The sequence below is a fragment of the Hippopotamus amphibius genome, chromosome 14 (assembly GCF_030028045.1).
Source record: "Hippopotamus amphibius kiboko isolate mHipAmp2 chromosome 14, mHipAmp2.hap2, whole genome shotgun sequence".
In the NCBI taxonomy this organism is placed as follows: domain Eukaryota; kingdom Metazoa; phylum Chordata; class Mammalia; order Artiodactyla; family Hippopotamidae; genus Hippopotamus; species Hippopotamus amphibius.
In genome coordinates, this window is record NC_080199.1 from 16,318,164 (window position 1) to 16,578,261 (window position 260,098).

The following is a 260,098-nucleotide window of genomic DNA, read 5'->3' on the forward strand; positions in this document are numbered from 1 at the left end:
GACACAGTATGTGTTTCCCTCCAAGTTTGGTTTCCATTCACAGCCTTGTCCACAGAGACTCAGCATATCAGAGAATCAGCCAGAGGGAGCCCTTAGGGAAAGTCTCCACAGCACCTTCATCCTGGGAGCCCTCTTCACACACGACAGGACAGGCTTTATGCGAATCACAGCAACTTGCAGTTGGTCACGTACTTCCTGAACTAAGTTCTTTTCCTTCTTTCTCCAACTGTCTTCTATTTAAATCACACACTTGTCCTTATTCTGATACCCTCCCCACCCCCCCCCCCCCAACGCCTGTAGTTTCTTAGCCGCTAAGTTCTTAGTCCACGGGGAAAAGAGAAGCCAGTGGACACATTTGGGACTTGGAAAGTTGTTCCCCTACAGCCTGTGTGCTTTCAAAGTCACCCAACAAGGACTGAGCCCTACTGCGTGCCAGGCTCCCAGACAGGGGCTGGGGGTCCACGGAGGAGACACAGCTGCTGCTCTTCCAGGCGGGAGGAGGAAGGAGACGAGAAAGGAGCAGACACAGGAGAGTCAGGAGAGGGAGGACAGGAAGGGGGCCTCATCTCACGGAGGAGGAGGAGTCCTGCTGGGCAGAGGGATGTTTCACTTGTGACTGAAAGGAGAGGAAGAGTCAGTGAATAAAGGACGGGAGAGGGGTTTCCAGGCAGCGGAAAGAGGGGTCCAAAGGTCCAGAACAAAAGAGAGGTTGGTGAATTCGAGGAACTGAAAGAGGTTAAGACGTGTTGGAACTCAGTCTGGAGAAAGAGAGAATGTCTGCAGGTGAAGCCGAGAAGAGGTGGGACTCAGGTGGTGGAGCCTGTCCCTGCGCCCTCTGGACAGGCTCACAGTCACTCCCGATCCCTCCTGTGAACACAGTCTCCAGTCCTAGAGGAGTCCTTCCCCAGCTTCCTAAACGCCCTATCAGAGGTTTTCACTGAGTAGTTAAAGTCCAACCTTTGCTGAGTACCGAGTAGCGGCAGGCATGGTCCTAGGCCTGGGAGAGAGACAGTAATAACACATGGCCCTCCCAGTAAGGAGCTCATAACATTATGTTCTTCCTTTTTAAAACACCAAATATTAACCACAAGGAATACATCTAACAACCAAGAGACAAAAAATTGAAGACTAAAAAAAATATGACATAACCAACTCCTTTAGACTAAATTTTAAAAGGGAGTGGGACACATCCCTACAGGTAAAATCAAAACTCTAGGCAATAGGGTTCTAATCCCCTTAATATTTTAAAAAATTCAGATACAATTGACACATAACATTAGTTTTAGGCTACATCAGAATGATTTGATAGTTGTATATATTGCAAAATGATCATCACAATAAATCTGGTTGATATTCATGACTAGACAGTTACACATCTTTGTGTGTGATAAGAACTTTTAAGATGTACTCTCTTGGCAGCTTTCAAGTATACAATACGGTATTGTTAACTGTACTCACCATGCTGTGCATCACACCCCCAGGACTCATTTATCTAATAAATGGGAAGCTTGTACCTTCTGACCGCCTTCCTCAGTTTCTCCCACCCCCACCCCCTGCCTCTGGGAACCACCAATCTTGTCTCTGTATCTGTGAGTTCCGTTTTGGTGAGTGTGTGTGTGTTTGGGGTGGGGGGGGGCATATTTTTGATAAGATGTTTCAGTCTCCCGAGTGTGGATGAGAAGCCTGTCACCAGGACCACACAGTGGAGCCTGACTGCACCAACCACGGTGCTGAGAATCCAGGGCTCCCTGGGCATTGATTGGGTTTCTCCTCAGGACACTCCTGAGACCTTCGTGTATATTAACAACACCCTAGACTTTCTCACCACATTGTTCATCTATTCACTCAACAGTCACTAGTGAGCTTTCCGTGTGTGTGCAGGTCTGAGTCCACGCCGTGGCCAGTGTGGTGGGGACCCGAGTGGGATGAGAGGCAGGATGGGAAAGAGCTGGAAACCAGCCGTTCTCCCCGTGCGGCAGTGAAGGCGGAAAAGGAGCCCAGAGCAGCTGGAGAACAATCGCAAAGGCGCCTGTGCAGACAGAGGCTGCTCTCCTACAGCCCCTGCCCCGTGTGGTCCCTGCACCAGCAGGGGGACAGCCCCTGGGAGCTTCCTAGCCATGCAGACCCTGGGCCCCACCTGGACCTCCTGAGTCCCAATCTGCATATTCACAATCTCCCCAGGTGACCCGTGGGCACATTCAAATATGGAAAGCGCTGGCCCCAACTACACACAGACCTGTGGACAGATGGAGGAGAGGAAGTGTGATTATTAGGAAGGCTTCTTGGAGGAGGCCTCTAGCAATGAAAGCAGCTGCCATTTGGGAAGAAATGAGATCTTTTGCCTCCAACAGCAGTTCTCAAACTTGGCTGCAGGGTGGAATCACCAGTGGTATTTTAAACAGTTTTGATTCCTGCCTCCCTTTCCCTGAGAGTCTGACTGAATTGAGATGAGGCTGCGTCCCTGGGATTTTACAGAGCTCCCCCAGTGATTTAAATTTGAGGATAAGTTTGTAAACCACTGGCCTTTGCCATGTTTAAGATACAAAGGACTATACCTGGACGAGGGAACAGAGTAAACAGAAATCAAGCCATTCTGCAAGAGCAAGAATGTGTGTTTCTGCGAGTAGAGGGTGGGGTAGATGGGGAGGGTGAGGCTAGGGCCCCCCGTGTGGCCTTCCTGGCCTCTCACTCCATGGCTTTTCCACTCTCCTCACCTGGACCCCTGGATTCTACCGCCCCCCTGGTGGTAGTTTTCAGTATGGCCCAGCTGTCCCTGGAGGTTTCATACAAGCCCAGCCTTAGTTCATCACAAACCTGAGTGTGAGTCCCAAGGTGTGGCTCCCTGGGAGGAGGATCCTGGGAACTGTACACAATGAGCAGCTTGGCAGTCGCTTCAGGAGTTGCTCCCATGCTGGAAAGCTCAGGGAGCTCTAGGCCACTGGCCAAACACAGGGCTGGCATAGGCTGTGACTGGAGCCTTCCTGTGCCTGGGGTTTGAGGAAATTGGTCTCATCACCAGGGACAAGTGCCTATGATATGAAGCATCAGGAAGTGCAGAGGTGCAAGGTTACAAGCCTCACAGTAAATAGCAGTGCCCCTTATTCTGCTCTGTGTCAAGGTTGTGTTTTTACTTAACTATCACATTTAATTGTAACACAAGCCTAGAGAGTGTTAGTATCATATCTTTCAGACAAGGAAACAAGGCTACAGTGGTTAATGACCTTGCTCTAGGTCATACAACTCATAAGTGACAGATCCCTCCTCTGCACCCAGGCCAGTGGGACCATACAGTCTGTCCCAGCTCCTCCCATGTGCCCTGCAGGACCCAGGAGGTCTCACCTGCCCAAAGATTTGCACAATGGCTTCAACCTGATTCTCACTGGTTGGGTCTATGTGGTCCCTCCTGGTGCTCACAGCCCCTTTGCTCCCTATTGCAGCTTGAGTCGGATACTTCCTTCTGCAGGGCAACCCCCAAGAGCCCCATGTTCAGCAGGAGGACACCCTTGCCCTGTTCTGGCAGCTTCTCCCTACAGCCAAGTCCCAAGTGTGGGGTCAGGCCAGGTTATGAGGAGAACTAATGAGAGAAGCGGGAAACAGTGTGAGCTTGCGGTCAGCACCTTCCTCTGACCTGGTGACCTCCCTCTCTTCTCCCCGATGCTTCCTGCCACTCGGGGCAGCTCCTCTCCAAGCTCCCCCATTACAAGTGCTCCTGTAATCTGCTGTGGATCAGAATCACCAGGGAGTGGTTAGAATGCAGATTCCTAGGGCCCAGCCCCAAAGATCTGATCTAGGGGGTCACACAAGCAGAGCCTGGGGAACTGAATTTTTGATAACCCAGAGAATTCTGATGCAGGGAGTCCTCTGAACACACTCTGAGAAGCATTTAACAGACTTGTCATTCACTTGGGCCCCAGGTCAAGAGTATAAATGAAGGCCCATATGTTTAAATATTTAAAAGTTATAAATCAAGCTAACAAACTGTCAAATACACCTTCGTAACCACCTGGAAGCCTGGGATTCCTGGACCCTGGAGCTCCAAGCCAGAAGGTAGGACAGCAGAGGGAGAGGTGCCCCCAGACCCCAGCCCTCCCCCTGCTCTTCCCACCTCTGGGTCTGACCCTCTTTGTGCCCTGAGGAATCTGCTGCTCAAGCAAGACCCCACCCAGCCTTCAAGTCCAAGTTCAGGCCACCCTCTTCCCACCCCATGAGTAGCTGTATCTTGACCATCTGTCAGGCTAGGAGATGGGCCCCAGGAAGGAGGCCTGCACTGGCGCTGGTAGCAGGGATTCTAGGGTTTGGGTGCTCAGAGCATGGTCTAGAGGGGGAGGGGGCTCCAGGTGGATGCACACCCTTGTCCTCTCTGGCTGCCTGCACCTTGGGGAGGGTGCAACAAGAAGGTGACCTGAGCAGGGCCCTCTAACCAGTGCTTCTCAAACTTTAATGTGAGCAAGACTCACCTGGGATCAGAAGATGCTGAGTCAGTAGATCTGGGGTAGAGACCAAGATTCCGAGTTCCTAGCAGCCTCCCAGGCACAGCCAATGCTGTTGGTCCACAGGCCACTCTTGGAAGAGCTACGCTCTGGGGCAGGGTGGGCAGAGTTTTTCTGTAAAGGGCCAGGAAGTACATGTTCAGTCTTTGCGGGCCCTATGGTCTCTGCAGCTCCTCAGCTCTGCTGGTGTAGCACAAACTCGGTCACAGACAAATGTCAGTGAATGAGTGTGGCTGTGCTCCAATAAAACCTTATTTCTGGACATGGAAATTTGAATTTCATATAATTTTCCTATGACACAAAATATTCTTCTTTGGATTCTTTCAACTGTTTAAGAATATAAAAACTGTTCTTAGCTTATGGACCATAAGAAAAAAATCATGAGACATACTTTGCCCCAAATCTCTAAAACATAAGGATGTTTTAACATAACCACAATATCAACATCACACCTAAAAACAATTACCAATATTTAATATCAAATACCCTTTCAGTGTTTGAATTTCTAATTGTCTCATAGAAGATAAATTCAGCATCGTCCCAATATATAGTCACTGTCTAATCTGTCCTTTTATCCTTTCCCTGGCCCCACAACAGCTCAATGTCTTGCACCCCATAAATGTCATACTAAATTCCACCAATAGATGGCACTAATAATCACAACATTTGCTAACTCCACTTAGAATATACACAAAGGAAAACTTTATCTGTATGCAGTTTGCAATTATAGGTGATTATATGAACACTAAAATTGAAAACAGCCTATTGGCTCTGTGTATCATGCATAAAACCTCAATACATTCCAATTTCAAGGAAAAAATTTTGATATCAAATTTTTCTTTCTTTCTTTCTTCCTTTCTTCCTTCCTTTCTTCCTTTTTCTCCTTTCTTTCTTTCTTTTTCTTTCTTTCTTTCTTTCTTTCTTTCTTTCTTTCTTTCTTTCTTTCTTTCTTTCTTTCTTTCTCTCTCTCTCTCTCTCTCTCTCTCTCTCTCTCTCTCTCTCTCTCTCTCTCTTCTTCCTTCCTTCCTTCCTTCCTTCCTTCCTTCCTTTCTTTCTTTCTTTCTCCTCGGTCTCTCACTCTCTCGCTCTCTCTCTTTCTTTTTTGGCTGTGTTGGGTCCTCGTTGCTGTGTGCAGTCTTTCTATAGTTGTGATGAATAGGGGTTACTCTTACTGTGTACGGTCTTCTTATTGTGGTGGCTTCTCTTGTTGTGGAGCACAGGCTGTAGGTGCGTGGGCTTCAGTAGTTGCAGTACATGGGCTTAGTAGTTGCAGCACACGGGCCCTAGAACGAGTAGTCTTAGTAGTTGCAGCAAGTGGGCTCAGTAGTTGTGGCATACGGGCTTTACGGCACATGGACTTAGTTGCTTCGCGGCATGTGAATCTTCCTGGACCAGGGATCGAAGTCGTGTCCCCTGCATTGGCTGGCAGATTCTTAACCACTGGGCCACCAGGGAAGTCCCCAAACAAATTTCAATTTTTTTTTAAAGTAACACAGGAAGCCCATGTCTTTGTATTGAGGTTTATCAACATTTTTAGTGTTAAATAATGGATGCCCTTGTGTGTTTACATTTTTCTGCTTAAGAAAAAAGCAAATCGAATCTATTTGTATAATTAACCTGTGTTAAATACCTGTTACAAATGTTTTGTAGGGAGGGAGACCCCTTCCAGGGCCCGAGAGTAGGCTCTTGTCTAACACTCGGAAGTGAATTGTCCGAGGAGACGCATGTGTGGACAAAGGAAGAGGCTTTATTGGGAAGGGGGCCAGGGCGGAGAGCAGGAGGGTAAAGGAACCCATGAGGACTTCTCTGCCACATGGCTCGCAGTCTCAGGTTTTATGGTGATGGGGTGGGTTTCTGGGTTGTCTCTGGCCAATCACTCTGACTTAGGGTCCTTGCCGGTGGCACGGGCATCTCTCAGCCAAGATGAACTCTGGTGAGAATTCTGGGAGGTGGGTAGGATATGTGGACTGGCATTTCCTTTTGACCTTTCCCATATTCTTCCAGTTGGTGGTGACCTGTCATAAAATAACTCATGCAAGTTGTTATTGTCTGCCTGGCCAGGGCAGGTGGTTACAATCCGTGTTTCCCCTAACAAATGTACTGTCTGAATTGTATCGTGTTCCTACCTCTGAATTAAACAGTTTCTTTTCCAAACTTGTTCTAGCATGTTGTGAAGAACAAGGACTCAGGATGTGAGATTTGGATGGAATCTTTAAGGCCATCTAGTCGAGTCCCCTCAGCTAACAGCAGACTGAAATCTCATCATGAAATCACACAGCAAAATGATGGATTTTCTGTGAAATTTGCAATCTTCTGCCAGCAATCTCCCCTTCTTGCCTCCACCCCTACCCTGCAATAATCATAAACTATTAAATATAACTACTCAATAATAATTAATATTTCATCTTTGTATATATTTGTAAAATGTAAAATGTAAATATTTTATATTTATATAAATATATGAAAATAATAATGCAAATACTAAAAGAAATATTTAGTGCAAATATTCCAGTTGCACAAATCCAACTGTGCAATTAATCCCCCCCTTTTCTGTCCTTTAAATACATTCAGCAAACATTTCCTGGGTACTGCTATGGCCAAACAAGGTCTTGTTCTTCTCCTCATCTGGGTCTTTCATTTGAGCTCACATCTTGTAAGCCCCTAGTAAGAAGTTAAAACAACCTTAGGAAATCATCCTGTATTATATTTTTAATGAGCAGTGTATATGGCTCTTTCCAGCAGATGTTACAGTAATTCTGAGTCATTTGTTATCCTATTCTTTTATATTCAAATTAACACAAAACTAGACTGTCCTTTCTGTTCTGATTTCTTTTCTGACATCATTTTGCCAAGAAATCAGGAGAACCAAACATGAGGCAGAGACTATCAAGGGCAGATTTACTTGGTCTTCCTAAGGAACTGACCTTTTATCATTGAGAAATGACCCTAATCATCTCTAGTAATTCTCCTTGTCTTGAAGTCTTCTTTGTCTGAAAGCAATCGAGCTGCCCTAGCTTTCTTCAGAATACTGTTTGCATGGATATCTTTTCCCATATTTTTACTTTCAACTTGTCTGTCTGTTTATATTTAAAGTGAATCTCTTACAAATAGTATATAATTGCATCTTACTTTAAAAAAAAATCCAGTCCAATAATCTTTGCCTTTAATTGAAATGTTTGACCTGTTTACATTTCATGAAATCATTGATATGGTCGAGTTTAATTCTACAGATCACTGGGGTTTTTTTTCTATTTCTTCTGTATATTTTTGTTCCCCCTTTCCTAACTTCTTTTTGGTTAATTAAATACATTTTAGTGTTTCATTCTGTTGCCTCTATTGTCTTTTTAGCTACGCCTCTTGGTGTATTTTTTAATAGTTGTTCTAGGGAATACACTATACAGTGTTAACTTGTCATCATCTACTTTGAATTTATATCACCTAATGTAAGAACTTCACAACACCCACTCCCATCCTTTGTGTATTTTATTTCTGCACACGTTATAAAGGATAGATGAACTTAGTGCTCATTAGCTTTCAGAGATGATGAAAAATGAGTTTGGCTCAGCTCCTAGTTTCTGACTGGCATGTTACCTGCAATTCATCTAGAAAAAGGAGTTTAAAAATTGTCATTCTGAGAGTACAAAAGATCATAATTACACTAATACTCCAATCTCAATGTTCTGTCCTTCCACCTGCTTACATACAGCCAATTCACACAACCCCAGAGGACCCAATCTACTCGAGGTGTGGGAGGGGGGTGTCCCAATCCTGTTCTTTTCCTTTTGGATCTGAGGTCATGTGATTTACATAAGGCCACACAGGCCATTTGCGTGAGGTGAGGGCATGGAATCAGAGCTTTTGACTCTAGGCTGGCAGGGTTCTCACTGGATCCGAGGGTTTGTACTTCATATGTGGTGCTGCTGTGTAGAACACGGTATTTTTTTAAAGAGTTAGATTTCTTGTTGTTACAGGGTCTTTGAATTATATCTTTTTTCCCTGCTTGTTACTGGACTATAATTCTTTTTTTTCTACAAGCATGTATCAGAAGAAAGCCCTATCAGAAGACTTAACAATTCTAGTTTGAGATAATTGAGGGCCTTGTGCATTGCTTCTCAAAGCCTGACAAACTCTTCAGAATCACTTGGGGAAGATGGGGAGGTCCTACCCTGACCAACTGAATCAGAACTCCTGGGGGGGTTGCAACAGGAATGTGGACTGTAACACGCCTCTTCCCCAGGTGATTATCACCTGCTAAAGTGTGACTTCAACTCATCGAAATAAAATTCAGTGAAATAATGAATGTGAATCTGCTTGGTACAGAGTTTCTCAGACTGTTCCATGACCTTAACAGGCAATTCTTTAAAATAAAATTCTATGCAAGAATATACCTTCTTAGGGAATTCCTTGGCAGTCCAATGGTTAGGACTCCACACTTTCACTGCCTAGGGCTGGGGTTCAATCCCTGGTCAGGGAACTAAGATCCCACAAGCCATGCAGAATGGCAAAATTTTATATATATATACATATATATATATATATATATATAATCTTCTCAAATGGATTTTAAAAACATATGTAAGACCAATATTAAATATACTTACAAAGAGGTTTTTATTAAAATAGGACAATGCCCCTTTTACAGTGGTACAACACACCTGGGGAGACCAGGAAGTAAGGGCACCTGGTGCGTCCATGTATGATGCCCGTGGGCAGGTACGCAGCATGCTGTCTGCTCAACAATCACCAGTCTGTTATGAGTCCTATAATCTCACCACATATTTGTGAGACTACCAATGTTCATTGTATATTAAAACATTTACTCTACTGGGCTTTTCTCATGGATGGATCTGGAAGATGGCAGTTTTAAACAAAAAGCTGATCTTGAGGCTCTGAACAAGCAAAAAGTTGAACAATTCAGAATGAAAATGAATAATTTCAGGCTTCAGATCCTGAAAAACTGGACAGTGAGCTATCCAAGATGAAATAATCAATGATTTTTGGAGCAGCCCATAGCAAAGATGCCCAAATATTGCAAAACATGAAGTTTGTGTTCTTTTCCCCTTTGCCACAGCACCGTCTGTGCTCCAACAAAAACAGAGTTCATTAAGAGACAATGTTGCACCCGATATGAAGTCTGCCTCAGCCCCATTGTCCCAAATGTTAGTACCTGATAAAGGGAAAGACACAAAATCAGAGTTTGTTAAATATCTATTCAGTATGTTGTGTTTTATAATGCAAAGTGCAAACTGAAAGAAGCTTTATTTTATTCTTTGTGTAGTTTGTAATCAGTTCTCAATAAAATAAAAGTTAAATTTGTATAAATTATTAATTGTCCATTATAGTGTGTTTTAAAGCTTATATATTATAATAAAGACAATTCAATAAAAACTGAACAAAATATTTGAAAAGGTCTCTCACTAAAGAGAATCTACATGGCAAACAAACTGATGCAAAGATGTTCAACATCACTAGCCATTAAGAACATGAAATTAAAACCGAATGAGATACCACTACACATCCATTAGAATAGCTGGAATTAAAAAGACTGACGATACCAATTGTTGGTGAGGATGTAAGAAAGACAGAATTCTCATTCATTTCTTAACACAAAAGAAATTTATTCTCTTATACTTCTGGAGGCCAGAAGTTCCAAATCAGGGTGCAGGCTTGTATGGTTACTGTACACACAAGTAGCAACAAACCACCAATGATATTTTCTTCTAAAGTCCAATGATATTTTCTTCTAAAGTCCATTAGCGGCAAAATCAGATCAGTTAAAACAGATCTTTAAGAAAACTAATGAACAGGAGTTAGTTTATCTTCATATCAAGAAAAGGCATACTGGAATAAACTTGATTGGCACAATTCTGGGTAGAAATAGCTATGTGTCGGGGGAGGGGGGAATAGAGCCTTCTGAAGAAAATGAACTTACATCGGAACACATAGTTTGGGGGAGTCTACAGCACTTCTATTGAGGAGCAATGAGCAGTGATTTGTATTTCAGCTGCCTGTGGAGGCCCTGGGCATCCCCTCCTCACTGCAGCTCTGCTATTGGCAGAAACTCCACTGAGAACACAGGGGTCCCTTGTTTAAAAATTAAGCATTTAACAATGGCAGCAACAGGACATGAATCCAAATATGGTTCAGTTTAACAAATAAGTGCTCGGGGTATCACAGAAATACAAGTTACCTAGGATGATGACTGATCTTAAGGTGGCTTCCCAGAAGAGGTGAAAACTAGGCTGACCCTAGAGAATGAGGATCTCTCCCCTCCATGGACCTTCTCCTCTATTCTAGACCACAGGGTATTGAGGAGAATCACTTAGTCATTTTGACTTAAACATCAGTCACCAAGAATTTTCTGCCACAGTACATCCTAATCACCTACCTCTGGAGCTGAGGGGGGCATGGAGACGTGCTGTCCAGACCTCCCTGCAAGGACTCATTGCCCAGCTGCTGGAAGTGCTGCCAATGGGCAACCTTAAGCCACCAGCCCCTCTGGGGGCAGCCTCTATGCAATGACCCATCCAGGTGGAGGTACAGAGGCCTGGCCAGTGGATGTCTCAGGACAACCCTGAAGGGCCATCTTCATTCTGGAGCCCCCAGGGGTGCAGTATTCCAGCTTGATTTTTCCCTCTGCACTGATCTGTTTCTTCCCCCCGATTCCACAAGTGCTGAGCTCAAGGGCACCCCCAATAAACACCCCAACATTAAACTCTGTCTGAGTCTGCATCCCAGAGAACCAGCCTGCAAAACATTAAAAAAAAAAAAAAATTCCAGTACTTGGGGAGGGTTTTTATTTGAAAATTACCAGTTATACATATACTTGTAACATTTTAAAACCCTCAAATAGGATATAAAATGGTAGAAACAAGGACTTCGTGTGTGAACGTGGTTACATTTGGTTTAAAATCCTCAATCTAATGTTCTCTAATCAAAATGAAATTGTTATACATTAATAACAAAAGTAAACGATTATGTTGAACCACATGAAACTGCCATTTTTATAGGTTAAAAAAAGAAATTGAATGTTAACAATTTCACAAAAAAGCGATTAACATTTGGAGTTTAGAGAACATTACATTTACGAATAACTCATGGGTAAAAGATATAATTAATTAAATTAGAAATTAGAAAATACATAATACTGTGATTATTGATCAGTGCTAAGTACCAAAACGTGTAGACTGCAGCTAAAGTGGGCCTTAGGGTAAAAAAAGTAGGCTGCATGTACTTATATTAGAAAAAAATTAAGTTAAAAATTTATCTTTTCCAATTTAAGAATTTAGAGATAAAAATCTCAAAATAAATGATAACTTCAAGGAAAGAAAGAATAATATGAGGAACTAGGAAACAAAAAACCAGAAAAGATCAATCAAGCCAAAGAAATGGCTACTTTGAAAACAGGAAAAAGTTATGCAAGATTATTCAAGAAAAAAAAAGGGAGAAGGTTCAAAGAAAATTACAAAGCAAAAAAGAACACAATGACAGATGCTGTAGAGATTAAGCAAGCAAGATATTATGAATAATATACCAATCAAACTCAAGACTCACAGGAAATAGATTAATTCCTAGAGAAATGAAACTTACCAAAAATGACCCTGCAGAAATAATAAACTGAAGAGTCCTAAAATAATTACCAAAAACAAACTAGATAGTGATGGTTGCACAAGAGTGTGAATATGATAAATGCCACTGAACTGTGTGTTTAAAATGGTTATAATAGCAAATGTAATGTTATATATATTTTACCACAATAAAAAATGTAAAAACTAAAATACAATAATATCCTCCATCTAGAAAATGATCAGCGATCACATGAGTGTCCTTCACTATCAAATCACCTATAAGGGCTCCTGAAAGCATATTTTCTCTTCCTTCTCTTCTAGAACATATAATTAATTTTTGTCCTTCTGTATTTTAACCATATATGTTTTAATTTTGGGGGTGGATACCTCTCTCCTCTGTCACTTAAACTGAAGTATAATTTTTGCTTTTCCTATTAGTTTTATCTGTACTATTAAAACTAGAGGTCTTTGGGTGGAATAACACATCCTAGTTATGTTAAAGAAAGTGGTGAGATAAAATGGTAATTTCACACAGTCTTCAAATAAACAGAATTCCTGACATAACTGGAAAGTAATATGTTATTTAGGGAACAGTAAAAACATCTGTGACAACTTTGTTTTATACCTTAGAAAATGAGCTTCAGCTCTGGAGTCTCTCAAGGCACAAAACCTGGTAGACAGCTTTTACTGGTGGCTTCCACCTCTGATTTGGATAAGAAAAAAAATAGTATAGCATATAAATAAAAATAATAAATCATTTGTTAGAGCTTGAAATCATTGGGTGAAGTTGGAGGAAAAAATCCAAATAGACTAGCATATTGTATGTGTAAATATTTGTTGTTGGTGTTAAAACTATTGGAAAAAATGCCTTTGGAATAAACGCGACATCATGGTAGAATACAAGGGCTGACTCAAATCTGCTAAGGCTGCAGGCGGTCCACTGGAAGTGTTCATAACCACAAGGTCACTGTGAGTGACATCTGGCTATCTCCTTTTGATGTACGCCTGAGGGGAAAAAAAGAAAGAAAAACAATAAGTTTAAAAGTTTTAAAGTCCTCCTTTCTAAGGCAATGCACTTCTATGTCCACTTCTTCATATGAAGCAAATCATATCACTAGTGGAGGCACAATTTAAAAAAAACAGGAGTGTGGTTATTCTATGGAGGAAGTAGCCCCATTAAAACCCTCAGTGGCTCTGGGCTTAATGCCTGTAGACCCACTTTAGTTTTGATCAGTCTGATTCACAGGTATGTTTTATCACTACATTAAACTAAAAAGCAAAATCATTTTACTGACTCAAAACCTGGAGATAAATTAAAAACAGGGGACAAAGCCTGGGAAATCTAGCATCTGCGCGAGGGTTTCTCATTTTCACACATAAAATGAAATAATGTCAAGGCTTGTGAGCCCTTATATCAATGTGTGTTTGGTTGAAAAATGACTTCAATAGTCATTTTTCCCCCCAAAGAAGAATGTGAAAAGTTTTGAGTCTTTAAAACAGAAAATGTACCATCTGTATCTGTATCTGAGGCTGACTCGTGTCATCAGCTGGGTTGATTAGACATGATTCCAGATCTGTTTGATAAAACCTGACTCCAAATATATTAGTGGGTCCTGTCAACAAAGTTACCATGAGAGACAGTGGATTTCACATATGAAATAGAAAAGCGCTGAGACATCTACCTGCATATTAAGTGTACTTCCTTTTTCTGTTGGTGCCTGCATTTTTGCTACCCTCAAAACAACACTGCATATGAAATGCTATATATTAAAATGTCACTTAAAGAGAAAAATAAGAAATTCTACAAAATTTCTTTCACCCACTGGGTGAAATCTAAGGCTATTTCCACTATAATGCAAGGACTTACACATAAGGCCTTTGGGGAAGGCTAATTGCATATCATCTCCTTCCTCCGCTTTTTAAAGCTAGCCATATTTCCTGTGGTTATATACTGTGTGCTCTCTTGGTGAAGCTAAGAACAGCCAAAAGAACAAAAGGAAATACATTTCACTTTCTACTGCTTGACAGTCCTCCCCAAACCACCTGGTTCCTTTCCCTATAGACCTTCTCAATGTAATTTTTTATAAAGAATATGTTATTCTTAGCAACTTCTAACCAAAATGGTCTTTACTTCATGGTCTGAAATACTTGAAACTGAATACTGAAACCTAGCTTTCTGTGTATAAAACCCTTGATTTGACCTTCCTTTCTCTCGTCTGTTGCCATGGTGTAGACAACACTCTGGCTGACAGCACAAGTGAGAGAAGGCATCTTTTTCATAGGGTGGGGTATGAAGGGAGTTGAGATGACTGAACGCTTGTTAGCAGGGTCCTCGTGGATGGGCTGAGCCTGGGATGGAGAGGCCCACTCTCACCTCTCTCTCCTGGGACCACCACTGATTCTGGAAAAATCACTTAAGCTCTCTCCGCACCAGCTGCCTCATTTGTGAAATGAAACTATGACTTACCTCCTAGGAACTCACTGATGGCTACAAATGGCAGGTTGAAACAGGCTGAGCTAAGTGCTGGGTGTGATTATGATGCTGCTCAGAGACGTGGCCCCTGAGTCCACGGAAAGTAGCAGCATCACCAGCTTATGTGATGAAAACAAAACATCTGGGAGGCCCTCTCGTAAATCTTCTGGTTTTATCTTTAAAGAAGCCCAGAGTCAAAGTTGAGGCACATTTAATTCAGTGAATATAACTCAGGAGGCAGAAAGGTGGTTAAAATATTACTAACACTTTCTAACTTGTGACTTTGAGATGTTACTTAGGTTCTTCTGCCTCACTTTCTCCATCTGAGAGATAATACTGCCAGCTCAGAACGGTTATGAAGATTAAAACAATGCCAAGAAAGCTCAAATTCAGGGCAAGCAGATCCTAAATTAGTGAGTGGTGGATTTCCTGCCCTCTCCCCCTCCTTCTCTTGGGTTTGGTTCATTATAGTTCCTCCAGTGTAGGTTGAAATTAAGTTTAGTATGTAAACTCCAGCTTGTAAACAAAGCCACCATCATGAATTAGATCTAAAAGCAACAGAGCAATAAAAGTTCCCCTGAATGGATAAAGGCCAGCAATCAGTGGTTTAATACATCTAGAATTCTGGCTCAAAACTCTGTCCGTTCATTTTCAGTGAACTGCATGGCCCAAATTCAGTGGGAAGTTGCTGTATAGCAAAGGGAGATCAACTCACTGATGGGTGATGCCTTAGAGGACCAGGACAGGGAGGGTGGGGGGGAGTCGCTGGAGGGAGGGGATATGGGGATATGTGTATAAATACAGCTGATTCACTTTGGTGTATCTCATAAGCTGGTACAAGAGTGTAAAGCAATTATATTCCAATAAAGAGCTAAAAAAAAAAGATATTCAACTGGGATGAGAATCAGGATATGTATCTCCTTACGTCTTTCCGTGGAGGTGACCTGAGCCAGTGGCAGGACTGAAATCCAAGAGTGATGCTCTGTCACCCTGTGAACTAGGGAGACTGGCCCCACCTTGGCTACCACGTGAAAGGACCAATGTTCTCAAACTTAACACAGAACACAGTACCTAGAGCAGCACTCAGCCTCCCCAAGAAATTCCCCACCTGTGTTCCCTGCACCAGCTCTGTGACCTTAGGTGAGCCTTTGACCCAATCTCCTCATCCATGACATGGGATAAAAAAGGGCCATCATGAGGACTAAGTGAAATCATACATGTGAGAACTACATAAAATAAAGTATAAAGAACTACACAAATGTAACATCATTAATATTGTTAAATTAGGTGCAAGATTATTAGACCAGGAATCACAAGATTTCTAATTCTATGACCTATGTCTGTTATTATACAAATATTACACTTGATAAGAAACATTTATTGAAAGAACAGAGTTCCAATTCTGTGTCTGCTTGAAACTAGTATAACACTAGTTATATATGTGTGTGTGTGTGTGTGTGTGGCCACCTTCCTTCTAAAGGGCCTTAGATTGCTCACCTGTAAAAATGAGGGTGTTGAACCCATTATTTCACTTTCTCTGGACCTACCTAAAATTCAGTGATCTATTTCTCATTCCTCAATGTTTAATAAGATATGATGACAACACAATTTTTAAATGAAGACTTGGACACATAGGTGGGGACACATCTCTTTGATGTGGAATGCCTAAGATCAAAAGAACAAAAGGGTTTGTGAGATTCCTGTTTTGTGATTAGACTATACAGAGAAACTCAAATGATTATCAGGTTTTAGGAGGGAAGTTCTGACTGTGAGATGCTCTAGTAGATGAAATCATTCGGTGAATTTCAGGCATAAAAAACACAGGGCTCCAAGTGCAGCTTCTCTACACTTGCATACGATACAAGTACTTATGCAAAGTTCAGAACACAGACTTCATCATCTCTGAACCTAGATTTGAACTCCGACTCTGCCAACTCTTCAGCCAGCTCTGTGACCCTGGGCAATTTTCTACCCCATGAACAGTGGAAGGAACTGTTCTTCATTTCTGAGGAGGATGAATGAGATGAAACAGTGACGGAGGGAACTTAGGCTACATTTTAGATAAATCTTTTCTATATAAGTACTTAGATTCTAGGACATGTTTTCTTTAAGAAGTATTTTAAATATTACAAAATTTTATTCTACTTACAAATGAATATCTGAGAAATGCAGAAGTGTATGAAGAAGTAAAAATACACCTATAATTTAATTCCCAGAGATAAAGTTTTGATGGAAAGCCTCACCACATACAGTTGGAAGCCCCATTCCATGCATCTCAAAGGGCAAGAACACCAGAACTTTCTTCCCCCTCTCCATCCTCCCATCAACTCCACTCACACCTTGTTCCAGAAAGAATTACAGGCGGCTGCATGACAATAGCGAAATCCCTTAAACCTGACCTCACTTATCACCTCTGTAGGTGACCTTTGTTAGAAAGATACCATGTGGCCTGAATGTTACTCTTCAAGCACCTTTCTCACACCATGTACAGTGCTTAGTGCTTTCACACACCTCATCTCTGTGAAATGCTTTGTAAACCTTCAAACACCATTCAGACTACAGTGTTAAGGTATTGTGAATTCTTAATTTGTCCTGAGGACAATTTCATCTTCTACAAGGTACAGGAAGCATAGAGGGGCAACAGTACCTAATTCTAAACAACAAAGAATTAGGGAGAAAATGACAGTATCATGTAGGATTTTTCTTCACAAATTAGAAAACAGAAGCAACCTATACCTTTCCCTGGTAGAGCTTCCTAGACCCAGTGAACAATATTCCACCTTTTTTTCTCAAATTCTCAGATTTCCTGCATGTTCTCTGACAGCACTTGCATCACAAACATGCTGAGCACCAATCAGAATGCATGTAAAGGGTCTGCAAAATGAGAGTGTTCTGTGCTCTGTGGGAATCTGAACCCAGAGTCCATGTGTGTGGAGAGTCCCACCTGAACTCTCTCTCAGGGGCGCGTGTGTGCACGGGTGACTGCACACACACCCTGCACCCCACCCCCACCCCCTCTGCAGATGCGCAGCAGACCCGCCGTCAACCTGTGATGTTAAGACCCAGTCATGAAGCTTTGTCTCTGGAGGCTCATAGTTGAAAAGGGCACAGAGGGCTTGTTACCAGACCCCTGGTGCCAGAGCCTGAGGAGTGAGCCCTGGAGATGAACTTTAACCCCAACTCCCCGCAGCAGGCTCACCTGTTTTGCTCTTTCAGTGATGGCAGCGGCCTCAGCCTCGCCCAGTTGTTGCACCATCTTGTAAAACAGGGTGTTTCTATTTCGCAGCAAATGATACAACCATCCATATTCTTTTAGTGTCCCTGAATCCAAAACCTGTTCATCAGCAGAAAGAAACCCATTAGCACACAATGTTTTGCAGTAACTCAGGCAATACTTCAGAAAGGGACAGGAGAGGAAGAAGTGGAGAGAATCTATTTGGGTGGTTGGCCTAGAGGTGTTTAAATGGTTTGATTACCCTGTTTGACTAGGCAGGCAAAGGCCACCTGATCTTTTATTTTTATAATGTTACAGGAAAGGAAGAAAATGAAAGTTTTAGACTATGATTGCAGGCACTCGGCAGCGTGTGGCATTTTACATTCTGTCCAGGGCATCTGGGGTGGTTATCATTAGTTAGTGCTTTTAGCTCTCAGACGCTGAGCTTTGAGGGTTGGTTTGACAGAATCTGAGCAATACTAGGGGAAAAAAAGGAAATGCCTCTGGAATTTCTTTAGGGTCCTCGAATATGTCAGCTGCCAAGAGGGGCAGAATCCCTTGTTGGGGAGGTCAAGGTGCTTCTTGAAGTTGGCTTTGGTTGTAGTTTATTATCCTGAAAGTGAAAGGCTGGCAAAAAGAGCTGCCACCTAAGCCGCTTTAGCAGAATGGAAGAAATCCCTAGAAATCCTATTTTTATTTGGAGAAGACTAAATATGTAAGTAAGAAATTGAGCTCCAAATTCCAGTGATCACTTCCCTCCCAGCACAGGGCAGCCCAATGTGAATTGCCAAGGATCTGAATCTCTGCTGTCACAAGTCACCTTTCCTTGCTTCGCTCTCCCTTCAGCCTCCTGCGTTTCAGCCACTTTATTGCTCATTAATCAGCCCACTACCTGGAAGAATAGGAAGGGGCTCTTAACTCTGCCTTTCTACACACCAGTGGCTTTGGTTAAGGGTTTCAGAGGGAAGAAAGAGTTTGAAACAATTGCCTGAAATGACACACCTAGGAAAATAGTTCTGATGTTAAGTGGTACTTAGTTCTTCACTTAGGTCATCTTTAGAGTAAATATATCTTACTAGAATATGTGAAACTCTGAGCAGGACACAGGTGGTTATTCCATATCTAGGTATCACAGTTAATTCCACCCCATGGTATTTAGTCAAAAATATTTATTAAGTCTCATACAGCTATTTTCCTGTTCATTTTTGTTCACTACTGTGAATCACTGCTAAGGGTGGCTTGAACTCAAAGGAGTTGAAGAATAACTGAATCTGTCACATCCATGTAATTATTAAAATGTCCTATAATTTGGCATGCCAATTTAGGTGCCCTGACATATATATACTACTAAATGTAAAATACATAGCTAGTGGGAAGCTGCTGCATAACACAGGGAGATCAACTCAATGACTGGTGATGACCTAGAGAGGTGGGATAGGGAGGGTGGGAGGGGGGCTCAAGAGGGAGGGGATATGGGGATACATGTATAAATACAGGTGATTTACTTTGTTGTACAGCAAAAACTGGCACAACAGTGTAAAGCAATTATACTCCAATAAAGATCTGAAAAAAACACAAAAAACAGAAACAGACTAACAGATATGGAAACAAATTTATGCTTACTAAAGGGGAGAGAAAGGGGGGAGTGACAGATTATGGGATTAAGAAATGCAAACTACTATATACAAAATAGATAAGCAACAGGGATATACTGTATAGCATGAGGAATTATATCCACTATCTTGTAATAATGTATAATGAAATATAATCTGCAAAAACACTGAATCAGTTGCTGCATAACTGAAACTAACACAGTATTGTAAATTAACTAAATACATAAGTAATAAATAAATAAACCCAAAAAGGTCACCTCTTCAGAGTTGGTGGAAATGAGTTTTCTGACTATAAAGACTTTATATAGTTTTTAATGGAAGTATTATTAATATTTTGTCCTTGTCCAACTTTCTATTTATTTATTCAAATTTGAATGAATACATATTTTTCCATTTCTCTTATATTGTCTAAAATACATGAATGCCACTGCGATGAGTAGTTCTCAGAACTAACTAATATTTAAAAAGTCAAAGCCAGAAAAGAAATTAATACTCTCAAAAAGCAATAAGATTAACAATATAAATGACAGAATGATCATTTTGGTGAAAATATTTTGAGCCTTATATGTTTTAACAAGTTAATGGCCTGCATTATATTTTATAAGGGACGTTTTCAATTTTGGAGGAGAGTGACAGAACTGTGACAGTTTGTTATAGGGTTTGAAAATTTATCAGAACTTAAACTTTAACTTCCATAAGACAATACTTTAAAAATATAAAGTAAACACAATACACCTTGTTAATACTCTTTTGATATGCATTAAAACAAAATACAGTACCTTAAAGTGAACTGCATTATTAATACAGCCCCAAACGGACGGATTCACAAGGTTTGAGAGATGGGATGCCCTGGCATATAAGTGCAATGTAACAAAGACCATGGCGACCATCAGATCGATGAAGTCACCTAATAATTAAAATAGCAGTCTTTGGATTTGAAAAGGAAAATAAAATCAGCTGTGAGTTGAGAATTCACTGTGTCACATGGTTTATAACCATCAATGTTCATTCTCAAGATAGAGTAGACAAGCAAGGTACATAATTTGCATCAATCCATCCTTCCATTTATCATTCCTTCCTTCTTGCCTTCCGTCCTCCCCATCCATCCACCCATCCTGTAAGTACTGAGTATTACTAAAGCCTTGTTCTAGGAATGGAAGATTCAAAGATGAGCAAGACAGTCTATCAAGAAACTCAGAACCAGAGATGAAGACTGTTTAACTCGGCCAAGGCGGCAGAATCAGTAGATGGCAGAGCTGGGATTCGATTCCAGAGCTGGGAATTCTGTATTCCTGCCTCTCCATGTGAATTACCAGTAAAAGACACTGTCAGATAACTTATTATCAGAAGTAAAATAAGGGAGATGAGAATTTTAACATTCAATTTTCTAAGATACCTTTCCATACGGATAATACCTTACATTAACTTTGTATGTTATTTTTTTTTTGATAAATCAGAGTTCATTTAATCCTTCATTATTTTAACAAACACTTATTAAGTACATACTATAAGCCAGGTACTTTTTAGGAAAGCAAGGCCCATAAGTTAAAAAAAATAAAAGCAAAATACAAAAACCCTCATTACATTATACTGTAAGGAGAAAATCAACAATTATACATAAGCAAATATCAATAACATATGATGTTAGAAGGTAAAATGTGCTATGGTAAGTTCCTCATATGCAACATCAAAGGAGGAAAGAAGGTGATCTGGTTAACAAATTAGATAGCCCAAAACATTGGTGCAAGCTCAAAATAGACCTCTGCCACATTTCAGCTCTGCCCAGTTTTGGCCCTAGCAGCAGTTCCTCCCAATGGGAAGAGATGTGAGAAGTGAACCCAATCATTCATTTTTTTTTAAAGAACTTTTAGTGAGATACAGTTAACATACAATAACTGCATATATTTAGAGTGTACAATATGGCATCCCAATCTCCCAATTCATTCCCCCCCAACCCTCCCCACTTTCCCCATTTGGTGTCCATATGTTTGTTCTCTTCATCTGTGTTTCTATTTCTGCCTTGCAAACTGGTTGATTTGTACCCTTTTTCTATATTCCACATATATGTGTTAACATACGATATTTGTTTTTCTCTTTCTCACTCATTTCACTCTGTATGACAGTCTCTAGCTCCATCCATGTCTCTACAGATGTCCCAGTTTCATTGCTTTTTACAGCTGAGTAATATTCCATTGTATATAGGTACCACATCTTCTTTATCCATTCATCTGTAGATGGACATTTAGGTTGCTTCCATGTCCTGGCTATTGTAAATAGTGCTGCAATAAACACTGGAGTGCATGTGTCTTTCTGAATTATGGTGTTCTCTGGGTATTTGCCCGTAGTGGGATTGCTGGGTCATATGGTAACCCTATTTTTAGTTTTGCAAGGAACCTCCATACTGTTCTCCATAGTGGCTGTATCAGTTTTTACTCCCACCAACAGTGCAAGAGGGTTCCCTTTTCTCCACACCCTCTCCAGCATTTACTGTTTGTAGATTTTCGGATGATGCCCATTCTAACCAGTGTGAGGTGATACCTCATTGTAGTTTCGAGTTGCATTTCTCTAATAATTAGTGATGTTGAGCAGCTTTCCATGTGCCTCTTGGCCATCTGTATGTCTTCTTTGGAGAAATGCCTATTTAGGTCTTCTGCCCATTTTTTGATTGGGTTGTTTGTTTTTTTTAATATTGAACTGCATGAACTGTTTATATGTTTTGGAGATTAATCCTTTGTTGCTTCGTTTGCAAATATTTTCTCCCATTCTGAGGGTTGTCTTTTCGTCTTGCTGATAGTTCCCTTTGCTGTGCAGAAGCTTTGAAGTTTCATTAAGTCCCACTTATTTATTTTTGTTCTTACTTCCATTACACTAGGGGATGGATCAAAAAAGATCTTGCTGTGATTTATGTCGAAGAGTGTTCTTCCTATGTTTTCCTCTAGGAGTTTTATGGTGTCTGGCCTTACATGTAGGTCTTTAATCCATTTGGAGTTTATTTTTGTGTATAGTGTTAAGGAGTGTTCTAATTTCATTCTTTTACATGTAGCGGTCCAGGTTTCCCAGCACCATTTATTGAAGAGGCTGCCTTTTCTCCATTGTATATCCTTGCCTCCTTTGTCGTAGAGTAGTTGACCATAGTTTATCTCTGGGCTTCCTATCCTGTTCCATTGATCTATATTTCTGTTTTTGTGCCAGTACCATACTGTCTTGATCACTGTAGCCTTGTAGTATAGTTTGAAGTCAGGAAGCCTGATTCCACCAACTCCGTCTTTCCTTCTCAACATTGCTTTGGCTATTCGGGGTGTTTTGTGTTTCCATACAAATCGTAAAATTTCTTGTTCTAGTTCTGTGAAAAATGCCATTGGCAATTTGACAGGGATTGCATTGAATCTGTAAATTGCTTTGGGTAGTATAGTCATTCTCACAATGTTGATTCTTCCAATCCAAGAACATGGTGTATCTCTCCATCTGTTTGTGTCATCTTTGATTTCTTTCATTAGTGTCTCATACTTTTCTGAGTACAGGTCTTTTACCTCCTTGGTTAGGTTTATTCCTAGGTATTTTATTCTTTTTGTTGCAATGGTGAATGGGAGTGTTTCCTTAATTTCTCTTTTTGATCTTTCATTGTTAGTGTATAGGATTGCAAGAGATTTCTGTGGGTTAATTTTGTATCCGGCAACTTTACCAAATTCATTGATTAGCTCAAGTAGTTTTCTGGTGGCCTCTTTAGGATTTTCTATGTATAGTATTATGTCATCTGTGAACAGTGACAGTTTTACTTCTTCTTTTCCAATTTGGATTCCTTTTATTTCTTTTTCTTCTCTGATGGCTGTGGCAAGGACTTCCAAAACTATGTTGAATAGTAGTGGCGAGAGTGGACATCCTTGTCTTGTTCCTGATCTTAGAGGGAATGCTTCCAGTTTTTCACCATTGAGAATGATGTTTGCTGTGGGTTTGTCATATATGGCCTTTATTATGTTGCGATAGGTTCCCTCTATGCCCACCTTCTGGAGAGTTTTTATCATAAATGGGTGTTGAATTTTGTCAAAAGCTGTTTCTGCATCTATTGAGATGATCATGTGGTTTTTATCCTTCAATTTGTTAATATGGTGTATCACATTGATTGCTTTGCGTATATTGAAGAATCCTTGCATTCCAGGGATAAACCGCACTTGGTCATGGTGTATGATCCTTTTAATGTGTTGTTGGATTCTGTTGGCTAGTATTTTGTTGAGGATTTTTGCATCTAAATTCATCAGTGATATTGGTCTGTAATTTTCCTTTTTTGTAGTATCTTTGTCTGGTTTTGGTATCAGGGTGACGGTAGCCTCATAAAACAAGTTTGGGAGTGTTCTTTCCTATGCAATGTTTTGGAAGAGCTTGAGAAGGATGGATGTTAGCTCTTCTCTACATGTTTCATAAAATTCACCTGTGAAGCCATCTGGTCCTGGACTTTTGTTTGTTGGGAGATTTTTAATCATAGTTTCAATTTCATAACTTGTGATTGGTCTGTTCATATTTTCTGTTTCTTCCTGATTCAGTCTTGGAAGGTTATACCTTTCTAAGAATCTGTCCATTTCATCCAGATTGTCCATTTTACTGGCATATAGTTGCTTGTAGTAGTCTCTTATGGTGCTTTTTATTTCTGCAGTGTCTGTTGTAACTTCTCCTGTTTCATTTCTAATTTTATTGATTTGAGTCCTCTCCCTCTTTTTCCTGATGAGTCCTGCTAGAGGTTTATCAATTTTATTTATCTTCTCAAAGAACCAGCTTTTAGTTTTATTGATTTTTGTTAACTTTGTATGTTAATTTAAGAAAATATGCCTATAAACATAAACATTTTCTCTGTCTACTTTCCACTGCAATTGTATTACACTCAGACTCAAATTATTTACTGTGCCTGGTATATACTCACAGAAAAAGAAAACCAATTTTATTTAACTTTCAGGATTACAGAAGAGCAAGTTACACGTAGTGTTTTGGAAAATTAAGTAAATTTTCATTAATTTCTGAATTTATTCAGCAAACATTTGTTGCATATTTAAGTGCACTGACGGTATTATGCTAGATGCTGTGGAAGAGGCAAACACATGTAAGTCACAGTTCCTGCCTTTAGGGAACCTGTACCAAAGGGAGGGTGAGAAGAAAATCCTCAAGTGTCTCCAATACAAGTAGAAGAGCAAAACAAGGAGGAGTTCTGTGGCAAAAGAGATGACTTCTGGCCAGAGATTGTGAGGATGAGATTCGAGGAGGCAGAGGGCAGTGAATTGGACCTAGAAGAATGGATAGACTTGAACATGCAGAAACAGGGGTGAGTGGGGGGACAGTGGTCATTCCAGACACAGGGAAAACATGGGCCAGAGGGATGATGGCGAGCTTGGCAGCTCCTTAAAAGCAGGGTTATATGGTTTTCCTTGTTCACTGCTGCATTGCAGGGCCCTGGCATTGACCATGACAGGTAGCAGGCACACAGTACATGCTTGTTGGAGTTAAATACAAAGGAAACTAAATTCAGGGCATGACTAGGTGAGCACCCAATGGTGTAGTTTGTCACCACTGTAGGGTGAGATCAAGGGGGGAAACACGTCTAGCTGGCATGGGAAACAACTAAGGCAGTGGGATACAGGGATGATGGGATACAGGGATGATAGGATTAGAGATGTGGACTTGGAGGAACACATGCCCCAGGCTGATGACTATGGGCAAGAGGGAGAGTGAGAGGAAAATGAGGGAGAGATAAGCCAGGGCTGAGGATGGAGGCTTGAAACTCATTTATGTCAAATATTAGAAAAGAGAAAGAAGAAAAGGAACAGTCATAGAGGAGGGAGATTTGAAAGGAAAAGAGTTCAGTGTGGCCAAGGCTCACGTCAGGTGCAACAGGAGCTGCACTGGCACACAGACTGAAAAAAGTCCAACAAGAGAATTTCACCAACTAAGCCTATACCTTTACTCTTTTGATCAAAGGTTCTAGATATTTCAGAACAAATAAACATAAAGCAATCCCAAATTTTATTTATGTATAGAAGAAAGGAATAACTTTGAATTTTTATTTTAACCTCCTTTATACCTATAAGAAGAGATCCTGTAATCTCTACCTGTGTCCCCACTCTTCCTATAATCCAATTTAAACTATAAACTAAACCATACACTCAAGTTGGTGTGATAACAATCTCTCAACCCCAGAATCTCTCAAGGAACAGCAATCTCAAATCACTTGTCACTCTCTAATAGGTTAAGGAAAAATGCATTATATTGGATGAGTCAGTCAGTTACATAAGCTCAATGAAGATGTGTTTATCAGATCTGTTTATCTGCAGATATTCCAGGCTGTCCTAGACATAAAATGTAATGAACCTATTGCAAAATAATTTGATCCATTTTCATTGGCTGGATTCCATCAGTGATAATGGGATGAAGGCAGGGAGAGGTGGGGGGAGGATAGAGCTGAGGAAAAGCCTAAAGATAGGAAAGAGATACTGGGAACAGCTTTCAATATGACAAGTAATAAAGGGAGACCTGGCTTAGGGACAAGTAGAGTGGGGAGGGGAAGATCTGAGTGCCAGACCTCTGTCTCTGGCTGCCAGGTGACACAAGGACAGTTATCCAACCCTGAAAGTTGGGTCCCTCATTGGTAAAATGAGTACCTGTGATTTTCTCAGTGATGAGACAATGTGGCAAATATTAACTCAAAATCCTTTCTTAGGTCTTGAAATAATAAGTCATTCTTCTCACTGGGGAATGATGAAGGCTGGGTCACAGTGACCTCCACAGCCCCTCTCCCAAAGCTGCTGCTTTTGCATGTAAGCACCCCCCTCATAGAGTACTTCTTCTCCCTGGCTGTGCTTTCTTCCTCCATATTAGTTATCTTTCCCTCTGAAAACTTGAATGAAATCTCTTGGCGTGTTTTTGAAGGAGCTTTTCTCTTATGACATGTTCTAACTGCAGCCATGTAGGCTTATGGAAGAAAAGTTCCATGAAGGTGAAAAACAGAGTTGAAGTAAAACTCTAGTTAGGAATGAGCTCTTTTTGTCCCTTTCCCTTACAACAGTTTCTGGCTTTGTTTTTATTTTTCTGGGAAAAACTCTACTAAGAAGAGGTTTGAGCTGAGGAAGAAAGGTAAAGATGATAAAACCATAAGACTGCCTGTAAACCGAAGAGGTGGGGTCTGAGTTTCCTGGCCCTGGTTTGGTTCTTCATCATTTATCTCCAGACAATTTTCTAACTGCAGGCAGAGAAAATGTTGAACACAGGCAACAATATTGTTAGAGCAGTTGCAGATTTTCCTAAGCTGCCTTTGCTCACGCTACTAGGGAGAACCCAGGGTGATGTGAAGACTGGAGTGTGCAGGGACTGGAGGAAAAGCTGTGATATTGGCTGAAGAGAAGACAGGTCACAAGCAACCAGCTAAGCCTGAAAAATACAGGAAGAAGCCTCTAAGGTAGAGACAGTGGAGAGTATTAGGAGAAAGAGGAGTTCTAACTTGTCTGTCTTGCTCCACTGCTTGGTGGCAATGGAGCAAATAAGGAAGATTAAATTAGCTGTCATTATGGCTATATCCTGTTTAATAAAGTTAAAGTTGAGAGGACATCTTTGTAAACTAGAATTCTGACACATTAATGGTGCTTAATGAACCAAAACTAAGTAAATCCCTTTGGAGAGTCAACACATAAACAAAGCTAGTAACCAGGTCACAGTTGTTTCCCAACAAGCCTTTTGTTTGATTTACTTACAGTAAAAAACAAAAACAAAAACAAAAAAACCATATCCATCCCTCGTTGCAGAAGTGTTCACCACAGCACCGAAATGTAATGATCACACCTTAGCACTTGCAATGACAGGACATTATGGTGACAACACTGTTGGTTATCCCTTCATCAGCATCTGTCACTTCCCCAGCCACTCCCTGAGACTGGCCATCTGCCGTGTGGAGCATCAGGGTTTGCAGCAGATTGTGTTTTCTTTCTCTCCTTAAATCTTTCAGAACAGACAATCACTTGCTTTCTGGAAAGGAAAGAGATACAGGCATCCCTCGGAGATTTGGGGGATTCAGTTCCAGCACACCACAAAGATGTGAGTATCACAATAAACTGAGTCACACAAATCTTCTGGTTTCCCAGGCCATATAGCAGCTATGTTTATACTGCAGCCTATCAAGTGTGCAATAACATTATTTTTGAAAAAACAAAGTACAGACTCTAACAATAGCTTATTGCTAAAAAAAGCTAACCATCATCTGAGCCTTTCAGCAAGTCATAGTAGTAACAACAAAGACCACTGATCACAGATCACCAATAACAAATGTATTGATAGTGAAAAGGTCTGAAATATTGTGAGAATTACCAACATAGCAAATATTATTGGAAAAATGGTGCTAAAAGACTTGCTCAACACTGGATTATAATAAACCTTCAGTTTGTAAAAAAAAAAAAATGCAGTACCTGCAAAGCACAATAAAAGAGGGTATGCTTGTATTTCTAAAGCATGTAAGAAAAAAATTGCCTCAAAAATCAAAGGTTTGAGAAAGAAAATTATTTTTGGTGTTTTAACTGAATTCCAAGTCAACTGATAATTAGAAGCTCTAGAATAAAACACAAGGTTTATGTCTGGGATGGATGGAGCACAGATGCCAATTCCCCAAATCTGAAGCTAGGGGATGCCTGTCTCTTGGGTCCCCTGAGGTCTAATCCTGCTGTTCCCCCAAAGGAGTCATCAGCCACAACCAACTTGGACCAAACTGTAAAGGAGTGGCCAAGTTTACACCTCCTGGTGGGACGTCCCTGTGACATCACTGTTGAACTCTTGGTCAGGGAGCCCTAAACTGAAGGTCTCCCAACACAGGAGTGGGGAGGGCAGCTCCACAGTGAAGGACAAGGTCCACCATGGAAAACAAGGTCAGTCATCGCAAAGGTGACAAGCTCCAAAGAGAACCCCTGCATCTCCCTTCTCCCTCCGTCTTCCCCGTTCACCCAGATGCTCAGGCCCCACACCCAGAAACTAGCATCAGCTCCTCACTCTGCCCTCAGATCCCACGTTGAATCCATCTCACAGTCTGCTTGGCTCCCCTTTCTTATCTGCCCCAAATTCAACCATCACACCACTTCCACTGCCAGCACCTTAGTCTAAGCCACCAACAGTCGAGAGAAGGCACAATTATGAGACAATGAACACTGCATTTGGAGAACAGAAAGACCATCAACATGGTTTTAGCTATATATGAAAGAGGGAGAGCAGAGTGGGACAAAACCAGAAAGATGGGGACTGGGCTGTAAATTGCTTTGTAAAACCACATTAAGCATTTGTTCAAAGACACTGACCAGTAAAGAAAAATTTGAGGTTACAGAAATTTACCAGGAGATACTGGTAAGTAAAGCATTAAAGAAATGGACATATTTTGATAATGGCAACAAAACTGCTTGGTTAAGGGGATAGATACAGACTTTTACATCTATGGTTCAAGTGCTGAGGGATAAGACTTAGGAGTAGCTGACATATTTGCCAAATTCTGTCCTTCCTCACTCTTTCCCTAACCAATCCTACATTCCAAGGCATTTCAAAGAACTAGGTAATAAAAGGAAGCTGCTACCACCAATACAGTAACACCAAAACCCAAACATAAATCTCTAGGGCACATTTAAGAGCAAAGTCTTATTTGAATGGACCCTGAACTGGAGATCAAGCAATCTTGGTGCTGCTGCCACTAAAGCCTGACAAAGTGCTTGAAACAGGTAAACTTCACACCATCATTCGTTCCTTGTGCAAGAAGGATGCTTCTGGGGACAGTCAGTGAAATACAATGCTGAGAGGTGGGAACCACAAAACAACAGGTAAAAAGTAGGAATAAAGGTTTACTTTTCCAAAAAGCACTCAAGAACACAAAACAGGGGACTAAGGATGCTCAATACTGAACGTTTCTGGAATTTAAGAATCACTGTCCTGCAATCTTGGAAAGTCATCCAGTCCCTCACAGAAGTCTGCAGGAGAGGCCTGCTTCCTACTGTGATGTTCTAGTCCGGTGACTGGCTACACTGCTAGGAGCCTCGAGCATCCCTTTGGCTGGGGATGCCCTACTCCAGTCATCTGCCTCCCCAGAGCTCACTCCTGTCCATGACCAACTCGGGGGGGAATGAGGCTACAGGCACTACTTTAATGCTGACAGTCTGGTATCTTCTCAGTGTCCCCACTGATGATTCCATCTGACAATGCATGTGACGTAGGGTGGGAGATGAGATTTCAGAAATTGACTAAATCAAAATAGACAGCTGCATCAACACTGGATATAAGGAAGTTTAGGTATTACTGTTTATGATGGGTTATTACCTGTTTAGTACGGACCATGAAAATCCCTGTTTAATTCCATCTTTTGCCTCTTATGCATTTGCAGATCTTCTTTATCTATTTACTTCATAACTAATCAGCATCACTGGACACTGTGGTGTCTCATGACATTAGTTAGCATCCGTAAGATAAGTGAAATCACCTCATTGCCATAGGCTGAAGGTTAGCCTGAAAATAACTCTATTCCTTTGGGCTTATTTGCAGGGAAAAGTTTTTCCTTTGAGGGATGATTTCCTTATCATTTTTAAATTCACACCCTAAGATTTATTGAAATTCAGCAAGCAACACAGGGAAAGAACACAGAGAGAGAGGGAGAGAGAAAGAGAAAGAGAAAGAGAGAGAAAAGGAAGGGAGGGAGGAAGGAAGGAAATAAAGCTAAGGAAGGAAATATTAAGTTACTAAGGAAGAAAGAGCCAATTAAACCTGGAAAGAAGATACTAGATAGACATCCAGAGACCAAAGCTTGGAGCCTGATGCGGATGCAGATCTGCTGTGTAAGAGACTTGCTAGTTCTTTATCTGCAATCTCTCAGCCAGTAATCTACCTTTCTTTCTATACTCTTATCTGTGATGCAGAGGCTGGGTCTGTGTAAATCACATTTGGGAGGCTCTTTGGCCAGATCCCCTTTTTAGGTTTGGCCAGTAGGGGGCACTAGAGGGAGATTCAAGGTGGGAATCAGAGCAAATGTTCTGTGTGGTTTATGCTACTCCTACAGCATCACCCCAGGAGTGGGATCTGACTCCATCTCACAGCTTCTACTAGCACATGGAGAACTACTCTCATCTTGCTCCCTCACAAATATGGCCAGCAACTGGGCAGTGACCTCTCCTTGGAGGGCTGAGCACCAACTCTTTAGAGTCTCTCTTCTGAGGTCTTAGTACTGGTAATCTGTCCTAGGACATGCTAGCTGCTCCCTAAAATTATTACCACAGTGTTTCCTTTTATTTTTCTAGCCCTCCAGTTCCCATGTAACAAATTTCCTATATTAAACCCTTTCTGCTGAAATGCTTTGCTTTTCTCACTAGCTCCTTTTTTTTTTTTTTAATGGACTCCCCCCGACAGCAACAGCTGTGAAATCCTACAACCTTACCCAACAGCCTCGTGGCAGTCTAAATGAGAGGCTAACATTTTGACTAAGGGAATCCAAAAAAGCTGAAACTGTGACATGGTGAAAGTGTGTTGTACTCCTCTGAAATATGAACATGTATATTGGATTTGCAATATTTTCATGGTTAGCCATCTTAAAGAATAATGACAATTCAAATAAATTTTTAATAAAAATATGAAATTACTGGATATATTATTTAGCAGCACATTCTGAAAGTGTAATTAAGTACCTAAGTCATTGTCAGGAATGAGAGGAAAAATAAACAGAAAGTTAACTTGTTGGAGGCTCCTATCAACTTTTACAACAAAGGATACATTGAAAAATTGAAGATAAATAGAAACAACTAAATTCCACAGGTGAGGGTCTTACCATTATCCAGTCACTGTCAATAATGGTGCTCAGCCTGTGTGTGATGGTCAGCACAGTGCACTGGGCAAATTTCTCATGGATTTTTTTTTGTATTAACTCATCAGTTCTGGAATCAAAGAAGTGGAATTTAATTCAGTGAGGATAGGAAAAGCAGACCTAAGACTTAAAAAATATCACATGATATTTTTATAATGTTTTTAAAAATCAATGTGTTAAGACATAATCTTATTCTTGAAAAAGTATAAAAAGTTTACTTAGAAATTTACTATTTTTTACAAAACAATGGGAAATATTCTTCCCTGGAAATTGCTTGAAACTATTAGGAACTGGATAGTTCCTGATCCAGCTCTCTTAGGATGCCTCTTAATAACATTAACACCATATAACATGTTTTGGTTTCTTCCTTTGTTTTCTGGAATTAATGTATCAAGATATCTGTGGGCAAAGAGAGCACTTAGAAACATTTCTCAACATCATTAAACGTTTTCTATGTACCGCATTTAAAATTCGGATTCCTGGTTTCATAGACTTCAGCTCCATACCTTGGATCCACATTTGATGTGGCTTTGTCAATAATCAATATCTGATTTTTCCTGAGAAAACCCCTGGCAAGGCACACCAGTTGTCTCTCTCCAACACTCAGGTTTAATCCTGATTCTGCTAATTCAGTATCCATTTTATCAGGAAGAACTTTGATGGCTTCTTTAAGTTGTACCTGTGGATACAGAAAGAAGAATGACATTTTCCTAACCAGACTACTACTGAAGTAGACAACTCTTAGACATTAGAGCTTTGAAGTCCTCAGGACTTCTTATGTATCTCACAAGTACAGACAGGTGACGGGGAGAGCTCCCTGCAATTAGCATTCACTGAGAAAGATGGGGTAATCAGGTTTGGGCAAGAAGAAGTTCTTTTCAGGAAAGAGCTCTCTGCAGGAGGCCCCTTGTGTCTTGTCACTAACCTTAAACCAGGCACCCCCATGCTCTACTCATCTCTGGCCCTAGCACATCTTTCAGATCTTTTGATCACACAATACTTTGCCTAACTTGTTGGTCCCTTCTACAGATCAAACAAGTAGAAATGAAGAATAAGTAATTAACAGATGACCAGATCTCTCCCCTAGCTTCTCTTTCAGTAATCTCGAGAATAAACTGTGCAAGTAAGATAACACCTAGAGAAGGACCACAAGTCAACAGGCCTGCACACAAGTCTGCACACAGTGGGGGATGGCGAGGACTCTGACTCCCTATCTCAGTGATTAACTGGGGTCACTTCTCGTTTTCTTTTTAAAAAGTTTCACGGCCGAGCAGAATCTTCAGAGGGACACTGAGTCCACCAACTCCCCCGATTGATAGCACTCTGATTAAAAGCAACTTTCCTTTCTACCAACATTTGCCATTGATTGCTTTTGAGACCTTTTATTGAGATACAGTTAACATACAATAAACTGCATATACTTAGAGTGTACAATTTGGTATCCCAATCTTCCAATTCATCCTCCCCCCAACCCTCCCCGCTTTCCCCACTTGGTGCCATTGATTTTTGAGTGGCAAGCAGTCAGACCTGATTTGGTAACAATGGTGGAGCCAACTCAGGACAGAAAGATCTAAGTGTCCCCCATCTCTGCCACCTGACATCTACCAGAAACCCCACCTTGGCATTGTTAAGGAATTCTCTCAAAAAATAAAGCTATTTCTCTCAATGTGGTCTAAACAGAAAAGTTAGAAGCATCTTCATGGTTGAGTCAAGTTTCCCACAGTACATTCTGCATAGGAGTTGGTATACTAAGGAGAAAAAAAAATTTTTTTTTTAATTATTGCAGGAAGTATGGTTCTCTAAACATATAACCTTATCAGTATTTTACCATTTTGGAAGATCTAAAGGTTTAAAAAAAATTTGAAACAAGGCAAACTGTACCTCATACATTAGTAAACCTGGAGCCTATTTTAGCTTTGGTTCTTTCCCAAATTTAATCCCATAACTACCAGACCAGTCAAGCGCATTTTCTTCAATGTCATAAATGTTTTGCAGTGAATGAATATTCAGGGAAAACAGGACACAACATAACATCTTATTTCCCCCAGACTATGGGTACAGGTGGTGTTTATATTAATCTATCTTCATAAAATTGTAATCAGAAGATTAAAAAAAAACACAAACTTTTAACTGCCAAAGGTAATCTGAATTTACATTGGGGTAGCAGGGGTCAATTCAATGAATATTCATTTTGGAGAAATATTATAAAGCAAGAACAAAACTCGGCTATACTTGAAGTTAAAGAACAAAAAGTAAATACACTTCAAGTTAAGAAACTAACAGATGGATGAGTGATGGCCAATAAGCAGGGGACACAGAATTACAAAGTCAAATAACAAAATGCCAAGGGTGAGTGGGCATTGTTTTCAGGGATCCTGAATGCTGTAGCATTTCTATGAAGGTGATCCTGAACTGTGCTCCTGATGGAGTCCAATCCAGAGAGACAGGAATTCTGAGTTAGGATTAAATATGGTATTGGTATTTGGCGATAGCATTAAAGGTACACAAAATCTGAAGTGTAAGATTTGGATTGTAATGCAAGTGGTTGTACTGAAAATTATAAAAATTATAAAATGGAAGATGTCAGCGTAGTCACCACTCTCTCCATCACAAGGAAGAGGACTTACTGAGTATTCTTTCCATGCAACACATTCATGATGGGATGGGACTGATCAAAAGTGTGACTGTGGCAAGGCTTTTCTCGCTTTTCCTTCTGAGTTGACTCTGGTAATCCTTGTATATGTAAACTGGTCTTTCTTAAGACTGATGCCCTAACTTTGAAGAAATAATCTCACACTTGCCCCTGACTCAGATGACATCTCATCACTAATCTGGTTTTTGACTTTCCTTCAGGTTGTCCATATATGCCTAAGGAGGAATAAAGGTTGTGAGGTGAAAATGTTTTCCAGAAAACATTATTTTCTGAGACTCTTCTCTTCATTTATGAATCAGGATGGTTATGAGAATGACATGAATACCAAGGCCCTCTGTAGTGTAATCATATAATTAAATTATAATTAAGTTAGAATGGAAAAAAGACAATAGAGGCAGTAGACAATAACACCTAGGAGTTATGAACGGAGACTCTGAAAACATATTCATATTAGATAATAGTGTAATATTACTATAAATTTCTTGAGTGAGATAACAGTATAATGCTACACAGGAGAATGTCCTGTTCTTAAAAGGTATATGTTTACATATTTAGGATGAGTTGCAAGTTTTAATGAAAATTTCTGCAACTTACTTTCAAACAGTTCAGCAAAATATAGATTGTAGAAGCAAGAAAGCAAATATGGAAAAATATTACCAACTGGTGAATCTAGGTATGTTCATTATACTATTCCTTCCACATTCCTGTGATCCGGAAATTTTAAAACAGAAAACTGGGGCCTTGAAGCCAGACAGCCTGGGTATAAGTCCTGCCTGGCCTGCCAATTGGGCAACCTCCTGAACTTTATCTTAGCCTCCTGAACTCTAAATAAGACTATAATATTGTAATAATAAAGGTGTCTACCTCCTACCACTGTTAGAGTATAACGTGAGCCTGTGTGGGTAGAATTTACAACAGTGCTTGACACAAAGAGATCAACTGCCCATTATTAATAACGCTGTCAGCTGGCCTCTCTCCATGTTCTGCTTTATCTTTCTCCTTTACATGTATCAGTACTGGGACTTTGTTACATAAGCACTGGCTTGTTTTTCATCTTCTCCATAACAATATAAGCTCCAAAAGGGTAGAGACCTTGTCTCTCTGATGACTGTAATAGCCCCAGAATCTGTAACAATGTCTGCCTAAAAAGCTCTCAAAAGATATTTTCTGGCTGTATGAATAAAGCCACAAGTGAATCTCATCTGTGACATATCTGCTCCTATAAATCAGAAAAAAAATCCATATAGATAGATAATTTATATATAATACTATTTTTTTATTAAATGTCATTGTAAAAGAAATATATTGCTTATAACAATTAACTGGTTCCAAGATATCATGACATCATACTTTAAACTGTGGAAAACACTTTAAAATTATAACTTCAGGAAATGGAGCAAATAACACTATTCAGAACTATGCATCCCAGGGGGACAGAGAAAAGATGGCAGAGTAGGAGGACATGGAATTCTCATCTCCTCACAGCTAGATCACCTACACCTAAGGAGATGGGAGGAATCCTCATGTGATCAGATAGGACGTGGGAAGGAAGGAGGGAGGGGAAAAAAGTGGAGACAGGATGGGACTGCTGCCCCTAAGAGGGGGTTGGGGGAGGGGAGAGGTTCGCATGCTCAGAGGGGCCCACTCACCTTCAGGGGACTGGGGGATTGGAGGGGAATGTGGCCAGCATCTCCCCCACCTGCTGGGTCCAGCAAACCTACTGGGGTCCTGGGCCTGAACCTCCACCCCCCAGAAACCCTCCAGCTGAGTGGGTCCTGAGCTTGAGTCCACCCCTCACAGCAATGCCTCTTCTGGCCATGTGGGTCCTCAGGCCTGAGCTGCCTTCTCCCCACCCCAGGGCCTCTTCCTGTGGCATGGGTCCTAGGCCAGAGCCCCTCCTGGGGGCATCTTCTGGCCTCCTGGGTCCCTAGGCCTGATGCTCCCCCCCAAGGCCTACTCCAGCTACATGGGTCCCCAGACGTGAACTGTCCATCCCCACCCCCCAACCCCAGTAAGACCTTCTCCAGCTGCGCAGGTCCTGGGCCTAAACCCTGCCTCCACCAAAGCCTCCTCTGGCTGCGAAGGTCCTGGCAGCCTGAGCACCAACTCTGACAGGGCCTCCTCTGGCCACGTGGGTCCAGGCGGGCCGAGTACCACCCCCTCCTCCAGCTGTGCCAGCCCCTGCAGGCATACCTGTGGAGGCCCGACCCCTGGCTGGCCTGCGTGGGCATGTGTGCTTTGGGCCAGCTCGAGGAACAGATGCTGGTGAGAGAAGCACATGCAGAGGCAGGGCTGACACAGTGGGTCCAGAGACCTACCTGGAGGTCTTGTAGACCTACTGGAGAGGCAGGGGTAGGCTGCAGCTCACCATGGGGCAAGGAAACTGATAGAGGAGGCACCAGGGAACTTTTTATTTTATTATCACTATCATTATTATTATTATATTATTAGTAATATTATTCTTGCTTTTCTGGTTCTGTTTTGTTGCTTCTTTTTTTTAAATTAGTTATTTATTGTTTATTTATTGGCTGTGTTTGGTCTTTGTTGCTGCATATGGGCTTTCTCTAGTTGTAGAGAGTGGGGCCTACTCTTACTCACAGTGCATGGGCTTCTCATTGTGGTGGCTTCTCTCGTTGCAGAGCACAGGCTCTAGGTATGCAGGCTTCAGTAGTTGTGGCACAAGGGCTCAGCAGTTGTGGCTTGCGGGCTCTAGAGCGCAGGCTCAGTAGCTGTGGCACACGGGCTTAGTTGCCCTGCAGCACGTGAGATCTTCTTGGACCAGGGCTTGAACCCATGTCCCCTGAATTGGCAGGTAGATTCTTAACCACTATGCCACCAGGGAAGTCCCTGTTGTTTCGTTTTTATTGTTATTTTTTCTAATATATTATTTATTCTTTAAATTTTATCTTATTTTTTAATCTTTGTTATTTTTCTGCCATTTTCTGTTTGTTGCTTTTATGATTTGTTTGTTTTTCCTCTGCTGCACCATGTGGCTTGCAGAGTCTTGGATCCCAGGCCAGGGGTTGGGCCTGAGCTCCTGTGGTGGGTGTACTGAGTCCAAGCCGCTAGACAAAGAGAGAACTTCAGGTCCCAGGGAATACTAATCAGTGTGAGGTCCTCTGGAGGTCCTCATCTCAGCACCAAGACACAGCTCCACCCAACTGTCTGCAAAATACAGTGTTGCATGCCTCAGACCAAACAACCAGCAAGACAAGAATTAGCCCACCCATCAATAAAAATGAGATGACAAAAAAATATGCTACAGATGAGGGAGCAAGGTAAAAACCTACAAGACCAAATAAATGAAGAGGAAACAGGCAACCTACCTGAAAAAAATCCAGAGTAATGACAGAAAAGATGATCCAAAATATCAGAAATAGAATGGAAGCACAGATTGAGAAAATACAAGATGTGTTTAACAAGAAACTAGAAGAACTAAGGAACAAACAGTGATGAACAAAATACAAGATGTGTTTAACAAGAAACTAGAAGAACTAAGGAACAAACAGTGATGAACAAACAATAACTGAAATGAAAAATACACTAGAGGAAATCAATAGCAGAATAACTGAGGCAGGAGAATGAATAAGTGAGCTGGAAGATAAAATGGTGGAAATAGCTGTCAAGGAACAGAGCAAAGAAAAAAGAATGAAAGAAATGAGATAGTCTCAGAGACCTCTGGGGCAACATTAACTGCACCAACATTCGAATTATAGGGGTTCTGGAAGAAGAAGAGAAAGGGTCTGAGAAAATATTTGAAGAGAATCTAGTTGAAAACTTCCCTAACATGGGAAAGGAAATAGCCACCCAAGTCCAGGAAGCACAGAGAATCCCATACAGGATAAACCCAAGGAGAAATGCACCAAGACACATATTAATCACACTAACAAAAATTAAATTCAAAGAAAAAATATTAAAAGCAGCAAGAGAAAAGCAAAAAATAACATACAAGGGAATGCCCATAGGGTTATCAGCTACTTTTTCAGCAGAAATTCTGCAGGCCAGAAGGGAGTGGCAGGATATATTTAAAGTAATGAAAGGGAAAAACCCACAAGCAAGATTACCCAGCAAGAATCTCATTCAGATTTGATGGAGAAATCAAAAGCTTTACAGACAAGCAAAAGCTAAGAGAATTCAGCACCACCAAACCAGCTTTACAATAAATGCTATAGGAACTTCTCTAGGTGGGAAACACAAGAGAAGAACAAAAAGACACAAAAATGAACCCAAAACAAGAAAATGGTAACAGGAACATGAATATTGACAATTACCTTAAATGTAAATTGATTAAATGCTCCAACTAAAAGACAAAGACTGGCCGAATGGATACAAAAGCAAGACCTGTATATATGCTGTCTGCAAGAGACCCACTTCAGACCTAGAGACAAATACAGACTGAAAGTGAAGGGATGCAAAAAGATATTCCATAGAAATGGAAATCAAAAGAAAGCTGGAGTAGCAATACTCCTATCAGATAAACTAGACTTTAAAATAAAGATTGTTACAAGAGACAAGGAAGGACACTACATAATGATCAAAGGATCACTCCAAGAAGACAACATAACAATTGTAAATATCTATGCACCCAACATAGGAGCATCTCAAAATAGAAGAGAAATGGCAACAGCCATAAAAGGGGAAATTGATAGTAACACAATAACAGTGCGGGACTTCAACACCTCACACAAATGGACAGATCATCCAAACAAAAAGTAAATAAGGACACACAAGCTTTAAATGACACAATAGACCAGATAAACAATGGATATTTATAGAGCATTCCTTCTGAAAGCAACAGAATACACTCTTTTCTCAAGCACACATGGAATATTCTCCAGGATAGATCACACCTTAGGTTACAAATCAAGACTAAGTAAATTTAAGAAAATTGAAATCGTGTCAAGCATATTTTCTGACCACAATGTTATGAGACTACAAATTAATTACAGGAAAAAAAAAACTGTAAAAAACTAAAACACATGGAGGTCAACAATATGCTACTAAATAACCAAGAGACTACCGAAGAAATCAAAGAGGAAATCAAAAAATACATAGAAAGATATGACAATGAAAACACAACAACCTAAAATGTATGGGATGCAGCAAAGGCAGTCCTAAGAGGGAAGTTTATAGCAATTCAATCCTACCTCAAGAAACAAGAAAAATCCCAAATAAACAATCTCACCTCACACCTAAAGAAACTAGAGAAAGAAGGAAAAATAAACCCCAAAGTTAGTAGAAGAAAAGACTTCATAAAAATCCAAGCAGAAATAAATGAAATACAATCAAAGAAAACAACAGCAAAAATCAATGAAAGTAAACGTTGGTTCTTGAGAAAATAAACAGAACTGATAAACCTTTAGCCAGACTCATCAAGAAAAAAGGGAGAGGACTTAAATCAATAAAATTAGAAATGAAAAAGAAGTTACAATGGAAACCACAGGAATACAAAGGAGCATAAGAAACTACTTAATGCAAATATATGCTGATAAAATGGACAACCTGGAAGAAATGGACAAATTCTTAGAAAGGTACAACCTTCCAAGACTGAACCAGGGAGAATTAGAAACTATGAACAGAACAGTCACAAGTAATGAAATTGAAACTGCAATGAAAAATCTTTCAACAAACAAACATTCAGGACCAAATGGCTTCAGAGGTGAATTCTCTCAAACACTTAGAGAAGAGCTAACATCCATCCTTCTCAAACTTTTCTGAAAAAAATTGCAGAGGAAGGACTATTCCCAAGCTCATTTTACAAGGCCACCATAACCCTGGTACCAAAACCAGACAAAGATATCACAAACAAAGAAAATTATAGACCAATATCACCAATGCACATAGATGCAAAAATCCTCAACAAAATACTAGCAAACAGAATCCAACAACACATTAAAAGGATCATACACCATGATCAAGTGGGATTTATCCCAGGGATGCAGGGATTCTTCAATATACACAAATAAACCAACATCATATATCATATTAACAAACTGAAGAATAAAAACCATATGATTATCTCAATAGTAGCAGAAAAAGCTTTTGACAAAATTCAACACTGATTTATGATAAAAACTCTCTAGAAAGTGGGCACAGAGGAAACCTACCTCAACATAATAAAGGCCATATACAACAAACTCACAGCAAACTTTATTCTGAATGGTGAAAAATGGAAAGCATTTCTTCTAAGATCAGGAGCAAGACATGGATGCCCACTCTCACCACTGTTATTCAACATAGTTTTGGAAGGTTAGCCACAGGAATCAGAGAAGAAACAGAAATGAAAGCAATACACGTTGGAAAAGAAGACAAAAAATTGTCGCTGTTTGCATATGACATGACACTACACATAGATAACCCTCAAGATGCCACCAGAAACTACTAGAGGTAATCAATGAATCTGGTGAATTTGCAGGATACAAAATTAATGCACAGAAATCTCTTGCATTCCTATACACTAACAATGAAAGATCAGAAAGAGATTAAGGAAACAATCCCATTTACCATTACAACAAACAAATAAAATACCTAGGAATAAACCTACCTAAAGAGACAAAAGACCTGTACTCAGAAAATTATAAGACACTGATGAAAGCAATCAAAGATGCCACAAACAGATGGAGAGATACACCATGCTCTTGGATTCGAAGAATCCATATTGTGAAAATGACTATACTACCCAAAGCAACCTGCAGATTCAATGCAATCTCTATCAAGTTACCAATGGAATTTTCCACAGAATGAAAACAAAAAATTGTACAATTTGTATGGAAACACAAAGGACCCTGAACAGCCAAAGCAATCTTGAGAAAGAAAAACAGAGCTGGAGGAACCAGGCTCCTTGACTTCAGACTATACCACAAAACTACAATAATCAAGACAGTATGTTAGTGGCACAAAAACAGAAGTATAGATCAATGGAACAGGAAAGAAAGCTCAGAGATAAACCCACGGACCTGTGGTCACCTAATTTATGACAAAGGAAATAAGAATATACAATGGAGGGACTTCTCTGGTGGCACAGTGGATAAGACTGTGCTCCCAATGCAGGGAGGCCTGGGTTTGACCCTTGGTCAGGGAACTACTTCCCACATGAATGCTGCAAATAAGAGTTTGCATGCTGCAACTAGCAGCCCTGGAGCCACAACTACGGAGCCTGCTTGCCACAACTAAGACCCAGCGCAACCAAATAAATAAATAAATATTAAAAAAGAATATATAAAAAATATATATATATATATATACAATGGAGAAAAGACAGTCTCTTCAATAAATGATGCTAGGAAAACTGGAAAGTTACCCAGTAAAAGAATGAAATTAGAACACTCTCTAACACCATAGACAAAAATAAACTCAAAATGGATTAAAGACCTAAATGTAAGGCCAGGCTCTATAAAGCTCTTAGAGGAAAACATAGGTAGAACACTCTAACATGAATTGCAGCAAGATCTTTTTTGATCCACCTCCTAGAGTAATGAAAATAAAAACAAAAATAAACAAATGGCACCTAATGAAACTTTGCACAGCAAAGGAAACCATAAGCAAGAGGAAAAGACAACCTTCAGAGTGGTAGAATATATTTGCAAATGAAGTAACTGACAAGGGATTAAAGTATACAAGCAGCTCATATAGCTCAATATCAAAAAAAAAATAACCCAATCCACAAATGGGCAGAAGCCCTAAATAGACATTTCTCCAAAGAAGACACAGATGGCCAATAGGCACATGAAAAGATGCTGAATGTTGCTAATTATTAGAGAAATGCAAGTCAAAACTACAATGAGGTACCACCCCACACCAGTCAAAATGGCCATCATTGAAAAACCTACAAACAATAAATGCTGGAGACAGTGTGGAGAAAAGGGGATCCTCCTACACTGGTTGGTGGGAATGTAAATTGGTACAGCCACTATGAAGAACAGTATGGAAGTTTCTTAAAAAACTAAAAATAGAGCTACCACATGACCCAACAATCCCACTCTAGGCATAGACCTAGAGAAAACCCTAATTCAAGAAGACACATGTACCCCAATGTTCACTGCAGCACTATCTATAGTAGCGAAGACATGGAAGCAACCTAAAAGTCCATCAACAGAGGAACAGATAAAGAAGATGTGGTAAATATATACAATGAAATATTATTCAGCCATAAAAAAAACAATTGTGCCATTTGAAGAGACGTGGATGGACCTAGAGGCTGTCATACAGAGTGAACTCAGAAAAACAAATATATTAACACATATGTGTGGAATCTAGAAAAATGGTATAGAGGAACCTATTTGCAGGGCAGGAATAGAGACATAGACATGGAGAATGGATTTATGGACATGGCAGGGGGTGGGATGGGATAAATTGGGAGATTGGGATTGACATATGTGCACTGCCATGTGTAAAACAGATATCTAGCGGGAATCTGCTGTATAGTGTAGGGAGCTCAGCTCAGTGCCCTGTGGTGACCAAGATGGGTTGGATGGGGGTGGGGAGGGAGGACCAAGAGGGAGGAGTATATGTATACATAAAGCTGATTCACTTCATTGCACAGCAGAAACTAATACAACATTGTAAAGCAACTGTACCCCAATTTAAAAAATCTATACACCTCAGTATAGAATACTTCAGATCATTTTTGAGCTGAGGAAAATAATATACTACAACAAAACTGAAAATAATAAACTGAACTTATAAGACACCCCATTCCTATCACAGATATTTTCAAAGTAACCTACTGTGTGTACTGTATCTACCAACCAGGTGTCAGCACCCCCTACAGAAGGTCAACATAGATGTCAGATGGTTTCCACATTTTGTGGAACCTTCTTACTTTTCAGAATGAAATGCTAATGTGGGCTGGAAAGAGACAATAGAATGCAATCAACAGATGGGGAAGAACTTTTCCTAGAACAGAACCAGCAATAAATGAAGTAAAGGGAGAGCCCATTCACCTAAATACAAGACCCAGGGAAATGGAAATGAGACCTGTCACCAAAGCAAGGACTGAGTCACGTGGTCCCTGATGCACAGGCTGCTGATGCCCAGATTTCTGTATCTTGGTTTCCTGTATGAGGAGACATACTTGTGTCCTAACAAAGATAATATCAACACTGAACATAACTGGAGGACTTTTCACAAGATTTACCATACTCTTAATTGTTTATCCCTGTATCGAAGCTGTTTTATTTTTATTTTTGTTTTAACAGAAGCAACACAGTGCTGATTCATTTCCAAAGTTTTATTTACTGTGATCCTTTAACCTTTGAATGCCAAAGTGCTTCATCTTCAGTTATCTTCATCTTTTCAGTTAGTTCATCTTCAGTAGCTCATGCTATATTTGTAGAGCTGCCTTTGCTTTTCAGGTGCCTCAATCGGCATTAATTTCTGATGAACTTTCTTCAGTTTACAGTCAGCTGGCTATTTTTCAGTATACCTTGAAAAATAACGAAAATGAGATGGGCAGCCTCCATAAGACTGTCTCCCTTCTGAATGTCCATCTCAGCCAAGAGAGGAGGAGGAGACAGAAAAGCATCTTTTCCTTTTAATTCAAATTCTTAAAGAGGAAAACACAGTGGTGCCCCCTTACTCACTCTCAGGCCAAGTCTATGAGTTTGGGATCATAATATCAGTTTGGCATCATTTATAAACCAGTGACTGGGGTTGGTTTCATTCCTTATTCTGTTTCTCTAGGAACTGTTTGTTCATGACATGTATGTTTTTCAATGAAAGATTTAGTAGATATTCTAAAAATTAGAATACTAAATCTTTCACTGAAAAACAAAAGTCATAAACAATTCCCAGAGAAACACAATGATGGGATGATTTTTCACTGAGATATTGCTAAAGTAACAGGGTCAATTCCAGAAGGAATACATAGAAACCACACACTTCATGTTGTGAAATAAACATGTTTCTTTCTTTTTATAGAAAGTTCCAAGTGTCGTTTAAGTAAAGGTGGATCTTAGTATTGTGCACCACTTCTACCATCTCATCGTTCTTAGAATTGAGAGGCTATTAAATTTTACTTTAATCTTGGTCATCACAGAGCACCAAGCTGGCTCCCTGTGCTCTGCAGCAGCTTCCCACTAGCCATCTATTTCACACTTGGTAGTGTACACAAGTCAACGCTACTCTCTCACTTCATCCCAGCTTCCCTTTCCCCCTCTGTGTCCTCAAGTCCTTTCCCTAAGCCTGCATCTCTATTCCTGTCCTGCCACTAGGTTCATCAGTTCCATTTTTCTAGATTCTATACATATGTGAGTTAGCACACGGTATTTCTTTTTCTCTTTCTCGCTTACTTCACTCTGTATGAGAGACGCTAGGTTCATCCACCTCACTACAAATAACTCAATTTCGTTCCTTATATGGCTAATATTCCATTGTATATATGTGCCACATCTTCTTTATCCTTTCATCTGTCAGTGGAAATTTAGGTTGCTTCCATGTCCTAGCTATTGTAAATAATGCTGCAATGAACACTGGTACATGTATCTTTTTGAATTATGGTTTTCTCAGGGTACATGCCCAGTAGTGGGAGTGCTGGGTCATCTGATAGCTCTATTTTTAGTTTTATAAAGGAACCTCCATACTGTTCTCCATAGTGGCTGTACCAATTTGCATTCCCACCAACAGTATAGGAAGGTTCCCTCTTCACACCCTCTCCAGTATTTATTGTTTCTAGATTTTTGATGATGGCTATTCTGACTGGTGTGAAGTGATACCTCATTGTAGTTTTGATTTGCATTTCTCTAATGATTAGTGGTGTTGAGTATCTTTTCACTTGCCTATTGGCCATCTGTATGTCTTCCTTGGAGAAATGTCTATTTAGGTCTTCCACCCATTTTTGGATTGGATTGTTGTTTTTTTGATAGTGAGCTACATGAGTTACTTGTGCATCCTGGAGATTAATCCTTTGTCAATTGCTTCATTGGCAAATATTTTCGCCCATTCTGAGGGTTGTCTTTTTGTCATGTTTATGGTTTCCTTTGCTGTGCAAAAGCTTTTGTTTCATTAGGTCCCATTTGTTTATTTTTGTTTTTATTTCCATTATTCTGGGAGGTGGGTCAAAAAGGATCTTGCTATGGTTCATGTCATAGAGGTTTCAGTGTGTGACAATTTCACCATTTAATTTATCCTATGAGTTTAAGAGCAGTGGATCATCCTATCTTTCTTTATATTTGATGGTTAACTGTTCCCTCCACCTCTTTTCTTCTAGAGTTTCACTACAGAAAGACTCACAAATTTAAATGAAATCAGAGGTCCACTGCTTTTTCAAGTAAAAATAGGTGAAGCAATCAATCCAATTTAGGAAGATAAAATCCCCACAGTTGCTGGAAAGCAGGGTGGGTGTGTAAAGACTCAGTGCCAACATGCCTTCAGAAACCAGAATTACTGGCAGGAAATTGTTGGGCCTCCAAATATGCTTGTTCACAGTCAAAGCTCACCTATATATTAAAGATTGCAGAGGTATCCTGGAAGGGTGACAGTAGATGACAAAATGCATCAATTCAAAACAGCAACAATGTGAGCAATTGGTCATCGATTTGTGCAAAAAAAAAAAAATTAAATGAAATAAACCACACTTTGAAATGAAGAGATTAATCAAACATTGAGTACCTATTTATTAACCGCTTACTTTTTAAAAGACTGAGCTAGGTGATATGAGGAATGAAAAGTCTGTCTATGATTTAGAGGTCTAGATACAGTTTCTGCCAACATTAACTTAGAATCAATTTTTAGAACTAGGGTAAATACACAATAATTAGTATTAAAATATACAAACCAGCAGTACCTTAACAGTCAAAATCTTTTTCATGCAAGAGTAAGGAAATTCAAAGAAGTGGTCCAAAGGAAAACACTACACAAATAATAGAATATCCTCTAGAAATGAACCTATCACTATAAAATCTTAGCAAAACATCCAGGGTTCTGTTACCTGAATTCACACTGCAGCACTAAAATGACATGACTTTCAATAAACATTATCACATTTCAACTGTATAATTTATCTTTATAAATACTTTCTACATAACTTCACAGCATTTTATTGGTATGACTCATTTATCTCTCAGTTAATAATGCAAAACTATTATTGTCTCCACTTAGTAGATGTTCCCTAAGACCAGAGGAATAAAATGAATGTTGCAAGGTAGTTAGAATAATTAATTCACTAGGTCACCAGTAGAATTTGAACCCATAATTTTAACTTCTAGTTTAGTGATCTGCTAAGGTCAAGATAACGTGTCTAGTTGCTTTGGGTTCTAGGGAGAAAGCTACAACAGAAACATGAGGCATCACATTGCTGGTTTTCATGATCATCAATATACAAATTTTAAGTTCACCCGGGTCATCAATGTTTTCCTAGGAGGTAAACAAAGTCAGTTAAACCACTAAGCTCCCCTTAATTACCTGCAATGCTATAAATGCACACACACAGATACTGATGCTAACAAGTTAATTACATTGAATAAAGTACCTCTTCTAAGGCATTCCACAGTTCCTCAGTCGTATGTTCATTAAAGGGATCCAGATTCTTCCTCATTGTTCCAGTGAATAAAACAGGTTCCTAAATAGTCCCAAACAACAAGTATTATTACTGTAGGCTCTTTTCACTTAATTCTAATGCTTACAGAACTGAATTAAAGTATAAAAAATAAAAATTCACTATAATCACTAATAACAAGGTTGCAAATGCCTCTTTACAAAACAATATCTCTAAAATAATTTTCCACTGTACACTCGAAAATATCCTCTGGACCACTGAACACTAACAAAACAAAGTGCTGAAGTGTGTCATCTTAAGGAAAAATTGAAGAAGAGAAAGGAAGATTTGACTTCTTAAAAATGCCTTCCTGGTAATATCTGCTTAATCAAAAAAGAATGAGGCTATAATTATTTGAGGAACTTTACATCAAAAGAGCTGGATAAACTGTCAGATCTGCTGTGATACTAGGAAATACCAGTAGTTGGTATTAGTTGAGGTTTGTGCCTCAAAGCAAAATTGTTAAATAGTTTCACATTTGCCTTGAAGAATAAAGAAGGTTATTTCCTCTGTTGGTAAAACAGTCTTCTGGGATCTGTAATCTCTCCACATGTGTGAATGGAACATCTCCACATATGCAAAAAGAATGTCAACTACTGGGCCCTGTGGCACTCTGTCCATGAAGAGATCACCTCTGATTCTGCATCAGCTGCTTCCCACGTGCTCTCACCTGTGCATCAGGATTACATGCCTCACAGAACCTCATTATTAACTGCAAGGCCTGGATGACCTGAAACCCATTGTGATGTGCACCATAATAATATTATTTTAATTTAAATAGCTCTTCCTACTCGTCTGTTCCAGGAGGAGCCACAAGTAAATTACTGTGGAAATATATTCCTCTTTCAGGGTTGCAAGAGAGAATCTTGTACACAAGCTTATGCAGGCCATTTAAGTTTCCTTCTGGAAGCTCTGGTAAGCCAGGCCACAAGAATATGGGCAGCAGAGAAGAGCCCAATTGGCTCCTCGCAGTGAAGGGGGTAGAACAAGGGGATGTACACATGTGGGAACAAGAGGAGATCTGACTCTCCCACACGTGCCTGGGAACTGCTCAGAATCACCAGCCTCAAATCCCGCCTGGCCTGGGGGCTGGACTGCTCCTCCTCATTTCACAAACCCTGAGAAGAAAGATGAAGAAGACAGATATTTCTTTTCTCTAGCTACGAAGAGTGACACTCAGACAGCCTCCCATACGTTCTTTCCCTATTGTCTTAGTTTCAAGTCTGGTGAGAGAGAAATGGATGTAGAAAACATATGTTGTGCCAGCAGAAGAAGATGTATCCCTAAGCAGAATCCAAAACTAAAAAGATAAAAGGAGCATTATTTGCACAAAGTTGATTAAGTGGCTGATACACACCAAAAGCAATGAATATCACTGGTCATACAATACTTTAAAGTAATTACTGAATTGACTGAAAAATCTCAAGACCCAGATATGTCTCCCTTAAAACTACCTAATTGAGGATCGAAGATTGAACAACCATCTAAGCAATGGCAAGAGCTCCTGGTCAGGGGAGTAACCATCATACTTCAGATTTTGGGAAAAAAAAAAGTCTTACTCTTTGTAATTATCAACACTAAGATTCCAACAAGCCAGGTGATTTCTCCTTCTGTAGCCGTTTCCATGAGAAAATGACATGGCCAGATAAGGGGAGGCTGGTACCCAATAGTCCTCCCTCTCCTCTGAGTTTCCTTAACATTCCCCTCAAGGTTCTAAACCATGGGCAGGATTCTGCCATGGGACCCAAGATGAAAGACTCTTTGAGGACTCATTTTTGAGGCGATAAAAGGCCTGAAAGTGGCCCCCAAGTTAAGGAACCAGCTGGGAGAAGTGAGACAGGGTCTCTGCTTATAGTAACTACAGGAATATTTCTTTGCCCATCGTGGCTTCTGTGGTCTGAACATTTTTCCTTCAGGTTCCTCTGAGAGTGCAAATTCACATCCTGTAAGGAAGAGGTCTAGGGTTTGATAAAGTGTCCACCTGGTTTTCAAAGTATACCTAGAGAGGCATTACTTAAGCTAATTTTTGGAAAAAAATTAAATTGCTTTAAAAAAAAAAGTGAACCTTTCTTCTGTCATTAAGCCATGATGAGCACGTCTGGCAACAGCAGTCTCAGTGGTTCAGGAGAACAGGCACAGGGACCCATTTAGAGTTCAACCACTGATTTCACAATCAGGGTTTCTCTCTATTGTCACCTCCCTCGCCTTCTTCTCTTGAGGAAACTCCTTAAAGCAGATGAAGCTCACCAAAGTCTAGGAGACTAAAATGGGATTCTTTGAGGAGAGAGGAGTCCCTAACTTCTGAGCCCCTGACAAATGCCTGCAGCTGCTTCATGCTGAGCTTTAATCAGAGCCCTCAGACACTCTACAGGTTTTAAGGAGGTTCTGCAAATTATAACCAAACACTGCTGATTGTCGTAAAAAGAAAAAAAATGTTTAAGCATTCCCATTGCAGTAAGGGTCCCCACTTAAGTCTATTCTGTCAGTCTAAAAGGATATATTCGTAATTACATGTGTATATTTAGCTGTATTACATGGAAGATATAGTTTAATAAATAAGAATATTTGTCTTGACATGCCAAGTATATATTTCAAAATTAGTAAAATTAATGAAAACTTGAATGAAAAGAATGACTTATTAAAACATTAACTGATTGAAGCTATATTTTTCTTGAAAATCAGCAGGCAATTTGTGAACAATGTCTGTTTGAACATGTCAATGCGTTTTATGCACAGTGTTCAGTTTGGTTTCTACTCATTCTACTTTCATTCACTTCCCAAGTAAGAAATCATTAGATTATCTTCAAAAGGTAGTAAAAGTTTTCACAGTATACACATACTGCAAAGGCAGATAAGGGTCAAATTATCATTGCTGATAGATATTATTTCAAGTATCCACCTCCAAACCAATTTTATAGATAAGTCTTGTACAAATGCTTACACTGAAGAACACTTCAATGTAGAGATTTTCGGTAGGACATACAATCTTCATGAAAATATACACTAAATTTATCGGCAAAGGTATGTTTTTCTTAAGGTACACAATTACACCTCATTTAATAAGAGTTAGCTGGCACAGTACAGACAGGAAAACAAATGCGCTTGTGTAATGTATACTTTAAATGGAGCATTAGTTAGCAGTTTTTCATTGCAGTTTAAAGTTTATATTTTTACAATTTAATCCTTTGTGCCATATTCAGTAGTGATTTTATCCTTTGTTACTTGACATAACACAAGTTCATATTAGGCGTATGACCCAAAAAAGGCCAGTTTGAATCAGAGCATTTAGTGCAGTAATTGATAATCCCTTAACACAACTGCAGAACTGAAAACTGCAGTCTTACTGGACCTTCTGTATATGCTGCTGGAAGACAAGACTCATTATCTTACAAAGAAGCCCTACCCACTAACCTTCAGAGGCTTAAAACACCATGGGACCAAGACAAAAACCATGCAAAGTGGTTAAAAACAAGGCAGACACAGCACAATCCTTAACTATTTCAGTTCCAAACCAGGACACTGCCTTCTATTAAAGTATATCAGGAGGAGCTACTGGTGGAGGGGGGCGGGGCAGTGCAGGGAGGAAAAAAAAATCAAAAGCTTTACAAACAAGCAAAGTTAAGAGAATTCAGCACCACCAAACCAGCTTTACAACAAATGCTCAAGGAACTTCTCTAGGCAGGAAAGAGACCACAAACTTAAAACAACCTTGTAAATATATAGACTGCTATATCAAAACCTCATGGGAGCAGACACCAACAAACTACAGCAGATATACACACAAAAAAAGGAAAAGCAACCCAAACACAACACAAACGATGATCATCAAACCACAAGACAAGAGAACAAAAGGGGAAGAGAAGCAAAAAGACCTATAAAAACAAAGCCAAAACAATTAAGAAAATGGCAATAGGAACATACATATTGATAACTACCTTAAGTGTAAATGGATTAAATGCTCTAACCAAAGGACACAGACTGGCTGAATGGATATAAAACAAGACCCATATATATGCTGTCTACAAGAGACCCACCACTTCAGACCTAGGAACACATACAGACTGAAAGTGAGGGGATGGAAAAAGATATTCCATGCAAAAGGAAATCAAAGGAAGCTGGAGTAGCAATACTCATAACAGATAAAACAGATTTTAAAATAAAGACAGTTATAAGAAACAAGGAAGGACAGCACATAATGAGCAAGGGATCATGTAAGAAGATATAACAATTGTAAATATACAGGCATCCAACAGAAACTAACACAACATTGTAAATCAACTATGCTCCAATAAAAATTAATTTAAAAAAAAAAAAAAAAAGAGTAGCTACTGCTGCTGCTTCCTCCAGTCCTGAAGCTCTGTTCTCATTTCCAACCTCACGACCTTTCTTAAGGGGCAGCTCATCTCTCTGTTTGAAGACAAGAGAATCACCTGAAGTCACTTTAAATCTTGGTTTCCTTTTTTCTTTAAATCCTGTAGCATCTGAATGAACTGATAATGATCCATATTCAGAAGAAAAGGACATTATTCAAAGGAAAAGGAATTTAAGTCCTGTAAAGTCCTCTTTCAAGGGCTCCAGGAGCAGTTCCAAGGGATTTTATGAAGACTTCTGTGTCAGAAACAAAGGGCCGAATGTATTAGGCTAGAATCCAGTCGTATTTCTTTACTAGCAACAGCATATTCACCTCTTCTCTCTTTGCGATTTATTTTCAACAAGAAAAAATGGGAAAGAAAACCAGATAATCAAAAAATCTTAAAGAGAGAGCTCTGATTTACTTTCTTCAACCTACTGAAGAAAACTCAGGGAATGGAAATACCAAGAGACCAGAGTGGGCTGTTTAAGAAACACAGCTTTTGCTTTGATTAAGAAAAAAACCAAAACCTATTAAATATAAAAAATGCATCTGATTAATCACGAAAAAATGATGGCTGCTGATCTGTGCTGACCCTCACGCTGCAATCATAAATACTGAACTTGCACAGAATCCCTCTTCAATTGAAAACATTTTGCTTGTGCCAATAGGATAAGGGGCTCTACGTGTAGAGAATAGTCCAAAGTTCTGAAATCCATTTTCCAGGTCCTTTCAGATAAGTAAACTACTCCCTGAATATAATCTCACTTTGGTGTTCTTTCTGGGGAACATACTTTACTACTTCAGATCCTGAGCACAAAGGATGCATACGCTCAGCAACCTGTTCTGTTTAAGGAACTTATCTAGGAAATGCTTTCATTTTTTGCTTATTTCGGAAACTGTGAACACAAATTGAGGAGTTCATTCTTAAGAATATGGTGCTTATCTCTGAAAGTTTCCCCCAGGACTCCAGGACTGATGGTCTATGTCACCACAACCTTGCCTCTGGTTCCTATGCAGGTCTTGGCTGCTCTCATGTCCCCCCCAGTTCTTACCTGCTCATGGTGGGGTCAAGAGTGACAGGGATGAGCCTGGGAGAGAGAGAGAGAGAGAGACCTCCTTGGAAGCTCTCGGTTGCTCCCAGGATCAGAGGGAGCAGGGAGCCAGGGAAGTTGAGGTGCGCCTGGCTCACCTAAGTGGGGCAGCTCAATGAAACAGCACTGGACTTCCTCTTTGCAGAGTCTGCTCTCAGCTTCCTAGGTTCCCTAAATCAGGGTATTGAGACACAAGCAACACTGCTTCCCACTCATCTTGGGAGATAGATGTAAGCTTTCTGCACTTAGATAAGTAACTTCAAGTAACCACAGTCACAGACTCTCCACTTCTGCAGCCAGCCAGCCATTGTAAAGGGAAAGGACTCTTGGCTGGGGAGGGTAAGATTTTTAGTATCTTCCAACACTTATTACCCCATGACATGTAAGTGAATAAACCCATTTCTAAATTGATACTGTACTTCATATGAGGGACACAGCACTAGGAGAAATATCCTCTGGCTTTGTTCTATATTTATTCACTTTGCTATGGTGTGAAGAATCCTTTTGAGTGGGGTGGTAGAAAAATGGGGAAAATATCTGATGAGAACATCATTCAGTTCAACAAGCATTTATTGAAAAAAATTATACATTTGGAGTCAGAGAATCCTAAGTTCTTATTCTACTGCTTATGAGCTATTTGACTAAGGGTTAGTTGTTAATCTCCCCAAGACTCAGTTCCCTTCCTGGAAAATTGGGCCAAACTTGCGGTGCTGCTGTGAGAATCTAGAACAACAATGAAGCTCCTGGTGTGATGCTAACATGGACCAGGAGCCCAGCCCAACAGGGGACAGTGAGGGGTGGGGTTTGTCAAACTGCAGGTGCAGCCTATGGTTCAGGAAACTAATTCTGTGCTTCATGACCACCACTTCCTGTTTTATATAAACTAGGACAGAATGGATATGATAGAAAATGTGAGCGTGCAGAGCATCAAGTAAGAGGAATATTCTTTTTTGAAATTTTTGTTCCTGTGAGTGTGTGTGTGGCGGGGAGAGGGGTGTGGACATGAAATCATGATACGAAGCAGTTTCTACTGTGGACCACAGTCAAAAGCGTGCTGAAGACCCCAGAAGAGCAGTGAGCCCCTCAGGCTCTAAAGTTGGGAATCTCCCTAAATTAAATTTGAATCCAGGCTCTGCTGCATACTTGCTAAGTAGGTTGAGCTCTCAGTGCCTCAGCTTTTAAAAATCTGTCAGATAAGGATAACCATAGAGTTGCTGTGAGGATTAAGTGGGAGACAGTTGGGAAAGAGGCTAAAACGTTTTAAGGATTCCACAAACCTTTGGAATTATTATTAATACCCGTGTAACTTGCCAGGGTCTGCAACAAGCACTAGAGCAACGGAAATGAGAGACACAGGCCCTGTCCTTAAGGAGAGAAAGAAAATAGTCGAGAAAAATGCCAGAGGTCTTGGTCGGGGACTGGAAAATACAAGTGTGTACAGGGTGGTGGTCGGGAAAGAAGCTGGTGGGAGGGGAGCCAGAAATCAAAACAAAAAGAAAGTGATCATTTTTCTTCTTGCTCCTTGGAGAAAAGATGTCAGATAAATTTTTCTGTTTTTCCTTTCCCTAAAACACCTATGTCTTAATTTTCTTTTTTCTTTTTCCCTTCACTGTTTAAATTTATATAAACAATAATGCTTATGTTGTAAGCAATAAATGTAAAGAAAATCACCAAGGACCACAAAAATATAAAAACAAATTAAAGAGCAAACTCCTTCTAGAATGTGTTACTCTTTTTACTTAAATAGAAGTAATATTGGAAAGGCCAGTGCCCCAATCCTTGAGAATAATGATTCCTACTGACTGACTGTTCCCAAGAACCAGGCATCGGCCACAAATGTTTTTTCAACCAGTTACATCTTCACAACAAATCTGTGCAGCAGTAATTCCTAGACCTGGTTTAAGGACAAGGACTATGACGCTTGCAAGCCCAGTGACTTCACTGAGGTCCCACAGTCGTATGAGGCAGTATCAGGAGAAACTGCGAGTCATATTGACATTCAAGTCTACCCTCTTAAACATTCTATACCTGGCTGCCTCCTGAATGATTTCCTGGGCCCTTTACACATTACAGGTTCTCTCCAGATTCTCTCTAATCAACCAACATTGTGCCTTGGAGACAAATGCATAAAAAGTTCCATGTTTACATGGAAAATAAAGGTTCCATGTTTACAATGGCTGGTGATCATTATCTACATGGATACAAAGCTTAGCACTGTTTTCTAATCAGCTCTCCAGAGTGTGTACACAGAGCATGCTCAAAAGTAGGTTGGAAAGTGATGGAAAAGAACCAAAACCTGGTGAGGTAGGTTATGGTTAGTTTTTCCTCCGATGTGCTTCCAAAACATTACTGGCAGAGCCCAGAATCATCTAACGTTATTTCTTTATTAACAGAGTTCTTTTCTGTACACAAGCATACAACCTTTTCTTAATAAGAATCATTAAAAGTAATGCAGGGCACATTTCTAAATTCTTTCATCCAAGGATATGTAAGGACTTTATAGACACATCTATTATTTCTGCTAACTAGTCTCATTTGGCCATTTTAGACATGGATACAATCAAAACATAAAACTTGGAAATCTAAACTCATTTATTTTCTACTGTAACCATTAAGTCATGAATCTAACAGCCAGAGGGAATCTTTAAATACAGGGATAGTATGTGCTGAAAAGTTCTTCCCATTTTTCCTGAAAGGGATATACGCTTTAAAAAATGTTTTTAACTGTGGTAAAATACACAGAAAATTTACTACCTTAACCATTTTTAAGTGCACAGTTCAGTGCTATTAAATACATTCACACTGCGGCACAGCCATTACCACCATCCAGCCACAGAACTCCTCTCAACTTGCAAAACTGAAACTCTGTACCCATTATACAACAACTCTCCACCCCCACTGCCAGCAGCTCCTGGCAACCACCATTCTACTTCCTGCTTTCAGGAACTGACTACACTAAGTACCTCAGATTAGTAGGATCATAGAGTATTTGTCCTTTGTGACTGGCTTATTTCACTTAGCATAACATCCTCAAGAGTCAGCTGTGTTCTGCCATGTGTCAGAATTTCCTTCCTTTATAAGGCTGAATAATATTCTATTGTATATACATATGCATCACATTTTGTTTATCCATCCATCTGTCAATGGACCCTTGGGGACCTTCACCTTTTTGCTATTGTGAATAATGCTGCTATGAACATGCATGTACAGGTATCTCTTCAAAGCCCAGCTTTCAATTCTTTTGGATTTATACGCTAAAGTAGAATTGCAGGATCATATGATAATTCTATGAGGGTTGGTCAAAAATTATCCACACTCTGGCTGTAGAATTTATGGAAGTTTTAATATAACTGGAGTGCAGATAATTTTTGAGTCACCCACGTATGTTTAATTTTTTTGAGGAAGCTCCATCCTGTTTTCTACAGTCATCATACCATTTTACATTCCTACCAGCAATGCACAAGGATTCCAATTTCTCTGTAACCTCGTCAACACGTTATTTTCTTCTTATTTTTTTTATACTAGATATGCTAAGGAAAGTGAGGTGGCATCTCAGGGCAGTTTGAAGGGCTTATCTTTCAGATTTACTTTGAGTAATTCCAGTTATTTCAGAAGGTGGGGATAGGCAGCAACAGGTATATTCACTCATAGGACACAAGCCCACATTCTCCTTCCCTTTGGGTGCCATGTCCTACATAATAAACAGACATTTCAGAGCTCCTTATACCCACACTACAGGAAGCACATCTGCCTGGCTCTTTTTGTCTCATCTCCTATGTGTGTCTCTCATCTCCAGAGGGTGTTTTCTCAGCTTCCTTTGATAGCCAGATGATTTCAGAGTACCAAAACAACAAAAAACAAACCAAAAAACCCTAATCTAAAGTAAAAAATAACAACATCAGCATGTCTATGAAAGCAGAGGGCAAGATGGAAGACAGGAGGCCTCAAGTCAGTGGGTGGGGCCTATTTTGCCCTTGGCTATATACCTGGAGGATAGTAATTGCTTAATAAATATTCTCTGAATTACTTTGAGTGGATGAACCACAAGGAATGACAGGAGCTTCTACTGTGCATATAATCCAATCTCCAAAACACTCCCTGAAAGTCATACTGTTCTAAAAAGCAGAACAATAGAAAACAGAATCAGAGCCCAGAACAAATGGTTAAGTCAATGCTCCACCATCACAGCAACCACGTATTGGGTCTGCGTGAAGAACTCCACACACACTGACCTATTTAGTTTTCACAACAGCTCAAGAAGTTGGTACTGTTAGCTGCCATGTAACGGAGAGAAAACTGAGGTGTACCAAGATGGAATTCCATGTCCTGTGTTCACCCTCACTATTCTGTACTGCCTCCCTGGTTAAAATCATTTATCAATGGCTGAATTGTAAAAGTCTCCCCAAAGCATCCATACACTCTGTAATTCTCAAAGCCCCACAGTTTCAAAGAAGGTCCTCCAGGGAGATAATCACCTTAGAAAAGGTAGCTTTATTTCCTACAGCAATATTCCATCCTTAAGACACTTAAAATTCTTGTTTCCCTATAGAATCCTTTCCAATGTTAAACAAACCATCTACCATTTTCTTCTCAGAATTATGGGGTTATCAGTGGATAAATCTGTGGCCCCTGAGGAAGTCTGAGTCCAGAAGTCTATCTGGGTAAGTTATTAAATCACACACACTGCCGAGACCAGCTCGGCGACTCGAGGTGAGTGACGGGTGCCGCAAGCTTGAAGAAGACACAGACACAGACTGAAGAGAAAAGTGGGACCGGGGGGCTCAAGACCTCTCGGATCAAGAGCCCCGCTGACTCATCCCAGGCTGCTTTTATTGAGTTCGTGGGCTAACATTCTTAGGTTACACTCATAAACAGTCAAAGGCCTCACATGATTGAGGCAATTATCTTTGTTTACTTCCTGGGTCCGAGTTGAGCAGGTGTGGATTTGAGCTGGGGGTGGAGAGCAAAACAGCCCTGGGGGCAGGAGACCTCTCTCAGATATTAGGGGTCTGTGCCCCACCCGTGTTGGCCCCTCTGCGACTGTGCCTGTCTTAGGTTGTTCCTCCCTTGAGGAATCTTACCCGTCTCTGGCTAACCAGTCATCCTCCAGGGCCAAACACGGTGATATAAGGAAGGTTCTATGCACCACCCCTGTTGGCCCCTCTGCGGCTGTGCCTGTCTTAGGTTGTTCCTCCTCTGAGGAATCTTACCCGTCTTTGGCTAACCAGCCATCCCTCAGGACCAAACAGGGTGATATTAGTCTCCACGCCCCGCACCCTCAGCTCCTCCACTGCTCAAGAATCCCATCGCTTGGCCCACATCAAAAAGGTTCCCGAATGTCTTCCCACATCTCCCCCTTTTTGTTTTCGTAGGAGAAGATAAGCCTGTAGGAGAAGATAAGCCTATTCGAGTTATTTCTTTTTCAGTCAATCCTTGGAGCGTTCTTCCTGTGCACCTGAGAACTTAAACATAGGATAATTAAAAGACAACAAAAAGTATCAAAATGCTTAGGAGACTGCTATTCATGCCTTTTATCCAATCCAATGGATGCAATGCTTTTAATCCATCAGCTATACTTTGTAAAGTAGCACTTTGGTGTAGAGATTGCAAAGATGCATATTGCATGCCAGTTATTTTAGTTTGTAATTGTTGTATGTCCAGTGTGACACCATCCGCTCCACATCCCAGCAGATATGTCACTGGCATCGCAGCCATTCCAGATTTGTAATGTTCTTAAACTTAAGAGAAGTTTCCATATTTCTGTTTGAGCTCTGCCATTCTCTAATTGAGGCCAAGGAAGTATTAATCCAATCCTAAGCCATAAGATGGGATAGGGCGAGTGCATGGCAATATTGGTATACGCCATCACAACCTTTTATAGGGATTGCAGGAGGAGTTGTTTTGGTGTAAACCATTAGAGACTGCATACCCCTTAGGGGACCAGTTTCATACTGTTCCATAGGAACCATTAAGTAGTATTACACCCTCCGTCCCACAGCAAACATCCCAAAGAATCTGATCTTGTCTGTCAGCCCATATCCGTTTTATTTTACACAAAGGTCTATCAGGGATGGCATAATTAGTAAACTTAGTCTCCAAAGCTCAAACCTGAAAACAAATGTACAAAGTTCATCTCCGGAGATTCTATATCCCATTCAAGATGGCGTTTCTTTGGAACGCTCATGATATGGCTTAATTCTCCGAGATGGAATCCACACAGGTTCCAGGCCTTGTCCTGGTGACACACAAGCAAACCCTCTTCCCCATGTGATTAACCTTCCTGATGACCAGATATTAGTCAATGGGTCCTGCCACCATATCAGAAAAATTATAGAAGCATCTGGTATAGGAATCCATTGAGTTCTCTTAAGAAACTGCAAAATGGGATTTTTCGGATAGTGATTATCAATTTTCCCAATATAATCAGCAAAGGCAATTTGCCAACTTACACAATTTTGGAAACAAGCCTGAATTTCTTTAGTAGTTAAATTAATAATTATATGTGAAGGGTCAGTTCCAATTAAATGCTTACTTCGAGTTCTTCCCTTCAGAACCAACTGAGTTAATAATTCTAAATAAGGTGACAAGGATTTTACCACAGTATTTGCTAAAAACAACCATTCCACAATTCCTTCATTTTGTATTAATATCCCCGTAGGTGAATGAGGAGAAGGTAATATAATTAATTGCAATGGCTGATTAACAGTTACTCTCTGTAATTGAGAAGAATGAATTTTATTTTCTATAAGTTTTAGTTCCTCTAAAGCAGCTGATGTTAAAGTTCTTGGACTATTTAATTTTGAATCTCCTTTTAACAAAGCAAATAGGTTAGACAATGCATAGGTGGGGATCCCTATGCATGGGCGAAGCCAATTAATATCTCCTAGGAGTTTTTGCAAATCATTAAGAGTTTGGATTTGATCTGATCTCAGTTCCACCTTTTGTGGTCTAATAGTTGTTCTATCAACTATTGTGCCCAAATATTGATATGGGCTATGCATCTGTACCTTTTCTGGAGCTATTTTAAGTCCTGCTCTATCAAGGCAAAGCTGCATGCTAATATACACAGAAGTAAGTAAATCTTGATTAGGAGCAGCACATAAGATATCATCCATGTAATGGATAAGAACAATTAGGAAATTCTAGTCGCACTGGTTCAAGGGCTTTAGCAACAAAATTCTGGCAAATAGTAGGGCTATTCAACATGCCTTGAGGTAACACCTTCCATTGAAACCTTTTTCGAGGTTCTTTATTATTTAGTGCAGGCACAGAAAAAGCAAATTTTTCTTTATCTTTGGGATGTAATGGAATGGTGAAAAAGCAGTCTTTCAGATCAATAACTATTAGAGGCCAATTAGCAGGGATCATACTAGGTGATGGGAGGCCTGGTTTTAAGGCCCCCATTGGTTGTATAACTGCATTGACTGCTCTGAGATCTGTTAATAAACGCCATTTACCAGTTTTTTTCTTTATTGGAAATACTGGAGAGTTCCATGGGCTAAAAGATTCTTCAATATGCCCTTTTTCTAACTGTTCAGTCACTAATTCTGTTAGAGCTTTTAACTTTTCTATGGTTAAAGGCCACTGCTCAACCCATACAGGTGTATCAGTTTTCCAGGTCAATGGGATTGGTGCTGGGGAAAGCAGTAAGCTTTTACGAACAGTGGCCACTAGTGAAAAGACTGATATCCAAGACCTTCTCTATTTGCATTACCTTCAGCTGGAATGGGAAATAGTTTCCCTTCATGATATTTACCAAGACCTAACCCTGGCTGATATCCTTGATTTATTAGCATTTCTTGACTTTGCATACTATAAGTATCTATCGTTGGGATGTGGATTTCAGCCTTCCATTGTTGCAATAAATCCCTTCCCCATAAATTAATGGGAAGGTCTGCTATATAGGGTTGTAAGTGGGCTGGCTGCCCATCTGGGCCAATACAAGGCAATATTTTAGCACTTTGCTGCAAGCCATGAGCTCTACCTAAACCTACCACTGTAATGTCTGCAGGACAAGTAGGCCAGCGAGAAGGCCAATGATTACTGCTTATAATTGAAACATCAGCACCTGTGTCTATTAATCCTCTAAAAGCTTTTCCATTTATAGTTACTGAGCATGTTGGGCGTGTTTCTAAAATTTTTTCAGAGAGGAAAACTCCGGCCTCTCCTGTGCTTCCAAAGCCTTTCGTTCTCCTTACTTTTGTACTATTGCCAATCTTATAATATGGCAGAATAAGCAACTGTGCTATTCTATCACCTGGATGGGCTTTCCATGGAACCGAAGTTGATATCATCACTTTAATTTCTCCAGTATAATCATTATCAATCACTTCAATATGAATTCTAATTCCTTTTTGTTTTTCAGTTTCGTTTGGCACTGCACAAGCCCATCGGTCCTCTGATGGACCGGCTTCTTCATCAAAGCTATCATTTGAGCCTTCAGGAGCCCATAGAGGCTCTAATAGAGGCTTTAATACTGACTTAATCAGAGACCACATTTGACCAAACAGAACCTGGTACGGGAGTCCCTTTAGAATGCAATTTTTTAAGTTCGTTCCCAACCTTATCCCTAAGTACATAAACCCAGTGTTAGCCTAAAGAAGGAAACCACATACAATATTCTCAACTATTTACAGAATTTCTAACAATCGACCTTCACTTGCTTTTTACAAGACCTTCACTTGCTTTTTACTCCACCTGCCCTTAGGAGCTGCCGTAACAGGCATACATCTGGTCGATATTAATCTAAACTTTTATTTCCCATATTTTACCCCGAACACAAACTACCCAAGAGATTTACTTACTGGCAGGATTTTCTCAGAGGCCTCTTACTCTCCTCTTGGGGGCTTCACGGCACTTCCCAATTCTTTACTTTTATCAATTTCACTTTCCGTGAACCTTCGTCACTCAAGCCTTTCGAGCCCCACGTTGGGCGCCACTTGCCGAGACCAGCTCGGCGACTCGAGGTGAGTGACGGGTGCCGCAAGCTTGAAGAAGACACAGACACAGACTGAAGAGAAAAGTGGGACCGGGGGGCTCAAGACCTCTCGGATCAAGAGCCCCGCTGACTCATCCCAGGCTGCTTTTATTGAGTTCGTGGGCTAACATTCTTAGGTTACACTCATAAACAGTCAAAGGCCTCACATGATTGAGGCAATTATCTTTGTTTACTTCCTGGGTCCGAGTTGAGCAGGTGTGGATTTGAGCTGGGGGTGGAGAGCAAAACAGCCCTGGGGGCAGGAGACCTCTCTCAGATATTAGGGGTCTGTGCCCCACCCGTGTTGGCCCCTCTGCGACTGTGCCTGTCTTAGGTTGTTCCTCCCTTGAGGAATCTTACCCGTCTCTGGCTAACCAGTCATCCTCCAGGGCCAAACACGGTGATATAAGGAAGGTTCTATGCACCACCCCTGTTGGCCCCTCTGCGGCTGTGCCTGTCTTAGGTTGTTCCTCCTCTGAGGAATCTTACCCATCTTTGGCTAACCAGCCATCCCTCAGGACCAAACAGGGTGATATTAGTCTCCACGCCCCGCACCCTCAGCTCCTCCACTGCTCAAGAATCCCATCGCTTGGCCCACATCAAAAAGGTTCCCGAATGTCTTCCCACAACACACAAAAAACAAACAAAAGAACAAACAAACAAAACCTGGTATCCGGGGCTCCAATCAAGATGGTGGAATAGGAGGATGTAAAAATACTTTTACATCTGGAATGATTCTCACAGAATACCTACTGAATGCTGGCAGAAGATCTCAGACAGGCAAAATTGCAAGAAAGATCACCATGTAACTGGGCAGAATGAAAGGGAGAAAAAAAGGAATCAGGATGGGACTTGTGCCCTTGGGAGGAAGCTGTGGAAGAGGAAAGGTTCCCTCACCCTGAGAAGCCCCGTCACCAGTAGGGAGATCAACTGGGACAGAAAGGGGCTTCAGAGGCTCGGAGGAGAGTGCAGCGGCCAACGTGTGGCAAGAAGAAAAGAGAGAGACCAGTACAGATGGTCTGTGCCACCTTCTTGTAGTCCTCAGCCAGAGATGCATGTCTGCTGGTGCACACGAGGCCTGGGCGCTGAAACTGTGACTTTCGTGGACACACCTGGGGAAAGTAATGAGGCTGGCTGTGCGGAGACAGCCTGAAAGGGCTGGAGTGTGGTATGGTGGCAACTGGGGTTGTATACAGAAGAAGCCCATGCCCACCATGGAAGCAAAGTGCCACTGTTAATGGGCATGCAAAGGGAGGGGAGGGACCCACCAGAGCAGCCTGTTTCTTGGGGTGCTCTCAGCAGGTGTGGCGTTGCCTCTACAAGCTCTGGGAGCGAGCAAACACCAGTGGGTTGCCCACACGTGGAGGTGGGGCCAAAATTAGAGCTGATCCTCAGGGGCTGTGCAATTTAGGAAGCAGGGCTGAAATCTGAGCCCTCTCCCTGCAGCTATGCAATCCACAGATTCATGCAGTAACTGCTGCGGCATTTGGAAACTCAGCAGCTACAGGACATCTGAGAAGAATTTAGGTGCTCCTGTGGCTGGGGCAGGGCAGCTTTAGTGTAGTGGGAGCTCCAGGAGCTCTAGAACCCAGAGGCCATAACTCAGCTACTCAGCTGGGAATGAATGTAGCTGGGTCCACTTGTTACCTGTAGGTGCCTGGTTGCCCTGTAACTCCTCTTGCATGTCTCCTGCCTCTGTTACTTTGTAGTCCTTGTAACTCTAAAATGGCCCAGAGGCCATGAAAGAAAAGTGTCCAGTCAAATCATATGCTACCTTCTTTGTTACCTTATTTGGAGGACAAAGAAAGCCTAAGTATAGAAAATTAACAAAAAGTATAAAAGGCAAGGCCCCACTGTGTTCAGGGCTCAGCCTTTGGATACGAATCCACTGAGCCTGTGCTGGCACAAATAAATGCTGCTTCCTGCATATAGCCTCGGGGTCTTGCTTCACTCTGTAAAATCCTGCAACATTATTGGTTGTGGACTTAGTGGGCGTGCACACATGGAGGTGGGGCCGGGGTCTGGGCTGCTTCCACAGCTCCCAGAGCGGGTGTAACTGTGTGACCATAGTGGCTCTGGTACCTGACTTCATTGGAACTATGCCTATAGATCTATGCTGGTGGCTTTGTGAACACAGTACCTGAGGGACACTAGGGCTGAATGCTTGCAGGTGGAGCTGAAGACAGTGCCAACAACAGTGTACCTTGTGAGCCTGCGTGGCAGGTGTGACAGGTGACACCACAGAGCACACTCCTTGATGGACAGCTCCAGTGCAGGAATACTCAGTGGCTCCAATCCCAGTGGGAGGGCTCCAGTCCTGCCTACCTCACCCTGCAGCTTAGAAACAGATATGGGGGTTTCTATTCCAATAACTGGGGAGCAGATCCTTCCCCTGAGAGGCCTGTGAAACTGCAGAGCAAAGAAGAAGCTACACTCAACATGGTGCAGGCTTTGGTCACCACGACACCAGTCACACTCCCTTATCAAGGTGATTATGGCCAGCACACATGGAAGAAAGATGCAGCAGACATCCATACTAAAATCAGCTCTTGCACCAAAAATATTAAACTCACACAGGCTATACAGGGATGCTGCCACATAAAAACAGCCCTCTAAGACCACAGTAGATAACTGTTCCTCCTAAACTCATAGAGTAAGAGAAATATAACTAAAATGAAGAAGCAGAGAAACCACTCCTAACTAAAAGATCAAGAGAATTCCTCTGACAGAACAAATAATGAAACAGATCTTTTCAGTCTAGAACACTCTGAGTTCCAAAAAGAGGTAATGAAAATACTGAAGGAATTAAGAAAGGCTATCGATATAAATGCAGATTACTATAAAAGGGAACTAGAAACTATAAAGGGAACCACGAAAAATTGGAAAACTCATTTGCTGAGACAAAAGCTGAGCTCAAGGCGATGAATAGCAAATTGGATAATACAGAGGAAAGAATAAGTAATATGGAAGATGGAATAACAGAAATCATCCAGTGAGAACAGCAGACAGGAAGACAAATTAAAAAAACGAAGCAATATGAGACCTATGGTATAATATAGAATGTGCCAATCTACACATGACAGGGATCCCAGAAGGAGGAGAAAGAAAAGTGGGTTGAAAATGTATTTGAAAATTTATGGCTGAAAAATTCCCAAGCCTAAAGAAGGAAATAGATATCGAGGTACAGGAAGCACAGGGGGTCCCAAACAAGAGGAACACAAACAGAACTATACCAAGACATATTACAATTAAAATGGCAAAAGTTAAAGAGAAGTTTCTAAGGACAGAAAGAGAGAAACAAAGAGTTAATTACAAGGGGACCCCCACAAGGCTATCAGCTGATTTCTCTACAGAAACTCTGCCAGCCAGAGGGAGCAACAGGATATATTCAAAGTCCTGAAACGGAGAAACCTGCAACCTAGGATACTCTACTCAACAAGATTATCATTTAGAACAGGAGAGAGAAAGAATTTCTCAGACAAGCAAAAACTAAAAGTATACAGCAATACTAAACCTGTCCTAAAAGAAATACTGAAAGGTCTTCCTTAAACAGAAAAGCAAAAATATATAGAAAAGAGTAACTCACAATTGGACAATAAATCACTTAAATAAGCCAGTGTACAGATCAAGAAAAAAATCAAAAAAATTTTGTGAAGGTGATGATAACCACAACAAAGAGCAAAAGGATACACATGAAGATGTAAAAGAGGACATCAAACACATGAAATGTGGGGGAGGAGAGTAAGAAAATGTAGAGTTTTTTTTCAGAATGTGTTTGAGTCTATATGACTACCAGTCTAAAGCAATCTGATATAGGAAGGGGTTAATATACTTGAAGAGCAGGGCAACCACAAATCAAAACCATACAACAGATTCACAAAAACCAAAAAAAGAGAACCCGAGCATCATACAAAAGAAAACCATCAAAGTACAAAAGGAGGGACTTCCTTGGTGGTGCAGTGGTTAAGAATCTGCCTGCCAATGCAGGGGACATGGGTTTGATCCCTGGTCCAGGAAGATACCACATGCAGTGGAGCAAGTAAGTCCGTGCACCACAGCTACTGAGCCTGTGCTCTAGAGCCCACAAGCCACAACTACTGAAGCCTGTGTGCCTAGACCCTGTGCTCTGCAACAGGAGAAGCCACTGCACTGAGAAGCTCACACACCACAACGAAGAGTATCTCCCACTTACCACAACTAGAGAAAGCCCATGTGCAGCAAGGAGGACCCAATGCAGCCAAAAAAAAAAAAGAACAAGAAAAAGAAAAGAACAAAGAAATACAAAATCAGTTGGAAAGCAAAGGTTAAAATGACAATAAATACATATACATCAATAATTAACATAAAAGTCAATAGACTAAAGGCTCCAATCAAAAGACACAGAGTGGCAGATTGCATTTTAAAAAAAAAAACACGAGTCTCTAATATGCTGCCAACAAAAGACTCAATTTAGGCAAAGGACACACATAGATTGAAAGCGAAGGGATGGAAAAAGCTATTTCATGCAAACAGGAATAACAAGAAAGTGGGGGTAGCAATACTCATATCAGACAAAACAGACTTGAAAACAAAGGTCCTAAAGGAAGATAAAAAAGGATACTATATAATGATAAAAGAATCAATATAAGAAGACTATATTACACTTGTTAATGTATATGCACCCAATACAGGAACACCCAAATACATAAAACAAATACTAACAGAAATAAAGGGAGAAACTGACAAGAATATAATAATAGTAGGAGACTTTAACAGCCCACTAACATCAATGGACAAATCTTCCAGATAGAAAATCAATAAGGCAGCAAAGATCCTAAATGATACAACAGAACAGTTAGACTTTATTCATATTTTCAGGATATTATGTTAAAGAAAAATAGAATACACATTCTTTTCAAGTGCACATGGAACATTATCTAGGATAGACCACATCCTAAGACAGAAAACAAACCTCAACAAATTTAAGAGAACAGAAATTATTTCAAGCATCTTTTCTGATCACAGTGGCATGAAACTAGAAATCGATCACAGAAAGAGAAGTGGAAAAAAACAATTATACAGAGACTAAACAACATGCTACTAAAAAACTAATGGGTCAACCATGAAATCAAAGAGGAAATTAAAAAATACCTTGAGACAAATGACAACACAACCATAGAAAATCTGTGGGATACAGCAAAAGCAGTTCTTAGAAGGAATGCCACAGTAACACAGGCCTTCCTCAAAAAGCAAGAATAATCTCAAATAAACAGCCTAACTTATCACCTAAAAGAATTAGAATGAAAAAGGACAAAGAAAATCAAAGTCAGCAGAAGGAAGAAAATAATAAACATTGATGAAGAAATAAATAAAAAAGAGATTAAAAACTAGGAAAGAAAATCAATAAAACCAAGAGCTGGTTCTTTGAAAGTGTGAACAAAATTGACAAACCTCTGCCCAGCCTCCCCAAGATGAAAAGAGGACCCAAATAAACAAAATAAGAAATGAAAGACGAGAAATAACAACCAACACTGCAGAAAACAAACAAAAAATCAAAAAAAAAAAAAAAAACCAAAAAAAAAAACCACCCCAAAATAGAGAATAATATGAACAGTTACGTGTTAAGAAGCTGGAAAAACTAAAAGAAATACACAAGTTTCTAGAAGCATACAGCCCACCAAAACTGAATCAACAAATAGATAATTTGAACAGAACAATCACTAGATGTGAAATAGAATCTGTTAAAAAAAACAAAGACAAACAAACAACCAAAAACCCTCCCTACAAACAAAAGTCCAGTATCAGATGGCTTCACTGGGGAATTGGCAATTGTGTGAAACATATATAGAAGAACTTACACCAATCCTTCTCACACTTTTCCAAAAGACTGACAAGGAGGGAACACTCCCAAAGTCATTCTATGAAGACACCATCACCCGGATACAAAAACCAAAGACACTACCAAAAAAGAAAATTACAGGCCAATATCTTTGATGAATATAGATGCAAACATTCTGAACAAAATATTAGCAAACTGAACCCAACAACACATAAAAAAGATCATACACCACAAGCAAGTTGGAATCATCCCTGGGTCACAAGGATGGTTCAACATACACAAATCAATGTGCTATACGACATAAACAAAAGGCAAAAACCACACGATCATCTCAATAGATGCAGGAAAAGTATTTGATAAAATTCAACATCCATTTATGATAAAAAAAAAAAAAACTCTAACCAAAGTGGGTATAAATGGAGAACATCTCAACATAATAAAAGCTATTTATGACAAACCCGCAGCCAACATAGTACTCAAAGGTGAAAAGCTCAAAGCTTTCACTAAAATCTGGAACAAGGCAAGGATGCCCACCTCACCACTTCTATTCAACACAGTATTGGAAGTCCTAGACACAGCAATCAGGGAAGAAAAAGAAATAAAAGTTATCCAAATTGGAAGGAAAGAGGTAAAACTGTCATTATATGCAGATGACATGACACTATATAGAGAAAACTATAACATAAAGACTCCATACAAAAACTTTTAGAACCAATAAATGAATTCAGCAAGGCAGCCGAATACAATATTAACATACAGAAATTGCTTGCATTTCTTTACACTAACAATGAAACATCAGAAAGGGAAAGTAAAAAAACAATCCCTTTTAAAAGTCCATCCAAAAAAAAAAAAACTTACAAATAAACCTGACCAAGGAGATGAAAGACTTATATTCTGAGAACTACAAAACATTGATCAAGTAAATGGAAGATGATTCAAAGAAATGGAAACATATCCCATGCTCCTAGAATGGAAGAAGTAATATTCTTAAAATGGACATACTACCCAAAGCCATCTACAGATTTGATGCAATCCTTGTTAAATCACCCAGGACATTTTTCACAGAACTAGAACAAATAACCTTAAAATTCATATGGAACCATAAAAGACCCAGATTTGCTAAAGGAATCCATAGGAAAAAGAACAAAGCAGGAGGCATAACCCTCCCAGGCTGCAGACAATACCACAAAGCTACAGTAATCATAATAGCATGGTACTGGCACAAAAACAGACATATAGATCAATAGAACAGAACAGAGACCCCAGAAATGAATCCACTCACCTACGGACAATTAATCTTCAATAAAGGAGGCAAGAATATACAATGCAGAAAAGACAGTCTCTTCAGCAAGTGATGTTGGGAAAGCTGGACAGTCACATGTAAATCAATGAAGTTAGAACACACCCTCACACCATTCACAAAAATAAACTCAGAATGGCTTAAAGACTTAAATATAAGACATGACACCAAAAAACTCCTAGAAGAGAACATAGACAAAACATTCTCTGACATAAATCATAGCAGTGTTTTCTTAGGTTAGTCTCCCAAGGCAATAGAAATAAAAGCAAAAATTAAAAAATGGAACCTAATGAAACATAAGATTTTGCACAACAAAGGAAACCATAAACAAAATGAAAAATCAACCTACAGGCTGGGAGGCAATATTTGCAAATAATGTGACCAACAAGGGATTAATTTTCAAAATATGCAAACAGCTCATACAACTCAATAACAAAAAACAAATACAACCAAATCAAAAAATTGGCAGAAGACCTAAAGAGACATTGCTCCAAAGAAGACATACATTGGCCAATAGGCACATGAAAAGATGCTCAACATTGCTAATTATTAGAGAAATGCAAATCAAAACTACAATGAGGTACTGCTTCACATTGGTCAGAATGACCTTCATTAAAAAGTCTACAAATAACAAATGCTGGAGAGGATGTAGAGAAAAAGGCACCCTCCTACACTACCAATGGCAATGTAAATTTGTGCAGCCACTATGGAAAACAGTATGGGATTTCCTCAGAAAACTAAAAATAGAGTTGCCATATGGTCTAGCAATCCCACTTGTGGGCATATATCCAGGCAAAATTGTATTTCAGAAAGATATACACACCCTATGTTCATAGCAGCACTATTTACAATAGCCAAGTTATGGAAGCAACCTAAATGTCTGTCTGTTGACAGAAGAATAGATAAAGAAGATGTGGTACATACATACAATGGAATATTACTCAGCCATAAAAAGAGAATAAAATAATGTCATTTGCAGCAACATGCATGGACCTAGAGATTATCACACCACGTGAAGTAAGTCAGACAGAGAAAGACAAAGAGGATATGATATCACTTACATGTGGAATCTAAAACAATGATACAAATGAATTTATTTACAAAACAGAAATAGACACACTGACTTAGAAAACAAACACGGTTACCAAAGGAGAAGGGCGGAAGGGATGAATTAGGAGTGACATATACAAACTACCATATATAAAATAGATAATCAACAAGGAACTACTGTATAGCACAAGGAACTCTACTCAATATTCTGTAATAACCTATACGGGATAAGAATCTGAAAAGGAATGGATGCATGTGTATGTATAACTGAATCACTTTGCTGTACATCTGAGACTAACACAACATTGAAAATCAACTATACTCCAATATAAAATAAAAATTAAACTGAAAAAGAACTTTTTAAATAAAACAATGCCAGTCAAAAAGGAAAAAACTAAAAATAGAGTTGCCGTATGGTCCAGCAACCCCACTCATGGGCATATATCCACACAAAACTGTATTTAAAAAAGATACATGCACTCCTATGTTTATAGCAGCACTATTTACAATAGCCAAGACATGGAAACATGTCCATCGAGAGATGAATGGATAAAGAAGATGTGCTATACATATACAATGGAACACTACTCAGCCATTAAAAAAATGAAATACCATTTGCAACAACATGGAGGGACCTAGAGATTATCATACTGAGTGAAGGAAGTCAGGATCAGAAAGACAAATAGCATATGATATCACTTATATGTGGAATCTAAAATATGACACAAATCAACTCATTTATGAAACAGAAACAGATGCACAGACATAGAGAACAGATTTGTGGTTGCCAAGGAGGAGGAGATGAGGGAAGGATGGATTGGGAGTTTGAGATTAGCAGATGCAAACTATTATGTATAAAATGGATAAACAACAAGGTGCTACTGTATAGCACAGGGAACTATATTCAATATCCTATACTACACCATAATGGAAAAGAATATGAAAAAGAATATATATGTATATGTATAACTGAATCACTTTGCTGTACACCAGAAACTAACAAAACAGTGTAAATCAACTATACTTCAATAAAAAATAAACTAAAACAAACAAACAAAAAACCTGGTATCTGATGAAAATATCTGTTGAAAATACCTGCTGCTGAAAATACGCTCTATTGGGGGGGAAAATCAGCCTTTTCATGCAATTTGAAAAAAACCATCAAATGAAAAGCAATTACACTTAGGTGCCTTATAAAAAGAATGTGATAATGCTCTGTGCGTACCTGAGGTATGACTGACATTTTCTTCCTTAAATCATGAAGTCCAATTTCGGATGCCAAGATATCATCAATCCGAACACTACCTTCAGGTTCTGACAATCTAAAAAGAGCAGAGATGAGGGAACTTTTTCCAGCTCCTGTTCTTCCCACAATGCCCACCTGTAAAGAGATACAGGAGAGATTAAGAATTAACAAAATGTAACAAACCTAGGAGAAACCCTGGTTGTTGAAGATGACTACATAGAGTGTAGTTTAAATGTTCCTCAACCATGGCACCAAATTTTGGGCCAAATAATTTATTGGGAGAGGGTTCGTTTAGGGGCCTGTCCTGTATATTGTAGGATGTTTAGCAGGATCTCTGGACTCTACCCACTAGATGTCAGAAGCATTCCCTAAATTGTGGCAACCAGAATTGTCAGACATTGACAAAAGCCCCCTGGTTTAGACCCCCTGGTCCAAAAAAAGTTTAAAATAACAGCATCAATCTACAGGCCGTGAAAAGCCATCAGTCTCCTTAGTGGTCCTTAAAAATTAAGCTTAAATTAGCTTTATTCCTTGTGTCTGGAAATTTTGACCTTGAGAATTATGTGGATAATTTTACAGAGATGGTCAATAACTCAAGTCTGAAGTGTCATACACATACAACCATTCATTTTCTGTGCGTTCTGTTATTTAGAGGAAATATTCTTTGGTAGATAAAACTAAATCCCTTCCTGATACTAACTATCTTAATTATGTTCTGTCTTGGAAGGAAACGTCTTAAAATTGTAAAATGCAGCCAGTAGCCAGGCAGTATTTAAAAGGCAGCAGCCAGTAGACAAAATACATATAATGAGATTAACAACAACACAAACAGCATTTGCTATTTATAGGGGATCATTCAACTGAGCACTTCAAAAGGCATTTTACAAACCAATTAATACAACTGCACCTCGGAAAGACACACATCTAATTATTAAAACCAAAGCAGAGAGAAATTTAGTGCACTAACCATACAATCAAAGAATTGATACAATGCAGGGAAAATGCTGGTCATGAATGAAACTGTATGATAGAAACTAGCTTTTAGCTGTGTGCATTCAATCATGCATGCAGAAACTGGCCTTTTTTACCAATGAGCTTCCCAACTGCAAATTCCCTGGTGGGAGCCTCCCAAGAGATGATTTCATCTCTACTTAGACTTCTGAATAAATGGACATGAGGGGGATAAAATATGCTTTCAATCATTTGTAAATTAATTCAGTAAATTTTAAAAACTCAAAGCTTTACGCAGAGAAGAACTAAACCTTCCTGAGGACTGATTATGTGCTGGAAACTCTACATATTTTCTCATTTGAATACCTCCAAAGTTTCAAAGCTTAATCTGTAAAATCCATGATGGCATTTCAAAAAGAATTTATCTTTATAGAGATTAAATGTAAGAAAAGTGGATTTACTTGATTTATCTTTGTAGCCAATTTGTATCTTATGGTAAATTCTAATTTGTATCATATGTATGGTGTATTCTCTGCATATAGGCAGGTTTTAGTGCGTATATATATGTCTCATGTTCTGTGTACAGGCAGACCTCGAAGATATTGCAGATTTGGTTCCAGACCACCTTAATAAAGCGAATATCACAAAATAAGCTGAGTCATACAAATATTTTTGTTTCTCTGTGCATATAAAAGTTATGTTTATACTACACTGTAGTCTAAGTGTGCAAGAGCATTATGTCTAAAAAACAATGCATGTACCTTACTTTGCAAATACTTTATTGCTAAAAAGTGCGAACCACCAGAGCCTTCAGCAGATCATAGTAACTTTAAAGATCACTGATCACCATAACAAATATAATAATAATAAAAAAGTTTGAAATATTAGGAGAATTACCAAAACGTTACAAAGAGACACAGAGTAAGCAAATGCTGTAGGAAACATGGTGCTGATGGACTTGCTCGATGCAGGGTTGCCACACATGTTCAATCTGTAAAAAATGCGCCATCTGTGAAGCACAATAAAACCAGCTAAGCCTGAATTTCTGGGTGTTCTCATATGTAAATCAACACAAGTCAGGACACAGGTGAGGACTGTGTCTGTGAGAATGTGTGTAGGTTCCCATGCTGTAAGTTCCACTGAAACTGATCCCTCTGTGCAAACTGGAATATTTGTAGACTTTGGGTAACTGAAAGAAAACCCGGCTCTGGTTATTTCTGCCGTTCACTCATCAAAACTATAGTGTGAAAGTCTTTCCCAGGTCACCAATGGGTTTTACCAACTGCTCATGGAGAGTATCACTTGAGTATCAGTAAGTTTACATTCCTAACAGCAAGGACACCTGGAGAAAATCTTATTTTAGCTGCTTTGTAACTACCCCTTTCCACTTTTCCAAGAAGGGCAGGGTTGATCTCTGACGACCACACCATCTCCTTAGACGTGTGCACCTGGATCTCTCTTCAAACATCAAACTCAACATGATCAACACCCAATGCCCCACACAAAACAGCCGCTTACTCTGACTTTTCCACTTCACTCTCACTACTTCTTTCCCAGGCTCATGGGTTCTCAACGTCCACCCTACTTCCAGCTTTCCCTGAGTCCAGCATGCATGGTGCCAAGCCCTGAAGACTCTACTCCTGCAGTGTTTCATGATGCAATCCCTCATTTCAATGCCCACATTCAGCACCTGAGTGTCAGGCTGTACCACCTTTTTCAGAACAAATAAAACAAACTCTTTTCTTAATCATAATCAGCGCAAATGAATTTGAAAAGCAAATAGATACTACCCATCACCCCAGCACTCTGATAAAACCATTTTTAAGATGTTGATGTATTTTCTTTCTTGACTTGTGTTTGTGTGTTCTCTTTTTTTTCTTCTTTTATTTCCGTGTATGTGTCGTTAAAGATACAATTTCACATATTTAAACAAAATAAGATTAATATGAACATACTGTTGCAATCTGTTTTCATTTAGTATTTCATAGAAGTATTTATCTTAATGGCTACATAATATTACAGTATATGTTATAATTTATTTAACAAATCCCCTATTGGTGGGTATTTAGGCATTCTCTAGTATTTTGCTATTATAAATAACTCTGTGTTATATATCCTTGAAGCTAAATCTTTGGAAACAACCTTATTTCCTTAAGATAAGTTCTTAGATGTGGAATTGCTGAGAATCAGGTATGAACATTTTCAAAGGAGGCTGTTAAGCACTGCCAACCTACCCTCCGGAAATATGATACCAGTTAGTACTCCCACCCATTTCCCTGCACATTCACAAACTGTGTGTTATAACTTTCTTTTGATTGACATCAGTTTGACTGCAAAACATGGAATCCCTTTCCCGTGACGTCTTGCTGGAGGCACAACAGCTACTGCCTCCCTGCCTCCCACATCTGCCCACTCTGGTCCATGTGCACCCACTTCTCACATTAAACTCTTGAAGGATGGCTCTGTGCCTGTTACTCCACCCTGGGAGGTCTATTCTACAAAAACTGTCCCTACTAACCTCTCCATCCTTCATCTCCATGAGTCAGCTTCTGTGGGATTACTAGCTACTTCTGAGGGTTGAATGTGAAAATGTGCGTTATACAGCTGGTAGTTCTTTTCCCTGAATGCTCTGCAGATTTCTAAGTCTTCATTCACTCAATAAGAGCATCAGGCCTTTGCTTATGCGGGTCCCACCTCCTGGAATTATTTTCACATGCGTTTTCACCTGCTGAAACCCTAACCACACACATCACTAAGTGTGTCTCATATGCCTAATTCCTAAAAAATGCTCTCCTTGTCCCCTCTTGTGGACTTCTCCCAACCCTAACAGATGTTATATCATCTTTTTCTAAATTTTTATAAAAACTGTGACCACCTTCTATCTTACAAAGCTAATATAGCCATTTTCTTGTTTCTTCAACTGGACCCTATGTGTTTACAGCAGAATCTGTGTTGGATTTGCCTTTGTATTACATGTATTACCTGTGGTGTCCTGTGCAAAAGAGGCTTCCTTAGGGAGCTGAGGTTTTTAACTCAGGCTGGAGATATTTATGGAAAATCTATTACCATATTGTTTAGGTATACAATAAGGTGGAAAGAGAAACAGACGTGGCAGATGGATCCTACATCCATAAACACAATTGCAAATGGCCAACCCCTCACTTTCATGGGACAAACAACAGTTTGCACAGTGTAAGTGATTAAGGTCATTTTACATTCCATGAAAATGACAACTATCTTTGAGCATTTACTCTGTGCTGGTATCCATGCCAGGGGCTTTACAGGTCTTCTCTTGTTTAATTAGTACAACAACGCTAGAGCTTAGGGTTGTTGTACTAATTCCATTTTGCAAAAGTAAAGGTTGAGGCTTTTAAGATTAATTACTCGGCCTGAAATAACAAAGCCCATAAGTTGCAGGATGGGACTCAAACCCACGTGTGTCGGCCTCTTTTCCATTCTGCTGATGGCCTCCTTATCACCTGGATGGCCTGGCACCTTGTTATGTCCCTCTGTCTAACTAGAAGAAAGTGGGGAGAGGTGTAGTTGCAGTTAAAGGAACCAGCCAACCATACGGATCCTGAGGCCAGACAGTTAAAGCATGACATGGATACAAGCAAATATAACATGGAGAGTGGGACAGGAGGGCTGACATCTCTGAGCAAAGGGGGTAGCTGAGGTCAGGTGGGTTGGCTCTCAGCAGGAAGACTCAGCACCCACAGCTCAGCTGGGAGAGAAACCTGCAGCTAAGTGGGGCACACGGTACCTGGCAAACAGGCAAAACAGACCTAGTGCCCTGCTTGGGGCAGCAAGAGACATTTGTGATCCCATCAGGTGGTGAAAGAGCCACACACACACACTGCTATGCTGGGCTTTCTCTGACTCAGAGCCCACGCATGGCCGAGACTGTGGTGAAAGCCCTCCAGTCCCCAAAGGAGGCCGGTGTGTGGAAGGAGAGCTGGATGAAAAGTGTTTGTGATGAAGACACACTCTACTGAAAAGATGCAAATAAATTCATTGGGGAAGAAAGACCTTGGACACCAGAAAGGACTGCAAAGATCCCGACATAACTGGGTAGGACACAGGGGAAAAAAAAAGGAGAAAGAGGAGAAGAAAGGAAAGGGACAGGTCTCACACCCTGGGGCAGGGGGAGCTGAAACAGAGGGGAGATTGCCGAATTCAGGGAAACATCCCTTATCTGATGGGGAAACCCCTTCTCCAATGGGGAATTTCCCTGGGTCAGAAGGGAGGCATTTGGGACTGTTCAAAGAGGGTGAAGTGGCTGAGCTGTGGTAGACGGCAAAGAGTGAGAAAGACACGGAGGGTCCACACCACAGCTCAGCATGTCCAGACTGAGACATCGGTTCACAGCTGAACAGGGGGTCTGGGAGCTGGAATGTGGGAGCTGGAGAACTGGTTCAGGGTGAGAAACACTGTTGGCAGTGGGGAGAAGGACTGAGAGGACAGGAGGGAAGAAATCCACAGCGGAGAGTGCCTACCACAGAAAGCTGGGCGGCCATGGCGGTGGCTTGCTTTTGCTGACTCACAAGCAGCGGGGAGGAGGCGCAGGTATAGCCTCTCTCTCGGCACCTATGAAGGATAAAGGAAGTAACCCTCCGGGCCTGACTAACGCACTCAGGGATAACAAAGGCCCCGGGGTGGGGCTGGCCTAGAGTTCCTGCAGGCAAGAGTCAAAAGTCCCCAGAGTGGCCCAGCTCTGGAGACATTCTGTTTACACCTGAGGCACCGCCATGGCTGACTGAGCCACTGTGACCCGGGCAGGGCGCCACTGCTCACTCACCCCCAGGGGAAGGAGCCACTATTGTACCCTCTCTCTCCCCACACACTGGCGCTTACACATGAACAATAAAGGAAGCTCTGCTGGTTGCAGAGTAATACAAAAAGCCCAAAGCAGGTAGAGGGACACTTACAGCTGAGACCCCAAGGAAACAGAAATATTATTATTAATTCTATTGATCTGGTTCATTCTGGGGTCAGTTCCAGTTTTTTAAAAATTTTTTTTTATTTTAAAAATTATGATCTTAGTCCTAAGGGATCTACACATTTTATAACATATTTTTTTAATTCTATTTTTTATTCTATTTTTATTTTTAGCCTTTTTACATATTTCTATTTCTAGCTAAGTTTTTTGTAGTGCTGACTGTATCTCTCCTACCTTCTTTTCATCTCTACCTTTCTACATTTCTATTTCTTTCTTTTTCTTTTCATATTTCCAGTCACACTACGCTCTTCTGTTGCCCTGTCTTCTATCCTTTTTTAGTTTCTTTTATCTTAACATACTTGTAATCAATATTATTGCTCTGCTCTGTTTCCTTGCTTTATTCTCCAGATGACACAGTGCTTTGGTTTTTATTATTAGGTTTGGTCTTTATCTTAGTTCTGATTATAATTCTCTGATTTTGCTTTGGGAATCCTCAGTCTGTCTGACTGTACTCTCGCTCTTTATTATATTTGATCCTAGCTTTCAAAATTTCCCTGGATATGTGTTTGTGTGTGTGTCGTTTTTTTTAATTAATTACGATCTTAGTCCTAAGGGATCTACACGTATTATAACATATTTTTTATTCTTTTATTCTATTTTTTCTTCTATTTTTATTTTTAGACTTTTTACATATTTTTATTTCTAAGTTTTTTTTTGGTCCTAACTTTATCTCTTCTACCCTCTTTCCTTCCCTATCTTTTATACATTTCTATTTTTTTCTCACTTTTATTTTCATATTTCCAGTCACACTATGCTCTTCTGTTGCCCTGTCTTCAATCCTTTTTTAGTTTATTTTATCTTAATATACTTATAAGCAATATTATTGGTCTGCTCTGTTTCCTTGCTTTACTCTCCACATGACACACTGCTTTGGTTTTTATTATTAGATTTTGTCTTTATCTTAGTTCTAGGTATAACTGTCTGATTTTGTTCTGAGACTCTTCAGTGTGTCTGGTGGTACACTTGCTCTTTATTATATTTGATTCTAGCTTTCAAAATCTCCCTTGATCTGTGTTTGTGTGTGTGTGGTTTTTTGTTTGTTTGTTTTGGTTTTGAATTTCTGTTGGTTTTCTCTTTGATTGCCTGATGGCATACTGGGGTTCTTCTGTCAGATCTTTCTAGTGCCTTATGTTCTACTGGATTTAGTATTTGTGTGTATTATACATGAATGTGTTTCCTTGACTTAGTATTTGTTTGACTCAATACTCTGCCACTAGTCTGGGGCTTGGACAGTTCTTTAAACCCCTTTATTGCCAGGACAAGCAATCTCTGAAGTCTGGACTACTTCATTAGAAGTCAAGTTGGAGGCTCTGGGGAGAGAGCACTGCATCCAAGATGCTAGACTACTAGGGAGTCCTCAGACACAGGGAAGATTAACTGCAGAGAACTCTCACAGAGCCCTGTATCAGAGTCTAAGACTCAGTTTCGTCCGACTGTCTGCAAGTGCCAGTGCTGGACACCTCACACCAAACTACAAACAAGACAGGAACACAAACCCACCCATCAGCACATACACTACCTAAAGCCATATTAACCTCACAGATACCCTAAAACACACCACCTGACACGGCCCTGCTCATGAGAGAAAAGACACAGAGCCACATACTGGAAAGCAGACACCAGAACCCCCCACCAGGAAGCCTACTCAAGACACTGTACAAACCCCAGCACAGGGGGCAGAAGGCAGAAGCAAGAGGAATTACCACTAGGCAGCACAGGGAAAGGAGACAGCAAATCCTATAAATTAGACAAAATGAGAAAACAAAGAAACACCTTGCAGACAAAGGAGCAGGAAAAAACCCCACAAGACCAAATAAATGAAGAGGAAAAAGGAAAATTGCCTGAAAAAGAATTTAGAATAATGATAGTAAAGACAATCCAAAATCTTGATAACAAAATACAGAAAATACAAGAAACAGTTTATAAGGACTCAGAAGAACTAAAGAGCAAGCAAACAGTAATGGACAACAAGATAACTGAAATTAAAAATACTGTAGATGGTATAAACAGCAGAATAACTGGGGAAGAAGAATGAATAAGTGAGTTGGAAGATAGAATGGGGGAAATAACTGCCACAGAGCAGGAAAGAGAAAAAAGAAAAAAGAATAGAAGACAGTCTCAGAGACCTTGGTGACAACATTAATAAGCACACCAACATTTGAGTCCTGGGCATCCCAGAAGAAGAAGAAAAAAAGAAAGGGCCTGAGAAAATACCTGAAGAAGTTATAGTGGAAAACTTCCCCAACATGGGAAAGGAAATAATTAATGAAGTCCGAGAAGCGCAGAGAGTCCCATAAAGAAAAAAGCCAAGGAGAAATACACCAAGGCACATATTAATCAAACTAATGACAATTAAACACAAAGAAAAAATATTAAAAGTGGCAAAAGAAAAGCAACAAATAACATATAAGGGAAAACCCATAAGTATAACAGCTGATCTTTCTGCAGAAACTCTGCAGGCCAGAAGGGAATGGCAGGATATACTGAAAGTCCTGAAAGAGAAAAACCTACAGCCAAGAATATTTTACCCAGCAAGAATCTTATTCAGATTCGACGGAGAAATCAAAAGCTCTACAGACAAGCAAAAGTTAAGAGAATTTGGCACCACCAAACCAGCCTTACAATTGCTAAAGGAACTTCTCTAAGTAGGAAACACAAGAGAAGGAAAAGACTTACAAAAACAAACCCAAAACAATTAAGAAAATGGTAATAGGAACACACATGCCAATAATCACCTTAAATGTAAATGGTTTAAATGCTCCCACCAAAAGACACAGACTGGCTGAATGGACACAGAAACAAGATCCTTCTACATGCTGCCTACAAGAAACCCACTTCAGACCAAGGGATGGAAAAAGATATTCCAAGCAAATGGAACTCACAGGAAAGCTGGGGTATCAATACTCATATCAGACAAATTAGACTTTAAAGTAAAGATTATTACAAGAGACAAGGAAGGACACTACATAATGATCAAGGGATCCATCCAAGAAGAACATATCACAATGGTAAATAACTATGTACCCAACATAGGAGCACCTCAATACATAAGGCAAATGCTAACAGCTATAAAAGGGGACATCGACAGTAACACAATAATAATGGGAGACTTGAACACCCCACTTACATCATTGGACAGATCATCCAAACAGAAAATAAATAAAGACACACAAGCTTTAAATGACACATTAGACTATCTCGACTTAATTGATATTTATAGGACATTCCATCCAAAAACGACAGACTACACTTTCTTCTCAAGTGCACATGGAATATTTTCCAGGATAGATCACATCTTGGGTCACAAATCAAACCTCGGTAAATTCAAGAAAATTGAAATCATATCAAGCATCTTCTCTGACCACAACGCCATGAGACTAGATATCAATTACAGGAAAAAAACTGCAAAAAATACAAACATATGGAGGCTAAACAATACACTGTCAAACAACCAAGAAATCACTAAAGTAATCAAAGAGGAAATCAAAAAATATCTAGAAACAAATGACAATGAAAACACAACAACCCAAAACCTATGGGACATAGCAAAAGCAGTTCTAAGAGGGAAGTTTATAGCAATACAGTCCTACCTCAAGAAACAAGAAAAAGATTGAATAAACAACCTAACCTTACACCTAAAGCAATTAGAGAAAGAAGAACAAAAAAACCCCAAAGTGAGCAGAGGGAAAGAAATCATAAAGATCAGAGCAGAAATAAATGAAAAAGAAAGGTAGGAAACAATAGCAAAAATTAATGAAACTAAAACCTGGTTCTTTGAGAAGATAAACAAAATTGATAAACCATTAGCCAGAGTCATCAGGAAGAAAAGGGAGAAGACACAAATCAACAGAATTAGAAATGAAAAAGGAGACGTAACAACGGACACCGCAGAAATACAAAACATCATGAGAGACTACTACAAGCAACTTTATGCCAATCAATTGGATAACCTGGAAGAAATGGATAAATTCTTAGAAAAGTACAATCTTCCAAGACTGAACCAGGAAGAAATAGAAACTATGAACAGACCAAGCGCAAGGATGGAAATTGAGACTGTGATTAAAAATCTCCCAACAAACAAAAGCCCAGGGCCAGATAGATTTCCAGGCGAATTCTATCAAACATTTAGAGAAGAGATAACACCTAATCCTTCTCAAACTCTTCCACAATATAGCAGGAGGAACACTCCCAAAACTCATTCTATGAGGCCACCATCACCCTGATACCAAAACCAGGCAAAGATGTCACAAAAAAAGAAAATTCCAGACCAATGTCACTGATGAATATACATGCAAAAGTCCTCAACAAAATACTACCTAACAGAATCCAACAGCACATTAAAAAAATCATACACCATGATCAAGTGGGGTTTATCCCTGGGATGCAAGGATTCTTCAATATACGCAAATCAATCAACATGATACATCATATCAACAAATTGAAGGATAAAAACCATATGATCATCTCAATAGATGCAGAAAAAGCTTTTGACAAAATTCAACATCCATTTATGATCAAAACTCTCCAGAAAATGGTCATAGAATTACCTCAACATGATAAAAGCCATATATGACAAACCAAAATCCAACATTGTTCTAAATGGTGAAAAATTGAAAGAATTTCCTCTAAGAACAGGAACAAGACAAGGGTGTCTACTCTCACCATTATTATTCAACATAGTTTTGGAAGTTCTAGCCACAGCAATCAGAGAAGAAAATGAAATACAGGGAATCCAAATTGGAAAAGAAGAAGTCAAATTGTCACTCTTTGCTAATGACATGAATATTATACATAGAAAACCCTAAAGATTCTACCAGAAAACTGCTACCACTAATTGATGAATTTAGTAAAGTAGCAGGATACAAAATTAATGCACAGAAATCTCTTGCATTCCTATACACTAACAACGGAAGGGCAGAAAGAGAAATTAAGGAAACTCTCCCATTTACCACTGCAACAAAAAGAATTAAATACCTAAGAATAAACCTGCCTAAGGAGGCAAAAGATCTGTATGCAGAAAACTTTAAGACACTGATGAAAGAAATCAAAGACGACACAAACAGATGGAGGGACATACCATGTTCCTGGATTGGAAGAATCAACAATGTGAATATGACTGTACTACCCAAAGCAATTTACAGATTCAACACAATCCCTATCAAATTACCAATGGCATTTTTCACAGAACTAGAGCAAGAAATCTTACAATTTGTATGGAAACGCAAAAGACCCCGAATAGCCAAAGCAATCTTGAGAAGGAAAAATGCATTTGGTTGAATTAGGCTTCCTGACTTCAAACTATACTACAAGGCCATAGTGATCAAGACATTATGGTACTGGCACAAAAATAGAAAGGAAGATCCATGGAACAGAATAGAGAACCCAGAGGTAAGCCCAAGCACATACGGGCACCTTATCTTTGACAAAGGAGGCAAGAATATACAATGGAAAAAAGACAGCCTCTTCAATAAGTGGTGCTGGGAAAATTGGACAGCAACATGTAAAAGAATGAAATTAGAACACTTCCTAACACCATACACAAAAATAAATTCAAAACAGATTAAAGACCTAAATGTAAGGGCAGACACTATAAAACTCCTAGAGGAAAGCATACGTAGCACACTGTATGACATACATCAAAGCAAGATCCTTTTTGACCCACCTCCTAGAATCATGGAAATCAAATCAAGAATAAACAAATGGGACCTCATGAAAGTTTAAAGCTTTTGCACAGAGAAAGAAACCATAAACAAGACTTGAAGATAACCCTCAGATTGGGAGAAAAACTTGCCAATGAAGCATCACACAAAGGATTAATCTCCAAAATATACAAGCAGCTCATGCAGCTGAATACTAAAAAAGCAATAACCCAATCCACAAATGGGTGGAAGACCTAAATAGTCATTTCTCCAAAGAAGACATGCAGATGGCCAACAAACACATGAAAAGATGCTCAACATCACTACTTATTAGAGAAATGCAAGTCGAAGCCACAGTGAGGTATCACCTCACACCGCTCAGAATGGCCATCAGCAAAAAATCTAGAAACAACAAATGTTGGAGAGGGCGTGGAGAAAAGGGAACTCTTCTGCGCTGTTGGTGGGAATGTAAGTTGGTACAGCCACTATGGAAAACAGTTTGGAGGTTCCTTAAAATACTAAAAATAGAACTACCATATGATCTAGTAATCCCACTACTGGGCTTATACCCAGAGAAAACCATACTCCAAAAAGAAACATGTACCTTAATATTCATTGCAGCACTATTTACAATAGCCAAGACATGAAAGCAACCTAAATGCCCATCAACAGATGAATGGATAAAGAAGATGTGGCACATATATACAATGGAATATTACTCAGCTATAAAAAGGAATGAAATTGAGTTATTTGTAGTGAGGTGGATGCACCTAGAGTCTGTCATACAGAGTGAAGTAAGCCAGAAAGAGAAAAAACAAATACTGTATGCTACTTCATATATATGGAATCTAAAAAAAAAAAAAAATGGTACTGATGAATCCAGTGACAGGGCAAGAATAAAGATGCAGAGAATGGACTGGAGGACACGGGGTTCGGGGGCAGGGGATGAAGGGAAAGCCAGGACGAAGTGGGAGAGTAGCATAGACATATATATACTACCAACTGTAAAATAGATAGCTAGTGGGAAGTTGCTGTATAACAATGGAAGATCAACTGGATGATGGGTGATGCCTTAGAGGGCCAGGACAGGGAGGGTGGGAGGGAGTTGTGGGACAGGGAGGGCGGGAGGGAGGAGATATGGGGATATATGTATAAACACAGCTGATTCACTTTGCTGTACTTCAAAAGCTGGTACAAGAGTGTAAAGCAATTGTATTCCAATAAAGAGCTTAAAAAAATGCACTGGAATCACACAGAGCTGGATTATAACGTAAAGGTGCAGTTTGCAGAATATGAAAGTAAATAAACCTGTAGAGTGAGTGGCACAGAACTTTCCAGAGCCTCATGCTCAGTCACAAGCGGGGTTTGGGTGATTCATGAGCTCAATTTCAAACTGTCAAAGCACATTTCATGGAAATCACAGATTATCCGTCATCAAAAATTGCCTGTGGGAGAGAAAGGACTTTACTGGGAGGTCTTGTTCAAATGCAATGCTGTGTCAAGAGGTCTGGGGGCCTGAGACTCTGCATTTCTAAGAAGCTCCAGGTGATGCAGGAGCTGGTGGTCCCGGCACCGCAGTCTGAGTCACAAGGAATTAGGAAGCCAGTAGGGGACGTGGGACAACCTGGGAGTGAGCGGAGGGGTTGCTAAGGAAATATTACATAAAAAAGGAGAAAATGTAGGACACTAATATTTTGCATATTAGAGCAAGGTCTAGTAAGCATCTGTAAAAATGTATTATCCAAGTAATAGCTCTGAGCAGGAAAAAAAAAAATAACAAACCAAAATCGATCCACTTCTAGAGCTGGAAAATGCTTTAAAATGGCCTAGTACTCTCTAAAATGATCAAATCAACCACAAAATCATTAAATGAAAAACACACCCAGTGTTCATAATCTAACCAGGAATCTCAGGGTGCTATTTACCTCACTTTGGGTCTTTATTTTTACTTGCTATTTCTTCCATCAATTAGAAACCTGCATAGTACCTGTTACTTTCTCCTGTTGACTAATTTCCAGGAATCAGGACAGCAGAGGAAACGACAGAAAAAAAATAAAGCCCCACTTCTGCTGGGCTAGCTCACTCCACGTCCTTCCCCACAGCAGCCTCTCTCAATCAAATCCAACACCAAAGGAGTGTCCCAGAAAAAGGAGGCAGGAGAAGTGTGCAGGTGGGGAATCCGGGGTATTCACGCCTGAAGTGGAATGACTTCATGGCTACGCTGCCTGGGTATCATCTCCAAACACAGAAATGAAGCTAACGGTGATACTGTGCTTGGACCAAGACACAAGTCAAAAGTCAGCTTACTGCAGCTATGACTTTAGTCTCCAGATTCAATCCTCCCTCAAACATTTTAGAATCTCAGATAATTCTAAGATTCGGGGGTTTTAAGATCATAGAATACAAATCTGGTATGTTCCTAAGATGTACTGCAGAGTTTCTTAAATAATTCATATTTTTGGCTTTGGGGGGAATTTAACACGAATGAAAATTAACAGAAATACATTTACAACAGGAAATCTGGTGGAAACATTGCCTACAAGTAAGCAAACACCACCTATAGAGCTCTCCAAGACAGGACTGCATCAAAAGTGCAGTGACTGTTTTCCCAGCACAGCAGTCCTCACCCTCCACTAGACCTACAATGAACCTGGAAATAATTAGGAGGGAGCTTTTGCCCTGTGACTAACTGCAGCTGCTCCCCGGGTATCATTTGGGCAGTAAATTGAATATTTATTCTTCCATGTCACAAGGGTATCATTCATTAAATTATGGCTACAGTCCACTGGATGGGTCTGTGGTAGAAACAGCAGTTCTTAAAGTATTTAACACATCTAGGTAATCAGGTGTTTATGGAGTTGCCTTGTGGGTGTGTTTAGGTTACTGGTTGCTCACACCTGTGTGTTACTCACTCACTCTCCCAGCCAGCAGTCCCTCATCATCCTCTCTGTGCCTTGCAGAATGCCACTTTCTGGGGAACAAAGATGAAAATAAGATGCTCCCTGATCTTAGGAAGTCTCAATGTTCTGTGAGATACAGACCTAAAACTACAAAGCATGCCATAGGGGCTATCTTTTATCTTAATTGTGGTAAAATTCACATAATACAAAATTTACCAACTTGACAATTTTTAAGTGTAAAGTTTAGTGTTAGGTACGTTCACATTGCTGTGCAACCAACCACCAGGATATCATTTGCCGTGTAAAACTGAAATTCTGTACCCATTAAACAATGACCCCTCATTCCCCCTCCCCTAGTCCCTGGCAACCACCATTCCACTTTATCTTTATGAGTGTGACTACCCTAGGAACGTCATATGTGTAGTCACACAGTATTCGTTGCTTTTGTTTCCGGCTTATTTCATTTAGCATGATGTCCTCAAGGTTATCTATACGTTGGGATTTTCTTCCTTTTTCAGACTGAATAATATTCCATTGTAAGGATATACCACATTTGATTATCCATTCATCTGTTGATGGATACTTGGAGTGCTTCCAAATTCTGGTTACCATGATTAATGCTGCTATGGACACAGGTGTACCGTGAATGCTATCTTAAAAAATATACGAGGGTGAATCAAAAATTTTCCACACTCTGGTTATATTAAAACTTCTGTTGGCTGCAATGTCTTATCAGCACTTCCCATTCAAGTGTCTCCTGAGTCACTGTTGTGCAGGTGTGAATGTGTTACATCAGTTCATTTGTAACTGTGGTGTGAGCAAAACTGGATGCCCCACTTGTGATTTGCACGCAAGTGGAGCAGCGTTCAGTGATTCGTTTATGGTCTGAAGGTGTACCCGGTGCTGTTTTTCATTGAAGACTTTGCGTGCAGTATGGAGAAAGTGTTTTGTTTCAAAGAAGTGTGTATGAATGGATAGAGAAGTACAGGGAAGGTCACACAAGTGTTAGCCATCAAGAAGGAGCTGGACGCCTGTCCACATCCATGGCTGATAACATTGAGCTTACATATGAAACGATTCTGTCGAATAGACAAGTGACAGTGGATTATGTGGCAAATCATTTGCAAATTATCCATAGTTCTGCCTATGAAATAATCCACAACAGACATAGGTTTCAAAAAGTTTGTGCTAAAAAAAAAAAAAAAAAAGTTTGTGCTGAAGCCTAAGCTTCGGATTAAATGTAGAGGACTGCTATCCAAGGGCGCTGTGATCTTGCATGGCAATGCACGTCTGCACACTTCTGACTACACTGTGGACACTCTGCAAAAACTTTGTTTTGAGGTGTCAAAGCATCCTCCCTAGTCCTGAGCTTGCTCCATCGGACTTCCACTTGTTTGTTTCCCTGAAAGGACGCTACAAGGACGAAGATTCACTTCTGATGCAGAAGTAGAGATAGCCGTGCATTCATGGCTCACAGCTCAGCCTAAAACATTTTTTTAATGAGGGAATACAAAAGCTTGTTGACAGATGGACAAAGTGTATTGAAAAGCAAGGAGACTGTCTTGAAAAATGATGTATTTTTCTTTTCTAAAAGTTAATGAAAATAAATTCTACAGCCAGAGTGCAGATAATTTTTGACTCACCCTCATATATAAGATGCTAAAGAAGAACTGAGGGTCTCGCAGACGCAGATGCATGAGAATTAACTCAGAAAATGAAAACATTCATCAGCTAGATGACAGAGGGGAAAGGTCTCTGAGGTAGGGGACAGTGTGTGCACGCTGGAAGCTGGGAGGACGCGGTGCTTTGGGAGAACATACACACAACCTGAGTGTAAGGGGTGTGCATATATTAGGACTTGTGGCTGCAGAGGTAGTTGGGGAGAGCTTCCTACTGCCTTATCTGTTATGGTTTCATTGCTTCTTCAAGAGCCTGCCTTGATCCCAGCCCAGAGCCCCAAGCTGGGTGTGAAAGGAACATGGCCAGTAGCCATGGACAATGGCAGGTCCAAGTCACAAATCTCTCTGTCGTTTCCCACGTGTATCTTTCCCTGTTCCTCTGGCTTTGCTTTCACTGATTTTGAGCAGGTCTCTGGGGCCTGCCTCCAGCTGGGGGCTCTGGTTCCTCACCCCTGACTGAGTCATGACTGGGCTCTTCTCTGGCGGCTACAAGCTGGCCACACAGCCCCTGCTGGAGTGCACGTGGGGCTGCACTATGGTTCCAGCAACAGCTCGCCCAGGCCAGTAAGGACAGATCTGTGCTTCAGAAAGATGCCGTCTGTGGGCGGGAGGGCTGGGGATGGCAGCTAAGTGTGGGTGAGTGGAGGACAAGTCTACGGAAAGGGCCAAGGGACAGAGGAGGAGGCTGCAACCTAAGGGCGTCACGGAGGAAAAGGTTTCAGAAATACAAAGAAGAAAGGATAGATAGGAGGGAGATACTGGAGAGTTAGGGACAGGGATCCAGGGCTGACTTCCCAGACACCGCAGGAATAACAGGTGTCACATATCATATCCTAGGTCAGGTTAACTTCTAGCTCTGGATCCCAGGGCCCACCAACCACCATGAGCAGCTCATGACACAGGGAAGAACTGCTGGGATCCCCATTCCATGGTCAGTTTCCAAGAAAGATTCACCTACAATGTCACCAATCTAATCTGCATCCATGAGGAACAAAGAGTCCCCCTGACATACCAGCAAGGAAGCCAACAGCAGATGCAGCGCTAAATCTTTAGCTGGACTTTTAAAGAGGCAAATGGCTTAAACAAACCTTTCCTCTTGACGGAATATATGGGTTCAGGTGCTTCAATACCAGAGGACTGTCAAAGCTGTATTTAAAGTTAACTCCACCAAAGTTAATGCATCCTGCATGGGGCCAGGCTGGCGGTGGACGATACTTGTATTCCCAGAGCGCTTCTTCCTCAAGGTCTGTGTGTTCAATCACTCTTTCTACTGAAATCATCTGAAACACACATGACATAACCTGAGTTAGGAACGCAGGGTCTTGTTTATGTATGTTCAGAGACTGTAAATAAAATTTCTGCATTTTATCTTTATATCTCCTTTTATAAATTTAAGAATATCTCAGGTCTAAGCAACCCCAAAAGACAGAAGTAGTAGTTTAATGAGGGCTTTGATGATTTGCAAACTTGTTCACTGTCTTTTAACACTTTCACTTACAGCTACTTCCTTCAACATCATATTAAAACTAAACGAATTAGGGAGCGGAATGTTAAGATTTTACTGACCCAGTTTTCAGGTATGAATAAAAAACAAGAGAATTTTATCCAAGAAAAGAATACTTATGGACCATCAGTCAGTAATGTGTGGCTATAGAAGGGTCATCTGTTATAGATGAGTAAAACTGGACAGTCATAAAACTTTATTTTAATAGTCACTTTGTACTCTATTAGAAGAACAAAATGGAAGCGTTTCATTTTATTGTTTTTCTCATTTTAGGAGAAGGTGCTAATATTCAAAAGAGGAGACAATTTACATATTGACTAAAGCCTCCTGAACAACCATAACTCACACCTCTGACAGCACACTCCAGGAGGAAGCTTATCCTACAAGAGGGACACCAGCAAATTCAGGTGTTCAACACACACAAGAATAAATGCTAAAGTGGGAGGGAGGGGAAGAATACCTATGAATTAAACTAAAAAACCTAAAAATACTGAATTGTTCTTTTACTAGAGGAATTACCCACTAAGAAACAAAAATAAACAAGCACCTAAAAAGTTCAATTATAGTTTCTCCAGGGTTTTAGAACCTCCCTCCTACAGAGACGTTTATTATATTGAAGGCATCTGATGAATATAAAACTTGCTGACACGACACACATAAGACTTAGAAAAACATGTACGTGGGTGAGTCAAAAATTATCTGCACTCTGGCTGTAGAATTTATTTTCATTAACTTTTAGAAAAGAAAAATACATCATTTTTCGACATAATCTTCCTATTTTTCAATATACTTTGTCCACCTGTCAACAAGCTTTCGTATTCTCTCATTAAAAAATGTTTTAGGCTGAGCTGTGAGACATGAATGTACTGCCGTCTTCACTTCTTCATCAGAAGTGAAGCTTCGTCCTCGTAGGGCCACTTTCAGGGGAACAAACAGGTGAAAGCCCGATGGAGCAAGATCAGGACTATAGGGGCTTCCTAGGTGGCGCAGTGGTTAAGAATCCGCCTGCCAATGCAGAGGACATGGGTTCGATCCCTGCTCCAGGAAGATCCCACATGCCACGGAGCAACTAAGCCCGTGTGCCCCCCCCCCAAAAAAAAAAAAAGATTAGGACTATAGGGTGGATACTTTGACACCTCAAAACAAAGCTTTTGCAGAGTGTCCACAGTGTAGTCAGACGTGTGTGGATGTGTCCATCCTCACACCACAAAAAACAAATCACTGCACGCTGCTCGTCTTTCCTGCAAATCACAAGTGGGGCATCCAGTTTTGCTCACACCACAGTTACAAAAGAACTGATGTAACATGTTCGCACCTGCACAGCAGTGACTAGGGAGACAGTAGCCTTGAACAGAAAGCACTAATAAGACAGTGTGGCCAACAGAAGTTTTAATATAACCGGAGCCAGATAATTTTTGACTCACCCTCGTATATATTTTCTTACATTACCTTTAAACAGATGGAGGAGGATATAAAAAACTCTGTTAGCTATGATGTAAAAACAATAATTTTAATATTATTCATAAGAGTTGCTTTTATACCACTTAATGGTAAGAGAGTTGAAAAGATTAAGAATGTTAAGGTAAACTCACCATATTCTCAACTTCTATGCTTTGCCTGAGGCACCACTGGAACATTCCCATGAGTGTGAGGGCAAGAGACAGCACCAGGCCAACCCGCCCGGCATCCAAACCTAAATGAGGAAGAAGAAGGGGAATAAAGTCAGTCCCGTTCTTAACCCCGAGCCTGGCTCCCTCTGTCACTTTATTAAGACTCCTTTATAATATTTAAATCATTTGCATATAATGATAGTATTACACATTCTTTTATTATGTGTTGAGTCCATGATACAGTGGAAAAAAAAACCCACTATGAATTCAAAAAGACTATTAGATGAGTTTATTAATCCCAACATGGTAAATATACACTTGACAGTATCATATAGGTGAGGAATCATGTCATTTTTCTGACTATCATGATTATGGTTTCAAGAATTATTATGTAATTTCACTTTCTACATCCAACACAGCTGCAGTTGAAACCATGAAAAACAAGGCAATGGGTTCTAAGAGCCAGTGCTTTCAAATCTAAAATACTACTCTCATTGTTCCTGATTAAAGACTATGATTAAACGCTGTTACTATGGAATAGTCAGGGATGGTGAATTCATGCCATGCATAATAATACCTGCTCATCTGGTGCCCACAGAGCAGGGAGGGCACTGTTCTTTCCCACAGAGAATCTTCTCACCCCCGTGCACCAGGCACCTGCAACCAAGAGATCCAAGTAGCCCTAAAGCTAAAACCTAAAGCCCTAAGCTGGATAAAAAGCTTAATAGTAAACTCGGTCCTCTCCTCCCAACTACTGAACACTACTTGGAAAGTTCAGAAGGTCAGCTTCCCACAGTTATGTAGACCTAAATGCCCTCAAAGACAGATAAAACACTAAAAGGTCTCATCAACACACAAATGACTTCATATGGACCACACTGTGGAATCACATGCTGCAAAGTCTTTAATACAATTCATTAGAACAAAACAGTACATATCAGACTAGATGGCAAGAGTTTAATATAATAATTGTAAATGAAGCTATAAACTGTAAGTATACCACAAATAGTTATTCACATCTGTACTTACTTTCTGCCAGAATCAGGGACACAAAGGCAACAACAGTGACAAAGATGGCACAGAGGACATCCAGACGCACTGCGAGCCATCGGGACGTGGTCAGAAGCAGGAACCAAGCCTCTGGATTTGTGAAACGTGATAAGCATAATAAATAAGCAGAAAAACCATGTTTATTGCTTTGAATGAGGGAGAGCATCTTGCTTAGCTGAGTTACAGAAGATGTGTACACAAGGTAGGACAGCAAAGTTACACACCCAAGGAGCCTGAAGATTCCAGAAAGCTGACACAAGACTCTGTATGGGACACATGGGAATTAGTCCAGGGACTTTGTGGGAAGCATGCCCTGAAAACTTCAACCTATAGGTTATAAACAGAAATATGATCATCATAAAAAGATGGAGAAATGCTCTCATTAGTGTGTTTCCTGCAGTGCTGGACCTCAGCGTGAGGGTTATCCTCTCACAGGGTCAGCTGTTCCCAGCTCTCTGAGAGCAAAGAGCACAGCTCACTCTGTCTCCAGCACCTTCTGCACTTACGACAGGGCCCTGCATGTGCTACTTTTAGGAGCCAGTATCGAAATGACCATAAGCTAAAAGGATCTACATGGGGCTTTCAAATGCCATTTTATCTTCAAATTACAATAAAGATTAGAGAGACAGACCAGGATTTTATAGACTTAAAGGAAATTCTGACATTTCTACCTAGAAAAAAAGAACTTAACTGATATAAAGAATAATACACATCATGTAGACAGCAAATCTGATCATCAGGAAATTATTTTCCTCAATCACATTTGACTGCATGCTCTGAAAAGTGAGTCTGCAAACTACAGCCTGGGGGCCAAGAAGAGCCCATCACCTGGTTCTATAAATAGTTTTATTGGAACCCAGCCACAGCCATTTGCTGATGTTTTATCTTTGCCTGTCTTTGTGCTACAACAAGAAAGTTGAGAAGTTACAACAGAGGCAGTATGGCACACAAAGCCTAAAATATTTACTCTCTGGCTCTTTGCAAAAAAAAAATTTGCTGACTTCTGCCCTAAAAGGACAGAAAGCCACAGGGCATGATGATGGAAGGACAACGTAAGCCAGTCAGGGAAGAAAAGCAAGGATGTGACAGGGGAAGAGGGGAGCACAGAGGGGATGCTGAGAGTTAAGGGGTGGGGGAGGCAGGTGTGCAGAGGAGGATGTGGGGCGGCACAGAGAGAGGTGCGGGCCAGCAAGGCCACCTGAGAGGGAGGTCAGGCCTCAGAAGGCAGCACATCCCATCCTTTGAAATCATTTCCAGAAACTTACAGACCTGAGTGCAAATCCTGGTGTGCATCAAACTGTTTCTGAAACTTCTGTTCAGCTTTGTATGCCCGGATGGTCCAGAGTCCCTGGAGAGAAGATGCTAAGTGGGAAAATACCAGGCTCTGTGCTGGGGAAGCAGAGACAGACAAAGGACAGAGAAAGTCAGGGAGGCTGGATGCAAGGAAACCAACTGCCTCCCATGCTCTGTGGTCCTACATGCAGCCAAAGGGCACCTGGGGCTTCCTGGTGGGCTGCCTGGTGGAGGAGGGATGACACCCCTTCTGGAGAGGATCCTCCATGTGACCCTCCAACTCCTGCTCACACCAAGCTTCACTGTAATGACCTGGAAATGAAAGATCCTCTCTGAACCTATCTTTGACCAAGTTCAAATCACACCTAGATTTGGATAAAGAAGTTATTTACTAACTCATTCGCCTAGGTTCTCCTCAAACAAGCCTCCCTCCAAATTTCCTCCAGTTGAAAATTGTTCACTAATTTTAATACATATATATATTGAAGTATAGTTGACTTACAATAATGTGTTAGTTCCAGGTATATAGCATAGAGATTCAGTTATTTTTTCTGAATATACTCCATTGTAGGTTATTACAAGATATTGAATAAAATACAGTAAATCCTTGTTGCTCACCTATCTGATGTGTAGTAGGGTGTACCGGTTAATCCCATACTCCTAATTTGCCCCTCCCTCCCTTCCTGTCCCCTTTGGTAACTGTAAGTTTGTTTTCTATGTCTCTGAGTCTGTTTCTGTTTTGTATATAGATTCATTTGTATTATTTTTAGATTCTACATAGAAGTGATATCATATACTATTTGTCTTTGTCTGATTTTACTAAGAATAATATCATCTAGGTCCATCCACATAGTTGCAAATGGCAACATTTCATTCTTCTTTACAGCTAATTATTGTTCACAAATTTTTGAGTCAGGAGTATTCTAAAATTTAATTCTCTGTGAGAGTCCTCCCCACACTGAACTGTGATGAGCCACCTGTGTGTTGTCTCCACCTTAGATTAGTTACCTAAGGGCTAGGGTACAGTCAGCATATCCCCCAAACTGGAACAGTCCCAGGCACAGGACAGGAGCAAGATAAGTAAGGTGAACAGACAGTGTGTCGTCTCCCTGCATCCTGGGACTTTCCCTGCACCTCCTCCAAGAGTCTCATTTTTGGTCACAAAGCACCTGGGTACTGCACTGCCCGTGTGCCCGCTGGACCCATGCAGCCGAGGAGTCTTTCAGTTGTCTTGACTTCTGCTCCGGGAACCTGATGGATGTTTTTATAACCGCCTGCTGGATACTTGCCCTGGTGTTTGGAGGTCACAGTGGCATGTGACACTGACATCACTTTTAAAATCACACAGTGACCTTAGTGGCCATTCTCATTTGAGTGACAATGTGGGTAAGGGGCCTGGTGGCACATGACTGGCCATGCATTTCCTGCCATCTTCTCTAAGAGCACACTGACCACGCGCACCAGGGTCAGGCTCCTGCACCTCAAGGAACAGATGGGCTGCAGGCTGCTGGGCAGGGAGGACCCCTTACGGTTTTCATTCCCCACCACGAACAAGACTGTAACTTGCTATTGTCAGGGACAGATAGTGAGCCTGTGATCTCTGTCTGGGATGAGTGATAACTTGTGCTTTATCAGCAGGAAATACTGACATCACTTTGTTACCTGTGCCTCTCTTAGAAAAGACCAATTGGTAAAACCTGAGTGTTTACGGGAACTTAAGATCACTTAGCTTATAGGAGGCTACAGAGATTTTATAAAATTAGAGGGAAAAAGAGTCAATGGGGAAAACTCCAATTATTTTCAGGGCCTGACTCCTTAGCCTGGCATCAAAATGCCTGTCTAGGTAACAGTTCAGTCAGCACTGATGTGCACATGGGCACTGCAGGTGTGTGTAACGGGTGCTGGGGTACAAACGGGCAGAGATAGAACCTCCTCTTACGCTTAGTGTCCCTGGTTCTACAAGCAAGTGTGGGAAGACATTCAGGAGCCTTTCTGAAACCTTGAAAATGTTAAAGTATGTGGGCTGAGCGATGGGATTCAGAATGTCCTGCTTGAGCAGTGGAGGAGCTGAGGGTGCGGGGCGTGGAGACTCTGGGGGCATAGGCAGAGGGTTGGCCGTCTCTAGGGGTGCAGCCCCTTTCTCACTGCACACCTCATATCACCCTGTTTGGCCCTGAAGGATGGCTGGTTAGCCAGAGACGGGTAAGATTCCTCAGAGGAGGAACAACCTAAGACAGGCACAGCCGCAGAGGGGCCAACAGGGGTGGGGCACAGACCCCCAATATCTGAAAGAGGTCTCCTGCCCCCAGGGCTGTTTTGCTCTCCACGCCCAGCTCAAATCCACACCTCCTCAGCTCGGACCCAGGAGGCAAACAAAGATCATTGCCCCAGTCATGGGAGGCCTTTGATTGTTTATGGGAGTAACCTGAGAATGTTAGCCAAAGAACTCTATAAAAGCAACCTGGGATGAGTCAACAAGGCTCTTGACCCGAGAGGTCTTGAGCCCCCCGGTCCCACTTTTCTCTTCAGTCTGTGTCTGTGTCTTCTTCAAGCTTGCGGCACCCGTCACTCACCTCGAGTTGCCAAGCTGGTCTCGGCAAGTGGCGCCCAACCTGGGGCACGAAAGGCTTGAGTGATGAAGGTTCACGGAAAGTGAAATTGAGAAAAGTAAAGAATTGGGAAGTGCCGTGAAGCCCCCAAGAGAAGAGTAAGAGGCCTCTGAAAAAATCCTGCCAGTAAGTAAATCTCTTGGGTAGTTTGTGTTTGGGGTAAAATATGGAAAATAAAGAAAGTTCAGATTAATATCGACCAGATGTATGCCTGTTACGGCAGCTCCTAAGGGCAGGTGGAGTAAAAAGCACGTGAAGGTCTTGTAAAAAGCAAATGAAGGTCGATTGTTAGAAATTCTGTAAATAATTGAGAAATATTGTACGTGGTTTCCTTCTTCAGGCTAACACTGGATTTCTGTACTTGGGATAAGGTTGGAAGCAAACTTAAAATACTGCATTCTAAAGGGACTCCCATACCTGTTTCTGTTTAGTCAACGTGGTCTCTGATTGTTAGTACTAAAGCCTCTACAAACTCCTGAAGGCTCAGATGATAGCTTTGATGAAGAAGCCGGTCCATCAGAGGACCGATGGGCATGTGCGGTGCCAGAGGAAACTGAAAAACAAAAGGGAATGCAAATGGCTGAGGGATTAAGACCCTCGGCTCCCTCACTTGTGGAGGAGGGCGAACTTCCTATACTGCCCCCTCCTCCACCCTCTTTAATGCCGCCTGGGGGAGCTTATACATTTCCTGTGTCTAAAGGACACTCAGTTTTATCACCCTTACAGAAGGGCATTTTGCAGGCTAGACAAGAGGGAGATCTGGAAGCTATGCAAATGGCATTTCCAGTAACTATTCATGAAAGGGTGGCACCTGGAGTGGATCCTAATAATCCCAATGGAATTTATGAGGCAGTACATGAGCCGATACCCTTCAAAATATTGAAAGAATTAAAACAAGCAGTACAAAATTATGGAGTAAATTCTCCATTCACCATAGGTATCATACAGGGAGTAGCCGAAGGCTCTCGTTTGATTCCAGCTGATTGGGCAACGTTGGCTCGTGCAGTACTAGCCCCGGGAGAATTTTTACAATTCAAAACCTGGTGGTGTGATCATGCTGAAACTATGGCAAACCAGAACCAAGCAAGGCAGATTCCTATCTCCTTGGATCAATTGATAGGTAGTAGAAATTGGGGCAGAGTTCAAGATCAGATTCTGATGGAAGATCAGGCCATAGAACAGGTGAGACGTTGTTGCTTAAGAGCCTGGGAGAAATCAGAAGCTAAAGGGCAAGCTCCTGAATGTCTTCCCACAAGCAAGGAAGGAACAGGCTTCCTCCTGTGAGACACTGGGGCTCAGAGAGGGTGGGAAGCCCTGGGCTGTGGGAGGACAGCCTGGACTGTGGGCCAGCGGACCATCCACGCAGCCCTGGGGGCTCTTTCCAGCTGGGACATCTGACCAGGAACCTTAACTGTGAGGGGCCCTCACCTATGATATTGCTGTAGGGAAAAACCTTCTCTGAACTGGGACATGATTTAACATTTCTGCTTGTATCTAATTCAGGCAAAGAGCCTTCAGTGATTCAGAGGTGCTTCTCACTGCCCGGGTGCATGTTTGTAGTGTTACTTCAGCATCCACACTGTTCTACTGAGTAACTTTTTATCTTCCTATAACTTTGCACCTTTAATACAGCAACGTGAACTGAGATTGAGCTCACGCTCCAAATAAGAAAGGCTGGGAGCTCTGCACAGGCCTTTCCTGCAGCCCCAGCAGGTGTCCCCACCCGCCCATAGAACTCGGCCTGCAAGCAGGGTGGTCACAGGGATGACGCCAGAGGATTCCAGGGCCCGTTACCCTGTTAGGAGGATGCTGAGAACCCAGCTCCAAGAAGTCTAGAAAACACACTAGAACCCGGCTCTCATTTCCAGAGCAAATGTTGTGACGTCAACACTATTCACCACAGATAAAGCTTCTGAGAAGGAAGTAGACGTGGTTCTCCACCTGGGAGAGTCCTGGAGTGAAACTCTTCAGCTGGGCCAACTTTACCTGCTTCCCTCACCAGGTGATCAAAGCTGCAGGTGATTCTCTCCAGCAGGGATGACTTTAGAAATCACATGTCTTCTCAGCCTTGAACACCCAGGAACCCAAAGACCCCATCACCTACTTCACTTCATGCCCAAGAGTCACAGCAGTCCAGTGGAAATCTGGACCCATGAAAAGCAATCTTGTTTCTTGCAATCCCCACTTAGGGCTGAGCAGGATGCCAGTATGAGTGAACTGGAGAGTTTACAAAGAAAATGAACTAGTGCAGAGGGAGAGGGGATGTCGAGGCTTTGGTGTTATGTTGCCCAGTGTAACATCCTTTTCCCGCAAAGACTGAGCTCGCTGTCCTGAAGCAGACTATGTACCAAGCATGGCGTCAGTCCGCAGTCACAGACACGTATAAGCCTACAGGTCACATGATTGACAGCTGCGTTTTCCACAATCCTGAGGACTCTTGGAGACACACCCCACAAGGACTGCAGATCTTCCCTGGCAGGGGGAGGGCAGGGAACTGCATGCAAGGACCCGGGGGTTAGAGCCCTGCTAGCAGGTTACTATTCATGCTACATGAGACCTACCACTTGTTACTATGTTCCTAATTCCTTCATGTTCAAGGCTCTAGTGCCTTTGGTAGTGGCCAGCAAGCACTTTACAATCATGGACTCCAGAAATCCTCATGAGACCCCCAGAGACTGAGGAAATAAGAGCACTCACTGCTCAGGACTAAGTAAATTAACCCACCTAAGTGGTAGAGCTGGGTGCCAGACTCAACTCTGTCTTATTCACAAGGCTGTGCTTCTAATCATAGCTGCAGTGTCTCAGAGGGAGAATAATCAGGGTTAAGGATGCCCATGTGTGACTGCATGCATTTTTCTCCAGACGTTGTTGTTTATATTTAGAAAACCCCTAACTCTTACTCAGCTAATATCCAACAGACTTAGCCATTACTGCACATCTTATTAAGAACCTTAGGTTGAACAAAGACCCTGGGAATCTGGCATGAGAACCCCTTAAAACAGCAGACTTGTGGGTCTATGGGCTGCATACACCTGGCACATGTGCTAACCCTCCCCTAACAATGCCCATGGCAGACACTGCTAGCTGATCACAGCAGCCTTCAGATAGAATCTGGATATGGCTTCATCATTCAGGCTCTGCCCAGTGAATAGAGCTGGCTAGAGAAAGGCAACCAAACGCCATCCTGCTTTTATGCACTGCTCCCTTGACTGACCATTGCTATGCTTACCTTTGCAAAAATGTGCAAAAAATCCCCATTATAATCAGCTGTGGATCTGTCACTAAGATGACGAAAGTTAACCTAAGGTTCCAGAGGCAGCTAGGCAGGAGGATCTGAACATAAACCTCAGGACTTCGGTAGTCCTTCAGAGCACAAGGGTGAAGCAGGCTTCTGCTTCTGGCCACAGCAGTCAGGAGTCCTTTTTGCTGGTGGCTCCAGCAGTGGCCTTAAGACACACTATCAGCTACTACACAGAGAAAACAGCGGAGTTATTATTTATGGCACAGACCCAGCACCTAGAGACAGAACATAAACGGTCTACTCAACTGGCCACCACATTCAGTTATCTGAGGTGTGGGGGAGGGAATATCCAGGTTGAATTTACTGTCTAACATTCTTGCAACCTATGAGAACGTAAAAAAATCCCAATGTATCACAGGGATGGAGACAAATTCTCAGACTCTCCAGATCAAATACTGAGCAAATCCTGTACTGCTTCTTTAAAAAAGCCTCAGGAAGTGCCCTTCTCTCCACTTCCTTATGGATGGGAAGTGGCCCTCGCCCCAGGCAAAGATCTCTGTCAAGTGTTCCTTCTGGAACAACCCCTCTTTGAATGCACCAGAGATGTGCTTTGCAACAAGACAGCCGCATGACTCATGCGTGGCCTCAAATCTTGACAGGTCTGAAGCCTTGTCTACATGGAAGATTGGATAGAGCTCATCACGTCCTCTTCGGCCTCCCCAGGTCCTACCACCCTACCAAGGCATATCCACAGAACGTCACACACACCTGGACTCCACTGCTCCACCATCCATCCAAACACCTCAAGAAACCAGACATCATGGAGTTTAGCTGGTTCTCTTGATGACTGAAAATTTTTCCAGAGATTTTATAAAAACGATACCCATTATCCTTTATGCAAATATTTATGATAAATGCCTTTTAAGGATTTACTATTAAAAACAAAATATGCAAATGCCACAACACAAAATTCATGTGTCTTGATGAACTTATATTTTTCCACTTAGTAGGTACAGAGAACCATGGGCCTCAGTTATGTTTCTCTTCTTGGTTTGGAATCTAGAGAGTTAAGCTGGCGTTAACCTGCAGTAACTACCTGTGGTTGAGGTTTCTGATACAAGCATCTTCCTACTTTACTTTTTGGCTGTTGTCCTCATACCTTTTTAAAAAATATGTAACAATTCTACTTTTCTTATGATTCTTTCTTTTAATAATGCTGAAATATGTCTGTGCATTAATAAGGAGATAAGCTCTGGATTATTTCATCCTCTGTGATCACCTGTAGAATAGAATGATGAATCATAAACGTGTTCCCCATTATGCTAAAAGTAGGAAGTTGAATGGAGTAATAGACTAAATGCGCACTGCAAGGATCCCCCTCCTGTGTCCTCCTAAGGGGATTATTTCCCACATCATTTATATGAACAGCTTTGAGGAGGGGGGACCACAAACAGTGTGGCGTCACCCCAATACTGGTGATGATAAAGAGCAGCCCTGAAAATAGCACCACTTATCTTTTCAAAACATTTAACAACTGCAGCTTACTTGCCATCTTTTGAGTGTGTGAATGTATTTTTCAAATATATCACTTTTGGCACATGAGTATGTTTCCTGATGCCTCCTTTCCTTGTCAATTCTAGTAACTTCAGAGGAAGAAAACCCCCTATATTCCTTCTCCATTAGTTCCAACGGGATGAAACTTTTTTTTTTTTTTTTTTAAGTTTTACTGAGTGGCTGCACTCTGTTAGGAAGTATGTCATGAACAAAACAGAACCAGTCCCTGTCCTCATGGTGCTCACATGCGTCCTCCTTGTGCTAAAATGCAAAGCTGCCGTTGACACACCACCAGCTCCATTTGTCCTAAGGGCCACACTGACACACAGTGGCCATAATGCTCAGTTACCAAATGTTGACTTGGTGAGAAATTCTAGAAGACAGAATCTGCAGAATTTCATGGGTCTGGTTGATGATGGCACAGGTGAAGCCAGCCTGCATTCCCATCCCGACCTGAGAGCCCCGGCACTCACTTGTACATTCCAGGCGTTTGACATCTCGTGACGTCTCTAAGAAATATCGCTGAAGGAAAAATAAAATGATGCCAAGGGGAACCACGGGTATCACAATCCAAGGAATCACTGCCACCATCACGCCCACCACACCAATCACAAGTAGAAATGTCTGAAATAGCAAAAATAGATACAGAGGCCTCCTCGTCAAGGATTCTTTGCAAAATAAACTTTAATAGGATGCTTTGTTAGGATTAAATTCTTTTTTTGAAAGATTTGTTGGAATGGTAGCAAATGCTTTCCCATCCAGAAATAAAATTATATATGGTTATCATGAGATTTATTGTGTGTCAAACACTATGACAAGAACTCTCTACGCATTAGGTCTTTTGATACATTCAATAGCCCTATGAGGCAGGCATTACTATTTTTCACAGATGAGAATATTTGAGACTCAGAGAGTAGAACCTGAATCCCAAACTATCATGAGTCAGTAGGTATTACTAGAGAGATGAGCAAGAAAGTATTACAGATGAGGAATCCAGAAGCTTCAGCTATAAATGCAGGGATAAAGAAGTGGTTAATTACACATTCAATGTGCAGAAAGTGAGGAAAAATTCAAATGTTGACCTGTGGAAGCTGGAATTTCTCTTTCTTGGTTTTCTATCCACAGTTAACATTTGCTGAGTGCTGACTGTGTACAGGGCTGTGCATTCAACACTTTGCATGTATTAACTCATTACTTCTCACAATAGCCCTTCTGAATAATGGTATCAATATTATCTCATTTTAGTGATGGAGACACTGAGGCACAGAGAGAGGAAAAGCAACGTGGTGACGATTGCAAAGCCTAAGTCACGGAGTTGGGGAGCCCACATCATGAACTATTATGATATATTTAAGCTTGTTGCCAACATACAGCCAGTTTTCTATCATTATGCTAAGTATTTAAAATATGCATTCCGAGATATAAAAAGATGGCGGCAAAGTAGAGAGACGTGGAGTGCATCCCTCCCCGCGGATGCATTGGGAGTGCACGGAAGGACGCAGTCATTCTCACAGAGAACCAGCTGAACGCCAGCGGACGGCCTCGGACACCGGATGGGACTGTGGGGAGCCCGACGTAGCCGGTAGGGAGGCATCTACGAGGGCTCAGGGAGGGTGAGGCGGCGGAGCTGTGGCGGACGGGAGGGAGTGGGAGGCATTCGGAGGGTCCGCAGCGCAGCTCAGCGTTCCCGGACCAAGACATCGATCCGCGGCTGGACGGGGGGTCCGGGAGCGGGAGTGTGGGAGCGGGAGAGCTGGTTCAGTGTGGGAAACACTGTTGCCGGTAGGGTGACGGACCGAGAGGGCGGGAGGGAGGAGGCCCGCGGAGAGGAGTGCCCGTTCCTGAGAGCTGCCCCGCCATGATGGCGGCTGGAGGCTGCAGGCTCACTGGCGGCTGGGAGGAGCCACGTGCATAGCCTCTCTCTCTCTTTCCGTGCCTCTGCAACAGGCAGTGGAGAGACGCCCTGCGGGCCACCTAAGGCGCTCAGGGATAACAAGTACCCTCAGGCACTCGGGTGGGGCTAGATTAAAACCCCTTGCAACGCCAGCAGCAGGGAGGCTGCCGAGAGAAAAAAAAAAAAAAGAAAAGAAAAGAAAAAAACCCCGAGAGAGGCCCAACTCTAAGACTTTCTGTTTACGCCTGAGCCACCTGCGCCCTCTGCAACAGGCACCTCCAAGCCTGACTGAGACATCAGTGCGCCACTGCTCACTCCCTCCCAGGAGAAGGAGCCACTGTTGTACCCTCTCCCTCCCCACACACCGACGCTTACAGACGAACAATAAAGGAACCTCTGCTGGTCACAGAATAACGCAAAAAAACCCAAGGACAAGCAACCCCAAAAGTTTGGACAACCATGAGGAAACAAAGAAACACCATGCAGGCAAAGGAGCAAGAAAAAAACCCACAAGACCAAATAAATGAGGAGGAAATAGGAAAAATGCCTGAAAAGGAATTTAGAGTAATGATAGTAAAAATGATACAAAATCTCGATAACAAAATAGAGAAAGTACAAGAAACAGTTCACAAGAACTCAGAAAAACAAACAGCAATGGATAACAAAATAACTGAAATTAAAAATACTCTAGATGCTATAACCAGCAGAATGACTGAGGCAGAAGAACGAATAAGTGAGTTGGAAGATAGAATGGGGGAAATAACTGCCACAGAGCAGAAAAAAGAAAAAATAATAAAAAGATTAGAAGACAGTCTCACAGACCTCACTGATAACATTAAGCGTACCAACATTCGAATTATAGGCATCCCAGAAGAAGAAGAGAACAAGAAAGGGTCTGAGAAAATATTTGAAGAGGTTATAGTGGAAAACTTCCCCAACATGGGAAAGGAAATAATTAACCAAGTCCAAGAAGCACAGAGAGTCCCATACAGAATAAACCCAAGGAGAAATACACCAAGACACATATTAATCAAACTAACGACAATTAAACACAAGGAAAAAATATTAAAAGCAGCAAGAGAAAAGCAACAAACAACATATAAGGGAAAACCCATCAGGATAACAGCTGACCTTTCGACAGAAACTCTGCAGGCCAGAAGGGAATGGCAGGATATCCTGAAAGTCCTGAAAGAGAGAAACCTACAGCCAAGAATACTCTACCCAGCAAGAATCTCATTCAGATTTGAGGGAGAAATCAAAAGCTTTCCAGACAAGCAAAAGTTAAGAGAATTCAGCACCACCAAACCAGCCTTACAACAAGTGCTAAAGGAACTTCTCTAAGTAGGAAACACAAGAAAAGGAAAACACCTACAAATACAAACTCAAAACAATTAAGAAAATGGTAATTGGAACACATGTCAATAATCACCTTAAATGTAAATGGATTAAATGCTCCAACCAAAAGACACAGACTGGCTGAATGGATACAAAAACAAGACCCTTCTATATGCTGCCTACAAGAAACCCACTTCAGACCAAGGGATACATATAGACTGAAAGTAAAGGGATGGAAAAAGATATTCCATGCAAATGGAAGTCAAAAGAAAGCTGGAGTAGCAATCCTCATATCAGACAAATTAGACTTGAAAGTAAAGACTATTACAAGAGACAAGGAAGGACACTACATAATGATCAAGGGATCCATCCAAGAAGAACATATCACAATGGTAAATATCTATGCCCCCAATATAGGAGCACCTCAATACATAAGGCAAATGCTAACAGCTATAAAAGGGGACATCGACAGGAACACAATAATAGTGGGAGACTTGAACACCCCACTTACATCAATGGACAGATCATCCAAACAGAAAATAAATAAAGACACACAAGCTTTAAATGACACATTAGACCATCTCGACTTAATGGATATTTATAGGACATTCCATCCAAAAACGACAGACTACACTTTCTTCTCAAGTGCACACGGAACATTTTCCAGGATAGATCACATCTTGGGTCACAAATCAAACCTCAGCAAATTCAAGAAGATTGAAATCATATCAAGCATCTTCTCAGACCACAACGCCATGAGACTAGACATCAATTACAGGAAAAACACTGCAAAAAAGACAAACACATGGAGGCTAAACAATTCACTCTTAAACAACCAAGGAATCACTAAAGAAATCAAAGAGGAAATCAAAAAATATCTAGAAACAAATGACAACGAAAACACAACAACCCAAAACCTATGGGATGCAGCAAAAGCAGTTCTAAGGGGGAAGTTTATAGCAATACAGTCCTACCTTAAGAAACAAGAAAGTGATCGAATAAACAACCTAACCTTACACCTAAAACAACTAGAGAAAGAAGAACAAAGAAACCCTAAAGTGAGCAGAAGAAAAGAAATCATAAAGATCAGAGCAGAAATAAATGAAAAAGAAAGGAAAGAAACCATAAGAAAAATAAATAAAACTAAAAGCTGGTTCTTTGAGAAGATTAACAAAATTGATAAACCATTAGCCAGACTCATCAAGAAAAAAAGGGAGAAGATGCAAATCAACAGAATTAGAAATGAAAAAGGAGAAGTCACAACGGACACCTCAGAAATACAAAACATCATGAGAGACTACTACAAGCAACTATATGCCAATCAAGCGGATAACCTGGAAGAAATGGATACATTCTTAGAAAAATACAATCTTCCAAGACTGAACCAGGAAGAAATAGAAACCATGAACAGACCAATCACAAATATGGAAATTGAGGCAGTGATTAAAAATCTCCCAACACACAAAAGCCCAGGACCAGATGGGTTCACAGGCGAATTCTATCAAACATTTCGAGAAGAGTTAACACCTATCCTTCTCAAACTCTTCCAAAATATTGCAGAAGGCGGAGCACTCCCAAACTCATTCTACGAGGCTACCATCACCCTGATACCAAAACCAGGCAAAGATGTCACAAAAAAAGAAAACTATAGACCAATATCACTGATGAATATAGATGCAAAAATCCTCAACAAAATACTAGCTAACAGACTGCAACAGCGCATTAAAAAAATCATACACCATGATCAAGTGGGGTTTATCCCTGGGATGCAAGGATTCTTCAATATACGCAAGTCAATCAATGTGATACATCATATCAACAAATTGAAGGATAAAAACCATATGATCATTTCAATAGATGCAGAAAAAGCTTTTGACAAAGTTCAACATCCATTTATGATAAAAGCTCTCCAGAAAATGGGCATAGAAGGAAATTACCTCAACATAATAAAAGCCATATATGCAAAACCAAAAGCCAACATTGTTCTCAATGGAGAAAAACTGGAAGAATTCCCCCTAAAAACAGGAACAAGACAAGGGTGTCCACTCTCACCACTATTATTCAATATAGTTTTGGAAGTTTTAGCCACAGCAATCAGAGAAGAAAAAGAAATCAAAGGAATCCAAATTGGAAAAGAAGAAGTAAAATTGTCACTCTTTGCAGATGACATGAATATTATATATAGAAAACCCTAAAGACTCTACCAGAAAACTGCTAGCACTCATTGATGAGTTTAGTAAAGTAGCAGGATACAAAATTAATGCACAGAAATCTCTTGCATTCCTATACACTAACAACGGAAGAGCAGAAAGAGAAATTAAGGAAACTCTCCCATTCACCATTGCAACCAAAAGAATAAAATACCTAGGAATAAACCTGCCTAAGGAGGCAAAAGATCTGTATGCAGAAAACTTTAAGACATTGATGAAAGAAATCAAAGACGACACAAACAGATGGAGGGACATACCATGTTCCTGGATTGGAAGAATCAACATCGTGAAAATGTCTGTACTACCCAAAGCAATTTACAGATTCAATGCAATCCCGATCAAATTACCAATGGCATTTTTCACAGAACTAGAGCAAGAAATCTTACGATTTGTATGGAAACGCAAAAGACCCCGAATAGCCAAAGCAATCTTGAGAAGGAAAAATGGAGTTGGTGGAATCAGGCTTCCTGACTTCAAACTATACTACAAGGCCATAGTGATCAAGACAGTATGGTACTGGCACAAAAATAGAAAGGAAGATCAATGGAATAGAATAGAGAACTCAGAAGTAAGCCCAAACACATATGGGCACCTTATCTTTGACAAAGGAGGCAAGAATATACAATGGAAAAAAGACAGCCTCTTCCATAAGTGGTGCTGGGAGAACTGGGCAGCAACATGCAAAAGAATGAAATTAGAACACTTCCTAACACCATACACAAAAGTAAACTCCAAATGGATTAAAGACCTACATGTAAGGCCAGACACTATCAAACTCCTAGAGGAAAACATAGGCAGAACACTATATGACATCCATCAAAGCGCCATCCTTTTTGACCCACCTCCTAGAATCATGGAAATAAAATCAAGAATAAATGAATGGGACCTCATGAAACTTAAAAGCTTTTGCACAACAAAAGAAACCATAAACAAGACTAAAAGGCAACCCTCAGAGTGGGAAAAAATAATTGCCTATGAAACAACGGACAAAGGATTAACCTCCAAAATATACAAGCAGCTCATGAAGCTTAATACCAAAAAAGCAAATAACCCAATCCACAAATGGGCAGAAGACCTAAATAGACATTTCTCCAAAGAAGACATACAGATGGCCAACAAACACATGAAAAGATGCTCCACATCACTAATCATCAGAGAAATGCAAGTCAAAGCCACAATGAGGTATCACCTCACACCAGTCAGAATGGCCATCATCACAAAGTCTGGAAACAACAAATGTTGGAGAGGGTGTGGAGAAAAAGGAACTCTCCTGCACTGTTGGTGGGACTGTAAATTGGTACAGCCACTATGGAAAACAATTTGGAGGTTCCTTAAAAAACTACAAATAGAACTACCATATGATCCAGTCATCCCACTCCTGGGCATATACCCAAAGAAAACCATAATCCCAAAAGAAACTTGTACCATAATGTTTATTGCAGCACTATTTACAATAGCCAGGACATGGAAGCAACCTAAATGCCCATCAACAAATGAATGGATACAGAAGATGTGGCATATATATACAATGGAATATTACTCAGCTATAAAAAGGGATGAGATGGAGCTATATGTAATGAGGTGGATAGAACTACAATCTGTCATACAGAGTGAAGTAAGTCAGAAAGAGAAGGACAAATATTGTATGCTAACTCACATATACGGAATCTAAAAATGGTACTGTTGGACTCAGTGACCAGAACAAGGATGCAGATACAGAGAATGGGCTGGAGAACTCGAGGTATGGGAGGGGGCGGTGGGTGAAGGGGAAACTGAGACGAAGCGAGAGAGTAACACAGACATATATATACCACCAACTGTAAAATAGTCAGTGGGAAGTTGTTGTATAACAAAGGGAGTCCAACTCGAGGATGGAAGATGCCTTTGAGGACTGGGGCGGGGAGGGTGGGGGGGGCTTGGGGGGGGGCGTCAAGGAAGGGAGGGAAGATGGGGATATGTGTATAAAAACGGATGATTGAACCTGGTGTACCCCCCCAAAAAATAAATAAATAAAAAAAAAAATGCATTCCAAAGGCTAATGATTATAACAACAGTAGATGCCAGTTACCAGGAGTTTACTGTATGCAAGGCTCTGTGCTAAGAGTTTCATGAACATTCACTTAATCATCACCTCATTCCATGAAATGGTTTTATCTTGGTCTAAAAGGACAGCAGGTAGAATAGAAATCTAAGTCATTGGCTGATGCTGATTTAAGTATCCATCTTTATCAGAAAAAGTATGATATCATGGTGTACAGCTTCGGGTGACAGGAATGCAGTCAACACATAGCGTCTGCCTGCTATGAAAGCAGGGTGAATGGGGGGCATATGCAGGTTCTCACAGCCTGGACCAAGGCCTCTGAAGTTTACAACCTCAGATGGATACAAATCCATGACGATCTGCACAAGGCACAGAGTGCTGGGAAACACAGGGAAGAACACCTGAACGCTCATTAGAGGATTTGAAGAAGAAACTGATGACTGAACTTCACAGGCAAGTGTAACGAATAGAAAGAGTGGCATAAATAATTTGCAGGCAGTAATCACAATTGATGGAAATTCTGACCAAAAAGGAGCCGGGCTGGGAAGGCTGAGATGCTTGTCTGAGTTAACACCTGCTGTTCTGTGTCCTCTCAGCACCAGCAGCTGCATTCCATGCTCGCCAGCCCAGGGCCTTCCCTACCTTGTCACCCAGGGCAGCTGGCCCCGGTGCATCTCTGAGGGATGGGTTAGTGGGGTAATGCCTGTACCACAGAGACACGGGTTATCATTTCACAGCTCTTCCAGGTCAGCTTTCTCAGAGGATCCTCACAACCATCTTGTGAATAAGAAAAGCAAGAACTGCCATTTCCTTTACAGATAAGAAACGTGAAGCTGGGAGGGTAAGAGGTTGTCCTAAGTTTTCCCGGGAAGGCACGGCAGGTCATGGAGAAAGAAAGGAGCAGTTTATACTCAAGGAATTCCAGAGCCACAGCTGCAGGCAGGAGGAGCTTGTGAGGAGGAGGAAACATCCCGAGCTGTGACTCTGTGGCCAGGAGGCCTCGTGAACCAAACAGCAGTATCTGGATGTTGACTTATGCTTTTCCTCTTTCTCCCTGTCTCGGCCATGGTATCAATATAAACCTCAGGGTGAAGAGGATGGAATTCTGAAGGAATAAATTCCAATCATAAGTGGAGAAAATACGCCTATTACACCTACAGCTAAACAACCTCTTACAGCCACAGGATTAACTGATGCATCCCATCCTGCCACACCTTCATGCTCATGGGGAGGGGGTCCGTCCAGCTCTTTCTATGTCTTGTCTTAAGTAAAGTCACTTGGCTTGCCATCATTAGCTGTCAGGAAAGTCAATTATGAAAAAATCCAAATTACAATTTTCTAGCAGACACATCATTTGATTGGACATTATTCACCAGTTTCAATAATCCGGCTCTCCCCAGATGAGGGCCTTTTATGACTAACCTAGGCTGGCAGATTACCTGGGAAGCAGAGGTAAGATCAAAATGAAGGGCTCCATGGGAGCTGTGCCAATGCTTTTCTTTGGGTACCTGTTGAAGACTGGTAGCTGTTGCTCTCAGAAGCTCCCAAGTTAGGTTGGGTCCTTCAGATTTGATGCTCCTAAATTCTGAAGAAATTCAAAGAGGCTTTCTGTGAGAACTTTATTTCTACTTGTAGGTCATACTATAGCCAGCCTCATAGTGGACTGGATATTATATTATATTTTAATATTTATATACACACAATGTATGAGTTATTTATATGTATTTATGTACATATATTTGTGAATCTTTTATTCATTGCTACCTGTCTCACACTCTTTACAGAAGTTGGTAGAAGGCAAAAATAGTATCTAAGCAAAAAGTCAACACTATGAAGAAGGAAAGAGAAGATTCTTGGGTGCAACAAACATCCCTTCCCTGAAGCCAGTTTCATCTCTTCCTTCCACACTCCCAGGAATTCCAAGGAGCCTAATCCAAGCTACACACACAATTCCCCCCATCTAATTGATTTCAGGCCCATCTGATGGCCTACCTCCCATGGCCAGTGCTTCTGTACCTCTGACTCACTACAGCACAGAGACAATGATGTGTACACAGCAAGAAGTATGCTGACCCAGAAGCAAGTGACCCAAGTCCTGAAGCCCCAGGAAATAAGAGAAATCATTATGTTGATATGCTGATAACCCATCTGGAGCACACCAGCTGAGAATTCTATCTAAAGCCTACGATTCCATATGAATAAGTGCAAAAAATTCTAGGATAAAGTCTTTTGCTTGAGAGTACACGGTGATTTTTCACAAGTCAGAATAATTCTTTAGTTAGCAGGGAATAACTACCTACAGCTGGAGCAGAAATTCCATTAGCCAGGTATGGAGCTACCTGAGATAGGATTTAGGGCTAACCACCTCGAAAATTAGCAGAAAAGGTAAGACACTACACCCACTCTCAATCTTAGTAAAAACTGGGATATACCAACAACATAAAAGGATGGTGGTAGGAATTAAATGAGATCATGTATGTAAAGTCCTTATCAGTTTCGTGCATAACAAGTAGAAATTCTAAGTCCATTATTAACATATTTCAGCATGCTGGGGGTACTAGCAGCAAGGGAGGAGGGATGGTATATTAATAGATTTAAGGGCCCAAAGAATCTTAAGAATCTCATGAAATTGGACCCTAACAGAAAACTCATTCTAACCACTTGAATAGCTTTGTACTCTCCAAGGAAGTATCAGAGCAGGTGCTATTTTTCCTAGAGGTGTTGATGATGTCTCATGTACCAAAGTGACTGGCTTTTCTCTGGCCACAGAGAAAATCTTATCTGTGGACTATTTTGTCTGAAGATCACGTCAAACAATAAGTATAACCAATAAACCTCACGCCTAACATTTCTGCTGCAGTTTCCGTGCTCTGTATCTTCTTCCAAAGATCAATAACCTTAGGGATATGGCAGCAAGTCCACATTTTTTGAGATGTTTCTTTTCTTATTCCACATTCTCTGTCTGTTTCAAGTTTTGCTTCTTCATGGTGAAGACTTACTGTTATGAAACTGCTGAGCATTTATGGGAGACCAAGGGAAAAAGTGGTGGACCTCTGAATTAACAAAACCAAACCAGATTATTCAGTATATTCCAAAGACAAGATCAATTTGATCTTTTCTATTTCATGCACCATGCATGAACTGGTATATTGATATCAATGGAAGTACAAAAGCTAGATTTTCTACACTAGTGAATCCCAGGAAATTCAACTGTGTCCATTCTGTATCATCCTTCTTGGTGCAGGCAGCCTGGTTAGGATGTCAGGGTGACTAAGGCAGTGGACCTGTTGCCACCACCTATGGAAGGAAGTCTAATGAGCACCTCTCATCCTCAGGAAAGATGCTGCCCCAGTGAGCAGCTGTGTCTGACAAACCACACTGGCATTCAAAGGAACTGTTAATGAAGTACATACAAAAGGAGTAAAGAAAAGGAAAAAAAAATAATCCTTGAGAAAAATGTTAATGATTTGGTTTAAAAACCTGCCCAACCAAACAATTTGAAAAATATGACACTGCTTTATTGCAAGTGCCCATGGCAAGTTTTCTCATAATCCTGAAGAAATTCCACAATTCTCTAGATCTACCCAGCAAGGAAAGAAGTGATGGTTACCCCCTCCTCCCATTTACCAATAGTGGATGACATTTCATGAGGCTTGTCATGTGCCCCACCTGGACACCAAGCAGGGCCCTGTGTGGCTCCTGGGCACAAAGCCTTTCTTGTCCCCTATTTCTTTGATTATAGCAAAACAGCCTTCACTCAGCCTCCATGACCTTCTCTGAGTTCCAGTGGGCAGATTCAAGCAGTTGTTAATTAATGAAGGGAGGGGTTGCACGAGACCTGGGAGAAATAGTCAAGAGCAGCCTTGGGGCAGGTCCTGTTTCCCCAGCAACAATACACACAACAATATCTTTGAGCTATTTTGCAGAAGCTGAAACCCCCTCTAGGCGCAAGAAGTTAATGATGAACGATGGTATGCTGCCCACAAGCACGTAGACCCCGGACCAGTTGGACTTGAAGGTTGATGCGGCTGACTCCTACTTAGCTCACCACCAGCCCATCAGGAGAATGCAAGACCGTTACTGCCTTGATCCTTATTGCCTACCCCTGACCACGAACCGGGACTATAAGACCTCTCCCTAGTCCCCAGAGAGGGGGGCACAGTTCTTGAGGCACTAGCCTACTGTGTACCCCTTCACCTGGCAAAGTAATAAAGCTGTTCCTTTCTGCTCCTCCAAAGCTCTATCTCTGTATTTCTATCTGGCATCAGTGAACAGAGGCCAGGGTTTTCTCTGCAACAACCTCTCAAGTATTTCACAGGCATGATTTAATTTCATTCTCACATCAAATCTGAGTAGGAGGGATTATCCTCTCCTTTTAAAAAGCAGGAAAGTGATGCTCAGAAAGGTTTAGTAATTTGCCCAAAGTCAGGTAATTCAGTCATTCTGACCCCAAGTTTGTTCTTTTCATTTCTGCCTGATACTGTACCCCAAATAAAGATAAAATTCATGTTTTAAAAATTAATATCTAAATACACTTCATTATTATCTATTTCCCTTTTGTCAGCATTTTTCTAGTTTTGTTGTATTTCTTGGGGTTGTACCTGGTCTCTCCCACACCAGGACCAGTTCTAGATTCCTAGCTGTTAGTGAGTAACAGCCTGCTCAGCTCACAGAGCAGACTGATGATTAAAAAGTCTTAAAAATGCTCACTAATAGAACACATTAACTTGTGCTGATTTAAGAATTATTCTTTAAATTAAAAAAAAAAGAAAGTTTCATAAGAAAGAGGAGATCTAAGCCCAGAAAGCAAAATGTCTTGAGGGGAAAAAAGCCCAATAATTTTAATAAATACATAAAATCCAAGGACACAAAATGAGGCTGAGTATTTTAAATGTTCTATATCTATATTTGGATGGTAGTAAAAACACTAAATTTTCCCCAGGAAGTCTCCACCTCTAGAATGAACACTGTATTCTAATACTGCAGATTTCACATATTCCTCACACAAGCACAGTCTGAATATTGACCTGCTTGCCTTTAACTTCCAAATTGCTTACAGTCCTGTTACACCAGGCAGGAAGCTAGATATGAGCAGAGAAATGTGGGTAGGGGCCAGCTAGAGGGAAATCAGGCATCTTGTAAACACCGGGGGGGGGGGGGGTGTCCCAGGGCAGACAAAGAAAAGCAGGAACCTCCAGACGGACAGGAAACCACACATTTTGGGTGATAAGTGTCTTGGAGGCAGACAAAGAAAGGTGGGGAAGGCAGGACCCTCCTGTGTCCAGTGTAACCTGCTGCTCATCACGCTCTCATCACAATAAAGTCAGCCTGGCAGATAAGAGGTGCCCATCTTGCACAGATGCCAGGACACGTCCAATAAAAGCTAAATAAGGACAAAAATCCCTCCTCCCCTCTGGAAGGTGGAGATGGGATGAAAATCAGGGAATACAACCCCCAAACTCCTCCTTCCTCAGTGAATATTCCACCCCTTCATTTGTATGCCCCTCATAACCACCTTGCCAAAGAAACCCAGGGCATCAGCTCCTCACCTGTCTGCCCACTCTCCCTCTGAGACCTTATTCTTGCTTAAACAAACCCTCACCTTACTTTCTTGACCTCCTTGTCTTGTCTCTAGTTGTTTCTGTCACAAGGCAAGAACCTTCAATTCACCAGGAACAGTCCTATAGGAATTCCAGGTATCTACCCACATATCTACCAACTTAAAGTATATCAAGTTTACTTTAAACTTAATTCCAAGGGATTCTGTTCTTGCTAGACTTTGTGACACTTGTGCCAAAGAACATGTTTTCTATAAACATCAGTAAAAGTATATTCTTCTTTTTTTATGCAAATAAATATGCCCTCCATACATTTGGCTCACTCCATTCTTATTTGAACTCTCTCTCACTCGCTCTCATACCTACATTAGCACAATGTGAAATATGTATTTAATCATAAAGCCGCTTAGCCAGTAGACAGTACTTTTATTATTTGTTTACAGTATTAAAAAATAAAATCAGGAATATTAAGAATGCCAGCACCTCAAAGGAATTTCAAAGCTTTTTATTTTGCTCTCACTCAGACGCTTAGGAATTTTGTTCCAAGTTGTGATGAGTACAGTCATCCAAATTGCCTTAAACTACTACTGATTTTTGCAGAAAATACAACTTAAGTGCAATAAACAAAGCAAGATTCTCTTCTTGACAAGAAAACAAGGCAAGACTTCCTAGTGATTTAGAGAGGAAAAAAATTACAACCATCAATAGTTTTTTGATCAGTAAGCTGTTTAGCGATGTGAGTGTAGGAGAGATTCTTCTACCTATTTATTCTGGAAACACATGAGACTAGAAAAGAACATTTCAATGAAATGACTGTCACATAGATTGTGCTGCTGGCTAACACAAGCTTCGTGTGGAGGCAGTAAAATCCAGAACAGGCCACACAAAACTCTGAAAGCATTAAGAAATAAAATGTAATTCCTATCAAAAAATACTCATTACCCTTCAATTACAGGGTAAATAGAAGCAAGAGGAAAAATATAGGAAACTCTTAAATTTAAGCTCCTAAACTTAATACCAACCTTGAGTCAGCACTGAGCCTGCGTGTAAGCTGATGTGGTAACTTGCACATCTCAGGAGGTTCAGAGATCAGCTCTGGTTCTAAGATCCCTCCTTTATCACCTCTATTTCCTTTGACCTCACCCAACTTAGTTAACTCTATTAAATCGGAACATTTTAGAACAGTGGTGTGTCTTATCCATATGATGAGATCTATACAAACTCTAAGACTAAGCTTTTCTAAACTTGTCCTTTCCTTGGGACACACTAATCACACTCTTCATCCCTCATTTGGCTGCCTTGGATCTTTTCACAACCACACCTGCTCTGAAATCTGTGTATCCTTCAGTTAGCTCCCAAGTGAGAGTCACAGCTAAGTCCACTGAAGGGTGAATGGTGGTGTTTGGTTTACAGTTTCTTAACTAACACAATAGAAAGCATGAAGGGAATATAGCGCGCTTCTTCCTTCACGTTCAGCATATCTCATTGATCGATAGTTTCCTTTCTATCTTTTTTGGGTTCGAGCTTATTATGAAATTCAAGACTGGAGTCCATCTATTTGCTACTTTTAAAAGGCACACTTTAAAAATAAGAGCACATAAAAGTGGAAATAAAATACTGAAAAAGGTATCCCATAAAAACACTAACAGAAAGCTAAAGTATCTATCTACACTACTATAAACATGAAGTTAGAAGGATTCCTAGAAATAAAGGAGAACATTTTATAAGCATAAAGGGTCAATTTATCCAGAAGATTTTTTTTAAATCTAAATTTATATAATCCTAATAACATAGCTACAAAATGTATAAAGATAACCTGAGAGAACTCAGGAAAAATAGACAATGCCATATTCCTAGTGGGAGATTTAAACTCACCACAATAAGTGATAGAACAAGCAGATAAAAATCACCAGGGATATAGGATGGTGAGTCAAAATTACCTGCACTCCAGTTATATTAAAACTTCTGTAAATTCTATAGCCAGAGTGCAGATAAGTTTTGATTCACCCTCATAGAAGATTTTGAAAACATAATTAACAAACTTGGCCTAGTTAATAAATATACAAAACTGCAGTAATAACTACATAATACACTTTTAAATTACATATATTCTATACTAAAGCAAGTATCAACAAACTTCAAAGGACAGAAATTTTACAGGATACTCCAACCTAAGTGAATTTAATAGGAAATCAATAACAAAAAGGTAAGTAGAAAATCATAATGTTTGCAAGTTCAATAATACATTTGGAAATATCATCTAGTTCAAAATTACAATAAAATTAGAAAATATTTTGACATAAAATGAAAATCTACTAATATTAAAATTCGAGGGCTGCAAACTAAAGCTGTGCTTAGACATAAATTTATCGCTTTTAAGGCTACAGAACTTACATGGGAAATCTCTGTATCTTCCTAATTTTGTTTTAAACTGAAAAATGCTCTAACAAAAAATAAAGACTTACAAAAAAAAAGAAAGGTTAAAAGTCAGGGTTTTAAAATCCAACTTAAAAAAAACAAAGTATTAGGAAGAATGGATATTAAAAAGTAGACATGATTGAAAATAGAAAACTAACTTCTAAGCTGAAAAGTCAACAAACACAAAGCTTGGCTCCTTAAAAGAACCAATGAAATGTAGAGAAAATAGAAAAGAGAGGAGAAAATCACCATTAACATGAATTAAAAGAGCTTAACACAAGAGACACCGTAGACATTACACAAAGGATATAACAAATACTGTGCTGATAAAATTAAATATTTTAATGCAAAGGGTAAATTTCTTGAAAAATGACATACAAAGACTGACATAAGAAATAGAAAATCTGAATAATTCCATACTGATATAAGAATTTAAATCCATAATTATAAGATTTCCCACAGAAAAGACTTTAGGCACAGAGGGCTTCAGAAATATATTGTGCAAAAAAAAGTTTTACCAAACTCTTCCAGGGAATTTGAGTCCTGCATTATCATGCTGTAAAAACCAGGTAAAGACATTAAAAGAAAAATTACAAACCAAACTGTCTTAGGAACATTAAACGACATACCAATAAGCTGAATCTAACAATATAAAAAAGATAGCACTCCACAACCACACTTGTCTCAGCAATTCCGAAATCCACAGGCCTGGCTGTTACAAAGGACAGGCTGGAACTCTTGTGCAGGAGCTGATGCTGTGACCCACAGGCAGAAACTCTCTCTATTCAGGGAAGCCTTAGCTCTTAAGGCCTTTCAACTGACTGAACTGTGTCCACCCAGACTGCTAAGGATAATCTTCCATACTTAAAGTCAACTGAAAATGGATCTTAATCACATCTACAAAATACCTACACAGCAGCACCTAGGTTACTTTTTGACAATAACTGGGGAATGTAGACTGGCTAGTGGACATATAAAACTGACCATCACAAAATGGAAACATTTCTCATGTCTTTTTATGAGGTCTGCGTAATTCTGATAGAAAAAGCTGACAAAATATTTCAAGAAAAGCAAATTACAAACCAATATCCTTCATGAACAACAGATAAAAAATTCTTGACAAGATATTAACAAATTACATATAGTAATACATTAAAAAAAAAAGATGCTACATCATAACCAAGTGGAGTTTATTCCAGGAATATAAGTTTAAGAATAAAATACCAATTAACAGTAAACGAGTAAAGGTGAATAATCATATGATTATCTGAAGAAATGTAGAAAAAATATTTGTCCAAATTCAACACCTATTGTTGATTTTTTCTTTTATTTGTTTTGGGGGTACACCAAGTTCAATCATCTGTTTTTATACACATATCCCCAGATTTTTTAAGAAAAAAAAAAAGCAAAATTCTTGGTAATTGGGGAATTAAAGAAAACATTTTTGATCTGATAACAGATATCTACCTAAAAAAAAATCACAGTTAACATCATTCTTAATTAAAAAAAAAATATATTGAAAGATTTTGCCCTAAGAGTACAAGAATGTCTTACCGCATCACTTCTATTCAACACTGTACTGGCAGCTCTAGCCACAACAGGAAGTAAAGAGAGGGAAATAAAAGTGATAAATATTGGAAATAAATAAGTAAAACTGTCATTATTTACAGCATACATGATTGTATATGTACAAAATCCTACAGAACTTAAAAAACACCACCACCAACTCCAGGAAATGCAAAGTGAATTTACAAATAAATCAACTGTGTTTCTACTTACTAGCAACAAATAGTTGAAAAATGGTATTAAAAACAATCCAATAACATGAAGAAAAAACATTAAATATTCAGGAATAAATTTAACCAAAGAAGTGTAAGATGTCTAGGCTAAAAACACAAAACATTTCTAAAATTATAGAAGACCTAAATAAGTGGAGAGTGATACCATATTCATAACTGCAGCTTCAACAGTGTTAAGACTCAGACTCCTCAAATAATCTACAGCTAAAAGGAAATATTAATAAAAATTCTAGCAGGGTTTTATTAAAAAACAAATTGAAAGGCTCCTAAAATTCTCACAGAAAAGTAAAAAATTCAGAATGATCAAAACAATCTTGACAAAGAAGTACAAAGAGGACAAATTATTGGATTTCGTGTCTTACTAAAATGTACAATAACCAAGACTGCAGTATTGCTATAAGAATAAACAGATCAATGGAACAAAATAAAGATACAGACACAGACTTCCTCATATATAGTCAAATAATTTTTTTTTTTTTTTTTGGCACACGGGCTTAGTTGCTCCATGGCATGTAGGATCTTCCTGGAGCAGGGATCAAACCCATGTCCTCTGCATTGGCAGGCGGATTCTTAACCACTGCGCCACCTAGGAAGCCCCTAGTCAAATAATTTTTAACCAAGATGCCAATTCAGTGTATAAAAGTCTTTACAAATGTGGCTAGAATAACCAGAAAAAAATAAACCTCAACACTAACTACTCTTTCATACACAAAAATTAATGCAAGATGCATCAATTTCTAAAAAGGCAGAACAATAGGAAAGTATCTCCACACTCCTAAGGCTATGCAAAGATTTCTTAGGATACAAAAACATGGACTATAGGAGAAAAAAAGGTAAAATCATCAAAATTAAAATTGATCTCCATTAAGGATATAGAAAGGCAAGCCACAGACTGGAAGAAAATATTCACAAAGGACTAGTATTAAATATATATTAAAAGTAAACATCACCAGTGGGGATCTGAGTGAGGGGGTGGGGGAAGGGTCAACACACCACAGAAATCTCAAGATGACAAAGTCATTGTTCAGTGACAGAGGCTGGATGCTTTCTACACACTTTCTCTGCCATCTCTACACAATGAAATGCAGGGGTCAGTGGTACTGAGATAAGTAAAGGCAGTTCCACTCTTTGCTTCTATAAAAGCAAGTGACCCAACCTATTATGCCCTGGTCTCAGGCTTGCTGTGTTCTCAGTATCCAGATGCAGCAGCTTTTGCGCTCCCCGCTCTGGAAAGAAATGACTAAAGACATCTTCTTTATATTTTGTTTTTCTTGGGCATTTTCAGCTCATAAAGTGCAGTCAATGTGTTGTGTGTGGTGAGGAGGGAAGGGCACGTTCCGGGGTGGTCCCCACCACTGCCGGCACTGGTGGCTCAGGGGCCTCAGGATGAGCCTTTGTGTCCATGAAAAGAGATGAAAAGTCAGTTATTTAAGCTCATCCAAGCTGTTGATTTCTTTTTTCTTTTTTTTTTTTCTGAATGAGGGGTGTGTGGGGAACAAAAGTTTTGCAATTCAGTTTTCCTCAATAAATTACCGCATTTTGCTGAGGGCAGCTGTGTGCAAGCTCACGTGCTCAGAGCAGTCCCAAACTTTTTTAAAAAAATCAAAATGCCTAAATCCAACTTTCACATCTTACCTTCATTTTCACTTGTTTTACCAGTAGGAAGATTTCTTGGAAGTGATGATTTTAATGACAAGAATTATAGATAAGTGAGACTCCTTATTCAATGTTATCTGGGACTTTGGCAAACTGTATGAAAATTACATTAATTTGAAATATTTAGTGCTCAATGGTCTATTTTGAAAGTAATTGATTTTTATTCTGAGTCTATATGGGAAAGTGTCCATTAAAATCTTTAAGGATTACAAAACTCAGAATCTCTGTGATACAAACTCATAAGGCAATATTCATGAGCCTGGAAATTGTCTGTGGCAATAATTTTAATGCAACATAATGCCATTATCAGACTATTTCTCCTACTTAAAAATACATGTGATATTTTAAAAATAGCTACCCATTATTTAGTGCTCAACATGCATTTACATGTTCTACTAAGAATTTTATTAAGATGACTTCATTTTGCCTTCCCAACAAACCTTTTGAAGTTGGTATTATTTTCTCTATTTTACAGGGAAGGAGAGGGTGGCTCTGTGGGGCAGAGACGGGAAGAGGGAGAGCTAGGACTCAAGCTTGGAAAGGGAGACTGCGGGGCTCCCCACTCCACCCCACTTTAAAGCTATTGACGCCATAAATGATTATCAGGTGGAATCACACTACAGAATTTTTTTTTTTTTTTTTTATGCTGCCTTCCTTCTTCCTTTGGAATCATGAGCAGCTCCAATTTGGCCAGCATCTATAATGTGGCTGGACAGGCAACACATCTGGTAGTTATAAGAGTCAGTGTACACGATGGGGCACAAACTCGTGATCGCCCCTCTGCTGGGATGTGGTCTCTGAATGACATCACCTGAGGGGATGGACTGTCCTGCAGTGTGGACCCACTACTCAGAATCCAGGGTTTTCATCAGCCATACCTGGCATCACTACGGCAAAATATTAAATAAATTATCTGAGATTTCATTTAAAGGAATGAGAAGGAATTAGATGAGGAAAAGTACATGGAAATAAACCCTTTAGAAGCAATAAAAATAAAAATGAAAATAATCTAGTACTTTTCAAGGTTTATAAAATACACCAAGGATGAAAAGAATAATCAGAAATGAGTTTGAACATACCTGGCACTAAGTTCATCCTTTAAAACAAAACTGAACAACCCCCTTCAAGCCCCTTCCCAACCCCACTCTCAGCTGGTGAGAGAGAAAAGACTGGTTCCCACATGGGAACTCGGCTTCCGGCAGCACCTCCTGCCCCACCATCCACAGGGGCCTTTTTCTCTCATCCAGAATCAAAGGTCACTTCCTAGAAGTTCTGCCCACCTCCTGGACCAGGCTCCCTAACTGCCTCCAGCCCCCACGTCCAGTTTGTCTTCCAGGACTTCCTCCAAGCTGCTCACACAATTAGGATTCCAAGGGCAGCAAGGGCTGAATCTCTGGATGTCTCCTGCTATAACAGGAGGAGACCCATGAGGGGAGGGCTTTGTGTCTGACTCACCCTGTACCTCAGGGCCTCAACTCTAATCCCTGTTTGTTAAGGGGGAGGAGTGAGAGAGGGAAATACCACTCACCACCACACACACCCCCAACCCACAAGCTAAAAACCCAAACAACCAGCAACACCTCCTCAGATGCTACACTCCAGATGGGGCTCTCTCCTGTTATAGTCCTTCCAGGAGTAGCCTGCCTTCACCTCAGCTTCCTCCACGCCTCTTCCATTTGCAGCCCTTTGCACTCTGGCCGCCTCCCATCTGAAACCTGCTCCTTGGGTCACCAGATGCCTCCTGATTCCAAATCAACCAACAAATTTCCAAGGACTTACCATCTCCTCTGCACTGCACAGACCTGTCCTTCCTCAGTCCCCCAACCTATTTTCTCCTCTCTTCCTTGCTGTTCATTCTGTGTCTTCTCTGCTTCCCCTCTTTCTCTGATTTCTCTTTGAATATAAAGGCTTCCATAAGCTTCTGATCTTGGTCCCTAAAAATGCTTCCCTTTCTCTGGGCAATCTTATCCACCTTCATAGACTTAACTACTACCTGCTCAGTGAGGAATACGCAGGCACCACACACATCCCAGGTCTCTCTCTCAAACACCAGACTCTTGCTTCCAACTACCTGCTGGACACCTCCCCCTGGAGGTCCCAAAATTTTAAGATAACTGAACTAAAAGTAGCAGAGCTGGGACTAGAAATCAGCTAGACCAAAATTTTCTCCCCTCACACTACTAAGAATGTTTTATACTGGAATCAGGTAGCATCTCTCCCTGTCTCTCTATATGTCATGCAAAAATATGTGATGGATTCTGATTCTGACGGCTAACTAACGATGTGCTAAGCACACAGTGAGCCAACCAGCATTGGAAACCCAACCTTGGCCTAGCTTGTAGTAGCAAAGAAACAGAACTTTTCACAAAGTCTTTTCAAAGTAATTAATAATCACTCTCAAAATGTGACACTGTTTTTAGGGAAAGATTGCTTCTGGGGATAAATAATGTAGCGAAACCCAGAAGGACACATTCACAAAATAAGTTTGTCAAAAAGAAAAAAAAAAAAAAACACACATGTTTGCAGTAAAAGTCCTCTGCCTCTGAGTCTCAGCTTACTTCTCATTGCCCATAGGCTTTGCTGTTTGCAGTTATTCATTGCTGCACTTCTGTGTGCAGCTTTGAATAAATGCATTTCATTTCCAAAATAAACACTTGCAAATCACCAGAGGCTGAAACACTGAAAAGCAGACAGAATTAAGTAACAGAAAAAAACATCCTACATGAGCAACGATACTGAATGAGGAGATGAGAGCAGAGACAACCCAGCATCATTCTTTAGAACCTCAAGTTCACAGAAAAAACAAAGGCTGGATAGAGGTATTTCTGTAGATATTTCTGTCTTTTTTTATTAAAGACACCTTAAAACAGAGCAATCAATGCATGAAAAGAAAAACTGACTACAAAAACAAAAAAGACATTTTCTAAGATGACTTGATCCCATACTCTAATTGCTGACTTAAAGGCCTTGTATCAACAATAAGTACTTTTTACTGTCCTTGATCAAGTATTATTTTCACCTTATTATTACTAATTTTTCTTTGTAAGTAACAAACCTGGCCTTATCAAAAAAAAAAAAAAAATGGTGCAGTAAATACAAGTCTTTTGTGGTAATATAACACATGATTTAGCTAATCTAAGCTACCTTTCCATGACAGGTGATTGTTTCTCTGCTATGAAATGTGCTCACAGTAAAGGAAAGCCACGCCAGATCCCTGGAAGGCAGAGGGAGAACCACTCACCAACCATGTCGCTGCTTCCAACCAACCTTGGCATGACTGTGTAGCTGCTCCTACACCAGGTATTACCCGTGTTAACTCAGCCTCCCAATCACAACCTCACCTTTCTTCTACAAACATGGCCTTTTACTTAAGATAACATGACACATCACCAGGCTGAAAGGCCCACCTCAGCCCTTGTGAAAAGGCTCTGAAAAACAGGCATTTTGCTTTTCCTGTGAGAACTCTGACAGGACTGTTACGTTACCTGGATGAAATCTTGAAATGTCAGGGGCAGCAGGTCATCCATATGCCCAATGTCTTTGGAGAAACGATTTAAAATTCTTCCTGCAAGAACAGGATATGAGAAATCACTCATTTCCCCAGAGAGGCCCTTTGAAAGAAATAATTCATGAACAAGTCAAAACAATATTTTGAAAGTATATGTATTTAATACATTACAGATTCACATCAAATAAGCTGATGTCAGTGGTAAAGAAAGAGAAAATAGGATGATGCCTAAAGAGAAACAAATATACCACCAAATGGCAGTGGGTGGGGAGTTGAAATTGAGCCCTGATTTAATTTTAAAAGAATGAGGGGAAAATCTTGTAGCAGTATGGGAAGGGTTGGTGGATTTGACAATGTTTCTTCCTTTTAGATCCACTGCATCTAAGACTTATTCCAAGTCTAAGTCAGTAAATAAACAGTTGCAAAATACTTAAGTTAACCCTAACTGTTACACTAATTTTGCTATAATTATCAAAATTAATTTTGCTAAGTGATATTTTTAAATAAACAATTTTAACCTCTGTAATTTTTCCCCTCAAGATAGTACAAAGCACCTCATATTTTGGGAAATTGTGGATTCCTGACATTTGCAGGTTGTGAGTTTGCTACTGGGGTAATAAGTCATTATTTTCAGAGGTACACCAGGTGTGACAAACACAAACCCATGCTTAAGCATCCAAGAAGACAAGGAAGATGTAGGCAGGAAAACAGAAATATTACTTAATGATTAAAAATCACTTATCATCATTGATTTTATTTCCCTTCTCAGAATCCACAAAAGTAATATATCCTAAAGACTGCAGGATTGGAAGATGAGAACTAATTTCTACCAAATATCTACTGTGAATTAAAAGTGTCGCCTCCCCTATCAGTAAACAAAGGATGCTGCAGCCATCAGGCACTGCAGCCTTCCCCGTGGCGGTCCACCCAGAGGAGACTCAGGATGAAAACACGCAGGATACTGGCCCCAGATAGCTAAGGTGCACATCAAAGGCATGATTTCAGTGAGCCCAGACTCTTGCAAGTTCCCATACATAGAAAAGCACTAAATTCCTTAACTTGAGATGTCCAGTTTTCTTTTTTTCCTTTTATTAACAGTAATCTTTTGATGTTCTGACTACCTGGTCTTTGTTGCAAAAACTCCTATGTATCCTGGCTCCCCCTCACCCCCTGCCTCTTCGTAGCAGTCTCTCAGAGTTATCTGAGATGCTTTCTCCTGGCTTAAGTCCTCAGTTTTGTCCACAGAATACAGCATATCTCTCAACTTATAGGCTGTACATTTTTTTTTCAGTCAACACTAGTCTTATGATTAAATTTAAAGAAATGGAAGCTACACACACACACTCACACACACACAGACACACACACATACACACACACAGCCTATTTTGGCATAGCAACTCTTTAGAAATATGTTATCTAGGCCACTGAACTTCTTTCACAATTGAGCTTCAGGAAGCCAGCCTGTAAATGAGATGTGGGACCTCTACTTGCTCTTCCTGACCTCTGTCAGAGGTGACTTCCTCCCGAGGCCCTTCACACCAAGACACAACTGGACCGAGAATGACCAGGGCCTGGGGGCTGAGTTTCCGCTGCCGGGATGAGCTGGCTCTGCTGTCCTCCACAGGGTGCCTGGCTCACTGGAAGCACAGGGTGTGCCCAAGCCAGGAGGTAGAGCACCTGGAGGCTTTTGCTCTTGGCCAGGCCAGGCCATTACAGGCTGGGCCTCAACCTTCCTGTCTCAGGCTTAGGAAATACAAACACCAGAATCTGTCCTTTACTGACACCTTTGGAGGCTCAGTGACAAATTTTCTGAGCCTCTAAGAATGCCTGCTTTAGAGGGTGATTCTCAGGATTAAATGGGCTCATGCAGGTGAAAGAACCCAGTCATGATGCCAGGTGAGTTAACAGGTGCTCAAGCACCAGGGTGAGATGATGACTCTGACCCCCAGGTTCTGCAGCATCATGTCACCCAGGAAAGTCTACCAGGCGCTGCAGGAAGGTCCACTTGTTAAAATGCTGATTCTCGTTCAGGAGTGTTAGGGGGCGCTAGAGAGTCTGCATTTCTTCCAAGCTGCCAGGTGACGCCCTTTATGCTATTTCCCAGACCATACTTTGAGGGGCAAGAGGATGGGTTGTTATTTAATCAGTTCTGTTAACAGTAAAATCAAGTGGACAATATTTCCACATATTCTTATGGATTTTGTGGTCCCCCTAGTTATTTTTTACTTCTCAAAGTAGCAATATTGATAAAATGAAAATATATGTTAAAAAATGTTAAAGGCAAGGTTAAATGCTGGTGATTTATGTGATGGAAAGAAGCAACTTTTAAACATAGACAGGATTCAGACACGCTGCAAGTACTATTTGTCTTAGAAAGTGTTGAAAGCAATATGGGATTTTTTTTTTTTTTAAGATGAAAAGGCTACTCAGAGATGAACAGTAGGAGAAAATCACCCCTTTACCTTTCAGCAGATGTGGGAAGCACAGGGTCTGAGAGACCCAGGGTTGACATAATGTAAGATACAAGGAAAATAAAAACAATGAGAAAAAACATCTCCCCACAGAGTGACTACACAAACTGAACTGAATGTCAAAGATCGTCAAAAAACTAAACTGTTACTCACCCATGAGCTGAGTAGAAAATATGAGATCAGAAAGTTCAATAGTTACTTAATTGCACTAAGAAACATTAGGAGAGCAAATGGAACTTCCCAAATATTTCATCAGGCTTTGGCATAGACTATTGTAACCAGATACATTATTTCAAGTTCATGGCCTCGTAGTTAATATTAAAGTTTTCTCAAAAGTCTCCAAATGAAATCCTGATGATGAATTCCCTTCACACACATGCCATGAAGGGATGTGTGTGAAGGAAGGCTACGCAGAAAGTGTATAGGAGAAAAAAAACAATGAAGAACAGAAGATGGAGATGGAGACCACCTGGATGGTCTTCACCCAAATGACCCAGGGCCCCTGCTGGAGTATCTCCAGGGAGGCAGAGGGAAGCGGGACTCACGTGAACAGGGGGAACCCAATTCAGGTTCAGACTGTTCTGTGAGGCCGGGCTTCCTCACAGGAAACCGCATCTTCCCTTCCTGGAACATCCAAGCTCTGCTGCTTATTCTGTCCTGATAACCACACAGAGTGAATCTGATTTCTCTTGATATGACAGCCTTTCAAATACTTGAATGAAATAAACCATATTCTTTCCAGCAACTACTCCTTGGTGCCTCAATGATCCCTCATAAGGCTCAGTGTCCTATCTCGGCTGCTGCCTCTTGTCCGGACTCAGAGGGACAGTCTCAGTTAATGCCTTGTGCCCAGGAATAAAACCAATATCCCAGGTGTTACCTGATTACCTTGGAATAAAGTGGTATCACCAATTCTCCATTCGGCACACAATATAGTCAATCATAAAGCCAACAATTATGGTAAATTCTGAAAGCCAGATCCCATTTTGGACACATGTAGAATGAAAATCCACATCACTCCCACCTGTACTGCACAGGTAGGATTCTAGAAACAACTGAGCAATACATATGAACAACTCTAAGAGCACATCCCTCCTGACCTAGAAATTCCCTTTCTAGGAATGTATCCCCAGGACCCAATAAGTGCATCAAATATGGTTGAATATGGCATATTTGTCAAGTCAGGAGTAGAAAACAACCCGAACAAGTCTGATACAAGTCTATAATGTATTATGAACCATTTTAATTTTTCCTGTATGTGCTTATTTTTGTACAGTAACTGTGTATTACTTATGTAAAAAGGTAAAGTAGGGAGGGGAGAGCAAGAGAAAGAGTGGGGGAAAAGGGGGAGGAGGAAGAAAGGGTTGAAAGGGATGAGGGAGAGGGAGAAAAGGAAGGGAGGGAGAGAGAAGGGGGAGAGCAGGAAGAGGAGGAGGGAGGTACCCTTCTTGAAGTCCATGGTATCAGAGAACCAATTAGAGTCTTCCAAACTGCTCTGGTTCACAATTTTCTATCTTTTCCACAACATAGAACATCATGAAAGATGTCACTGAACTTCTCAAAGTACAAATTTATTAAGTGACCATATTTTAAGAAATGAGTCTACAATTTACGCTGGAGTAAGTCACCTCTAGAATTCTGACAACTGACTCATACCCAGGACTTCTCAGCTTACTTACAACCAAACTATAATTTAAAACTTGGAAGTTCCCATGCCTGGTCTGGGCCTTATTATTTTTTTTAAATAACAACCAAGAAAGAGATATATTTACATATCATAAAATATCAAACCATATTTTCACTAAGGTATATTTTACATCTCATAAAATTTGCCGATTTCAGATGTACAATGAATTTTAGTAACTTTACTGAATGATGCAACCATCACCAAAAATCAGTTTTAAGACATTTTTATGCCCCCAATAAGATCCCTTGTACCATTTACAGTGACTCCCTATTCCCACTGCCAGCCTCAGGCAACCACTAACCCACTTTCTCTATAAATTTGCCTTTTCAGGACATAATATACAAATGGAATCATAAAGTATGTGGTCTCTGGGTCTGGCTTTTTGCACTCTGTAACGTTTCTGAGGTTCACCAATGATGTAGCATGTCTCTTTTTGAGCCCCATTCTTTATCACAGGCAAATGGAGGGGTGGGGAGGACAATAAAAGATCCACTGTCCTGGTGAGAAGTGAAATCAGATTCAAGCAGCCTACTGAAAAAAACAGCAGAGTCCCTCCAAAGAGGCACAGAAAATATACCTGTACCTTCCAGGTACTGTGCAAGGTGATGGAGCAAAATTGGCCCAGTGCAGAAGGTGTTCAGTGGAGCCTGGAGATGGTCACCAGGCTGAAAAGGATTCCTGTGTGCATGAGGGAGCCACTAAGGGAGGTGGGCCAGCCTGGACTTCCTGCATCATTCTACACAAGCTAATTCAGCTTAGACGAGCCCGAGAACAGCAGAGGGAGCTGTAGAAGCCTGGTTGCTCCACAGTTTCCTCTCTGCTGTTAAAATAGGTCATCAATATGGTGGCTGCTCAAGGAATGTCATGAAACAGCAAAAGCAGCAGCAATTAGGAAACCATCAGTGGAAAAACCACCAAGTTCTGGTCCTCCTCTGGCCCTCAGCAGCAAGAAGCCTTTAGGCAACTCACCCAACTTCCACTGGGAGGCAAATCCCTTATCTGTAAAAGGGAGATGATAACATGCACAGGATTAAAAATATCAGGCTTATGCAGGGACCTTCTAGAGTATGAAGTAGCACACATGTGCTATACATATTATCCTTAAGGGATTTTAGAGCTTTAAAGGACATGAAAGGTCACCAGGGCTAGTGATTTCCAAACGTTGTCCTGTGAAGCATCAGATTTGACAGAAATGCCTCGAAGAATGAGGGAGAAGAGGAAGTGAAGGCCAAGTTCACCCAGCTCCAGACATCCCATCCATCTTCCTTACTGCCCACCTCCTTCTAAACAGGGCCCCTTACATCTATTTGGACATTCACATAGAGATGGCATTTCAAGAAAGGGTTCTGCAGCAAACAGAAATGTTCAAGTCCCTTTATAGATCAAGCTTCTGGTGATGGAGGAGACAAGGTCCCGCCTCGCTCAGGGTGATGCAATACTGTTACATCATGGGGTGGGTGCTGCTGCCAAGCCATCCTGGGGTTTCCACCCAGCAGAGAGAGGAGGCACAGAAACCCCACTTTTCAGGGCAACTTCCTGCAATGTCCTTTGCTGCCTTTTATTTTTTTCTAAGGATAATGCCATTGACCATTTTTGCTTTTTCTGGTTCTCTCTAAACTTCAGTCACTTTCATTACAATGATTTTCTGTTTGCTTATACATCCCAAATTGTATCTCCACTCCTGACCTCTTCCTTGGACACTTGGCTGTCCTACAGAATATCTTAAGCTCAGCACATCTGAACTGAACATAATCCTTTAAAGTGGACCCACAACTACGCACACCCAACTTCTCAAACTCTGTCTTAGACCTCTGCCCAAGCACCCAGCATGAAAATTTTTCATTCACTTTTGACTTCTCTTGATCTCACGGAATTTCCAACAGGTCTTAACTTGTCATTTTAAATAATTTCATTTACATCCTCCTTTCTTTATCAAATCACAGATATCACGTTTTTAGGAATAATGAGGAGAGAAGGGACAGAAGAGAGGTACCTAACTTACTTCCCTTCCATCACTCCTGATCACATACCCTTATTCTAATGGGGGTACCTCCTCTCTCTTCTACCCCTCAAGAAGTTCCTCAATTCCCCGTCCCATCTGTCCAGATCTCAGCCTTAGCCCTTTCTCCTCCATGAGACTCTTGCTGACAAATGTAGCTCCCAGGAATCTGCCACTCACTTGAACTCCTTTATCTTTATTGGACAGGCTTGGAAAAACTGTGCTGCCCTCTCAGGGACCCTCCACAGCCCTGGCCACAGCTAACTGACCAAAAGTGCCCAGGGGAAGCTAACCCATTGACTAGCCACCAAGTCATTCAAATCTCCCCTCCTAAGATCTACGAGGCCAGGAGAGAAGCAGGAAAGTGGAGCAGACTCTCCACACCCAGCAAAGATGAGAGGCGAAGGGGCTTGGGAACATGCACGAGCCTTGTGACAATGGCCCCAGCTCCCACGAGGACCCCAGTTCCCAGCTCCAGTTCCAGGAAAGTCAGCATCACTCCAGCTCCACGAGATGCCCATTTACTTTTAATCAAGCCCTCCTCCTCTGAACTAGGGTAGATTCTGCCCCTAGAAACCCACAAGCCTGACCAAAACAATCACCTCAGGTGATTGCTAAAATTAGTTGGGGAAATAAGAGATTTTGTAAAGTTAAAATTTCAAATTACTAAGTACCTTTTAAATAACATTATTTTAATCATTTTGGCAGAAACTTTTTCATGTGGACAAGAAACTTTGGTATTTTTTAATTTTCCATTTTGGTTTATTACAGAATATTGAATATCGTTCTGTATGCTATACAATGGGATCATCTTAAACAAAAGATACACAGTATAAACACACCTTTTCTTGACCACACAGATCTAATATCTTGAGCATCAATGGTTTGACTGTTTTTAAACATGGCAATGTCCTCTGGGTTACTTTTGGTTACTTAAAATGCACTCCAACCCCCACCCAGCTACCATCTTTTAAAAATATTTGTATAATACTGTGCTTTCAGCTGATACATGATGCTGTTGCCCCACACCTGTCTCCAACCTACATTTTTACTTTTAGAGCTGAGGACTGAGGAGACTCTGCAACCAAGTAGGGCCTAAAAGAAGACTCCACACACTCTCAGCAAAGACAAACAATTCTCATGTTTAAAGGCATAGGTTTTCTGACACTTTGTTTGATGAGGGACTATTTCAGTGAGCTTGCAGATTCCACCTGGGGTCTGGGTCTATTCTCAGAACACATTATAGTATAATCTATTTAGTGGTTTAACTACTTTTCATGTGTATTAGTCTTGAGCTCACATCTAGATGATATATCCTTTGTAAACATGGACCACATGTCACAGACAATCTATAACAAAAAGCAAAGTGCCAGGTGTTGGTGCTCAGATGGGATTTACTAATAAACCCAGTGGCTTTCCAACTTTTTTTCTTTAAGATGGGAAACCTTCTTTGCAGAAGGACTCTTACAGAAAAACACACAACAAATTTAAAAAATGAATAATGTAAAAGCTGCTCTTACTCAACAGAGAGTGTAAGACCCGGAACCCACTCAGCGACCATCTCGCTACATGTCAATCAGGGGACACAGTTGGAAAGATTAGTTCTGATCACTACAGACTCCACCAATGCTCTAGTCATCTTCAGCTTGTAAACATGTGGGTGAAACTACTAGTTTGTGGAAGATTCCTGTGGATCTGAGTGAAGTTAGATCAGAAATAGCCCAGCACTCACAAGAACAGTGCTTCCCCAACTTTAATCTGTACAGGAATCTCCAGGGATCTGGTTAAAATGTATATTCTCAAGAGCTCTGGGTGGGGTCTGAGATTCTGGAATCCTAACAACTCCTGAGTGATGTTGATGCTGCTGTTCCCAGGACCACACTTTGAGCAACTGAACATTTCTGATGATGTTCCTTTGTCACCCATACTGGCCTCTGAGAGCTAAAGGATCCCTGCCTCGATTTACCTCTGCGTTGGTTTCAAAAGCACCTAGTATTTGACGGGGATGTTTTGGAGCTGTGCTTTAAAAGATGCAGTGGTCAATTCGCCTGAACAGGCTCTGACTTGACTACAGGAATGTGCCTGCACAGACGAGACCTGGAGGTTCTGAAAGTGACTTTTGCTTCATTAACATGCCAAGATCTCTGCTCAAGGGAGGATCTGTACTCTACTAGGCACAGTTCCTGCCAGGTGCAAAGGAGCATGGAGACTGCACATGCCCCAGCTCTCCCGGCTGTTCTGAGAAATCTCTGCCCCTTTTCTCGAGCCCTGGAGACATGCCTGCATCCTACTCCTTGAAGTTCTTTTACTCCCTGCGCTCAGGGAGAAGGTGTTTTTAGAGCAGGCGCTCTCCCTTCTTTATTTCTTAATCAATGAGTGAAGTTTCTGCTCTGCTACACAGAACCCAGTTCCATAAGGGGCATTTTCAACTCCAGGCACAGGCCTCACTGAGGGGTCACCAACCCAGTGGGGACCAGTAGCACCTTCTGTCTCAAGAGCATTTAAGTTAACCTTGTCTCTTCTGCATGTAAGATTCCTGCCCTTTTAAATGTCATTCTTTGCTTCCAGGAGCTAACAACCACTTGTCTCCTTTTTATTCACACAAGTTAAATTAGAATATAGGCATTATTAGGGCAGGGGTTTTGTTTCATTCACTGCTGTTACCCCAGGGCCTGCACCAATGCCTCACATGTAGAAGCATATTATGAATGAATCACTCCAACAAGCCCTTCTATGAATAAATGGTTTGTTTCCAAATTTCAGTCTCTATTGATACTTTAAGCAATCTTTTTTTGTTAGCTGTTGTTTTCCAACCTGGGGACATTCATGTTTCAACATGAAGTGTCTGGTTTGTCATAATGTCATTGGCAAAGTCCATTAACAATTCCTGGGAAATAAAAAGAGAAGCTGGGTGATAAAATAAAGCTAACCTTTACTTCTTCCTTTGTATCAACACTTAATCTTGTTTCACTTGCTCACAGGGCACCATGTGCGGAGGCCTCACCCCCTGCCCTTCAGACCAGAGTCCCTAGTGTGAAGTGGCTTCAATTCAAGATGGTGGCGGGGGCCGTGTGTGCTGACAAGAACCCTACAAGGCCACCCTGCCCAGGCCTTTAAGTGAGAGCTTGTGCTCCAGAGCAAGAGCTTGCACCTCTCCATTCTTTGATCAAAGAATAAAGCTTTTCTTTGCTTCTGAAGCTCATTTCTTTTCCTCAGGTTTGTTCTACTGGCACGAGCAACACTTGGGAAGAAGGACCCTTGTTGGGGACTGACTCATCCAGTGTCACAGAGACTCAGAAAATTCATGTCAACACATCTATGACATGGAGCTATTTTACTAGACACATTGGAAAGCTCTACTAAATATTTACTAATAAAGATGAGCCAATGACATCATAGGCAGGGCTGGTGTTAAGCTGGTATGAAGGGTGATGGCCAAACTGGCCGTTGACAGCCTGGCCCTTCTGATTGGCTAATCCCTGCTCCACTGGATGCTGAATACTTTGACCATCACTCCCAGTTTGGAGAGTTCCAGGAATCCTCTCTTGGCTAACTATAATTAAGGTGAAACATTTAAAATAACTCCACCTCAAAATTAAATTATGTAAGTTACTGAAGGTTGAATGAATAAAATAAAACGTGAACAAATGACTGAAAGAATGAATGAAGACACATGGTCAAATAAAAGCAAAATTGATTAGGAAAGTTCAAGGGCTTGAGAGCCCCCTCATCCTGGGCCTTACCCTGTCCTGTGACCCAGGGCAAGTCATATCCCCTATTGCCAAGTATGGTAGGAGACTGACCTTGAAGCGGTGGGTACACCTCACTAATTGCCCCAGGAAACCAGACTACTGCAGCCATCATAAATGCTTTGCTACAGTTAAGAGATCGATATTCTAAAATTCCTAAGCACTGAAAAAAAACCTTGGGAAGCTAGACCATGCTTGTTACCCCTGGGTCTCGTGCACATGTCACACAGGCTGTCACACAGGAGTCTGGCTCACGGCTCACATACAGTCAGGAATGGACAGACCAGTGGGCAGCAACAGGCAGAAAAATCTCTAAGACGGTGGCTCTGAACCACTGCGGGTCTGATGAAAGCTGTGGAGTGAGTGCACTGGAATCATTGAGTTTCAGACCTGCAGGCCACTCAGACATGATTGAGGCTGAATGCCAAGACTCAGGACAGGTAGGTGCTCCCTGCCCACATAACTAAGCTTCCTGGCAGGCAGGTGTTCATGGAGGAAGTGCTCTCTGTCTTCACTCAGGTCTCTCCACCCAAAACTATGCATTTCTTCATCTACCTCAAGGCCATTATACCCAGCCAGTAAGTTAGGGCACTTAAATGGTTAGTTTATTAATGCTAACTGGGCAATATTTGTAGGAGAGTTGTATTTCTTCTGCTGCATTTGTTGTGCCTTTAATAGCTTTAAAAAAATAATCCACAGTTTATAAGAACTAACCAGGACTCTCATTTTCATCCCAGGGTGCCTTTTTTTTTTTTTTTGACGTACAATAAACTGCATATATTTAAAGTGCACAATTTGATATTTTTTTCTTATTAGTAATGTATATATGGCAATCCCAATCACCCAATACATCCCATCCCAACCCCTCCCCTGCTTCCCCCCTTGCTATCCATATGCTTATTCTCTACATCTGTGTCTCTATTTCTGCCTTGCAATCCAGTTGATCTGTACCATTTTTTCTATATTCTGCATATATGCGTTAATATACGATATTTGTTTTTCTCTTTCTGACTCACTTCACTCTGTATGACAGTCTCTAGGTCCATCCATGTCTCTAAAAATGTCCCAATTTCATTCTTTTATGGCTGAGTAATATTCCATTGTATGTATGTACCGTATCTTCTTTATCCATTCATCTGTTGATGGACATTTAGGTTGCTTCCATGACCTGGCTACTGTAAATAGCATTGTGATGAACACTGGAGTGCATGTGTCTTTCTGAATTATGCTTTTCTCTGGGTATATGCCCAGCAGTGGGATTGCTGGGTCATATCGTAATTCTATTTTTAGTTTTTCAATAAACCTGCATACTGTTCTCCATAGTGGCTGTATCAATTTACATTCCCACCAGTAGTGCAAGAAAGTTCTCTTTTCTCCAACCCTTTCCAGTATTTATTGTTTGTAGATTTTCTGATGATGCCCATTCTAACCGGTGTGAGGCAATACCTCATTGTAGTTTTGATTTGCTTTTCTCTAATAATTAGTGATACTGAGCAGATTTTCATGTGTCTTTTGGCCATCTGTATGTCTTCTTTGGAGAAATGCCTATTTAGGTCTTCTGCCCATTTTTTGATTGGGTTGTTTGTTTTTTTGATATTGAGCTGGATGAACTGTTTATATATTTTGGAGATTAATCCTTTGTCTGTTGATTTGTTTGCAAATATTTTCTCTCATTCTGAAGGTTGTCTTTTCGTCTTGTTTATAGTTTCCCTTGCTGTGTAAAAGCTTTTAACTTTCATTAGGTTCCACTTATTTATTTTTGTTTTTATTTCTATTACTCTAGGAGGTGGGTCAAGAAAGATCTTGCTGTGATTTATGCCAAAGAGTGTTCTTCTTATGTTTTCCTCTAGGAGTTTTATAGTGTCTGGCCTTACATTTAGGTCTTTAATTCATTTTGAGTTTATTTTTTGTATATGGTATTAGGAAATGTTCTAATTTCATTCTTTTACCTGTAGCTGTCCAGTTTTCCCAGCACCACCTTTGTCATAGATTAGTTGACCATAGTTTATCTCTGGGCTTTCTATCCTGTTCCATTGATCTATATTTCTGTTTTTGTGCCAGTGCCATATTGTCTTGATTACTGTAGCTTTGTAGTATAGTCTGAAGTCAGGGTGTCTGATTCCTCCAGGTCTGTTTTTTTTTTCCCTCGAGATTGCTTTGGCTATTTGGGGTCTTTTGTGTCTCCATACAAATTTTAGGATTTTTTTGTTCTAGTTCTGTAAAAAATGCCATTGGTAATTTGATAGGGATTGCACTGAATCATCCCAGGCTGCTTTAACCATGTTTTGCACAAGAGGAAGTGTTGAAGTATCAGAATGTCCATGTGATAGAAATGTCGAAGACTGCCTAGAATTAACTGGAGTGAACAAACCACAAATGTCTCTTAAAACTCCCATGAATAAAATCTGAAGTCTTGACAATCTCAAACTGTCTTTGGTCAACGTTAACTTTCACTTGTGAAATTTGTCATTTTCATGATTTCTGAAAAAGATGAATACATAGAAGTTCTACATTTTGACCAATTATAGCATTTGCTACAAGATAATATTTCCTGCTACTCCTAAAAAGTACATTCACTTCCCCGAATAATTCCAATGTTGCATTTAAATAGAATTTTTAAATAAAATTTCCAACTGTCTTTCCTTAATTATATAATAGACTTCTGTAATAAATTTTAGCCATATGGTTTTCAAGCAAAAAGTAAACAAGATGATTGGTATTTATATGCAAATTTGAGCTTTCACTGTGAAACGAAATTAAAATGAACAAAGGAATAAACCTAAGTCCCATTACAAACAAAAACAAAACAAGCAAACAAAAAAACATGCTGTTGATTTTGTTCTGTGGCTTCTTAGTCTCAGTCATTTATCTGTATCTCTTTGCATCTGGGATCCTTCCCTACCATTTCACCAAAATTAATGTATTCATTTGGATTTTGTAGGAAAAAAGTAAAAAATAAATAAATAAATCCCCCAAATTTCATCATGTCACCTAGTTAAGATATCAATTAATGTCAGCTATGTGCTAGGCATTGTTTTAAATGTTTTACATATATTAATTCTCACAGAAAAATGTTGAGATTATCATTATACAATCATCCTTATTGTACAGACAGAGTTGAAGCAGATAGAGGTTAAATAACTCAACAAAATCTGTTTGTCAGTGACTGGGCTGGGATTCATATTCAGATGAACTGATTACAAAGTCTTTTCTCTTTACCACAGGACACATGGATCCCAAATCACACAGTAGCTCAAAACCACTTTTCGAAAATACAAGAAAACCTTTCAATTTAGTCTGAATAAAGTCAACTTTATTTGTTGGTTAATTTTCTAACTTTAAATTTCACACCTCTTTAGTAGAATCAAATAATATGAATCTTATTCTGATGTGACAATCTAACTCACAAAAGAAGTGTCACTCACAAACATACACACACACACACAAACACACACCCCACATCAATGCTGCTTAAGATAATTGTGCTTGACTGTGCCAATGAAGTGACTGGCACACCTCTTCCAAAGCTATGTTCCATCATCACTGGGACATCACAACATCTCCACCTACATCCCAACTCCCTGCCCATTAACAGATTTAAAACATCCATGAATGACAAAATTCTCTCCTATCTACATCAAATAAAAAATGGATGGAAGAATTAAAGAGAGAGAAAAAATGAGCTATGTTTTAAAAAATGCTCAATGTTTATCCAAAACGTATAAGGTACTCATTGTGTTACCTAAAACTTCAAATTTTAATTTCATGTAGAAAACTTAGCAACTTGGATACAACAAAAACCAAGAGAAGACATACTGAAGGCCAAGTCAATTAAGCATGAAACTCCTATCGTGTCTCCTTTGCGCAAGGAGATGTGAGTGTTTAGAAAATCTGACACCAAGGGGATTTAAAGCTTCTTCACTCAAGTTTTAGAATTCCTTAATGTATGACTGAAATCTATGCACCTGGTCTAAAGACTTAATCTGTTAATAAATAGAAGCTCATCTGATTGTAGGATAAACCACTGACTGTCTGGATTACACAGGTGCTGCCTTTTATTACCCTGGCTATTGTATCATAAAGATTTATTTAATCTTTAATCAATACAATAGCCAGGACATGGAAGAAACCTAAATGTCCATCAATAGTGGAATGGATAAAGAAGATGTGGTACATATACACAATGGCATATTACTCAGCCATAAAAAAGAATGAAATAATGCCATTTGCAGCAACATGGATGGACCTAGAGATTGTCAGACTGAGTGAAGTAAGTAAGAGAAAGATAAATATGATATTGCTTATATGTGGAATCAAAAAAAAAGGGTACAAATGAACTTATCTACAAAACAGAAATAGAGTTACAGATGTAGAAGACAAAGTTACAGTTACCGTAGGATAAGAGGGGGAGGGATAAACTTGGAGACTGTGTTTGACATATAACACTCTTATATATAGAATAGATAAATAATGAGGACCAACTGTATAGCACAGGGAACTCTACTCAATACATTGTAATGGACTATGTGGGAAAAGAATTTAAAAAAGAGTGGATATATTGATAACTGATTGGCTTTGATGTATACCTGAAACTAACACAATATTGTAAATCAACTATACTCCAATAAAAATTAACAAAAATCAATATATACATAAATAAAGGAGATCAGAGTTTTAAAAAAATCTTGAATCAAGCAAGAATAATTTTCTAGTAACACTGATCACTCATCATCTTGAAATAGGTGTTTATTTTCCTTCCATTTACAGGGCTATGTCAAGACTCACAATTAAAAGTTGGCACCAATCAGAAATACTTTTGTCTACAGTACTGCCCATTACTGGAACTCATTAAGCCATACTTTACTCCGTTTTCCTTTTTATGCTAAGTAAAAGGAAGGCTGTAGAGAAGATTTATATTAACAAGAGACATAATTTTAGAATGTTAAATCATTTTATTCTCCAAAAAAGAAGAATAAATTTATAGTTCTCCCAAAGAAAATAAATTTATGAGCCCAGGACAGTTTGACACCAACAGGAGAAAAAAGAAAAAAAATTCTAAAAAAAAAAAAATGAGTAGGGCTTCCCCGGTGGCACAGTGGTTAAGAATCCACCTGCCAACACAGGAGACACGGGTTCGAGCCCTGGTCCGGGAAGATTCCACATACCGTGGAGCAACTAAGCCCGTGCGCCACAACTACTAAGCCCACACACCGCAACAACTGAAGCACACATGCCTAGACCCTGTGCCCCATAACAGGAGAAGCCACCGCAATAAGAAGCCCACACACTGCAATGAAGAGTAGCCTCCCACTCTCTGCAACTACAGAAAGCCCGTGCGCAGCAACGAGGACCCAGTGCAGCCAATAAATAAAAAAATTTTTTTTAAATAAAAATAATGAGTATATATACAAGAAAGCAACTGTTTCCTTCTTAATCTATGTCTAAATATTTAAAGGTAATGAAAAAAATCAATCTATGATTCTGAGTACATCTCAAAGCACTGCTGCTGATTTAGACATACATGGAATTGTTTATATGAGAAAATATATTTAAGGACAAGTCCACATACACTGCAGTATCTGTTCAGATATCTTAGTGTAGAACAGCAAAAAGTGGGTGCATTGTTTTTCATACCACACCCTCAAAAATCTGCACTTTTTGATTATATGCCTCAAACAGAGTGAAGGATATAATCAGAACTGAACCAAAAGAACACTTCTAGAAATATTTACTTAAAGTTCAGAAAGAAGTTCAGAGTTTATTGACTTAAATATTCCCAAATCAGGAACTTAGGCTGAAAATCAACCAGGGCAGATACTCTGGTTTCCACTGATGTGTTAACAGCACGCTGCTCTGAAGCACTGCTTTCTCCCAACAGCAGACACGGAGGCAGGATTTCCCATCATGAGGAATATGACTGTATCTGGAATAATGTCTGGATAAAGATTCGTAAACACAGAGCAAGTCTAAAATAGACTTTCCAGGTGTTCAACAGGTTGAAACATTTCCCCACGGGATGAAATCTATTAAAATGCAAAAGAGAAATGACAGGAAAATATTCCCAGAACTGAGAACTTGATTTTATGAAAGCTTTCCATTTAAGCATAGTATTTTAATAAACTTCCACTCAAAGTATACTTTGAAGCTTGCCATCTTTTTCCACATATTAAAGAGTTCCCCCCTAAATGAGAGGGAAATTTCTAACTGATTAATCCTGGTTTTCAAGAATGAAAAGAACACTCAACAGATCATAGCTGATTTCTTGATAACATTACTTACGGAGAGAATATCATTGCTCAAAGCATTTGTAACACGCTTCTAAAAAGCCCCAAAACAAGTGTGTGTTGATATTTGTAAAGGGCAACAATGGGAGTGCTGACTTCCCTCTTCTTTCTCTAACACACTTTTGGAGATAAGCTCTAGCATCCAGACAGTCCCTGATGGATCAAGAGAGCATTTCAGTATCATCTGGAGTCTGGTTAGAAATCGGGCTGAGTTTGCTGTAAGCTTAGAGATGATCATCTTAAATAAAGAATCACTGCCTTTATTTCCTAAATTCCTCTCACTCCCATTGGTGTGATTTCATTTTGCAAACAATTCACCTTAACATTCCAGGAAAACAGTTTTTGGAAATTTTCTGAAATCAAGGGCAATCCTTACATAATTGATGATAAAACAGAAATACACCATAGGGTTATGCTTGTGAGTGTGTGCGTTGTGTGCATATGTGAATCGAGATCTCCGATCTACAGCTGTATTAAATTCTGAATTTGTATTTTTTTCTATGTAGAATCATAGAATACTGACACAAGATTTTTTTAAATAAATAAATAAATAAATAAATTTATTTATTTATTGGCTGCATTGAGTCTTTGTTGCTGCGTGGGCTTTCTCTAGCTGCGGCGAGTGGGGGCTACTCTTTGTTGTGGTGTGTGGGCTTCTCATTGTGGTGCCTTCTCTTGTAAAGCACGGGCTCTAGGCACGCGGGCTTCAGTAGCTGTGGCTCATGGGCTCTAGAACACAGCCTCAGTAGTTGTGGTGCACGGGCTTAGTTGTTCTGTGGCATGTGGGATCCTCCCAGACCAGGGCTCGAACCTGTGTCCCCTGCATTGGCAGGAGGATTCTGAAGCACTGAGCCACCAGGGCAGTCCTAGATTGTTTTTTAAACAAACAATCCATTGCCTGTAATTATTTACGTTTGCAAATGCCTTAAAAGCAGGGACATTTTGTCCCAATGCTTGGGACCACAGCTGACAACCAGCAGATGGTCACTAAATGCTTAATGAGTGAAAAAGCCCCCTGTTTTTACCTGTTATAACCTGAGGCCAGAAGTGAAGTGATTGAAAAAAAAAAAAGTGACGTGATCAGCATAGCTCTTCTAAAACTATGAGGGTGAGTCAAAACTTATCTGCACTCTGGCCATAGAATTTAGAGAACTTTTAATATAACCGGAGGGTGGAGGATTTTTGACTCACTCTCATATGTTCTAACAGAATTGAGACATTGCAGTATCTCCACCTACATCCCAATTCCTGTCCCATAACAGTTTTTCAATATTTACTGATTTTTTAAATGGGTCAATTCCTCCTCTTTATTTCTTAAGGACATGGAGTTTATAAGGTAAAATTATCAGGTATCAAATATTTAATTCACAAAAGGTGCCAAGACTCATCTTCAATGCACAACTAAACCCCAGGGAAATGTACAAGGTGTTTGGGGGTGTCATTTCCTCGACTGACAGACAACAGAACTTAGAAGCTTGAAGAGTCTGGATCTATGACCTGCAGCTTCCAAAGAATCAATACATGTGGTTTTTATTTCATGCCATCACATACCAGAAACAAAGTCCACCATAAATAATCTATTATAAATTCTACTCTTGACAATAAACTATAGGAAAGAGCTCAACTGAATACACCACTAAAAGAGTAAATAATTAATGGCCCCTAAACCTTTTGGGCAAAGGAGGTCTATCTTTGCTGTACTTATTTGGGCTTCTATGTTTTGGAAGGAATGAAGTCCTGCTAATAGATACAGGAGGGGGAGGCAAGATAAACACTAGGGTGCTGGCGGCTCAAAGATTAGTGACCTTGACGGTTTAAACTTGGTCCCAAATCCTTGAGTGATAAATGCATCAGCATCTGAAGAAGGTTACAGATTTTGAACCTGAAGAGCCTGGTTAACTGTGGTCAGGAGCACTCAGAGGCTGTGAGAACAGAAATTCAGTCCCACTGATGCTCCCAACTTTATGACTGTAGTTTTCACATTAACTGACAAAGTGGAGCAACTTCACAGCCGTAATGGCACGGACTCCTCCAAGCACTTTCTCTCTACAGCTTCATAAGACGAGATCTGTGTGGGCCTCTGCAGGTCACCATCCTGTGCTCCACCCAGTGCCTGAACTAAACAGTATGTGCTGAATAAATCTACACAAGATGCTGCCCCGAAGAGTCTTATTTAATCCTCACAACAGTCTTGTGAAGCAGGAAGGGCAGCGGTTATTCCCTTTTCACAGGAGAGGAAGTTCCCAGACACCTTGTCATCATCGCCACTAAGGTTCCTCAGGCACTGACCTGTGCTCAGTGCTGGGAATGTATGAACCTGCTTAATGCCCACAATATGACGATATTGATAAGTGTGTGAATAGCACCCTCATTTTAGAGATAAGAAAACTGAGACACAGAGAAATGAACTACCTAGCACATAAGTATTAATATACATTTGATTTGCTATTGCTATTAGTAATTAGCACCAGGACTGAACCCAGGCAGCTGGCTCCAGAGTGCACACCTTTAAACCAAGGCAGACAGCATCCTGCCTTGAGATTTGCCTGCCTAACAGTATCTACCTTTGGCCTTGGTCACACGGCTAGCTGATGGCCAGGCCAAGGCTACTCCTGTCTTCCCTCCAGTCCACCTCCCTGCCTCGACAGGCCCTGTCAATCATCATTCGCAAAAGCAAAGCCACCCTGGGCCTCACCACAAGTCCAACCAACTGAACAGAGAGGCATGTGCGCTGATGAACTAACTCTTCACAGAAACCCAGGTACGAGGCTACCTTCTGAAGCAAGACAGGTTAAAGGCCTCAGGGTAGAGGAAGCAACCACTGGGAAACTTTTAGGGACACCCATATTGAGAAACTCACTACTGAACATCCACCTGCTTCGTACCACAAAGCCTCTTACATGTCACCAAAAGTCCACAGTAAAACTATCGAGGTAATTTCATTCAATAGGATGTTTACATTTCATCAATCTTATATTTTAATTTAATTTTTCATTAAACCTCAAAAAGTATGGGCACATGCCACAGCTCTGTGATCCCAGAAATGGATGGGAAATGAAAAAAAGCAATACACAGCCTGTCTCTTGTAGAGATTCATTGTAAGTAGGTCCTTCCTAGGGGACAACCTCGCTTAACACTATGTAACACAGCCAACATTTTAGCAACTGGTCAACAACACTGAAACACATTTGTATCTAACGTAGGATGTTTTAGTTTCATATGCCAAGCAACAAGTGGGCTCCTAAATCATTCTGCAAAGTTAATATTTATCTTTCCACAGACACAAATTGGAACAGAAGCTTATATGCTTCTTTATTCAGATTTTCTCTGGTAGGAGAAAAATATCAGTAAAACTTTTTGTAGAAAATGGAACAACATGCACAGTGATTTTCTTCCAAGCATCTCCTCTGTTTTCAAATATGAAAATGTAATCAGGCACTAAATGCGTTAACAGTATATTTACTGAGAAGCTTGATGTCTGACTTACCTATCGGATTTCTGTTGAAGAACAACACCGGAGCTCTCAAAATAGACTCCAACATTTTGTTGTGCAAAGTTTGAGAAGAATTAACAAGCACGTAGAATATCAACACAGATCTTGTGATGCCAAAAAGGACAGTAGCTACAGTTAGAACTGAAATAAAGAAACATCACTCAGAACAAGATCTCTGCCTTTCCTTCAATGATGCTAAAGCATGTCAGGCAGTTTATAAAGATATTATGGATTTTATTCTATAAATATAATTTATATACAAATTCATATCTAGAATATAGAATGAATATATATATATAATGGAGTCTATAACAGTTTAATAAATTTGCAAGATACATTTACAAAGAAGAATATAAAAATCACTATGTTCCTCTCATTAAATAGAAACCACATGGGAAAAAAATCAGGGGTAAACTACCATTTCAGGCTTTCCTGATTCAATTATAAGTTCTAATAAAACTCAGAAGAAAGAAAATTATAAAAAGTAGTATCTTCCTTTCTCCATATTTCTTACTATGTATATCGATTCCCGTAATCTAAAATTCAGCTATGCTTTGATAACAGCCGTTAATTCCCTGAATTAACAGGGAACAGGAGAAATGATTTACTGTGTCCTTGTAAATGGTAAATTTATATGGAAATTTAATTCCATATAAAGTAGCTATTTCCATGCCCAAGTAGCTTTAAAGAGTATGAAAATAGCATATTAAGTTGCAAGTAGAAAATCTCTTACATAACTGAATTGCAAGAAAATATAAATTATATTTTAACACGAGATAATCTAAACAAGCAACCAATCTCACTGTTTTATAGAAACACAAAGCATTTGGAAAAAACATAATCACTTAAATTTATATTTTATTAATGACATAAACGAGCACCTATTATGCATACAAATATTAAAATAGCCCTTCTATCATCTTTTGAACTCACAGTGCTAAACAGAGTGGAGAAAACTTCTGTAAAAAATATCCCATCAAGTACCTTTTTTCCCCTTTAGCTGACACAACACTGTTATTTATCCTCTAAAAGCTGCCTGGATTCCTGAATTCCATGAACAGGCATTTTCCTTAGCCCACCATCCTACATGCATGTGTAACAGAACCCCTTCCTTCTTCCTTTATGCCCCCTAGTCCACCAATTCAGAAGGTAGACAGGTAATGGATTTACGTTTCTTAGCAAGTGATCAACGTAATAAATACCAAATGTCAATGAGTGGGTTCTTACAAAGATAACACACTCCACCTTTGCAGAAAGCTTGTATGAGGGTTTCCTGTGGGAATATGTAATACTTTAGATGAGGATTTTCTTTGAAAAGCATGTAATGCTACATATATTTTAAGCACTGCTGTGAAAACAGAGAGCTGTGTTAATATCAGCCTGGCAAGCCAGGTGTTAATCACACACTGGAGGACACAACATTGTGATCTCAAGATAAGAAAGAGAATGAATCCTAATTCCCAGACACTGGATTCCTCCCTGCTCAGCTTCTCTCCTAAGTAATTAGTGAAGCCCAGGAGAAGAGCAGTGTGGCGAAGGGGAGCTTTGCACACCTGGAGGGTATTTTATTTGGGGCCCTTGCTGCCAGAGGATTTCATCTGAGTTCAATAAAAACCAGAGTTTATTCAGACAGAATTGGAACAATCAGAACCACAGGGTGGGGGTCCGTTTCTAATTCCCTTGCCCAGCCATATAATTTAGTTAAAGTAACGTATTAGAATAGACAATAGCCACATGCTTCCAGTAGCTGGTTTTCTGAATGCGCAATTCTGGTTTAACTTTCAAAATCCAGTACAGAGCAAATTAAGAGTCTTCATCCATCCACTTTTTTCTAGTAGATTTTAAAGGTAATTATTCTAATTATTTCACAGAGTAAATGTGACTCAGACTCTCAATCTGCTAAGACATTACTGAATTACTCCTGGAAGCCCTAGTCGCTCACACAAGCCTCACTGTAAGCACCTCAGTCCTTGTGTAACAGACCAGATGGTTCAACTGTACCTGCATGAACTGTAAAGTACCAGGCACTATCAGGCTCCACAATTAGCTTTCCTTTTCCATATACTATGGCATACAGGGTACTCTGTCCATTTGCCCTATGGAACAGGGAAGAAAGAATATTACGCTATATACAGAATTTAGATAAATAACAAAAAAATTTTAGGAGATGTATTTTATGCTGAAAAATGATTCCCAGCTCACAATGAATCTACCTTACAAAATTCAATTTGAATCATGACTTCTGGTTCTCAAAACTGTCTATAAGGAGCTGCTGAGGGTCAGACATGGGGAGAGACCATGGGAGCGTCAAACTCCACCAGCAAGAACTTTAATTTTCCTTCAGGGAAACTTCTCGTGAAGATCAGAAGAGGCGGCTGAACAAGCCCCACCTCTCCCCCTGACTCTGTGGGTAACTGAGGCTCTGTGTCAATTTTACAGCACTTTGGGTCAGACCAGGAATCACTCACCAGTATGCAAGCCACCAATCTTGAAGGATGTAGGCAACCTGGAGCAGGAAACAACAATCACTCAAACACTGACATCACTGACCCCCTCAAACCCCCACTCACTAGAATGGGTGATGGAAAGACTCCAGGAAAACAGCGACGGTCCTTCCAGCTCAGCTCTGCGCCAGCCCCTCATCCCACACAACCACAGGTCAGGGAGGGCGTGTCACATTTCAACATCTCTAAAAGACATCCTTTTCTCCCTAGAATCTCTCTATCATGTACATGTGCTACCAGGAAGCCTCACTTATTTTGCTCCCCACAGATAATGTATTTCAATGCAAATCCCAGTGGACTGTAAAATACAGTAAAAATGTATAAATGTTGGGATTTTTCAAAGGAAAGAAGCTTGACAGGTACTGTGACGGTCAGTTTTCTGTGTCAGCTTGGCCAGGCCAGTCTCCAGCGATTCAACCAAACACTTGTCTAGATATTGCTGTGAAGGTATTTTGTAGATGTGGTTCACATCTGTCATCAGAACTTAAGTAAAGGAGATCACCCTCAACAATGTGGTGGGCCTCGTCCAGTCAGTCAAAGGCTTTGAGAGTAAATCAGAGGCTTCCTGGAGGAGGAAGAAATTCTGCCTCAAGACTGCAGCGTCGGCTTCTGCCTAAGGTTTCAGCCTGAAGGCCTGCCTTTCTGATTTCATATTCACCCAGCTAGATCCCACAATCTCATGATCCAATTCTTTGACATAAATCTCTTAATATACATATTAAAAATAATAATAATAATATAAATACAGTATAAATAGTATGTAAATATCAAACTGAGGGCAAAAACCACAATAAATGTGCTTATCTACCTGAGCTGCGATGTTTACTAGAATAAGGAAAATGATGATAAACCACTGAGCACTGGCTGTGAAGTAGGTCTTGTAGGTCTTAAAACCAACGTTTCCATCCAAACGGTCCTCCAGGGAGAGTGTGAACTCTATATTCTCAGTCTGGGAGGGAAAAATGGCAGTGAGAGAAAAATTTTAAATAATGAACCCCCAAATTTTCAAAATTCAACAATGCCCACCACTGCAAAGCCATCGGAAAACACACATATGCTGGTAGGAGTGCAAGATGGTCCGTCTCCTACAGAGAAAGGTGTGGAAATATCTAGCCAAACCATGTGTGCATTCACCCTTGGACCCATCCATCCCACTCCTAGGAATCTATTAAAAATAAGGAAACATCACTTGCACAAGTTTATTCACTGTTGGGTGGCTTTGCTTAAAGTTGATCATGAATCTCAGCACAGGCACAACATGCCTGACTCAAGTATGAAAGTAAAAGCTTGTCCCCAAATAACACACAAAATGATATGGAGATGATGCATCCCTCTCGATTACTGTGTCACTCAGTGATGGTGACATAAAACATACTTGGGCTCAAAATATCAGCCAAATACAGTAAACTGAGTTCACACAGCGAGCTGGAGTCATGTGAGTTTGGATAGCAGGGCGACAGCATATGATCAGAATCTATGTGGTTCCTGAATTTCAGAGAGTGATTCCTGAGTGTGGAATGTGAGGGACTAATCTGAATATTTATCAGAATCACCCAGGCTCTTGGATTTGGATAGTGAGGGTTTGGATATCAAGGAATACCTGTGTATGTATTTAAGGGAGATCTAGTGCATTTCTGCATTTCTGCCTGGAGGACTTAGAATGCATTATAGAGTCACAGGAGCCAAGGATGTCCTGGGCTCTATGCTGGCCACTGGGGATTCAAGGTGGATAAGAGGTGGTTCTTGGTCTTGAAAGGTAAGAAAGGAAGAAGGGAACTAACTCCAAAGTGTTTGCTGTGTGGCAGGTCCTTTGCACATGCTACCTCTGGCCTATCACAAACCATCTGACAATGGGGCAAAATACTACCATCAGTCACCTGCAGTGCCAGAACATTCCAACATATAGGAAAAGTAGCTGATTTAATTTAGGCCACAGCAGGACTCAGTCTAAGGGGGTCGTCACATTAAGCCTCTGGATGCATAAAGGAAGCCAGGAGCCACCAGAGCAAGTAGGATGTAACTATAGTAAATTGAAGAATTTCAATATCACCATGAGAAACATATACCCAGGAATTCACAGCACTACACCCACTACTGATCTCCATAAGATTCTCCATCCTACACCCAGAGGGGAACCCCACGCAGGCCTGCTGCCTTCATGCTCTTTTAATTCTACCAATTCCATGCAATAAGGCTCTGGAACCTTAGGGTCTACTTTGGGACAATCGAAGACGTCGTGAGCGGAGCAGACAGAAGGTCCATGAAGCCACCAAGAGCAGATAGACCAGGGCATGTTGCAGGATGAGAAACTCACATCTTGGTCCTCTGGAGCAGCATCTTTCAACAAGGAAGACTGCTGAGACTGAACCGAAGACCCGGAGGAGGTCTGATTCTTCAGAGTGGGAGTTCCTGGAATTGGAGATGGTTCAGCCTCCTCCTTCTCCTTCTTAAAAAAGGAAATGACATCTACACCGGATTTCAGGAACTCAGAATAAGTCCCCTTTGTGACCATTTTGCCCTGTAATAGAGAATATGAGAGGAATGCATTTGCATTTGATAATTCTAATCTAATCTAAATACTAATCAAGAAAAGTTAACTGGTCTTAGATTACAATTTTCATAATACAATGATCCTTATGTCTGCAATTCCGGTTGACAAATCTAGCTCCTTTCCACTTGACACAGAACTGAGCATTCTGTTCTCTGCCAAACCCTGTGTTAGGTCCTGGGGGACATGAAAGAAATGTGTGATCATGTGTTAAAAATGGAGGCCATTGACATAACTACCACGGGCTTTTAAGGAAGCAAAACGCACAGATGTTGGTGGGAGTATCAGTATAGTATTTTTAGACAACATGGAAATTCAGAGAAGCATCATGTGACAAGCAGAATTTAAAAAGACAGTTCATTGGGGAGGATATTCCAGGAAAGAAACTTAAGACTGACCCAGAGGGGGACACAAGCACATCTGCAGAGCTAAGAGTCCCTCATCAAACCTTCGCTGACCATTGTCATAGCATCATGTGCCCCACTGGGGTGAGACATGGAGGAACCAGCCCTGGACAGAGAACCCATGAGCTGCGTCTTCATGGTCTTTACAACTTCCCCACAGATGCAGGAAGATCCCCACTGAAAATTCAATATTCCACCTGGTAAAGTAATTAAATAAAGAGGCATTGAGACAGGGTGGCTCTAATGCCTTGGCTGCCTGTGCCAGCAAACCAAACCCTAAGCCAGAATCAATGCACTCAGATCTGAGAAGAATCAACCAACCACAAGTGGTTAAGAACAACCAACCACAAGCAGCCAACCAGGCTTCCCCAAATCAGGCAACTGCTTAAACTATAGTCAAGCTAATCATGTTCTTTGAACACATGTGACACATCATTGCACAGTTTTCCTCCCTCACAAAGTTCTATAAAATACTATGCAGATGTTTTCACTATTTTCTGATTCCATGAAATAAGACTCAGCTGATTCACTCAGTGTCAAACAAAATATTAAGAAAAATCCCAGGATGCAAAATTAAACAAAGGAGGGCAGCTCTGGTTAAGGCAGGTCAGGTGGAAGAAGGTGGCCCACGACCCTAGCTGGGACCCCTCTCATCCTATCCACTGAGGCGGTCCCCTGGGAGAAGCCCAGTGAAGCCTTTGGGTATCATCTGATACTGCAGAATTAGATAATTATTCAGGATATATTGTGTCTTGTTCCACCAGGAAGGCAATATTCATACACCTTATTTAGTGAAATTACCCATTTCCACTTAGTATCTGTAAGATGCTCAAGGAAACAACCAGGGGTCCAAAGATAGCAATTTCATTCAGCGGCCAAGTGCTGACAACTCCAAGGGGACAAAGGGGCAGCCATCCCCTCTCTGCTGTGAGACAGGGACCAGACAAACAGTAAGGATGGACCCGAACTCATCCAGGGTGCTCACCAGTGGACAAACAGTAGTTCTGATAGTAGCAAAATTGAGGGTGGTCTCCTCAAAAGAAGCAATAAGGGAACCCCAAAACACCTAGGGACGGGCTAAACAGGTTATTCTGCCTCCCACTGATTCTGTGCTCATAATACTGACAATGTTGGGGTTTTAGGCACTAGCGTCACCCCCTCCAAACATGAAATTAACTGCTCCCAAATTTGAGAAGCCTGATCTCCTCATTCCTGAAAGTGTGGACAGGAGTTGACACATGGAACTGCTTCTAGAGAGGCAGTACTTCTGCATTTTAACAGTCTTTCTTAGGGCAGAAATTCACTAGGTAAGTGAGGGATCTGACCAAGGGCCTGATGGAACAGACAAGGGTTAACAACAGAGGTGCTGAGGCCCAGAGGCAAACAAGCCAAGGAGTGAAGCATCAAACCACCACCAAGTCTGAAAACTCCTCACTAATCTCCACCCCACCCCCAACCATGCTAGGTGTTGGGGGTTGAATGGTGGCCCCCGAAAAGGTATGTTCAAACCCTAAACATGACACCTGTGAACATGATCTTATTTGGATAAAGAGTTTTTGCAAATGTAATTAAGTTAAGATGAGGTCATACGAGAGTAGGGTGGCCCTCAATCCAATATGACTGATGTTCTTATGAGAAGAGAAGAGCCTCAGACACACATGGGGACAATGGCCATGTGACATCAGAGGCAGAGAAAACAGCGCTGCAGCTGGAAGCCAAGGAATCACATGGAAGGCCAGCGAACACCAGAAGCTGGGAGGGAGGACTCTCCCTAACAGACTTCAGAGTGAGCACGGCCCTGCCAGCACCTTGATTTGGAACTTGCAGCCTCCAGAACAGTGAGACAATAAATTCCTGTTGTTTTAATCCACCCAGTTGGTGGCACTTTGTTCTGGCAGCTCTAGAAACTCATACACTAGCCTGAGCCCACAATTCCGTCTTCTCAACTTTACTAAGACTTCTAATTGCTTCTGCTGTCACCCCTCCAGTGAACATCAGAGGAATATTTTAAATCCTGCACATCATTCCTCTGCTCTGGACCATCCAAGGGCTTCCATCACACTTCCGGGCCCCCTGCCCACTGCTCAGAGACCAGCGCCCTCCATGTTCCCCTGCTCACGCTCCTCAGACATGCTGGCCTTCCTGCCATTCCTCCAACCTTCCAGCTCACTCCTTAAGACCCCCGCCTAAGACCCCCCTCCCCCACGTGTCTGTGTGGCCCCCACCTTCCTGTCACTCAGGCCCTGTGAGGCACCACCTCCTCAGGGAGGCACCCAGGATGTCAGCCCCACCCCTCTATTTCGTCACATCTGTTCCCATTAGAACAGGAGCCCCATGAAGGCAGGGCCTTGTCCTACTGCTGCGCAGCCTCCCACAGGTATGGGGCACAAAAAAACACCTGCGAAGTGAGACCAGCAACTGGCTAGACCAGCAGAGTGGGTGTCTCTGACCAGGGTGCTCAGCTACCCAACCTCGCTCCTGGTGTTAATGGAAGATGCTCTTTAGGCAAACTGCGCATGACAATCACATGGATACAAACAGGTCCTAGTATCTCTAATTTCCAAATAATACACTTTGACTTAAGTTGTCGAAGAGGAAAACAAAAAGTTCTAAATAAGACAGCATCATTGTTCTTAACAAATTCCGTTAGAACAGTGATAAATGAGTAACTCTGGTAGCACTTTTATATACTGTAGGGTTTATGTGACACAGAGTGTAATAGTGACATTTCTACATGACTTGGACTCATCCTCAAAAGCATGGATACCAGCTCTGGAGGAAGGGGGCATAAAACTGAGGGAGAAGAGGTCCTTTAATCTGAATCCAAGGAGAGGGACCTGCTGGGAGGCCTGGCCTTCAACAAACCAGAGTGCTAGCAATTCCACAGACTTCTAGAAATTACTTACATCTTTCAATATCAGAATCTGACTTGCATCCTTGAGGAACTGCAGCTGATGAGTCACGAAGATTGTGATCTTCTTCTTCAAGGCTTGGCAAATACACCTGCAAATGTAAAAGGTACAGGATGCAAAAGCACATTAATGTGGGTGTTCCCAAGTGAAAACACATATTTTGAAAACATAGTGAGACCAAAACAACACAGCAGTCAAAGATCTGTAGCTTAAATACCAAATAAACAATACAAAATAAATACAAATATAAATCAATGATTCCAAGTAGGTCCTCAAATTTATCAGCAGCAAACTTGAATCTAGTGCCACTGAAAAGTTCTAAAAAGCAGTCCAGTGAAAGACGCAGCAGCTAAGTTGTTTTTCCCAAAAACTCAGCTTAACAATAATTTACGTTTCATAATTAAAAATAATTGACCAATACAGAGATTGCAAAACTTAATCAGACTAAAACACTATTTTATGGCTATGTGGGAATGGGAGAAGAGGGATCTATGTCATATACAAATATGCACACTTTCCCTCGACAGTTTTCTAGGTGATTATTTATGATTTATGACGTACATATTAACAAGAAAAAATTAACAGATTCTTGGTAACATTTGCCATTTTCTAGACACTTCTTCCCAAATAATATCAGCTAGAAAATGAATGGCAGCACGACCTCCCTCAGTCTCTACATTCCCAGTCCCATCCAGGAAGCATTTCATTAGGACTGAACACCTTCCGAATACGAAAATGAAAGAACAACATCCAAATGGCCCCAATCACAGTGGAAATCATCCAACAGCTCAAAAGACACAGTAATTCTCTCTAGCCAAGACCCTGTATGGTGAGGCCACCCGAGATGGCTGTTCTCTTGCTCTCTGTACATTCCCTGCTCACCCGGTGCCTGCTGCACCGACACCCCAGTCACATGACTGACCTTCCTACACAGACTCAGGCCCCAGCTAATGTCTGTTCTAGCTTTAGATCAGAATCCTCCAGCATGCTTACCAAAGGGGCAGTGAGGAGCGTGCCCCTCTGCAGGTTTCCATGGTAACCCATGGGCCAACCTCACCATCCCCAGAAACAAAGGCTGCCACCATGTCCTGCCCCAATGTGGGCCTCACACCGTGGGGTGTCCCTCCAGGTTTGCTTCAGACACGGAAGCTCACTCTACCCATTAAACCATTTGTGCCTCTGTCACTGACTCCAGGCTCTTTCTTAGGTCTAAGCTGGGCAAGTACAGGCCTTGCAGGCCTGCGGGGTGCAGCCCAACAACCCCCCTCAGTATCCAACCTTAAGTGTGTTTTTACAGGAACCCCTCCAACTGCTCCTACATTGTAAATGCAGACCCCTAGGGACTCAGCCCCAGTCTCATCCCACAAGGGTCTACAACCCTCCAGGGAAGCAAGTAGCCTGTCCAGGTCCCCGGTGACCACAGGCAGGGTCCAGGCATGCACTCTGGGTGCCCAAGCCCCTCGCAGAGCAAATCTCAGGAACGTGGACCACAGCTCAGCCTGCTGAGTGAGTCAGATGGAGAGTCTGGAGGCAGCAGACGGCAGCTCAGTCCCTCTCATCAGCCTGACAACGTCGGACGAGCCACTAAACCTGTTTCTTCATTTCAAAACAAGGTCAGTGACAACTCATCCACATGTTCTGAGAAATAAAAGCACCAATCCACTCAGTAAACAACAGCCCCCTTCTCCACTCCTCCCTAATCCACAAGTGGTCTTTGGACTCAGTTAGAAAAGACGTGCTTTGAACTCAGATAGAAAAGTCCTAAGGGGACACTCTGGACACTGGGTCTATGATCAGAAGCAAGAGCCCAGGATGTAGAGACATACACCATGGCTTCATTAAGTCCATTTTCCCTTCTGACATGTGTTAGTTCAGCGTTTGTACCTAAGTTTCTTGACTAACACTCTCTTCAGACTTAGTACGAAAGCTTTTAATGGAATTGTTTCTCCTTAATTCATAATTTCCTGCCAACAGTCCCCAAAGGCGGATGCTAATCAAGCCTGACGGGCTGCTGCGCCCAAGATGGACCAACCCAGAAGTTCTAAAATGTGTTCTTCCTAACTTTCCATCACAGGTGAGGGAATACAAATAGTCACAATGAGGTGATCAGTTGACGGCTTTGAATATTCCCTAAATAATGTTTTCATCAAGATTTCTAGGAAAATACTCTATTTTCCAAGTTTTTAGAGCAAAGATTTCCAAGTCATGCCATAAAAAATGATGGAGTCAGCAACAAGCTGCTTCACTGTTATTCCTATATAAGGCTGTGTTAATCCTATAATCCCATATGTAAGCCTATATACGGGGTGTGTTAAGAGCGGACACAGCCCATGATAGAAGGGATACAAATAGGAAAGACAGAGTCCCTACCTCCATTCATTCAGTCAGCAGAGCTTTGTTGAGCTGTCACACACCTGACCCGCATCTGCAGGTCAAGAAAGCAGCCAATACTCTGCACCGCATACAGGGGGACACACTGAACGAGTATTGAAAATGCACTATCGGGCCATGGTGTTTGCTTTGAAAGAAAAGTAAGTAGGCCCTGCTGTCTTAGCTGGGGTGACACTGGAGCCATGAGGCTGTCTGGGGGAAACACCCCTGGAAGAAGGCACAGCAGGTGCAGGGGTCCTGAGACAGAACATGCTGGGCTAAGGCTCCTTACTGCAGTCACAGCTTATGGGGTAGGGGAACTCATACATGGTTCAACACAAACCCACTGAGGGCAGAGGGAAGGCAGAAGGGCACAGGCTCCCCCTGGAGGAACAGGAGGGAAAGGCAGGGGCCCATCTTCCACCTGCCTTCTTTGCCCTGGTGCACTGTTCCCTGGCTCTGGGACAGAGGAAGCAGTATTTACAGGCAGACAGGTGTGAGAAAGGACCACCCACAAAGCCAGCACGGCTGGAATACCCAGTGGGTGTGGGGACGAGCTGGAAAGGCTCACGGTGGCAGATGTTAATTCTCCGTTTGAGGACCTAGAGCTGCATCCTGAACATGAGGGGGAGTCTGTGAAGGGCTGGAGCAGGAAGGGTGACCTGTGTAGACAGCAGCCTGGGATTCTGATCAGGACAGACCTGAAGAACTGGTGACATAGGAGGCGAGGTCTGGTGATGTGGGGCTGAAACACGACGGGACGCACAGCTGGACACAGGTGAGACTGCCTCAGTTCACCTGAGGACTCTGACCTTCTGTAGGTGATAGAACCCACTTAATATTCATAACATGGTTGTAAAACTCACAAACCTTAATAACCTTACATGTATATTCATGACTGAAGGAAACGGTTAATGGCAAGTAGAAGTGTAATCCATTCACTTGTAATACAAAACACTTCCCATGGCTAAGCTTTGACACGACCACCATCTCTCATAGCATATTGTTCCATCTAATTTTCTCACTTGAGAACATTCTCCGGTTGCTGCTGAGTGATTTCCTAAATTGCATTCATGCTCCCGGCCCTAAGTTTTCTCAGGGAATGTGGTTCTGATTAGCAAAAAACAGTCTTAACAAGGTTGCTTCTATCACGTGTACATCCAAGGTCATTAAACCCAAAAGCCTGGAGAATACTTATAAACACTTGCTGTGTCTGAAGAAGAACGTGGGAGAGCTTTGTGATCAGCGCACTGAGCTTGGCAATCAGAATGCCTTGCTCTCCCCTCCCTGTGACACGGATGCCGTGTCCTGCAGAGACTGTTCTCGCAGCGATGGGGAACTTGTGCAGACGCACACAAGCCCAGGGGACAGACATGTGTGAGTTCAGGTCAGGGTGGTGGGAACAGAGAGGCTGAGCTACTCATGATGCCAGCAGGGGCGGCAGGGGTGGGGGGGGGGGGTGTTGGAATCCCTGTCACAGCACTGGCGCCTGTCACTGAACTCATGACGAAGCCACAAGGCACTTCTCTAAGGAAAAACTCATCAAGTCATGATGAGGAGAGGGTGGGAAAGGCAGGTCAGATCAGAGAGCTGGAGGCCATGCCACAGGTCAGCTGTCCTGCTCTCTTGTGTTTTGAAAGTTTCGATGTTAACACGCACTTTTTTCATGGGGTAAAATACACATAACATGAAATTTACCATTTTAACTATGTGTAAGCATACAGCTCAGTGGCATTAAGTACATTCACATGGCTGTGCAGCCATCACCACCATCCATCTGCAGAGCTATGCCATCACCCCAACACTCAGCTCCAGGTACATACACACTTTGGTGGAACCCGCCCCACGACCCCTGCTTAGCGGACGTGGAATCCCAGCTCCCAGCATCCAGAGCTCAGAGCTCCTCACATATCTCTCTCTCACACGCTGACTCTGCTCAAGTGTCTTTACTTTGCTACTTAGGACTTGCTGTGAATGAATTCTGCCCCTCCCCCCCAAAAATTCATGTTAATTGCCAGTACCTAAGAATCTGGTGACAGAGCCTTTAAAGAAGTAACTGTTACCCTTAATTAGGGTGGGCCTGATCCAATCTGACTGGTGTCCTTAGAAGAGGAGATGAAGACACAGGACAGAGACAGGGGTGCACGTGAGCAGAGGAAAGACCACGTGAGGACACAGTGAGGAAGATGCCATCAGAAGCCAAGAAGAGAGGTCTCAGCAGAAAGGAAACCTGCCCACACCTTGATGTTAGACTTTCAGCCTCCAGAATTGTGAGAAAATGAATTTCTGTTGTTTAAGCTCTGCTCCCCCAACCCCACATCTGTGACAGCCTGCTACAGACTGAATGTTTGTGTCTTCAAAATTCATATGTTGAAACCTAATCCCCACTGTGAAGGTCCTTGAGATGGGCTGTTGGGAGGTGATTAGGTCATGAGGGAGAAGCCTTCATGAATGGGGTTAGTGTCCTTATCAAAGGGCACCGACCCAGCTCCCTCACCCCATACACCATGTAAGGACACAGGAATCGGGTCCTCACCAGACACCAAATCTGCCAGCACCTGGGCCTTGGACTTTTCCAGCCTCCAGAACTATGAGAGGTAAATTTCTGTTATTTATAGGCTGCAGTCTATACTCTTCTGTGAGAGCAGCCTGGATGGACACAGCCCTAGCAAACTCATACCGGACCTGACAGCGAGAATTTCCAAATAGCTTCTCTCTGCTGCACAACCTGCATCCTCCAGGTGAGGACATGCCTGCTGTTCTTCTCACAGCCTTGCTTCCTCCTACCTCTACTCCTTTGTTTCTACTCTTTCTTTAGCAACAGGAACTGAATTCTCTTCTCAGCATCCACAAACCCTGCCCAGCTTGCAGGTCCACAGGGCACGTCCTGCCAAGCCCAGCACACAAGGAGCTTCTGAAATTCAGCTGAAAGCCTACAGCTGCCCACTTCTGCTTCCATTTACCATTTACTATCCTGTATTGAAACGCTTTAAACCTTGACTATACTGAGCTTTTCTCAGGCATCTGTCTCAACAAGCTCCACGTAGAGACACATTCCTTAGAGGCAGGAATGAGAGCCGAACGTCTTAGTCTCCCTTTTTCTGCCCAGGGTGGGTCCTTCCCCTCTCCTGGCTCACTGTCCTCCTTGGTAAACCAAGAGGTTTTGTGCAGTAACATCTGTAAGGGCATAGATCTCAGTGCACACAGTAGGGCTTTAATAAGTGCAGCCAGAAGGGCTCCTTGGCTTTAACAAGGGGAACAACAGCAAGGGAACTAACCATGGGGTAGATGTGGATGCTGCTTCAGAAAAAGCAAGTTCACGAGGCTTTCAAAGAGGCCAGTGTAGACTCCATCAGAGGCATCAGGCAGTGTGTGTTAGGACACATTACACACAGAAAAGCATCAGAATTGTCCTGCTTCAGAGGTTCGGTGGCCAAGCAAGAGTCACTGCCAACAAATTCCAGACACACAAAGTGAGGGTCAGGACTTCAGCCAGATTCTAGATTCCTAGTTTCAAATTCAAGTTAACCCTACATGTGGGTCTAGGTATTAATTCTAGGAAGCATCCATGAAGCAACATGAAACAACTGAAGCCACACCCTGATGCGGAATAAATCATTCTTAAATTCTAGAAATTATTATTTCCAAACTATAGAATTATAAGTATAAACCCATAAGGCCTTTCCACAGAAGCCCTATGTCAACGCTGAAAACTTCACTTCTAACGGGCCTTAAACAAATGACAGAGGAAAAGAACTGGCAGTGAAGTACCAGGTTCCCGAGACCCATCCTCTGATTTAAAAACCATACACCATCTTTCTTATTCCTGGGGTCTGGATCCACCCATAGTGTCTAGTTATCAATTGCAAGTAGCAGGGGGAAATTTGCCATCTATTCCTCAGCTCCCTAAAGCACGGGCTCCACTGGCCTCCACACACTGTAAGCACCTCCTGTATTTTCCTGTCTTGACCTCATGACACAGTATTTCTCTATGATGGATCTTCTGTGGAGGGAAGGGAGGGGAGACAGGGACACCAGGGCAGAATGAGCTGCGTCTCCTGAGCTCTCTGCCCTGAACTCTACAGGGTTCTTGGAAAGCAGAAAGGATAGAAAATAGGAGAAAACTCACTGTTGGAACAAGTGCCTGCTCACTCCTGCATCCACTGCGCTGAGCGGATCGTCCAGGAGGTAGATGTCTGCATCCTGATACACGGCTCTAGAAAATGTAGAGAGATGTCAGGAGAAGAACGCTTCACGCTTCCTGGACCTCATCTCTGAATCTTGAAGGCATCCAACAATTCCATGTTCATTCCAAGAGCCCATGGAAAAGCCCAAGCCCCTGCTTCACACAGCGCCCACTTGGTGAGTGGGTTCTGCATGCTCACCTCCACTAGGAGCTGCAGAGGAGGCAGGGGTAGGATGGCAACTGAGATGCCATTTACCTTGCGAGGCTGACCCGGGCTTTCTGCCCTGCACTCAGTGTGATTCCTCCATCTCCTATCACAGCTAGATCTCCATCCTCCAAAAGCTGTAAATCCTACACGGAGATAGAAAAGGGAAAAAAAAGAAAAAAGATTTAAAATGTGTTCTCCTCCTGTCATCGTAACCTTCGAGCATCAGTTCTTCATACAAATAATTGATCAACAGCAATGGCTATATTTCATAGTGGCTAAATTATAACACTGAACATTAAAAAAAACCTCTTACAGCTTTTCATTTCTTTTCATTCTGTAGTTCTTCACAACATTTATGCATTTGTCCATTAACATATATGCACTGAGGATGGACTATATGTAGGCATTGTTTTGGGCACAATGAATTCAGCCATGAGGAGACAAAGCCCCAGAGTTTCTTTCCATGGTGTGAGATGAACAATAGAGAAAATTAACCTGAGTACAGGTACTAAGGACTAGAAGAAAAAGGAAGCCGGCTTAGGGGGATGGAGAGTAAAGGAGGGAGAGTGAGTCTATACTGGGGTCGGGAAGGGCTCTGCTCAGAGGGTTGTGAGCAGATCTGGGGGAGGGTGGAGGGGGCTCACGCAGACCTGGAGATGAGGCTCCACACAGAGGAATGAGCGAGTGCAGAGGCCATGGGGCAGATGCCCAAGGTTTTCCACGACAAGCAAGGAGGCCAGGAGAGCTGGAGCTGAGTAAGAATGAGGGGGATGAGGGCAGATACAGAGCAGGAGGAGCCCTGGTGTCACTCCCAGTAACAGGGGGAGTGGGGTGGGGAGGACTGACATGGTCTGAGGTTTTTAAGGAATCACTCCTGCGCTTTGCAGAAAACAGACAGTCAGTGGGAAGGGTGAGGGTGGATACAAGTGAGGAGGCTACAGCAATAATCTAGGTGACGGATGATGGTGGCCAGGACCAGAGTGGGAGCAGTGGGAATGGAGAGACAGGGTCACACTCCAGGCACATTTGGAAGGTGGAGGCTGTAAGACCTGCTGATGGGGTGGATGTGGGCTATAAGAGAAGAGGAGGACTGTGGGTTTTAGGCGTGAAGAAGGGGAAGAACAGGGTCTCCATTTACTGAGAAGATGGTGGATGCAGGTTTAGGAGACTTTGGTTGCAGAGAAGCTGAGATGACCTCTCGGTGATGTCACTTTGCAGCCGGATATGCAAGTGTGAAGGTCTGTGCTAAAGGCACAAGCGTGAGAGCTGGTGGCCCAGCCTGGTGGAGGCACAGGACTTATTTTATCTTAAATGACCAATTTTGCTGAACTTGGCCTCAGCTTCCTACTTTCAGAGAAAGGATGACACCTGACCTGTGTCTTCAAAGTGATACTTAAGGCCAGTGACAGAGTGACAGACTAGGTCTGTACAGAAATGGGAGCAGAAAGAGCAGGCTGGGCAGGGAAACTAAAGGGAAAGAAACAGCGTGCTCGAGGGACACTGAGCAGATCAGCTGGATTAAGTAGATGCTTGTCCGTGGAAACAGGAAAAACGCAAAGCTCAGAAGGATGTGATGTTTTGACGTGAGGATCTGGGAATCTATCAAAAGTTATATTTGAATATTATTTAAGAAATAAATAGATCAGTCTATTTTCCCCAGAGTACCTGGGGGGGGAAAAACAATGACAAGAACATCCCCAAAATGATAACAATTAGGTTTAAGTTACACAGTATTTTATTAGAAATCTTAGATTACCTATAATTATCACTTGACAGATCCTGGCATAGACAAGCAGAGTCTGGGAGGAGTCTGTTATCTACTAAATCCCTCAGGCATCAACCTAGGATACACAGACTACCTTTCTGCAGATGAAGCCCTCATTTCTCTGTCTCTAGCAAATTTGAGGAGAAAGTAAGTGGCACACTGGAGTCTCCATAAGTCCTTTGATCTCTGTGAGTCTTGTTTTCCTCTTCTATAGAATGTGCTGCAGAAACAAGAATCGCTAAACTCAAGGATGCTGTGAGAATCAAAACAAGTGCATGAACACCCTGCATATGTGGGAAAAGGACATGAATTGCTTGTAACTTGCTACTGGTGACTGATGCCTATTTTCTCATGAGTCTAACAGTGGGACCCCATTCACAGTGTGAATCACAACATGCAAAGCACATCACCACAAGAAGAAGAAAGACACTGTCTCCATCATACCCCTCCCTGACAGCCACAAAGACACACAGGCACACACAGGTTCCCTGCACACGCAAAGCTTAACTGGGGTGCCTCAAGTGAAAGGCAACAATTGCTTTGTCATGAAAATTTATCATTATTGCACCGCATTTCTTTCTTGAGCTCAGAAGCTAATACCATCTCTTGCTTTTTTTTTCAGGAAAAACAATGAGCCATTTTAACATAGGTTCCCAGCCTTAGACACACACACACACATACACACATACACACACACACACACAGAGTTTACTAGGCCTCCATTTCACTGCTCACAGTCCTTGCAAAATGTTCTGCTTATTTTTCATGCTTTGATTTTATGTTTTTCTGGTTTCCTTCTCAAAATAGCACCACATCGTAGCACAGCAATCTTAACCACATTTTAGAAAAGGCACTTAAATCCATTCTTACATTTAGCACAGTTAGGGCATAAGGAACAGGCTCTCTGAGACTGGTAGGAGGACTTTGAGTGTGTTGTTGACTCTGCAAGCTATTTATGGACCAGCCCCAGATGGGAAAAATATTTCAAAGGATTTGAAGTAAAATCCAAGTCAGACTAATTTCCCAGCCACCATTTTCTGATTAGGTTAAAGGGAAAAGCCTGAGTTCAGCACATGTTACAATTCCTCCCACTGACAGGAAGGTGTTTTTTTTCATGTTATTTTCCTCTAAAGTAAACTTAACCAATATTCACTGAAAAGAAGACACACAAACTAGAAGCAAACTAGGAAATGGAGAGGTTGGATTTATGCCATCCGTCCAGAAGCTCATCAAGGGCCCTTCAGCGATGGTGGACACTTACAGTAGAAACACCATGGAGACAACTGTTGAAATAGTTCATGAGGACAGGACTTGAGGCCCTGGCAGAGGAGGGCTGGACTCCAGAGTCAAACAGCAGGAGGTCCCGCCTTTCTTCACAGCTTTTCTTCCATTTGGAATTACCCTCCTCTCATAGCCTGTCAAGCCTGCCCATCTTTCCAGGCTCAGCCCAAACACACTCTCCCATGAAACCACCCTGGACTCATGTGTCTTCCTGCTGGTTCCTAAGGCTTTGTTTACATCTCTCGTGAACGACCCATCTTATTCTGCTCCATCATTTGTACACGTGCACACGGCTTCTCTCAGCTCCTGGAGGGTGAGATCTGTGCACCAAGCTCTGTTCTGGACCCTGATGCTGATTATCTCTAATCCTCACAACAAGCTGCATGGAAAGTACTGGTCCCATTTCACAGATGAGGAAACTGAGACTAAGTGAGGTTACATCACTGGTCTGAGAACAGTCAGCTGTTAAACAGAAGAGTTGGAATCTGAACCAAGCTCACGGCAGTTCATAGCCTTTTGCTCTTTCACATCACGCTGCCCAAGTGGTGACTGAGAAGTATATTCGAAATGAAGACAACACAAAAATAACTCCAGACTTAAAGTCCTCTATACCTAAACGAGGAATTATCAATAAACATATTATCCTATGATTGTCAAGGCAATCTGAAAACATTCAAGTTGGCAGGAATGTGGTAAACATGACATGAAAGCTTATAGGAACCCAAGAGTAGTTTATAAATTCAAGTGATCTGTGTGGGAAAATATTAAACCAGAATTTATCAATGAGATACTTTTAAATGTATTGCCTAAACATGTTTTTATTTGTACACCCATGTTTCTACCAGCATTATCATTCTTTTATTTTTAATTGTTTTTTTTTTGGGGGGGGTATAGTTGCTTTACAATGCTGTGTCAGTTTCCATTGTAAAATGAAGCAAATCAACTATATGTATACATATATCCCCTCCCTCTCGGAACTCCCTCCCATGCTCCCCCATCCCACACATGTAGGTCACCACAGAGCACCAAGCTGAGCTCCCTGTGCTATACAGCAGGTTTCCACTATCTATTTTACACACGGTAGCGTGTATATGTCAATCCTAATCCCCCAATTGATCCCACCTCCCGTCCCCCACTGGGTCCACACATCCATTTTCTTCGTCTGCATCTTTATTCCGGCCCTGCAAGCTTTCAAGTGGTTAAAGATAACATGTAGACAAATGTTACATACTATATTGCTTATGTCATGGTAACAAAATATTTTTATTTTTGCTTTATATAATGTACTATGTGTAGAGCACCTACATAAATATCAACTCAAATAATGGAAGTTAAATACTCAGATACTTTCTTCCTTACAGGTCACATTTTATGGATGTGATTTTACCAAAAACTGGCTGAGTTTGTAATTAAGAGCTAATTTATTTTCAAAATCATTCTAACATTTATAGAGTCCTTGTTATGTCCCTAGTAATCAGGTACTTTAAAATCACTAGTGCGAGAAAAAGATGGCAGCGAAGTAGAGGGACGTGGGGAATGCATCCCTCTCCACAGATGCATTGGGAATGCACCAAAAGATGCAATAATTCCCACAGAGAACCAAATGAACACCAGCAGACAACCTCGGACACCAGAAAGGACCAGAAGGATCCTGACATAACTGGTAGGGAGGCATCTACGACGGCTCAAAGAAGGTGAAGTGGCGGAGCTGTGGCAGACGGGAGGGAGTGAGAAACACACGGAGGGTCCGCACCGCAGCTCAGCGTTCCCGGACCGAGACATCAATTCACAGCTGAACAGAGGGTCCGGGAGTGGGAGCGTGGGAACCAGAGAGCTGGTTCAGAGTGAGAAAATTTGTTGCCAGAAAGGTGATGGACCGAGAGGAGAAGAGGGAAGAGGTCCACGGTGAGGAGTGCCTGCCCTTGAGAGCTGCCCAGACATGATGGCGGCTGGAGGCTGCAGGCTCACGGGCGGGGGGGGGGAGGAGCCGCAGGCATACCCCTCTCTCTCTTTCAGCGCCTGCAGCGGACAGTGGAGAGACGCCCTGTGGGCCACCTAAGGTGCTCAGGGATAACAAGTACCCTCAGGAACTCGGGCGGGGCTAGATTAAAACCCCTTGGAACACCGGCAGCAGGGAGGCTGCCAAGAAAAAAAAACAAAAACAACCCCGAGAGAGGCCCAACTCTGAGACTTTCTGTTTACACCTGAGCCACCAGCGTCCCTCTGCAACAGGCACCTCCAAGCCCGACTGAAACAACAGTGCACCACTGCTCACTCACTCCCAGGGGAAGGAGCCACTACTGTACCCTCTCCCTCCCCACACACCGATGCTTACAGATGAACAATAAAGGAAGCTCTGCTGGTCACAGAATAATACAAAAACCCCAAGGCGAGTAGAAGGACACTTACAGCTGAGACTCTAAGGAAACAGAAATATTAGTATCAATTCTATTGAGTTGGTCCATTCTGGGATCAGTTCTGGATTTTTTTTTCTTTTTTTCTTTTTCCTTTATTAATTATGATCTTACTCTGAAGGGATCTACAAGTTTTATAACATTTTTTTAATTCTATTTTTTATTCTATTTTTATTTTTTTTTCGCCTTTTTTGTATACTTCTCTTTCTAGCCAAGTTTTTGGTAGTACGGACAATATATCTCTCATACCTTCCTTTCATCTCTATCTTTTATACATTTCTATTCCTTTCTTTTTATTTACATACTTCCAGTCACACTACGCTCTTCTGTTCCCATCTTCCATCCATTTTTAGTTTATTTTATCTTAACATACTTATAAGCAACACTATCGATCTGCTCAGACTCCTTGCTCTATTCTCCAGATGAAACACCGCCTTGGCATTTAATATTAGGTTTTTGTCTTTATCTTAGTTCTTAGTACAATTGTCTAATTTCACTCTGAGAATCTCCATTCTGTCTGGTGGTACTCTAGCTCTTTTTTATATTTGATCCTAGCTTACAAAATCTCCCTGGATTAATGTTTGTATGTGTAAGGTGTTATTTGTTTGTTTGTTTTTGCTTTTGTTTCTGTTTTGTTCTGTTTTGGTTTTGAATTTCTGTTGGGTTTCTCTTTGAATATCTGATAGCATACTGGGGTTCCTCTGTCAGGTCTTTCCAGAGCCTTATGTCCTAAGGGATTCAGTAATTATGTGTCTTATACACGTATGTGTTTCCTAGACTTAGTATTTGTTGAACCCAATACTCGGACACTAGTCTAGGGCTTGGACAGTCTTCTATAAACACCTCTATCGCCAGGACAAGCAACCCCAAAAGTTTGGACTACCATGAGGAAACAAAGAAACATCATGCAGGCAAAGGAGCAGGGTAAAAACCCACAAGACCAAATAAATAGAGAGGAAAAAGGAAAAATGCCTGAAAAAGAATTCAGAGTAATGTTAGTAAAAATGATACAAAATATCGATAACAAAATAGAGAAAGTACAAGAAACAGTTCATAAGAACTCAGAAAAACAAACAGCAATGGATAACAAAATAACTGAAATTAAAAATACTCTAGATGCTATAACCAGCAGAATGACTGAGGCAGAAGAACAAATAAGTGAGTTGGAAGATAGAATGGGGGAAATAAACGCCACAGAGCAGGAAAAAGAAAAAAGAATAAAAAGAATAGAAGACAGTCTCAGAGACCTCAGCGATAACATTAAGCATACCAACATTCACATTATAGGCATCCCAGAAGAAGAAGAAAACAAGAAAGGGTCTGAGAAAATATTTGAAGAGGTTCTAGTGGAAAACTTCCCCAACATGGGAAAGGAAATAATTCACCAAGTCCAAGAAGCACAGAGAGTCCCATACCGAATAAACCCAAGGAGAAATACACCAAGGCACATATTAATCAAACTAATGACAATTAAACACAAAGAAAAAATATTAAAAGCAGCAAAAGAGAAGCCACAAATAACATATAAGGGGAAACCCATAAGGATAACAGCTGACCTCTCTACAGAAACTCTGCAGTCCAGAAGGGAATGGCAGGATATACTGAAAGTCCTGAAAGAGAGAAAACTACAGCCAAGAATACTCTACCCAGCAAGAATCTCATTCAGATTTGAGGGAGAAATCAAAAGCTTTCCAGACAAGCAAAAGTTAAGAGAATTCAGCACCACCAAACCAGCCTTACAACAAGTGCTAAAGGAACTTCTCTAGTAGGAAACACAAGAAAAGGAAAACACCTACAAATACAAACCCAAAACAACTAGAAAATGGTAATAGAAACACACATGTCAATAATCACCTTAAATGTAAATGGATTAAATGCTCCAACCAAAAGACACAGACTGGCTGACTGGATACAAAACAAGACCCTTCTATATGCTGCCTACAAGAAACCCACTTCAGACCAAGGGACACATATAGACTGAAAGGAAAGGGATGGAAAAAGATATTGCATGCAAATGGAAGTCAAAAGAAAGCTGGAGTAGCAATACTCATATCAGACAAATTAGACTTGAAAGTAAAGACTATTAAAAGAGACAAGGAAGGACACTACATAATGATCAATGGATCCATCCAAGAAGAACATATCACAATGGTAAATATCTATGAACCCAACATAAGAGCACCTCAATACATAAGGCAAATGCTAACAGCTATAAAAGGGGACATCGACAGTAACACAATAATAGTGGGAGACTTGAACACCCCACTTACATCAATGGACAGATCATCCAAACAGAAAATAAATAAAGACACACAAGCTTTAAATGACACATTAGACCATCTCAACTTAATTGATATTTATAGGACATTCCAACAAAAATGACACAATACACTTTCTTCTCAAGGGCACACGGAATATTTTCCAGGAAAGATCACATCTTTGGTCACAAATCAAACCTCAGCAAATTCAAGAAAATTGAAATCATATCAAGCATCTTCTCAGACCACAACGCCATGAGACTAGATATCAATTACAGGAAAAAAACTGCAAAAAATACAAACACATGGAGGCTCAACAATTCCCTCTTAAACAACCAAGAAATCATTAAAGAAATCAAAGAGGAAATCAAAGAATATCGAGAAACAAACAACAATGAAAACACAACAACCCAAAACCTATGGGATGCAGCAAAAGCAGTTCTAAGAGGGAAGTTTATAGCAATACAGTCCTACCTTTAGAAACAAGAAAAATATCGAATAAACAACCTAACTTCACACCTCAAACAACCAGAAAAAGAAGAACAAAGGAACCCCAAAGTGAGCAGAAGGAAAGAAATCATAAAGATCAAAGCAGAAATAAATGAAAAAGAAAGGAAGGAAGCAATAGCAAAAATTAATAAAACTAAAAGCTGGTTCTTTGAGAAGAATAACAAAATTGATAAACTATTAGCCAGATTCATCAGGAAAAAAAGGGAGAAGAGGCAAATCAACAGAATAAGAAATGAAAAAGAGAAGTAACAACGGACACCACAGAAATACAAAGGATCATGAGAGACTACTATAAGCAACTATATGCCAATAAATTGGATAACCTGGAAGAAATGGATACATTCTTAGAAAAGTACAATCTTCCAAGACTGAACTAGGAAGAAATAGAAACTATGAACAGACCAATCACAAATATGGAAATTGAGGCAGTGATTAAAAATCTCCCAAAAAACAAAAGCCCTGAGCCAGATGGATTCATGGGCGAATTCTATCAAACATTTAGAGAAGAGCTAACACCTATCCTTCTCAAACTCTTCCACAATATAGCAGAAGGAGGAACACTCCCAAAGTCATTCTACGAGGCCACCATCACCCTGATACCAAAACCAGGCAAAGATGTCACAAAAAAAGAAAATTACAGGTCAATATCACTGATGAATATAGACGCAAAAGTCCTCAACAAAATACTAGCTAACAGAATCCAACTGCACATTAAAAAAGTCATACACCAGGATCAAGTGGGGTTTATCCCTGGGATGCAAGGATTCTTTGATATATGCAAATCAATCAACGTGATACATCATATCAAAAAACTGAAGGATAAAAACCATATGATCATCTCAATAGATGCAGAAAAAGCTTTTGACAAAGTTCAACATCCATTTATGATAAAAGCTCTCCAGAAAATGGGCATAGAAGGAAATTACCTCAACATAATAAAAGCCATATATGAAAAACCAAAAGCCAACATCATTCTCAATGGGGAAAAACTGAAAGAATTCCCTCTAGGAACAGGAACAAGACAAGGGTGTCCACTCTCACCATTATTATTCAACATCGTTTTGGAAGTTTTAGCCACAGCAATCAGAGAAGAAAAAGAAATCAAAGGAATCCAAATTGGAAAAGAAGAAGTAAAATTGTCACTCTTTGCAGATGACATGATATTATAGATAGAAAACCCTAAAGACTCTACCAGAAAACTGCTAGCACTAATCGATGAGTTTACTAAATTAGCAGGATACAAAATTAATGCACAGAAATCTCTTGCATTCCTATACACTAACAACGGAAGAGCAGAAAGAGAAAGTAAGGAAACTCTGCCATTCACCATTGCAACAAAAAGAATAAAATACCTAGGAATAAACCTGCCGAAGGAGGCAAAAGATCTGTATGCAGAAAACTTTAAGACATTGATGAAAGAAATCAAAGACGACACAAACAGATGGTGGCACATACCATGTTCCTGGATTGGAAGAATCAACATTGTGAAAATGACTGTACTACCCAAAGCAATTTACAAATTCAGTGCAATCCCCATCAAATTACCAATGGCATTCTTCACAGAACTAGAGCAAGAAATCTTACGATTTGTATGGAAACGCAAAAGATCCCGAATAGCCAAAGCAATCTTGAGAAGGAAAAATGGAGTTGGTGGAATCAGGCTTCCTGACTTCAAACTATACTCCAAGGCCATAGTGATCAAGACAGTATGGTACTGGCACAAAAATAGAAAGGAAGACCAATGGAATAGAATAGACAACTCAGAGGTAAGCCCAAACACATATGGGCACCTTATCTTTGACAAAGGAGGCACGAATATACAATGGAAAAAAGACAGCCTCTTCAATAAGTGGTGCTGGGAAAATTGGACAGCTACATGTAAAAGAATGAAATCAGAACACTTCCTAACACCATACACAAAAATAAACTCAAAATGGATTAAAGACTTACATGTAAGGCCGGACACTATAAAACTCCTCAAGGAAAACATAGGCAGAACACTCTATGACATACATCAAAGCAAGATCCTTTTTGACCCACCTCCTAGATTAATGGAAATAAAATCAAGAATAAACAAATGGGACCTCATGAAACTTAAAAGCTTTTGCACAGCAAAAGAAACCATAAACAAGACAAGAAGGCAACCTTCAGAATGGGAAAAAATAGTTGCCAACGAAACAACGGACAAAGGATTAACCTCAAAATATACAAGCAGCTCATGCAGCTTAATACCAAAAAAGCAAATAACCCAATCCACAAATGGGCAGAAGACCTAAATAGGCATTTCTCCAAAGAAGACATACAGATGGCCAACACACACATGAAAAGATGCTCAACATCACTCATCATCAGAGAAATGCAAGTCAAAGCCACAATGAGGTATCACCTCACACCGATCAGAATGGCCATCATCACAAAATCTGGAAACAACAAATATGGGAGAGGGTGTGGAGAAAAGGGAACTCTCCAGCACTGTTGGTGGGACTGTAAGTTGGTACAGCCACTATGGAAAACAATTTGGAGATTCCTTAAAAAACTACAAATAGAACTACCATATGATCCAGTAATCCCACTCCTGGGCATATACCCAAAGAAAACCATAATCCGAAAAGAAACATGTACCATAATGTTTATTGCAGCAGTATTTACAATAACCAGGACATGGAAGCAACCTAAATGCCCATCAACAAATGAGTGGATAAAGATGTGACATATATATATATACAATGGAATATTACTCAGCTATAAAAAGGGATGAGATGGAGCTATATGTCATGAGGTGGACAGACCTAGAGTCTGTCATACAGAGTGAAGTAAGTCAGAAAGAGAAAGACAAATATTGTATGCTAACATATATATGGAATCTAAAAATGGTACTGATGAACTCAGTGACAAGACAAGAACAAGGATGCAGATGCAGAGAATGGACTGGAGAAGTCGAGGTTTGGGGGGGCGGGGGCTGAAGGGGAAGCTGAGACGAAGTGAGAGAGTAGCATAGACATATATATACTACCAAGTGTAAAATAAATAGCCAGTGGGAAGTTGCTGTATAACAAAGGGAGTTCAACTCGATGATGGATGATGCCTTAGAGGACTGGGACGGGGAGTGTGGGGGGCAGTCGAGGGAGGGAAGGAATACGGGGATATGTGTATAAATGCAGATGATTGAACTTGGTGTACCTCAAAAAAAAAATAATAAAATAAATTAAAACGAAACAAAACAAAACAAAATAAAATAAAATCACTAGTGCATTTCATCCCCAAAACAACCTTATGAGGTTGACAGTATTATTATCACCATTTTACAGGTGAAGAAACAGGCTTGTGAAGTTCAGACAATTAGCCAAAATCACATCCCTAGTAAATAGAGAAACTGAGACTCCATCCCAAAGCCTTCTGACTCCTGGGCCTTAGAGTTGATGTCATCAGCCTGAATCAATGTTGCCAAATGTGATGACATCTTATCTCCCTATTTTACTACAGAATTGTTTTCAGCTCAATGAACTTAAATGTTTAATTAGATCTAGTATAATACATCTAGTTGTTATTGATGTATGTAATACAATAAATGTTGCGTTTTTTTCTTCCTGTTTTTTGCTCCAGGATTTGGGAGAGGCGGGGGTAGGGAGAACTGTAAGGAGAAATCTTTACTATATTTATATGGATGGATGGATGGATGGATGTAGAGAGAAGACCTATAAGAGTAACAATGGCTACCATTTACTGAAACCCTGGCAAGTTTGCATTTCACAGGCATTGCCTGTAGCTTTTACAGTAATCCCACCCCTCCCCCATTTAACAAGAAAGGAAACTGAGAGAAATACCTAGAGTTACTACCCAGGACTGTTTCTCTCCAAAGGCCAACACTTTTCTACTACACATGCAGTCTCTGTATCTACAGGCCAAAATAATTGCAGGACACCACTATTATCTGTGGCCATCTCATGTCCATCCATTGACAGATGGATTCCATAAGGAGATAAGTAGAGGATCTCGTTACTCATTAAGTGGTTCTCAGGTGTCATAAAGACCTAGCTGACCCCTTGCTAATGAGAGTCATAGATGACATTTCAGAGCAGCTTCAAAACCTCTTGGAAACCCTCTGACTCAAGGTCCTCCTTCTACTGCAGAAACATCAGAGGCCCAGGTAGGTAACAGGATGTGCCCAAAGTGATACTGGGCAAGTGGTGAAGCCGGGGCCGCTCTACACTACTTCTCTGCCCTGCGCCTCCTTCCTGCCAAGGAGGGAATGGACATGAGGGGCCCTGACTCCATGTCCCGACTACGCAGCAGAACAGCAGAAGTGTCCATGTTTATAGACATCGCATCACGTACAGAAGAATCACTGTGCAACCCAATCCTGCAGGGCCCCTTCCCACCAGAGTCTGTGCCGCATGGACACCCGAGGGTGGGGAAAGCCCCAGAACACTGACCACGTTACTGCTCCAGTCACCCCATGTGGCTGCAGCAAAGCATCAGTCCCTAGAGAAAATGGTGAATGGCAGCCACTGGCCCAACATCTGCTTTTCTCCAGAGATGCTCAAATGTGGGGGAGAAAGACAGGGCTGAGCTTCACCAGAAATGTGAGGTTCTGCAAACACATACCCACACACTAGCCTGTATCCCTGGAGTCTGATCTGGGCATCAGGAGCTGGACGTGATTAAGGTAAAGAGGAAATGCCTGAGATCTGTTTATTCCACATCCCACCTTCCACCTTCATCCATCATCTGCTTTTTAAAAGTTCTTTCTTACAAACTTCCTCAGTTGAGAGGCAGCACAGCACCATGGAAAATCATGGCATCTAGAGTCGTGCAGAAATGGATCTGAACTTGAGCTGCAAACACTGAGGAGAGCTGTTTCATCTCTCCAAGCCTCAGTTTTACCAACTATAAAATAAGGATGGGAACAGTGAAGACACTCAAAGAATTAACTCCTAAACCGTTTTATGGGTGTGTATGTGCCCTTGTGAGACAGAAAAATCACCTGCACGTGGACTCTGAATAAATGGGCGCTATTGCTCTCACTGATTTACATTTGCTTCCCCCCTTCTTTTCTTATACAGTCTACACACCATTTAATAAAAATCTAGCTCATTCCTAACTTGACGTCATTTCTTCAAACGCACAATCTCCCATTAACAATAACTCAGGAGAAGGAAATAGAAGCTCTTTAAATGAGAAATTCTGTTTTGTCTGCATCATCCTAAAATGCTATTCACCTGATACAATCTATGATGTCAAGCTGTTGTTCCAGCAGAATTACTATTTCCTCAAAAAGTGGGTTTGGAAGCTTCAGCACCAGACGTTTCAGAGTCTGTCCCAGCCTTTTCCTCACAGTATAAAAGAACAGTCAGATGTCCAGACTGCACTGAACAAACCCCAGGGGGCATCCTTTAATGCTATTATTCACTGATTTTTATAACCCAAGAGAGTACCATACTATTTAACAGTATTTAAATTTTTCTTTCTTTTTGCCAAACTACATTCTTCTATCAGGTAAGTTCAGTTTTCATCATTTATCCACTAATTTTATGCAAATCCCAACATAGCATTGTGGTTGGTGAAGATGCTTGATACAATTTCAATTTTCTTGAATTTACTGAGGCTGGATTTGTGACCCAAGATGTGATCTATCCTGGAGAATATTTCGTGTGCACTTGAGAAGAAAGTGCATTTTGTAGTTTTGGGATGGAATGTTTCTGCTGTCTGCCCACTGTGGTGGGGTTGGTCCAGTGTCTTGAGCAGACTTCCTGGTGGGAGGGTCTGGTGCCTGCTTTCTGCTGTGTGGAGGAGGAGGAGAGGGAAACCTATAGACTGAAAGGGACTAAGGAGGCACCAACCAAGTGCACGGGGCAGACCTCACATGGAGTCTCATGCAAACCAATGGTGAGTGATTTCTCAGTGAGATGATTAACAACATGTCAATACAGACTAGAAGGTTGATGATATTCAGGAATTTGGGTTATTTTTCAGGTGAAATAATGTGGTGGTTTTTTTCCCAAAGGCTTTCCTATTTTTAGGGAAAACGAATGAAATGTTTACAGATGGACTAATCTGAGGTCTAGAATCTGCTGCAGAACAGTCTGGGCTGGGGGTGGGGCTGACAGAGGGCAGGGGGAGAGACGCAGCCAGACTGGCCTCCAGCTGCTCCTGGTTGGAGCTGGGGGGGGGGGGGGGGGGTGCAGGAGGGCTCATCACACTGTGCTGTTTTTAGACATTTCTGTAATTGTCCATTAAAAATAGAAGTTAAAAGCAAATGAAACTTGACAGAATTAAATAACTCCCCCCAAAACAGACATTCTGTGAGTGTTGTTATCACATCAGGATTGAAACAGCAGCGTATATGCCTGTGTATTTACCCAGGAGACCAGCTTAAAATATTAAGCAACAATCAAAGATCTTTCAAATTAAAAAAAAAAAAACTTTCAACAAACCTTGTAGTTTAAACCAGCATTATTATTATTTGAAATTCGAGTATATGCAACTCAGAAGTCATTACTCACCTCTTCCAAAGCACAAGCCTTGATTACTTTTTCATATTGTTCTTTTTCATATTTCTTCCCAAATAAAATATTACTCCGCACAGTTCCTGAAAACACCCAGGGCTGCTGAGAAACATACGCGATCCTCCCGTGCACGCTGACCAGCCCCTGGCTCGGGGGCAGCTCCCCCAGCACAGCACTTAGCAGGGACGACTGAAACAGAAGGCAACACACACACGTGAACAGGCAGCACTCAGGACAGAACACGCCCCGCAGCACAGCCGTCCCCACCCTGGGCGCTTGATAAAAGATAGAACTCTTTCCTTTAGAAAAGGATAAAGTAGAGACCCGGCAGAGGGGAGAAAAAAATGGAAAATAACACTATTGGTCAATGTAAACTAATGCCTGATAAGGAATATTAATAGTATAAACAATCGACTCTGCCCAAGTTTCCCCAAAAGAAGTGTTATCCTTACCCAGGACTAATTAAGAATGTTAACATCCTTAACAGAGCAGCCCAGCAGGATGTGTATTTCATGCATCTGATGTTTAATGCAATTGTTCCAAATCTGGGTATCCTTACTTGACAAATACTTGTTCTTAAAAAGCTGTGTGTGGAGGGGACTTCCCTGGTGGTCCAGTGGTAAAGAATTTGCCTTCCAATGTAGGGGACACCAGTTCAATCCCTGATCAGAGAACTAAGATCCCACATTGCTACAGGGCAACCAAGCCTTTGCACCACAACTACTGAGCTCGCGCACCTCAATGAGAGAGATTGTGTGCTGCAAACTACAGAGCCCATGCGCCACAACTAGAGAGATGCCCATGTGCTACAACAAAAGATCCTACTTTGCTGCATCTGATACCTGACACAGCCAAAAAAATAAAATAAAATAAAATTTTTAAAAAACTATGTGTGGGGAATTCCCTGGCAGTCTGGTGGTTTGGACTCTGAGATTTAACTGCCCAGGACCTGGGTTCAATCCCTAGTCAGGGAACTAAGATCCCACAAGCTGTGTGGTGCACCAAAAACTTAAAAATTAAAAAAAAAAATTATAAAAAAGCTATATTTGAAGAATATATCCAAAGATGATTAAAAGAACCCTGAATTGAGTTGTGTCTCAAGGGCAAAAGTCCATCAGAGGAAATCATCACCCTCTCATGTATACATCCCACATTTAGGTCTCTGTATTTTTTTGTACAGAATACAGGAGACTAAGTGCACGTGCACATGTCCTTCAAATCCTTAACAACACACAGACGTGGCGTGTCTGTGTCCACACATCAGAGCGCTCACCACCCTGGGCTGAAATAACCTGCCTGCGTATCTGTCTCGCCCCGGACCCTGGTTGCCTCTGGAGGCAGGGGCGTAGGGGTCCTGCTCACATCTGTGTCTTTAGCTCCAGCACGTGGCTGCACACTCACTACACGTGCACTGACGGGACCAAGTCAAGTCACGTGAGGAAATGCTCAAAGCTTCCTGGAAGAGCCTTTACAACCTCCAGACTTCCTGGAGGGGCCACTGTGACAAAAAGAAGTCCCCATTGTCTCAGTCCATCCTGAACAGCTGTCACATGAATCATTTCCTTCACTGAGAAGTCCAAATTCCTGACAAGCAGTTCCCAACTGTGCAACGTGAAGCACGAAGTAGAAAAACTCAATGTGCATTTATCCAGATTTATTTGGCCACGAAACGTTCTTGCAAAACGAATGTTCCATGGAGCACACTTAGAGAAACGCTGTTCTAGAAACACCCAGTTCAAACTGTGTTACACACAGCTCTGGGCTCAACTCTGAGAATTTAGCTGGGGCTGCGGCATTGCATCCAGCTGCCAAAAGGCATCATAACTTACCTTTCCTGCCCCCACAGGTCCGATCACAGCTAACAGTTTACCAGGTCTGACAGTAAAGGAAAGGCCTTGTAGGGTTGGGGTATTTGACGCCTACAAATTAAAGTTCATAAAAATGTAACCATTTCAATAAAGTAACACAAATTACATCAGAAAGTAGAGAAAATAACATCATAGTCATTGATATGCTAACATAATCCACATGTTTCTCCTTCCTATTTTAGGATACTGTGTCCTGGAGGCCTTTTCATCCAATTGTATCTCTCTGGGGGATTGAAACTGCTTTAGTTGCCTTTACAAAGGCTCCTTCTTTTACCAGATTTCCACAAAGACACAGCTCTAGACACCCACAGAATTTAAGGAGTAGAAATGACAAGGCACCTGCTTGAAACTCAAACTGAATGATACACACTAGATTATTAAAATAATGTATTTGATAAATTATTCAGTATGGGAGGGTTTTAATCATTTATAAGTTTGCATCTTGACCCTTGGTTTAAACTATCTCATTCATCTCCACAAGGTGGCAGCATAAGTACCTGGCATGCCTGGCTCTTTAATAATTTGAAATCTCCGCTAATCTCTCCATTTTCATTGGATAAAGAAGGAACCTCAGGACTGTTCAGCAAGCAAAGGGACACTTTATATGATAAAGTTACTCTTGGTAAATTAATTCTTTTCCTTGTTCAGGCTTTAGGAGCAGGCACTGCTCTGTGGTGACCAGAAGGGGGCAGCACGTGTCAGTTCCTGGTACTGGGTCCCCTCCCCTCCGGGTTATCCAGGCTCCGGGGACGCTGATTGAACAAGGGTCCTCAGCTGAGCCCCCACTCTGTGCCACACACAGTTCGAAATCCCTGCCCCGTGGATCTAGAGGCTCCCACAGGGCCATTCATTTTAAAGCTTAAAGATTGAGACCAAGTCCTATCATTTCATGAATGAGACCTGGGTCCCTGAGACCTTCCCCCACCCGCCCACCTGGCTGTCTAGTGGAGCAGGTCACAGAGCTCATGTCTACCTCCTACCTCCAAACCCAGCACACCCTTCCTTCAGACTCAGCTTCTCCCCAAAACCCCCAGGGTCTGTGCCCCTCCCCCTCCTGAGGGCTCGCTCACCCCCGACCTACCCTGACAGCCCCTAATTAACAATGACCCCGGGATTGGGCACAGCCTTCCATAGGCAAGGCCAGGACAACAGAAAAGCGTGTTCTGTACTACAATGCAAGTTGCACAAAAGTCTGAGAACATGTTATTAAGTTCTTGAAAGAAGAACAAAATAGCTCATTTTAAAATGCTGCAGAGTGTGGTACAGAAGAAATTGGGAAATGGGTCTCACAAACTATATGCTAGCATTCACACAGAGTGGTCTTTCTCATGGAATTTTAATGGTGCTTTCCATAAATGCTTCAAGGGTATTATGATGAGAAATACCCACCAGGAGGTAAACCTACTGTATTAAGGTAGGAGAAACTGTCAGGTTAGATCAGGCATCTTGTGTGAGTTTCCATGTGCGAAAGGCACAGGGATGTGGTTTTATATATTTGAGGACATACTATCATTTTCGTGGTGGAGACGGCAGGCACTGAGTCAGAAGCAGGTGAACAGGATGCAGGTGGCACCACAGAGTCACAGGCATGAAAGGCAGGAGGAGTCTACAGAGTACAGACACTTGCTCTGTGGTCCCCACTCTGACAGCAGTCGGGCTCCTAGGCTCTGCTCCAGACAGTGGACCCTCTGGTGGAGACACCTCCTACCTGAGTCCCTCCAGCCCTGGGGGTGGGAGCAGCTTCCTGCCATTGCTGACCTCTGGGTTGTCTCAAGCACCACCATTCTGCCCTTTCTGCTTCCATGCCCTCCTTTCATCGTCTACACAACTAACTCCCTGCATGGAATTCCCTCTGCTGTGGTGTGGGTTTGGTTTTCCTGACTAATCCACACTGATATGGGAGGATGTGCACAGAGAACCATGGAAGCAGGGGGCAGGGGGAGTGTTTTAGTTGTCGGTAAAAGGGCTGCACTGAGTGTGCAATATTGACAACTTTTTGAGAGCAGACCCCATTGTTTACTCCATTTGCCTGAAAGTCATAAATAGACCAAGTATTGGAAAACCTCCAGTTCTCCCTGTCAGCTTGCCACACAGTGCAGCCCGTCAATGGGGAGTCACTGGGGCTTCCTATGCCCTCCTGCTGCCTCCTCCCTGCCCCTGGCTGCCCCCGAAGTAGCCAGAATCATCCAGAAGCTTAGGATGGGGGAGTCTCCACCCTGCCTCTCAGCACAGATCCGTGTGAATACCCATGGCTCCACTCCATATGTAGTAAGTGTGGATTAGACAGGAAAACTGAATCCACACCACAGGAGAGGGAATTCCATGCAGGGAATTAGTTAAGTGGATGATGAAAGGAGCAGGGGGAGGCGGGGATGCAGAAAGCGCAGAATAGATGCTTGAGACAACCCAGAGACCAGCAATGGCAGGAAGCTGCTCCCACCCCCACTAGCTCTGAGAACACCAAGGCAAAAAAGGTACCCTGATTCCCCGAAGCCTCTTGTCTTTACCAACTGGCTGTGCATTTGTTAGTTAACCCTTTCCACAGTGCAGCATTCTGTCTGTCCAGTCCTGTAAATTCTAACATCACAAATGTATGTACTTTAAGTTCAAAATGTGCTAACACTTTGAACACTTTCTTGAAAATGAGACAGAGAGCAACATATTAATTGTCTTAGGCTGATTTTATACTTAATCCCCATTAGCTGCAAACCTTAATCCTGATTCTGAGAATTTTTATAAAAATTCTTTCAGCATTCTTTCACACTTTCTTTACATGAGCAAGTCATATTTTACAACACGTGTAAAATCTCAAAATTATCCAATAAATCTATGTCTTCAGCTGTCTGTTAGCAGTCAAGATCTTGGAATGGAGTACTTGTTACCTTATCCCAAAAAGCAGTGAAATCTTGCACGTCCACTATCCTTTCACCAGCTGATGGCAGCTGAGGGCTGTGCTGTGATATCTCATCAAGTAATAGAAAGTTCTACAGAAAAAGGAAAAACAGATTGCTTAAACGGCAGGAACAAAGCACAAACGAAAATAATTGCTTCCTGGAATTTGCAACAAAAAAATTTTATACAGCCTACATAGCGTTTTGCCAACTGTACTGAAAGTGTTGGTTCACATCAGAACACACTAAATAATACATAGAAAAATAATATTATTACAACATATAGTATATGTGATCATACAAATAGCATGAGTAGGTCAAAAATTATCCACACTCTGTAGAATTTATTTTAATTAACTTTTAGAAAAGACAAATACATTATTTTTCAACATAATCTTGCTTTTCAATACACTTTGTCCATCTGTCAACAAGCTTTCCTATTCCCTCATTAAAAAATATTTTAGGCTGAGCTGCAAGCCACAAATGCTCCACTGTGCACTTGCTCCTTCTTGATGTGCAACCTTGTTTGAACTTCTCTATGCATTCACACACACTTCTCCACAACAAAACACTTTCTCCATCCTGCACACAAAGTCTTCGATAGATAATGGCTCCAGGTACACCCTCAGATCACAAAAAAACGAATCACTGCACACTGCCCTTCTTTCGTGCAAATCACAAGTGGGGCATCCATTTTTGCTTACACCACGGTTACAAATGAACTGATGTAACACACACACACCTGCACAGCAGTGACTGGGGAGACAGTAGCCTTGAACAGAAAGCACTGATAAGACAGTTACTTCTTCTTCTGATAAGAAGTTTTAAAATAACTGGAGTGTGGATCATTTTTGACTCGCCCTCATATATAGTATGCACATAGAGTATTTTATATACATGCATATGTGTATCTATATAGATAAAATATACTTATGTATAAAGCACATATAAATATTTTATATGTAAACATGTAGATATATAAAAAAAAGTTCCTGGCCATGAGGAAAATTGTAACTTGCTCAACAAGTGTATGGTTTGTCCTTAAGGAAAAAAAATGGCTCCAAACTCCAACACTTTTAGAATTTGGACATTTTCATTGTTTTACTTTTGTGTTACTAACAACAGGGGAGCTGGTAGGAAATGATTCCATAAATATTTACTGAATCCCACCAGGTGCCAAGCACCATGCTAGGAACACAGGGAGGAAGGCCGTTCCCAGGCCTGCAGGAATCAGGGGGCACAGGACAGGCTGGGACGCAAGACCAAAGGCAGAGACTCTGAACAAAACCCCGGCTCCGCCTGTTCTGGGTCGGGACCTTTACCTGCACATGCAAGTACACTCTGCTTTCCTCCTCACGCCTGCTAAACCCATATCACAGCTCGTCATAACTATCACGTGTCACTGTTCTAAAAATAACATGCTCTTATTCAGTTTCTATCTCTTGAAAAATCTTTTACAAGCATCTTTTCACAATGACTGTCTCTTCTTAGTCAACATGCTCTCTCCTTGAAAGCAGGAATGGTGGCATCTCCCACTTCTTGCTGTTTTCCACACCCCTTAGCATGTATTCAATGGAATTTAGCTGAATAAAGCAAGGTCCTGTGAACCACTACAAACCTAACATAATCATATACAGGAAAATTCCCACTTGCCCTGAAAATACTAGACATAATTCAATGAGAAAAGCTACATGTTGAGTACACGACTGATACCACCCTCACTACCCCCTCCCAAGAACTGTGAACGTGTGGGGCAGAGACCGCTGGCTGTCCTCAAAAACTGCTCTCATTCTCCTGTGGTAACAAACCCTGGACTTTAGCCAGCACGTGGCAGCCTGGAAGGAGGCCCTCTCTCTCCAGCCTCCCAAACAGATAGGTGCAGCCACGTGATGTAATCCAGGACAGCGGAAAATGACAATGTCCAGGACCTTCATCCACCCCACGGCCTGGGCCTTGGAGGCTGCCAGCTGGGTCAAGGCCACATGCAGGGGAGTGACAAGAAAGAGTCTGGGTCCCTAACACCATGAGGACCATACTAGCCATGGAGCTTGTTATGGGGAGAAATGGATCCCCACAGAAAGATATGCTAAAGTCCTAACCCGTTACCTCTAAATATGACTTTATCTGGAAACGGATGTTACAGATGTAATCAATTAAGGTGAGATTGCAGGGGAGTAGGGTGGGCCTTGAATCCACTATGATTGCTGCCCTTATAAGAAGAGAGATGCAGAGACAGACACACAGAAAACAGTTACCTAATGATGGAGACAGAGGCTGGAGTGATGGCAGTTACAAGCCAAGGAAGACAATGTTTCCCTGCAACCACCAGAAGCTAATAGAGGTGAGGAAGGTTTCCCACTTACAGGATTCAGAGGGATCGTGACCCTGCTTATTTCATACATCTAGCCTCCAGGACTGAAAAACAATAAATTTCTGTGGTTTTAAGCACCTGGTTTGTGCTTTGTTACAGCAGCCCTAGGAAACTTAAACAGAGCCTTACAAGGATGCTTGCAGGAGAGAAAAACAAACTATCTGGTTAAGCAGCTATAACGTGGGTAACTCTAGGACCCACAGGCAAACCAAATCCTAACCAGCACAGGGGGCAACAGAAACAAACATCTGAGGATGTTTGAGAAAGAAAACAACACATAAATACCAACCTACTACCCTAAACATCATAAACACCCTTCAAGTCCTTCACATCCTTCTCTATCATGCCCCAAAGTCACAAATGTGATTGCAACCTTCCACTTCAAAACAACAATTGGTAAAACTCAACATGAAAACCTGTTTCTGTGCAGGAAAACCAAGACAGGATCCTTGCATTTCTCTCAAAGACCAGCTGGCAGAAAATGGGATCCTCTCGTTCCCTCCTGCTTTCAACCAGGCTCACTAAGAACCTAAACACTGGCCACGGCTACTCCTCCCACCCAGAGCCCAAATCCACAGGAGGCAGGATGGACGGACAGTGGTCTGAGGACTCTTCTGCAGGCTGTCAACCACTGGAGCCTGAGTTCTCTCTCCGCACGGCCTCTCCCATCATCAGCCAGGTACTAGCTCTCGCCTGTTCTGCCACAGCTCACCTCTCTCCCAATTCTCCTTTCTTCTTGGAACAACATAATTTCACAATCTCACTATGAATCATTTCAAATACTGATACTTTTTGTTTCTGGTTCCTTCCCCAACCCTCCACAATACAACCGAACCTACACCAACACCAATCCCTCCTGATCTCTTTACAACACCTCTGAGAATGTCCACTATGCTTAACACCCTCCAGTGGCCCATCAGCACCTGAGTCCACACTCCCCAAGTGGTCTCTGCCTGGATGCCCTGAGTACTAGGCCCACCCATCCTTCCAAGCCCATCTCAAATGCTACTCCTCCTGGAACCAGTTCACGCACTTACACAGGCCCAGCGCCAACTAAGACCAAGCCTTGCACAGAGTCGGCCCATCGTGGGTATCAGCTAAAGGAAGGAACAGGCTGTAGGGCTGGTTCCAACCAGTCCAACCACTGACTGCATGGCTACAGCCTTACACAGTCGGAGCTAACACAGCAACAAGCAAAAGGTTACACATGTATGTTGTAGATCTTGTCTAGACAGAAATTCCAATTTCAGCTTAAGCATGTTACCAAGACAAAAACCTCAATAGTCAGTGTGTGCAGCATAGAATAGAAATCCCCCACTTTCAAAAAGAAAAAGAAACAAAGAGTGTACCCTAAGTGAGGAAGTAAATCTATTGAGCACTTGTCTACAAACAGGTCTGGATGGGGAAAGACATCACAATCTTCCAGGGGTTAAATGAGACTCCATTCAACACATGACCAGCTTGTAACAGTGCCAGAAGTGCTGGCCTGACTTTCTCCAGGACTCAGGCTGATGAAAACGCTGAAATTAAATGGCCATTAGAGCCATGACGTGCAGACCCAGAAAAGATCATGTAGGAAAGTATCAATGTCAGAACTGCAGCCAAAAAGACTGACTTCCCGGGGACTGGTGGGCAAAATCCTAACAGCTTTGTGAACAATATAACCTCAGAGACACATTTTACTGGATGTAAAAGTCACTGAAGCCTTTCAGTGCTTTGAAGTTAAGATATTTACAATCATATTGGAGTCATTCACTGCCAAGACCTTCAGTCCACTTTTCTTACTAAGAGAAAAATAAAGGGACTTCTTGGGCCTATGAGTTCATAATAAGTCCTCATATTCTGTATATGAAAAAAGGAAATTGAAAAGCATATGTAAACAAGAAGACACAGAATTATGACGCCCACGTGTAGGTCTGCCCGTGGCTAGGGACCATCGCACCCCCTCCAGGGTGGGCAGGGGTGGTGGATTTCCTTCCTAGGGCTCCCGGACATGACCTGAGTGGAAATCCTGGGAGATGGCCTGTCCACTCTCCTGAGTGCCAGGCTGCAGAAGGCAGCGGGGCAGCAGGGCTCAACGCCACGCTGTGTGCTCAACTGTACGTGCTCATCACACCTCCAGCCCGTCTGTGGTCAAGTCTCGCCCAGTTCTGACCATCCGGTCAGGAAACTCAGTTGACCTTTTCTTCCACTAATGCTGCTCTTTTCACCTTCTAATTGGGCATTAACACATCTAAATGAGAGGCAGGGAAAGGAAGGAAATTAGACATCCTATCACTGCCTGTTACCTGTTAGATAAAAGGAAAGGAGGCTGAATAAGGCCAATGGCTGGTCAGTGACATGGGTCTTATAGCAAATATGGGTAGTTCAAAGGCTCTCAGAATCCAAAGCTAAGTTTGTGCATTTTGCCTCTCCAGATCTGGTCCTCTTCTAGCATTCCTTATTTTAGTTAATCCAGGAGATTTTGTAGCCCCAAAACTCAAAGAAGCCCCAACATCTGTCCCCTCCCTCCATACCCAACTCAAGATGTGCCCTGAGTGGCTCTCAAATCTGGTCAAGTCTCTCTATTTCACCCTAAACCAAACCACATCATCTCATCCCTGCACCACCTACCCCATTAGCCTCCTGACATGCCTCCCTGTCTCTACTCTGGGTCCCTACCCCACCTCCCTGATCTGTTCCCCAGGCTGCAGCCAGGGTGAGCTCTGAGACTAAAAACCTTGATGTTACCTGGAAGATCCTGTATAGTCCCCTGCTCAGGCCTCCAGAGTCTCTACTCTGTAGCCTCAGACATGTTTGTTTCCTCAAATGCATGGATCCCCTTTTTGTGCACTGAAAGCCTTTGTCAGGTCACCATTCCCAGGAAAATGCAAAGCATCAGCCTCCCACCTCCCCCACCCCCACACAGGTCATTCTCCAGGTAGCTTCCTCAGCCTTCCCAGGAAGCATGACCTCCAAAATTATATCAGCAACTCTGCTAAAGCACCTCATGCCACCTCAGATTTTTCCTTCCAAGGACTAATGACACACAAGTGCATCCACAGTGAGTTTCACTGTTTGATTCTTTATTAACCCCCCACTTGATAAGACATAAACTCCAAGCAGGAAGGACTGCTCTGTGTTTGCTTCCCTGGCTTTGTACACATGCATCGAGCCTGAGCCAGGCATCCGGTAGGTCCTCAGTTATTTGTGGAGCAAGTGATTGGAAGAATAAATTGAAATTTGACCCCCAAAAGTCTAGCATAAACCAAGAAAGGTTTTTTTTCTTAGTCTTAACAAGATCCTATCATCTTTTATATTTGCTAAAGGACATGTTGGGCTTGTTTGCCTTTTTCTAAACTAGGGTAATATCTCCAAAATGTGACTTATTTTCAGGTACTCAGGGACACTAACTAAAGACACAGACACCTTGGGCGACCTAGTGAATCAGAAACTCCAAGGTGTGATCATTTAGTTTTAACAAGCACAGCAGGTGATTCTCATGAACTAGAGGCTGTACAACTATATGGACTGAAGAAGGGTCTGTGATCTAAAAGAAAAAAAATATTTCACCGATACTTCCACCCACCAGGAAGCAGTCTGCCACGCTAACACCAACTCTTCTCACCACTCTCATTCTCAGCCATGTGTCCCACCTTTACTGAGAACAACTACTGCCCACAGATCTCTCAATTCCTAGACTGCCTTCCTGCCAGACACTTTACGTACATGAGGGAAAATTTAGGTTTCCTTCCCAAAAGTGCTTTCTTCATCAGGACACAAAGTCGGTGCCAGGAAAATTAAAGTTCTACCCACGTCATAATGTTAATGTCACTGCACACACCTACAAGGGAAGGAATTTCAAGCCCCAGACAGTTCAGTTGCATTTTGGTGGAAAAGGAATCAAAAATCCTACCCAAGAATTTGAGCACAATTCCCTGAAAACCTTCTGCAGGACCCCTTTCATGCTACACCCCTTGGTGCATCACATAATCCACCAGAGAACCAGAGTGACCGCTTTTCCACTAAAACCAGGCTTCATGGTTAGGGATCTTCAGGAGCCCAGACATGATGGAGCTGGATGGTTCCTTCAGCTGCACATTTTCTGAGCACCTGCTACTTGGAAGGAGTACGAAGATGAATGAGGCACTGTACCCACCCTTTAGTTACGTCTGGAGTTCAGGGAGGGAAAGAAATCCACAAACACATGGCTTAGTGAGGACAAAGTCACATCCAGGAGGTCAGAGTTAGAGACAGGAATTCAAGAGGGTGTGGCAGTTAATTTTATGTCAACTTGCCTAAACCACAGTTCCCAGACACTTGCTCAAACACCTACTGCAGTGAAAGTATTTTTCAGATGAGATCAACATTTAAATCAGTAGACTCTGAGTAAAGCAGATTATCCTCCATCATGTGGGTGAGCCTCATGCAATCAGTCAAAGGCCTTCAGAGAAAAAAGACTGACCAACTCCCAAGAGGAGGGAATTCTGTCTCAAGACCACCTTCCGACTAGAGATGATTTTACCATAAAGCCTTATGGTATTGATCTTTTGTTTCATGACGGCCAGCAAGACAGTCAGACTAAATTTGTTAACAAAGTATGACTGAGTGTTTCTAATTGTCCACAAGGCCCAAGAGCCCAGCCCAGGAGCCAGGCCAGCAGAGTCTACATGAACACCAGGCTGTGCAGGGACAGCTCCTGTCTTTAGAGAACAGGTCCACCAAGTCCAGTCAGGCTGCTTTGAGATACACAGATGGACACACAGAACAAGGGGAAGATTCAGACCTATTCCCACTCTGGATTAGATCCAGCTACCCTGGGGTGAGACCCCGCCCCTCCCCAGGGTCCGATGTTCCAGGAAGGAACTAACTCCAACCTGCTCCCTCCTTTCACTATTGCACTATTTCTCCAGCTTCTAGTGCAGATTGGGCCACCCTGGGCCTCTGTGGGGTCCCAGCCATTTCCTGCAACTGTTGTTTCCGTCAATCCAGTCTTTATTTGATGCCCATGATGTGTTCAACATGGGCCAGGCACTAACGAACTACCAGATACAGTCTGCTGTGAAGGGGCTTAGAGTACTCCTGGGGAGTCAGGATCACCCCACTTGACATGATGCTGGGTGGTGCGGGACTGGCCGAGCACAGAAACGGAAGCCCTAGATCAGCGTGAACAAAAGTGCTGGGAGAGGGTCATGGGGCTGCTACAGGCTCAGCAGCACTTGCTTAAATCGAGGACAGAAGAGAAGGCAGCCCAGGGAGTGGAACAGAGTGAGCAAAGACCAAAAGTAGGGATGAATGTGGCAGGTCACAGACAGCCTCCCTTCCCAGCCAGAGTCGAGGGTCCTGAGCTGGGAAACAAAGACAGCGGCCAGTGGAGCCAAGATTTTAACATTTTTATTCTGCAAGAAACAGGGAACTTTTAAAGATCTTCAGAGTAAGGCTAGATGATCAAAACTACACTTGAGATATTCCACCTGCCAGAAGGTACTAGGAAGGCCACGTAACAATGGTTTAAAAAACCAGGCTTTGGGCAGAATCCTAGTTCTATCCCGTACAAGCTGTGTGAGGAAGGGTGAGCTACTTCACCTGTTACAGGAACCTGTCTCCTCATCTGTAAAGTGGGGACACTCATGCTTATCCCACTCAATTGCTGTCAGGATTAAATAAGATGACGTGGAAAGGCTTCAGGAGCGCCCGGACCACACAGGGAGCCCTGGCAGCAGCGACTGAAGACAGCGGCTGTGGCAGCAGCAATAACAAAACCCCAGCAGCACGACACACGAGTGAAGCCTCCATCTGCACAGGTTACCGTGTGACCTCAGAGCATCCCTCCAGTCCAAGGATACTCCTAAATGTCCTCTTTCAAGATGTGAGGGCTTCATAAAAGACATTTGATTGAACTGCATGGACTATCCCTTAACAGGGTTGCTAGAAGCCCCCGTCAGAAAGAATGATATACTCAGGAGACCAGAACTGACCCCGTATGCCTCACCTGTCTTATGGGTAATAGTTTCTCATAGTATAGAAACTTCATCACAAAACAATCTCAGCTGTTATGCCAAGACTGAAAAATAAAATATAATCACACCCAGAGTTATCTGACTTCACTAGAGATCTATTACTGGCCGTCCATCACTGTGGAGAAGTAGGAACAAGACAGATTAGATTTTTTATAAAGTCCAGACACTCAAGCTCATGCCCAGGCCGGCTCACAGAGCCAATTTATCATGTGAGACCTATTCATAAACACAGGAATACTCAAGCACCTGTTGTGGGCCAAGCCCTTATTTTGGTGATGTAAATTATTTGCCCCTGGCAATTCAGGGACAGTTAGGAAAAGAAGGCAGTGAGTATAGGGGGAATCACAGATTTGAAAGGCAGAGGGCAGCCAGAGAGAGAGGATTAAGCAGTAAGTGAAAAGAGGACAGAGAAGAAATAGCAGATGTAAAAGGCACGCTCAGAAATCAACAAGCAAAGCATCTGTGGAGGAAAGAACCCAGGTTTAAACACAGAGAACTAAGTGAACCTGAGGCCCTTCTCCTGCCCAAAGAACAGGGACCTCTCAGCAATTTCTTTCCCTCCCGGCCCAGAGAAGAATCCTATTCACCCCAAGACTGAACACAGTCACTGCCTAGTCATTCAAGTTAGCACAGGAGATGACATTTGTTTGCTTCTTCTGCTTTCAGTCATTTTAATCGCCCTGCAATCATCACTTGTATATCAAGAGTCCTGTGCCACAGCTACTTATGCTACAGCCCATAAATGAGCAGGGAACTCATATTCGTAATGCACTCTACCTGAGAAGAGGAGGGGTATGTAAGACATTTTGGAATGGCAATCAGCTTTGGCACTGACAGAGTTAAACCTCACCTACCACGAACACAGTGACACCAAATAAAAGGAGGCATTTTACGTAAAATCCACCTACAACTTCAAAAATTATTTGTCACCAAACCTTGATTCTTTGGACGCTGACGACTGCCTCTGACACCTTCTCGACGGCCATGGGGAAGTAGAGGGTGCCTGTCAACCGCTCAGCCTCGTACAGCGTCACCACCACAAACACTTGGCTGGCTGTGATCACGTTGTCCAGGAGGTCGTTCGTGATGAAGGTGACAAAGACCATGACTTTGCTTACAGCGAAAAACAATGCCAAACTCACTCCTCTAAGGTAGGAACTTTTCAGAATCTTGGAAATTTCTTTCCTGGAAAAGAGAGTGGGAAACAGGTTTTAAAATCATCAACACCCAAGACCTGAATTCAGTGCCCTGTGTGAGTGGCCCCTTTCTAGGGAGTGGACACAGAGTAAGATAAACCATCCCTCACGTCATGCAGACACTACACGGTGCACACTCGGGGGTCTGCCCGACACAAGGACCACACCCTGCATCACCACCTCACTCTCCAACTAAATGGAGGCTAAATGTCACACTTTTAAACATTCTGGGTCAATCAGACTGGGTTTGAACATTCATTCAACAAGCATTCGTAACCACAAGTCCTGTGCTGGGCTCCTCACTGATGACAGAAAGACATAGCCTGTCCCCTCCAGGAGCTCATGAACTTGTGGGGGAAGAGAATAAACAACCCCCAAATTGTGAGACACCAAGACATTAGACAGAGGAGCCAGCGCAGCCCCCACGGAGCACAGAGCAGAGGCGTGTGACTCGGAGCAGTGGAGTCAGGGCAACTCACAGGCACGTGGAACCTGAGAAGATGAGTGGGAGTCAGTCAGGCCTGGCAGAGGCCAGAGAAGAAGGAAGATGGGAGTGTCTTCCCAGCAGAGGGAGGGGCCCCCACAAAGGGGCAAAGTGAGAGGTGACAGGGAGCTCCCGGAGAATGCTAAGTGCCCTGTGCTGGAGTATAAACACTCATCAGATATTTAAATGAAAGATGGAAAAAATTCTACAAACATAAAGCAAAGCAAAAAAACACAACAAAACAAACAAAAAACAGTGTTTTTATGGCTGTATGTGGAATGAATAACACTGATTTGTTTGGCCTGATACAGGTAGACCCGGTCTTTACAATCTCCCCATTTGTGCTATTTAGTATAAATGACAGTTTTAGTTCAAATGTCATTATCTCAAATACTCACATCTTAGAATCATTTATTTGGGATTTGTGGTATTAGGAAATATCTGGAATTTCATTTTGGTATAAGTAAGCAGCACATATATTTTTTCCTTTAACAAGATGGTAAATGGAAAAGCAGGTTGAAATTACATACTCCCCTAGTCTACCTAACCTTCCTGCCACATGCAGGGGTGGAGTGGATAGTATTTAAGTTCACTGCAATGCGAAATCTTGGTAAGACTTCTAAATTCATTCAGTAAAAACAGGAAATTAAAAAGTACAAAAATATGGTTTGATATACATAAAAACGTACCTTCTCAAGCTGGTAATAAGGTCTTCAAATGACTTCTCCCAAGCACACATTTTTATTGTTTTGATGCTGGTTATAACTTCACTCATAGTCCTGATCCTGTCGTCCACTAAAGCCGCGGTCTTACTCCTAAGGGGACAGACGTGAGAGATGAGCCCTAGTGATCACAGCCCAGCTTTCCTTATCAGGAACATCAGCAGCCCAGCCCAAGATCAGGGATCAAATGATTCCCTACAGCTCTTCTGCACTGACAATACAGGCAGGTCCTACTCAAACTACAAATGCAGAAAGACTTCAATTAGGAAGTCAACCATTCAGCCCCATTCAAGAAGTAACTTGGAAAACTTGCAGTATTGACTAAGGAAGACCTGAAATGAGTCTGATATAAACCATCTGCTCAAGGAGGTCACAGGTGGGTAGGAAGGCACGAATCTAACAGGAAGACAGTGGCTGTGCTGTAATAAAACAGGAGTAAGGTGCTCAGAGCAGAAAAGATGGGGCTGTGAATTCTGCTGGGAAAGGAGAGCAAGAAAAGCTTCAGAGACCTGGTAGCATCAGAACAGGGCCTCAGAGGATAAGGAACATGTCTCCACAGCAAAGAGAGGAAAGGAAATTCCAAGTAGAGAAATATACCACACATAGAGGTGCTCACATACGTGCAAAGAACTCAGTGAGCTGCAAACAGCGCAACATCTCCACCACCTGACAACCTGGACAATGACCCACCTCCAACCCTCTGGGACCTGTTTTAGGTCTAACTCATCACCATCAGGCTCTGCATCACCAGCCACTTTTCTATCACATACGCTGCTGGGAATGTGGGGCTTTATAAAGACATAATTAATTAAGATCAGCCTTGCCCTTTGGTTGCTGATAACAATGAAAACACTGAATTGAAAACAAGACACAAACATACATACCTGAAAAGGCTCTAACACAAGCATAACAAAAATACATGCAGCTAGAAAAGGGCCTATAAAATTACTACTATTTAATAATGTTCCAAAAACTTGGACATAGATATCTTCTGCTTAAGGACAATCTACTTATTCAGGTACAGTGCCTGAAAAGCTAGCTGTGAGGAAAGAGCAAATGCCGTCACCTTTCTCGCTGCAAGATCAGCCTTCAGCTTAAGGCTGGAACCTCCACTGGCTAAGCCTGAAAGGTCTACAACACAGGCAAAGAAGAGACCAGAGAAGGCATGTTTTTGTTTGTTTTTAAACAAAAGTGTCGGGCAGATGGAAGATGTTACCAATTACAGTTTTTAGACCATTGTTTCTCTTACCGGAGTGATGAAAACAGCTTCCCGATGCAGCTTTGCAAAAGCAGAAGAATAATTAGAACCACCATCCCTGCAAGACATGATATTCCTGTTTCCATCCAGAGCAGGGCCGTCACTGCGATAGCCTGCAGTGGCCCCACCCACAGAAAGCACAAGAACATCGTTACCTTAAAAGAAAAAGACAAAGTCTTCTTAGGACTGTATAAAAGCATAACCAATAAGGACAAAGTATAGAAACAATCTCCTCTGAAAGAACAGACATGAACCTACACAGACATGATCTCAATGGTTTTAAACCTGCTAAAGCAGAAGCCTAAGCATCCGCCCCAGATGAAGCTACTCCAGGGCCGCAAAGAGCTGGCTCCAGGGACGCCCAGGAAGCAGACCAGCAGCATGGGGAGGAAGACGTCGATGTTGTCCCCACACAGAGGAGCTAAGGGCTTCCCCAAACTCTCTCTGCCCCAAAACTCAGCCCGCATTTTCCTTGGGGCTCTCTGGCACCCCAGGAAAGCCTATATTATACTACCTGCCATACTCTCCAGTAATTATCTGTGTATTTACCTCCCTGACAGGCTGTGGCTTCTCCAGGGCAGAAACTGAGCCTTATTTATCCCTGAAACTGAGGACGGGCTTTACTTCATGTTTGATGAATGAATAATTCAAAGGGATCTAGTGCAAAACAGATCTGACCAACAGCCTCAACACCCTGGATCATGTGATCTATTCCTAAGGTAAGTACAAAAAGAGAGTGTGATGGGACAGCAGAGAGAAGCTTGTGTCTGGCTAGGGACCACCCACTTGGCATTATTTATCAAAGGCTCCCTATGCAGCAGGCACCATTCAGGGCACAGGAAATAGAACAATCCCTGTGACCAGACCTTCTTCATCTAGAGGAGGAGGAAGACAGTTCAGCCAGCAACACAAATACAACGTGCCAAGAAGGGCCCCTCCAGGAGGACCCTTAGGGACACTAACCAAGCTGCACAAGAACAATGCTGCCTATTTACTACTGGAGTATGGTGCAGGCAACATTAGAAAAACAAAACTCTCATCTAGAGGACAACATATATAATTACATCTAAGCCGCACACAGAAGAATTAAGAGTTGGATAAAAAGATTCTGTCTTATGTCCTCAACAGAATCCTGGCTGATGCCAAACCTGGCACCTGGGATCCCAATAAGCTAAACCCAGTAAGAAGGACAGGAAATGGAAGAGGATCCCTCAGGGGCAGCTTACCTGATCCAACTTGTTCACATCGTTGGAGAGTAGGTTGACTATCTGGCCTGTGGTAGTCTTGCCCATGGCCAGGCTACTCAGGTGAAGGGCCTGAAATAAGAGAAAGAAACAAAAAACTGGATTCCTATGGTGATACCAAGTCATTCTTAGAACATAACAAAACGGAGCAGGTTTTCATGGGGTCTTGAGTGGTGTCAGGGTGAGCAGGATGACCCCTGACAGCAGGGCTCCAGGGACCCACGTTCATCCTTCACCTCCTCAATGTGGCGGCAGTCACACCCTCAAGGACAGCAAAGGGAACAACAGGAGGTAGAAGCAAAATCCCCCACCCTGTTTCTCAATGAACTGGGACATGCCCAAAAGATAAAGGGATGTAAGTTTAGATTTAAGAACCAACCAAAATAATTCTGAGCCAACTTAGATGAGAGTGGGGAGGCTGCCTGAAGGAACAAAACTAGGAGACTTGGACTATAAATGTGGAATCAGTCATTAATTCCATGTATGACATCATTTAAACACTTTGGTCTTAGTTTCTTCATCTTGAAATGAATGAGTATAATGTTCACAGCACTATTCCTGTGAGGAATCTGTATTCTTAGTGCCAGTCTGCTGACTTTACCAAAAAACACAGCCTGTGTTGCACAATCCCTATATTTGGTAAAAAGTTCTGAAAAATGCTCTAGAGATTTGAGGAACCTGAAGAGACCACCATGAGCTCTTTCAACAGACCACCAACTGGAGCCACAGATCCAAATAAAATGTCACAGTTCATAAAAACTTTTCATGTACTCATCACGTTAAATAGAATAATCAATGATCAAGTGGGAATGTAAAGTGATATAACCACAATGGAAGAGAGTATGGAAGTTCCTCAAGATATTAAACGTAAAGTTAGCATATAGCACAGCGATTCCGCTTCCGGGAATGTACTCCAAAGACCTGAAAGCACGGACTTAAATAGACATTTGTACAATATTTGTGTTCACAGCAGCGTTATTCACAACCGTCAAAAGTGGAAACAGCTCAGATGTCCACTGACAGATGAATGGATACACAAAATGTTGTAGATAGCTATAATGGGATATTATTCAGCCTTAAAAAGGAATTAAATTCTGACACCTGATAGAACATGGATGAACCTTGAAGACACTGTGCTACATGACATAAACCAGACACAAAATGACAAACATTGTGTTATTTCACATCTACGAGGCACCTAGAGTAGTCACATTCATAGAGAGAAGTAGAGGGTGATGGCCGAGGGGAAGAGGCTGGGGAGTTGGTATTTAATGGCTGCAGAGAATCAGTTTTGGAAGAAGAAAAAGTTCACATAGTGGTGATGGCTGCACAACAATGTGAATGTGCTTAATATTAACTAAACGCTGCACTTAAAAGAGTTAAAATGGTAAATTTTATGTTGTGTGTATTTTACCACAATTTTTAAAAAATCAATCATCAAAAGCCAAAAGTTATTTTACCAAAGTTGTAGAAAGGTAAATAAATGACAAATCATTTTTATATATGATACATCCCACGAGATCATTCAAAATTATAAACAAGCTTAGCACCCATTCCATTTCTAACACCCAAGCTGATTCCTTCCCAGGACCAGGGATTAGCAGGTAGGGCTGAACGTAAAACAAATATTCAGAGGGGCCTTTCAGAGCTGCTCTACAGCACCCGCTTTTCCCCTAAGGAATCAGCCCACCTGTAACCTGCAAAAAAGCATCTTATTTCTTCAGCTCAGTAGGATCCTAGATGCAAGGCTGGGCATGAAGAAACTGGTCTTTCCCATGTTTCTGGAATTTCAAGTTATGTCTATGGTTTAACCCCAACAATACCTGACTTCATAAAGGGACAATTCTCTTAGCCTAATCAAGCCAGCAAAGTAATGGCTTTGGGAGATGTTTACATTCACATAAGCAAATGTGCCAGGTCAGATCCGGTAACCCAGAGGCAATATTTCAAAGAGCTAGTGGGAAGGGAAAGAAAAACAGGTGGACAATGGCTCAGCTGTGCAGCAAATCAGGAGATTTGACTGAACCATCGCCTCACACCTAAAACTTAAGGTTTTCACAGGGCAGTTCCGGTGAAATATCCTGTGTGTTTATGGGACCTAAGTATGATCTGAAAGACAAACATTTAGCTAATTTGTGGGAAAATCTGAGTATTCATCCAAAAAACAGGAGAAGGTGCAACAGAATAACACAGATGACAATGGTCCACAAGGAAGCCCCCTGACTAGAGTGCACGGGGGGCACCGCTGCCATTCAGACGTCACCCAGGAGGAAACCGGCTCACGGGCTGGAGCCACACAGACAGTGAGATGTCAGGCCCCCGGGTTCACACAGCCCCGAGACTAACAAGACTCTGCTCAAGGAAGGAGGAGGAGAAGCCATCTTCCATTTTGCCAAGAAAAGTATCCCAAGAAACAGAAGCTCTGGATAAATAGCAAATAGGAAAAGGTAGCAATACTTTCTACTTAAATTGTTTGGTTTTATCTTTGATGAGGATTTTATTTATTAAGTACTAAACATTGCATGTGTTTAAGGTTACAACGTGATGTTCTGATATAAATACACACTGGGAACTGACTACTGTAGTAAAACCACTTAACATATCCATCACCTCACACAGTTATCCTATTTTTTAAATTTTTATTTTATATTTGGGTATAGTTGATTAACAATGTTGTCTTAGTTTCAGATGTACAGCAAAGGGATTCAATTATACATATATATGTATCTATTCATTTTCAAATTCTTTTCCCATTTAGGTTATTACAGAATATTGAGCAGTTCCCTGTGCTACACAGTAGGTTCTTGTTGGTTATGTATTTTAAACACAGTAGTGTGTATATGACAAACCCAAACTCCCAGTTTATCCCTCACACCCACCTTCCCCTTTGGTAACCATAAGTTTGTTTCCTAAGTCTGTGAGTCTGATTTGTAAAAAATTCATTTGAATCTTTTTTTTCAATTCTGCATATAAGCGATATAGATATTTGTCCTTCTCTATCTGAATTATTTCACTAAGTATGATGATCTCCAAGTTCAACTATGTTGCTGCAAATGGCACAATTTCATTCTTTTTAATGACTGAGTCATATTCCATTGTATATATGTGCCACATCTTCTTTATCCACTCATTAGTCAACGGACATTTAGGTTGCTTCCATGTGTTGGCTATTGTAAACAGCGCTGCAATGAATACTGGGGTACACGTATCTTGTCAAATCATGTTCTTCTCCAGATATATGCCCAGGAGTGAGACTGCTGGGTCATATGATACCTCTATTTTTAGTTTTTTAAGGAACCTCCATACTGTTCTCCATTACAGTTATACCAATTCACATTTCCACCAACAGTGTAGGGGAGTTCCCTTCTCTCCACACACTCTCCAGCATTTATTTGTGTGTAGACTTTTTAATGATGGCCATTCTGACTAGTGTGAGGTGATATCTCATTGTATTCTTGATCTGCATATCTCTAATAATTAGTGATGTTGAACATCGTATCTTGTGCCTCTTGGCTATCTGTCTTCTTGGAGAAATGTCTGTTTATGTCTTCTGCCCATTTTTTGATTGGGTTATTTGCTTTTCTGATATTGAGTTGCATAAGCTGTTTGTACATTTTGGATTAATCCCTTCTTGGTTGCATCATTTGCAAATACAAGGGTGAGTCAAAAATTATTCACACTCTGGCTGTAGAATTTACTTTAATTAAACTTTAGAAAAGACAAATACATCATTTTTTCATATAATCTGATTACTTTCCAACACACTTTGTCCATCTGTCAACAAGCTTTTGTATTCCTTCATTAAAAAATGTTTCACACTGAGCTCCAAGCCACGAATGTACTGCTTTCTTCAACTCATCAAAAGTGAATTTTCATCCTTGCAGGGCTGCTTTCAGGGGACCAAACAGGTGAAAGTCTGATAGAGCAAGATCAGGACTATAGGGAGGATGCTTTTACATTTCAAAACGAAGTTTTTTGCAGAATGTTGACAGTGTGGGCAGAAGTGTACAGACATGCACACCTTCAGACCACAAAAAACAAATCACTATACGCTGCTCTTCTTTTGTGCAAATCACAAGTGGGGCATCCAGGTTTGCTCACACTGCAGTTACAAATGAACTGATGTAACATGTTCACACCTGCACAGCAGTGACTGGGAAGACAGGAGCCTTGAATGGAAAGCACTGATAAGACAGTGTGGCCAACAGAAGTTTTAATGTACCCAGAGTGCAGATAATTTTTGACTCACCCCTGAACATTCTCCCATTCTGTGGGTTGTTCTTTTGTCCTGTTTATGGTTTCCTTTGTTGTAGAAAAACTTTTCAGTTTACTTAGGTCCTATTTGTTTATTTTTGTTTTTATTTCCATTACTCTGAGAGGGATTGAAAAAGATATCGTTGCGATTTATGTCAAAGAGTGTTCTTCCTACGTTTTCCTCTAAGTGTTTTATAGTATCAGGTATTACATTTAGTTCTTTCATTCGTTTTGCATTTATTTTTATGTATGATGTTAAAGAATGTTCTAATTTCATTCTTTTACATGTAGCTCTCCAGTTTTCCCAGCACCATTTATTGAAGATACTCTCTTTCCTCCATTGTATAGTCCTGCCTCCTTTGTCATAGATTAATTGAACATAGGTGTGTGGCTTTATTTCTTGACTTTCTATCCTGTTCCCTTCACCTATATTTCTGTTTTTCTCCCAGTACAATATTGTTTCAATGACTGTAGCTTTGTAGTATAGTCTGAAGTCGAGGAGCCTGATTCCTCCAGCTTGATTTTTCTTTCCCAAGATAGCTTTGGCTATTCAGGGTCTTTTGCGTCTCCACACAAATTTTAAAATGTTTTATTCTAGTTCTGTGAAAAAAGCCATTGGTAATTTGATAGGAATTGCATTGAATCTGTAAATTGCCTTGGGTAGTATAGTCATTTTGACAATATTGATTGTTCCAGTTCGAGAACATGGTATATCTTTCCATCTGTTTGTGTCATCTTCAATTTCTTTTATCAGTATCCTACAGTTTTTGGAGTACAGGTCTTTTGCCTCCTTAGGTAGGTTTATTCCTAGGTATTTTATTTTTTGTTACAATGGTGAATGGTGTTGTTTACTTAATTTCTCTTTCTGAGCTTACATTGTTAGTGTATAGAAATGCCACCGATTTCTGTGTATTAATTTTTTGTCTTACAACTTTATTGAATTCCTTGATGAGCCCTTAGTTTTCTGGTATCATCTTTAGGATTTTCTATGTATAGCATCATGTTATCTGCAAACAGTGACAACTTTACTAGTTCTTTTCCAATCTGGATTCCTTTTATTTCTTTTTCTTCTCCAACTGTCGAGGCTAGGACTTCCAAAACTATGTTGAATCAAAGTGGCAAGATGCACATCCTTGTCTTGTTCCTGACCTTAGAGGAAATGCTTTCAGCTTTTCACTGTTGAGTGTGATATTTTCCACAGGTTTGTCATCAATGGCCTTTAATATGTTGAGGTATGTTCCTCTATGCCCACTTGCTGGTGAGTTTCTATCATAAATGGATGGTGAATTTTGTCAAAAAGCTTTTTCTGTCTCTATTGAGATAATAACATGGTTTTTACCCTTCAATTTGTTGGTGTGGTGTATCACACTGATTTCAGGATGTTGAAAAATCCTTGCATCCCTGGATAAATCACACTTGATCATGGTGTATGATCCTTTTAAGGTATTGTTGGATTCTGTTTGCCATCATTTTGTTGAGGATTTTTTCATCTAAGTTCATCAGTGATATTGGCCTGTAATTTTCTTTTCTTCATGATATTTTTCTCCGGTTTTGGTATCAGCATGATGAGGGCCTCATAGAATGAGTTTGGGAGTGTTCCTTCCCCTGCAATTTTTTAGAATAGTTTCAGAAGGATAGGTGTCAGCTTTTCTCTAAATGTTTGATAGAATTCACCTGTGAAGTCATCTGGTCCTGGACTTTTGTTTGTTGGGAGTTTTAAAATAACAGTTTTAATTTCAGTACTTCTGATTGGTCTGTTAATATTTTCTACTTCTTCCTGGTTCAGTCTTGGAAGGTTGTACCTTTCTAAAACTTTGTCTATTCTTCTTGGTTTTCCATTCTATTGGCATATAAGTGCTTGTAGAAGTCTCTTATGATCCTGTGGTGTCTGTTGTAACTTCTCTCTTTTCATTTCTAATTTTATTGATTTGAGCCCTCTCCCTTTTTTCTTGATGAGTCTGGTTAAAGGTTTATCAATTTTGTTTGTCTTTTCAAAGAACAAGCTTCTAGTTCATTGGTCTTTTCTATTGTTTTCTTCATGTCTATTTCATTTACTTCTGCTCTGATCTTTATGATTTCTTTGCTTCTATTAACTTTAGGTTTTAGTTGTTCTTCTTTCTCTAGTTGCTTTAGGTGTAAGGTTAGGTTGTTTATTTGAGAGTTTTCTTGTTTCTTGAGGTAAGATTGTATTGCTATAAACTTCCCTCTTATAAACTGCTTTTGCTGTGTCCCATAGGTTTTGGATCATCATGCTTTCATTTTCATTTGTCTCCAGGTATTTTTTGATTTCCTCTTTGATTTCTTCAGTGATCTCTCACTTATTTAGTAGCACATAGTTTAGTCTCCATTTGTTTGTGTTTTTTAGGTTTTTTTTCCTTGTATTTGATTTCTAATCTCATAGCGGTATAGTCAGAAAAGATGTTTGATATGATTTCAGTTTTCTTAAGTTTACTGGGGATTGCTTTGTAGCCCAGCATGTGATCAATCCTTGAGAATGTTCCATGGGCACTTGAGAAAAATGTGTATTCTGCTGCTTTTGGATAGAATGTTCTATAAATATGAATTAGGTCCATCAGGTCTAATGTGTTATTTAAGGCCTGTGGTTCCTTATCGATTTTCTGTCTGGAGGATCTGTCCTTTGATAAAAATGGGATATCAAAGTCCCCCACTATTATTTTGTTGCTGTTGATTTCTCCTTTTATGGCTGTTAGTATTTACCTTATATATTGAGGTGCTCCTAGGTTGGGTACATGTATATTTACAATTGTTATATCTTCTTCTTGGATTAATCTCCTGATTATTATGTAGTATCCTTCTTTATCTCTTGTAACAGTCTTTAAAGTCTATTTTGTCTGATATAGGTATTGCTATCCCAGCTTTCTTTTGATTTCCATTTGCATGGAATACCTTTTTCCATCTCATCACTTTCAGCCTGTATGTGTCCCAAGATCTGAAATGGGTCTCTTGTAAACAGCATATATACAGGTCTTATTGTTGTATCTATTCACCCAGTCTATGTCTTTTGGTTGGAACATTTAATCTGTTTACCTTTAATGTAATTATGATTTTTATGTGCTTACTGCCATTTTGTTCATTGTTTTAGATTAGTTTTGTAGGTCTTTTTTCTTCCCTTCCTCTTTTCTTCTCATATCTTGTGATTTAATGATTAAATTTAGTGTTGTGTTTGGATTCCTTTTTCTTTTTTGTGTGTTTATTTATTGAAGATTTTTGGTTTGTGGTTACTGTTAGGTTTTGATATAGCAGTCTATATATATACAAGTTTTTTTTTAATCTGCTGGTCTTTTAATTTCAAATGAATTCCCAATATCCTGCACTTATACTCTCCTCTTCTCACAATTGCTGGTTTTAATATTATTTTGTATTTGTGTGGATGATTCCCTATCTTTACTGTATAGTTGCCTTTACTGGTGAACTTTTCCACTTGTAATATCCTTGTTTCTAGCTGTGCCCTCTTCTTTTCCTCCTAGAGAAGTTCTTTTGGCATTTGTTGCAAAGCTGGTCAGGTGGTGCTGAACTCTCTTAGCTTTTGCTTGTCTGTAAAGTTTTGATTTCTCTGTTGAATCTGAATGAAAACCTTGCTGGGTAGAGTATCCTTGATTATAGATACTTCCCTTTCATCACTTTAAATATATTGTGCCTCTCCCTTCTGGTCTGTAGAGCTGCTGTTGAGAAGTCATCTGAAAGCTTTATGGGAGTTCTCCTGTATGTTATTTGTCATTCATCTCTTGTTGCTTTTAATATATTTTCTTCATCTTTAATTTTGTCAATTTGATTACCATGAGTCTCTGCATGTTCCTCTTTGGGTTTATCCTACCTGGGACTCTCAGCACTTACTGGGCTTGGATTTCCTATGTTAGGAGAGTTTTCAGCTATAGCTTCTTCGAATATTTTCTCAGCTTCTTTCTCTCTCTCTTCTCCTGCTGGGATCCCTATAATGCAAATGTTGGTGCATTTAATGTTCTCCCAGAGGTCTCTTGGACTGTTTTCAGTTATTTTCATTCTTCTTTCTTTATTCTTTTCCATGGCAGTGATTTCCACCACTCTGTATTCCAGGTCACTTATCCATTCTTCTGCCTCACTTATTCTGCTATTGATTCCTTCTAGTGAATTTTTTTTATTTCAATGACTGTATTGTTCATTGCTGTCTGTTTATTCTTTGACTCTTCTAGGTCTTTGTTAAACATTTCTGGTATCTTCTCAATCTGTGCCTCCATTCTTTCTCTGAGATCTTAGATCATCGTTACTGTTATTATTCTCAATTCTTTTTCAGATAAATTGTGTATCTCCACTTCACTTAGTTGTTTCTCTGGGTTTTAATCCTGTTTCTTCATCTGGGACATATTCCTTTGTCTCATTTCCTCTAAATTTCTGTGATTGCAGTTTCCATTCTGCAGGCTTCTGTTCTGTAGTTCTTACTTCTGCTGTCTGCCCCCTGGTGGATGATGCTGTCTAAGGGGCTTGTGCAGGATTCCTGGTGGGAGGGACTGCTTCCTGCCCACTGGTGAGTGGTGCTATGTTTTGTCCCTCTGGTGGACAGGGCTATATCAGGGGTGTGCTTAGTGGGCAGCTTTGTGCTTAAGATGACTTTAAGCTGCCTGTCTGTTGATGGGTGGGGTTGTGTTCCCACCCTGTTGGTTGCTTGGTCTGAGGCATCCCAGTACTGGAGCCTACAGGCTGTTGGGTGGGGCCAGGTCTTGGTGAGAAAATGGCAGCCTCCAGGAGGGCTCACACCAATGAATACATCCCAGAACTACTGGTTCCAGGGTCTCTGTCCCTGCAGTGAGCCACAGCCACCCCTGCCTCTGCAGGAGACCTGCCAATATCAGCAGGTAGGTCTGACTCAGGCTCTTATGAGGCCACTGCTTTCTCCCTGGGTCCTGGTGCATACAAGGCCTTGTGTGCACCCTCCAAGAGTGGAATTTCTGTTTCCTCCATTCCTGTGGAATTCCTGTGATCAAACCCTGCTGGCCTTCAAAGCCAGATTCTCTGGGGGCCCCTCCTTCTGTTGCCAGACTCCCAGCCTGGGGAGCCTGATGTGAGGCTCAGGACTTTCACTCCTGTGGGAGAACTTCTGTGGTGTAATTATTTTCCAGTTTGTGGGTCACCCACCCAATGCATATGGGATTTGATTTTATCATGATGGCTTCCCTCCTACCATCTCATTGTGACCTCTTCTTTGTCTCTGGATGTACTATATCTTTTTTGGTGGGTTCCAGAACTTCTATGATCGTTGTTCAGCAGTTTGTTATGATTTTGGTATTTTCTTAAGAAAAGGTCATAGTTACCCTATTTTGTCTGTGTGGTGAGAACACTTAAGATCTACTTGCTGAGAAAATTGCAAGTATGCAATATAGTCAAATGAGGATTTTTTTTTAAAGCAAAAACAGTCTAATGCAAAGAGACATCCAGAATTCAGTTAATAAAGAGCCATTTACTCTTGACACTGATGTATACGTAGTAATTCCTTTGTAAAGACACCTGAAATCCTTACTCCTTTTACATTAATTAAGACCAGGGTAAACCAGTATTGAGAATAATTTCATGGCATTTCTCAAAGTCACTGAACACATCAAATCAGGTCTTAATAAAAGTGCTATGATGCATACTAAAGATAAAAGGCAATACTGTATTAAAAAAATAACTTGAATCAACACTGACAAATTCTCTCCAGAATTACTAAAACAATGTAAAGTTTCAAGTTTTATCACAAACACCATAGGATTTTCTTTAATACCATTAAAGACAATCATATCTATACAATATAGTGAGTGAGTCTGTATTTGGCATGGGTTTCACTTACATATTTCTTTAGTTAACGCAATTGTATTGAACATAATTAAATGGGTCCTCTAAAATTATAATCATTTCCTTTCTCAAAAACATTCTTTGCTTCTAGATATAATTTTATAGATCCGATCACTGAAGTTCACTTTTTTAATAAAAGTTTGATGTAAATGAAGGTTTTAATGAACAACAACAAAATTTCCATAAATACCACTGTGAGATTTAGGCATGAAAACATTGAAAGTCAATTTGATACTTTTGATACTTATTTTTTATTAGATTTCATTACAAATTTGGTGTGTATTATGCAAGTGCCTATGGCTAAAGGTTATCAAAGACAGCCCTAACCTGATGTCAATAGAAAACTTTTTATCATTTATTGGTAAAGTTTTGCTTAAGCAACAACAACAAAATTGACTTGATGCAAATAGCAAGCTTCTCTAGTAAAGTGTAAATGATTCCAGTTACAACATTTTTAATTTACAAAAAACTTTCCCCAAATACTTGTGATGCTTCAGGGGAGGTACACACTTTGGTATCGCGTGACACTTACCTTGCAGTAAATCATATGGCACACAGCTACTCTTAACCTCATGCCCACACGCTGAATGTGATAGAAGTACAAGTGGTGCAGGATGGCCCAGACGAGCACGCAGGCACTCAGCCCTGCAGCATAGCTGTAGGCTTCGTACAAAGTGGCAGAATCAGTGGGATCATAGTTTTCAACATAACTAATAATTTTGCCCAGAAATATGGGCAGAAGTACCCTTGTGCCTTCCTAAAAGGAAAGAAAAACACCTTTATTGAAAACGCCAGTTTTTCTTCACACAAGCTTTACTTTTATTATAAGCATGTTAAAAATGTATTTTGACAAAATGCTACATTCATGGCTCATCTAAAAGAAAAATACGCAGATCTACTATCTTCTACAAGACAAGAGACAATAGTTCTAACCTTAAGGAAAAATTTTATGTTCAAAGACAGTGAAGCCTCAGTGCATTATGCTTAGTACACTGTGGATGCTACATAAATACTATAATCAGTGCTGTAGGACAGGGGTCCCCAGCCCCAGGCATGGGACCGGTACTGGTCCGCCGCGTGTCGGGAGCTGGGCTGCACAGCAGGGGGTGGGCAGCAGGCGAAGGAGCGGAGCTGCATCTGCTGCTCCCCTTTGCTCCCCATCACACACATTACCGCCTGAACCATCCCCCCTCAACCATCTGTGGGAAAATTGTCTTCCATGGAATCAGTCCCTGGTGCCAGAAAGGTTGGGGACCGCTGCTTCAGAACACACGTGACAAAATACCAAGAGAGTCTTGGCCTATGATGAATAAACAAAAGGTAGCAGATGAAAGGTAAGATATCTGCTTCCATATGAAGGAGCCCTGCTGGCAACCTGCCCCGTCCCTGTACTCTCAACATCCCAGCTCAACAGAAAGTCAAGATGTTCATCTATGGGAGACAAGTTCTTTGCCATCACCTTCTGTTTTAAGAGCCTTCATGAACTGAGATACTGGCACAAACACATCCACTCTTTTCCAGCAGGAACTCCACATATCAATAGATCAAGAGAATGGAGCCCGGCTTCTGTGGGAACATCACAAAGACACCAGGCTTGAGAAGTTCTTATTCTCTCCACCCCAGAGGCTACTACCTCATTATGTCTCTACCCACTAGAAGCTGCGATGTTCCTTGGAGTAAAAACTTAAACATGGCAGAAGCCAAGCTAAAACATGATGCAATCCGTGGTTCGCCATCAGTCATACACTGCAGGTGCTGGGTTGGAAGAAATGTCACCAATTATTTATTCCTCAAGGGAAAAATAAAATCCTAAACCACTGACTGAGGCGTGGGCATTGGGGAGCTCACCTGCTGAGTAAGACTTAGGGAAAGCAATTTTCTTTTCCCAAATTAAAGGCAAAGAAACAGCAACAGTTGCCCACCCTGCCAAATGGCCACTCCACCCCACAGCCTACTTCCTCCCTCTCGTCGCCCCTTGTAAGGTACCCTTCTCCCTCATCAGGGAGAAGCAAACACTCAATACAAATTCAAGTTGCCAAAAGTAAACACCTGGGCCCTCGACATCATTTCCTCCACACACTTCTCAAAAGTCAAAATGCCAAAAGTAGGGAAATCTTTCAGGAACTCGACTTTGAAATAAGCTTTTCTTTTTAAGCAATCACTCCTTACCAACATAGACACGGTAAACAACGGATAGGTCTCCTTTGATAGCTCTCTTCTGTCTGTCCAAAGTTGATGAACCCACTTACAAGAGGAAAGGAAGGAAAATCCAAAGCACCAAACACGAAATAAAAGTAACATGCAATTTCTGCTCAACAAACTAGTGCCTGATCAGTATATTTATAGAAAGCTGTCCCCATTCTTCAAATGGGTGTGACATCAAAGCCCAACACTCCTGTCTTACTCTACACACATGCACGCACACGTCACAGGCTGCACCTCACCATCCATGAAGTCACAGCAGTTTTCATCTACTATGGAGAAGGAAACACTGTTCAGCTGAAGAATTATGAGTTAGATGATCAGATCAGAGTAAGAGGATCAGTTCTCAAGAACACAAAGGCTCACTGTTACATTTCCAGCATGCCCCATCATTCATCCCCAAGGGCATGAAGAGCTTTTGGAAGGGCCCCTCATATAGGAGATCATAAAAGAGACTAGAGTTTACTGAGAAGGAAATCTGGAGGTTTACACAGAGAAGCAAGAACATGAAACTGTACACATGGACAGTCCCAGCCCGGGTATGGTCAAGGGCTGCACAGAGCTGCAGCCTACAGACCTGGGGCTCTCCAGAAGCCCAGTGGTAACACCTGCTGTCCCAAACTTTCTGGAAACTTATGATTGTCTCTGGGAATCGCTGTTGCCTGTTACTCAGCTCTCCGTTTAAGCCTAACATTGGTGTAATTATAAGAAAAAGAAGTAAGAATAATATCACCAACCAAGGAGAATACTGATAGACACAACAAATTTAGCAAAAAACGGAGTGCAAAATAATGGCAGCTCACTACCATCTGAGCACCTGGATTTTCCACTGAGAGACAGTATTTAATAAGCCAGTAAAGCACACAGCCTCATTAAGGTGTAAAGCCAGTTCATGACCCAGATCTTCCGCTCATCTGTCCATTCTTTTTTTTCTTCATAATAATTATTCTTTATTTGGGATTGAAATTTTCAAAAGATAAAGGTTTTTGAACATGAATTGCTACTTTGATTTGATATAATTTGAAGGGAGAGTTATTTGTTATTCTTAATTACTACTTTGCCTCCAATAAGGACTAGTCATGGCAATTCAGAAAAGTGGTGAAAAGTATAAAGTACAAGGAATTTCCAATCTAACGTAAGTTGCAACTACTGATATTATAAACTTGATTTTATACTCTGTAAGGAAAATGACAGTAAGTAAAGAACAATTTTCCAGTAATTTCTCTCAACAAAATAAAAAACAAAATAGTCAATAACACAAAATTGTGAAAACCCCAAAGTACATACAGAGAGTAAGAAGACACGTACTAAATATGCTTCTTCAAAGCTTCCGGAACACGTAGGGCAGAAGCGATCACGGCCATCAAAGGTGGACTGAGTACATCCATCCCCTCCACACACAAGGGAAGGCTAGAGATGAAGAGTCATTTAACAGGACAGCTGGCAGCAGCATCTGTAACCTGTGAAGGTCTCCATTTCTGGCATTTGGGAGCAACTGGCTGAAGCAAACTAGGCAAAGTGTTTTCCAGCTGCTAGAAGATTAACACCTGCATATCCTTAATGCTCTGTTCCAAGTATTAACTCCAAATGGGACAGTGGTGTGAATCCTGAGGGAAGGCCCAATTTCTGATGACTCTGCTTGTCTTGGAGAGTCTCCCAGAGGGGTGAGGGGCGGCTGTGGCTCACCCTGGGGACAGAGACACTGGCCACAGCCATTCCCGCAGCTACCCCTACACATGTACACTGGTGTTGGCGGGCACCACCGTGACATTCTCCCATCTGTCCATCCTTGATCCTAACCTTCAACTAGTAAGAAATAAAACAACTGAGAAAATACTCATTATCAAACATGAAACTAACCAAATTAAAACTTTCTGGATACGCGGGAAGAAGGTCAAAAATTGCCCCCATAAACCCTTCATCTTTGACATCAGTCTATAATCCCCTGAATATTCTTTCCACAAACCAACTGAGAATACAGTTCTTATTCTTTCTCAAGAAGTCTGCAAAACTGTGAAACCATACGGGATTTTTAAAAGAGCCCAATTTAATACCACAACGCCCATCACTCAAGGTTCTCTGAGAGTCTCAGAGTCTCTGAGGCAGACATTTCTTGGTGGAGTGCTTGCTGTTCAGCCTCCTGAAAGCATGTGACATTGGGCCCCACCTCTTGCTTCTTAAGGTAACTTCTTACACAGTTAGATGCTAGAACTGCCACAGTTCTTCCTCCACATTTCCTCATGTACTTGAAACATTTCTTACCCAACTTTCCCTTCTCTCATGCATGAAAAAAAAGAGAAAACACAGGAAATAGAAACAATATCAGACGAAGAATAAAATGCTTGAGTGACACATACAAGTAAAAAAGAATGAGCTTGTGGGAAAATGAAAAGGCAATTAATTTTTAGAACTGGGGGAAAAGGTGACAAAGGTAGAGTTGAGAAAGATCTAGAGATAAGGGGGAAAAACAGTGAATGTGGGGAAATTATAACCATCAGGATTCTAGATATGCCTTCAGTGCTCTTTCACAGAGTGGTCTTCTTCCTCACTGTACATTAGCATCATCTGGGAGGAGTTAAGAGCACTCAGAGGCCTGAGACCCAGCCACCAGACTCTGGTTCAGGTTCAACTGATTAGGGATGGAGCCTGAAGCTCCCTCTCCCTGGAAGATTTTTGATGCAGACACTAACCCGCTGTAAGCATCTGCTATCCTCCATCCTGCGTTGTCATGGCATCTAAGCTTAGAGAGGCTGCAGACCTACTCTGAAGGAGTTACAAGGACCATAAAGAGTTTTAACCAGAGTTCCATGACACATTTGCTGCTTCCAAGAAAACCCTTATGAACCCAAGTGCTGAGCTTCCACTGATGAAATTAAGACTTTTCATTCTGCACAGTAGGAAAAATAAAATGTTCAGAGAAGACTATACTTACAAAATACGAAGATGAATCAAAATTCACTTGGAAAGCTACCTCTAAAAGGAGACGGAATGAAAATGAACAAGGATATCAGCCTTCTTTAAAAACAGCCTTCTCTGTTGATTTGACTTTGGAATCATGAAAAGATTATATAGAATTATAATGATAACCAACTTTTAAAAAGCAATTCCTAAAACTTCAGAGTACAACAAAATAATTTGAGAACACATTCTCTGTGTGATATACCTACCTAAAGACAGTATGAACTGCAGGAAAAAAATCTTAAATTGTTTTTAGAACTCACATTACACGTGATGGTGTTGATACTGTAAGATAAAACAGATGAATAATTATGTTGTTATCACTGAGAACTGGGAGTAGACATGGGACAAAGAAGAAGAAATGATAGGACAAAAGAGATACAAATGTATGTAACAGTAATGAGATGAAGTAAAACCACAAGTGTCTTGAATCTGACTTGGATTGGAAACACCCATATAAACATATTTGTTTACCTTAAAAAATGTACTCTAGTTTTGTCCAGTCAAAAGGCTGAGAAACAATAACCAACCCAGCAGCAATGAGCACCTCGAATGCCTGAACTGTAGTCTCTGAATTCTACTTCCCACTAAAGGGAGCCAGGGCTGCTTGGAGAAATGGCTAATTCCAGGGTTGGGGCAAAAGCTGTACAAGATGAGCTAGAAACATCTTGTCACACCATAAAGTAAAAAAGCTAGCAAAGACAACGCGAGTATGTGCAAAAGAATAAGGACCCAGCCTGAATAGACTCGCACTGGCCAAAGATGCCCAAAGGTTGGCATAAGCATAACAACTAAAATGGACTGAAGCACATCAGAAATGCTTAAATCCTGAGCTCAAACTGATACTCATAAAAACAAACAAAACACACAACAACACAAACTCATTAGCCCTAGAGGAGAAGCAACTCATTATTTTGAAAACGAGTTTTTTAAGAAGTGAAAAAATTAAGAATTTCCCCTACTCTTCCTGGAAATACTGAAGCTCAGGGTTACCAAGGAGTTTATAATGACAAAGTTTCTCTTTATGGAAATATTTCAGCTAATAAATGAAGAGGGTAAGAGTTAGAATTAGAGCATCACCATTTTGCAACCCTTACTGAATTAATGGATCTTGAGCAATGATCATGAGCAGCTCCTCACATCACACACACAGAAAAGATGTTATACACTTCATAAGGGAGGGACACACCCCTACAACCCTACGTCCTACAAAGAGGAAAGGGGTGAAGAAAACCTGAATGAGTCAGATCCAGCTTCTAGATCTAACCACCAACCTCAGGTGCCAGAGGAACATGTTACATAACAAAGGGAGAGAAGCAATCAGCCAAATCCAGACTATGGAACAAACAACCTGGTTTCTTCCATTAATAAAATAAATAAACCAGGACTTCCTAAGTGGTGCAGTGGTTAAAATCTGCCTGCCAATGCAGGGGACATGGGTTCAATCCTGGTCCAGGAAGATCCCACATGTTGTGGAACAACTAAGCCTATGTGCCACAACTATTGAGCCCAGATGCCACAACTAATGAAGCCCAACCCTTAGAGCCTGTGCTCCACGACAAGAGAAGCCACCACAATGAGGAACCCGTGCACCCACACGCCGCAACTAGAGAAAGACTGTGTGCAGAAATGAAGACCCAATGTAGCCAATAAATAAATAAACTTATTTATTTAAAAGAACTAAATAACTAAACCAAATAAATGGCTGAGAGGAAAAGAGAGAGGGTGGCAAGTGCAGGGGAAAAGAAAAGCAACCCATAGAATCTCTATCAACCATATGTACCTTATTTAATACCATTTCAAAACACAAGGGGGAGGAAAGACAACTGTTGGCACTGGCTAGATACTGATGGTATTAAAGTTAATGTTTATACAGAGCAATGGGATTAGGATTATTTAGGGGGAAGATTCCACATCTTTTAAAGACACATATGAAAATATTTATAGATAAAAATGATGTGATGTCTAGGAACTGCTTCAAAATAATATTGGAGGTGAGAGTGAAGAGGGGTTCAGATGAATCAAGACTGCTCATGAGTTGGCAATTCCTGAAGCTGCCTTAGGTTACATAGGGGTTCATTTCCCTGTACACTTCTCAGTTCTTAACTGACACTCCCCATAATAAATGATAGAAAAACAAGACAAAAATCAAACAGAAGTATATTAATATGTATATTTATGGCACACATGGGAAATACCCAGAAAAACTGAGTAACTCCCTGAGATGGACCAAGCCACCACTTCAAATACCACCTCCAGCTAAAGACAAAAGAAAGTAGGGGGCACTTATGAGAGGTTAATGGGAAAAGCAGCTTAAACTAGGGTCCCGCTGTGACTGTTATGCACATTTAAGTCTTCTTGAAGCCTCCTCCACTGACAGAACTTTTCTGAGATTTAGAGCCATTCTTCTCTTTCTGGTGCACAGAGGGAGACACCTTTATAAATGAAGATTTCCTTTATCCGTATAAATGTCCCTCACAGAAGGGTAACTTTTCTGTCTTCAGAGCTTTTCCTGTGTCTATTTCTCAAAACAAATTTTCAGCTCAAAATAATCTTTGTGCCAAAGAGGCATATTCTGGGTGACACATTCTGCTACCCTTCAATCCCATTCCATTTTTGCAATTTTGAAATATTTTTAAAAACCTATAGAAAATAAAAAAAAACCCACTATAGGAAGCAGTTGACAGAAGAGCACAGAACTCTAGTCAGAAAAATACCTACTTTTGGGCTTCCTTGGTGGCGCAGTGGTTAAGAATCCTCCTGCCAATGCTGGGGACATGGGTTCAATCCCTGGTCAGGGAAGATCCCACATGCCACAGAGCAACTAAGCCCGTGCACCACAACTACTGAGCCCATGAGCCACAACTACTGAAGCCCATGCACCCTAGAGCCACTGTTCCACAACAAGGGAAGCCACCACAATAAGAAACCTGCACATTGCAATGAAGAGCAGCACCTGCTCTCCACAACTACAGAAAGCCCACACACAGCAACGAAGACCCAAAGCAGCCAATAAATAAAAATATGTAAATAAATAAATAAAATTTAAAAAAAAGAAAAAGAAAAAAGAAAAACACCTACTCTTGGCTCTGACCCTTCAGTGCAGGCTGTGCCAGGAGAGGAAGCATCAGGACAGAATGCAGAGAACACTGACCTAGGAATCAAAACACTTTGCTTCAGAGGCTTCCCTGGAGGTCCAGTGGTTAAGACTCCACACTCCCACTGCAGCGGGCACAGGTTCCATCCCTAGTCAGGGAAATAAGATCCCGCATGCCACATGGCATGGCCAAAAAAAAAGTTTTGCTTCAGAAACCAAGTCAGCCACCTGCAAGTCACATGACCTTAAACCCATCATATGCCCTCCTGCACCTCCAGGTCCTTATCTGTGGAAATATCTGCCTTGTTTACCTTGGAGAAATTCTGGTACAACTGAATGAGCTACAACAGCTCAAAGTGCTCCAGAACCAGCATAAAAACAAGTGTAAGCTAGGATCACTTTTACTATCAGAAGTCCTGGGAAGAGACCTATTCTACGCTTAACAGCAGAGGCTGCTTTCATAAAGGGCTTGGAAAACTCAATGCTGCTCACAAGGCCATCCTGCCAGAACAAGAGCTCTTGAGAAAAGTGATGTGTAAAAGCCAAGTTTTCTAGACAGTAATTAAAACTTTCACTTCTAAGCAGATTCCTAAAAATTGTAACCATTATGAAAGCAATCATTTAAAAATGAGTCACCTACTTCCCTGACTTCTTAAAGAAAATGGATTGAGGGTGGTGGGGGGTTGAGTGAAACAGGGAAGGGAGATTAGGAGGTACAAATTTACAGTTATGAAATAAATGAAGTCACAACTCTTTCATAGAAAGTGCATCTTCTATCCCTCCTGCTCTCACACTCACAGGCTGCCCAAGTCCCTAAGGCAGCACTAAATGGCCTGGACAGCACAAGCCACCCAGGTGGGTTTGTAGCTTCCCTCCAGCAGCCGCAGCCAGAACAGGGAGGCTGATGGGCCCTGGGCCCCCAAGTGGAACTGCCTCACCGGGGGATCCTAACCCAGGGTCATGGAGATCACTGACCTCATGGCTTTCTGCCTTTGGTTTTCCCCTGCACATCCCCTCCTACACCCTCTGCAAATGCCGGGCGTCAAAGACTTCCCCTTCAACCAGCAATCCACCCCCACAGCCAGGGACAGAAACCAGCTTGGGTGGTGCACAAATTCTCCACAATTCATGGTGAATCTGGAGCTCCTCCCTTAGGGGGCTTTGGCTTGGGTTACCCAGCCCACTGGGAAGGGGGCAGCCTGGGGAAGGCTCTGCTCTTGAGAGCTCTGGGCAGCTCCAGCTCAGACACAGGGCCCCAGTTCTGTTCCACTGGAAGGGGAGAGGCAAGATCCCTTCTTTGGAAAGCATTTACCAGATGTGACCTGGAAAACTTAACAATTGTCTGCTGAGTACCTGTAAAATGTCTTGCATTGCTCTGGGCTCTGGTCCAAATGTACTTCCTCCAAACCACAGGGCACATATTCCTTGAGGTTGTAGGATTTTCCTTGGGGCAAAGATCACTCAGCATTTCAACTGAGCACCAGGAACAATCTAACATAATATAAAATGTCTTTCCTTTTCAGGGGCATCCTTCCACGACACTATGTTTTAACAATTAAAAGAAAAATAGAGGTCTCCCAGAGGTCCATTCCTTTACATATTTGCCTATTCTAAAGAAAAACACAACCAATGAGCTTCACGTTTCCTAGACATTTTATCCTCAGACCTTAAACTACTGGCCTCTCTCCCCACTCGTCCCGTCCATCTCAGTACTGATTCGCACACACTGAAAAGCAATGCACTGTGTGTAAAAGCTTTTACCTCAAGAAACATAAACATTCCCCAAACTAAGTAGGATTTCCAGTAACACTTTATGATTGCTTTCATTAAAGAAGGCTCCCGTGCATCTTTCTGGGCTCTCAGAACTTCTTGGTCCCAGTACCTGCGATGAGAAACAAAGCACAGTAAAGAACAGCCCCACCATAGGCAAAACTGGGGAGGTGACAGAGTGGAGAATAAGCCTTTACTACAGGGCGCTGTATGGCTGCCCCGTAAAGGCTGGCTAACTGCTTGCAGGGCTCCTGAAAGATGAGCCCTGAAGACCCTGAAGCACCAGAAAAACATGCTTTGAAGGGAGGAGTCCCAGTCTCGGGAAACAAGTTCCTGCCAAGCTTTGCTGGAGTCACAGCACCATGAGCAGCCCAAGAGGGCAGACAGCCTCCTCCAGGGACACCACCTCCGGGGACAGAGCTCAGCGTCCAGGGCCCGGGCTGCTGGCTCCCTCCACGTCCACAAACGCACAGGGAACACGGGGCCCCCAGCCTCCAAAGTGGGCTAAGCCCGGGCTCAGCCTGAGGGGGGTGAGCATGCAGTGTCAGGGGAAGGAGGCTCCAGAAGAGCCCAGAGGAGGCAAAACCCACTCCAAACCGTGAGCCACACGGAGACGTTCTCACTCCTCCTTCCCCTTCTCCTCTCTGCCTGCTGCTCACCCTTGCAGCTCTTCTCCAAGGTGCCTGGAGCGATCTTCCGGAAGCACTGAGTACATGTCATCTTCTTCTAATCTCTGCTTGTGGCCAATTTTAAACAAGGGGTTTAGCCACCTGTTAAAAATTAAGAGAAAAGGAGAGTGATGGATATCCATACTACACAGCACTGTCTAATTAGAATCCTACAGTCATGGGCTTTGTTTAAAAAAAAAAGTGTACGTTTTAAATATATAAGGATACAAGGGGGAAATTAATTATGTGCTTATACACACACATACAAATCAAGGTACAGGGAAGTCACTCTGGCTTATACATGATATAACTTAACTAAGGCAGCCTATTTGTGGCATTTGGAACATACATTGTACATCTGCTTTAGTTATTAAGGAAAAAATACATTTAGAAATAAAAAAAAAAAGAAATCAAAATAAAGTAACTGTGGTTCAGGCACACAGAACACAGCTGAATGGCCACTGTGGGTAAGGTTGCAGACAGATTCCTGTATTACTGAGGACTTCAATTTTCTGAACTGTATCAGACTCCGGACACCTCCAGTCATTCTCAAAGCAGATGCAACCTTGTGGTCTTAAGATCTCCTTAGATTAGCTGTTAACACAAAGGAATTCTTACCGGGAATCACCTCACAGATACAACACCCTTGAGTCAAACTGGCTCTGGACCCTGACCTCCTCACAGCCCTGTCAGACTCCCCTCAGCCAGGACACTCACGCGAGCCTCTTTCTGACCCCGACCTTCTGAAGACATCCCAGAGATAAGGAACACCTTCCCAACTAAAACGCATGGGGTGATTCTTCTCATGGTCCTCCCTGTTATCACTCCCTGGTAGAGTAATTTCTTTTCAAATGTAACAGAAGCCATTCAAAACGGCTGGGATTTTATGGACTGTTGGGTCTGCCACCCTCAGCCTCAGTCAGGGAATAAATACAGACCCCCACACTTTCAGGGGACTCCACTCACAGCTGACAGCATCACCAAACAACAGTTTAATTCCTCCACGCCCATGCGTCTGCCCAGGGACGTCAGGTTGCCCCCATTGCCACCCCACCTCGGCAAAGGTGCATGTCTCAGTCATATCCCTGTTTCTGGGGGACAAAACAACCTTTCCGATAGGAGCTCCCCACACACAGGCAAGGCCGACTACACAGTCCCCATGCCTAAGGGCTCTCGGAACAGGATCACACCAGACCCAGAGGGGCCTGGCCTATGGAGCCAGCACCCTGGATGGAAGGGCACCACCATCAGCCTAAACACAACTAAAGAAAATGCCAAGACGGTGTGTGCCCCTGAGGGGTATTGGTTCCTTGGGGCCCCTGTGGCCAGGGCCACCCACGGTTGGGCCATAAACTGCCTCCAAGAAAACTATACCAGTGGACACTGGGCTACAGGTGGTGCCCTCCCGACCCAGGTTACATCCAGGTTTTAATGACACCCACCCCACCTCCCAACCACAGGGGGCCATTCATCTAGTCAGGAGGGGAGCTGGACCGGTACCAGCAGGAGTGGTGGCCCTTGTAGCATCCTTGGGGAGCCCAGCACGGGGAACAATTTATAACGCTGTAACTACAACAGAAGTCACTCGGACAGTGGCCTGGAGAACTAGAGAACCCGGGTCCAACTTTAGAATCATACAATCTTCACTGCACCCTCTGGCCCACATGACCCTCCACCACTGCACAGCTCTCACTTCCCTGCTGGCTGATCAAGGGGGAGTTTGTGCCCCTGCAAACATTTTCTGTTGTTTCTATATTAATGTGAGTGGTCAAATAGAAGACAGTGCAACCTGACTGTTAGAGAAGGCTGCCTGGCTACATTGTACCCAGAACAAGAAGGGCCTCACTGAACAAACTTGGGACGGTATCAAAAGGGTGATCTCCAGCTTCCCTGGGCTTCTGGATTCTTAGGACCCCTTACAGTTATTCCCCTTCTCTTGCTCTGTGGTCCTCAACTGCCTCATTAGTTTCATCTCTTGGAGAACTGAGGCAATCAAACTGCACATGGTCCTTACCCAGGGGTGTGAGCAACTGGGGCTCCAGACAGGTGACAGACTTATTCTAGTTGAATCAGGAAAAATTCTGCTCCTCTAACCCAACATATGACCACACCCGTGCTCAGCAGGAAGCCGTTTCAGAAGACCGACCTTCGCCCCTTCAGTGTCCTTCAAGAACGAGGAGCAGTAAAAAGGAAAGGGAGGAATTGTTACCAGGCTGTGGCCCCAGAATGATACCCCTGCCCCTCCCTCGAATGGAAACCACTGGCTCTTATCTGAGTCTCAGGTTCCACCATAAAAGGAAGAAGCTGCAAAGAGAGAAATTAGACCTGGTTAGAACCAGCCAGGCCCAAGATGGCGGGAGACCTAACCGCCAGTAGACCTTGAGCCTCATTATGTGCTCCCTGTGATATATCAGCAGCTAAATACACCCCCACCAGGGCCAGGACAGTTGACAATGGCCATGACAACAACCTGAAGAGCCCATACAGGGCCTGAAAAGGAGGGTTGCCTCTGTTTCAGGCCCAAACAACACCCTGGTTCTCAGATAAGTCATGAATATTCCTCCCTCTCTTGACTCAATTCCCTCCCTTTACCTCAACCCTCCTATATAGACTGTGTCTCAGCCCAAACTGGGTTGAGAAGTTGATTTGTGAACTACTATTCTTCTCCATTCTTTGGCCATTGAACAAAGCTTGTGCTCTTCTAGTATTGCCATTGGTTTAATTATTGGCTGTGGGAATCCATGCGGATGAAGAACCTTCCCAGCCAAGATAAGGGGTCTTAGCCTGGGCTAGGACCCTGGCACAACTCCAGGCGACCAATCTGGTGAGAAGTACAGCAGTTACCTACACAAGGAACACAGGCTCGGGAGCCACACTGCCTGCTTTGGGATCCTGTTCCACCACTTACTAGCTGTGTGATGGTAGGCAACTCACTCAACCTCCCTGCTCAGGGTCTTCAGGTGTGAAATAAGAGGTAACAGCCCCTTCCCTTCCAGCAGGAAAACTGGCAATGGGTGCCCATCAACATCCATGAGACGTCCTCACCTTCCCATGTCCACACACACACTGTGAAAATCCACAAACAGAAGGTGCTTGGAGTGTTCCCTGCCCTGCCTGAGGTTAAGGAGATGTCTGCCGACTTGGTTATTATTTATGTCAACCACTTCCTTCTTCTAGGCCCCTCTTTCCTCAAGGGCCATCAAATAGCCAAGAGACATAGCTACACACACTAAATATACCACAATCAAAACAAGCATAGGAGCGCCCATCCCCTGGGGATCCCCTGGGCTGTCCCATAAAAGAAGGAAATTTCAGAATTTCGGACAGATGAATGGATTAGGGTCCAGAAACAAAAGATCTAGTAATCACGCAAGTGTGATTAAAGTGCAAAGGTTCAGGCCCACCTACTTAGTAGTCCCAGCTACTAGATGGAAAACTTTAGTTAACAGCGTCACCTCTTTGAGCTGCTTTTCATTGGTGTGTTTTGTCCCAGCTCAAGGACCCTTCAGTGGTTTCAGGACCAAATGATTCCTGGGGACGATCACCTACATAAAGATCATGCACTGCTTCTCTAAAGGCTAGAGGTCTGGATAAGACTCCCACAGGCTTCAGGGACCCCATCCCCAGAGTGGTCCTCAAAGGTGGAAGCAGAAATATTCACAGTAAGGAAAGCAGCTGGTCAAGTACATACTTCAGTCGTCTCAGTGTGTCCCAGGCAAAAGCAAGACGTTTTCAAGAATAACGTCCCCATGCATTACATAAAATACACTAGTGTTTTTTACCCACAGGAAATGTGCTACAACTAGATATCAGGACACACAGTGAGAGCCACAGGAGGGGCGATGGAGGGAGGGAGAGAAGACATGGTCATAGACATAGGGACAGAGGGAGCCCGATGGAGTTGGAAGGCAGCTGTCACCTAAGGAATATAGGGAAAGGTGGGGACATTACTGAAAGACCACAAAGGTGCAGGGCACTCATTAGATAAAGGAAGCTGTTCATAAACTGCTTGCCTAGGGAGAAAAAAAGGAGGTGGGGGTGGGTGTTGGGGAGGTGCCGCTTTAGTTCAGAACTGCGAAGTCCTGAGAGTTAGCGGGAAGCTGGCTAAGAGTAGACTGTGTGTGTGTGCGCGCGCGCGCGCGGGGTGGGGGGCTGTGGGTCCAGCCGGTTCTCCCCCGGGCGGTGACCCCTGGGCAGCCTTGTTCTCCGCTCCCCACCTCCTGCTCCTGCGGCTCCCCCTGCTCTCTGGCGCTGGAGGCTGGCGGGGCAGCGGCGTCAAGGCAGGGAGCCCCCGCACCACCGCCCCCAGGCTCCCCGGGCCCCCCTTCCCGCCCCGCGTGCCCGGGCGCAAAGGGGAGCAGGCAGCCGGCGTGGGGAGGCTCCACCCGCGGCGGAAAGCGCCCCCTCGCCCGGCCCCGCGGCCCCCAAAGGCCCGGCAGCGGCAGGCACGGGCACCTAGGCGGCCGCGTGTGGCGGGTCACGCGGGGCGCTCACCAGACGAACAGGCGCGAGCAGAGGTTCGCGCCCTGCAGCGGGCTGGCGTTGGGCTTCACCTCCGGGTGCACCGGCAGCATCTTGCCGCCGGGGCGGGCGCGGGGCCGGGGGGCGCGGCTCTGCCGGCGGTGCGGCTCCCGCGGCTCCTGGAGGCGCCGGCGCGGGGCTGCTGAGGACGCGGCCGCCTCGCGAACCCGCCGGGGCGGGAGCCGGGAAGCACCTGCTTCCGGGAGGGGAGCGCCGGTGCCCGCCCTGACCCCGCCGCCCCGCCTGCGCAGCCTCCGCGCTCGCCCCCGGGACGCCTGCGGCCACAGCCCTGGAGACAGGAGCAGCGCGCACGTGTGGGGCTGCGGACGAAGAGCCAGCCTGGTGGAGGCTGCCACAAGCCGCAGGCAGGTGCCAGGCGAGGCCACCTGGTCTTTGATGGAGGCGGGGAGGCGGACGGCGCCGCACAACCAACCCAGCTCCCAGGATAGCACCTGGCGGCACACTCTGCCCAAGTTCCTGCTCTGAGCCCAGGCACCCACCCAGCAGGGGGAGAGGGGAGGCTCAGGCTCTGCCCCACTCTGCTCCTCAGAAGCTCCCCAGGGGCTGCAGCGAAGACCTGGAGAAAAGCTGGAGGAAGGCATTAACAGCCGGCCCTCTGGGAACTCTGCCCTCATCAGGACCAAACAAGGGTACTGTGGAAGGTGCTCCAAGCAGGACCCTATGGGGCCTTCCTGGGACAGACCCCACCCCCACCTCGTGTCCTCTGCCTGCCTCTTGTTTGTAGAAGAGCTTGTCTCCCGGGCCTCCCTGAGTCACAAAAGGCTGGCTCAAGAATTAATGATTAAAAGAATGTGAACATGTAATAAAAATATTTAACAATAGATCGGCCATATAGCAGCCACAGAATCTTTAGTTCTCCCTGAAGGCTGTAGATAACATGCTTGATGCACACACCTGAGTTGTTTTGCAGATGCTAAAAAGCCCACCAGGTGGAAGAAGTTAACTGCATGATGACCAGGATCAGCTGGAACCTAAGACTTAATGATGAGGACCCCTGTTACATCACCCTGTGCCTCCACATCAACCAATCAGAGAACAGTGCATGAGCTGATCAGATACCCTGAATACTCTTTCTCCCTCAGCTTGCCTTTGAAAAAAACCCCTAAAATCCTCTGGGGGAGTTCTAGTCTATTGAACATGAGCCTGCTGTACTCCTTGCTTGGCCCTTGCAATAAAGCTTTCTCTGCTCAGAACTCCAACATTTCAGTTTGTTTGGCCTCACTGTGCATCGGCAACAAGAGCTTGGGTAGGACAACGCAACCAGCAGCCAAACATTTGACCTCGGACAACAACAGGGTTTAGCACAGATTATGTGTATAGAACTGCAAGGCTTAAATAACGAAGGTAACAGAAGAAGAGCTCAAATGATTTTGGAAGATGAATGCATGCTGTCATTGAGGAAGGCTTTTGGCATCTCACATGTTGCACTGTGGGGAGTGGGGGGTACCTCTGTGAGCTTTTTGCTGCCCTCTTAGATTGAGAAAGGAGAATATAGGGAGAGAGTCTGCCCTATGATTCTTTCATCATGAACTCAAGGCCTAGACAATTAACAGTGGCATATGTTACAGAATACAGGTTATGCGCATTTCTGGAGAACTTACCTCACTTTTAACTCTAACAATGCCCTGTTCAAGAAGGTATTATTATCCCTATTTTGTAGATGAGAAAGATGAGGCTCAGGGACAGCACTTGTTCAAGGTCTTCAAATCAGTAATGATGAATCCTGATTTAGACTCAAGTTCTAGTCCAGGATGGTTGTCTTGGATGGTGGGTGTGTGTGAAAAGTGCCTAGAATATGCTTTGTGAATGAATGAGTGACTGTGGGACTGAATGCACAAAATCTTGGGCCCCCTCTCATAAGTATTTAGCTCTTTGTGTGACCATCTTACCAGCTCAGCAGCTTCTCTTCCCTTCCATCCTAAATGAAGAAAGATCAACGTTTGTGATGCTTATAACAAGATTACCTTATTATTCTCTGATAATTTCCCATGTACCTTGGCTAAATGGAGTTATTAATAATGGTGTTATTAATAATGGCTCTTAGCTCTAGTTCTGGAGAGTTTATGTACAGCACTGTGGCTACAGTTGACAACATTGTACTATATACATTTAATTTGCTAAGAGATTAGATCTTGGGTGTTCTCTACATAAAAAAGAGGAAAAAAAGGAAAATGGTTAAGGTGTGAAGTGAGGGATATGTTGATTAGCTTGGTTGTGATAAATATTTCACATTGTATACATAAAGTCATCAAGTTGTACATTTAAATGTATGCAACTTTTGACTGTCAGTTATACCTCAGTAAAGCTGGAGGGGAAATGGATTCTAAACAAAGCTTTAATGTATTCAAATATTTTTTATAAGTCAAACATATAAGAATGGCAAAGTGTTGATAAATTGCTTAATTGAGTCAATATATTCCTTTTGGTCTTCTTTTAAGATGTTATAATAATACTAGAAGCTTAAGTTATTTTGTTTTCAGTCTTTTGAAAAACTAGTCCATTATTGAGATGAGTTGTCCAGAAACTGCTAAGAATTGATAAAGATGTCCTCAGAAAACATGAAATCCCTGTTTTATTAGGCTCACAATCTAGAAAAAGAATAGGTAAAAAGGAAATTACAGCAAAATAATACAAATAATAGAATAATATAAATATGCAAATACATTCTCACCTATTAAGTTAGTCTTTAAAAACCAGAATACTCCATGCTAATGAAGGAAAAGTATGATAGGCACTGTAATATACTATTGGTAAAATATGTTAGAATAGCCTTTTTCAGAAAATAATTTGACAATAGTTATTACGAGCCTAAAAAATGTTCATCCTCTTTCATTTAATAGGATTTCCACTTATAAGATGATGAAAGCATAAGGTCAGTTACAGACAACTATTTATGTACAAATTTATTTATGTATAAATATGTTTCTCAGAGCAGTGCTTATTATAATAATAGAATTTAGAAACATCCTAACTTCTAAGTTCAGCAATAGCAAAATGAATAAATACATCATGAATCATTTTTAAACAAGTGCTTTTTGAACACGTACCATACATCAAATACCCTTCAAAGCACCGGGGATCAATGGTAAATAAAGCACTAAGGTTTATATTCTCACAGTGTTTACACTGAAGTAGTGGAAGGTAGGCAGTAAACAAGTAAATGAATGAACAAGAGAATATCAGGTTTGATGGGGACTATGAGGAAAACAAATAGGAAATGAGAGTGGTTGGAGATGGCCAGCAAGGCCTGGTGTAAATTGTGTAGTCAGGAAGGCTGCTCAGAGGAGAAACTTTTTGAGCTGAAACATGAAAACCAAGGAGTCAGTCTTATACAAGCTGGGAGTAAATAAATAAATAAAAACAAACAAAAAAATCCATAGTTTTGGATAACTTGGGGTGAGTGTAGTTTTTTTCATTTTTGTCTGTTTTGTTTTTGAAAAAGGGAAGAGAGACCTCCTCTTGCATCTATAAGAGAAGGGAGGACACTAGGCAAACTGCCACCCCCAAGACTGGGGAAGCCCCCAGGTGAAGAGAGGAAATCAAGGCTTCCTGGAGCAGAGACTCAGAGTGAAAACCTTCAGTGGGACCTGTGTCTGGGGAGGAAATCCAGATCTAAAACTGACAAATTGCTGGAGGCTCAGTGTGAACAACCTGAGAGTTAAAAACTCCAGAGGGACCCAGTCATGGGAGGACTCACAACATTGTGAGATTTACCTCCAGGAGGTCCACCAGGATCCTACAGAAAATACCAGAGAAAAGTCCCCTCAGGCCTCCTGATGGGGCAGGAGGTGGGGTTGGGAGGGGCACGGTGGGCCGGTGGGGAAGTAGCCAATTTTGAAATAGACCAGAGCACTCAGTCTTCCTAACAAGGCCTGCACTCAGGAAAATCTAGTTTACCAGAGTCAAACCTGCTGGGGAATTAACTGAACTTTACTGACCTGGGGGAAGAGAAATCCCCAACTCCAGCTGGTCCTGGCCATTCTGTCCCACATACAGGAAGGGGTGGGGGAGGAACATGAGAAGCACTTGTGAAGTTCACAGTCCAGAGGCAGAGGCTCACTGAGGGGTTGAGACCCAATCATGGGAACTGCCCGCCCTCACACCTCACCACCTCGTTACTAATGCCTTGTTGCAGCAGTTCCTTTAACCCAGGACATGATGTCTGCATATCAAGAAAAAGTTACAAGACACACCAAAAAAAAAAAAAAAAAAAAATTGAAGACACAGAGTGTGCCTCAGAAGTAGATGTGGCAGGGATGTTGGAATCATCAGACCAGGAATTTAAAAGCAACTATGATTAATATACCAAGGGCTCTAATGGATAAAGTAGACAGCATGCAAAAACAGATGGGTGATGTAAGCAGAGGGAGGGAAAACAGAAGAAAGAACCAAGAAGAAATGCTACAGATAAAAAGCATGTAACAGAAATGAAGAATGCCTCTGATGGGCTTAGTAATAGAGGGGACACAGCTGAGGAAGGAATTGCTGAGCTAGAGGATATATCAATCGAATCCACAAAAACCGAAAAGCAAAGAGAACAAAGACTAAAAAACCCCAGAATATCCAAGGACTGAGGATCAAAAACAAAAATGCCACAACTGCATAATGAGGATTCCAGAAGGTGAAGAAAGAAAGTAACAAAAGAAATATTTGAAACAATAATGACTGAGAATTTCTCCCAATTAATGTCAAACACCAAACCACAGGCACAGGAAGCTAAGAGAACACCAAGCAGAATTAATGTCAAAAAAAACCCCCGCAACCAGGCATATTGTTTTCAAATCAAAGAAAAGCACCTCAGCTATAGAGGAACAAAGAAGAATTACATCCGACTCTCCTCAGAAACCATGCAAACAAGGAGAGAGTGCAGTGAAAAAATTTAAGTGTTGAGAGAAAAAACTGCCAACCTAGAATTCTGTACCTTGTGAAATGATCATTCAAAAGTGAAGAAAAAAATAAATACATTTTCAGACAAAAATTGAGGGATTTTGTTACCAGTAGACCTGACTTGCAAAAAAATATTTTAAAATTAGTTCTTTATCGAGAAGGAAAGTGAGTCAGAAACTCTGATCTACATAAAGTAAGAAAGAGCATCAAAGATAGAATGAGGAGACTGTTGTACAAGAGGAACAGATAAAATGGTATTGAAAGGTTTGAACAGTGGCCAGAGTGGAAGAAGAACTTGTCAAAGCTGTATCCTGAGAATGTAGTGATGAAAGCAACAGAGGAGTTGTGACAATTCTAGCAAAGAGGCTATTAGACTCTGCCTGCCACTCCCATTCCTTCATTTCTCTTCCATGGCAACCACATGCTCTGTGTCACCTCTCCTGTGGACTCAGGATCAGCCAGCTCCCTGACTAGCGTATTGACCCACGTTTACTGCACTGATGTCTAATACCTTTTAATGACTCAACTGTACATTCTTTCTGGATTCCTAACATTTGACCATGCCTGAGCATTGGTAACTAAGGATATTATTCCTTTTTTACTTTGCAGTGGTTTTCGCTGGTTTCTGCCTGGTAATGGTATTTTAATATTGACTACAGTCTACCTCACAGTGGAACCCAGATAAAAAGGTAGTTTTTTGTTGTTGTTGTTTTGTTTGTTTTTTGTTTTGTTTTTTACTGCCTGCAGTGGGTTTCTCTGGATTCTGTGTGGTGACAGTATTTTACTATTGACAACAATCTACCAGACAGAGGACCCACGATAAAGCAGATAAGCTTTGGAAAAGAAGCAACTGGGAAAGAGCAACTGGCCTTTGGTCCAAAGCTGGTAGCTTTGGTCAGAAAGCCGGAGGTGCTACCTCTTCAAATGAGCTGGTCTGTAAGGACACACCTAACCCATGTCTTGTATCCAAGCAAGTTTCACAATCAAACTATGTGGTACAGCTTGTTTGTATCCTGTGAGAGATGCCACTCTCTCTAAATTGAGACCAGAATTCTGGGCCAAAAGTTTTGACACCTTTATGTGTGTGTCATTTATCATTTTTCAATAGCCAGGAGACTTAAGTCTCTACTCATTAATCAAAACAGCCAGGCAGGCTATTTCTAGCACACATCTGTGTGTCCTATAGGATGGTAACCCTTACATTGCTGCCCTCAAACCACTTTTCTTATTTCAAATTTAGACATTCTTCCAGCAACTGACTATCAAGCATTGCCATCCATCTCTGCTATCAGTCAGCTGATTCAGTTTCTATAAAACAACCATCTCTGTATTGTAATGGCACTTGTTTACAGATCATTGGGTGTTTCATTATATTATCCTGTATTATTTAAAATGAATACATGGAAGATGGAGAAAATTAATATGCTAATATTAACAATAATGCAATTAATGCAAAGATGGAGAGAGCATGGCATAGTCCAAAGGAGGTGCCACTTGAGTCTGGCTTGGATGCATATTGGAAGTAAGCTGGTTGATTATGTGTTTCATTTTGAAGGAAGAAAGAATTTTTTTGAATCTATGAAATATCTATAGCAGCCTTATTCATAACTGCCAAAAATTGGAAGTAACCAAGATGTCCTTCAGTAGGCCAATGGATAAACTGGTCCATCTGGACAATGGAGTGTTGTTCAGCACTAAAAAGAAATGAGCTACCAAGCCATGAAAAGACATGGAGGAAACTTCAATGCTTATAATTAAGTGAAAGAAGCCAATCTAAAAAGGATACATATTGTATGATTCTAACTATATGACAAAAAGGCAAAACTGTGGAGACAGTAAAAAGATCAGTGGTTGCCAGAGGGTGGAGCTGGGGGTGAGGGATGAATAGGTGGAGCACAGAGGATTTTTAGGACAATGAAAGTACTCTGTGTGAGACCATAATGATGGAAATATGATTATACATGTCTCCAAACCCATAGAATGTACAACACCAAGAGTGAACCCTAATGTAAACTGCGGACTTTGGGTGACCATGATGTGTCGATATAGATTCATCAGATGCAGCAAATGCATCACCTGGTGGGGGTGTGGGTAGTGGGGAGGCTGTGGAGTGTGGGGACGAGGGTGCATAGGAAATCTCTGTGCCTGCCCCTAAAAAAAAAAAAAAGAAAAAAGAAAAAAAGAAAGAAAAATCTAAGAAGTACTTGTAAGGTATTGGTGAGGTTTATATATCCAAAAGGTGAGGTGTTATAACAGAGAAAATGAAGTGATTTTTTAACATTATAGATTGAGATTCATATTAATCACATGTCCCATAGATCCCTTAGGAATTTCACAGGCTTATACATCATCTGATAGAAACATGGCTTTCTTCAACTTAATCAAGAAAATTAGAAGGCCAGACTTAGCCTTTCTCCTGTCAATTTTTAAAAATAACTTAAAAACACTACCAGAGTTATCATAATCTCCTTGCAAATCACCATCAGTGAGTCCATTTTTTCTTCATTAAAATTTTTTTCTGTTTATTAAATGGGACTTCAGTTAAACTAAGAAAAATAGAATTTGAGGTAAGAAATACATTTATGAAATTAATTTGCATTGCATATTATTAATTTTTAATCTCTGTTTTGGATACTTGTAAATAGAGTATATGATATTCAGGGGTTAAAAAGCTGAAGTGCTCTTCCTAAACATACTGTAATGAACTTTAGAATTCTTTTTTGTTTTCTGAAGAAAGCCTTCCAGTCACTCCTAGATAGTCTACTCTTAACTGCACCCTCAGGGAAGCTCTGGGTATAAAAGTAGCAAATTCCATCTAAATGAAATGTATGTTTCCTACCCTCGCAGAGCTTACAATTTATACTGTGTGTGCAATTCTCATCCTTAGAGTCACACATTTGCGTGAAGGCTTTTATGAAAATGTGGACAACAGACATGAAGTCCATCAGGTTTCAATATTAAAACAAAAATGTTGATTTTTAAAAAAATATATGGATATTCTTTTTATTTTAATTAATTAATTTATTGGCTGTGTTGGATCTCCGTTGCTGCACGGGCTTTCTCTAGTTGTGGCAATCAGGGTTACTCTTCATTGCAGTGCATGCACCTCTCATTGTGGTGGCTTCTCTTGTTGTGGAGCACAGGCTGTAGGCACTCGGGCTTCACTAGTTGGCAGGCAAGATCAACAGTTGTGGTTCAAGGGCTCTAGTGTGCAGGCTCAGTAGTTGAGGCTCATGGGCTTAGTTTCTCCGCGGCATGTGGGATCTTCCTAGACCAGGGATTGAAACTGTGTCCCCTGCACTGGCAGGCAGATTCTTAACCACTGAGCCAGCAGGGAAGTCCCACAAAAATATTCTTTTTTTTTTTTTAATTTTATTTATTTATTTATTATTTTTTGGGGGGTACACCAAGCTCAATCATCTGTTTTTATACACATATCCCCGTATTCCCTCCCTTCCTTGATTCCCCCCCCTCGAGTCCCCCCCACCCTCCCCGCCCCAGTCCTCTAAGGCATCTTCCATCCTCGAGTTGGACTCCCTTTGTTATACAACAACTTCCCACTGACTATCTATTTTACAGTTGGTAGTATATATATGTCTGTGAAAAATATTCATTTTTGATGGGCATTTTTCTAAAATGTATTGCTGATGTCCTTCTATTCCTAGAATAGGCAGAACATAACGAAAAATGTTATTAATTATTTGGTAACGTTGCTGGCATACAGTATTGTGCCATTTGGCATAATACTCAGGACCCAATGAAACATAGGTGTAGGGTTTTATGGACTTACTTATACACATCTACAAACAACAACTTAACTTTTAAAAATTTCATGTCAGTGTTTTCTACATTTTGATTTCTTCTCTTCCCTTCTCTAATAATATTTTACTTTTTCATACTTTTAAACCAGCTTGTAAAGTAGATTTAATAGGCTTTAAAGTAAGGACCTGAGGGTTTCTGCTAGGAATAATAATGACGAGTTTGTACATATAATTTTGGTGACATAGATGCCTCGTTCTCAGTTGTCTTCTGTGAGACTGAAATTACCCAAGGATGACAGCTGGAAAAGTGAATAGTATCAGAAGGTGCTTTGGTTTACTAATGGCTTTGTAAGTGTCATAGATGATTAGCAAATTTTCCCACTTTTTTAAAAATAAATGTATTTATTTATTTATTTATTTATTTATTTATTGGCTACGCTGAGTCTTCATTGGGCTTTCTCTAGTTGTAGCAAGCAGGAACTACCCTTTGTTGTGGTGCATGGGCTTCTCATTGCGGTGGCTTCTCTTGTTGCAGAGCACAGGCTCTAGGCACATGGGCTTCAGTAGTTGTGGCACACAGGCTCAGTAGTTGTGGCTCGTAGGCTCTAGAGCACAGGCTCAGTAGTTGTGGTGCACGGTCTTAGCTGCTCTTCAGCATATGGGATCTTCCTGGACCAGGGATTGAACCTGAGTCCCCTGCATTGGCAGGCAGATTCTTAACCACTGCACCACCAGGGAAGTCCTCCCGTCTTCTTTGGATATTAAATATTTCAAGAATGTTAAAAATATCCACAAATTTTATGTTATAAATGTACATATATCCCAAATGGATTATATAAAGTTTGACACTTTCCTATTGTTATTTAAGAATTTTCATTAAAGAAATAAGATGTATACAAACAAACCAAAAAGAGAGAGAGGGAGAAGCCATACTGAGCCCTGAGGCCTTCCAACATTTACAGATAGAGACCCACCCAAGGAGACTGAGGTGGGAGAAAATGTGCAGTCACAGAAGTGAAGAGGGTGTTTTTAGAAGGAAAAGCTGGAGCTTATGCTTCTGAGAGGCTAGTAAGTTGAAGACAGGAGAGTTACAACTGGATTTGGCAAAGTGGAAGGTTTTGGTGACTTAGTAAAACCAGTATTCTAAAGAGAGAGAGAAACCCTATAAAAATGTGTTGAGAGGAGAATGGGGTGCGAAGGTATGGAGACAGTGGTCATACACAACTCCTGTGAGATGTTTTGTTGCGAGGAGGAACAGAAAATAGAAAAAGAAATCCCTGCAGGAGTGTAACCCTTGAGGAGGCATCATCCATACTGTAGCCTGTCCTGTAGCCAGTGTTTCATAACATGGGTGAGTCGATGTTGTCATTGCTGCCCATAAGCCCTGGGCCCTTCCATTTCACAGGAGCCTGACTTCCTGCAGCTCTGCCTGAGGGCTCTGTCTGCCCCCAGAGTCAGCTCTGCTCAAGTACAAGGCAGGCCAGGAGTGCTGGGGAATCTAATGTCTCCCTCTGCTCTCCTCCCCCAGCAGCCTTCAGTCAACAGACAGACAGGAGCTGGTGTGTAAACACCCACCTCACTCCCTCCTCAGAGAAGGTGACCACGAGGCTTGTGCTCCACACTGTCCCCTACAGTTTCCCGGCAGGATTGTGCCCCAGTAGCCCCTCCTGGGAACATGCTGGATAATATAACCTTTGCTGCCTTCTTTAGCTTTCTTGTCTCACTTCCCTACTTCATTCTGATTGTTTCCTGGGACCACCTCCCAAGTAACCTATCGTATTCAAATTCTTAGAGTTTAGTTTCAGAGGACCCAAACTAAGACAACAGAAAATATTCATATAATGACATGAAACCATTATAACACTTTTGTACAAGAATGCATGAAACAAGAAGCATTAGGAAAAAACATTCCAAAATGATATCAGTGATTATTTCTGTGTTGTGGGGTTATGGATAATTAAAAACCAAAGCAAACCTTGTTTTTCCATAAGAAAAGAAGGGGTTTTTTTGTAAACAAGTACTGTAAGTTCAACATACAGATTAACAAAGGCTTTGTGAATTTCAGAAGGTGGTCTTAAAAGAACAGAAACTATTGCTAAATAAAATCATGGCTACTGCTATCCTTCTCAGCAACACATAGCAAATGAAGTACCAATATTCATATGAAAAACATACCAAAACTCCAACCTTCCAAGGAATTTAGAATCAGTCTAGAAATATGCTTCAGACCAAATGTTATGCCATGTAAGGCAATTGTTTGGCAAAACATGGTATTTTTTATTCAATAACAATGGCTACCATTTACTGAATGTGTAACTATACCTTTTAACCATCTCACTAAATCCTTGCAATACTCCTGTAAGGTATGTATTATTATTACCTTTTTATACATAATTAAAGAAAAGGGAAGTGAATTCTCCAAAATGGGGGGGAAAACCCTTAAGATTTGAACCCAGATATCCGTCCCAAAGCCCATGAGCTTTCTGCCACTTTGGGCTGCCTCTCTCTCCAACTTCAGTTATTGAGTCAGCAACAGAAACTCAAAGAGTAATCACTGCGTCAACATTTCTCATGTGCTCCATGCAGTTTAGAAGCAGGAGGCTGGATGTGTATAAAGACAGTTTGCTGGGACAAATGGTTGCCAGAGTGGGGTCATTAGGGTCATGTTGGATGAATGATTGGAATGCTGTGCTCTCCAAACCCTGAAACCATGGACTGTATGATCACAATGGTGGGAAAATCAACTTGTACAGCAGAGACGTGGATTTTTTAAATAATTGTCCGGGCCAAGAAAGCACAATTCTAAAGTATATCTGAGCTTAAAGGGGTAAAAATGGCACAGATTACATAACATAGTTTAGAATAAATTTTTGGTCAGAATTAGATTCTTCAGTCACACTTTACATGAGAATAGCTCTTACTTATCTTTCAGCAGTATTTGCTGAATATCTACAGTATTTTGCCAGTCACTATAGTTACAGCTAAAATATAAACTAATCTTTTAGAGATAAGGGAGAAAGAATCCTGTTAGTTTTATTTTCAGCTTTTAAAAAACAAGCTGTGAGTTATAATTGCTGGATCTGCACTGGTTCACAACGCCTGGACCATGGGCTTCTTAAAGCAGTGTGAGTGGGTCTGCTCCCTCGGACTTGAGTGCCCATTTAATGCCATGCCCACGGGAGGTCTTAGGAAACACATGCCTGGTGAGTGATGAGGATGCCCACACTCCTCCAGAGAGAGGAGGGCACTGCAACTTTTGAAAACATTTAATATGACTCAAAACTTCCTGTCTCTCTGGACCAAAGGAAGGACTATGCTTCCTCCACTGCCTGAGATACATGGGGCTGTGGCCAACACTGGTCAGTGGAGGTGAACATAAATTGCAGGCACAACCCAAGCCAACCTACTTAGACGACAACCCCAGACTCCCTAGTGTTTATTCTACTGCTAGGTTGGTCCTGGAAGAATCCTATTTTGATAAGAGAGGGGAAAATGAAAGACCAAAGCATATTCTTCTCCTGGCCTGAAGGACAGTTCCTCAGCAGTCAACTGATGCACAGAGAAAACTGCATGAACAAGAAATAAAAATTTATTTGGTTTACCCCTCAAATAAATAAAAAATTTTCAGTGAGCAATTAAGTGGATATCAGTACAAGAGGGAAATAAGTAACTTCAGCCTTTTTTCCCATATAGAAACCCATCTGAAATGTATGTCAAGATTTACTTGAAGAAAGTAAACCATTCAGAAGTATTATTTCTGGAACGGAAACAGGAGGGAAGGGGGCAGGGCACAACCTTTGAAAGAATGACAGAGCCCAAAGACATGACATAAACTGACTAGAACCAAATGGGTACAAGATGGCGGACAAGTCGACTTCCACAAGACCTTGAGCCTCAGTATATGCTCACTGTAACACATCAGCAAGCTAAATGACACACCCACAGGTGCCAAGACAGTTCCAAGGCCAGACCATAAGGATCACAAAGTGGGCAGTGGTCAAATTCCTGGAAATCTCCGCCCCTTTCCCAAAATAGCTGGAATATTCCTCCCACTCATTAGCCTATGAAATCACCCACCCCTATAAAAACTAACCCCATACCCTGGTGCCTTTTTCGCCTTCTGAGATGGCCCATGCTTTGTCTGTGAAGTGTGTTTCTCTCTAAATAAATCCACTTCTTACCTATCACTTTGTCTCTCACTGAATTCTTTTCTCAGTGAGACATCAGGAACTTGAGCTTCATTAAGTCCCAAAACCAGGTGTGTGATCTCGGTTGGAAGACATTGGATTTTGGCCAGGTTCATGTCCTGGCCGCTTTGGTTCAAGTCCCAGTCCTGGTTTAGGCTGGGTTTGAGTCCCAATCTGAGGTGCACACTTTCAGAACGAATAAACAAAGTGTGGTATAAACATACAACGGAGTATCATTAAGCCTTAAAAAGGAAAGAAATGGATGGATGAACCTTGAAGACCGTGATGTTGTGATTTATAGTTAGAAATATGTATTTTGTCTTCATGCTGTTCCTGGCACAGAGCTCCTAAAACCCTTAGGAGCTCTAAGATAAGAGCAATAAGTGTCTTTTGTTAGATATTAAAAGCCCCTTTCGACCACACCTGAGTTTTTGTGAATGACTCTACTTGTCAGGGAAACCAAATACCTGATTAAAATGTTGGAACTTTCAGCCCCACCCCCCTCCTCCAGGGAGGAGAGGGGCTGGAAACCAAGTTCAGTCACCAATGGCCAATGCTTTAAACAACCTTGCCTAAGAATACTTTTATGAAGCCTCGATGAAAAAAATAAATTGGATGGGGTTCAAAGAGCTTCCTGGTTGGTGAACATGTGGAAGTGCAGGGAGGAGGGTGACTCGCCTAGAGAGGGCTTGGAAGCTCCTGCCCCTCCCCCATACCTTGCTCTCTGCATCTCTTCCATCTGGCTGTTCTTGAGTTGAAAACTTTAATCAGGGGTCCCTAGCCTCCCGGGATCTAATGCCTGATGATCTGAGGTGGAGCTGATGTAATAATAATAGAAATAAAGTGCACAATAAACATAATGCACTCAAATCATCCCCAAACCATCCTCCCCACCCTCAGTCCTTGAAGAAAAGTCTTCCACGAAAATGGTCCCTGGTGCCAAAAAGGTTGGGGACTGCTGCTTTTATAATAAACTGGTAATCTAGTAAGTAAACTCTTTTCCTGAGTTCTGTGAGCCACTCTAGAAAATGACCAAACCCGAGGAGGGGGTCATGGGAATCCTGATTTTTAACTAGTTGGTAAGAAGCACAGGTAAGAACCACCTGGACTTCTGATTGGCTTCTGAAGTTGGGAAGGAGGGACAACCTCCTGGGACTGAGCCCTTAACCTAAGAGGACTGACACTAAGTCCAGGTAGCTAGTGTCAGAATTGACTTAAATTGTAGGACACAATTGTATCTGAAGATTAGGAGAACTGGTTAGTGTGGGGAAAACCCCATACACTTGGTATCCAGAAGTATTGTCACCAAAAGATACTGTGATTCCAGTTATATGAATTACCTAGAGTGGTCAAAGTCATAAAGAAAGAAGAATGGTGTTTACCAGGAGATTGCGGGTGGACATGGGGCTTGTTTAATGGATATAGACTTTCAGTTGGGGAAGATGAAGAATTCTGGAGATGAATGGTGGTGATAGTTGCACAACAATGTGAATATAATTAATGCCACAGAAAGTACATTTAAAACAATGGCTAAAATGGTTTATTTTACATTATGTATATTTTACCATGTAGAGGAGGGGAAAATTACTTTTTTTTTTACCTTTCTAAGCCCTCTGGATGGGGCCTTGGAAATTCAACAATTGTAAGACAGATGAACAAGAGAAATACAGTTTATTAACCTGTGAAGCTTGCACAGATGGGAAAAGTCTTATGTCATTTATAGACAGTTATTGTTGTACTCAGATATTTTTGCAGAAGTACTTCATCTTCAAGAAGATTCATAGGAAGGACTTTTGACAAGTACAGGTTTCTGATTAGTTTCAGATCATACTGCTGAACTGGGTGAGAAATTATAGAATCCTAACGGAAAACCTGATGGTTTCATAAAACTGTTAACAAAAGGGATCAGTTGCTGAGTGACCTGGTAAATATGGTAATAATTTTTACGGTTTTTGTCTAAAATATTATTGGTTTTAGTTTGTATTTTCCAGATGTAAGGAAACCCCTCCCCTCAAGCTAATTATAACTTACAGCAATTTGGTCAGTTAAAGCTTTGTGAGTAGAATTAAAAAATCTGTCTTTTCTTACTACCTGATCCCTCCAAAAACTGGAAACTCTTAGGTCCCAGCAGCTGTATCAGATAAATAAGAAGGCCCCCTCCTAACAGATGCAACTCTTCTACCTATGGTTGAATAACAATTATATTCTCTGAACTCAGGTTCTCACCCGTAAAATAGATACTAAAAACTAACATCTATTCCATGGAGTTCTTGTCTATGTGAAAGTGCTTACTGCAGTTCCTATTACATAGGAAACGTTCAATAATTGGAAGCTATTATGGCAAGATATTTTCCCAGAATACTACATTAATTGGCCCTTGCTATGGTCTGGATGTTTGTGTAAAAGGAATGAAAACAGAATTCTTGAGCTAATTGTGACTTACAGCAATTTGCTACATTATATGTTTGCATGTAGGAGGTTTGAAGGGCACTGGTGCTGGCATAAAGAGTGTAGTTTGCAAGAAAACTTAGCCAATCAAGATTTCCTACAGAGAAGAGAGATTAAAACCCAAGTCAGAGGAGAGGAAAGGTTTGGAAATGAGAGGAAGAGTTGGAGATCCTGGTCCCCAGTAGTCACCATCCTCAAACTCCCAGGCAAGGACAAAGAAAACAAGATGTGATAGAACCCCCTTCAAGTATGGTGCGTGCCTTACCTCCTGCTATAAGCCAGGCAAGTTGGCAGCTTTGTAGAGGAGACTTGCATGCCATCAGCTTGTGTCATGTGTAAAGTAGAAAAGCCCTGGGGCTTCCCTCGTGGTGCAGTGGTTAAGAATCCACCTGTCAATGCAGAAGAGATGGGTTCGAGCCCTGGTCTGGGAAGATCCCACATGCCACAGAGTAACTAAGCCTGTGCGCCACAACTACTGAGCCTGCGTGCCACAACTACTGAAGCCCACACGCCAAGAGCTCATACTCCACAACAAGAGAAACCACTGCAATGAGAAGACTGTGTACAGCCAGGAAGAATAGCCCCCACTCTCTGCAACTAGAGAAAGCCTGCACGCAGCAACGAAGACCCAATGCAGCCAAAAATACAATAAAATAAATTTATAAAACAAAAAAAAGAAAAGCCCTGATTTCTCACTCGAGGTCTGGAAAATTCAGAAAGGGGGAGGCAGTAGGTTTACAGAGTCTGTGAGCCAGAAGAAAACACAACAGAGGGAGATGAAGCATATGCTGTCCAGCTGGGAAGTACATGAGGACTCAGTTACATCTTTCCTTTAAAACCCACAGCAGAGTTGATTTTTAAAAACAAAATAAATTTTAAAAACCTCTGCCTGGGAAAGTGGAAACCAGACTTTGCTAAAATTTAAGAGACAACACTAGGAAGATAAATAAGAGCTTCTTAAATCTAGATCATCTGCTTTATAATCAGATTAGATCTATAATCACTATTCTTCATGCTCTATGTTACAGGTGGTGCAGGAGAAGGAAATATCACATCCTGGGACACATGGGAGACCCTGGGACCAGCTGCCAAGTGAGGGTCCTTGGCTCCGTGCAGGAAAGAATTCAAGAGCACACTGAAGTAGAGTGAAAATGGACTTATTCAGGGAGATACACACCCCATAGACAGAATGTGGACCTTCTCGGAAGGCGGGAGGTCCCCAGGGTATGTGGTTGTTAGTTTTTTACGGGCTGGGTAATTTCATATGATAATGAGTGGGAGGAATTTTCCTGCTATTCTGCACCGGGATTTTCAGGAATTGAACCACCGCACACTTTTTGGCCTTTTATGATCAGCCTTGGAACTATCACGGCACCTGTCATGGGATGAGGGGAGTGATTTTTAGTGTTGTAATGAAGGTGTCATGAATTAGAAGTCAGTGACCAGCATCTTGATTTCAGCCGGCTTGAGCCAGTTTTTGTGGGATCCTGTTTTCCTCAATAGCTGTGCCCCCTCCTCATTCTTTTAACCAGTGTGCCCCCTTCCTTCCTGTCTCACAAGCATAGATACACTGTTTCCATAGTGACGATGCCATCTTAGCCTGTATCCCAGGAGCCCAGACCTGGTTCTCCATGCCCCCAGATGTCTTGGTCTTTCCCTTTCCTACTTAACTACTACTCAGTTGTCTCCCTCCAATGAAGGACACCAAGGACTCCCACTTATTCAGGAGCAACATCAAACCCCTACCAAGAGGGAGTTATCTTACAGGTGAGAAGACAACAAAACAAAACCAAAAATGATTATTTCAATACCCTCAGGCATAAGGAAGAAATTCATCTCTTTCTCTTCATCAGGATTATCTTCACAGGTAACAAAGCAAACAGTCATTAAAGGTAAGCTGGTGCCCTTAATATCCCAGGAGGCCAGGCTGTGATGGAACTGTCACCGCCAAAGCCCATCAGAATTACCTGGGAGTAAAAGCAGAATCTGGGTCATAAAATAAAGTCTATCCTTTTGTCTGTCCCTTGTGCTTAGTCGAGTTTCACTTGCTCACAGGGCGCCTCCTGCAGGGGCCTTGCACCTGGCCCTTCAGACCCAAGTCCCTGGTGAGAAATGGCTGCGCAGACACCTCAGCTCAGCGGGCCGTGTGGAGAGACGCTGCACCAGGCACTGTGATCTGGAGCCTCAGCAGCACAGCTGAGCCCGCCCTGCAAGAACCCCACCCCCTCCCTGCTGACAGGAACTACATACAGCAGCCCTGCCATTGGCTGTTTGGGGAGAGCATGTGCTCTAGAGCATGTTCTATTGGCATGAGGCACACGTGGCAGAAAGATCTGTGTTGGCAACTGACTTAGGGGGGTCGATAACAGAATAGGAAGAAATCAAACCCTCTTCTGCCCAATAACAGTGTGTGACATCTCCTAGAGACTGAGATAAGGGAGAAGCACTGGACTAGTTAAGAAAACTATTGGTTTCTTAAAACGAGTGTAGTCTGCATCGTTCCCTTGAAAAGTGATGTCTGTCCTCGGAAACTCAGGCTTCTCCTCCTGAGAGAATCCAGGTGAGGTTTATAGACCTTCCTGTCCTATCAGGCCAAAGACTTAAAGAATCAGACACTCAGGAATCTCTCAGAGGTGGGATTCTGGAAGGAAATCCATTGTCCGGGAGACCCAGGCTCACATTAGACCCAGAAGCCAACACCATCGAGCATTTTCTCCTTCAGACGCCCCCACCCTACTGACCTGAGACTCAGGAAACGTCCCTGTCACTCTCAACTGAGTGATTGAGACTTGAGACTTGGTGACTGGCCAGGGGAAAGGAGGCTGATTCAGGTGATGAGAGCTTCATGGGGATGAGGTTTTCCTGTGGGGATGCATCTCTTGCAGGAGGCAGGTAGAGATTCACGTGAAGAGAGTGGAAGGAGGTCCCTCAATAAAAACCTGCTGCAGGACTTCCCTGATTGTCCAGTGGTAAAGAATCCACCTTCCAATGCAGGGCACGTGGGCTCAATCTCTGGTAGGGTAACTAAGATCCCACCTGCCGGGGCGAGTAAGCCCATGAGCCTCAACTAGAGAGAAACCTGCACAACAGAACGAAGAACCCGCACACCATGATGAAAGATACCACATGCTGAAATGAAGATCCCGCGTGCCTCAACTATGACCCGACACAGTCAAAAAATAAATAAAAAACAAAACAAAACAAAAAGCTTTAAAAAACAAACACCAAAAAAACCCAACAGAAACAAGAGGAATGGTGTTGACTCCGAGTTCCCACGAAGAGACCTTTTTGCAAAAGGCCCAATTCTTTAAGTGATTTCCCTTCTACAATCTGGGAAAAGACAAATTGTCAAAAACTTTAGGCATTTCCCTTCTGCACTGAAATAAATACCCTTTTGAATTTATTCCAGCCCTTGAGTTACCTAAATTAGCATATCCCTGCCCAGTGCAGGGCTGCAGTTCTAGGGAGGCTGATGGGACAGGATGGTGAGATGGGAAAGGGGAACAGTCTCCCCACCTCCATTCACTGACCTACTGGGAAGAGAGCATCACCCTGTCATGTGGACCCTGACTCAGAACCTCAAGTCCTGAGCAACAGTCCTCTGAAGGGTGACAGAGCCAGGAGGTGAGAGGACAATTCCGCACAATATCCAGGAGCTCTCCTTAGTGCACAGCTCAAGATGCCAGTGAGAATAAATCCACTGTCTGTCACTACATAAACCACCTGAGATGTAACTGGCTTAAAACAGTGGTCATTTATTCATTACTTAGTACAGCTGTGAGGGCTGATTAGGTAGTGTTGTTGCTGGTCTCCCTGGGCTCACTCACAGGTTTGCCAACAGCTGGGGGCCCAGCTGGCACTTGGTGTCCAAGACGGGCCTCACTTCCATTGTGGGCCTGAGCTGGGATATCTGGAAGAGCTGGGATGGCCTGGTTTCTCTCTCCATGGGCCTTTCATCTCAGGCTGCTTACAGCTTGGTGGCCAGGGAGGGATTATCTGATGGAATAAACTCTGAGCTGAGGCCTCCTGAAGGATTAGAAGGCAGCAGTGAGTAGACAAAAGGGGGAGAGGCTGGTAAGAGGGAGAGAGATGATTTATATGAGGGAACAACGTGTCAAGACCCATAAGCTGGAGGAAGCATGACACTTTCTAGTAAAAAAGGAATACAGTTTAGTCTAGTTACTGCACACAATACAAGAAAAGAGGGAGTGTAGGTTTCATGTCATGTAGGTTCAAGGAGCTAAGGAGTTTTTGTTGTTTTCAATATTATACTAAGAATAATGGGAAACCATTAAAAAGTTTTAAGCAATGAGGTGACGTGATCTAATTTGCTCTTTAAAAGAAAGAGCATGGTTATGTATTTGAGGTATTGCAGGGGGACTGGAAGCAGGCTTTCTCAACCTCAGTGCCACTGACATTTTGGACTAGACAATTCTTTGTTGGTGAGGAGATCCTGTACATTTCAGGATGAGTAGCATTGTCCCCAACCTCTGCCCACTAGATGCCATTAGTCACCACCCCTCTTAGTTGTGACAACCAAAACTGTGTCCAGACATTGCCAAATGTCCTCTGGGGAAGCCAATTCCCGGTTGAGAACCACTGGGCTGGAGTGAATGCATGACTGTCTTCCAGGAGAGAAATACTCATCACCTGGACTTGAATGGTGGAGGTGGAGCTGAGATAAGCAGATGGGATTCGAGAGACCAGGAGATGAGCTCAGCAGTATTTGGGTGGACAGACCCATCACGATGGTCCAATCCTCAATCCCCTCTCTGCTTCCCTCCTTCAACATTCCATCCACTCTGAAAAAAGAACCTGGTCTTGTTTGTGTTGGGAATACTCATAGTCAGGTGGCAAAAGGATAATATGTGGAATATGAAGTTCATATTCACTCCTTTGCAGTTTGTGGAGGCAACAGTCATATAGGGTCAAAGTCTGATTAAAGAACTAATTGCTCAGGTAAGGTCAAAGTCTGATCAAGAAATTGACTGGAAATCAGCGACACAGGGTGTTACCAGACTAGTGTTTGAGTGAGGGGAGTCTAGAGATTTGGAGAGCAAACCCTGAGAAGTGACCAGAGGAGAGAGGGCTCTGGGATGAACTTGCATGTGTCACTGGCAACAAACCTTAGCAGTGAGGCTGCAGGTGTCCCACGTCCCAGCCATCAGCCCACCTGTTTATAAAGCCCAGGGTGTTCTTTTATACTACAGTAGCGCCCTCCTCCCCTTGGTTTACACACAAAGACTAACAATTCTCTATCCCTTGCCTGCCTGTAAGGAAGTATTGTGAGGAATGGGGAGTTACCAACCCTAAAACTCTTGAAATTCATCTGTAAAAGACACTGCCTTTATTATTTCTTATTTGTCCATATCCTACCATGGGAAGTATGTGTTTAAACTTTTTATTATGGAAAGTTTCAAACATACCCAAAAGTAGAATAGCACAATGAACTTCCATGACACAAGCTTCCACAATTACTAGCATGTTGTCTACCTTGTTTCGTTAAACCCTCCACTTTTGCTGGGTTACATCCAATACCTAAAACAACTCTCAGATACGTATAATTTCACCCATAGATAGTCCAGTATGCATCTGTAAGAGATAGAGACTTGAGTGTGTGTGTGTGTATATATATATATATCTATATATATATCTCAAGGTTATCTTGAGAAACTGTCATATGCCTGCTGAAATCTTAATACAGGATCTCAGTGCAGTTTTCTTCTGATCCAACAGTCTTTATAAGCATATGCATTTAATTTGGCGTTATATTTATTTACTGAACCCAAGAGGTTGCTCTAACGACCACCGCTTCCTTTTCTAAATCTCCACAAGTCATCAGTTTAATAGCACACTTTGGAATTTACATGATGGCAGTTTCTGGATTGATTCATTTCTTCCCTTTGAAACATTGGATAAACAGCTTCAGTCTTATCTTGCTACCACTCCTTGTCTTTGGTCCTTATTATGCAATAACCTAATCAGATAGTTTTCCACCCAACACCTGGAGTCAGAAATTAAAAATGATTTTGAAGAGAGATACGAACAAACCAAAAGCCTGGAGTGGTGGGAAGGACTGCCACATGGAGATTCTGGGCCACCAAAGGTAACTTTTCCTCCCTGTCACAGTTGTAGGGGACCTGGTTCTGGTGCAAATGCTATGATGTTTGCCTTTGCTGCGTGTTACGTGCCCCACACCCTAGTTTAAAAGCTGAGAGAAGAAACCAGTCAATACCTCAGATGCTCATGCCTTTTCCATCCCCACCCCTCCCCTCCTTGCCCTTCTGAGTAAAGCCACTCAAACATCAAGGGATAAGCTTTTAAACAACAGAGAAGTTGGCTTAAGAAAGATTTCAGCTCTGAGCTAGAACTCTGAATGTATGTGAGGGCAAGTCCAAGGGCAGACACAAGGGCAGAGGGGAACAGAAGGGTGGGGATGGTGGGGGCGGGGCAGGGGGAGGACCGGCTCTGGGGCCGGAGGACACTCATCATCTCATCCTCTTCCCCAGCTCTCAGCCCTGGGCTCACTCAGCAGTCAGGGGGCTGGTGATGGAGACATGACAGGCCTTCTCTCGGCCTCAGCCCTGTTCTTCTGGGGAAGGTGAGTGAGGAATTCTCAGAGGTTGAAGGATGGGACTCAATGACACCCATGTCCTTTCCACCCTGGGAACGGATGAGGGATTTATACAGTATAATGTGTGTGATGTCACTATTAAAGTAGAGAGTAGCAACCATTTATACGAAGAGACACAGTACGTGTTTCCCTCCAAGTTTGGTTACCATTCACAGCCTTGTCCACAGAGACTCAACATATCAGAGAATCAGCCAGAGTGAGCCCTTAGGGAAAGTCTCCACAGCACCTTCATCCTGGGAGCCCTCTTCACACAGGACAGGACAGGCTTTATGCGAATCACAGCAACTTGCAGTTGGTCACGTACTTCCTGAACTAACAAGTTCTTTTCCTTCTTTCTCCAACTGTCTTCTAGTTAAATCGCACACTGGTCCTTATTCTGATACCCTCCCTGCCCCCCCCAACGCCTGTAGTTTCTTAGCCGCTAAGTTCTTAGTCCAAGGGGAAAAGAGAAGCCAGTGGACACATTTGGGACTTGGAAAGTTGTTCTGCTTCAGCCTGTGTGCTTTCAAAGTCACCCAACAAGGACTGAGCCCTACTGTGCGCCAGGCTCCCAGACAGGGGCTGGGGGCCCACGGAGGAGACACAGCTGCTGCTCTTCCAGGCGGGAGGAGGAAGGAGACGAGAAAGGAGCAGACACAGGAGAGTCAGGAGAGGGAGGACAGGAAGGGGGCCTCATCTCACGGAGGAGGAGCAGTCCTGCTGGGCAGAGGGATGTTTCACTTGTGACTGAAAGGAGAGGAAGAGTCAGTGAATAAAGGACGGGAGAGGGGTTTCCAGGCAGCGGAAAGAGGGGTCCAAAGGTCCAGAACAAAAGAGAGGTTGGTGAATTCGAGGAACTGAAAGAGGTGAAGACGTGTTGGAACTCAGTCTGGAGAGAGAGAGAATGTCTGGAGATGAAGCCGAGAGGAGGCAGGACTCAGGTGGTGGAGCCTGTCCCTGTGCTTTCTGGACGGGCTCACAGTCACTCCCAACTCCTCCTGTGGACACAGTCTCCAGTCCTAGAGGAGTCCTTCCCCAGCTTCCTAAACGCCCTATCAGAGGTTTTCACTGAGTAGTTAAAGTCCAACCTTTGCTGAGTACCGAGTAGGGGCAGGCATGGTCCTAGGCCTGGGAGAGAGACAGTAATAACACATGGCCCTCCCAGTAAGGAGCTCATAACATTATGTTCTTCCTTTTTAAAACACCAAATATTAACCACAAGGAATACATCTAACAACCAAGAGACAAAAAATTGAAGACTAAAAAAAATATGACATAACCAACTCCTTTAGACTAAATTTTAAAAGGGAGTGGGACACATCCCTACAGGTAAAATCAAAACTCTAGGCAATAGGGTTCTAATCCCCTTAACAATATTTTTTTAAATTCAGATATAATTGACATATAACATTAGTTTTAGGCTACATCAGAATGATTTGATATTTGTATATATTGGAAAATGATCACCACAATAAATCTGGTTGATATTCATGACTAGACAGTTACACATCTTTGTGTGTGATAAGAACTTTTAAGATGTACTCTCTTGGCAGCTTTCAAGTATACAATACAGTATTGTTAACTGTACTTACCGTGCTGTGCATCACACCCCCAGGACTCATTTATCTAATAAACGGGAAGTTTGTACCTTCTGACTGCCTTCCTCAGTTTCTCCCACCCCCACCCCCTGCCTCTGGGAACCGCCAATTTTGTCTCTGTATCTGTGAGTTCCGTTTTGGTGAGTGTGTGTGTTTTTGGGGTGGGGGGGCATATTTTTGATACGATGTTTCAGTCTCCAGAGTGTGGATGAGAAGCCTGTCACCATGGCCACACAGTGGAGCCTGACTGCACCAACCACGGTGCTGAGAACCAAGGGCTCCCTGGGCATTGATTGGGTTTCTCCTCAGGACACTCCTGAGACCTTCGTGTATATTAACAACACCCTAGACTTTCTCACCACATTGTTCATCTATTCACTCAACAGTCACTAGTGAGCTTTCCGTGTGTGTGCAGGTCTGAGTCCACGCCGTGGGCAGTGTGGTGGGGACCCGAGTGGGATGAGAGGCAGGATGGGAAAGAGCTGGAAACCAGCCGCTCTCCCCGTGTGGCAGGGAAGGCGGAAAAGGAGCCCAGAGCAGCTGGAGAACAGTCGCAAAGGCGCCTGTGCAGACAGAGGCTGCTCTCCTACAGCCCCTGCCCCGTGTGGTCCCTGCACCAGCAGGGGGGCAGCCCCTGGGAGCTTCCTAGCCATGCAGACCCTGGGCCCCACCTGGACCTCCTGAGCCCCAATCTGCATATTCACAGTCTCCCCAGGTGACCCGTAGGCACATCCAAATATGGAACGCTCTGGCCCCACCTACAGACAGACCTGTGGACAGATGGAGGAGAGGAAGTGTGATTATTAGGAAGGCTTCTTGGAGGAGGCCTCCAGCAATGAAAGCAGCTGCCATTTGGGAAGAAATGAGATCTTTTGCTTCCAACAGCAGTTCTCAAACTTGGCTGCAGGGTGGAATCACCAGTGGTATTTTAAACAGTTTTGATTCCTGCCTCCCTTTCCCTGAGAGTCTGACTGAATTGAGATGAGGCTGTGTCCCTGGGATTTTACAGAGCTCCCCCAGTGATTTAAATTTGAGGCTAAGTTTGTAAACCACTGGCCTTTGCCATGTTTAAGATACAAAGGACTATACCTGGACGAGGGAACAGAGTAAACAGAAATCAAGCGATTCAGCAAGAGCAAGAATGTGTGTTTCTGCGAGTAGAGGGTGGGGTAGATGGGGAGGGTGAGGCTAGGGCCCCCCGTGTGACCTTCCTGGCCCCTCACTCCATGGCTTTTCCACTCTCCTCACCTGGACCCCTGGATTCTACCGCCCCCTGGTGGTAGTTTTCAGTATGGCACAGCTGTCCCTGGAGGTTTCATACAAGCCCAGCCTTAGTTCATCATAAACCTGAGTGTGAGTCCCAAGGTGTGGCTCCCTGGGAGGAGGATCCTGGGAACTGTACACAATGAGCAGCTTGGCAGTCGCTTCAGGAGTTGCTCCCACGCTGGAAAGCTCAGGGAGCTCTAGGCCACTGGCCAAGCACAGGGCTGGCACAGGCTGTGACTGGAGCCTTCCTGTGCCTGGGGTTTGAGGAAATTGGTCTCATCACCAGGGACAAGTGCCTATGATATGAAGCATCAGGAAGTGCAGAGGTGCAAGGTTACAAGCCTCACAGTAAATAGCAGCGCCCCTTATTCTGCTCTGTGTCAAGGTTGTGTTTTTACTTAACTATCACATTTAATTGTAACAAAAGCCTAGAGAGTGTTAGTATCATATCTTTCAGACAAGGAAACAAGGCTACAGTGGTTAATGACCTTGCTCGAGGTCATACAACTCATAAGTGACAGATCCCTCCTCTGCACCCAGGCCAGTGGGACCACACAGTCTGTCCCAGCTCCTCCCATGTGCCCTGCAGGACCCAGGAGGTCTCACCTGCCCAAAGATTTGCACAATGGCTTCAACCTGATTCTCACTGGTTGGGTCCATGTGGTCCCTCCTGGTGCCCACAGCCCCTTTGCTCCCTATTGCAGCTTGAGTCGGATACTTCCTTCTGCAGGGCAGCCCCCAAGAGCCACATGTTCAGCAGGAGGACACCCTTGCCCTGTTCTGGCAGCTTCTCCCTACAGCCAAGTCCCAGGGGTGGGGTCAGGCCAGGTTATGAGAACTAATGAGAGAAGCGGGAAACAGTGTGAGCTCGTGGTCAGCACCTTCCTCTGACCTGGCCACCTCCCTCTCTTCTCCCCGATGCTTCCTGCCACTCGGGGCACTCCTCTCCAAGCTCCCCCATTACAAGTGCTCCTGTAACTCTGCTGTGGATCAGAATCACCAGGGAGTGGTTAGAATGCAGATTCCTAGGGCCCAGCCCCAAAGATCTGATCTACGGGGTCACACAAGCAGAGCCTGGGGAGCTGAATTTTTGATAACCCAGCGAATTCTTATGCAGGGAGTCCTCTGAACACACTCTGAGAAGCATTTAACAGACTTGCCGTTCACTTGGGCCCCAGGTCAAGAGTATAAATGAAGGCCCATATGTTTAAGTATTTAAAAGTTATAAATCAAGCTAACAAACTGTCAAATACACCTTCGTAACCACCTGGAAGCCTGGGATTCCTGGACCCTGGAGCTCCAAGCCAGAAGGTAGGACAGCAGAGGGAGAGGTGCCCCCAGACCCCAGCCCTCCCCCTGCTCTTCCCACCTCTGGGTCTGACCCTCTTTGTGCCCTGAGGAATCTGCTGCTCAAGCAAGACCCCACCCAGCCTTCAAGTCCAAGTTCAGGCCACCCTCTTCCCACCCCATAAGTAGCTGTATCTTGACCATCTGTCAGGCTAGGAGATGGGCCCCAGGAAGGAGGCCTGCACTGGCGCTGGTAGCAGGGATTCTAGGGTTTGGGTGCTCAGAGCATGGTCTAGAGGGGGAGGGGGCTCCAGGTGGATGCACCCCCTTGTCCTTTCTGGCTGCCTGCACCTTGGGGAGGGTGCAACCAGAGGGTGACCTGAGCAGGGCCCTCTAACCAGTGCTTCTCAAACTTTAATGTGAGCAAGACTCACCTGGGATCAGAAGATGCTGAGTCAGTAGATCTGGGGTAGAGACCAAGATTCCGAGTTCCTAGCAGCCTCCCAGGCACAGCCAATGCTGTTGGTCCACAGGCCACTCTTGGAAGAGCCACGCTCTGGGGCAGGGTGGGCAGAGTTTTTCTGTAAAGGGCCAGGAAGTACATGTTCAGTCTTTGCGGGCCCTATGGTCTCTGCAGCTCCTCAGCTCTGCTGGTGTAGCACAAACTCGGTCACAGACAAATGTCAGTGAATGAGTGTGGCTGTGCTCCAATAAAACCTTATTTCTGGACATGGAAATTTGAATTTCATATAATTTTCTTATGACACAAAATATTCTTCTTCTTTGGATTCTTTCAACTGTTTAAGAATATAAAAACTGTTCTTAGCTTATGGACCATAAGAAAAAAATCATGAGACATACTTTGCCCCAAATCTCGAAAACATAAGGATGTTTTAACATAACCACAATACCAACATCACACCTAAAAACAATTACCAATATTTAATATCAAATACCCTTTCAGTGTTTGAATTTCTAATTGTCTCATAGAAGATAAATTCAGCATCGTCCCAATATATAGTCACTGTCTAATTTGTCCTTTTATCCTTTCCCTGGCCCCACAACAGCTCAATGTCTTGCACCCCATAAATGTCATACTAAATTCCACCAATAGATGGCACTAATAATCACAACATTTGCTAACTCCACTTAGAATATACACAAAGGAAAACTTTATCTGTATGCAATTTGCAATTATAGGTGATTATAGGAACACTAAAATTGAAAACAGCCTATTGGCTCTGTGTATCATGCATAAAACCTCAATACATTCCAATTTCAAGGAAAAAATTTTGATATCAAATTTTTCTTTCTTTCTTTCTTCCTTTCTTCCTTTCTTCCTTCCTTTTTCTTCTTTCTTTCTCCCTTTCTTTCTTTCTTTCTTTCTTTCTTTCTTTCTTTCTTTCTTTCTTTCTTTCTTTCTTTCTTTCTTCTTTCTTTCTTTCTTTCTTTCTTTCTTTCTTTCTTTCTTTCTTTCTTTCTTTCTTTCTTTCTTTCCTTCCTATCTCTCTCTCTCTCTTTCTTTCTTTCTCTCTTTCTCCTCGGTCTCTCACTCTCTTGCTCTCTCTCTTTCTTTTTTGGCTGTGTTGGGTCCTCGTTGCTGTGTGCAGTCTTTCTATAGTTGTGATGAATAGGGGTTACTCTTACTGTGTACGGTCTTCTTATTGTGGTGGCTTCTCTTGTTGTGGAGCACAGGCTGTAGGTGCGTGGGCTTCAGTAGTTGCAGCACATGGGCTCAGTAGTTGCAGCACACGGGCCCTAGAACGAGTAGTCTTAGTAGTTGCAGCAAGTGGGCTCAGTAGTTGTGGCACGTGGGCTTTACAGCACATGGACTTAGTTGCTCCGCGGCATGTGAATCTTCCCGGACCAGGGATCGAAGTCGTGTCCCCTGCATTGGCTGGCAGATTCTTAACCACTGGGCCACCAGGGAAGTCCCCAAACAAATTTCAATTTTTTTTTTAAAGTAACACAGGAAGCCCATGTCTTTGTATTGAGGTTTATCAACATTTTTAGTGTTAAATAATGGATGCCCTTGTGTGTTTACATTTTTCTGCTTAAGAAAAAAGCAAATCGAATCTATTTGTATAATTAACCTGTGTTAAATACCTGTTACAAATGTTTTGTAGGGAGGGAGACCCCTTCCAGGGCCCGAGAGTAGGCTCTTGTCTAACACTCAGAAGTGAATTGTCCGAGGAGATGCATGTGTGGACAAAGGAAGAGGCTTTATTGGGAAGGGGGCCAGGGCGGAGAGCAGGAGGGTAAAGGAACCCATGAGGACTTCTCTGCCACATGGCTTGCAGTCTCAGGTTTTATGGTGATGGGGTGGGTTTCTGGCTTGTCTCTGGCCAATCACTCTGACTTAGGGTCCTTGCCGGTGGCACGGGCATCTCTCAGCCAAGATGAACTCTGGTGAGAATTCTGGGAGGTGGGTAGGATATGTGGACTGGCATTTCCTTTTGACCTTTCCCATATTCTTCCAGTTGGTGGTGACCTGTCATAAAATAACTCATGCAAGTTGTTATTGTCTGCCTGGCCAGGGCAGGTGGTTACAATCCGTGTTTCCCCTAACAAATGTACTGTCTGAATTGTATCGTGTTCCTACCTCTGAATTAAACAGTTTCTTTTCCAAACTTGTTCTAGCATGTTGTGAAGAACAAGGACTCAGGATGTGAGATTTGGATGGAATCTTTAAGGCCATCTAGTCGAGTCCCCTCAGCTAACAGCAGACTGAAATCTCATCATGAAATCACACAGCAAAATGATGGATTTTCTGTGCAATTTGCCATCTTCTGCCAGCAATCTCCCCTTCTTGCCTCCACCCCTACCCTGCAATAATCATAAACTATTAAATATATCTAACTACTCAATAATAATTAATATTTCATCTTTGTATATATTTGCAAAATGTAAAATGTAAATATTTTATATTTATATAAATATATGAAAATAATAATGCAAATACTAAAAGAAATATTTAGTGCAAATATTTCAATTGCACAAATCCAACTGTGCAATTAATTCCCCCCTTTTCTGTCCTTTAAATAAATTCAGCAAACATTTCCTGGGTACTGCTATGGCCAAACAAGGTCTTGTTCTTCTCCTCATCTGGGTCTTTCATTTGAGCTCACATCTTGTAAGCCCCTAGTAAGAAGTTAAAACAACCTTAGGAAATCATCCTGTATTATATTTTTAATGAGCAGTGTATATGGCTCTTTCCAGCAGATGTTACAGTAATTCTGAGTCATTTGTTATCCTATTCTTTTATATTCAAATTAACACAATACTAGACTGTCCTTTCTGTTCTGATTTCTTTTCTGACATCATTTTGCCAAGAAATCAGGAGAACCAAACATGAGGCAGATACTATCAAGGGCAGATTTACTTGGTCTTCCTAAGGAACTGACCTTTTATCATTGAGAAATGACCCTAATCATCTCTAGTAATTCTCCTTGTCTTGAAGTCTTCTTTGTCTGAAAGCAATCGAGCTGCCCTAGCTTTCTTCAGAATACTGTTTGCATGGATATCTTTTCCCATATTTTTACTTTCAACTTGTCTGTGTGTTTATATTTAAAGTGAATCTCTTACAAATAGCATATAATTGCATCTTACTTTAAAAAAAAATCCAGTCCAATAATCTTTGCCTTTAATTGAAATGTTTGACCTGTTTACATTTCATGTAATCATTGATATGGTCGAGTTTAATTCTACAAATCACTGGGTTTTTTTTTCTATTTCCTCTGTATATTTTTGTTCCCCCTTTCCTAACTTCTTTTTGGTTAATTAAATACATTTTAGTATTTCATTCTGTTGCCTCTATTGTCTTTTTAGCTACGCCTCTTGGTGTATTTTTTAATAGTTGTTCTAGGAAATACAATATACAGTGTTAACTTGTCATCATCTACTTTGAATTTATATCACCTAATGTAAGAACTTCACAACACCCACTCCCATCCTTTGTGTATTTTATTTCTGCACATGTTATAAAGGATAGATGAACTTAGTGCTCATTAGGTTTCAGAGATGATGAAAAATGAGTTTGGCTCAGCTCCTAGTTTCTGACTGGCATATTACCTGCAATTCATCTAGAAAAAGGAGTTTAAAAATCATCGATCTGAGAGTACAAATTAGATCATAATTACAGTAATACTCCAGTCTCAATGTTCTGTCCTCCCACCTGCTTACATACAGCCAATTCACACAGCCCCAGAGGACCCAATCTACTCGAGGTGTGGGAGGGGGGTGTCCCAATCCTGTTTCCTTTTGGATCTGAGGTCATGTGATTTACATGAGGCCACACAGGCCATTTGCGTGAGGTGAGGGCATGGAATCAGATTTTTTGACTCTAGGCTGACAGGATTCTAACTGGACCCGAGGGTTTGTACTTCATACGCGGCGCCGATGTGTAGAACACGGTATTTTTTTAAAGAGTTAGATTTATTGTTGTTACAGGATCTTTGAATTATATCTTTTTTTCCCTGCTTGTTACTGGACTATAATTTTTTTTTTTTCTACAAGCATGTATCAGAAGAAAGCCCTATCAGAAGACTTAACAATTCTAGTTTGGGATAATTGAGGGCCTTGTGCATTGTTTCTCAAAGCCTGACAAACTCTTCAGAATCACTTGGGGAAGATGGGGAGGTCATACCCAGACCAACTGAATCAGAACTCCTGGGGGGGTTGCAGCAGGAATGTGGACTGTAACGAACCTCTTCCCCAGGTGACTATCACCTGCTAAAGTGTGACTTCAACTCCTCTAAATAAAATTCAGTGAAATAATGAATGTGAATCTGCTTGGTGCAGAGTTTCTCAGACTGTTCCATGACCTTAACAGGCAATTCTTTAAAATAAAATTCTATGCAAGAATATACCTTCTTAGGGAATTCCCTGGCAGTCCAATGGTTAGGACTCCACACTGTCACTGCCTAGGGCTGGGGTTCAATCCCTGGTCAGGGAACTAAGATCCCACAAGCCATGCAGAATGGCAAAATTTTACATATATATATAAAATCTTCTTAAATGGACTTTAAAAATATATGTAAGACCAATATTAAATATACTTATAAAGAGGTTTTTATTAAAATAGGACAATGCCCCTTTTACAGTGGTACAACACACCTGGGGAGACCAGGAAGTAAGGGCACCTGGTACGTCCATGTATGATGCCCATGGGCAGGAAAGCAGCATGCTGTCTGCTCAACAATCATCAGCCTGTTATGAGTCCTATAATCTCACCACATATTTGTGAGACTATCAATGTTCATTGTATATTAAAACATTTACTCTACTTGGCTTTTCTCATGGATGGATCTGGAAGATGGCAGTTTTAAACAAAAAGCTGATCTTGCGGCTCTGAACAAACAGTTGAACAATTCAGAATGAAAATGAATATTTTCAGCCTTCAGATCCTGAAAAACTGGACAGTGAGCTATCCAAGATAAAATAATCAATGATTTTTGGAGCAGCCCATTGCAAAGATTCCCAAATATTGCAAAACATGCAGTTTGTGTTCTTTTCCCCTTTACCACAGCACCGTCTGTGCTCCAACAAAAACAGAGTTCATTAAGAGACTCGATGTTGCACCCGATATGAAGTCTGCCTCAGCCCCATTGTCCCAAACGTTAGTACCTGACAAAGGAAAAGATGCAAAATCAAAGAGTTTGTTAAATATCTATTCAGTATGTTGTGTTTTATAATGCAAAGTGCAAACTGAAAGATGCTTTATTTTATTCTTTGTGTAGTTTGTAATTTGTCCTCAATAAAAGTTAAATTTGTATAAATTATTAATTGTCCATTATAGTGTGTTTTAAAGCTTATATATTATAATAAAGACAATTCAATAAAAAACTGAACAAAATATTTGAAAAGGTCTCTCACTAAAGAGAATCTACATGGCAAACAAACTGATGCAAAGATATTCAACATCACTAGCCATTAAGGACATGAAAATAAAACCAAATGAGATACTACTACACATCCATCAGAATAGCTGGAATTAAAAACACTGAAAATACCAATTGTTGATGAGGATGTAAGAAAGACAGAATTCTCATTCATTTCTTAACACAAAAGAAATTTATTCTCTTATACTTGTGGAGGCCAGAAGTTCCAAATCAGGATTCAGGCTTGTATAGTTACTGTACACACAAGTAGCAACAAACCAGCAATGATGCTTTCTTCTAAAGTCCGTGAGTGGCAAAATCAGATCAGTTAAAACAGATCTTTAAGAAAACTAATGAACAGGAGTTAGTTTATCTTCATATGAAGAAAAGGCATACTGGAATAAACTTGATTGGCACAATTCCGGGTAGAAATAGCTGTGTGTCAAGGGGGGAAGACAGAGCCTTCTGAAGAAAATGAACTTAGATCGGAGCACATAGTTTGGGGGAGTCTACATCACTTTTGCTGAGCAGCAATGAGCAGGGATTTGTATTTCAGCTGCCTGTGGAGGCCCTGGGCATCCCCTCCTCACTGCAGCTCTGCTACTGGCAGAACCTCCGCTGAGAATACAGGGGGATCCCACAGGGGCCCCTCCCTCCAACAACAGTGGAGTGAATGGAACAGTCCTGGGAATTTGGCTCACAGGTGAGTCTGCATTTGGCATTGTTACATCCTTTAAAAAGTCACCAAATGCTCCATCCCATCTGTATGAAAAGTAATTTTGTTAGCAGTAAGCACCTCCACTCCACATGCTCCCTGGTGAGACTGTGCGTATATCTGTGCTTTCACCCCAAGCTAGACGGGAGCCCTGCAGCCTGCAGGGAGCTGTACAAACGACACTCACAAAACTAAGACTTGTCTGAAGAGCTAAACCTTGTCTCAACCTTTGTCATCAACATTTTTAAAGAGTACAGGTCCACTGTTTTGTAGAATGTCCTCAATTTGGGTTGTCTGTTGATTTGGTTTAGGCTATGCTTTTTTTCTTTTTGGGGGCGGGGGCAAGAACACCATAGACATGATGTATTGTTGTCAGCACCTCACACATCAAGAGCCAAGGGTGTCAGTAGGTCCATTATTTGTAATATTAACTCTGGTCACTTGCTTAGCCTGGTGTCTGCCAGACTTTTCCACTTTAAAATACAATTCTCCCCTAAAGAATTAATATGGGAAGATACTTTGAGTTTATGAAAAGGCCCTGTTTCCCCCAATCACTCCCTGCAAACATTCACCTTATATTTATTTATCAGCCAGTGATGAATTTTGTCTGAATTATTTATGACAATGATGGCTTCCCTACGGTACTTTTCTGTCAGTCTTTCTACGTTTGTCAGTTGGCATTCTACTGCAAAAAAAACTCTCCTTTCCTCCTATCTATCTTATATCTTATCAGAATCAGTATAAACTTATGGATTTTTTAAAAAAATTCATTGTTATAAAATGTAAGGTTTAAAAATCCTCAATCCTCTATTGATTGTTATTTTCTTAATTACAATACTTCTAACGTTATGTAAACTCTGTCTCAGAGACTCATTTTTTTGTCTAGGAAGTCTATAAAATTTAATTTTAAAAATATTTTTCATGTAATGTCCTCCAAAATTAAATACAGTTAGATGTTGGATCAAACACTGTTTTGGGAAACCCAAAGCTTCCACCTAGTGGGATGGATAATTATGAGTTGCCTAGTTTTATGAGCAGCTTGCTGAGTGAAGGAGTGAATTGAGTCAGAACTGTCCAATGTATGCTTTCTGTAAAAACATTCTTAATGTATCTAAAAATTAATCTTGGTTCTTCTTAAAAAAATCATATGATCCCAATATGACCAAGTCAGATGGACCTGGAATATAGATGGAGGTCTCATAGGGCTGGGGCATGCTATTCCTCCCATTAATGTTATTTTTTAGTTCTAAATTCAAATAAATATCTATTTTCCCCAGCTTTTCAACACACATGGCTGTTTTAGTTTTGGGAAAAAAAATTAAACATTTATTTTTCTTGGAACATTAGGTTTAAAAAGCAAAATCTCAGTTAATCCATATTCTTTCTGTCTTTAAAGGAAAATTAAAAGCTTACACATAGGGGCTTCCCTGGGGGCGCAGTGGTTAAGAATCCGCCTGCCAATGCAGGGAACACGGGTTTGAGTACTGGTCCGGGAAGATCCCACATGACGCGGAGCAACTAAGCCTGTGAGTCACAACTACTGAGCCTGAGCTCTAGAGCCCACGAGTCACAACTACTGAAGCCCAAGCGCCTAGAGCCCGTGCTCCACAACAAGAGAAGCCACCACAATAAGAAGCCCACGCACCACAATGAAGAGTAGTCCCCTGCTCTCCACAACTGCAGAAAGCCCACAAGTATCAACAAAGGCCCCATGCAGCCAATAAATAAAAATAAATAAAATCATTTTTTAGAAAAAGCTTATACATAAATCTTTGTGTTTAAAAAAACCTCTGAAGGGTTTTTAAAGTGGCCTGTTGTGTTTCCAGTAACATCTTCAACATCAGGACCACGCTGTTGATTTAAGAATAGAATCGGTGTAAATATATACACAGTAGTGTTTTCAGACATGAGGGGAAAAAAACGCTAACCTTGAATAAGAATGTAATTATTTATAAATTTTTAATGCTATTAAAATATTGTTAATATATAGTAAGATCTTTTGAAAGCCTATATGTGCTATTTTAAACATAAATATCATGGTAAGAATTCATTAAAAGGGTAGTTTTTTTTTTGCTAATCACAAAAAAAGCAGTGCTTCTTAACTGTCTGGGATTAAGAATCAGCTGTATTTAAGTTCACATTTTCAGCACATTGCAAACTAATCAGTGATCTCACCGTGCACGGCTAGTGTGCAGCTCAACCATGTGTGCCTCCCCTGCAAGTGCAACACTCAGATTGGTCTCTGGCCTGGTCAAGATCCCACCCATCCTGAGTGTGGATGTCACTGCAGTATCAGATGGCTGTGAGTTTCTAGCTTTCTTGAATTTCCTGTACTTAGGCCTAGTTACAAACAGTTCATGGACTGGCTCTAGCCCACAGACAACACTGTGGGTATCATTTTCATATTTAACCTTTGCAACAGCCCTCTGAGAAACATACTACCTTCATCTCAACTTTCAGACAAAGTAACTGAAGCACAGTGGGCTTCCCAACCTTAAGAGCCCATGATTAGCAGGAGCAGAACTCATGTGCGAACCCAGCCAGCAATGCCCAAAGGAGCCAGTATTTGTCCCTGGAAGGCTGACTCCAGAGCCTGAGCTCCTCCCCATGTGCTTGTTTCATTTTAACTCTATGTGAAGGAAGAACAGTTTGGTTTAGGCCATCAGATGAGGACCTCCTCGAATATATCTTCCACAGTCTACAAACCTACCTTCATTCACATCTATCTTCCTTGCTCTCCTCTCCTGGTGATTGACTTACCAAGGTCAATGATTCCATCCTGTTTCTTTGGATGCTTTTGGTCCATCCATCACCCCAACCAAAGCAACTGTTCAAGGGCAGGAATTGTATGCACTTTCCAGATGAAGAAGCTGAGATTTCAGAGGTTGAGACACTTACCACGCATGTAACTAAAGCTACATGGCTATAGAGTGTCCAGAGCCCATTTTGTCAAGGATGGTGCCACTTTATTGTCCTGGCACCGTGGCTGGTTGTTGCTTTCTTTTCACTATCAAGTGTCCCACTTTGGACAATACATTCTTTGGGCACCCATGCTGCTAGCAAGTGGCAGAGAGAGAGCTGGCACGCAGATCCGTGTGACTGACTCCAAAACCAGGGCTTTCTGATACCCCAGGCTAACTCTCAAAACTTCAAAATTATAAAATTTAGAGAGAAGATTTGTTCTCAGTCATCATTCATTCAGCAAACATTTACTGAGCACCCCCTACGTGACAGACACTGTGCTGGAAGATGTAACTAAAAAGTGAATAGGGCACAGTTCCAAGTCTGTTGAAGCTCATGGTTTACTTAAGAAAACAGACCACCTACAAACACTCATAATCAGGGCAGGCTACATAAAGGGCCCAGTGCAAATGGAAAGAACAGGGTCCCTTGTTTAAAAATTAAGCATTTAACAATGGCAACAACAGGACATAAATCCAAATATGGTTCAGTTTAACAAATGAGAGGTGCTCAGGGTATTACAGAAATACGAATCACCTACGATGATAATTGATCTTAAGGGGGCTTCCTAGAAGAGGTGAAAACTGGGCTGACCCTAGAGAATGAGGATGTCTCCCTACATAGACCTCCTGATCTTTTTTAGACCACAGGGTATTGAGGAGAATCACTTAGTCATTTTGACTTAAACGTCAGTCACCAACAGTTTTCTTCCACAGTACATCCTAATCACCTACCTCTTGAGCTGTGACATATGCCATAGGGGGCATGGAGACATGCTGTCCAGACCTTCCTTCAAGGACTCATTGCTCAGCTGCTGGAAGTGCTGCCAGTGGGCAACCGTAAGCCACCAGCACCTCTGGGGCAGCCTCTACACAATGACCCATCCAGGTGGAGGTACAAAGGCCTGGCCAATGGATGTGTCAGGACAACCCTGAAGGGCCATCTTCACTCTGGAGCCCCCATGGGGTCAGCTAAGGTCATCTGGCCAGCGTTCCAGCTTGAGTTTTCCCTCTGCCCTAACTTGTTTCTTCCCTCTTGATTCCACAAGTACTGAGCCCAAGGGCACCCCTAACAAACATCCCAACACTAAACTCTGTCTGAGCCTGCATCCCAGAGAACCAGCCTGCAATACATTTAAAAAAAAAAAAAAATTCCAGTACCTGGGGAGGATTTTTATTTGAAAATTACCAGTTATACATATAATATTTTCAAACCCCCAAATAGAACATAAAATGGTAGAAACAAGGACTTCGTGTGTGAATGTGGTTACATTTGGTTTAAAATCCTCAATCTAATGTTCTCTGATCAAAATGAAATTGTTTTATATTAACAAAATTAAACGATTATGTCGAACCATATAAAACTGCCATTTTTATAGGTTAAAAAAAGAGATTGAATTTTAACAATCTATTAGAAAAAATTCAACCTAACAGAAAAAAGCCATTAACATTTGGAGTTTTGAGAACATTACACTCATGAATAACTCATGGGTAAAAGATTTAATTAAATTAGAAATTAGAAAATACATAATATTGTGATTATTGATCAGTGCTAAGTACCAAAACGTGTAGATTGCAGCTAAAGTGGGCCTTATGGTAAAAAAAAGTAGGCTGTATGTACTTATATTAGAAAAAAAGTTAAAAATTTATCTTTTCCAATTTAAAAATTTAGAGAAAAAATCTCAAAATAAGTGAAGAAAAGTTGAAGGAAAAAAAGAATAACATGATGAACTAGAAAACAAAAAAACAGAAAAGATCAATCAAGCCAAAGAAATTGATACTTTGAAAATAGGAAAAAGTCATGCAAGATTATTCAAGAAAAAAAGGGGGAAGGTTCAAAGAAAATTGAAAAATGAAAAAGGACACAATGACAGATGCTGTAGAGATTAAGCACATAAGATACTATGAATAATATACCAATCAAACTCAAGACTCACAGGAAATAGATTAATTCCTAGAGAAATGATACTTACCAAAACCAGCCCTGCAGAAATAACAAACTGAATAGTCCTAAAATAATCACCAAAAACAAACTAGATGGTGATAGTTGCACATGAGTGTGAATGTGATAAATGCCACTGAATTGTATGTTTGAAATGGTTATAATGGCAAATTTTATGTTATGTATATTTTACCATAATAAAAAATGTAAAAAATAAAATACAATAAAATCCTCCATCTAGAAAATGATCAGTGATCACGTGAGCGTCCTTCACTATCAAATCACCTATAAAGGCTCCTGAAAGCATATTTTCCTCCTCTTTTAAAATGTACATTTAATTATTGTCCTTCTGTATTTTAACCATATATCTTTTAATTATTTTTTTGGCAGGGGATGCCTCTCTCACCTCTGTCACTTACTAAAGTATAACCTTTGTTTTTCCTATCATTTTTTAAAATAAATTTATTTATTTATTTATTGGCTGTATTGGGTCTTCATTGCTGTATGCAGGCTTTCTCTAGTTGCAGCAAGTGGAGGCTACTCTTTGTTGCAGTGCACAGGCTTCTCAGTTCAGTGGCTTCTCTTGTCATGGACTCTAGGTGCATGGCCTTCAGTAGTTGTGGCACACGGGCTCAATAGTTGTGGCTCGTGGGCTCCAGAGCACAGGCTCAGTAGTTGTGGCGCACGGGCATAGTTGCTCCATGGCATGTGGGATCTTCCTGGCCCAGGGATTGAACCTGTGCCCCCTGCATTGGGAGGCAGATTCTTTTTTTTTTTTTTAACAACTTCTATTGAGATACAATTGACATACAATAAGCTGCATATGTTTAAAGTGTACAATTTGATTTTTTTTCTTATTAGTAATGTATATATGGCAATCCCAATCTCCCAATTCATCCCACCCCAACCTGCCCCCACCCCCTCCGCTTTCCCCACTTGGCGTCCATATGTTTGTTCTCTACATCTGTGTCTCTATTTGGGGAGGCAGTTTCTTAACCACTGTGCCACTAGGGAAGTCCCTCCTATTAGTTTTATCTGTACTATTTTAACTAGAGGTCTTTGGGTGGAATAACACATCCTAGTTATGTCAAAGAATGTGGCGAGACAAAAGGCAACTTCACAAAGTCTTCAAATAAACAAAATTCCTGATATAACTGGAAAGTAATATGTAATTTTGAGAAGAGTAGAAACACCTGTGACAGCTTTGTTTTATACCTTAGAAAATGAGCTTCAGCTCTGGAGTCTCTCAAGGCACAAAATCTGGTAGATGGCTTTTACTGGTGGCCTGCACCTCTGATTTGAAAAAGAAAAAATAGTATAACATATAAACAAAAATAATAAATCATTGTTAGACCTTGAAATCATTGGATGAAGTTGGAGAACAAAATCCAGATTAACATATTGTATGTGTAAATATTTGTTGCTGGTGTTAAAAAAAAGTACAATAGAGTTTATGTAGTACAAAAACTGTTGGAAAAAATGCCTTTGGAATAAACTTGACATCATGGTAGAATCAAAGTGCTGACTCAAAAACTATTGGGGTTGAGGGTTGTCCACTGGAAGCGTTCATAGCCACAAGGTCACTGTGAGTGATATCTGGCTACCTCCTTTTGATGTACACCTGAAGGGAAGAAAAAGATAAATAAAAACAACATGTTTAGTAGGTTTAAAGTCCTCCTTTCTAAGGTAACGCACTCCTATGTCCACTTCTTCATGTGAGGCAAATCATATCATTAGTGGAGGCACAGTTTAAAAAAAAGGAATGTAGTTATTCTATGGAGGAAGTAGCCCCATTAAAACCCTCAGTGGGGCTGGGCTTAATGCCAAACCACCTGTAGACCCATTTTAGTTTTGATCAGTCTGATTCACAGGTATGCTTTATCACTACATTAAATTAAAAAGCAAAATCATTTTACTGACTCAAAACCTGGAGATAAATTAAAAACAGGGGACAGAGCCTGGGAAATTTAGCATCTGCTAGAGGGTTTCTCATTTTCACACATAAAATGAAATAATGTCAAAGTTTGTGAGCCCTTATCTCAAAGTGTGTTTGGTTGAAAACAGACTTCAATTATTTTTCCCCAAAGAAGAATGTGAAAAGTTGTCTTTAAAACAGAAAATGTACCATCTGTATCTGTATATCTGTATCTGAGGCTGACTCATGTCATGAGCTGCGTCGCTTAGACATGATTCCAGATCTATTTGATAAAATCTGGCTCCAAATATATTAGTGCGTCCTGTCAACAAAGTTATCACAAGAGACAGTGGATTTCACACATGAGATAGAAAAGCGCGAAGACATTTACCTTCATAATAAGTGTACTTTCTCTTTTGTTGCCTGCATTCTTGCTACCCCCAAAACAACACAGCGTGTGAAATGCTATATATTAAAATGTCACTTAAAAAGAAAAACAAATTCTACAAAATTTCTTTCACCCACTGGGTGAAATCTAGGGCTATTTCCACTATAATGCAAGGATTTAAAAATAAGGCCTTTGGGGGAGGCTAACTGCATATCATCTCCCTCCTCCATGTTATTAACCTAGCCATATTTTGTGTGGTTATATATTAAGTACTCTCTTGGTGAAGCTAAGAACAGCCAAAAGAACAAAAAGAAATACATTTCACTTTCTATTGCTTGACAGTCCTCCCAAAATCACCTGGTTCCTTTCCCCAAAGCCCTTCTGAATGTAATTTTTTATAAAGAATATGTTATTCTTAGCAACTTCTAACCAAAATGCTCTTTACTTCATGGTCTGAAATACTGGAAACTGAATACTGAAACCTAGCTTCCTGTGTATAAAATTCTTGATTCGACTTTTCTTTCTCTCATCTGTTGCCATGGTGTAGAGCACACTCTGGCTAACAGCACAAGCGAGAGAAGTCATCTTTTTCACAGGACAGGTTATGAAGGAAGTTGAAATGACTGAATACTTGTTACCAGAGTCCTCGAGGATGGGCTGAGCCTGGGATGGAGAGGCCCAGTCTCACCTCTTTCTCCTGGGGCCACTGCTGACCCTGGGAAAAAAATCACTGAAGCTCTCTCTGCACCAGCTGCCTCATTTGTGAAATGAGACAATGATTTACCTCCTAGGAACTCAATGATGTTAACAAATTGCAGGTTGAAAACAAGCTGAGCTAAATGTTGGATGTGATTATGAGACATGGCCCCTTAGTGCATGGAAAGTAACAGCACCACACAGCTTAAAGAATGAAAACAATCTTCTGATTTTATCTTTAAAGAAGCCCAAAGTCGAAGTTGAGGCACATTTAATTCAGTGAATATGATAACTCAGGAGCAGAAAGGTGGCTAAAAGATTAGTAACACTTTCTAACTGTGACTTTGAGAAGTTACTTAGGTTCTTCTGCCTCACTTTCTCCATCTGAGGGAGAATACTGCCAGCTCAGAACGGTTATGAAGATTAAAAAAGACAATGTCAAAAAAGTTCAAATTCAGGGCAAAGCAGAACTTAAGACCAGTGAGTGGTGGGTTTCTCTGACCTCTCCCCTTCCTCCTCCTGGGCTTGGTTCATTATAGTTCCTCCAATGTAGGTTGAAACTAAATTTAGTATTTAAACTCCAGCTCGTAAACAAAGCCACTATCATGAATTAGATCTAAAAGCAACAGAACAATAAATGCTCCCCTGCATGGATGAAGGCCAACAATCAATCGTTTAATACATGTAGAATTCTGGCTCAAAACTCTGTCTGTTCATTTCCACTGAACCGCATGACCTGAATTCAATCCCGGTAATCCTAAAACTCATCTTTTCTTTAAAAATTTATTTATTTATTTATTTATGTATTCTTTTTTCTTATTGAAGTATAATTAATTTACAATGTTGTGTTAGTTTCAAGTGTAAAACAAAGTAATTCAGTTATATATATATGTCCATCCTTTTTCAGATTCTTTCGCTTTATAATAAGTTATTACAGGTACTGAATATAGTTCTCTGTGCTATACAGTAGGTCCTTCTTTATCTATTTTAAATATAGAAGTGTGTATTTATTACTCCCGAATTTCTAATTTATCACCCGCCCCCCCGCTTTGGTAACCTTAAGTTTGCTTTCTATGTCTATGAGTCTTTCTCTTTTGTAAATAAGTTCATTTGTATCTTTATAGTCCACATATAAGTGATATCATATTTGTCTTTCTCTCTTTCTTACTTCACTTAGTATAACACTCTCTACATCCATTCATGTTGCTGCAAATGGCATTATTTCATTCTTTTTCATGACTAATATTCCTCTGTCTGTGTGTGCGCACACACCACATCTTCTATATTCATTCATCTGTTGACAGGCATTTAGGTTCCACGTCTTGGCTATTGTAAATAGGGCTGCTATGAACACTGGGGTGCATATATCTTTTCTAATTAGAGTTTTTGCCTTTCCCAGATGTATGCCCAGGAACCTATTTTTTTTATTGTTCTTTTTTTAATCAATTTTTTGAAGTATAGTTGATTTACAATACTGTGTTAGTTTCTGATGTAGAGCAAAGTGATTCAGTTTATATACACACACACATATATATTCTTTTTCATATTATTTCCCATTATGGTTTATTACAGAATTATTTAATATAGTTCTTTGTGCTATACAGTAGGACCTGCTGTTTATCCATTCTATACGTAATTAGCATCTGCTAATCCCAAACTCCCATACTTATCTCCCCCACCTTCCTTCAACCCTGGCAACCACAAGTCCATTTTCTAGATCTGTGAGAATTTTTTGCTTTGTAGATATTTTAATATGTGTCATATTTTAGATTCCACATGTAAGTGATATCATATGGTATTTGTCTTTCTCTTTCTGACTTACTTCACTTAGTATGATAATCTCTAGGTGCATCCATATAGCTGCAAATGGCATTATTTCATTCTTTTTAATGGCTGAGTAATAATCCATCATATGTATGTATATGTATATATACATACGTGTATGTGTGTGTGTGTATATATATATATGTATACCACATCTTTTTTATCCATTCATTTGTTGATGGACATTTAGGGTGCTTCCATCTCTTGGCTATTGTAAACAATGCTGCTATGAACATAAGTGTACATGTATCTTTTTGAATTATAGTTTTGTCTAGGTATATATATGCCCAGCAGTGGGACTGCTGGATCATATGGCAACTCTATTTTTAGTTTTTTGAGAAACTGTCATACCGTTTTCCATAGTGGCTGCACCAATTTACATTCCCACCAACAGTGTAGGAGGGTTCCCTTTTCTCCACACCCTCTCCACCATTTGTTATTTGTAGACTTTTTAATGGTGGCCATTCTGACTGGTGTGAGGTGGTACATCACTGTACTTTTGACTTGCATTCCTCTAACTATTAGCAAAGTTGAGACTCTTTTCATGTGCCCATTGGCCATCTATATGTCTTCTTTGGAGAAATGTCTATTTAGGGCTTCTGCCCATTTTTCAACTGGGTTGTTTGTTTTTTTGTTATTTAATTTTATGAGCTATTTTTATACTTTCGAAATTAAGCCCTTGTCAGTTACATGATTTGCAAATATTTCCTCCTATTCGGTAGGTTGTCTTTTTGTTTTGTTTATGGTTTCCTTTGCTGTGCAAAAGCTTTTAAGTTTAATTAGATCTCATCTGTTTATTTTTGCTTTTGTTTCCATTACTCTAGGTCAAACTCCTCATCTTTATAGCAGGTTTAACTTTGCGTACATACTGGCAGGTATATTATCAAAGTTAAAGAGTACTAAAGAGCTAGGATGTCATCAAGAGCACATGATTTCCTAAGAAAAACTAATGACCCTCAAATTAGCAATTGAACGCTTTCAGCATACATGAAAGAAAATCAAGTTATTTTAAATCAGAGACACAGCAGATAAATATTTCACACAGTTGACCCTTGAGCAATGCAGGGGCTAGAGGTGCTGACTCTCTGGACAGTCAAAAATCTGTGTATAACTTTACAGTCAGCCCTCTATATCCACAAATTTAACTGTGTATCATGTAGTACTGTAGTACTTATTTATTGAAAAAAAAGATCTGCATATAAGTGAACCTGTGCAATAAAAACCTGTGTTGTTCAAGGGTTAACTATATTTAAAATAAGTCAGGGATTATAACTCCAAGAAGCCCTCATTAAAGATGGTACAGAGCATTGTTTTCAACCTTGTGCTTGTACTGCCACCCACAATAGTAAATACATTTAACTTTACACTGAGTCTCAGTATAGATTCACTATCTACATCTATAGTCATCTGTACCAAAAGGAGTTTCATTAATTATTTACTATGAAAGATACATTGCTACTTTAATTCCATTTCATTCTTTTCTATTTCATTTCTTAAAACATGCTAGTCGTGACTAACTAAACGGATTTCACAGCCTCATTAATGAATCACAATCTAAAGTTTGAAAAAACACTATACTAGAGGACAAACTTTAGCCAACTAAGAGACAGAGTAGGTATCATTTAATACAAGTAAGTAAAATAATAGAGGTTTAAGTATTTTTAAAGATTTGAAGGTAACAATAGAAGAAAAACGTTTACACAAATAAATCTGGTGGTAGAATGGAGAGAAGGAAAATACGTTGTTGTCATTGTTTATAATGTGGAGTCAGTAATAAAGAAATAAAGCCCCTAGAAGAAATCAAAGGGGAACATACATGAAACAATGAGCAAAAAAACAAAATTTATAGACCACAAAACAAAACATTTTTTAAAGAACACTTTTCCCAGATGTTGAGTTTTTTTTTCAAACAAATGAATTCTAATCTGTTAGACTGAAAAACCAGTTGACTTAGGCTAATCCTCCCAGGGTTACAGCTCTGAATGATGCGCTGATATCTGATGCTTGCAGATTTAAAAAGGTGACAATCTGACAATCCGACCAAGCGTATGCAGAAATAATGTCAAGAAGACATTCAACTGGGATGAGAATTAGGATCTATATTTCCTTATGTCTTTCCGTGGAGGTGATCTGAGCCAGTGGTAGGACTGAAACCCAAGAGTGATGTTCTGCCACCCTGTGAGCTTGGGTGATGGCCCCACCTTGGCTACCATGTGACAGAAGGAGCAGTGTTCTCAGACTCAACACAGAACACAGTACCTAGGGCGGCACTCAACCTCCATCTCTCCCCCACCCCAGCAATTCACCCCCTGTGCTCCCTGGACCAGCTCTGTGACCTTAGGGGAAACTTTGACCCAATCTCCTCATCCATGACATGAGATAAAAAAGGACCATCATGAGGATTAAGTGAAATCATACATGTGAGAACTGTGTGAAACAAATCATAAAAAACTACACAAATGTAACTTACCATTAATGTTGTTAAGTGCAAGATTATTAGACCAGGAATCACAAGATTTAAAATTCTATTACCTATGTCTGTTATTATATGGATGTTACACTTGATAAGAAACATCAACTGAAAGAACAGATTTCTAATTTGTGTCTGCTGCAAACTAGAGAAACACTAATTACATATATAGAGTCACCTTCCTTCTAAGGGGCCTTAGTTTCCTCACCTGTAAAATGAGGGTGTTGAACGCATTATCTTACTTTATCTGGACATATCTAAAATTCAGAGATCTATTTCTCATTCCTCAAGGTTTAATAATATATGATGATAACATATTTTTTAAATGAAGACTTTGACACATAGGTGGGGACACATCTCTTTGATGTGGAATGCCTAAGATCAAAAGAAGAAAAGCGTTTGTGAGATTCCTGACTGTTTTGTGACTAGATTATGCAGGAAGACTCAAATGATTATCACGTTATAGGAGGGAAGCTCTGACTGGGAGACGCTCTAGTAGATGAAACCTCTCTGTGAATTTCAGGCATAAAACATATAGGGCTCCAAGTGCAGCTTCTCTACACTTGCATATGATACAAGTTCAGAACACAGAATTCATCAACCCTAAACCTGGGTTCGAACTCTGACTCTGCCAACTCTTCAGCCAGCTCTGTGACCCTGTGTAATTTCCTACCCTATGAGCAGTGGA

The 260,098-nt window shown here is 41.5% G+C and overlaps 1 protein-coding gene across 1 annotated transcript; it reads right to left on the minus strand.

Moving 5' to 3' along the window:
- Positions 1-13,042: 13,042 nt before the first annotated feature.
- On the minus strand, positions 13,043-214,657 carry LOC130835551 (ATP-binding cassette sub-family C member 4-like). Its single transcript, XM_057707189.1, has 31 exons — positions 214,527-214,657; positions 210,024-210,134; positions 209,356-209,476; positions 199,870-200,094; positions 189,240-189,329; positions 188,005-188,168; positions 186,723-186,848; positions 185,289-185,538; positions 175,975-176,076; positions 173,054-173,143; positions 171,222-171,413; positions 156,539-156,633; positions 156,226-156,312; positions 149,721-149,817; positions 146,177-146,380; positions 144,671-144,811; positions 143,827-143,864; positions 143,360-143,454; positions 141,353-141,499; positions 121,650-121,729; positions 99,727-99,877; positions 91,826-91,945; positions 90,536-90,646; positions 89,489-89,589; positions 87,481-87,672; positions 70,204-70,359; positions 46,323-46,412; positions 31,710-31,882; positions 31,168-31,273; positions 17,731-17,865; positions 13,043-13,063 (listed from the first exon to the last, which is right to left on the minus strand). The coding sequence occupies exons 1-31, from the start codon at positions 214,604-214,606 to the stop codon at positions 13,043-13,045; spliced, it is 3,891 nt and encodes a 1,296-aa protein (XP_057563172.1). The 5' UTR covers positions 214,607-214,657.
- Between the last annotated feature and the right edge of the window lie 45,441 nt (positions 214,658-260,098).

What these genes read in the sequence shown, in the direction of transcription:
- LOC130835551 (XM_057707189.1), bottom strand. Translation starts at nt 214,606, where the DNA reads ATGCTGCCGGTGCACCCGGAGGTGAAGCCCAACGCCAGCCCGCTGCAG. An exon ending in GCCCGGGTCAGCCTCGCAAG is followed by an intron (nt 156,313 to 156,538) that starts GTAAATGGCATC and finishes TACATTTTCTAG; the next exon opens with AGCCGTGTATCAGGATGCAG. An exon ending in AGATTCTGATATTGAAAGAT is followed by an intron (nt 146,381 to 149,720) that starts GTAAGTAATTTC and finishes TCTCTATTACAG; the next exon opens with GGCAAAATGGTCACAAAGGG.